The sequence below is a fragment of the Oryctolagus cuniculus genome, chromosome 6 (genome assembly GCF_051225735.1).
Source record: "Oryctolagus cuniculus isolate XC-2025 breed Fujian yellow rabbit chromosome 6, ASM5122573v1, whole genome shotgun sequence".
Lineage (NCBI taxonomy): Eukaryota > Metazoa > Chordata > Mammalia > Lagomorpha > Leporidae > Oryctolagus > Oryctolagus cuniculus.
In genome coordinates this window covers 120397765-120630607 of record NC_142872.1, presented here as the reverse complement: position 1 = coordinate 120630607, position 232843 = coordinate 120397765, and the positions used below count along the sequence as shown (strand labels likewise).

General features: G+C 42.6%; 3 protein-coding genes, 1 non-coding gene and 1 pseudogene across 12 annotated transcripts; all 5 read left to right on the top strand.

Annotated features, from left to right (window-relative positions):
- The first annotated feature begins 32436 nt into the window (after positions 1-32436).
- Positions 32437-32542, top strand: LOC127490842 (U6 spliceosomal RNA). The gene has a single exon (XR_007919236.3). It is a non-coding gene; the product is annotated as a U6 spliceosomal RNA (small nuclear RNA).
- A 29199-nt stretch (positions 32543-61741) lies between these two features.
- Positions 61742-134621, top strand: VIRMA (vir like m6A methyltransferase associated). Of its 5 annotated transcripts, XM_070075314.2 has the most exons (25): positions 61899-62018; positions 74951-75037; positions 75276-75391; positions 86463-86549; positions 88604-88652; positions 90179-90347; positions 91680-91802; positions 92361-92630; positions 95575-96715; positions 101347-101838; positions 103120-103274; positions 104524-104606; positions 108172-108265; positions 108395-108939; positions 109470-109705; positions 110174-110426; positions 114242-114459; positions 120145-120277; positions 127014-127166; positions 127624-127784; positions 129288-129384; positions 130580-130746; positions 131176-131507; positions 132318-132461; positions 134281-134621. In XM_070075314.2, exons 7-25 carry the CDS (start codon positions 91790-91792, stop codon positions 134433-134435), a joined length of 4842 nt encoding a protein of 1613 aa, XP_069931415.1. In that variant the 5' UTR covers positions 61899-62018; positions 74951-75037; positions 75276-75391; positions 86463-86549; positions 88604-88652; positions 90179-90347; positions 91680-91789; the 3' UTR covers positions 134436-134621. The 5 variants fall into 5 exon arrangements, with proteins under 5 accessions (XP_002710739.1, XP_008253974.1, XP_069931416.1 ...); XM_002710693.6 differs by lacking the exon at positions 74951-75037 and having other exon boundaries at positions 61742-62018; XM_008255752.5 differs by lacking the exons at positions 74951-75037; positions 127014-127166 and having other exon boundaries at positions 61742-62018.
- A 7999-nt stretch (positions 134622-142620) lies between these two features.
- Positions 142621-228599, top strand: RAD54B (RAD54 homolog B). Of its 4 annotated transcripts, XM_089335537.1 has the most exons (16): positions 142780-142899; positions 146603-146733; positions 147603-147753; positions 150847-151015; positions 194703-194897; positions 196839-197120; positions 201440-201602; positions 203677-203902; positions 204802-205009; positions 207588-207727; positions 209851-210141; positions 216984-217159; positions 221854-222115; positions 223590-223656; positions 223850-224050; positions 228174-228599. In XM_089335537.1, the coding sequence occupies exons 2-16, from the start codon at positions 146672-146674 to the stop codon at positions 228392-228394; spliced, it is 2814 nt and encodes a 937-aa protein (XP_089191663.1). In that variant the 5' UTR covers positions 142780-142899; positions 146603-146671; the 3' UTR covers positions 228395-228599. The 4 variants fall into 4 exon arrangements, with proteins under 4 accessions (XP_008253973.3, XP_089191665.1, XP_089191663.1 ...); XM_008255751.5 differs by lacking the exon at positions 146603-146733 and having other exon boundaries at positions 142621-142899; XM_089335538.1 differs by lacking the exon at positions 196839-197120.
- FSBP (fibrinogen silencer binding protein) lies at positions 174060-183674 on the top strand. 2 transcript variants are annotated; one of them, XM_089335540.1, is made up of 3 exons: positions 174060-174595; positions 179021-179378; positions 180649-181051. In XM_089335540.1, exons 1-3 carry the CDS (start codon positions 174222-174224, stop codon positions 180658-180660), a joined length of 744 nt encoding a protein of 247 aa, XP_089191666.1. In that variant the 5' UTR covers positions 174060-174221; the 3' UTR covers positions 180661-181051. The 2 variants fall into 2 exon arrangements, with proteins under 2 accessions (XP_089191666.1, XP_008253972.3); XM_008255750.5 differs by having other exon boundaries at positions 179021-183674.
- On the top strand, positions 192855-193741 carry LOC138850027 (ADP/ATP translocase 2 pseudogene; annotated as a pseudogene).
- Positions 228600-232843: the final 4244 nt, after the last annotated feature.

Below are 232843 nucleotides of genomic sequence, written 5' to 3'. Positions count from 1 at the left end.
CATTGCAGGGACTCGGCAGCCATGTAGGGTTTTGTTAGCTGGTGTGGGGAGGGGCCTGAGAAGCAGCTTTGGTAGAATGAGGAGGGTTGTCTGCCTTGAGAGGAGTTTTAAAGGCAGCCCTGGGGAGAGAGTGTGTTGAGATATTTCCCCTGACAAAGAGGGTGTCAGAATTGATTTGCAGGACTCCCAAGTGGTGTCTACTGTGGAATTAATTTGTTGATTGGTAGCTCATAAAGAGAAATCCCCACACATTTTGTGTGGACCAAAAGTCACAAAAGTCTTCTGTATCTGAATGTTGAATGAGAATAGAAAAATGCACTGCTTTCCCCAAATCCCCAGAACCTTGAAGGCATTTTTAGTTGTTCGACATAGTCTACCTAATAGCAATTTAATTCTTTGCAATTAAATTCACATTCCTTATCAATCTTCTTCAGTTTAAAATATAGTTGTCCCTTGATAGGGTAGATTGGTACAAGGATCTCCCTTAGATACCAAAATTTGAGTGTGCTCAAATCCCTTATATAAAATGGCATAGTATTTGCATATAACCTATGACATGGTCTCCCATGTACTTTAAATCATCTCTAGATTACTTATAATATCTAATACAATGTAAATGCTTTGCAAATAGTTGTTATGCTGCACTGTTTAGGGGAAAATGACAGAGAAAATGTACATAAACAAGATGCTTTTATTTAGGGGCCGGTGCTGTGGCATAGTGGGTAAAGCATCTCATATGGGCGCTGGTTGAAGACCTGGCTTTTCCATTTCTGATCCAGCTCTCTGCTGTGGCCTGGGAAAGCAGTGGAAGATGGCCTAAGTTCTTGGGCCCCTGCATCCATGTGGGAGACCCGGAAGAAGGCCCTGGCTCCTGGCTTCAGATCAGCTCAGCTCTGGCGTTGCAGCCATTTGGAGTGAACCAGTGGATAGAAAATCTTTCTCTCTCTCTCTCTCTCTGTGCCTCTGCTTCTCTGTAACTTCACCTTTCAAATAAATAAATAAATCTTAAAAAAAAAAAAAAGATGCAAGTCTGGGACCAGTGCTGTAATGTGGTGAGTAGAACCCCCACCTGCTGTTGCCAGCATCCCATTGGGCACTGGTTTGAGTCCTGGCTGCTCCACTTCTGATCCAGCTCTCTGCTGTGGCCTGGGAATGCAGTGTAAGATGGCCCAACTGCTTGGGCCCCTGCACCCACATGGAAGACCCAGAGGAAGCTCCTGGCTCCTGACTTCGGATTGACTCAGGTCCTGCTGTTGTGGCCATTTAGAGAGTGAACCAGCAGATGGAAGACCTCGCTCTCTCTCTGCCTCTGCCTCTTTGTAACTCTATCAAATGGATAAAGAAATCCTTTAAAAAAAAAAAAATGAGTCCTACAAGATGCACTCATCGAGTGCTGGAGAGGGTGGTGGGAGGCTGCAGCCCCACGAACCTCCACATCACTCCATTCATGTGGATTCACTGTAGTTTTTGTGTGCAGCAAATTCAAGTTTTACTTTCCAGAAACTTCTGGAAATTTATTCCTGAATATTTTTGATGTGTGGTTAGTTGAATCTGCAGATATAGGATCCACAGAGGGTCAACTGTACTCTGAGGAAGTACAATAGAGTAAACCCTGAATGAAGAAGAGCCATTGAGGGGGCGAATGTAACAGCACAGCTGGTTAAGCCACTGTTGTGAAGCTGGCATCACATACAAAATCGCAGGTTTGAGTTCCAGCCACTCTGCTTCTAATCCAGCTTCCTGCTAATGCACCTGGGAAGGCAGAGGTTGATTGCCTAAGTACTTGGGTTCCTGCCCCATGTGGGAGACCTAAATGGAGTTCCTGGCTTCTGACTTCAGCCTGGCTCAGACCTGGCTGTAATGAATATTTAGGGATGAACCACTTGATGGAAGATCTCTCTCTCTGTTTCCCTTCCTTTCAAATAAATGAACAAAAAAATAATAAAAAAAAAAAGCCATTGTAGAGGACTCCCAGAATGGAAACTCCAAGGAATTGCTTTGACTGGGGCAAGGGTATTTGCCTAGCAGTATGTGAAGAATTTGAAAGATTGCTTTCTTTCCTGATTGGACTACTGTTCTAAACAAAATAGATCTTAAGGCAAAGATGGCCCTTCTGCCACGAACCAGGCATTGGCTGCCTATCCAATGCCACTTATCCTAAACACTTCATCCATGTCTCTAATTCTTCCATCATCTCTGACCACAGGAATCACTAATTGCTTAGAAGCAAATAGTTTCTGAGTGATTCCTGAGTGTGGGTTTTATTTTATTTATTTATTTTTAAATATTTATTTATTGGGGACAGCACAATGGCACAGTGGGTTAAGCTGCCATCTGAGTGCTGGCATCCCATGTGGGTGCTGGTTGGAGTCCAGGTTGCTCCACTTGTGATCCAACTCCCTGCTAATGTGCCTGGGAAAGCAGTGGAAGATGGCTCAAGTCTTTGGGCCCCTGAACCCATGTGGGAGTCCCAGATGAAGCTCCTGGCTCCTGGCTTTGGCCTGTCTCAGTCTTGGCTGTTGGAGCCATTTGGGGAGTGAGCCAGAAGAGGAAGACCTCTCTTCTCTCTCCCTCCTTTTTTTTTTTTTTTTTTTTTTTTTTTGGACAGGCAGAGTGGACAGAGAGAGAGACAGAGAGAAAGGTTTTCCTTTTGCTGTTGGTTCACCCTCCAATGGCCGCCGCGGCCGGCACACCACGCTGATCCGATGGCAGGAGCCAGGTACTTCTCCTGGTCTCCCATGGGGTGCAGGGCCCAAGCACCTGGGCCATCCTCCACTGCACTCCAGGGCCACAGCAGAGAGCTGGCCTGGAAGAGGAGCAACCAGGACAGAATCCGGCGCCCCGACCGGGACTAGAACCCGGTGTGCCGGCGCCGCTAGGCGGAGGATTAGCCTAGTGAGCCGCGGCGCTGGCTCTCCCCCTCTCCTCTCTGTGTAACTCTGCCTTTCAAATAAATAAATACATTTAGAAACAAACAAACAAAAAAAGATATATTAGCAGGGAGCTGGATCAGAAGTGGAATACCTGGGACCAGAACCAGCGCCCATATAGTGACGCAAAATGCTATGGTTTTAACCCACTCTGCCACAGCACCAGCCCTGAGTGTGGGGATTTCTTTTTCTTTTATTTTTTTAAAGATTTATTTATTTATTTGAAATTCAAAGTTACACAGAGAGAGGAGAGGCAGAGAGAGAGAGAGGTCTTCCAACCACTGGTTCACTCCCCAATTTGGCCACAACAGCCGGAGCTGCACTGATCAGAAGCCAGGAGCCAGGAGCTTCTTCCAGGTCTTCGCATGTGGGTGCAGGGGCCCAAGGCCTTGGGCCATCCTCAACTGCTTTCCCAGGCCATAGCAGAGAGCTGGATCGGAAGTGGAGCAGCTGAGTCTCAAACTGGCGCCCATAGGGGATGCCGGTGCTTCAGGCCAGGGTGTTAACCCTCTGCACCACAGCGGCCCCTTCTTTTTCTTTTTAAAAAAGACTTTATATATTTGAGAGGTAGAGTTACAGACAGAGAGTTGGGAAAGACAGAGGGAGAGGTCTCCCACACAGGTGCAAGGGTCCAAGCACTTGGGCCACCTTCCACTGCTTTCCAGGCCTTTAGCAGAGAACTGGATTGGAAGAGGAACAGCCGGGACATGAACTGGTGCCAAAATGGGATGGAGGTGCTGCAGGCAAAGGCTTAGCCCACTATGCCACAGAACCAGCCCGAGTGTGGGGACTTTAAAACAAGTGCTCTTTCATCTTTCAATCCCCTCACTTCCTCTAGGCTAGTGGTTCTCAAAGTGTGCTCCTCAGATCCACAGCATCAGCATCACCATGGGGATTTGTTAGAAATGCAAATTCTCAGGCCCTATGCTTGGCTTGGCTGTAGGACAGAGCGGCAAGGAGGGAAAGGTGATGGCTGAGAGAACTGAAGGGCTCAGCAAGATCGAGGAACAGGGCCGGCGCCGCGGCTCACTAGGCTAATCCTCCGCCTAGCGGCGCCAGCACACTGGGTTCTAGTCCCGGTCGGGGCGCCGGATTCTGTCCCGGTTGCCCCTCTTCCAGGCCAGCCCTCTGCTGTGGCCAGGGAGTGCAGTGGAGGATGGCCCAGGTGCTTGGGCCCTGCACCCCATGGGAGACCAGGAAAAGCACCTGGCTCCTGGCTCCTGCCATCGGATCAGCGCGGTGCGCCGGCCGCAACGCGCTGGCCGCGGCGGCCATTGGAGGGTGAACCAACGGCAAAGGAAGACCTTTCTCTCTGTCTCTCTCTCTCTCACTGTCCACTCTGCCTGTCAAAAAAAAAAAAAAAAAAAAAAAAAAAAGATCGAGGAACAATTGCAATTAGGAGGGAATGAGGGCTGGCGCCGCGGCTCACTAGGCTAATCCTCCGCCTGCGGCGCGGGCACACCGGGCTCTAGTCCCGGTTAGGGCATCGGATTCTGTCCGGGTTGCCCCTCTTCCAGGCCAGCTCTCTGCTGTGGCCCTGGAGTGCAGTGGAGGATGGCCCAAGTCCTTGGGCCCTGCAACCCATGGGAGGCCAGGATAAGAACCTGGCTCCTGCCATTGGATCAGCGCGGTGCGCTGGCCGCGGCGGCCATTGGAGGGTGAACCAACAGCAAAAGGAAGACCTTTCTCTCTGTCTCTCTCTCTCTCACTGTCCACTCTGCCTGTCAAAAAAAAAAAAAAAAAAAAAGGAGGGAATGAGACTGTGCCGGGTGATGATATGGCTGCTCTGGGGAGCCCCAGTGGCTGTGTCCACCAACCAGCTTGGGGGCTGCAACGTGGCACAGGGCCTCCCTGCACTTCAGATTTCTCATCTACACAGTGGAAATGATGCTAGGATCGTTGTGAGAAGTAAACGGCACACAGTATCTGTGAAACAGTATCATAACGTCCAGCACATAAGAGGTATTGAACAAAGATATTAGGTTCATGAAGGAAGCTAGAAAGCTTGGAGATTGAAAGATTTCAGATTTCACATGTACAGTCTGGATTTGGGGCCTAGTGAAATTTTCCGGAGGCCTCCAGTTGGTTCTGAAGCAGGTACAGAAGTCTTTTTAATGATTTATTTATTATTTATTTGAAAGTTGAAGTTGCAGAGTAGGACAGACAGACAGAAACACACACACACACACACACACACAGAGAGAGAGAGAGAGAGAGAGATCTGCCATCCACTGGTTCACATTCCAGATGGCTGCAACAGCCAGGGCTGGGCCAGGAACGGGAGCCAGGAGCTTCATCCAGGTCTCCCATGTGGGTACAGGGGCCCACACACATGGGCCATCTTCTGCTGCTTTTCCCAGGCCGTAAACAGGGAGCTGGGTTGGAAGTGGAGCATTCAGGACTCGAACTGGTGTCCATATGGGATGCCAGCTTCTCAGGCAGCATCTTTACCTGCTAGCCACAATACCAGCCCTGAAAGTCTTGAGTCACATTAGAATTACATGGAGAGTTTAAAACAAAAACAAAAACAAAAACCTTTTCCCTGGGCTGCACTGCAGACCCATCAGACCAGAACCGCTGGGGTGGAGTCCAGGCCTACACGATTTTAAAGCTCCCCAGAATTGCTAGTGTGCAGCCAAGCCCGAGAATCAACCACTGCTCAGCCTCACGCTAATATAATTTAATAGCTATCACTTATTAAGCACTTATAATGAGCCAAACTCCCAGCATCCTTGTGAGCTTTAGAATTCCCACAACTGCAGGGTGTTGGTCCCACTTTACAGAAGCTAATATTGAGGCTTACCAAGGTTTTGCTTCTTGCCCACAGACTCCAAGTTTGTAGAAAAAGGATGCAAATTCAGGATTTTATGACTCAAAATCTGGGCCACAGCTCACTGCCCACTGCTTAATTAATAGAGCTTTCTTACGGCCATCATTAGGGGATGAGCTAGAACTGGGGTAATGTGAGGCCCCGGGGTGGATGCCAGCTCAAGCAGTTGCTAAAAAGCATTCAGCACTCCTGGTGGAGGAGCTCAGGCGTGCAGTTCGACACAGCTGGCTTTCCTGCCACCTCTGCCCAAGGCCCAGCTTGACTCAGGCTCCCAGTTCACTCGGGTATAACATGCAGGCAGCAATACCTACTTAACAGAATTGCTGTGCAGATCAAAATGAGACAATACCCACGAAAGCTGGTGACACACACTCAGAACATGGTATATATCTGTATACCTCCCTCACAACAAATTCCTTGCCCACGTAAGCCCCAACGGGTTAGGGCCTAGGAGGTGGTGTTGCTGTTGCTGTGAGAATCAGCTTTAGGGGCAGGCGTTTCTCAGGTCTCCAGTGTTTTCCACTAGTTGATTTCATGAACCAGTCCCTAAGGTGAGCCAGTTCTTCCTTCTGCCTGCCACTGTTTGGATCACCTCCACCCAGATCTCTGCCTGGATGCATGATTCACCTCCCTTCTCCAGTCTGACAGTCTTCCTGCCAAGCCCCTCCTCCTCTCCCCACCAGCTCAGATCCCTCCTCCTCTCCTGATCAGCTGCCTCCTCTCTGGTGCATCCCTTGCAGGTCTCGCCCACCACTGGCCCAAGTGTAAGAACGCGTAGGCCCGCGTGGCCTTGTGCAGATGACACATATTTTGATGCGAACCTCCTGGACTATTTTCACACTGCATGTCCTCCTTACTGAGGACACCCAGCCTCCAGGAAAGGCTCCAAAGGCAGCGACTCAAACTTCTCATCGTCCACCTAGATTTGCCACACTCTTTTCAGCATCCCACCTCTGCTGGTTAGACAGGCGTATTTTCCTAGACCTACACAAAATGGAAAGGGGCTTTAGATAGGGAATGGAACCCATCTCTTTTCTTTTTCTTAAAGATTTATTTATTATTTTTTGAAAGGCAGAGTCACAAAGAGGGGGGAGGGAGGGAGAGAGAGAGAGGTAGAGGTCTCTTCCAACCACTGGTTCACTCCCCAGATGGCCGCAACGGCTGGAGGAACATTAGGCATTCTCTTGGTCCACCCAGGCATACTTTCTCCCCAGACTGGTCTGAAGATCAGATGAGATCATCAACATAATGTGTTGTGAGTTGGAATGAGAGGCACGCATGTAGAATGTTATTATCGACGGCCTCTTCAGGGAAGCTCCTATTTACAATTCTGTTTTTCCTGCTCCTCGCAGACACATCCAGATGCTCCCGTCTGGGGACTCTGTTGCAGCCAGCTGAACTCGAGGGGGACGGGAATCTGACTCTCAGGCTTCCCCTGAGGAAACTGCTTACCTGATGAGAGAGCACCTGCACATCCATGCAGTTTGCAGAGCGCCATCCAAACTGCTCAAAACAAGCCCACTATGAAGCTCAAAGGCCAATCTCATACAGCTCATTCCACAGGAAGTAAACCATCACTGTCACTAGCACTGGTAGCCACGTCCAATAGAGCAAGGGCCCCTGTCTGTGTCCTGTGAGGGCTCCCTGGAAGACAAGCTGGAGTGAGCTCTAAGGACTGGAGCGAAACATTAAGAGAGATACACTTAAAAACCTGAGAATTCTTTCTATTACCCCCCTTTTTTTCTCTCTCAAACCAGGAGAAGGTATTGATTCTGTTTCAGTGGAAATATTCCTGCCTACCTCCCTTTCCACTCTCAGCTAAGTCACAATGACCTAAAGCTTCCTGTGGCGATCCCAGTTCCTTTAGCTATGAATTCAATAGGTCTGGGATGGGACCAGGAAGCTTGACCACACACACACACACACACACACACACACACATATGTATATATATTTTTTAAGTTTTTGGATGATTCTGACAATCAGCCAAGTTGGGACCCTCTCCTATTTGGGGTTTGTGGGTGTTCCTCTCTGCTGTAACATCTGTTCTCAAAGAAGTTTTCCCTTCTCTCAAAACCTGATTTTCCAACTGCAGAGGGTTTTCAATGTGCTTACACTCCTGGAAGCAGCCTTGTCCCAGTCATCAACTTCTTTCGTCATCTTACCCAGCAGCTCCGCTGTATTTGAGGTGGTGCACCGCACCCTGTTGGCTTGCAATACTTTCAACTTTTTTTTCTTCCCATGTTAGACGCTTCTACCTCCAAATTTTTTCTCAGCTTCTTTACTGACTCCACCCCTGCCTCCCTCCTCCAGGTCCTGTGTCCAGGAGCTCTGGCTGGGCTCTCTTTTCTGTCTTCTGTGTTGTGTCTCTAGGTGATCCCATTTAGGTTCTAGGCTTTAAACACTACCCAGATACTAATAGCCTTTTACAGCCTGCTCTATTTTTTTTTTAAGATTTATTTATTTATTTGAAAGGCAGAGAGAGAGAGAGACAGAGAGAGAATGAGAATGAGATCTTTCATCCCCTGGTTCACTTCCCAAATATGTGCAACAGCCAGAGCTAGGTCAGGCCAAAGCCAAGAGCCTGGAGCTCCACCTCCCATGTGGGTGACAGGTACTCAAATACTTGAGTCAACTTCTGCTGCCTTCCCAGGTGCATTAGCAGGGAGCTGGATTAGAAGCAGAGCATCTGGGACTTAGTCCAGCACTCCCAAATGGGATACTGGTATTGCAATTGGCAGCTTAACCCCTTGCACCACAATGCTGGCCCCTCTACCTCTACCTTCTTGTGCCTACTTGTGCCTACAAGCTGCCTACTTGTGTCTCCCTTGGATAACTCCTGGGCATCTCAAACTCAACATGTCCACAATAGGGCTCTTCCATGCAAATACCACTAGCCTGGCCCTGCGTTCCTCCCCACTCTACTAATAGCACCACCACCATGCCATTATCCAAGGGAAACATCCAGTAGTTGTCTGTGCCTGCTCTTACCTCCCTTGTCCACTGCCTAACAAAGCCAAAATCCTCACACTCCTCACTCCCTCGCTGCTACTTCTCTTGTCCATGCCACCATTTTTCACTGACAATTGGTCCTTAATTGGTCTCTGCCTCCGTTCTTGCCTCCTACAAGTCAATGCTCCATTGAGCACTATTAAAAATGTGGCTTTGGATCCCTGTCCTGTTGAAAACCCTCTCATGACTTCCATTGCGTATAGAAAGTCCAACCCCTGAGGCCAATGTTGTGGCATATCAGGTAAAGCTGCCAACTGCAATGCTGACATCACATACGGGCACCAGTTCGAGTCCTGGCTGTTCCACTTCCAATCCTAATCCCTGCTTGGGAAAACCAGTGGAGAATGGCCCAAGCTCTTGGCTCCTGGCTTCAGCCTGGTCTAGCCCTGGGTATTGCTGCCATCTGGGGAGTGAACCAGCAGGTGGAAAATATCTCTCTCTCTCCCTCTTCATCTGTCTCCCTCTCTTCCTATAACTCTAAGTTTCAAATAAATAAATAAATCTTTAAAAAATTAGGAAAACCCAACTCCTTATTTTGGAGCAAATGAAGTCTAAAGAATACAGCCCTGGCCCCTCTCAATGCTGTCCCCGCTGCCGGTGAGGTTGTGCCCACAGACCTTTGCATTACAGCTGTCCCAGCATTTAGGTCTCAGCTCAAACATCATCCCTAAGAGAGACTTTTCCTAACTCCCCCAACCTGCCCAGGCTTCCTCATTGCCTGGTTTATTTTCTCCATTGCCCTTTCACGAATATCTAAAATTTTCATCCATCTCTTTGCTTACTGGCCTAGTTCTGGTCCAGCCTCACTAGAAGGCAGGCTCTGTCTTCACGAAGCACTTGCTCAGTAAACATTTATTGAAGCAATCGCTCATTCGTACCAGTGTACCGATGACTGACAGGTACTCCAAGCATTTCCCTTTTTTTGGGCATCACCCTTCAAGTGGGAAGCAAAGCTTTAAGATCTGAGAAAAGCGGGCTGGTAAGATTTCAGTCATCAGTTTACTGACTGAGGAGCAATTCTTCACCACTCCCTCCTGGGAGTCATCCCTGTCTGCAGAGGCCACCCCGCTTTTCTGCCTGTACTTGCTTCTGGAGCCCCTCCAACTTTCCTGGGAGGTTCCCTCACAAACGTGTCCTTCCCAACTGCACGCACTCGCTTCTCGCTGACAGCCAGGGAAACGTCTAGGCTGGGAGAGTCTTGTTTGCAGTAGCCACACCTTGTGACCCTCCTCAGAGGCAATGCCAGGGGTCTGCTGAGCCCTTGCCCTCCCCCCCCCCCCCCGCGGCGTCCAGCATTTCTCAGCAGCAGGCTGCCTCTTCAGCCTGGTCTGTCCACACTCTTATTTCGCCTACCTGCGCTGCCCAGCCCTGGTTGCCTGTGCCTTCTCCAACCTGTGAATTGTCTTGCTTCCTTAACTGGCTAGAAGCCTAAGCCAGCCTCCAGCGGCTCCGTTTCTGGAAACATCTCACCATTTATGCTGCCGCAACTCTGCCCTCTAGTGGCTGAAGCTGGAAACACCGCTGATGGCAGACAGCCCTGCTTTGTTCGCGGAAGGACTTGGGGTGGCGGAGAATCCCTCAACTTAAGGGAGTTCAAGGAAAACTGCTAGTTCTGTGGCATGGTGACGGCCACAGAATTTCTGTATTCAGGTCACACTCTCCCCTTTATTTTCTCCAAGGCCCGTGTTGGTGACAGGGATGTCAGTTACTCCCATGAGTGGATTGAGAGTTTGGACTCTCTCCTGATTGACACATATTCTGTCAATGTTTGGTCCCCATTTATTTGATGAGAGTGGAGAGAAACTAGCTTTCTATTAATAAAATTTTATTAAACCAAGGAATTGTTTTTAAAGATTTATTTATTTAAAAGGCAGAGTTACAGAGAGGCAGGGGCAGAAAGAGAAAGAGAAGAGAAAGAGAAAGAGAAAGAGACAGAGAGACAGAGAGACAAAGAGACAGAGAGAGAGAGGTCTTCCAGCCACTGGTTCACTCCCCAGATGTCCGCAATGGCCAGAGCTGCACTGATCGGTGCCAGGAGCCAGGAGTTTCTTCTGGGTCTCCCACGTGGGTGCAGGAACCCAAGGACTTGGGCCATCTTCTACTGCTTTCCCAGGTCATAGTAAAGAGCTGGATCGGAAGTGGAGCAGCCGGGTCTCAAACTGATGCCTACATGGAATGTTGGCACTGCAGGAGGTGGCTTTAGCCATTATGCTGGCCCCAAACTAAGGATCATAGGATTTTCCAAACTAGGAAACTTCCTGGGAAGCTTAGTTGTTTTTTTTTTTTTTTTTTTTTTTTAAAGTTAATCAGTATCTGACAGCCATTAGCATAGATTAGATTTGCCTGTTGTTGAACTTCATAGATATGGAATTGGGCAGTATGTACTTTTGCATGGGTATGTCTGCCTTACTTGATCAGTGTATTTTTGAGATTTATTCATGTGATTCATGTAACAGTTCTTTTCATTGCTGAATATTCCATTGTGTGGAGATACCACAGTGTATTTGTCCACTTTCTTTTTGATGAACATTTAGCTATTTCAGGTTTTTTTTCAGGCTATTATGAATAAAGGTGTTATGACGTCTTCTGTACAACTCTTCATGAAGGTATATTTCAGTTTGTTTTGGGAAATTATTTAGGATCAGAATTGCTGGGTCATGGGGCATATAATCAAGTTTATTAGAAACTACCAGGTTTCCAAAGAGGTGATGCCATTTCACATTTGGGAGACCTATGATACTGTCCATAGCACAAGTAACAAAATCACTCACACTCAGTGACCAGCCGGATGCTATCCCCGATTCACCATGGGAACTTCATTGCTTGTGATCACCAGATGCCAGAAAACTGCCAGCTGTGGGCCAGTGCCATGGCTCACTTGGTTAATCCTCTGCCTGCAGTGCCGGCATCCCATATGGGTGCTGGGTTCTAGTCCCGGTTGCTTCTCTTCCAGTCCAGCTCTCTGCTGTGGCCCGGGAAGGCAGTGGAGGATGGCCTAAGTGCTTGGGCCCCTGCACCTGCATGGGAGACCAGGAGGAAGTACCTGGCTCCTGGCTTCGGATCGGCGCAGCGCGCCAACCGTGGCAGCCAGGAGCTTCTTCCCAATCTCCCACGTTGGTGCAGGGGCCCAAGGACTTGAGCCATCTTCTACTGCTTTCCCAGGCCATAGCAGAGAACTAGATAGGAAGTGGAGCAGCTGAGACTCAAACTGGCACCCATATGGGACGCATTGCAGGAGGAGGTTTTACCCACTACGAGACAATGCTGGCCCTCACTGGCTCCCAGACCTGGTCTTACCAGCCATCTTAATTGCTGGCCTCTAATACTAGCCCCCACATTTTTTAAACTGTATATTCTCACTGCTTAACATGGAGACTGGCAATATCAGTTAGAGCCTGTTGCTAGTAATAGAAGCCTGATTCTGAGTAATCTAAACAAAATATAATTACAGGAGGGGCTGAGTTCATAGCATCAATGGGAAGGGTAGAGAGAGAGGTTTGGGAGTAAGAAAGGACCAGGGCTGCTCTTCTTCTTTGTTAAGATATTTTATTTTATTTATTTATTTATTTATTTATTTATTTATTTTTATTTGAAAAAGAGAGAAAGAGAGAGAGAGAGAGAGAGAGATCTTCCATTTGCTGGTTCACCCTTGTAATGGCCAGTGCTGGGTCAGGTTGAAGCCAGGAGCCAGGAGCTTCATCTGGGTCTTCTATCTTGGGTGGCAGGGGCCCAAGTACCTGGGCTGTTTTCCACTGCTCTCCCAGGTGCATTAAGTGGAGCAGCTGGGACTCACACTGGCACCCATACGGGGTGCTGGCATTGGAGGTGGTGGCTTCACCTGCTGTACCACAACACTGGCCCTAGGGATGTCCTTGAAAGACAGGAAGTAGAAGTGAGAAAGCTGTTTTGCAACTGGAGCAAACTGGTCGAACTTCTACCATTTTTCATTTCCTTGGCTGGCAATGTTCAGGAGAGGAATACATAACTGCTGTCCATCCCCACCCTTAGCCATGAGAACATAACTTGCCAAGGAGGTGATAGGTTTCTTGAAGGGAAAAGTAAGCATTGTTGGGAAGGGAAAGTCAAAACCTACTAGCAAGGAAGACAATAAACACCCACTCTATCAGCATACAACAAACACTCAACTATGCAGCATGTGAATGGAATGAGTACTTGACAATTTTATTTCCTGCCCTACTAACCTTTAGCATTCACGAGCTGCCTCCAATAGCCTTTTTCTGTGGTCTAAATGCTTGTGTCCCTCTGGATTTGTAGGCTGAAACCCAACCACCGATGTCGTGGCGTTAACAGGTGGATGAGCAGATGTCGAGGGTGCCACCCTTCTGAATGGGATTGGTGCCCTTATACAAGAGGCCTCAGGGAGTTTGTTGACCCCTTCTGCCATGCATGGATGTGACAAGGAGGCACCATCTAACAAGAACAGGCCCTCACCAGACGCCACCTCCGCTGGTGACTTGCTCTTGAACTTGACCTCCAGAGCTGTGCGCTCTAACTTCTGTTGTTGATCCCTCAGGCAGTCTAAGGAACTCTCTGACAACAGGCCAGAGGGGCTGAGCTACCTCTCACTTCCCATGGGCAGCCACTGCCATTGGGTGGTCCTCTGTCTTTCCTGCCAGGAAATGTGCTTGTCCTCTGAGATTCACCCAAAATGATCAACCTCTTTGAAAGTGTCCACATCCGTGTTCCACCTTGTGCTCTTGTAGTACACTCTGTGCAGTTTAATATTGGTTTGTAGCAAAAGTAGCCTTACTGGGTGGCCATTGCGACTCAGTGGGTGCAGCTGCCACGTGGGATGCCTGCGTCTCATATTGGAGTGCCTGGGCCTTAGTCCCAGTTCCTCTGAATTTCCAGTTCGGCTTCCTGTGAAGGCATCTGAGAACCAGCACATGACAGCCCAGGTACTTGGGTTCTTACCACCCACGGGGGAGACCAGGATGTAATTCCATCTGCCCAGCCCCAGAAGTGAACCAACAAATGGAAGATTCCCTACCTGCCTTCTCTCTGTCACTCTGCCATTCAAATAAGGTAATTATTATCTTTTAAAGTTACTCTTACTGATACCACGAGATAACCTGCCTCCTGCTCTCCTTGACCTCACATTCTAGAAGGGAGACAGAGATTCAACTTCCACGGCAGCATCTGCACCTGAGAAAGAGGCCTTGCTGATTTCCATGCAGCAGTGTGGAGAGGATGACGTTGTTCAATAGAAACCTGCCCTGGGAGGCCAAGAGCCGGAGATCTGCTCACTCTTAGAGCAGTAGGGGAAGGTGCTGGAATGTGACATCATTAAGAACTATGACTTTGGGCTGGCGCCGTGGCTCAATAGGCTAATCCTCCGCCTAGCGGCGCCGGCACACCGGGTTCTAGTCCCGGTCGGGGTGCCGGATTCTGTCCCGGTTGCCCCTCTTCCAGGCCAGCTCTCTGCTGTGGCCAGGGAGTGCAGTGGAGGATGGCCCAAGTGCTTGGGCCCTGCACCCCATGGGAGACCAGGAAAAGCACCTGGCTCCTGCCATCGGATCAGCGCGGTGTGCCGGCCGCAGCGCGCCGGCCGTGGCGGCCATTGGAGGGTGAACCAGCGGCAAAAGGAAGACCTTTCTCTCTGTCTCTCTCTCTCACTGTCAAAAAAAAAAAAAAAAAAAAACAAAAAAAACAAAAACTATGACTTTGGGACCAGCGTTGTGGCACAGTGGGTTAAGCCACTACCTGTGACACCGGCATCCCATACGAGGGCCGGTTCAAGTCCTGGCTTCTCTGCTTCTGATCCAGCTTCCTGCTAATGTGCCATGGAAAATATCAGAAAACAGTCAATCTGCCTGGGCTCCTGCCACCCATGTGGGAGACCCGGATAGAGTTCCCTTCCCCTGGCTTCTACCTGGACCAGTTCTGGTTGATGTGGCCATTTGGAGGGTGAACTGATGGATGCAAGATCTCCCCCCACCCCGTCTTTCTGTCTCTCCCTCTCTGTCTGTAGCTCTGTCTTCAAATAAATAAATCTTTTTTTTTTTTTAAACAACTATAGCTTTGTGCACAGAGAAGGCAGAACTGCAGCCGAGGGTGCCTCATGCAGCCTGCACCGCGACAAGCTTCAGGAGGTGAGCATCAGCCGGGAAGCCAGCAGGAATAAGAGCAAAAGTCAGCGAGGAGGCGTACGGGAAACCACAGTCCCAAGTGCACCAACAAGGAGCTTGGGGCCAAGTCTGCAGAGTGCAACCCTCAGGGACATGATAAGGCAGTTTCCAGGTGAATACACTTTCTGCGTAGAGGGCTGATGTGCAGGAAGTAGTTGGATGTGTCAAGGGAGGGCCTTGATGGAGAGATACAGCCAGCTGTTGATTGACAGGCAGTGGGGAATTCCATGCGGGTGATGGACTTCTTACGATGGAGATGTGTGAGACATAAAGACTTTCCTTGAGGCAAATCAAGTTTCCTGGAGAAAAACCACTGGACTTCCATTTGGAGCCCTAAGGCGCTTTTTTCTCTGAAGGCTTTTCCAATTGTCACACCTTTTTCCCCTCCTGGCAGTAGAACACGTTGCGGAATGCGTCACTCTGAATTTAGTGCCTCTGTACAGCACCAGGTGTTTGCATTATTTCACAAGGGAAGGGCCGGCAAAGCGGTTTGAGCAACACTTTAGACACAGAAGCCCTGTTAGGAATCACCTACCCTACTCCAACTGATAACTTCTCTGTAAAGATAACTAGTTTTAAAAAAGAAAAGATCCAACTTCCAGTGTTGTGGGTTTGGCAGCTTAACCCCGTTTTTAAAAAATCAGTGTGGATTGGGGCGGGCGCTGTGGCACAGCGGGTTAAGCTGCCATCCACAGTGACAGCATCCCTTATAGGCACCAGTTCGAGTCCTGGCTGCTGCATTTCTGATCCAGCTCTCTGCTCATGTGCCTGGTCAAACAGCAGAAGATGGCCCAAGTGTTTGGGTCCCTGTACCCATGTGGAAGACCCAGAAGAAGCTCCTGGCTCCTAGCTTCAGCCCGGCCCAGGCCTGGCTGTTGTGGTCATATGGAAAGTGAACCAGCAGATGAGAGACTTCTCTCTCTCTTTCTCTCTCTCTCTCTAACTCTGACTTTAAAATAAATAAATAAATCTTAAAAAAAAAAAGAGTACATGTGTACTTCAAAATGTTCATGGAAAATGGGATTAAAGATAAGCTTATTTTGGTGCAAAAAAATTTGAAATCTGTATAGTTTTTTCATGATATGCATTTTCCATGAGCTTTTTAAAGACCTCTTGTTTACTATGAACTCTTAAAAAAAAAATTCAGGGCTGGTGTTGTGGGGCAACAGGTTCATCTATGCATTGCTACACCAGTATTCCATATCGGAGGACCAGCTGCTCTGCTTCTGATCCAGCTTCCTGTAAGACACTTGGGGAGGCAGCAGAAGATGGTCCAAGTGGGCCCCTGCCTCTCGTGTGGGAGACCTGATGGAGTTCCTGGCTCCTGGTTTTGGCCTGGCTGTTTGAGCCATTTGTGGAATGAACCAGTGCATGGCAGATCTCTCTCTCTCTCTCTCTCTCTCTCTCTCTCTCTCTCCCCCCTTCTGGCTTTCAAATAAATCAATCTTTTTAAAAAGTCACTTTTCTGGGGGCCAGCGCTATGGTGCAGCACGTTAATTCCCTGGCCTGAAGCACTGGCATCCCATATGGGCGCCAGTTCTAGTCGTGGCTGCTCTTCTCGATCCAGCTCTCTGCTATGGCCTGGGAAAGCAGAAGAAGATAGCCCAATACGATGGGCCCCTGCACCCATGTGGGAGACCCGGAGGAGGCTCCTGGCTCCTGGCTTCGGAATGGTGCAACTCCGGCCATTGCGGCCATGTGGGGAGTGAACCAGCGGATGGAAGACCTCTCTCTCTGTCTCTACCTCTCTCTGTAACTCTGACTTGCAAATAAATAAGATAAATCTTTAAAATAAATAAATAAATAGTCATTTTTCTAAAAGACCAAAGCAATTACACCTTGCCTCATTTCCATCCCTCCCGAGACTTGCCAACGTGGTGTTCACCAAAGAGGCTTGATCAATCGTGTTGGCTTGCCTCTCGGCTATACCCAATGTGGTTGGCAGGTATAAACACGGAGCATCAGCAGAGATTGAGAGAGAGAATACAGGTTGTAAATAAACGATGTCCTTGAAGTGTATGCAGGCGTCGCTGAGAACATGCCAGGCTGGCGCCTTACACCTTCAGCCTGAAATTCCTGCTCACGCTCTGTGTGTCAGCTTCAGTGCAAACAGCATGGCCACTGTGCTGACTCAGAAGGACATTTTGTCTTCTTAAATCCCCTGCATCATGTCTCGGAGCCCAGTTTTCCCTGAAGGTCTCCTAGACACCCAGTTAGTCATCCCTAGAAATGAAATTACCTGAAGAGGGTAGTGTTACTCAGGGCTCCATTTAGAATATGTTTTTTTCCAGGGCCAGTGCTGTGGCATAGCAGGTGCCAGTTCACATCCCTGCTGCTCCACGTCTGGTCCAGCTCCCTACTAATGACCTGGGAAAAGCAGCAGAAGATGGCCCAGATGCTTGGGCCCCTGCTACCCACGTGGGTCACCCAGAAGAAGGTCCTGGCTTTGGCCTTGCCCAGTGCTAGAACTGGGGAGTGAGCCAGCATATGGAAGATCTCTCTTTCTGTCTCTCTTTCCATCTCTTTCTGTAACTCTGATGTTCAAGATAAATAAATAAATCTTAAATAAAAAAGAAAAAAAAATTTTCCTATGAAAAAATACTTCAAGAACTATTTTTCAGAAAGAATATTTTTCACAAGTGTTGTTTTTGATTTTAAGCTTTTTTTGAAAAAAAATTTTTTAGACCATCCAGCTCAGGTGTGAAATGGAGGAAATATGCCATTAGAAATAGGAGTTAATCATAACAGCAAAACAATAGAACAGGTATAAAGTTTTAATTTGGTGCTGAGAATTCTTTCAAGTTAGAATAGAAGGTTTCTACTAAGTTCTGATAATTCTAGCAAAAAAAAAAATTAGAAATGGCCATTGTTGATTTTCTTTTAAAATGTAAAGAATGCTGTTGGTCATGAAGTGCCTCGTGAGGAGGAAACAGCCTGGGCGCTTGCAAGGCTGGTAATTACCTGCGTGCACACACCCAGACAGCTCTTTTCGAAAGCCAGAGAAAGGAGTTGCGTTGCAGATGCCTGAATGATTTTGTGATTATGTAATGCCCAGGCTAATTTCAGAAATCACTTAAAGCAGGGTGGGGATTAGCAAAGGAACCCGACAAGGTCCAAATGTAAAAGGGTCGTGTCCAGATATGTTTTTAATGCTCAAATCCGAAGCTTCGACTTCTCCTCCTTCCAAGCTGCCAAACTGGCTTTTCTGGAGGCAGGCTTTGTTCGCATGAGTGGCAGGTGGTGATATGTCCCTCTGGGTAAAATCTCCTTTGAATGTTTGGTCTTTTTTGCGCCCACCCCTTAACTCTTTCATCTTCTTTGCACTCCCCTTTTCTCTCTGGTCCTTTTTTTTGGCTCTGCTTGGATTCCTCTGGGCTCTGTGCTCCTCACTCCCAGACTCTCCCTTGCTTGTGGTCCATCCCAGGCTCAGCCTGTTTTCCTATGCAAAGTGTTTAGGAGATGTCCTGGGGTGGGACAGTAAACAGAGCAAACTTTGCATTTTAACTGTCCTGGGACAAATATTAATTTGTGTGACACATCTTAACCAACAAGTGTAATTGTATGTTAGTGGTGTTAGGATACATAAGATGTGGGTGATTCTCTCGCCCATTAGGATGACTATGATTTAAAACAACAGCAATCTATTCTCAGCCTTTTGGCTAAGTTCAAGTGTATTTAAAACAACAGCAAACCAGAAAGTAACTAGTGTTGGCAGGGATGTGGAGCCTGGGAATGCGTGGGAATGCACTTACATTGCTGGTGGCAATGTAAAATGGTGCAGCCACTATGAAAAACAGTTTGGTGGTTTCTCAAAAAGTGAAACCCCTATATAAAGTTACCCTAAATATAGAAATATATAGAGAGAGACCCCTATATAGAATTACCCCTATGACCCAGTTCCACTCCTAGCTATGTACTCCCAAGAATTAAAAGCCAGGACAAGAATGGATACTTCAACATGTTCACAAGATCGTTATTCACAATACCCAAATGGTGGAAGCAATTTGTGTCCACTTATGACTGAATGTATGAACAAAATGTGATGTATACATAACATGGGATTTTATTCAACCAGAAAAGGGGATGGGATCCTGACTCCTGTGAAACAGGGAGCAACCTTAAAAACATTATGCTAAATGAAGTAAGCCGAACACAAAAGCACAATGTATGATTCCACTTATGTGAGGAATCACATACCTGGGGATAGAAAGTAGAATGACAGGTGCCCAGGGGTGGGATCTATGGGGAATTCCTTAATGGGAATAGAATTTGTGTTTGGACTCATGGGAAATTCTGGAGTATCAGAGTAATGGTTGTACAACACTGGGAATGCTACTGAATCGTACACTTAAGAAGGATTGAAATAAGGCAGGCATTGAAGTGCAGCTGGTCTAGCTGCTATTTGGTACACTCGCTTCTCATATGGAGTCCCTGGTGCTCCATGTCCCACCTCTGCTGCTGATCCAGCTCCCTGCTGATGCGCCTGGGAGACAGCAGACGGTGACCTGGATGGAATTCCTGGCTCCTGACTTTGGCCTGGCCTAGCCCAGGATGTTGCAAGCATTTTGGGGAGTGAACCAGAGAATAGAAGACCTCTTTCTCTCTGTCACTATGCCTTTCAATAAATACATAGAACTTTAAAATAAAAAAAAAAATTCTGGTCCTGCTACTTCCTAGCTGTGTGACTTTAGGCACATTTATAAAAAGAATAAATAAAATAAATACAAAAGTGACATCAGTATATCCCCAATCTACAAATTTTATTAGAATTTTGTTGTTAGGTTTTTTTTTAACAACCCCCTCCCCACTTTTTTTGTTTTGTTTTGTTTTAGGATCCAATCTAGGATACTACATTATCCTTTAAGGTAAGTCATCTTAAAAAATTATTCATTTATTTATTTTCCTCTCCTGAGAGACAGAGCTAGAGAGAAAGACAGAAACAGAGAGAGATCTTCCATCTGCTAGTTCACTCCCCCAAAAGCTTGCGTTACGGGCCAGGCTGAAACCAGGGGCCTGGAACTCCATCTGAGTCTCCCACAAGGTTGGCAGGGGCCCAAGTGCTTGATCCATTATCTTCTGCCTTCTAGGGTGCACTAGCAGGGAGCTGGAGCAGAGCACCTGGCACTCTGACAAGCACTCGGATACAGGATGTGAGTGTCCCAAGGTGCGGCTTAATCTACTGCATCCACCCTAGGAGACAAGCATTGTTTTTGAGCACCTAATACTTCACAAGAGGATGCAAGAATAAGTAAGTGGAAGTATTACCCACAGAGTTCTCAGTCTACTAACAGAGATACAATTGGTCTATGAGCTCCAATAGCGCAGGCCCATAACTAAGAGAAGAGCCAAAGGCTGTAGATAGAGGAGGCTGGGCATGCTTAGAGGTGGGTTGGACTTGGTCACATGGAGCCTGGAAGGCTGAGGGCTTCCAGGGTTTTTAGGTGGGCAGTGTGCCTATTACACGGGTCTGCCTGTGAACCAAACTCAGCTCCATGGCATTTTTTTTTTTTTTTTTTGACAGGCAGAGTTAGACAGTGAGAGACAGAGATGGAGAGAAAGGTCTTCCTTCCATTGGTTCACCCCCCACATGGCTGCTACTGCCGGTGCACTGCGCTGATCCGAAGCCAGGAGCCAGGTGCTTCCTCCTGGTCTCCTATGTGGATGCAGGGCCCAAGGACCTGGGCCATCCTCCACTGCCCTCCTGGGCCACAGCAGAGAGCTGGACTGGAAGAGGAGCAACCGGGACAGAATCCGGCGCTCCAACCTGGGACTAGAACTCGGGGTGCTGGCACCGGAGGTGGAGGATTAAGCCAAGTGAGCCGAGGCGCCGGCCATCTCCATGGCTTTTACAAATCCCTTATGCCTGAGCCATAATCCCCTGCCTATTGAATCTGAGTTTCAGAAGGCAGGACTGAACCGCTGTTTTGTTCAGGAGTCTGCTGTGCAGCCGAAAGTGAGAACCACATGGATGCTGGGAGAAGCATTCATAGAAATATACATTGACAAATTTTATACTGGATTTTAAATTTTGAGAACGTTTCTGTTGATATTCTTGCGGGTTTACCCACAAAAAGAGCCTTGTTTACATTCATCTTTTTTTAAAGATAAAATATTTGTTTATTTTTTTTTTGAAGATTCATCTTATTATTTGAAAGAGTTACACAGAGAGAGGAGAGGCAGAGAGAGAGAGAGAGAGAGAGAGAGAGAGAGGTCTTCCATCCACTTGTTCACTCCCCAATTAGCTGCAAAGGCCAGGGCTGAGCCGATCCGAAGCCAGGAGCCAGGAGCTTCCTCCGGGCGTTCCACATGTGTGCAGGGGCCCAAGGACTTGGGCCATCTTCTGCTGCTTTCCCAGGCCATAGCAGAGAGCTGGATCAGAAGTGGAGCAGCCAGGACTTGAATCCATATGGGATACCAGCACTGCAAGCAGCAGCTTTACCCGCTATGCCACAGCGCCAGCCCCTTATTTATTTTAAAAACAGATTTACAGAGAGAGAGAGAGAGAGAGAGAGATCGAGATCTAGTTTGAGGCACTAGGAAGGATAAGACATTGGTTTTAAAAGACCCCCTATCGGGGCTGGTGCTATGGCGTAGTGGGTAAAGCCACTGCCTACAGTGCCTGTATCCCATATGGGCGCTGGTTTGAGTCCTGGCTACTCCACTTATGATCCAACTTTCTGCTGTGGTCTGGGAAAGCAGCGGAAGATGGCCCAAGTCCTTGGGCCCGACCGGAGGAAACTTCGTCGTTGAAGATGGCAAGTGGAATCAAGAATCTGAAGCGTTTCTTCTACGAATCATGAAACATGGCTTTACCAGCACAATCCTGAAATCAAAGTTCAGTCAAAACACTGGCTACCCAGAGTCAAAGTCAAAGTAGACAGTCAAAAGCAGAGGTCACGGCAACAGGCTTTTGGGATGCTCAAGGCCTTTTGCTTGCTGACCTTCTGGAAGACCAAAGAACAATCACATCTACTTAACATGAAAGTGTTTTGAGAAAAGTAGCCAAAGCTGTATCTGGAAAGCTCCACCAAATAGTCCTTTACCACGACAATGCTCCTGTCATTCCTCTCTGCACACAAGGGCAACAGAAAGAAAGAAAGAGAGAAAGAGAGAGAGAGAGAGAGAGAGAGAGGAAGGAAGGAAGGAAGGAAGGAAGGAAGGAAGGAAGGAGGGAGGGAGGGAGGGAGGGAGAAAAAAAGAGAGGGAGAGGGAGAGGGAGAGGGAGGAGGGGGAGAAGCTGGTTCTGTGGTGTAGTGGGTAAAGCCTGCAGTGCCGGCATCCCATATAAACACTGGTTCGAGTCCCGGCTGCTCCACTTCTGACCCAGCTCTCTGCTATGGCCTGTGAAAGCCGTAGAAGATGGCCCAAGTCCTTGGACCCCTGCACCTGCATGGGAGACCTGGAAGAAGCACCTGGCTCCTGACTTCAGATTGACCCAGCTGTGGCCATTGTGGCCATTTGGGGAGTGAACCAGTGGTTAGAGGTCCTTTCTCTCTCTCTCTGTCTCTACCTCTCTGTGACTCTGCCTTTCATCTTTTTTTTTTTTTTTTTTTTTTTTTTTTTTTTTTTGACAGGCAGAGTGGACAGTGAGACAGAGAGACAGAGAGAGAAAGGTCTTCCTTTGCCGCTGGTTCACCCTCCAATGGCCGCCGCTGCAGCCGGCGCACCGCGCTGATCCTGGCAGGAGCCAGGAGCCAGGTGCTTTTCCTGGTCTCCCATGGGGTGCAGGGCCCAAGCACCTGGGCCATCCTCCACTGCACTCCCTGGCCATAGCAGAGAGCTGGCCTGGAAGAGGGGCAACCGGGACAGAATCCGGCGCCCCAACCGGGACTAGAACCCGGTGTGCCGGCGCCGCAAGGTGGAGGATTAGCCTATTGAGCCACGGCGCCGGCGACTCTGCCTTTCAAATAAATAAATAAGTATTCATTTATTTATTTATTTGAAAGGTGCACACAGACACATACCTTCCATCTGTTGGTTCACACCTCAAATACCCACAATAGCTGGAGTTGGGCCAGCTTGAAGCCAGGATCCAGAAACTCCATCCAGATCTCCAACAGAGGTAGTGGTGACACAAGTACTTGGGCTATCAATTGCTACCTCCCAGGTACACAGGCAGGAAACTGGATAGGAAGTAGAGGATCCAGGACTTGAACCAGCACTCTAATGTGTGATGTAGGCGTTCCAAGCAGCAGCTTAGCCCTCTGTGCCATGAGGCCAGCCCCAGACAAAGGCAATGTTGCAAGAGTTTTGAGGGGAAATCATTGTGTACCCACATACAGTCCTGATTTGGTTCCTTCTGACTTCATCTTGCTTCCTGATCTTAAAAATATGTAAGGGATGCTGATTTCTTCAGTTCCTGTTGACATGGTTAAATTCTTCAGTTCTTCAAGGGATGAACCAAATTGGTGGCATCACTGGCTGCAAAATCGTCTTACATTTGATGGAGCTTTGAGAAGTGGAGTTTCTATTTCAAATTTTTACTTTATTAGATAAGTATTTTAAAATTGTTATGTATTTCGAAGGCAGACAGAGAATGACAGAGATCTTCCAGCTCCTGATTCACTTCCCAAATCCCTGTAGCAGCCAAGGCTGGGCCAGGCTGAAACCAGAAGGCAAGAACTCCATTGGTGTCTCCCACGTGGGTGGCAGAGACCCAAATATTTTTGCCATCACCTGTTACCTCCCAGGGTGCGTGTTAGCAGGAAGTTGGAGTCAGAAGCACAGCTGGGACTCGAGCCCAGGCACTCAGACATGGGGTACAGGTTTTCCAAGTGGCATCTTAGCCCACTCTGTCAAATCCCTGCCCCTTAGAGTTGCTTGTTTCTCAGCTGAGGCACTGCTATGTTTTGGATATCCTGGGTCCCTAAATTCTTGTTTCAGCCACCTTTGTGTAGGACCTATTTGAATGGCAACACAAGCACCCATCTGTGTAAAAATGCTGAGTGGACTTCGTGTCTGCACTGCACACCCAATTGGGACTCCTACCCACACAGTGCTCATAACTGGGCTCACTGGGATCCCACTGCTGCCTTTGCCACTTTGTCACACTGGCCTCTTAACCACTTTGGTGAATCAGCAAACAAATAGAAGAGGCCCCAGGCATTGCACTGCATGAGAAAACAGGGCTTGGCTGCTTTATGCAATTCGATCCCCTCATTTAGATATATATTTGAGTTGGGAGCCGGTCAAAGGTAAACAGGACACCTGAAGAGCCGAGGCAGCTCTGCAGAGAGTCCCACAGTTTAGACTCCCCCTGGCGGCCACGTGGAGTCAGTATGCAGATCACAACTGCTTTATATTAAAACTGCTGCCTTTTAAAGTCCCCAATAAACTAGTCATCCTCTTGAGAAGTTCCTCATACCATTAGAGAGTAGAGCTTTTTTTTCTCTCTCTTTTTTAAAGATTTTTTTTTATTTATTTGAAAGGCAGAGTTACACAGAGAGAGAAAGAGAGGCAGAGAGACACAGAGAGAGGTGTTCCACCTGCTGATTCACTCCCCAGCTGGCGGGAGCTGCACTGATCTGAAGCCAGGAGTCAGGAGCTTCTCCCAGGTCTCCCACACAGATGCAGGGGTCCAAGGACTTGGGGAGCCTTCTACTGCTTTCCCAGGCCATAGCAGAGCTGGATTGGATGTAGAGCAGCTGAGACTCGAACTGGTGCCCATATGGGATGCTGGCATTGCAGGCAGTGGCTTTACCCACTACACCACAGCGCCGGCCCGGAGAATAGAGCTTCAAGACTTTTGTTTTTGATTTAAGAAACCTGTCCTAAAAATGAGAGTAATTAATTTATTTGGAAGTCAGAGTTAAGGAGAGAGAGAAAGAGAGAGAAGAGAGATCTCCCATCTGCTGGTCCACTCCTCAGATGGCTGCAATGGCCAGAGCTGAGCCAATCCAAAGCCAGGAGCCAGGAGCTTCTTCCAGGTCTCCCACTTGGGTGGCAGGGGCCCAAGCACTTGGGTCATCTTCTACTGCTTTCCCAGGCGGTTAGCAGGGAGCTGTATCGGAAGTGGAGCAGTCGGGACATAAACTGGCGCTGATATGGGGTGCTGGCATCACAGGCTGTGACTTTACCTGCTACACCATGATGCTGACCCTTAGATACCAGTTTCTTTTTAAAAATGAAATGAATTCCTAATTATCTAGTGTGTTAGATCCCTCTGAACTAATAAAAGCGGATGCTGGGAGGCCCTAAGCTCCACCTACAGGGGAAAGAATCAGAGCCAGGGTAGTTTTCCTAACAGTACTTTCTGCTGGATAGATCTCATCAGAGGAGGTGGCTTGGGCAGTGGCCAGCTGGGACAAGGAGGAGGCGGCAAGTCCTGTGTGTGGAAACCAGTTCTATTTTCTTTAGAGATGTAGGACGCAGCCTCTGCCCCAAAGCCAGGGGTGTTTGCCCTGGTGTGCCTTCAGGGTAGCCCCCACACTTTCCCACGTGGGCCCCCTCTGCCCAGCCATCCTGACAGCGGCTTCTTAGCTCCATGTCTCAATCTAAGCATTTCCACCTTCCACTGGGCTTCCCTGACCAGCCAGTCTGTTCTTCTGCATCTGGGTTCATTTCCTTCCTTGCACCGGTCTTCATTGTTTACCGTATTATTGTTTGTGTCTTGGTCTATTTGGGCTGGAATGCAAAATAGTATAAACTGCATAGCTTTTCAGCAACAGGACTTTATTTCTCCCCATTCTGGGGACTGGCAGTCCAAGATTAAGGTGCTGGTTCTCTCAGTGTCTGCTGAGGGCCTGCTTTCTTTCCTTCCTTCCTTCCTTCCTTCCTTCCTTCCTTCCTTCCTTCCTTCCTTCCTTCCTTCCTTCCTTTCTTTCTTTCTTTCTTTCTTTCTTAGAAAACTTTTATTTAATAAATATAAATTTTGAAAGTACAACTTTTGGATTATAGTGGTTCTTCCCCCAATAACCACCCTCCCACCCGCAAACCATCCCGCCTCCTACTCCCTCTCCCATCCCATTTTTCATTACTATTCATTTTTAATTATCTTTATATACAGGAGATCAGCTCTATACTAAGTAAAGATTTCAACAGTTTGTACCCACACAGACACACAAAGTATAAAGTACTCTTTGAAGACTAGTTTTACCGTTAATTCGCATAGTACAACACATTAAGGACAGAGGTCCTACATGAGGAGTAAGTGCACAGTGACTCCCGTTGTTGATTTAACAATTGACACTCTTATTTATGGTGTCAGTGATCACACAAGATTCTTGTCATAACCCGCAAAGGCTATGGAAGCCTCTTGAGTCCACAAACTCCAACCTTATTTAGACAAGGCCATAATCAAAGTGGAAGTTCTCTCCTCCCTTCAGAGCAAGGTACCTCCTTCTTTGATGGGAGGGCCTGCTTTCTGGCTCCCACAATGGCGACTTCTTTCTGTGTCCTCACATGGCGGAAGGGGCTGCCTAGTCCTGCTAAGCCACACTGTCGAGGTTGAGCAGGTCGGCGGTGCCTTTTCCCTCCTCAAAGACACTGGGGACCGGCTTCTGTGAACAAGGTCTCTGGGGCCTCTTTTGCAAGGGCAATACATATGAATTTGGGGGGGGACAAAAGCATTCAGCCCATCGCATTGGTTAACCTGGTAGGGTCACTCCTCTTCCACCAGATTCTGAACTCTGTGGGGCACTGTGTCCATGTCTGTCAACATCTGTCCAGCACAACGCACAGCTAATCAGAAATGCCTTATAAATTTGTGTTGAATGAATACATTTAGCACTGGTTAGTTTAGAGGGAGGAATATAGGGGCCGGTGTCATGGCACAGCAGGTTAAGCTGCCATTTGGCACACCTGCATCTCAAATCTGAGTGCACGTTTAAGTCCCACCTACTCTGATATGGGTGTGGACGTCCCAAGTACTGTCTCAGGCGTTAAATTTATTTTTTTGATCCATCTTGAGTTGGTTTTTGTATGTAGTGAGATGTATGAATCTAATTTCATTCTTCTACATATATACATCCAGCACCATTTGTTGAAGAGACTATCTTTACTTCACTGTATGGTCTGAACACTTTTGTCAAAAATCAGTTGACCAAGGGGCCAGCACTGTGGCACAGTGGGTTAAAGCCCTGGCCTGTAGTGCCGGCATCCCATACGGGCGCCGGTTCTAGTCCTGGCTGCTCCACTTCCGATCCAGCTCTCTGCTATGGCCTGGGAAAGCAGAAGAAGATGGCCCAAGTCCTTGGGCCCTGCTCCCATGTGGGAGACCCAGAGGAAGTTCCTGGCTCCTGGCTTCGGATCGGCGCAGCTCCAGCCATTACTGCCATCTGGGGAATGAACTAGCGGATGAAAGACCTCTCTCTCTGTCTCTACCTCTCTCTGTAACTCTGTCTTTCAAATAAATAAAATGAATTTAAAAAAAAAAATCAGTTGACTGTATATACATGAATTAGTTTCTAAGCTCTCTATTCTGTTCCACTGATCTATATGTTAGTTTTTATGCCTGTACCATATTGTTTTAATTACTATAGCTTTGTAGTATGCTTTAAAGTCAAGTATTATGATGCCTCCTGTTTGATTTTTCTTCTTCAAGATCACTTTGTCTATTCTGGGTCTTTTGTGATTCCATATGAATGTTAGGATTAAAAAAAAATCTGTAAAGAATGCCATTTGTATTTTTTTTTTTTTGGCCAGGCAGAGTTAGACAGTGAGAAAGAGAGACAGAGAGAGAGTTATAGACAGTAAGAGAGAGACAGAAAGAGAGGTCTTCCTTCCGTTGGTTCACTCCCCTAATAGCCACTACCGCTGGTGCTACGCTGATCTGCAGCCAGGAGCTGGGGACCCAAGCACTTGGGCCATCCTCCACTGCCCTCCTGGGCCACAGCAGAGAGCTGGACTGGAAGAGGAGCAATGGGGGCTAGTACCCGGTGCCCCTACTGGGACTAGAACCCTGGGTGCGGCGCCGCAGGCAGAGGATTAGCCAAGTGAGCCATGGCGCCAGCCACCATTTGTATTTTGGTAGGGGTTGCATTGAATGTGTAGATTACTTTAGGTAGTATTGATATTTTAATGATATTTATTTTTCCAGTCCATGAGCGAGGAATATCTTTCCATTTTTTGTGTGTCTTTGCTGATTTCGTTCATTATTGTTTTGTAATTTTCATTGTAAAGATCTTTCACTTCTTTGGTTAAATTTTTGAATTTTTTGTGACTAATGTGAATGGGATTTCTTTATTGATATTTCTTTTTTTTTTAAGATTTATTTATTTTATCTGAAAGGCAGAGTTACAGAGAGAGAGAGAGAGAAGAGATCCTCCATCTGCTGGTTCACTCCCCAAGGGCTGTATCAGCCAGGGCTGGGCCAGGCTAAGCCAGGAGCCAGGAGCTTATCCAGGTCTCCCACATGGATGGCAGGGGCCCAAGGACTTGGGTCATCCTCTACTGCTTTTCCCAGGTGCATTACCAGGGAGCTGGATTGGAAGTGGAGCAGCTGGGACATGAGCTGGTGCTAAAATGGGTGCTGGCGCTGTAGGCAGAGATTTAATCCACTGCGCCACCATGCCACCGCATGGGCCCCTTTTCTTGATATTTCTTTCAGTGAGTTCATCATGAGTATATAAAAATGCTACTTTTTTTGGTATGTTTATTTTGTAACCTGCAACTTTACTGAATTGGTTTATCAGTTCTAACAGCTTCTTGGTGGAGTTTTTAGTTTTTTCCATGCACTAAATCATGTCTTCTACAAACACGGATATTTTGACTTCCTCTTTTCTGATTTTGATGCTCTTGATTTCTTTCTCCTTCCCAATTACTCTCGCTAAAACTTCCAGTACTATATTGAATCAGAGTGGGGAAAGTGGACACCTTGTCTTTTTCCAGATCCGAGGGGAGATGCTTTCAGCTTTTCCGTGTTCAGTGTGGTATTCCACACTGTGTTCTTGTGTTCTAGATCTTGTGTTCTAGGTGGCCCTCCTGTGATTATAGACATGTTGGCCTATTTTAGAGCTTCCTGAAAGTGCAGTGATTCAGTGTGGACTCGGCTTTTTTCACGCAGTGAGTGTTTTCGCATGTGGGAATTGTTCATTTCTTTTTTATTAAATAGTTATGTAATACGATGGCTTTCAGAAGGTAAAGGAATACTGGGCAACGAGGATCAGGCTAAAACCAAGGCAAGGGCAGCTTAGCTAATGCCCTTTCCTAGGAATGAGCTATGCCATAGCCCTGGGGCTCTTGCCACGAGGTTAGGGCTCGGTCCACCGCACTTGGACACTCCTTCCTAAGCCACTTCGCTCTTGACTGTGCAGTAGATTCCTTGGATACCTGACCTGACCCTCTGGCTTGGGGCTGTTCCTCAGGAGCGAGAGCATAAGGCACAGAATCCCATGCCCACACTTTAGTGTCAGTAGGCACCAGCGGGGCACCTGCATGGGCAGGCGGTCTTGCCTTTTGTTGATGTTGTGATTGTCTTCAAATGGGAAGGGTATTTAGCAGATGGGAAACCAAGATGCACAAATGTCCCCTCCAGATTTGTCCCTACCTCCTTTGAAGTAGTGGTTGTGTTGTATTTTGTGTTCAATTCCTTAGTAGTTTTTTTCCCTCTTGTGGATCACTAGCACCTAGCTCACTGGCTGGCACAAGACCCGTGCAAAAGAATCCTCTTTGTTGCGATTGAACAGACAGGCTGGCTATTAGATACAGTCAACACTCTCACTCCATCATCACATTATCTGCCCTTGGAGTTTTTCAGTGTAGTGTTTTTCCAAGCTACATTTTTCCCCCACATATGCACCTACTTTTCACTTTAAAGACAGAGAGACAGAAAGAGACAAACACAGAGATGTATCTTCTTCTGCTGATTCACTTCTCAAATGCACATGATGGCCAGGGCTGAGTCAGACCCGGTCTGGGTCTGCCACATGGGTGGCAGAGACCGAACTACTTGAGCCATCACCTGCTTTATCCCAGTGTGTGCATTAACAGGAAGCTGGAAGCAGTAGTAGAGCCAGGACTTGAATCCAGGCTCTCCAATATGGGATGCAGGTGCCCCAAGGTGCATCTATATCACTGTACCAGATGCTTTCCCCAGCATATACTTTTTTTTTTTTTAAGATTTAGTTATTTACTCTAGAGGCAGAGTTATAGACAGAGAGAGGGAGAGACAGAGAGAGAGAGGTCTTCCATCCACGGGTTCACTCCCCAAATGGCTACAACGGCCAGAGCTGGGCTGATTCTAAGCCAGGAGCCAGGAGCTTCTTCCAGGTCTCCCATGCAGGTGCAGGGGCCCAAGCACTTGGGCCATCTTCCACTGCTTTCCCAGGCCATAGTGGAGAGCTGGATCGGAAGTGGGGCAGCTTAGACTTGAACTGGTGCCCATATAGGATGGCAGCACAGTAGGCGGTGGCTTTACCCACTATGCCATAGTGCCAGCCCCAACCTTACTGATTCTTACCTCTCCTACTGTCAAGTGATGTGGAAGAAACAAGTTTAGACTATTTAATATGTATTTTGTCCACAATTGCTTCTTCTTCTAAGATTTATTTTATTTGAAAGGCAGAGTTAGAAAGAGAGAGAAAGATCTTCCATTCACTGGTTCACTCCACAAATGACCTCAATGGCCTTAGGAGGGTCAATCCAAAGCCAGGAGCCAGGAGCTTCTTCCTGGTTTCCCACACGAGTGCAGGGGCCAAAGCACTTGGGCCATCTTCCACTGCTTTCCCAGGCCATAGCAGAGAGCTGGATGGGAAGTGGAGCAGCTGGGTCTCGAACCAGTGCCCACATGGGATGCCGGCACTCCAGGCCAGGGCGTTAACCCACTGCACCACAATGCCAGCCCCCCCGAATCCAGTTCTTACTGGCAATGTGCTGAAGGAATTCAAGGACCAGAGAGGATAAAGATTAGCAGAGAAATGAGACTTACTGGCAGAACCAGTCTCTGCTGCAATCCACAAGGTTCCGTGGGGGTTAGGTCTTTCCTTTTATGTGAACTGGAAGCCTAAGGGGGGGGGGTGCTTTGGGTGGAATTTTCCAGGAAAGGTGGGGATTTGCATGTATTTGGTGACTGCCCATTTTTTGCCTTTTTAGGAAGTCTCAAAAGTGTCATGATGTCAGGTGCACATTGGGAGTAGAAGTGCCAGCCATGGTAATTCTATTATGATTATATCATGGTGGGACGTGATTGGCAACCATGTTAGATATTTGCTGCTGGAATTGGTTTTCCTACAAAAGTGACTGCAGGTTGCGGGGCATGGGAGGAGTTTAAGAGGCAACCCTGGTGAGGGAGGTGGATGGTGTGGTGACACAGTTCCTTCAGCTCTTCCTCCAATCCTGTCTCCTTACTTGCAACAGTTCTATGGTTATTTTCTTTATTCCTCTCCTATCATCCGCTTTTTTTTTTTAAAGAGGTTTATTTATTTATTTGAAAGAGTTACACAGAGAGAGAAGGAGAGGCAGAGAGAGAGGGAGAGAGAGGTCTTCCAACCACTGGTTCACTCCTCAATTGGCCGCAATGGCTGGAGCTGCACCTATTCAAAGCCAGGAGCCAGGAGCTTCTTCCAGGTCTCCCACGCAGGTGCAAGGGCCCAAGCACTTAGGCCATCTTCTACTGTTTTCCCAGGCCATAGCAGAGAGCTGGATCGGAAGTGGAGCAGCTGGGTCTCAAACTGGTGACCATGTGGGATGCTGACACTGCAGGCGATGGCTTTACCTGCTACGCCAGCCCCATATCATTCTTCTTGCACTCCCTTTAAAATATACTTAGAATGATTTAATTCCAAAGAGACTTGGAGGCACAAAATGAAAAAACCTGTGGCATGTACATGTCCCCACACATGGAGATCCATTCATAACTTGGTGGGAGAGGAAAGCCAGCACTGCAGGGCAGGACTCAAGTTTCAGCATTGCCTCTCCCTCAAGGAGTTCGTCTCGTCTAGGCCACAGGTCATCTCCAATCCCAGAAGCCCTTGCTTCACTTGCCAGGGCCTGGATAGTTCCCCTGGCTCCTAGCCACCTTTTCTATTGGGGCAAATGTGGAATTCACCTAAGGGGCAGAGCATGAGCTGGACAGATGTGTGCTGTGAGCCTCAGAGTCTACAGACCACATTCTTCAGCCATGGACACTCCATCTCCCAACTATTGCTCTTCAATCTTTGGTAAAGATGTAGTGTGGGGGCCGGCGCTGTGGTGTAGTGGGCTAAGCCTCCACCTGCAGCACCGGAATCCCATAGGAGCACCAGTTCTTGTCCCAGCTGCTCCTCTTCTGATCCAGCTCCCTGCTTATGGCCTGGGAGGGTGGCGAGGGATGGCCCAGGTGCTTGGGCCCCTGTGCCCACGTGGGAGGTCTACAGGGGGCTCCTGGCTCCTGGGTTCAGATTGGGCCAGCTCAGTGGATGGAGGATCTCTCTCTCTCTCTCTTTCTCTCTCTCCCTCCCTCTCTGTGACTCTGCCTCTCACATAGATAAATAAAATCTTAAAAAAGAGAGAGAGAGAGAAAACTGTAGTGAGCAGTAGGCTTAACAGTAGGCTACACAACAAATAAGTTAATATCTTATCATTAATATTTCTGTTTGCAGCTCTGGCTTTGGCAGCACAGATACTAAAATTGGAAACGATACAGAGAAGATGAGCATGGCCCCTGCAGGGGTGACATGCAAATTCGTGAAATATTTAAAAAAATTCCTGCTTGCAATGAAATTGAATAAGTCAATTTGGTTTGATTTATCATTATGTGCCAGAAATTCTAACCATTGTAAACAATAACCTTATTCTTGTCTTTAAAAAGAACATCTTTTGCTGGTCTAAATTGAAGAGAATTTCTAGTTGTGTTGTTATATATCCTTGCATCTGAACAGATGCAAATAATAACAGTATAGCGGTGGCATAGGCAGAGAGAAAGAATTCAAATTTCTTCATTTCTGCCATTCTATATGATCACCTGAACTCTCTCTATTTGTGTTTAAAATAGTGAAATACAACATAAACTGCAAGTTGTGATATTTTGGTTTGGTGAATACAAGTTTTAGTTCTTATATTTAATATTTGAGCAACTGAATAAATAATGTTACAATTGAAATATACCATTCTGCTAAAATTGTTTATTTTAAATCTAGGAAAAGAATAAATAAAATACAAAATCACAATGGCTCAATTTAGTAGTTACCTATATTAACTGCTGAAAGTGCTTTGATTTTATTAGGATTCAGTTATTAGTTACTAGGCAATTATTTGCACACAATATTATTGTATCAGCCTGTAACTAAATGGTCAAAGTTCAAACTAGGAAGTAGATACAAGGTCCTTGAATAAGCTGTTGTGTTTCCCCCTTTTTGTATTATAATATTTATTTTTTAAACTGGCATGCACATATGTAATATATATATGATATATAATATATATTTCAGTACAGGAAATTGCCCATCGTCTATTTCTTTTCTGCTCATATTATGATTCTTTTCATTTCTTGATAATAAAAAATAATTCTCGCATAGAGAAAAAAAATCTCACCTTCACCTGAGCTTGTGGAAGGTCTCTGCATGCAGTGCTACTGCTGGAGACTCGCGTGGAGAGGCTGCTCTCGCTGCTTAAAACTCCTGCTCCTTTTAGACTCTCATCAGAACAGGCTTTTGGTTCAAAACACCCTGTGTTTTTCTTCCTTGTCAATCCCACCGTCTGGCTGTGACACACGGTGGTTACAAGTTAATGCCTTTCCAAGCACTTACTGCACCTCATGTAACACTTTACTGAAATTACATGGCTTATTCAAAATGGCTTCACTCATGTCAAACTAATTATATATTCTAAATAGCTTAATACCTATTTTTAAAATAGTTTATATTTGTACTATAGGCTCAGCCTGTCCCTGTCACTCTGCCTTTCAAATAATTAAAATCCTCTTTTAAAAAAGATTATTGTTTTATTCATTTTTAAGGCAGAGTTACAGAGAGGGAGAGGCAGATCGAGAGAGAGAAACCAGGGTGGGGCCAGGCCAAAGCCAGGAGCCTCTTCAGGGTCTCCCACAAGGGTGCGGGGCCTAAAGACTTAGATCATCCTCCCCTGCTTTCCCAGGTGCATTAGCAAGAAGCTGGATCTGAAGTGGAGCAGCAAGGACTTGAACCAGAGCCCATATGGGATGCCGGTGTCCCAGGCAGCAACTTTACCTGCTATGCCAACGATGCTGGCTCCTCAAATAATTAAAATCTTTTTTAAAAAAATCTCATGTCTTATGTTGGAGTATCTTGGTTTAATGCCCTGATCCAGCTCCTAAAATAGAAAGAGAGAAAGAAAGAGAGACAGAAAGAGAGAGAGAATCCCCTCTGCTGATTCACTCCCTGAATTCCCCCAGCAGCTCAGAGGAACTAAATCCCTGTCTCCCACATAGTGGCAGGAACCCAAGTACATGAGTCATCCACCTACCATCTCCCAGGGTGTGCCTTAGCAGGAAACTGGAATCCTAGCGAACTCAAGCACTCCAATAGGTACATGGGTGTCCCAGGCTGAATATTAACTCCTGGGTCAAACACCAGGCTGCTCCCTGCCGTTTCTTAAGGGTTGCAACTTAGCTGCCACTGTGGACAGAAGCAAGCTGTCTATACAGGGTACAAGTGTCAGGTAGGAAGTCAGAAATGAGCTTATGTGTGTGTGACAAAGGCCTAAGGCAATGACATCCAGGTCCAGCATCTGCATCTCAAAGTCATCGGAGAACCTTCCAGGCACAGCCCAGTATCTGCACTTCAAACATCCTGCCCATCCTTCCTCTAACCTGGGGCAATGTCAGCCAGGCTTCCCCCTGTCTGATAACTTCAGGGGGGAAACTCAGAAAGGAATTTTTCATATTTACATCCAAAAAGTCCTTTCTTCCAGGAGGAGAAGGAGAAGAGGTGGGAAGTCAGGACTCATCCCCTTAAAAACTGTGCACTCTCTCTCAGGTCCTGTCTGGAGAGGTGTCCATCTGTTCTTACGGATGTCCCTACCCTAACAAACCTTGCTATTTTGCCTTCCACTACTCTCTGTCTCACACCTGAATTCTTTCTTGCATGAAGACAAGAACCCTTGCTTCTCCAGTAACACAGGGAGGTAGGGTGTGTGTCTGTGTGGGGGTCAGACTAATGAGCGAGCCCAGAGATGGCCGAGGGGCAAGTGACTTGGATGAGTGAGGGGAGGGGCCATGAAAGCCAGCTGCTCTTCCCCTGTTTGGAGGCTCCATCCTTGGTCAAAGCTAAGCTTGATCTCATCAGGACAGACAGGAGCTTCCTTAGGAGCCAGTTGCTCACTTGCACCTGAAGGGCTGGGATGTGCCTTTTACTTTCTGCAGCTCCTCTATCCCAGCATTTTTTAGCTTAAGCAAATGTCAGCTGCTGAGGCTTCCTGTGCATCAGTGTTGCTCAATGCTTAAGTACCCAGTGTTCCTTCACAGGGAGATCAGTGGCTCTGCAGATTGACAAAAGGCGCTGCTGTTCCAGGTGTGAAAAGAATAAATGTGGCCAAGTGGGTAAAGCCTCGGCCTGCAGCGCCGGCATTCCAGATGGGCTGCTGCACTTCTGATCCAGCTCCCGACTAATGTGCCAGGGAAGGCAGCAGAAGGCGGTCCAAGTGCCTGGCCCCTGAACCCACATGAGAGACCTGGAAGAAGCTCCTGGCTCCTGGGTTTGAATCAGCCCAGCTCTGGCCATTGTGGCCATTTAGGGAGTGAACCAGTGAATGGAAGATCTCTCTCTGCCTCTGTAACTCTGTCTTTCAAATAAATTAGTGAATCTTGAAAAATAAAGTTCTATGCTGGCGCCGCGGCTCACTAGGCTAATCCTCCGCCTTGCAGCGCCGGCACACCAGGTTCTAGTCCCGGTCGGGGCGCCGGATTCTTTCCCGGTTGCCCCTCTTCCAGGCCAGCTCTCTGCTGTGGCCCGGGAGGGCAGTGGAGGATGGCCCAGGTGCTTGGGCCCTGCACCCCATGGGAGACCAGGAGAAGCACCTGGCTCCTGCCTTCGGATCAGCACGGTGCAGATCCACAGCGCATCGGCCGTGGCGGCCATTGGAGGGTGAACCAACGGCAAAGGAAGACCTTTCTCTCTGTCTCTCTCTCTCACTGTCCACTCTGCCTGTTAAAAAAAAAAAAAAAAAAAAAAAAGTTATAATTTTCTTTGATTTATATAATTAATTATGTTGCACTCTATATTTTATTTTGAAGCATTAGTGTGTTAAATGTAAGGCTTTAAAATTTACCACAATTCATTTTTATGCTAATTTTTAGTACACATTTATTTTTCATTGATAAAGAGTTTTCTGCTTCTCAAAGAAAAAGTATACTTAAATTTTCCATTTGGATAATAAAAGAAAATATCTTATGATTTGTTCCCCATCATTTTTTTTGGTTTTTAAAAAGACTTATTTATGTATTTGAAAGTCAGAGTAACAGAGAGAGAGATCTTCCCTCTGCTGGTTCATTCCCCAGATGGCTGTTATGGCAATGGCCGGCCACTGACTCCATTTTCAATTCCAGCTTCCTGTTAATGCACACACCGGGAAGCAGCAGTGATTGCAAAACTGTGTGGTTCCCTGTCCCACATGTGAGAGACCTGGATTGAGTTCAGGCCTTGACGTTGACCTGGCCCAGCCCTGGCTGTTGTGGACAATTGGGGAGTGAGTGGAGTAGCAGATGGACGATTGCTCTCTGTCTCTGTCTCTTTGCCTTTCAAATAAATGTTAAAAAATAACTTTTTAAAAAAGAGGGACCATCAAAAGCGGGGGCGGGGTGGGGAGAGGAGCAAGATTGGGGAGGGAGTCTAGTTAAGTGGCTATGTTAGGTAGGAAGTCAGATATGAGCTTATATGTATGTGACAAAGGCCTAAAGAAAAGACATCTATGTCCAGCATATGCATCTGCATCTCAAAGTCATCCAGATAACGTTTCAGGGACAGCCCAGTATCTGCATCCTGCCCTGCCCCCTTCTACCCAGTAACCTGCCAGGTGGGGGTCCCCACCCCTTCTGCCTGACAGTCTTCCACAATCTCCCAGATGCAGCCCAGTATCTGCATTTCAAATACCCTTCTCCAGATCCGGATTCTCCAGGGGGTCCTGCTCACCCTTCCTCTAAACTCAGGACAGCGCCAGCTAGGCTTCCTCCTGTCTGATACCTTCGGGGAAAACTCAGATAGGAGCTTCTTAATATTTACATCCATAAAATCCTTTGTTTCAGGAGGAGATGTGTAAAGACAAAGACCCATCTCCTCAAAAACCCCCGGCCTCAACCAGACTGTGCGCTCAGCCCTCTGCTTCTATTCTGAGTCGCCTGCCTGCCTGCCCAGGTGTAATCTCTCCACTCAACCATGTAACCTCGCTCCTCCCCCAAGTCTGATCGACTGGGCACTCTCAGGTCCTGTCTGGACAGGTGTCCATCCGTTCTTACGGATGTCCCTTCCCTAATAAACTTTGTTACTTTACTTTCCACTACTCTGTCTCACGCCTGAATTCTTTCTTGAGCAAAGACAAAAACCCTGCCATTCTCTGGTAACAGCTAGTGCAACTAGCTGTTGAACTTGATGAAACCAAGGGATAATTCCTATTGATTGTTGCGTTCTAGTGCCTGATATAATCTCCAGTACAGGGAATGAACTCAAATCATGTTTGCCAACTGAGCTCAACTGTTTTCCTCATCCACACTCTAGTTAAATCTCCATCTTTTGGCTTTAGAACTACATTGTGGGGCTGGCGCTGTGGCGCAGTGGGTTAATGTCCTGGCCTGAAGCACCAGCATCCCATATGGGCACCGGTTTGAGACCCGGCTGCTCCACTTCCAATCCAGCTCTCTGCTGTAGCCTGGGAAAGCAGTAGAAGATGGCCCAAGTCCTTGGACCCCTGCACCCGCATGAGAGACCCAGAAGAAGCTCCTGGCTCCTGGCTTCAGATTGGCACAGCTCTGGCCCTTGTGGCCAACTGGGGAGTGAACCGTCGGATGGAAGACCTCTCTCTCTCTCTCTCTCTGTGTAACTCTGACTTTCAAATAAATAAATAAATCTTAAAAAAAAAAGAACTACATTGTTAGTGACCGTTGTAACACATACCAGAATTCTAGACAGCAATTCCAAGAATACCTCATACACAATGCAGTGAGAGTGTATGTGCCACTAAATAACCAAACCAGAAAAAAAGGGAAAAAGTACTCAAAAAGCATTAAAAAAAAAAACCCAAAAATCAAAAACCTGGGAAGTCTGCCAAACATGATCACAATTATTCCAAAACCTTTATTGATCCTGTCCACACAGTGGCTTCCCCTGGACCACAGAGCTATGGGTCAGAATAGGGATTTTAAGGCGTTGTTTCAAGCATCCTTGGGATAAAGATGCTAATGCCAGATGGCCTATCAGCTCCCCAATGCCCAGCACAGGAAGCGAGCACTGAAGCTGCCACTGCCCGCGAAACACTGCCTGCCTCACTCGGCACACGGTGGCCCACAACAAATATTTATCGGTTAACCCGTTGTCCTGTGTTCTGAAAAGTCTCTGAAGCCAGAGTAGACTGTGAAATTGCAGCATTTTTTTTTTAAGAATATAAGAGCTAAGACCAAAATGTCAAAATGGGGAGAATTTAGAGAAAACTGGGGGGGCCAGCACTGGGTTCTAGTCCCAGTTGCTCCTCTTCCAATCCAGCTCTCTGCTGTGGCTCGGGAAGGCAGTGGAGGATGGCCCAAGTGCTTGGGCCCCTGCACCTGCATGGGAGACCAGGAAGGGGTACCTGGCTCCTGGCTTCGGATCGGTGCAGCACTGGCCATAGCGGCCATTCGGGGAGTGAACTGATGGAGGGAAGACCTTTCTCTCTGTCTCTCTCTCTCACTGTCTATAACTCTACCTGTCAAATAAAAAAAAAAAATTAGAAAAAGAGAGAAAACTGGAGGTGAAAGCACGAAGATGATAAAGAAAAAAGATGAGGACCAATGACTGGGTGGATTATTAGCCATACCTTGCTGGGAGTCTGACAGCATTCAAGTCCTTCACCGCAGAATCAAAGGGAATTCCATCTGTGCTTACACTTCTCTGCTTTTGGATGGAGAATCACAGTGTTCACGCTTCCCTTTTGTGTTATTCACTTGGACTATTTTTTTTCCTCCAGTGCTCTCTAAATCAGTTAGCTATTTTCGGAGCAAGTTTACAAATGGCAATGGCCCATTAAGCAATGTAAGAAGGGTAATTTATATGGGGTGTTTGCAAAAACAGACATGAGACCTCCTCGTTTTTGTTTTTTTTTTTTTTTTAATAGTGAGGGAGGTGGAGCAAGGACAATGTTTAAGAGAGAACATTTTCTGGGAATGTCAGAAAGGGATTTCCTTCTCCTGTAAGATTCTTATGATTGTAGAGCCTAAAATGTACACTGTGACAGCACTCTTCATGGCTTGCCTTTCCCACACGTAACTATTTGGTGCTGATTCAGTTTTTTCCTAATCCCAATATCATTAAGGAGCTACAAGAAGATTTGGTGTGGCAATCTTTGGCAGACAAAACGCTAGTGAAATTATGAAATGATCATATTTCTAAAAAGTCATAAAATGTCATTCAATCTTATGATTGCTAAATCACTCCCAGCTCTGTGGTTGTTGACTTGGCAAGTAAGTACAAACTAGTTTCAAGCACCAAAGACAGAGTTTGAAGACCTAAAAAATTTGAGAGAGAGAGAGAGAGAGAGAAAGAGAGAGAGGGAGGGACGGAGGGAGGGAGGGAGAGATGCTTTCTATTCACTCCCCAAATGCCAGCAACAGTCAGGGCTGGGCCAGGCTGGAGCTAGGAGCTCAACTCAGTTTGGGTCTCCCACATGGGTGGCAGGGACCCCACTACTTGAGCCATCATCTGCTGTCTCCCTGGGTGCTCATTAGCAGGAAGCCGGAGTCAGAAACTAGGTCTGCTACTTGAATCCAGATACTCGGATATGGAACACAGACAATTTATCTAGTGTCTTAACTGCTAGGCTAAATACCTACCCCTCTCTTTATTTTTAAACCTGTAGTAAAATACGTGTAACAGGAAATTTGCCGTCTTAATCCTGTTTAACATGTGGTTTAGTAACATCAAGTGCATCCATATTTTGTGCAACTATCACCATTCATCCCTGGATGCTTCTCACCTTGCAAAACTGAAACTGTACCCGTTAAATAATAGCTCCCTGGACTCTGGTCCCTGACAAACACCATTCTACCTTGGCTCTGAGAATCTGACTATTCTAAGTACCTCAAATGTGGGGTAAGTGAAATCATAAAGCAGTTGTCATTTGTGACTGGCTTTTCCACTTGGCATAATGTCCTCAAGATTCAGTCATTCCTTAGCCTGTGTCAGAATTTCTCTTCTTTTAAAAAGATGTATAATAGTCCACTGCCAGGCCGGCGCCGTGGCTCACTAGGCTAATCCTCTGCCTGCAGTGCCAGCACTCTGGGTTCTAGTCCCGGTTGGGATGCTGGATTCTGTCCCGGTTGCCCCTCTTCCAGTCCAGCTTTCTGCTGTAGCCAGGGAGTGCAGTGGAGGATGGCCCAAGTGCTTGGGCCCTGCACCCCATGGGAAACCAGGAGGAAGCACCTGGCTCCTGGCTTCAGACTGGTGCAGTGTGCCAGCTGTAGCGACCATCTGGGGGGTGAACCAATGGAAGGAAGACCTTTCTCTCTGTCTCTCTCTCATTGTCTAAAAAAAAAAAAAAATAATCCACTGCCACATGTTCTTTACTCCATCTTCTGTCACTGGACACAGGTTGCTTCCACCTTCGGGCTACTGTAAATAATGTTGCTATGACCGTAGGGGTACAAGTATCTGCATTCAATTGTTTTGGGCTTATGCTCCAAAGTCAAATTGCTAGATGATACGGTTGTTCTGTTTCCAGTTTTTGAGGATCCATTGAACTGTTTTTCCACAGCAGCCAGGCCAGCTCAGGTTTCTACCAATAGTGCACAAGGGTTCCAGTTTCCACATCCTGACCAACATTTACTATCTCTTTTCTTTCCTTTGGTAGTACTCACCCTAATGGGCGTGAAGTGAGTCACTCATTGTGCTCAAACCTGTCATCCCCTAAGGTGTGAAGCTGCTGCGCTAACGTGTATACTGGCCTAATTAAAAATGGATTTCAAAGTCTGGTTCATGAGCAGTCATTGGTGAGTGCGACTTAAATGGCTTGATTTCCCAGGAATGATAATGCCTGAGAAAATCAGTTCTCTGCAGCTTCTGATTCTGTGAAATTGAAGCCCAGCTCCTAATTTTATACCCAGGATCTGTTCCATGACTGCGATGTTGCATGTAACCTCCCACCAGGAGCCCTGCCTGAAATAGCCAGCCAGCCACCCACACCCATCTACTCTCCTATGGACTTACCCTGACATGGTCCTGGGACTATCACATAGGCAAACGATGAAGCTATTCTATAAATCAGTAAAAAAAAAAAAAAAAAAAAAAAAAATAGAGCGACACACATAATCCCCCTCTGCCCTCAGAAGTGGTTAGATAGAAAGAATAAAAATATTGACATTATAACATTTGTTAGGCACCATACTGACTTTTAGTAATTCACCATAGAGAACAAGTGGACTAGAACATAAAATAAATAAAACAATATCCACCCTGATAAATGATAAAGCACCCTGACAATTGATGTATTTCTTTCTAGGATTCTTATATTCATGGGTTGTTAAAATTCTTTAGTTTTATATCTTTGCAATCATGCCATATATGTATTTTTCTGGACACAAAATGTACTTTCCAATGTAATTCTAAATTATTCACAAATATCATTTTGATGTTTTCAAAGTATTTCTTTTAAATACAGCATTGTTTAATAATTACCATTTTAGGCTGGCGCCGCGGCTCACTAGGCTAATCCTCCACCTTGTGGCTCTGGCACCCTGGGTTCTAGTCCCAGTTGGGGCGCCAGATTTTGTCCCGGTTGCCCCTCTTCCAAGCCAGCTCTCTGTTGTGGTCAGGGAGTGCAATGGAGGATGGCCCAAGTACTTGGGCCCTGCACCCCATGGGAGACCAGGATAAGTACCTGGCTCCTGCCATCGGATCAGCGCGGTGCGCCGGCCGCGGTGCGCCGGCCGCGGCAGCCATTGGAGGGTGAACCAACGGCAAAGGAAGACCTTTCTCTCTCTCTCTCTCACTGTCCATTCTGCCTTTCAAAAACTAAAAAAATAAATAAAAAATAATTACTATTTTATCAGTTTGCTATATTATTTATAATCTCCTGTTATTGCTAATGATGTGGCAAATGTTTCATAAATAAATGTGTTTGACTATTTTCTGATTTCTTCCTTAGGATAAATTTCCAAAGTGGAAAGTTTTAAGTCAAAAGGTAGGACATTTTAAGGTTAATATAAAGGTCCAGTATTAACAATATAAACACTATCAATACTCACTTAGAATCACCCAAATTTCAAACATATTATAACCTAGGAGCCAGGCCAAAATTCAAAAGAAATCGCTTTGTACGGCCGCGGCGGCCATTGGAGGGTGAACCAACGGCAAAGGAAGACCTTTCTCTCTCTCTCTATCTCTCACTGTCCACTCTGCTTGTCAAAAATAAAAATAAATAAATAAATAAATAAAATAAAAAAAGAAAAAAAGAAATCGCTTTGTAGAACAAACCAGATGCCCGATACAAACAAAAATATACTTGCTGCTCAACATTTTTTCTCTATTCTTTCCTATGATATGCATGCAAAAGCTGTTTCAGTCTTAGAAGTGAGAAAACTGTTAACACAAGGAAATCCTAAAACCACTCATTAAGTGGTAGAATGAAGGTGGGACAAGTCCATAGGGCCCCTTGGTCTATTGCAATTAGAGTGTAGAGAGTGAGTAAGAAAAACTCAGATCACTGTGCAATTCTTGACAGCCAGATGACTGTACAACATTGTAACTAAGTGTGTGTTTGGTAATTCAGACTATACTTGTACCCTTCTCCAGTCCTCCAATGGACTGCCCAGCAGGTGGCAGTAGATATTACAAATGGGCCTGGGAGTTGCCTGAGATTTTATTTCTCATCTCGTAGAACATTTGACTGAAATCAAAATTCTCAGCATGGTTTTTGACAACTTCATTTATTCAGAAGAAGAAGAAAAGAAGAAATTTTATTCAAAACAACTGATTTATTACCTCATTGTGTCCTCTTTATTTTTTGTCATTTGTATGGACTAGAATTTTAGTATCAAAAATCAGTAAACACTTTGCTAATTAGTTGTTTTATTTTTTTATTTCTCTTTTAAAAGATTTATTTATTTGAAGGCAGAGTTACAGAGAGGCAGAGGCAGAGAGAGAGAGACAAACAGACAGAGGTTTTTCATGTACTGATTCACTCCCCAGATGGCTGCAATGGCTGGAGCTGCACTGATCCAAAGCCAGGAGCCAGGAGCCTCTTCCAGGTCCCACATGTAGATGCAGGGGCCCAAGGACTTGGGCCATCCTCTACTGCTTTCCCAGGCCATAGCAGAGAGCTGGATTGAAAGTGGAGCAGCCAGGACTAGAACAAACGCCCATACAGCAGGAAAGTTTTCCCAGGCAGGAAAGTTGCTGCTGCTGTAGGCAGCAGCTTTGCCCAATATGCCACAGCACTGGCCACCTTTTTTATTTCTTTAATATTTATTTTATTTATTTGAAAGACAGAGTTAGAGAGAGAGAGAGAGAGAGAGAGAGAGAGACAGGTCTTCCATCTGCTGGTTCCCTCCCCAAATGGCCACAACGCCTGGAGCTGAACCAATCCGAAGTCAGGAGCCAGGAGCTTCTTCCAGGTCTCCCATGTGGGTACAGGGGCTCAAGGACATGAGCCATCCTCTGATGCTTTCTCAGGCCATTAGCAGGAAGCTGGATTGGAAGTAGAGCAGCAGGGACTTGAACTGGTGCCCATATGGGATGCCAGTGCTGCAGGCCAGGGCTTTAACCTGCTGCACCACAGCACCAGCTCTGTTTTATTTTTAAATGTTATTTATTTGTTTATCTTCATTTTATATGAAATGTAGAGAGAGAGGGAGAGAGAGAGCAGAAGAGAGAGATCTTCTATCCACTGGTTCACTCCCCTAAATGCCTGCAACAGTTGGGGCAGGGCAGGTCAAAACTGGGAGTCCAGAATTCTATCTGGGTCTCCCATGTGGATGGCAGGGTCCTATGTACCTGCTGCCTCACATGTTGTACATTAGCAGGAAGCTGGATAGGAAGTGGAGGCAGGACTCAATCCCAGGCACTCCAATATGGGCTGGAGGGATTCCAGGCAGCAACTTAACTGTTGTGCCAAACATTTGCCCCCTGAGTAGTTGTTTTAATTTGTAGTTGCTTGAATACAAGAAACAGAGTCTATTGAAATTATTTAAGTACAGGGAGATCACAGCAAGACATATTAATCTTAAAAATGCTCAGTGACATGGCTGACCTCAGTGAACATGCTTCTTTTTTTTAAAGATTTATTTTTTATTAATTTGAAAAGCAGAATTAGAGAGAGAGAGAGAGAGATAGATAGAGAGAGAGAGATCTTCCACCTGCTGGTTCACTCCCCAAGTGCTTGCAACAGCCAGGGCTGAGCCAGACCAAAGCCAGGAGCCAGACTTTTCCTCTGGGTCTCCCACATGGGTGCAGGGGCCAAAGGACCTGGGCCACCCTCCACTGCCTTCCCAGGCGGGGAAGTTGGATCCAAAGTGGAGAAGCCGGGACAGGAACTGGCACCCACATGGGATACTGGTGTCGCAGTGGAGGCTTAACTCACAGCGCCACAGCGCCAGCCCCTGAACGTGTTTCTTGACCCTGGTAGCTTTGAGGTATGCACAAGTAATCACAGACACTTATTCTAGTTAAATCTTTTGTCATTAGTTTGACTTTCTCTAGTCCATGCATCTTATCCCTCTGTCCTGCGACCAGCTGGTAATTTTACTTGGGTCTCTCATTTTTTTCAACAGCCCCCACAAGTCAGAAATTGCAGGCTGAGTGAACACTGGAGTACAGCTTCTGCTTGGGACCCCTGCATTCCATATCAGAGTGCTTGGGATCGAGTCCTGCCTCCGCTTCTGATTCCAGCTCCTGTTAACATGCCAGAGAGGCAGCAGATTATGGCTCAAGTACTTGGCACCCTGCCACCCACATGTGGCACTTGGATGGAGTTCCCGAATACTGGGGTTAGCCTGGTTCAGACCTGACTGTTGGGAATTCTAGATTAAGCTACAATTGAAAGTGATTAAGATCTAAAAAGATAGAGAAGTTTCTTCTTCTTCTTCTTCTTCTTCTTTTTTTTTTAATGTGTACTGCTCCAAGTTAACATGAATGGTGACTCTAAGAGGGAGTCTGGGTTTACAGGGTTTCCCTACTACTGATTGTTGATCACAGAAATTTTTTCTTGGGGCCTGTTGAAAGAGCATGCTTTGAGAGAGTCTAGGTCAGCTAAACACAGTAGGGCAATTACAAGGAAGGAAAAAGTCACATGTAAGGCTATGGTCTACCTAGTATAGGTCTGACATCTGAAGTGGAACTGAGTTCTGGCTGCTTGCCTGTCTTTTAAACACACAAGAGGACAGGCATTTGGTGCAGCTGTTAAGTTGCTGCTTGGGAAACCCACATCCTATATGGGAGTGTCTGGTTCCTTTTCTGGCTCCTCTGCTTTCTATCTAGCTTTCTGTTAATGCACACCCTTGGAAGCAGTGGTTGATGGGGGAGTGAACCAGTGGGACACCCCTCTCTCCTCTCTGTCTCCTTTCTTTTCTTTCTCTTTCTCTGTCTCTTCTCTTTCTTTGCCATATATATATGTATATGTATATATATATGTTTATATATATATATATACATATATATATATATATATAAACTCCAAGCCCTTAAAATATATCATCTCAGAGAGGTATTTTATGTCTTTCTGAGGCTGAAAAAGCAATTGGAAAATAGCTGGGGCCATTAACTTTCAGAACTGGCATTAACGGGTATGTTTATTTCAAGATAGTTTATATATGTAATACTGTACCATCTATCGTGTGCAGTCTTCGGCTAATTTCCATTCTACACGCTGAAGAATGATGTGGAAGTTTCACAGCAAACCCTTGGCGGTGGGGAATAATAAGCAAGTGTCACAGAGAAAGAGGACAGCTGTTCCTTTCAATCAGTGTGCCCTAGGAGGGAGGAAAATGAAGGTCCTTTGTGTTCCTCGTGGTAGATGGATGCCTTGCACTTGGCAGTTTGCCAGACTCCTAAATCAGTTGTTCTCCTCCAAGAGAGCTGCGGATGTACGCAGTCTCAGGAGAGGCTGAAATGCTTGGCAGTTCTCTCAGGCCCTCCTCCTGCTCTGTGTCCCTGTGTCAGTGCTGGGCACCTTGCATGGTCCTCATGTGTCCACAAGTAAACACAACACTGAGTTGTTGTGGCACAGTTAGTTCTCTCACTATCTTTGCCTTTTTTGTCAGGCTGCATTTAGTAAATATTCAGATTTGCCCAAGTTGTTTTTCACATTTGAGATAATTTTTTTTTTTTTTCCCATGGCTCTTTTCACAACGTGGTGGGAATCAAACAAGGAAAAGCAGTAGTAACTACTATGTGCTGGTTACAGAACATGGTTCTGGCAGATTTTATAATCTGATGAGCAAGACAGATAAAAATGAAAGAACAAAAAGGGTATAATTAAACATTTGACATTTGACATATAAAATATAGGGGCTGGTTCTGTGGTGTAGCAGGTAAAGCCCTGGGCTACAGTGCCGGCATCCCATATATGAGCTGCTTTGAGTCCCAGTTGCTCAACTTCTGATCCAGCTCTCTGCTATGGCCTGGGAAAGCAGTGATAGATGGCTCAAGCTCTTGTCTTGAGCCCCTGCATCCATGTGGGAGACCGGGAAAAAGCTCCTGGCTCCTGGAATTCTATTGATGCAGCTCTGGCCATTAACAGCCATCTAGGGAGTTAACCAGCAGATGGAAGACTTTCTCTCTCTGCATCTGCCTCTCTCTAACTTTGCCTTTCAAACAAATAAGTAAATATTAAAAAAGAAAAAAATATATAACATATAAATAATATTTAATTCTAATTGGAATTCAAAATAGCATAAAATCCATCATTTTGTTAATGAACATTTTTGAGGGTTTAGTATGTACCAGGTGTTGGGTATGTATTAGTAATTAAGATGTAATCACTATGGTGGGTGAAGCTCACAGTCTAGACAATGACATGTAAAGAACTAAGTGCAACAAACTAGTTGGACACTAAAATTTAATCTGTTAAATATGCAATGAAGTGTAAATGAAACTGTCAAATCTACTGAAGAACAGAAGGAGCCATTGGAGGGAAACAAGTACATATGTACCAAATTTGTTTTATCCATTTATTTGTTGATGGATATTTGTGTTCTTGCTTTTTAGTCATTGTGAACAGTGTTGCTATGAACATAAATGTACAAGTATTTGACTATGTATTTTCAACTCTTCTAATATCAGTAGAATTACTGGATCACAATATGATGATATGATAATTCTATGTTTAACTATTGAGGAATTACTAAACTGCTTTTTACAGTGGTTGCACCATTTTACATTCCCACCTGCAATATACCACAGCTCCAATTTCTCTATATCTTTTTTTTTTTTTTTTGCTATTTAAAAAAAAATAGAGGCTGGCACTGTGGTGTAGTGGGTAAAGCCGCTGCCTGCAGTGCCTGCATCCTATATGGGCACCGGTTCAAGTCTTGGCTGCTCCACTTCCAATTCAGCTCTCTGCTATGGCCTGGGAAAGCAGTGGAAAGTGGCCCAAGTCCTTGGGTCCCTGAACCCGTGTGGAAGACCCAGAAGAAGCTCCTGGCTCTTGGTTTCAGATTGGAGCAGCTCTGGCTGTTGCGGCCATCTGGAGAGTAAACCATCTCTCTGTTGCTCTCTCTCTGCCTCTCTGTAACTCCGCCATTCAAATGAAATAAATAAATCTCTAAGAAAAATAAAAAAATTATAGCCACACTAATGCGTGTGAAGTGGTATCTGCCTGCAGTTTGATTTGCCTTTCACTTGTATCTAGAGATATTGAATGTCTTTTCTCGCCCTTATGCATCATCTGTGCCTCTTTGCAGAACACCCATTCAAGTCCTCTGCTAGTTTTTAAGTTGGGCAGTTTATCTTTTTGTTTTGACTTGTAGACCCTAATTAGATATGTAATTCATGAACACATTCTCCCATTCCATAGGTTGTTGCCTTACATCTTTTGCGCTGCTGTAACAGAATATCTGAGATGGTAATTTATGATGAACAGCAATTTATTGAATCAGCATTCTGGAGGCTGAAAAGACCAAGATCAAGGTGTCATCACCTACTAAGAACCTTCTTGCTGTGTCATATCATAGCAGAAGGCAGAATGGCAAAAAGGCAAAAGGAGGCTGAACTTGTCCTTTTACAATGTCATTAATCCCACCCATGACCGCAAACTCTCTTGATCCTTTTACTATGAGTCTTATCCTCTAACACTGCCACAATAGCAACCAAATTTCATCATGAGTTTTGGAGGAGACAAATATCCAAATCATATCAGTTGTCTTTTTCTCTCTTGGCACTGCCACTCAATGCATAGAAGGTTTTATTTTTTTTTTAAGATTTATTTATTTTATTTGAAAAGTAGAGTTACAGAGAGAGAGCGAAGGAGGGAAGGAAGGAGGGAGAGAGGGAGAGAGAGAGAGAGTGAGCGATTCACTGATTCATTCACTCCCCAAATGGCTGCAACAGCCAGAGCTGAGCTGATCTGAAGCCAGGAGCCAGGAGCTTCTTCCTCTTCTTCCTCTTCTTCCTCTTCTTCCTCTTCTTCCTCTTCTTCCTCTTCTTCCTCTTCTTCCTCTTCTTCCTCTTCTTCCTCCTCTTCCTCCTCCTCTTCTTCTTCTTCTTCTTCTTCTTCTTCTTCTTCTTCTTCTTCTTCTTCTTCTTCTTCTCCTCCTCCTCCTCCTCCTCCTCCTCCTCCTCCTCCTCCTCCTCCTCCTCCTCCTCCTTCTTCTTCTTCTTCTTCTTCTTCTTCTTCTTCTTCTTCTTCTTCTTCTTGGACAGGCAGAGTTACAGAGGGGAGCTTCTTCTGGATGTCCCACATGGATGAAGGGTCCAGCCGTTTGGACCATCCTCTGTTGCTTTCCCAGGCACATTAGCAGGGAGCTGGATCAGAAGTAGAGCAGCAGCACTTGAATCAGTGCCCATAGGGGAAGCCAGTGCTGCAGGCCATAGTTTTAATCTGTTGCACCACAGCACCCGCCCCTGCATAGAAGTTTTTCATGTTGATGAATTCCAGTTTATTTTTTCTTTTGCTGCTAATGCTTTTAGTGTTATCTATAAGAATACACTGCCAAATTCCAGGACATGAAGATTTAACTCTACATTTTCTTCTCAGAGTTTTATAGTTTTACCTTTTTATTTATATCCTTGATACAAGTTAACTTTTGTCTGGCATGAGATCGAATGTTTGCTTGTGATTATCCAGTTCTCATTCTTTTGCATGCAGATATACAGTTATTCCAGCACCATTTATTCCATTTATTGAAGAGATTATTCTTTCCCTATTGAGTGGTCCTGGCATCTTTGTTGAAGATCAATTTGTCAGAGGTATGAAGGTTTAGTTCCAGACTCTTAATTCTTTCTATTGGTCTATAGTAGTCTGTCTTAATCCATGTTTTAACCTTCTGTGCTTTTCCCCAATGGTTAACCATTGTCTAAAAAATTAAATGGAAAATTCCATAAATAAACAATCTAGGGCCGGCGCCACGGCTCAATAGGCTAATCCTCCACCTAGCGGCACCAGCACACCGGGTTCTAGTCCCGGTCGGGGTGCCGGATTCTGTCCTGGTTGCCCCTCTTCCAGGCCAGCTCTCTGTTGTGGTCAGGGAGTGCAATGGAGGATGGCCCAAGTGCTTGGGCCCTGCACCCCAGGGGAGGCCAGGAGAAGCACCTGGCTCCTGCCATCGGATCAGCGTGGTGCGCCGGCCGCAGTGCGCCGGCTGCGGCGGCCATTGGAGGGTGAACCAACGGCAAAAGGAAGACCTTTCTCTCTGTCTCTCTCTCTCACTGTGCACTCTGCCTGTCAAAAAATAAAAAAATAAAAACAAATCCTATATGTACTATGGATTGTTTTCTAAATAAACACACACACATTTGTGCCTTTCCCATCTTGACTAAGCACTTAAGCATTGTGGCTAGAACGTCTGCAGTTTGAACTGTGACAGCAAAGCCAGCACAAATCTTTTTCCTTCTTCACAATTTTGTGGAAAGATTTGTTCTTACCACAGGTGGTAGTAACCTCAGCATACAATTTTTTGTTTCCTTACTAAGTCAATAATTCCCTTTTCACTTAAAAGAAGCATTGTATTTTTTTTTAAGTTTATTTGCTTTTACTAATTTGAAAGGCAGAGTGACAGATAGTTTGCCCATCCACTGATTAGTCTCCTAATGCCTGCAACAGCCAGGGCTGAGCCAGGCCAAAGCCAGGAGCCAGGAACGCTATCTGGGTGTCCCAGATGGGTAGCAGGGACTCAACCATTTGAGCCATCACCTGCTGCCTCCCAGAATGCATTAGCAGGAAGCAGAGAAGCCAGGAATGTACCCAAGCACTATAATATGGGATACAGGTGTCCCAAGTCACAGCTTCAGCAGCCATAGCACAACACCTGCTCCTGTACGTCTTCTCTTTGGCATATCTGAATTATCAACATCACTACTCTTACACTTTGGGACCACCATTAAGTGAAATAAGTGTTATTTGAACACAAGCACTGCAAGATCAATATCATGACAGATGATCTGATAACCAAGATGGATGTTAATGGGTAGGTAGTATATACAGTGTTGATACACTGGACAAAAGGGTACTTCAAGTCCATGGGCAGATGGAGCATGATAGAGCAAAATTTCATCATGCTATTCAGAATGGCTCAGAAGTTAAAACTTATGTATATATATATATATATATATATATTTTTTTTTTTTTTTTGGACAGGCAGAGTGGCTCTACATATAGGATTTGTCAGTGTCTGTGTTTCAGGTTTTCACTGGAGGTCTTCAGTTAAGGGTGAATAATGTATGTCTACCTTTATGCCATTAACACACTGTTTTGAATACTGTAGTTTTGTAATAATTTTGAAATCAAGAAGTATAACTTCTCCAAATTACTCTGTTTTCAAGATTTTTTTTAAATCAGGGACCTCTTGAAATTCCATATTAATTTGAGGATTAGCTTTTCCATCTCTTAAAAAATGGCCAATGCAATTTTGGCAGGAATTGCAAGGAATCACTTTGAGTAGTATTGGCATCTTAACAATATTGTGTCCTCATGAACATGTAATGTCTTTCCATTTATTTAGGTTTTCTTTTTCAGAAATATTTTATGGTTTAGTCTTTCACCTCTTTAGTTAAATATTGCTTAATTGAAAGGCAGAGAGAGAGAGAGGGGAGAGAGAGAGAGATTCTATTCACTGGTTCATTCCCCAAATACCCTCAACAGCTGGGACTGGGCTTGGTTGAAACCAGGAGCCTAGAACTCAATCTAGGTCTTCCATATGGGTGTTTGTGATCCAAGAACTTGAGCCATCACTTGATGCCTCCAAGGGAGTGCATTATTGGGTAGCTGACCTTGGAAGTAGAGATGGGAGTTGAATTAGGCATTCTCATATGGGATCCCATTCTCATATGGGATCCTAAGCAGCATCATAACTTCTGTGTCAAATTCCCACTCCTTGATTAAGCTTATTTTTTACATAGTTTGTTCTTTGGGATGCCATTGTAACTCTATGTAAATTTTTGAAAGCCATTTCGAGGGAGTCATAGTCAAGGCAGAAGATACCATTTAATTCAGAGCCCAGAGATGGTAAAGACCCATGTACTAGCTGGGAGATGGCTCAATCATCAAGGAAGGTAAAGAAAGGGGAGGGAGCAAGGAGAAGTGAATTTGGGGCTCTATACACTATGGGAGATAGTGGATAGCCTACCAGGGGTTCTGGGCTCTCCTAGGAGTCTAGTTAGTTTTCTATACCATTGAATGTAATAGCAAGCATTCAACTATATCATTGAATATCTGAGGCCTAGATACTCCAATCAGGGCACAGATTGCCAGGTTTGATTAAGAAAAAAAAAAGTAAGGCCATCACCAAAGATGAAGAAAATGGCAAATAAATACATGAAAATTGTTTAGCATCATGTCATTATGGAATTACAAATTTAGGCAATAATGAGATACCATTTCACACCTATTAGAATGGTCAACATCTGAGGCTGGCACTGTTGCGCAGTAGGCTAACCATCCATCTGTGGCAACAGCATCCTACGTGGGCGCCAGTTCAAGTCCCAGCTGCTTATCTTTTGATCCAATTCTCTGCCATGGTCTGGGAAAGCAGTGGAAGATGGCCCAAGTGCTTGGACCTCTGCACCCGCATTGGAGACCTGGAGGAAGCTCCTGGCTCCTGCCTTTGGATTGGTGCAGCTCTGGCCATTGTGGCCATTTGGGGAGTGAACCAGTGGATGAGGGACCTTTCTCTCTGTCTCTCTCTCTCTCTCTGTCTGTAACTCTACTTCTCAAATAAATAAATAAAATATTTTTATTTTAAAAAAAGAATGGTCAAAACCCAAAACATTGATAGATCAAATACTGATGAAGCTGGAGAGGAACAGAATGCTCACTCACTGTTGGTAGGAATGCTACTTTGGAAGGCAATTTCCTTACAAAAGTAAACACAATCTTATCATGTGATCCAGCAATTCTCTTCCTACATATTTATCTGTATGAGATGAAAACGTATGTCCAGAGGTGGGCACTTGGCCTAGCGGGTAAGATGTGAGTTACAATGCCTGCATCACATATCTGAGTGCTTCACTTTGATCTCTGCTTTAGCTCCCAATTCCAGCTTCCCACCAGAACAGAGCCTGGGAAGTAGCAGGTGATGGTTCAAGTAGTTGATTTCTAGCCATGTATGTAGGAGATCTGGAGTGAGATCCTGGCTACTGGCTTTGGCCCCAGCCTGGTCTGGCCATTGTAGACATTTGGGGGAATGAACCAGTTAATGGGAACTCACTGGTTATCTCTCTGCCTCTCAAATTGTTTGCTTTTTTTTTGTTTAAAGTATATCCATACAAAAATCTGAACACAAACATTTGCAGTTTTATCATATTTGTTGAAAACTGGAAGCAAATATGATGTCTTTCAAATGATGAATGAATAAATAATGTTATATCTAGACAATGAAATACTATTCAGCAGGATTGGTATTGTGGTACAGTGGTAAAGCCACTATGATGCTGGCATCCCAAATGGGCACTGATTCAAGTCCCAGCTGCTTCACTTTTTTTTTTTAAAGAGATTTATTTATTTATTTGAAAGGCAGAGTTACAAAGAGGCAGAGGCAAAGAGAGAGAGAGAGAAACATCTCCCTTCTGCTGGTTCACTCCCCAAATGGCTACAATGGCCAAATCTGGGCTGATCTGAAGACAGGAGCCAGGAGCCTCTTCCAGTTTCCCATGTGGGTGCAGGGGCCCAGGCACTTGGGTCTTCCACTGCTGCTCTCCCAGGTGCACCAGCAGGGAGCTAGATTGGAAGTGGAGTAGCCAGGACTCAAACAGGCTCCCTTAGTTTACCCACTAAGCCACAGTGCCATCCCCTAGCTGCTCCACTTCTGGTCCAGCTGCCTAATGCACCTGGAAAGCAGTGGAGAATGGCTTACGTGCTTGGGCCTCTGCACCCATGTGGGAGACCTGGAAGAAGCTCCTGGCCCCTGGCTTTGGAACAGAGCAGCTCAAACCATTGCTGCTATCTGCGGGGTGAACCAGTGGATGGAAGAGCTCTCTCTTTCTGTAAACTCTGCCTTTCAAATGCATAAATAAAACTTTAAAAAAATCAGCAATAAAGAGAAATAAGCTCACAAGCCATGAAAAGATTTGGGTGAATGTTAAATGTATATTGCTTTGTGGAAGAAGTTGGCTTGAAATGGGCATATACTTTGTGAGTCTAACTATGTTACCTTACAGAAAAGGCAAACTATGTAAAGAGTGTAAAAGATGAGACAGTTTGTCCAGAAGGGACAAATAAATGGAGCACAGGGCACTTTTTGGGGAAACTATTCTATATGCCACTGTGATGGCAGCCACATGACATTATACATTTGTCAAAACTGTACAATACTAAGAGTAAGCCCTAATGTAAACTATAAACTTTAGTTAATAATGATGTATCAATACTAGCTCATCAATTACAATAGGTGTACCAAGTTCATGCAAGATATTAATAATAGGGGAATCTTTGAGTGGGTGAAGTGGAGGTACTTGGGAACTCTGTATACTACCTGCTCAATTTTCTGTAAAACTGCTTTTAGAAAAAGTGCATTATTAATTTATGGGGCTGGCTTGTGCTGTAGCGGGTAAACCTGCTGCCTGCTATGCCAGGATCCCTTATGGGCACCAGTTTATGTCCCAGCTGCTCCACTTCTGATGCAGCTCCCTACTTATGGCTGGGAAAGCAGCAGTAGATGTTCCAAGTCCTTGGTTCCCTGCACCCACGTGGGAGACCAGGAAGAAGCTCCTGACTCCTGGCTTTGGATCGGCTCAGCTCTGACCTTTGCAGCCATTTGGGGAGTGAACCAGTAGATGGAAGACTGCTCTCTCTCTGCTTCTCTGTAATTCTGCCTTTCACATACATTATAAAGTACAAATAACAATATAAGAGATACTTGTGTAACCACTACCAATCTAAGAATAAAAGCATTACCAAATAAAAAGCATTTGAATTACAAAGTAATAGCATTTTAAGTCCCTTTGCTCTTCACTGGTTCACTCCCTGAAAGTCCTAAATAGCCAGGGCTGGGCCAAAACACAGTCCATGTCTCCCACTGTGTGTGACAGGAACCCGAGCATTTGAGCCATCATAGCTGCACTCCAGAGTCTGCATTAGCAGGAAGCTGGAGTCAGAACTGAGCCAGGTATAACAGCCAGCTACTCAGGCTGGTGCCGCAGCTCACTTGGCTAATCCTCCACCTGCGGCTCTGGCACCCTGGGTTCTAGTCCCAGTTGGGGCACCGGATTCTGTCCCAGTGGCTCATCTTCCAGTCCAGGTCTCTGCTGTGGCCCGGGAGTGCAGTGAAGGATGGCTCAGGTCCTTGGGCACCGTACCTGCATGGGAGACCAGGAGGAAGCACCTGGCTCCTGACCATTTGTGGGGTGAACCAATGGAAAAAGAAGACCTTGCTCTCTGTCCCTCTCCCTCTCTCTGTCTAACTCTGCCTGTCAAAAAAAAAAAAAAAAAAAGCCATCTACTCTGATAAAAGTTGTGGTGGTAGAGTGGTCTTTTTTTTTTTTCAATGTCCCAAGATGTCTTTATTTTCATTTTTTGAACTTTTATTTAATAAATATAAATTTCCAAAGCACAACTTATGGATTACAATGGCTTTCCACCCCCCATAACTTCCCTCCCACCCACAACCTTCCCATCTCCCGCTCCCTCTCCCATCCCATTCTCATCAGGATTCATTTTCAATTATCTTTATATACAGAAGATCAATTTAGAATATATTAAGTAAAGATATCAACAGTTTGCACCCACACCAAAAAACAAAGTGTAAAATACTGTTTGAGTATTAGTTATAGTGTTAATTTACATTGTACAACATATTAAGGAAAGAGATCCTACATGAGAAGTGCACAGTGACTCCTGTTGTTGACTTAACAATTTGACACTCTTGTTTATGGCATCAGTAATCACCCTAGGCTCTTGTCATGAGTTGCCAAGGCTATGGAAGCCTTTTAAGTCCGCCAACTCTGATCTTATCTAGACAAGGTCATAGTCAAAGTGGAAGTTCTCTCCTCTCTTCAGAGAAAGGTACCGCCTTCTTTGTTGGCCTGTTCTTTCCACTGGGATCTCACTTATAGGGATCTTTCATTTATTTTATTTTATTTATTTATTTATTTATTTTTTTGCCATAGTGTCTTGGCTTTTCATGCCTAAAATACTCTCATGGGCTCTTCAGCCAGATCTGAACGCCTTAAGGGCTGATTCTGAGGCCAGAGTGCTGTTTAGGACATCTGCCATTCTATGATTCTGCTGTGTATCCCACTTCCCATGGTGGATCATTCTCCTTCTTAATACTATCAGTTAGTATTAGCAGACACTAGTCTTGTTTATGTAATCTCTTTGACTCTTACACCTATCATTATGATCAATTGTGAACTGAAACTGATCACTCGGACTAGTGAGATGGCATTGGTGCATGCCACCTTGATGGGATTGGATTGGAATCCCCTGCCACATTTCTAACTTCACCATTTGGGGCAAGTCAGATTGAACATGTCCCAAATTGTACATCTCCTCCCTCTCTTATTCCCACTCTTCTATTTAACAGAGATCACTTTTCAGTTAAATTTAAACACCTAAGAATAATTGTGTGTTAATTACAGAGTTCAACCAATAGTATTAAGTAGGACAAAAAAATACTAAAAGGGATAAAGTAGTAAGTTGTTCATCAACAGTCAGGACAAGGGCTTATCTAGACAGTTTCTCATAGTGTCCCTTTCACTTCAACAGTTTCCTTTTTGGTGCTCGGTTAGTTGTCACCCATCAGGGAGAACATATGATATTTGTCCCTTTGGGAGTGGCTTATTTCACTCACCATGATGTTTTCCAGATTCCTCCATTTTGTTGCAAATGACCGGATTTCACTGTTTTTGACTGCTGTATAGTATTCTATAGAGTACACGTCTCATAATTTCTTTATCCAGTATACTGTTGATGGGCATTTAGGTTGATTCCAGGTCTTAGTTATTGTGAATTGAGCTGCAATAAACATTAAGGTGCAGACAGCTTTTTTGTTTGCCAATTTAATTTCCTTTGGGTAAATTCCAAGGAGTGGGATGGCTGGGTTGTATGGTAGGGTTATGTTCAGGTTTCTGAGGAATCTCCAGACTGACTTCCATAGTGGCTTTACTGGTTTGCATTCCCACCAACAGTGGGTTAGTGTCCCTTTTACTCCACATCCTCGCCAGCATCTGTTGTTGGTAGATTTCTGTATGTGAGCCATTCTAACGTGGGGGAGGTGAAACCTCATTGTGGTTCTGATTTGCATTTCCCTGATTGCTAGTGATCCTGAACATTTTTTCATGTGCCTGTTGGCCATTTGGATTTCCTCTTTTGAAAAATGTCTATTGAGGTCCTTGGCCCATCTCTTAAGTGGGTTGCTTGTTTTGTTGTTGGGGAGTTTCTTGATCTCTTTGTAGATTCTGATTATTAATCCTGTATCTGTTGCATAGTTTGCAAATATTTTTTCCCATTCTGTCGGTTGCCTCTTCACTTTCATGACTGCTTCTTTTGCTGTACAGAAACTTCTCAATTTGATGTAATCCCAATTGCTAATTTTGGCTTTGACTGCTTGTGCCTCCGGAGTCTTTTTCCATACATAGATTTAGATCTTTAATCCCTGTTGAGTGGATTTTTGTGTAAGGTGTAAGGTAGGGGTCTTGCTTCATGTTTCTGCACGTGGAAATCCAGTTTTCCCAGCACCATTTATTGAATAGACTGTCCTTACTCCAGGAATTGGTTTTAGATCCTTGATCAAATATAAGTTGGCTGTAGATGTTTGGACTGATTTCTGGTGTTTCTATTCTGTTCCATTGGTCTATCCATCTGTTTCTGTACCAGTACTACCGCTGTTTTGATTACAACTGCCCTGTAGTATTCCTGAAATCTGGTATTGTGATGCCTCCGGCTTTGTTTTTGTTGTACAAGATTGCTTTAGCTTTGCGAGGTCTCCTGTGTCTCCATATGAACTTCAGCATCATTTTTTTCCAGATCAGAGAAGAATGTCTTTGGTATCTTGATTGATATCACATTGAATCTATAAATTGCTTTTGGGAGAATGGACATTTTGATGATATTGATTCTTCCAATCCATGAGTATGGAAGATTTTTCCACTTTTTGGTATCCTCTTCTGTTTCTTTCTTTAAGATTTTGTAATTCTCATTGTAGAGATCTTTAACATCCTTGGTTAAGTTTATTCCAAGGTATTTGATTGTTTTTGTAGCTATTGTGAATGGGATTGATCTTAGCAGTTCTTTCTCAGCCATGGCACTGCCTGTGTATAGAAAGGCTGTTGATTGTTGTGCATTGATTTTATATCCTGCTACTTTGCCAAACTCTTCTATGAGTTCCAATAGTCTCTTAATAGAATTCTTTGGATCCCCTAAATAAAGAATCATATCATCTGCAAAGAGGGATCATTTGACTTCTTCCTTCCCAATTTGTATCCCTTCAATTTCTTTTTTTGCCTAATGGCTCTGGCTAAAACTTCCAGAACTATATCGAATAGCAATGGTGAGAGTGGGCATACCTGTCTGGTACCAGATCTCAGTGGAAATGCTTCCAACTTTTCCCCATTCAGTAGGATGCTGGCCGTGGGTTTTTCATAAATTGCTTTGATTGTATTGAGGAATGTTCCTTACAAACCCAGTTTACTTAGAGTTTTCATCATGAAAGGGTGTTGTAGTTTATCAAATGCTTTCTCGGTGTCTATTGAGATAATCATATGGTTTTTCTTCTGCAGTCTGTTAATGTGGTGTATCACATTGATTGATTTGTGAACACTGAATCATCCCTGCATACCAGGGATAAAACCCACTTGATCTGGGTGGATGATCTTTCTGATGTGTTGTTGCATTCTATTGGCCAGAATTTTATTGAGGATTTTTGCGTCTATGTTCATCAGGGATATTGGTCTGTAATTTTCTTTCAATGCTGCATCTTTTTCCAGCTTAGGGATTAAGGTGATGCTGGATTCATAGAAAGAATTTGGGAGGATTCCCTCTTTTTATTTTTCTGAATAGTTTGAGAAGAATTGGAGTTAGTTCTTCTTTAAATGTTTGGTAGAATTCAGCAGTGAATCCATCTGGTCCTGGGCTTTTCTTTGTTGGGAGGGCCTTTATTACTGTTTCAATTTCTCAGTTATGGATCTGCTTAGGTTTTCTATGTCTTCCTGGTTCAATTTTGGTAGGTTGCATGTATCCAGGAATCTATCCATTTCTGATAGATTTTTCTGTTTGTTGGCATACAAGTCCTTGTAATAAAATCTGATGATTCTTTTTATTTCTGTGGTGTCTGTTGTTACGTTTCCTTTTTCATCTCTGATTTTATTGATTTGGGTCTTTTCTCTTCTTTTTTTAGTTAGTTTGGCCAATGGTGTGTCTATTTTGTTTATTTTTTAAAAAAAAGCTCTTCATTTGGCTGATCTTTCGTAATTTTTTTTTTGGATTCAATCTTTTTGATTTCTTCTCTGATTTTAATTATGTCTCTTCTAATAGATTTGGGTCTGGTTTGTTGCAGTTTTTCTAGACCTTTGAGATGCATTGAAAGCTCATTTATTTGGTGCCTTTCCAATTTCTTGATGTAGACACCTATTGCTATAAACTTTCCCCTTAACACTGCTTTTGCTGTATCCCATAAGCTTTGATATGTTGTGCTGTTATCCTCATTTACTTCCAAAAAGTTTTTGATTTCTCTTTTCTTCTTCTATGACCCAGTGTTCATTCAGGAGCATGTTGTTCAGTCTCCATGTGTTTACATATGCTCTAGGGATTCCTGAGTTGCTAATTTCTAACTTCTTTCCACTGTGGTCTGAGAAGCTGCATTGTATGTGTGGGGAGCAACTCGGACTAGACTGTTACTGGAATTAAGACTTATTCTATGCATCTGCTCTCCCACAATATGGCGCTGGGAGAGGAGGAAACAGCTTCTACACAGCTGCCTCCAGTTCAACCAATAAACTGTAGGACCTGCTCCTGATTGGAGGAGAGCAGCATACTTGGCGTGTGGGTAGCAGAGTTGGGATTGGCGGAAGAGGACTATAAAGGAGGAGACAACATGCACCAGGAACATCTAAGGGGAACACCTGAGCAGCCCCTGAGAGAGCCGGCCGGCGGTGTGCCACTCCCCCGCGGAAGTGGGGAAAGTGGCAGGGGGAACCGCCCTTCCACGGAGGTGGAAGGGTCGGTAGCCAACCCGGGAAGAACCAGCAGCAAACCCAGGGAGGGCCGAGCAGACAAAAGAACAGCGCAGGGTCGTGTGTCGTTCCTCCACGAAGACGGGGAGCAACATAATGGTGCCGTGACTCGGATATGAAGCCTAGGCAGGGTTTAGTGTCGTTCCTCCGTGAAGAGGGGGAGCGACAGTATGATTCTAATTCTTTTGAATTTGCTGAGACTTGCTTTATGGCCTAGTATGTGTTCAATCCTAGAGTAGGTTCCATGCACTGCTGAGAAGAATGTAAATTCTTTAAATGTAGGATTGAAAGTTCTATGGATATCTGTTAGATCCATTTGGGCTACAGTGTCGAGTAAATCTGCTGTTTCCTTGTTGATCTTCTGTCCGGTTGATCTGTCTATTTCTGAGAGTGGAGTATTGAAGTCCCCCAGTACTATTGTATTGGAGTCTAAGTCTCCCTTTAAGTCCCTTAACATATCTTTTTTTTTTTTTTTGTCAGGCAGAGTGGACAGTGAGAGAGAGACAGAGAGAGAAAGGTCTTCCTTTTGCCGTTGGTTCACCCTCCAATGGCCGCCGCTGCAGCCGGTGCACCGCGCTGATCGCTGATCGATGGCAGGAGCCAGGATCCAGGTGCTTTTCCTGGTCTCCCATGGGATGCAGGGCCCAAGCACCTGGGCCATCCTCCACTGCACTCCCAGGCCACAGCAGAGGGCTGGCCTGGAAGAGGGGCAACCGGGACAGAATCCGGCGCCCCGACCGGGACTAGAACCCGGTGTGCCGGCGCCGCTAGGCGGAGGATTAGCCTAGTGAGCCGCAGCGCCGGCCACCTCCATACATTTTTAAAATAATTTTATAACATAGGAATGTCCCTAAAAATTTATGATTTTGCATTTTTGAGCTACATTTTATTTTATACTACAATGTTTTTAAGCCTGGGTTTAATCCCTTCTTATGGTTACCCATGGGGCTAGTGTTATGTGCAATGAGTAAAGTCGCTGCCTGAGTTGTCAGCATCCTACGTGGGTGCTGGTTGGAGTCCTGGCTGCTCCACCTCTGATCTAGCTCCTTGCTAATGTGCCTGGGAAAAGCAGCAGAGGATGGCCCATGTGCCTGGGCCCCTGTACCCATGTGGGAGACTTGGAGGAAGCTCCTGGCTCCAGCCCGGCCTAGCACTTGCCATTGCAGACATTTGGAGAGTGAAACAGCGGTTGGAAGATTCTCTCTGTGTCTCTGTAAATCTGCCTTTCAATTAAATAAATCTTAATAAAAAAGGTTATCTAAAGTAGTAAATTTTGTGCTAGTTCATTTTTTCTACCTGCTATGTTATTATTACATCAATACAGTACCGTTAACTTGCTACTTCCTATCGGGACCACTAAATTTCCAGTTCTTGCTGCAGCAATAAAGTGTGCAATGAACATTCTTGAATGTTTGCTTCTTTTGGCACGCGTGCAAGAACATTCCTGGAAGAGGGGTGGCACCCGTAATTCACTAGGCATTTCCTCATTGCTGCCCTGCGGGTTTGTGCCAACTTAGACCACCAAGGTGGCTTGCGTCATACACCTCCAGTTGTTTCAAGGACGAGGCTTACTGTTCATTGCGTTTCACTTTTATAATTCCTTGGCTTTTATTTCAATTATTTCTATTTAGCCTTCTTCGCATTCTACAGATGAGAAAATCTCTTCGTTCGCTGAGACAAGGTTCTTCTCTTAGTAAGGTGTTTTTTTCAACCCGCTCTCTGCATGTTCTGCTCCCAGCGCAGGAATGGTTTTTCATTTGTTCTTGAGGTCGTGCTGGGCTAGCTATCCAGAGTTGGCAGCATTCGCTCCGCCGTCTCCGTCGGCGTCAAAGCCGGCTCGGTATTCCGCCACCAGAAGGCCGTCGTGGCTCCGTAACGCGGAGGAACGACACGGTTTGGCCCTCTGGAGACGCCATAGTCCCCTCCTCGCCTCCTTCCGCCCCTCCCCGCGCTCGCAGGGCGCTCTCCGCCGCGCTGGAGTAGGCGGGGCGGGCGACTGCAGGCAGCAACACGCCAAGGGATAGGCCAAGGCTTGGGCCGCTGGCGCGTCGGTCGCCGGAAGCGCTGCCGTTTCTCCCTCTCCCGAGCCGCCGTCGCTGAGGTTGGAGCGCTGCCCCGGAAGTTCTCCCCCCGTCCCCCTCCCGCGTCAAACATGGCGGTGGACTCAGCTATGGAGCTGCTATTTTTAGATACTTTTAAACACCCGAGCGCTGAGGTAAGGCTTGGCTGCCGGATTCTGACGCTGCTCGTCGAGCTGGGCATCGTTACCCCCCAGAATAGTTAGGGGTCCTCGGCTTTCCCCCACGCCGAGTGCCGATTTCATCCCTCGCATACGTACCCCTCCTCCCCCCAACTGGGACAGGAGGGCGGCCTCTGAGGCAAGGCTTCATCCCCTTTTCCCTGGTTGCGCTTGGACTCCAGTCTTGGGCTGCCCTGGGTGCTTTTTATTTTTATTTTTTCTGTCTTTTGCTGTGAGAGCGATCGTGTTTCTCGGGTTTGCGTCGGGCGGCGTTTGGCGGGGGTGCGGTGAGGGGTCTTGGGCATCTTGTGTTTGAACGCAGTGAGGGGACTCTGAGCAGCTGCTCACGCCTGCTTCGTGGTTCCCGACGTGTCTAAAGCTTTCCCCAGAGGTCTCTTTCCTAACGGGAGTTGTGTGACAGTCGTATTCGGTGTAGGGCTGTGGCGTTGTCCAGTTTGTCCTGGAAGTTTAGTGCATTCCACTGGGAAAGATGCCGCACGTTAGGACAGGAGATGCTTCACGCGAAGCCCTGTGCATGGAGGATGCTTGCGAAGAGGGCAGAGTTGAGAGAACTGCAGTGAGGCTCTCGTCCGAAAGCGGGGCTGTTGTCGTTAGGGTGGTTACGGTCGGGGATCGTGGAGTAACCTTTCCGGACCAAATCACTTGAGTGCCCCTACCCATATGATCGGCTCTGCGCTATGTAAATTGAATAAAGCTAAGTAAAGATTCCCGAGGGCCGGTCAAAAATGAACTTCAAAGACGTCCTCAGAGAAGTTGGGGGTGCGGGCGGGACGGACAAAGCCTCACCTGTCCCCATCTTAATGTAAATTTCAACAACTTTGAGGACTCTTCTTTCTTCTGGTTCGTTAAGTTTTTATGAAGAGTGTGTTCTTGAATCAAGCTCCATGAGGATAGTCTGTCTCTTGTTCTCATCAATATCTTCAGTGCCTAGGACAGTATCTGTTTGTTTATTTGAAAGTCAGAGTTATACAGAGAGGACAGGTAGAGAGAGAGAGAGAGAGAGAGAAGTCTTCCATCCACTGGTACACTCTCCGATTGGCAGCAAAAACGGCGGAAGCTGTGCCAATCTAAAGCCAGGAGCCAGGAGCTTCTTCTGGGTCTCCCATGCGCAGGGGCGCAAGGACTTGGGCCATCCTCTACTGCTATCCCAGGCCATAGCAGAGAGCTGGGTCAGAAGTGGAGCAGCCGGGACTCCAGTCGGCGCCCATATGGGATGCTGGCATTGAGGGCGGTGGCTTTACCCACTACACCCAGCACCCGGCGCCAAGGCCAGTATCTAGCAAAATGTAGTTGCTCAGTAAACATTTGAAAAAAATGTTTAAAATATTCTTTAATTTATGAAATAGTGATGCTAGTGGACAGTGGTTGTATCTTAATACTTTATTTGGCAAAAGAAGACATTGGCAATCTTGATCTTTTAATTTAATGAGTGGCTTACAGGTCTGTAAAAGCCAAAAGCTGGGGTAACGGTGGCTTAGCATATTTTAGTGAAAATGAATTAGCTTATGATCTCACATTTTATGGGGCTGTTTGCTCGCTGAGTGCTATAATTATTACAGCTGGACTTTAGAAAACTCACTGGAGCCAGTGCCATGGCTCACTTGGCTAATCCTCCACCTGTGGCGCTGGCATCCTGGGTTCTAGTCCCGGTTAGGGCGCTGGATTCTGTCCCGGTTGCTCCTCTTCAGTCCAGCTCTCTGCTGTGGCCCGGGAAGGCAGTGGAGGATGGCCCAAGTGCTTGGGCCCTGCACCCGCATGGGAGACCAGGAGGAAGCACCTGGCTCCTGGCGTAGCGCCTGAGGCTGTAGTGGCCGTTTGGGGGTAGTAGTTGAAACTTTGAACACACCTGTTGTACAGAAATAGAGAACAGTTAAAAATGATAGAGGTGTATGATAAATTAATTTAGTACTATTCTAGTTTAGGAAAACTGACATAACTCATTGTCATTGTATGTTAATCTTCTCTTTCACTCATTCTTAGACAAACATTGATGACCGTGAGAGGATAGGGCAGGTAGTAAATACCTTCTTCTGGGGTTAATTGGGGAAGATTAGTAGAGATCACATTTGAATGGAGTCTTTAAGGAGGAGTAGGATTTTTATGGATGATATAAAATACTGATTTTTTTTTAAAGGTAGTTAGTTGTCCTGCCTCTCCTTGAGTTCTGTTTTTTTAAAAAATTTTTAAAAAATTTATTTGACAGAGTTACAGACAGTGAGAGAGAGAAACATAGAGAAAGGTCTTCTGTCCATTGGTTCACTCCCCAAATGGCCACTACTGCTGGTGCTGCACTGATCCAAAGCCAGGAGCCAGGTGCTTCTTCCTGTTCTCCCATGCGGGTGCAGAGGCCCAAGGACTTGGGTCATCCTCCAGTGCCTTCCCAGGCCACAGCAGAGAGCTGGACTGGAAGAGGAGCAACTGGGACTAGAACCCAGTGCCCATATGGGACTCCAGCGCTGCAGGCAGAGGATTAACCAAGTGAGCCACGGCACCGGCCCCTGAGTTCTATTTTTTAAAGATTTTTATTTTTTTGAAAGTCCGAGTTAGAGAGAGGGAGAGACATATAAAGAGAGATCTTCCATCCACTGGTTCACTCCCCAGATGGCCACAGCGATTAGCAGTGGACCAGGCGGAAGCCAGGAGCTTCATGTGGGTTTCCCACATGGATGCAGGAGCCCAAGCACTTGGGTCATCTTCCACTGCTTTCTCAGGCCATTGCCAGGGAGCTGGATCGGAAGTGTATCGTCTGGAACACGAACTAGTGTCCATATGGGCTACCAGCATGGCTGGTGGCAGTTTTATGTGGTATACCATAATGCAGGCCCCAACATTGGATCTTTTTAAAAGATTCATTTTATGTAGCTGAAAGGCAGAGTGCCAGGGGCAGAGAGAGAGTGGGATCTTCCCTCCCTGATTTAATTCCCCAAATGGCTGCAGTTGTAGTAGCCAGTGGCCTGGAATTCCATTGGGATCTCCCATGTGGGTGCTGGGACCCAGAAACTTGGGCCGTCTTCCACAGCTTTTCCAGAGGCATTGACCGGGAGCTAGATTGGAAGTGAAGCAGTTGGGATCTGAATGAGTGCTCTGATGTGGGATGCCTGTGTTGTAGACAGTGGATTAACCTGCTGTGCCAGGACACTGGCCCCAATATTGAAATGTTTGTTTCCATAGGGTTTGTAACTAAGTATTGGAGATTAGATCCCTTTGTAATGAGATGGGTGCTTAGAAAAGCACAGGGCTAATTGCTTGGGGTTTTATCATTTTGTTTTCAGAATGCCTGTCATTATCTGACATTAGGACTTCTGTTGATAGTGATTTTTAAAAAAATTATTTTTATTTATTTGAGAGATATGAGTTCCAGAGAGAGAGAGAGGGAGAAACAGAGAGAAAGGTCTTCCTTCTGTTGCTTCACTCCCCAGATGGCCACGACAGCTGCAGCTGCGCCGATCCGAAGCCAGGAGCCAGGAGCTTATTCCGGGTCTCCCACGTGGGTACAGGGGCCAAAAGGCTTGGGCATATTCTACTGCTTCCCTAGGCCATTAGCAGAGAGCTGGAATGGAAGAGGAGCAGCCGGGACTAGACCCGGGGCCCATACGGGATGCTGGCGCCGCAGGCGGAGGATTAACCTACTGTGCCACAGTGCCGGCCCCTGTTGTTAGTGATTTAGCTCTTTTTGCAGTCAGTCTTCATTTGTGAGTGTAAAGAAGGACTGCCAAGACATTTGGCGTATGTAAAAACTTGGTCTTTGGTAGGAGGGGAAGTGTTTCACATTTGTAGTTAGGAAATGAGGGCGTTGTACAGGAGGATAGCCTAAAGTAGTAATGTGAGGTGGTACAGATCATGGAACTCCTTGAATGTCCCACCAAAGGAGTATAGACTCCTTATTTTGTGGGAAGTGGTGGTTTTTCTGCAGGGAAATCATATAGTAAAATCTATTAGGTAGATTAATTGATCAGTAATACCTAACTTGGTTCAAAGAAAGTAGAGGTTGCAAAAGTTTGAGTTAGCAGATAGGCTGTAATAATTGTTATCATTTGTTGAGTGCTTATTTTGTGCCAGGTATAGTGCTTTGGTAACTTAAACAGATTATTTCTAATTCTTCCCAAATGTTTATATTTTACTGATTTTTATTTACTTTTATATATTTGAAGAGCAGAGTGACACAGAGACAGACAAAAAGGCAGAGATCACCCATTCACTGGTTCACTCCCCAAATGCCTGCAGTAGCTGGGACTGGGCCAGGCCAAAGCCAGAAGCCCTGAAGTCAGTCCAGCTCTCACATGAATGACAGGGACTCAAGTGCTTGAGCCATCATCACCTGCTGCCTCCTGGGTATGCATTAGCAGGAAGCTGCTAGAGTGGCATAGCTAGGTTAAGATACATCAGTACATATTTTCCTGTATCTTAAGTTGTGCCATGTTGTATCCCAGTGGGACTAAATAGGAGTGGATGCATGCAAGATAAATTTTGGATATGGAATTGACAGGACAGCAACTGATCATGTGAGGGAGAAAGAGTAGTTAAAAAGGATAGAAATTTAGAGACTTGAGAACTTGTGGGATCATTGATAGTAATAGGAAGGTCTGTTGGTAGATTTGATGGAAAAAATATTTTCATTTTTGATTTGGTTAATGGAAGCCAGATAGATTTGCCCAGTGGGAAGTTGGGGATCTGTTTGCAATTACTTATGAAAAACACTTAAAGATTTTATTTATTTGGAAGGCAGTTAACAGACAGACAGACAGACACACATACACACACAACATAGAGAGAGAGAGAGAAAGAGCGAGAGAGAGCACTGAGATCTTCCTTCTGCTTGTTCACTTCCAAATGGTTGCAACTGCTGGGGCTAGGCCAGGTTGAAGCCAGGAGCCAGGAGCTCCATCTGTGTCTCCCACATGGGTGGTAGGGGCCCAAGCAGTAGTTCATCTTTTGCTGCTTTCCTGAGTGTGTTAGTAGGGAGCTGGATTGGAAGAGGAACAGTTGGGACTTGAACTGGCCCTTATATGGGATGCTGGCATTGCAGGTGGCAGCCTAGCCTACTGTGCTACAATGCAGGGCCCCTCTCCCCATTTTTAAAGATTTATGCAAAGCATAGATAAGGTGTGTGATTCTAGGAGGAACAGTAACAAGCAAAAATAAACAAAAAAAAAATCAATTACTTTGCCTATCAAAGGAATTTGTAGTATGTTGTGGAAGACAGACTAAAATTTTTTTTTTTTTTTTTTTTTTTTTTTTTTTATAGGCAGAGTGGACAGTGAGAGAGAGAGACAGAGAGAGAAAGGTCTTCCTTTGCCGTTGGTTCACCCTCCAATGGCCGCCGCTGCAGCCGGCGCACCGCGCTGATCCGATGGCAGGAGCCAGGATCCAGGTGCTTTTTCCTGGTCTCCCATGGGGTGCAGGGCCCAAGCACCTGGGCCATCCTCCACTGCACTCCCTGGCCATAGCAGAGAGCTGGCCTGGAAGAGGGGCAACTGGGACAGAATCCCGCGCCCCGACCGGGACTAGAACCCGGTGTGCCGGCGCCGCAAGGTGGAGGATTAGCCTATTGAGCCACGGCACCGGCTGACAGACTAAAATTTTAGAATGGGAATCCACTCAGAAGTATGAGTGGTGGTAAATGAATTAAATGTTATGTTTGTGGTTTGTATGCTACTTTTTAAAAGGTTTCAAGATAAGTCTTATTTTAGTAAATTTATTTGATTATGGAAAAATTAGAGGGGCTGGCACTGTGGTGTAGTGGGTGAAGCCGCTGCCTGCAGTGTCGGCATCCCATATGGGCGCCAGTTCGAGTCCCGGCTGCTCTACTTCCAATCCAGCTCTCTGCTATGGCCTGGGAAAGCAGTGGAGGAGGATGGCCCAGGTCTTTGGGCCCCTGCATTCATGTAGGAAGATCCAGAGGAGGCTCCTGACTCCTGGCTTCGGATCGGTGCAGCTCCAGCTGTTGTGGCTAATTAGGGAGTAAACCAGTGGATGGAAGACCTCTCTCTCTCTGCCTCTCCTTATCTCTCTGTGTAACTCTGACTTTCAAATAAATAAATAAACCTTAAAAAAAAAAAAAAAAGAAAAATTAGAAAATACAGAAAAGAACAAGCTGCAGTGCCAGCATCCCATATAGTATAAGTGGAGAGACTATATTTTGATACTCCTGTTGATGTGAGTGAATTAATTTTCTTTCTCTCCTCCCAACCCCATTATAATCAATATTTACTTTGTATTTTGTAGCTACAATTAACAGTCTTCCTTAAATTAATAAATCTAGTACTATAATTTTAAGTGTATATACTCACCACCCACATTAATGATCCAATACTGTATTACTGTTTTGTGGTTTTTCACTTATTAATGCATTGTACATCTTTATTAAGTCAAGAAATACACCTATATAACATTTAAAGGTAAGCTTCATTTTTAAAAATGTTCTCTTTTTTTTTTTGAATAGGTAATATTTATATGAGGTACAAATTCTAAAGGTACAAAAGGGTATATGGTAAAAAGTTTTTTTTTGTTTGTTTTTGTTTTTGATTAGACAGGCAGAGTTAGTGAGAGAGAGAGAGAGACAGAGAGAAAGGTCTTCCTTCCGTTGTTGGTTCACCCCCCAAATAGCCGCCATGGCCAGCAAGCACACTGCGCCGATCTGAAGCCAGGAGCCAGATGCCTCCTCCTGGTCTCCCATGCGGGTGCAGGGCCCAGGCACTTGGGCCATCCTCCACTGCCTTTTTGGGCCACAGCAGAGAGCTGGACTGGAAGAGGAGCAACCAGGACAAGAACCCGGCGCCCATATGGGACGCCAGTGCCGCAGGAGGAGGATTTACCGAGTGAGCCACAGTGCCGGCCCGGTAAAAAGTCTTTTATCCTTGTCTCATAGCCATCCTGTTTCTCTTAGTTATTCTGTTTTTATTAGTTATTCATTTTTTATTGGCTGTGTAATATTTCTTAAATGGTGATGCTATTATAAACAAAACATTTAGATTTCTTTTTACAGTGATGTAATGTTCTCAAAGCTGAATTATTATACACATCTTCAGTTTTGGTGGTTTTTTAAAAATACTACTTTCCAGAGTACAATGCTGTATTAAAATAACAGTTGTAGAGGAATGGTTGATGCTAGAAACTCCTTCATTTTAGAGTTTCATTAGGAAACCATTTTGGAACTTATTTGCAGGCGTGATGATGCAAGTGCTAGGACTAGGTGAGATAGCTAATGAAGAGGATAGAGAATAGTTCTAGGGATAGGAGAGTAAGGAAGAGACAGCCCTTCTGTGTCTTTCAAACATACAACTGCAGATAAATGTGAAATTTGACCATTCTTCCCTCACATTCCTGTTACTTCTCTGATTATACGTCTTCAATGATTTCCTTCTGTCAACTTGTCGTCTTAGAATTTAGTTTTTTAAGTCTCTAAAAACACAGTCACTTTATTAAATGCCTATGAAAAGTCCTTCATTAAATGAATATGTTAGGCATCATGAGGCTCAGAAATCCTGAGGCTTGTGTGTGTGTGTGGTTTTTTTTTTTTTTTTTTAAGTCAGAGTTACACAGAAGAGAAACAGAGAGAGAGAGAGAGAGAGAGAGAAAGAAAGGTCTTCCCTCCGATGGTTCACTCCCCAGTTGGCTGCAACGGCTGGAGCTGTGCCGTACCAATCCAAAGCCAGGAGCCAGGAGCCTCCTCCTGGTCTCCCATGCGGGTGCAGGATCCCAAGGACTTGGGCCATCTTCTTCTGCTTTCCCAGGCCATAGCAGAGAGCTGGTTCAGAAGTGAAGCAGCTGGGTCTCAAACTGGAGCCCATATGGGATGCCAGTGCTTCAGGCCAGGGTGTTAACCCACTGCGCCATAGCACTGGCCCAGTTTTTTTTTTTTTTTTTTAATTTATTTATTTGAAAGAACAAGAGAGTGGGAGAGATCGTCTGTCTTCTGTTTCACTCCCCAGATAGCCACAATAGCCAGGCTGGGCCAAGCCAAAGCTAGGAGCCAGGAATTCCATCTTGGTCTCCCAAATAGGTGGTAGGAATCTGAGTATTTGTGTCATCATCTATTGCCTCCCAGGCACATTAGCAGGAAGCTGGATTAGAAGCAGAGAGGGGACTGCATCCCAGGCACTCTGATGGGATATGGATGTCCCAAATGATTAACCCACTGTACCACAATGCCCATCCTAGTTCTTGTCTTCTTGAAACATGTACTCTAATGGGAAACATTAAAAGAGGCGATTATAGTTCAATTTGATAAGGAATTTTGAGCACTCAAAGAAGAGGCACCCCTCTAGGCTTGATCTGGCTCAGCTTTGAAGAGAAGTTGACATCTAAAGGGAATTAATTGGTGCAGAAGGGTGTTAGAGGGTTCTAAGCAGAAGAAACAATATGAGTGAGGGCATGAAATTGAAAAAGAGCATTGGTGGTATGTATGTTAGAGATATAAGTTTGGAGGTATTTAATAAAGAGACCAGGATCATTTATAAGACCTAGGAATTTGGCTTGACAGGAGTAAGGAGCAGTGTAGTCAAGATTTATAAAGACCAGCTTGCAGTAGTAGAATGAGTTGGAGGCAGGCAAGAAAGAAGTACAAAATCAGTTAAGATTTTATTGCTGTATAATATTTTGGGCATTGTGTGAATGGTGGCGCCGTCACTGAGGTAGGAGGGTTCAGCTTTGATTTGTTGAGTCTGGTGCTTGAGGAGCATTTAAGTGGAGATTATTAGTGGGGTGTTGGATATGGCAGTCTAAGGCTCAGGGAGGAGGTTCTAGGTGGAAATGAAAATGTTACTTCTAATTTTGTTGATGGTTCGACTACTCTGCCCTACTTTCTTCACTCATTTTGTCCTTAGCCATGGTGAACTATGCTTGCAGTTTCTTCACTTTTTAAGTTCTTCTTTGCATTCTCTGTGTGCATGCTTTCTCCCTTTGTGGCTTCCCTCCTTCAGCTGGTTCTTGTTTTCCTGAAAGACAGTTTGCTCAAGTGCTAGCTCTTTTGCGAAGCCTTCCCTGACATTCTATTTCTCTCCTCACCTCCAAATGTTTGTTTGTTATCAGACTTAGGTAAGTACTGTCTGCATTTTCACAGCAACCTGTGAGTCTGCATCATGACAGCTTATCTATTTGTTTACCACAAAAGGTTGTCCTTGAATGGTAGATTATGTCTTGTCTTTGTTTACTTGGAACCTAGCATGTTTGGAACATAATAGGCATTTAACGAATGTTTAGAAATAAATATTTAGTAAACATAGTATCAAAAAATCTCTTCTGTTGAAAAACAAACTAGATTTTGAAAGGCTGTGTAAATCCTTTAAGTCTGTTTTTTAGATCCACAGCAAGTACACCCTAAGTACTACTAATACCATTCATTAGTAGAGAGCAAGGTGAGGGAGGATTTGTTCTAAGGTTTGTTCTAAGGTTCCTGTGTACATGTAAGTGAGAATACATAAGGATGTGAGTAAATGAACTGCTGTAGGGTAGGCTTTTTAAGTGCCAGTATTCATTACTGTAAGAAAATACAGCACCAAAGTTTCAGGTAAAATACATTTTTTTTAAAGATTTATTTATTTGAAAGAGCTACAGAGAGGCAGAGAGAGAGGTATTCCATCCTCTGGTTCACTCCCCAGATGGCCAGAGCTGAGCCAATCTGAAGCCAGGAGTCAGGAGCTTCTTCCAGGTCTCCCACGTGGGTGCAGGGGCCCAAGGACTTGGGCCATCTTTCCACTGCTTTCTCAGGCCATAGCAGAGAGCTGGATCGGAAGTAGAGCAGCTGGGACTCGAACCAGTGCCCATATGGGATGCCAGCACTTCAGGCCAGGGCTTTAACCCGCTTTGCCACGGCGCTGGCCCCACTAATTTCTTTTACATAAATCTGCTGTTGTATATTTTGAATACCACAAAACACACCAAACACTGGAGAGGGAAAAGGTTTACTGGAGGGGAAAACCTGACAGGCTGAAGGGAGAGAGAAGAGAGAGAGCCTGTGGTAAAGCAGGCCTTGTTACAGCCTTGCGGGGATGAGGGAGTGGGAGCAGGGAATCCCATTAGAGTGGGAGTACAGTTGATGCTTGTGGTTGGCCATTTGGTTACCTGACTCCTCGTAAGCCAGGCTGGACTCTGGAGAGGCCGAACTTATTGTACGAGATGGCGACTAGGCCAGAGCCTAGGATACCGCCTCAGATAAGATGGCACCGTTTCACTAACATAAATAAATGTATATTTCTAATAGTTAGAACACAGGTTCAGCTGGTGTAACAAAAGCCAAAATAACTATGGCTTTAGATAAAATAGTATTTTTCCTTTCACTAATCAGTTTAAAAATAATTTAGGGCTAGGAGAGGAGTTAGAAGGTTGCCACACAAAGACATAAATTTCTTTTTAAATGTTTGATTATTTATTTAACAGGTAGAGTTACAGTTAGAGAGAGGGAGAGACAGAGAGGTCTTCCATGTGTTCGTTCACTCCCCAAATGACCACCATGGCTGGAGCTGAGCCTATCCGAAGCCAGGAGCCTGGAGCTTCTTCCAGGTCTCTTACATGGGTGCAGGAGCTGTGCTTTTGGGCCATCTGGGCCATCTTCGCTGCTTTCCCAGGACATAGCAGGGATCTGGATTGGAAGTAGTGCAGCCAGGACTTGAACTGGCACCCACATGGGATGCTGGCACTGCAGCCAGTGGCTTTACCCGCTATACCATAGTGCCAGCCCTGAAATGAAAAATGTTTAAGGAGATAGAAATGCTAATCTGGGGGCCGGTGCAGTGGCGAAGTAGATTAATCCTTTGCCTGCGGCACTGGCATTCCAGTGGTTCTAGTCCCAGCTGTCCTTCTTCTAATCCAGCTCTCTGCTATGGCCTGGGAAAGCAGTAGAAGATGGCCCAAATGCTTGGGCCCCTGCACCCACATGGGAGACTGGGAAGAAGCACCTGGCTCCTGGCTTCGGATCGGCGCAGCTCTGGTGTTGTGGCCATTTGGGGAGTGAAAGATGGAAGGAAGACCTTTCTTTCTGTCTCTCCCTCTCACTGTCTATAATTCTACCTCTCAAATAAATACAATCTTAATAAAAAAAGAAATGCTAATCTGATTGGCTCATTGCATATTGTATGTATGTTTTGAATTATCAGATTGTTCCCTGTAATATGTACAATTGTTATTTGTCAATTAAAAATAAAGAACAATATTTAGGGCTATTATTGGAAGCTCTGCAATGTTAAGAATTGAGGCTCTTTACAGTGTTATTCCTCTGCCATCCTTAGGGTGTTGACCGCATTGTCCTTGATAGCTCACCATGATACCTAAGGTCTAGAAAGTCAGCAGAGTGTTGGAAAAAGCAGAAGAGGGGTCTGGAGATTGACCCTTTCCTTCAAGGCAGGCGTGGGGAATGTCTAGCCTGGGGTGAAGTATTTGGTCTGGCCCTTCCAAGGCAGCTACAGATGGGCCTCAAAATTCAAATCTATAGCTGGATGATTTTTAAGCTGATAATTTTGTATGGCTAATGAATGATGTTATAAATATGCAGTGGCCCTTGGCAGAAGAAAGGTTTCCTACTCTTGCTTTAAGGGTGTGACCTAGAGTTGCCTACATATTTACATTTCCATCCCATTGATAAGTATTTGGTAATCAAATTTCCCACTGGCTCTTGGGGAGTGACTAGTTCAGATTTGCCCAGCCAAAACTTCTGTAAAAGAGGAAAATGGCTATTAGAGGACAGCTAGCAGTCAGCCTTACTTGTACTTGTCCTGTTTATTTATTAATTTTATGATTTATTTATTTATTTGAAAGGCAGAATTACAGAGAGGCAGAGAGAGAGAAAGGGAGAGGTAGAGACAGGAAAAAAGAGAAAGACAAAGAGAGGTCTTCCATCATTAGTTCACACCCCAAGTAGCTGTAACGGCCAGAGCTGGGCTGATCTGAAGCCAGGAACCAGGAGCTTCTTTGGGGTCTCCCACATGGGTGCAGGGGCCCAAGCACTTGGGCCATCTTCCACTGCTTTCCCAGGCCATAGCAGAGAGCTGGATCAGAAGAGGAACAGCCAGGACTCAACCGGTTCCCCTACGGGATGCCAGCGCTACAGGGGCGGCTTTACCCACTATGCCACAGTGCTGGCCCCATGTCCTGTTTATTTTTTATCTTTGAGAAATTAAGTACATTTGAACAGAAAAGGTTTTAAGATTTTTATACCTTTATATTTAAGTATAATCTCCAGGCTTAAAATGTAAGATTTAGAAAGTCATCCCCAGTCACATTTTGAGAAGGACTAACTTGAACATACTGTTCTTTTGGTCTGTTGATAAACATGATATTCCTGACCGCTTAAGGAGAAAACTGGTCTTTCTAGATGTAATAGTGTGGACTGTTCTCATGATTAATTTTGACCACTAGGTAAAGTGAAGTTCAGTAGCTGAACTGTAAAATAAAATAGTCCAAAAATGATGTGGAAAATTTTTTTTATTGTTGACCCCAAGAACTACATTTGTCTAACTATGTCAGATGAATCTTATAGTTTGTTTTAAATGGAATTTATGCTGTCCATTTCTTTTATTATTATAAATTCTTGGTTTGTGGATTTATTGAATTTCAGGGCGATTTTCTTCACTATTCATATACCTAAATGATTTCCAAAATCTCTTGGTATTGGTAGATATAAGCTGAGCAAAGTAAACTAATCAGTACAGGTCTGCAATCTCTTCTCTACAATTCCAGAAATTTTAAGATGACAAAAAAAATCTGCCTGGAATTCATATGGCTGTGCATCTGAACTGAACTGACATAATGTTAGTTATAATTCTTATTTAGTGAATGTTGATACATGTAGCTATGGAAATAATAATGTTTTGAGACTAACATATTGTCCTAGAGGCTATTTGGGGTCTTAAGTAATATGGAGTATTCGTATCATTAACTTCCCAAAACTTTAGGAAACACCATTTTGAAAACGCAACTGGTTCCAGAGAGTTCAGATAAAGAAGTGTGGCTCCATATTGATCTAAGCAAAACATCAGCAGGTAGATAAATACACTGCAGAAAATGTTATACTAATTGAGAGGCTTAACTAAGTGCATTTTTTTATCATCTATTTAAAAAATTGGCTTATGCAGCATTGTAAATGATATAACACTATAATTATGAGACAGCATTTGTTTTAAGGTTATTTTGACATTCTGCAAAAAATTAAATATGAATACATTTTGAATTGAGAAAGTGTTTTGCTTACAGTATGTCCCCTCTCCTCTTTTTTTAAAGCAAAGTTCTCATATAGATGTGGTTCGTTTTCCATGTGTGGTTTATATCAATGAAGTCCGAGTCATACCCCCAGGAGTAAGAGCCCATAGCAGCCTGCCTGACAATAGAGCATATGGGTAAGTCAGCTCTCTTTTTGTTAAAAAAAAAAAAAGCTTATTTTTATTTGAAAGGGAGATACACATATACATATGCAGAGAGAGAGAGAGAATAAATGTCCATTTGCTGGTTCATTCCCAAATACCAGCAACAGCTAGGGTTGGGCCAGGCAGAACCTGGAATGCAGAAACAGTCTAGGTCTCCCATATGAGTGGCAGAGAACCAAGTACTTGGGCTGTCCTGTGCTGCTTTCCAGGGTGCACATAAGCAGGAACCTGGATTGGGAGCAGAGCCAGGACTTGAACACAGGTACTCTTAAATGGGATGAGGATATCCCTAGTGGTATCTTAACTGCTATACCAAATGTTTCCCCCTCAACTCTACTCTGTTTCTCTGTTTTTTTTTTTTTTTTTTTTTTTTTTTTTGGACAGGCAGAGTGGACAGTGAGAGAGAGAGACAGAGAGAAAGGTCTTCCTTTTGCCGTTGGTTAACCCTCCAATGGCCGCCGCGGCTGGCGCGCTGCAGCCGGTGCACTGCGCTGATCCGATGGCAGGAGCCAGGAGCCAGGTGCTTTTCCTGGTCTCCCATGGGGTGCAGGGCCCAAGCACCTGGGCCATCCTCCACTGCACTCCCGGGCCACAGCAGAGAGCTGGCCTGGAAGAGGGGCAACCGGGACAGAATCCGGCGCCCCAACCGGGACTAGAACCCGGTGTGCCGGCGCCGCAAGGCGGAGGATTAGCCTAGTGAGCCGCGGCGCCGGCAACTCTGTTTTTAAAAGTTTTTTTCTTGACCAAAGATTGTCTTAGAAACATATTTTTAATGGGGCTGGCACTATGGCTCACTTGGTTAATCCGCCTGTGGCGCTGGCATCCCATATGGGCGCTGGCATCCCATATGGGCGCCAGGTTCTAGTCCCAGCTGCTCCTCTTCCAGTCCAGCTCTCTACTGTGGCCCGGGAAGGCAGTGGAGGATGGCCCAAGTGCTTGGGCCTTGCACCTACATGGGAGACCAGGAGGAAGCACCTGGCTCCTGGCTTTGGATCGGCACAGTGCGCCGGCGGTGGCAGCCATTTGGGGGGTGAACCAACAATGGAAGGAAGACCTTTCTGTCTCTCTCTCTTTGTCTAATTCTGTCAAAAAAAAAAAAAAAAGAAATTCTTAAAAGTGAAAATTTAAGGTAATATTTTGTAAGTAGTAAAACCCTAAAACTTTATTCAGTTATGGTTGTGCTGCATTGTAATTAACTATAGGTTTTCCATAAAATTCATATATATTCATAAACTTCAAAAGAGTAAATTGTTTGACCTAAGTACTTAAGTAAAGTTTTCTTTTTAATTCTGTTTTAAAAAACATGTTGAAAATAAGTTTCCATTTTCCAAAATATTATGGGGTGGGTTACTAAAGTAGATTTAAGTAGTTTAAAGTAGTTTAAGCCTTATTTTGCCCCTTGAAAATATATATGAATGAATGTTGAGGAATATATTTCTTATTATTCAAACTTTTTTATTATGTTATTTTATCTGTTTTCATGACTTCTTGCCTGACACATGTCTTTGTATGAATGGCCTCAAGTTTGCCATTACTTGTGATTAGCAAGTAATTATTTGATGCTTTCTCTTTTTAAGGTTCTGTGGGAAATAGAATGTAACAAATAATCCCTGATACGAAAGTGTAGATAACTTTTTTCTTTTTTTCTTTTTTGGACAGGCAGAGTTAGACAGTGAGAGAGAGAGAGAGAGAGAGAGAGAAAGGTCTTCCTTTTCCACTGGTTCACCCCCCAAATGGCTGTTACGTCCTGCATGCTGCGCCGATCAGGAGCAAGGTGCTTCCTCCTGGTCTCCCATGTGGGTGCAGGGCCCAAGGACTTGGGCCATCCTCCACTGCCTTCCCGAGCCACAGCAGAGAGCTGGACTGAAGAGGAGCAACCGGGACAGAACCAGCGCCCCAACTGGGACTAGAACCTGGTGTGCTGGTGCCACAGGTGGAGGATTAGCCAAATGAGCCGCGGCGCTGGCCTTTTTTTTTTTTTTAGTGTAGATAACTGTTTTTTTTTTTTTTTTGACAGGCAGAGTGGACAGTGAGAGAGAGAGAGAGAGAATGGTCTTCCTTTGCCGTTGGTTCACCCTCCAATGGCTGCTGCGGCCGGTGCACTGCAGCCAGTGCACCGCGCTGATCCGAAGGCAGGAGCCAGGTGCTTCTCCTGGTCTCCCATGCGGGTGCAGGGCCCAAGCACTTGGGCCATCCTCCACTGCACTCCCGGGCCACAGCAGAGAGCTGGTCTGAAAGAGGAGCAACCGGGACAGAATCCGGCACCCCGATGGGGACTAGAACCCGGTGTGCCAGCGCCGGAGGCGGAGGATTAGCCTAGTGAGCCGCGGTGCCGGCCTTAGTGTAGATAACTTTAACACCTAACATAAAGCAGGAATTTGCTATTTGTTGTTAACATGAATAATTATTTGATGATTTTAATTACATGGGCTAGAAATACAAGCCCCACTTTGTGTAAACATGAATGTATGTAATATCTTTTATGTAAGTTTGAAACATATAGCCTAGGTATTAATCTTATGTATTAATACCATATTTCATTCTATACATGCTATGGATAACTGAATTTCTATTATGTAAAAGTTAAACCTGCTATTTTGTGGTAAGTGGGCCCCAAGTTACGAGCTCATTTCATAATTGTGAAAAGTAGTTGGGTATTTATAAATATACCATTCAAAATATACCCTTCAAAAACTAAAACATACAAAACAATAAGAATGTAAATATTTATAATAAGCATTCGCTGTTATTGACTTCATACTTTTTTTCCATGTTTAAGAATTAGAATGTATATTTTTGTCTACAGCCATACCACCTGGAATGTGCCCGATTTCTAACATGCGTATTTTCCCATAGATTTCTTCCTGTCTATTCTTTTAAAAGATTTATTGTTTATTTGAAAGTCAGTTAGAGAGGAAGAGAGACAGAAGTCTTCTGTCTGCTCTTTCACTCCTCAAATGGCATAACGGCCACAGCTGGGCCAGGCTGAACCCATGAGCCATGGGTCTCCCATGTGGGTACAGGGGCCTAAGCGTTTGGGCCATCTTCCTATGCTTTCCCAGGCCTCTTAGCAGGGAGTTTGATCATAATTGGAACAGCTGGGACTCCAACCAGAACCCATATGGGATGCTAGCATTGCAGATGGTGGCTTTATGTGCTATGCCACAATGCTGGCCCCAATCTTCCTTTTCTTTCTTGCTTTCCTTCCTTTCTTCCTTCCTTCTTGCTTTCTTGCCTGCCTTCCTTCCTTCCTTCCGTCCGTCCATCCGTCTGTCCGTCCGTCTTTCTCTTCTATCTGCTGGTTCACTCCCCAAATGGCTGCATCTGGGTCTCTCATGCAGATCCAGGGGCCAAGCACTTGGACTGTCCTCTGCTTTCTCAGGAGCATTAGCAGGGAGCTGGATTGGAAGTGGAGCAGCTGGGACTCGAACTGGCTCCCATATGGGATGCTGGGGCTGCAGGCAGAGGCTTAACCTACTACACCACAGCGCCGGCCCCCTATCTTTTCTATAAAGGGAAGTGTATATACAGTGGAAAAGATAGGGTGATGCTAGTATATCTAATAGTTTTTTAAGGTTTATTTATTTTTTTATTTGAGAGAGAGAGAGAGCGAGATTAATTGATCATTTTATCCACTGAATCACTCCCTAAATGGCTGTAGCAGTCAGGTCTGGGCCAGGCCAGGCTGAAACCAGGAGCCACGAACTCCATCTTGGTCTCCCATGAGGGTGGTAGGTGCCCAAGTACTTAAACCATCTTTTGCTTTCCCAGGCACTTTAGCAGGGAGCTGGATTGGAAGTGGAGTAGCTGGGTCTGGAACTGACTCCTGTAGGGGGTACCTACGGTGCAGGTGGTGGCTTAACCTGTTGTGCCACAGTGCTGTCTCCTAACAGTCTTCTCTATTTAGACTGCTATTGGTCAAGAAAGGACTATTAGTTGTTTGTTTTTTCCATGACCAATTACAGTAAATTTATCAGCTTAAAATAGTTAAGTATTTATTGTCTTACGTTGTTTTGGTGGGTCAGTAAACTGGTAGTGGCTTAGCCCACTCAGGTTCTCTCACGAGGTTGTTGTCAAGATATAGGCCAAGGCAGTGATTTCAGATTTGAGTGGGGCTGGAGAATTTGCCTGGAAGCTCACTCCTGTGGCTTCTGGTAGGATGCTTCAGTTCCTTGCCAGGAGATCCTCTCCATGTGATTACTTTTGTCTTAACACGTATTCCTCTAGAGTGAGTGATCCGTGGGTGAGAGAGCGTGTCTAGGATAGAAGCCTTGGTATTTTATAACTTAATAATGGAAGTCATAACTTGTTGCTTTTATCATGTTTTTTTAGTTGCATAGTCTGCTGGTGCAGTGTGGGTGGGGACTACACAGTGTAAGTATATGGAAGTATGGGTCATTGGAGGTTATCTTCCAGGCTATCACTGTAGGCAAAGTGGATCTCTGCCATTAGCTTTACCAAGTAGGCCTGTTTGTTACATTTTCCCTCCTCTTATCTCTTCCTTTTTCTTAGGTTGGGATAAGTGGATGTTCATTTTTCTTTAAAGATTTATTTAATTTATTTGAAAGGCACAGTTACAGAGAGATTAAGAGAGACAGACAGAGAGGGGGATCTTTAGGCTGCTAGTTCACTACTCAAATTGCGGCAATGACTTGGGTTGGGCCAGACTGAAGCCAGGAGCTGGGAGCTTCTTCCGGGTCTCCCACGTGGATGCAAGGGCCCAGGTACTTTGGCCATATTCCACTGCTTTCCCAGGTACATTAGGGAGCTAGATTGAAAGGGGAGCAGCAGGGGGGCTGGCACTGTGGCATAGTGGGTAAGGCTGCCGCTTTTAGTGCTGGCATCCCATGTGGACGCCTGTTCGAGTCCTGGCTGCTCCACTTCCGATCCAGCTCTCTGCTATGGCCTGAGAAAGCAGTGGAAAGATGGCCCAAGTCCTTGGGCCCCTGCACTCATGTGGGAGACCCGGAAGAAGCTCCTGGCTCCTGGCTTCGGATCGGTGTAGCTCTGGCCGTTGTGGCCAACTGGGGAGTGAATCAGCGGATGGGAGACCTCTCTCTCTCTCTGCCTCTCCTCTCTCTGTGTAACTTTGACTTTCAAATAAATAAATAAATCTTTAAAAAAAAAAAAAAGGTGGAACAGCTAGGACTCTGGTACCCAAATGGGATACTGGCATTGCAGACAGTGGCTTTACCTGCAGTGCCACAGCGCTGCTCCGGATGTTCATTTTATAATAACTCTAAATAAGAAAGCATTAGAAACAACACATTTTTAATGGGGCCAGCATAGCAGGTAAAGCTGCCGCCTGCGATCCTGGCATCTCATATGGGCGCTGGTTTGTGTCCTAGATGCTCCGCTTCTGATCCAGATCCCTGCTGATGGCTTTGGAAAAGCAGCAGAGGATGACCCAAGTGTTTGGGCCCCTGCCACTCATGTGTGAGACTTGGATGAAGCTCCTGGTGCCTGGCTTTGGCCTGGCCCAGTACTGGCAATTGTGGCTATCTGGGGTATGAACCAGTGGATGGAAGATCTCTCTCTATGTCTCTTCCTCTCTCCCTGTAACTCTGACTTTCAAAATAAATAAGTAAATCTTTAAAAAAGTCTTTTTGTATCTTAAAAACACGCACACACAATTAACATGGGACAATAAAATAAAATACAAGAGTCAGGAAGCCTGGACTCTCACAGTAGGAAGTTCTGTTACAGACAAATAACACTGTGTAGTGTATGAGGGGCCTTCAGGAATTTCATGGAAATTGTATATTTTGGGGACTGGTATTGTGGTCTGTGAGTTAAACTTCTGCCTCAATGTTGGCATCCCATATTGGAGCGCTGTGAACCCCAGCTGGTCCACTTCTGATCCAGCTCTCTGCTAATGTGCCTGAGAAAGCAGTGAAGATGACCCAAGTACTTGGGCCCTTGCCACCCATGTGAGAGACCTAGAAGAAGCTTTTGGCTCCTGGCCTCGGCCTGGTCTAGCCCTGGCCATTGCAACAGTTGGAGAGTGAACCAGCGAATGGAAGGTTCTCTTTCTCTGTGTCTCTTTCCATTTCTCTTTCTCCCTCTCCGTCACTAAATCTTTCAAATAAATGAAAACAAATCTGTAAAAACAAAAAAACAGGAGCTGTCATTTTGGTGTAGTAGGTTAGGCCTCTGCCTGCGGCACCGGCACCCCATATGGGCGCTGGTTTGTGTTGTGGATGCTTCGCTTCTTATCCAGTTCTCTGCTAATAGCCTGGGAAAGCATTGGAAGATGGCCCAAGTGCTTGGGCTGCTGCACCCACATGGGAGACCTAGAAAAAGCGCCTTGCTTCGCGTAGGCCCAGCTCTGGCTGTTGCAGCTATTAGGGCAGTGAAGCAGCAGATGGAAGACCTCTCTCTGTTTCTCCCCCTGTCTGTAACTCTGCCTCTCAAATAAATAAATGAATAAATAAATATTAAAAATGTGTATTATGGAAAGACTATGCATGTATTTCTAATTTCTTTGCACCAAAATAGAATTTATCTTTAAATTCCACCTTTCTATGAACTTTTTGAATTATTATTGTTCTTTCCAATAGCATTTTTTCTTCACTATAAAATTCAGAAATGCATAGATAAACTTTGGTGTTCTGTCCCTTCAGAGACTAAAACTGATTTGAAGGGGGAAAAAAAATTAAAATCCTTGTAATCCCTCCATCATGAGAGAATCCTAACAGCATTTGATACAGTTTTTTAAAAATATGTATGTTTAGGGGCTGACGCTGTGGCGTAGTGAGTGAGGCCGCTGCCTGCAGTGCCGGCATCCCATATGAGCGCCAATTCGAGTCCTGGGTGTTCTACTTCCGATCCAGCTCTCTGCTGTGGCCTGGGAGAGCAGTAGAGGATGGCCCTGGTCCTTGGGCCCCTGCACCGGTCTGGGAGACCCGGAGGAAGCTCCTAGCTCTTGTCTTTGGATCAGCTCAGCTCTGGCCGTTGTGGTTATTTGGGGGAGTGAACCAGTGGATGGAGACCTCACTCTTTTTCTCTCTCTCTCTCTCTCTCTCTCTCTCTCTCTCTCTGCCTCTCCTTCTCTCTCTGTGTAACTCTGGCTTTCAAATAAATAAATAAATCTTTTAAAAAAATTGTGTTTATATATATTTTCATGTTTTATGTATATCTTGTTACTATGTTTTATAAATGTGGTATATATATTTTTTTTAAAGATTAATTTCTTTATTTGAGAGGTAGAGTTACAGACAGAGACAGAGAGAGAGTTCTTCCATCTGCTGGTTCACTCCTCAAATGGCTGTGATGGCCAGAGCTGAACTGATCTGAAGCTAGGAGGCAGGAGCTTCTCCCTGGTCTCTCACGTGGGTACAGGGCCCAAGCACTTGGGCCATCTTCTACTGCTTTCCCAGGCTTTAGCAGAGAGCAGAATTTGAAGAGGAACAGCTGGGACATGAACTGGTATCCCTATGGGATGCTGGCACTGCAAGTGGAGACTTATCCTACTATGCCATAGTGCCGATCCCTAAATGTGGTGTCTTTTGTGAGCATAGATTTTTTTTTTTTTTGTAGAGTCACCAGGATGTAAGATAAGAGTCTGTAATGCAATTGAATTACATTTGATTCTTTTTTTTTATTCTTAATTTTTGTTTCTTTTCATAAAAAAATAAGACAGAGACTCAGAGAGAGAGAAATCTTCCATCTCCCCAAATTACTGCAGTAGCTAGGGCTAGACCAGATGGAAATGAGGAGCCTGTAACTCAATCCAGGTCTTACATGTTATAGTAGGGACCTAAGTACTTGAGCTGCTGCCTCCCAGGGTGCACTTAGCAGGAAGCTGGAATCAGAAGTGGAGTCAGGATTTGATTCTAAGCACTCTAATATGGTATATGGAATCCCAAGTGACATCTTAAACCTCTGTGCCAAATGTCTGTCTCTACCTTGTTTTTCAGTGACTAAGAACTGAGTTTTTGGGGGATGTTAAGTAAAAAAAAATTATACTTCAGCTCTTTCTCACTCCCAGTCCAACCTTTGTTTCCCTTGAGATATTTGAGGCCAGGGTCTAATTTGAAGAAGGGCAGGTGGCAGAGAGATACTTTTTAGGCACATATGGTTCAGGTAAGGTAAATGCATATTGCTAATCTGATCTTACTGTATATATATTTTTTATGTATATTCCTTTGTTTCATTTCACATTTTTTTATTAAAGATTTTTATTTTTATTTGAGAGGTAGAGTTATAGACAGTGAGAGGGAGAGAGAGAAAGGTCTTCCATCCGCTGGTTCACTCCCCAGTTGGCTGCGACAGCCAGAGCTGAGCTGATTCAAAGCCAGAAGCTGGGAGTCAGGAGCCAGGAGGTAGGAGCTTCCTCTGGGTCTCCCATGTGGTTGCAGGGGCCCAAGTGCTACTGCTTTCCCAGGCCACAGCAGAGAGCTGGATTGGAAGTGGAGCAGCCGGGTCTAGAATCGGCGACCATATGGGATGCCGGCGCTGCAGGCAGAGGATTAACTTACTGTGCCACAGTGCCAGCTCCTCAATTAACATTTTTAAAAGATGTATTTATTTGAAAGGTAAAGTGATACCGAGAGAGAGGAAGAGACAGATCTTCCATCTGCTAATTCAACTCCACAAATGCCTGTAATAGCCAGGCTGAAGCTAGGAGCCAGGAACTCCATCTGAGTCTCCCAAATGGGTGGCAGGGCCCAAACATTTGGGCCATTATTTGTTGCTTTCCCAGGTGCATTAGCAGGGAACTGGATGGTACGTGGATTAGCTGGGACTCGGCACCCGCACTCTGAAATGGGATGCCAGTATTGCAGGGCTTAACCCACTGCACCACAGGCAAAGCTTCTCATTTAATATTATATGAAGAGTGCTTTCACATGACTGAATATTATTTGCATATATGATTTTGAGTAGCTGCATAGTTTAATGAGTGTGCTGTAATTTATCTGATGAGTATCTTATTTAATTTTAATTTTTAATTTTCATAGTATGATGAATGTGCTTTTGAAAACAAATATCTGTTTTTGCATTATCAGTATTTTGATAGAAACACTTCCTAGAAAAACTGGATCAAATGTGTGAACATTTTCTCAGCTTTCTGAATTGTATTGCCATGTTACCTTTCAGAATTCTCTTTTTTGTTGTTTTTTTTTTGAGACAGGCAGAGTTAGAGACAGAGAGAAAGGTCTTACTTCCGTTGGTTCACCCCCCAAATGGCTGCTATAATGATCCAAAGCCAGGAGCCAGGTGCTTCTTCTTGGTGTCCCATGCAGGTGCAGGACCCAAACACTTGGGCCATCCTCTGCTGTCTTCCTGGGCCACAGCAGAGAGCTGGACTGGAAGAGGAGCGACTGGGACTAGAACCCCAGGGTGCCAGCGCCGCAGGTGGAGGATTAGCCAAGTGAGCCGCACCGCCGGCCTGGAATTCTTTTTTTTTTGACAGGCAGAGTGGACAGTGAGAGAGAGAGAGAGAAAGGTCTTCCTTTGCCGTTGGTTCACCCTCCAATGGCCGCCGCTGCAGCCGGCGCACCGCGCTGATCCTGGCAGGAGCCAGGAGCCAGGTGCTTTTCCTGGTCTCCCATGGGGTGCAGGGCCCAAGCACCTGGGCCATCCTCCACTGCACTCCCTGGCCATAGCAGAGAGCTGGCCTGGAAGAGGGGCAACCGGGACAGAATCCGGCGCCCCAACCGGGACTAGAACCCGGTGTGCCGGCGCCGCAAGGTGGAGGATTAGCCTATTGAGCCACGGCGCCGGCTCGAATTCTTTTTTTTTTGACAGGCAGAGTGGACAGTGAGAGAGAGAGACAGAGAGAAAGGTCTTCCTTTTCCGTTGGTTCACCCCCCAGTGGCCGCTGCGGCTGGCGCACCGTGCTGATCCGATGGCAGGAGCCAGGTACTTATCCTGGTCTCCCATGCGGGTGCAGGGCCCAAGCACTTGGGCCATCCTCCACTGCACTCCCGGGCCACAGCAGAGAGCTGGCCTGAAAGAGGAGCAACCGGGACAGAATCCGGCGCCCCAAACGGGACTAGAACCCTGTGTGCCGGCGCTGCAGGCGGAGGATTAGCCTATTGAGTCAAGGTGCTGGCCAAGAATTCTTGAACCTATTTATACTTCAACTAGGTGTGCGTGAGGGGATCTCTTTGATAGATCTCTGGACATTATATATATATTTTTTTACTATTTGGGTTTTTATGTAAATGAACAACAAAAAGCTTGTGATATTTAAAATCAAGATTTTAGTTGTGCATAAGGAATTTCAACCAAGGGTGTGATAATACAATACTTTTTTTTTTTAAGGTTGGTTTATTTATTTGAAAGTCACAGTTATAGGCTGAGAAGGAGAGACAGAATGATCTTTCATCCAGGTCTCTCTTGATGGTTGCAGGGGCCCAAAAACTTGAACTGTCTTTTGCTGGATCAGAAGTGGAGTAGCCAAGACAGAAACCCAAGATGGCAGTGTAGCAGGCAGCAGCTTTACCCCCTACACCACAACACTGGCCCCAGTGTAGTATCTTTACAGCAAGTGTAAGAAGATTTCAGTCTAATGCAAATTAAATTGCCTTGATTGTGACTATATGCTCTACAAAAATATTTATGTAAATTGTTTCTATGAAGATTTCAATTTAGGGGTCTTCCACTAAAATTATTTTTATGGTCTTATTAATGTGGGTTAAGTTGAAGTAAAATTATAATGATAATACAATTTGAAATTAGTTAACTCTTGATTCTTTTTTCTAATGAGACAGTGATGTATAAGAATTGCACAATTAGAATTAGATTTCAGAACAATTTCCCTTTAAAATACATTTAAAAATTTAAATATTTAAAGATACAGCAGGTGAATGTACTTGATTAAAATCTTATTTTCAGTAATACTTAAATCTGAACATTTGGCTACTTGAGAATTGGATGTAGTAAAATTACATAAAATGTATCTTTTGTTATTTAAATTATAGGAGTATTGTATCCTACTCCTAGAACTGCTCTTAATTTTGAACTGACTAGTTGTTTTGTTGTAATATAGGAACTAATTGTTATGAAGGCTGACATTTCCATGTTGTTTCATTCACAGGGAAACATCTCCACACACATTTCAGTTAGACTTATTCTTCAACAATGTAAGCAAGCCAAGTGCCCCTGTTTTCGATAGGTTGGGAAGGTATGTACTTTGCTATGTGATTTTCACCAGTAGCTCTTAAATTAATAAGCAAAGTGGTTTTTTTTTTTTAAATTTAGATGTCTGTTCTACCACTAGATAGACTCAAGAATGAAAGATTTAATTGGCAGTATTAAAGAAATGTCAAACTTATAAGGGGATGTTGAATTTATTCACAAAATAAAATTTCAAGTGTCTTAGATATTAGCCATATTTTATTTGCATTTTTTATGCATGTGATTCATATAATTTGATAATAACCTAATTTTCTTAGATTGCTTTTTGATTCTTAAAAAAAATCATACATATATATCGAGGTAATATTTTATATGTTCTTACTCCACACAATTGCACAATTTAAAACTCCATAGTCACATTGTAAAAATGAGACATTTGTTAATAGACTCATTTTGGATTACTTAATACATCCTAGTTATTGTTAGAACTGGTTGTTGTAATGTGTGCAAACAAATTGACTATTAAATGAATTTACTTAGAATGCATTTACAAAAAATTTAGGGGCTGGTGTTGTAGTGAGGTAAGCCACTGCCTGCCAAGTCCCAGCTGTTCCACTTCTGATCCAGCTCCCTGCCAATGCAGCTGGAAAAGCAGTGGAAGATGACTCAAGTGCTTGGGCCCCTGCCACCCACTGGGAGTCGCAGATGAAGTTCCTGCCTCCTGGCTTCACCCTGGCCCAGCACTGGCTGTTGGGCTATTTGAAGGGTGAACTAGTGGATAGAAGATTTCTCTTTCTTTATCTCTCCCTCTCTGTCTGCAGCTCTGACTTTTAAATAAACAAATAAATCTAGAAAACAAAAGTAAAAAAAAAATTCAATGGCAGCTTAAATGTGGAAAAATTTCTATTCTTATCAGGATATAACAGTTTCTTAGCCTTCACTCATTCTTTTTTATTTTTTTTATTTTTTATTTGTTCGTTTTTTTTGACAGGCAGAGTGGACAGTGTGAGAGAGAGACAGAGAAAAAGGTCTTCCTTTTGCCATTGGTTCATCCTCCAATGGCCGCCGCGGCCGGCGCGCTGTGGCCGGCGCACCGCACTGATCCGATGGCAGGAGCCAGGTGCTTCTCCTGGTCTCCCATGGGGTGCAGGGCCCAAGCACTTGGGCCATCCTCCACTGCACTCCTTGGCCACAACAGAGAGCTGGCCTGGAAGAGGGGCAACCAGGACAGAATCTGGTGCCCTGACCCGGACTAGAACCTGGTGTGCCAGCGCCGCAAGGCGGAGGATTAGCCTAGTGAGCCGCGGCGCCGGCCCTTCACTTATTCTTTCCTTGATCCTTCTCTTATTTATTATTATACAGATAATTCAACCCCTTTTTAAAAGTGAAACCTATATAAACTGAAGCAGCTGATTATTTAATATTTTAGGAGATTTTCCCTTATGTCAGTACCTAATTGATAAAAATAGGTGCTTTAAATTTTGGTCCTGGTATGCACTTTTAAATTTATTTTTATATTTAAAAGATTTATTTTGAAAGAGAGAAAGAGAGAGAGAGAGATCTTCATCTGCTGGTCTGGGCCAGGCTGAAGCCAGGAGCCAGAACTTCATCTGGGTCTCCCAAATAGGTTGCAGATGCCCAAACACTTGGACCATTTCTGCTGCTTTCCCAAGGCTGTCAGCAGGGAGCTGGATTGAAAGTAGAGCAGCTAAGACTCAAACTGGTGCCCATAAGGGATGCCAGCATTTGCAAGCGGCAGCTTTACCTGTTATGCCATAATGCTGGCCCTCCTAGTATAGATTTTCATAGGACTATAATTCACTGGTTCTCTACTCTGTATGTTAGAATTAATGGGTTGCTTTTTAAAAAAATATTGATATCCTTATCCCAAACCAATTAAATTAGACTTTCTAGAAATGTGATTTACAGTTTTTCATAATAACATATGGAGGATAGTAAATTAAAACCAAACTTTGTGGCTTATTAAGTCAAAACAAAAATCTAGTATTCCATTGTGTTGAAATATTTCAATCTAGACTTCTTCATGAACTGTGATATTCAGTGTTTGAGCCTATGTGTTTATTCCAATTTTTTTGGCAGCCTGGAATATGATGAGAATACTTCCATCATCTTTAGACCCAATTCAAAGGTAATTGTGGAAGTAATTTTTCAACTTGTTACTGCTGTTATTTCTCACCTCCTTCCAAAATTTTTGATCCAAATAAATCATTGGTACAAAATGTGAGCTTATTTAGTTGTAATGCAGCAGAATTTCATTTCTTGTCTGATTCCTCTTGTATCTAAAGAGTGTTTTCAAATGGAGTAAAGTCATTGTAATGGCATTTTCTAGTATAAAATTGTTTCTTTTTTTAATTTTATATTTGAGTCAGAAAAGGCCAGCATTTGTTCTTCCCTTTCTTTGATTATGTAGTTCAGTATTGACATGTGGTGTTATCTGACACTATTGTACTTTATTTAATGTTTCTTTATAAAATACATCATTTGTATTTCCTCCTTTCATAACAAAAGTATACCTTTTTGTTGGTTTGGCAAATGCCATCCTGAAAGATCTAATGGGAGATCTGAAATGCAAAAATGTTGTGATCTAGTATGCTACTACTCAGCTTGCTGTTTGATTTTTGGAGACATGGGTATTCAATCCTCAGAATCCTATTTAATTTAGACTAAAATGTATCTTCTTTACCTTTCTTCCTTCTAGTGGAATTTCTGTTTATAGAGTCTGTCAGTCATTGGACATAGTCTTAGAATTTTTTCTTGTCTCTCCTTGTGCAGTCTACCAAGGAGAATAACGATTTCTGTCTTATTGTGCCTGCATTTAATTAGTTCATCTCTACCTAATATGGTGTAGTGGAAAGAGAAATCAGAAATCAGGAGCTTTGGTTTCTAGTGCAGATTCTTTTTCAAGTTTTTGGAATTTTCTTATTTGTTAAAAGACAATGATAATGTTTGCTCTGACCACCTCTCATAGTTATTGTGAAGATTTAGCAATTAATGTAGATAAGCTCTGGAAAGCATTAGTTGCTATTTTTATTTTATAAGGAAATATTGATAATTAATGGCACTAGTAAAATCTTTGTTTGTTTTTTTGGAGGGTGGAGTTTCTTTGCTATACTTGATCTTAGCCAAAAGGCTGAGAAGCGATGAAAAAGTTTCTTTGCTAAAACAATTTGTTTTCTGCCTTTGGATCCCTTTCAAAGTACAATATGGGTGCATGAAATATACCTGCATGTATGATTTGGCATGTAAGAAGAATGCTGTACAATTTTATGAATTGGGTATTTCAGTCTTGAGACTAGGGAACATTTGTACTTTTGCTCATCTCCATGAATCCTATAGCTATTGGAGTTTAATTTATTAATTAGCAGTACCTCTCGCTTAATTTCATTCTCATTTCTCTTGGTTAGGAGTTTACGTATGCTTTTTGAACAGGGTTGACTTAAAAGTATAGGAATGAGGTGTAGTCTTAGGACAAATTTAGGTTGTGGTAACTCTGCAAGGCCATATGAAAGCTGTGTCCCTGGGTGAATTTCATCAGTACTGACCTTTGCATTTTCAACATACTTTTAGATTTTTGTTGAATCATAAATTAATTTGATAATGGTATATTCAGGCATATTAAAACATTAATTTGAATTATTGTTTTCTCAAAATCAGGTGAATACTGATGGTCTGGTGCTAAGAGGCTGGTACAACTGTCTGACACTGGCAATATATGGATCAGTGGATAGAGTTATAAGTCATGACAGAGACTCTCCACCGCCACCACCTCCACCTCCACCACCTCCCCAGCCGCAACCAAATTTGAAAAGGAATACAAAACATGGTAAGATTATTATATTGCTTTTTCCAGTGAAATTTAGGTCCATTACAGTAAAGAAAGGTAATTCAAGGACAGGTGTTGTAGTGCAGCTGCTCTATGGGATGCCCATGACTCACATCTGAGTGCTTGAGTCTTGGCTAATCCATGCTTCTGATCTGTCTACTAATGAGCCTGAGAGGCAGCAGATGGTGACTCAAGTACTTGGGTTCCTGCCCAGGTAGAGCTCCTGGCTTCAGCCTAGCCCAGCCCTACTTGAGGAGTGAACCAGCAGATGGATGATTTTTCTCCCTCTCTGTCACTCTTTTAAATAACTAAGTAAATCTTTTTTTTTTTTTTTTTAAAGATTGATTTATTTATTTGAAAAGCAGAGTTACAGAGAGGCAGCGGTAGAGAGAGAGAAAAGTCTTCCATCTGATGGTTCACTCCCCAGAGGGCCACAATGGTTACTATGTGCATTCTACCCATTATCATTAACCTTTGGCAACTACTAATCTGTTCACCGGGCTCTATCATTATATTGTTTCACAAATGATATATAAGTAGAATCGGGTAATAAGTATCTTTGAAGCTGAACTTTAAAAAAAAAAAACAAAAACAAAAACAAGAGCCAGGGAGAGAGAGTTGTCTTCCATCACTGGCTCACTCCCCAAATGGCTTCAACCGCCTGGGTCAAAGCCAGGAGCCTGGAGCCAGAAGCTTCTTTTGGATCTCCTACATGGATGCAGGGTCCCAGGGACTTGGGCCATCCTCTGCTGCTTTCCCAGGAGCATTAATGGGGAGCTGGATTGGAAGTGGAGCAACCAGGACTCGAACCAGCACCCAAATGGAATGCCAGCATTGTGTGTGGCAGCTTTATTCACTGTGCCACAATGCCTGCTTCTAAGATTGAATTTTTTATAGTCAGTATAATTATTTTGTGGTTCATCCACTTTGTTGCATATACCTGTAGTTTATTATTTTTTTTTTCCTTGTTGAGTAGTGTTAATGGTATGAGCGTGTCCCAGTTTAATTGTTCACCAGTGAGTAGTGTCTAGTTACTGGCTGTTACAGATAAAACTGAACATTTGTATATATTTTCTTTTATGAAAATAAGTTTTCATTTTTCTGGATTATACCTAAACATATACATTATATTTTGCTAGTTGGAGAGTCAGAAATTCTGTCTCCACTAATATAGTTAATTAGCAAAATTTCTGATAAGATGCTGGGGAGGAAAGTATATTACCAGTAAATTCTGAAGATGGAAAATGCAGCTGATGGAAAGCATTTTTTGATGCATTCATTTAATTATATTTGAATAATTCAAAGTGTTTTCTGTCTCTAATAAACCTATAGCTGATGGGGAGAAAGAAGATCAGTTTAATGGAAGTCCTCCAAGGCCACAGCCAAGGGGACCAAGAACTCCTCCAGGACCCCCTCCACCTGATGATGATGAAGATGAGCCTATGCCTTTGCCAGGTATAAATTAAAGGCAGTGCTAGGGCTTTTTTCTCTCCATCTTTAATGTTAAAGTAGTATTTTTGATTAAAGAAAAGAATTGGGTGCTGTTAATCAAATCTCGATGAATGCCTCATCCCTCTTTTTCTGTCTTGAGCAGTATTTCCTTGTGTTTTTATGTTAACAAGTTAAATTTATTTTTTATTTTTTAAAAAGAGATAATTCATTTGAAGCTATGCTAACATTGTTTTGAAACTAGTATTTCAGTGTATTGTAGTAGGTATAGTATCAAAAATAAGTAATATGTACTTGTATTAGGAAAGATTAAAATCTGTATGGTTAATTGCTAAAAGGAAAAGTTTTGGTGTTAGAGTTTGTGGTATTAGAACATAAAATAGTATACTTTATTAATTCTTCCTGTATGAAGACTTTTTAAAAAGTAATTGTTTCCTCCCCCGTTTTTAAGAGTATTTATGCACTAAATCATCTACAATGTTATTAAGTACTTACAGTTTCCTATTTTGCTGCATATTATGTAAACCATTCAAATGATCTGTGCCTCCAATCTCAATTTTTCAGTGTCTGGTGACAAGGAAGAGGATGCTCCGCATAGAGAAGACTACTTTGAGCCCATTTCTCCTGATCGGAGTTCTGTTCCTCAGGAAGGTCAGTATTCTGATGAAGGGGAAGTAGAAGAGGAGCAGCAGGAAGAAGGAGAAGAGGATGAAGACGATGTGGATGTAGAGGAGGAAGATGATGAAGATGAAGATGATCGCCAAACAGTAGACAGTATTCCTGAGGAGGAAGAGGAAGATGAGGAGGAAGGTGAAGAGGATGAAGAAGGTGAAGGTGGGTTGTATGAACTGGGACTTTTTGGTTTCAAGAACCAGAAACTAACTTGATGTAGCTTGGAGAGAACTTACAGCAAGATAAATGAGTTTCAAGACACCCAATGGTCAGAAGGTAGCTTAGCTTCAAGACATGACTAGAAGTGGGATTTCCATCTCTTTCCTTTGTGTGTCTGTTTTATTCTGTGTCAGCTGACTGTTGTTTATTCACCCCACAGCTTTAGTCTCCTCTGTTTTACCAAGCAGCCTAAACTGCCTGGTTATATTTAGGTCCCATGTTCAATTTCCTGAGAAAAAGATTCTGTTTGACTTTCTACAATATGAGTTGCCAATTCCATCAGGGAAATAGGATCATGTAGGAAACACATGGTGATTAGGGATTTGGCTGTTTTTGCAGGAAAGAGTAATGTTGTAAATTGGGTGGAATGCTTAAAGATAATCTGCCACCTAGATGTTTTAGAAAATGCTACGTTTTTAGAAATTCAGGGGAAACATCTCGGTTACACAAAAGACATGTGTTAGTATGACAGCCCCAGTATGTGTTAGTATGTGTTAGTCATTTAATTGAGTTCCTTTTGAAAACAAAGAATAAGAGATCTTTAAGTTAATTGATTATTAATTTGTCCATGAAATGACATGTAATGTTAAAGCATTTATGCAAAATGATAGATAATCTGCCTTGGCTATTTTCTGCAATAGTAAGGATCATTTCAGTATCACAAGCTGATTACAGAATACATATAATTAAATTATTGAGGAATGGTTTTAGCTTTCCCCATTCTTTTTTCTTTTTCCCAAAGATTGAATAATTTATTTGAAAGTCAGAGTTACACAGAGAGAGGAGGACAGGCAGAGAGAGAGGTCTTCCATCCACTGGTTCACTCCCCAATTGGCCACAACGGCCAGAGCTGTGCCGATCCGAAGCCAGGAGCCGGGAGCTTCTTCTGGGTCTACAACGCGGGTGCAGGGGCCCAAGGACTTGGGCCATCTTTTACTGCTTTCCTAGGCCATAGCAGAGAGCTAGATCAGGAGTGGAGCAGCCGGGACTAGAACCGGTGCCCATATGGGATGCTGGCACTGCAGGCGGTTGTTTTAAACCCACCATTCCTCCACAGCACTGGCCCCAGCTTTCCCCATTCATAGCTTACCAGATGATCTTTTTTATGTTTGTTGCACTTCACTGGTTAGTAGTAGTTAGATATCAGGCAAGCAGTTTTTTTTTTTTTTTTTTTTTGAAAGTTTCAGATTTTATTTATTTATTTGAGAGGTAGAGTTAGAGGCAGAAAGAAAGGTCTTCCATCCACTGATTCACTCCCCAAATGGCTGCAATGGCTGGAGTGGGGCCGATCCTAAGCCAGGAGTCAGGAGCCTCGAGCCTCGAGCCTCTTCTGGATGTCCCATGCAGGTGCAGGGGCCCAAACACCCGGGCCATCCTCCACTGTTTTGCCAGGCCATAGCAGAGACCTGGATCGGAAGAGGAGCAGCTGCGAAACAAACCAGTACTCAATTGGGATGTCAGCGTGCAGGCGGAAAGCTTAGCTTACTGCGTCACAGCGCCAGTGCCAGAAAGTTTGTTTCTTTTCATCATCTTAAAAGGCAGTGACAGGGCATAACAGGTTAACGCCCTGGCCTGAAGCGCCAGCATCCCATATGGGCGCCAGTTCTAGTCTCTGCTGCTCCACTTCCGAGCCAGCTCTCTGCTGTGGCCTGGGATAGCAGTGGAGGATGGCTGAAGTCCTTGAGTCTCTGCACTCGCGTGGAGACCCGGAGGAAGCTCCCCAGATCGGCACAGCTCCAGCTGTTGTGGCGAATTGGGGAGTGAACCAGCGGATGGAAGACCTCTCTCTCTCTCTCTCTCTCTCTCTCTGCCTCTCCTCTCTGTGTAACTCTGAGTTTCAAGTAAAAATAAATAATTGTTAAAAAAAGGCAGAGTGACAGAGAGAGAGAACAAAAAAAGAGAAAGGAAATATCTTTCATTTTCTGTTTTTTTTCCCCAAATCATGCAGTCTTCTTAATCACAAGACATCCTGTTATAGAAGATGAAAGAACCAGGCTGGTCAATTTGACTTTTATAAATGACATCTGGCTTGTCTTGAGTTAGGCCCCTATAGGCCTTTATCTTTCCCAATATGACTGTGTTGCTAAGGCTAAGCAGAGGAATGTCACATGGGGACTGGAGGAATTCTCTGGAGGCATTTTTTTCTTTTTTTCTTTATAATTATATCATTATGGTATTTCTAATTTAATATAATCTTTGCCCACAAAGATTTCTGGGCCGGCGCCGTGGCTCACTAGGCTAATCCTCCGCCTTGCGGCGCCAGCACACCGGGTTCTAGTCCCGGTCGGGGTGCCGGATTCTGTCCTGGTTGCCCCTCTTCCAGGCCAGCTCTCTGCTGTGGCCAGGGAGTGCAGTGGAGGATGGCCCAAGTGCTTGGGCCCTGCACCCGCATGGGAGACCAGGATAAGTACCTGGCTCCTGCCGTCGGATCAGCGTGGTGCGCCGGCCGCAGCGTGCCAGCCGTGGCGGCCATTGGAGGGTGAACCAACGGCAAAGGAAGACCTTTCTCTCTGTCTCTCTCTCACTGTCGACTCTGCCTGTCAAAAAAAAAAAAAAAAAATTTTCTGAAGAGGGTAAGCTTCATTTTTTCCTTCCTAAGGCAAGTATTTTTATTACTTTGAGACATTTCTAATATTACTTCTGTGGGGAAAAAATTCCTGTTAGCATTAGTTATAAAAGCTGAACAAATATAAAATTTTGTCCATTATTTTATGAGAGTATGAAATGTTGGTTATTGTTGACAAAATGTTGGGTCATATGTTTATTTTATTGAGGAAATCATTCTTATTGTTTGCCATACTATTTATTGAAGTTTCTTAATGAACCAGAATTTACATGTTGAAAAACAGTGGCATAATACTTAAATACTGTTGGAACTGATTTTCAGGGGATGACGGTTACGAACAGATTTCCAGTGATGAAGATGGAATTGCTGATCTGGAGCGTGAAACATTTAAGTACCCAAACTTTGATGTTGAATACACTGCTGAAGATTTAGCTTCAGTTCCTCCTATGACATATGACCCATATGACAGGGAGCTTGTACCACTGTTATATTTCAGCTGTCCATACAAGACTACTTTTGAAATTGAAATAAGTAGAATGAAGGATCAAGGTCCAGATAAAGAAAATTCAGGAGCAATAGAAGCCTCAGTGAAATTAACTGAACTGTTAGATTTGTATCGGGAAGACCGAGGTGCAAAATGGGTAACTGCTTTAGAAGAAATCCCAAGTTTAATAATAAAAGGATTAAGCTATTTGCAGTTAAAAAATACAAAACAAGACTCTCTTGGCCAGTTGGTGGACTGGACCATGCAAGCTTTAAATTTACAAGTAGCCTTTCGCCAACCCATTGCCTTAAATGTCCGACAGCTCAAAGCTGGAACCAAATTAGTATCCTCACTAGCAGAATGTGGAACGCCAGGAGTCACGGGACTGCTACAAGCAGGAGTGATCAGTGGATTATTTGAGCTTCTATTTGCTGATCATGTCTCATCTTCCCTTAAGTTAAATGCCTTTAAAGCTTTGGACAGTGTCATTAGTATGACAGAAGGAATGGAAGCTTTTTTAAGAGGTAGGCAGAATGAAAAAAGTGGCTATCAAAAACTCCTGGAGCTCATACTTTTAGATCAGACTGTGAGGGTTGTTACTGCTGGTTCAGCTATTCTTCAGAAATGCCATTTCTATGAAATCTTGTCAGAAATTAAAAGACTTGGTGACCATTTAGCAGAGAAGACTTCATCTGTTCCTAACCACAGTGAACCTGACCATGACACAGATGCTGGACTCGAAAGAACAAACCCAGAATATGAAAATGAGGCAGAAGCATCTATGGATATAGATCTTTTGGAATCTTCAAATATAAGTGAAGGGGAAATAGAAAAGCTTATTAATCTCCTAGAAGAAGTTTTTCATTTAATGGAAACTGCACCTCATACTATGATTCAGCCTCCTGTTAAGTCTTTCCCAACAATGGCACGAATTACTGGACCTCCAGAGAGAGATGATCCATACCCTGTTCTGTTTAGGTAAGACATGTTTATCTTGGGGAAATATATTTCACAGATAATTAGAGGCAATTTTATATGTTTGATTTTAACTTAATTTTGCAGTCATGTTTAAAGGTATCTTTGAAGAGTTTATCTTTGAGATTTCATTACCACTTGTTTGTGCCATCTGCTTCCCTAGTTAACTAGCATCCACAGCAGGTTTTTTACTTTATATATATATATATATGTGTGTGTGTGTGTGTGTGTGTGTGTGTGTGTGTGTGTGTATAAGATTTTATTTATTTATTTGAGAGGCCGAGTTACAGAGGTAGAGACAGAGAAAGGTCTTACATCCTGTTACACTCCCCAAATGGCCACAACAACCACAGCTGAGCTGATCTGAAGCCAAGAGCCTCTTCTGGGCCTCCCACATGGGTGCAGGGGTCCAAGCACTTGGTCTGTCTTCCACTAGTCTTACAGGCCATAAGCAGAGCACTGGATTGGAAGAAGAGCAACTAGGACATGAACTGGCACCCATTTGGGGTGCCGGTGCTGCAGCCTACTTTACCACAGTGCCGGCCCTCTTTTTTACTTTTAAAGTTTATTTTTATTTAGTCGAAAAGTAGAGTGGGGGGGGGCAGAGAGAGATATCTTCACTCTGCTACTTCCTGCCCCAGATGTTCAGAAAGAATGCAAGCTCTTACATTTGCTGGTTCACTTGAGAGAGAGAGAATCTTCTATCTATTTGTTCAACCTTCAAGTTCCTGCAGTAGCTGTTTCTGGGCCAGGTGCCCAGCATTCCATTTGGGTCTCCTGTGTGGGCGACAGGGAACCAAGTACTTGAGCCATTATCTGCTGCCTTTCAGGGTTTGTATTAGCAGAAAGCTGGCTTAAAAGAGGGTGTGGGATTCGAACTAGATACTCTGATATGGGATATAGGCATCCCTAGTAGTGGTTTTACCTTCTGTACAACCTGGTCTGCCCAATGGATTTTTAAAATTAGTTTGTTTTAATTTTTGAAGGCTTTGCCTTTAGTGTCTTACTTGTAATTTTCTGACTAAGGGAAAAGTGGAAAATGACATTTTAATTATTGAATTTCTTATTTCTGTGTTTTTTTTTTTTTTGCCTTGATTTGTGACATAATGCACCTATGGGAACTCAGGTACTTGTCCATTCTAACATCTGTACCTATTCATTACTATTATCAACTGAAGTTGCCAGATCTTATCTTAGTTTGCGTTTCCCAAAAACATAACTTGAGTCAAAATCTTGGGTGCCGGTTCTTTGTTTTGAGAGAGATCCTAGGAAGTGCATTATGCATGAAGAGAATAAGGGGAAGAGAAGAGCTAGTAGAGGAAATGTTACTGAACTTTTTATTTCTGTGGCTAACTGGGGCTCATCTCACTGGGGACCCTCTGAAGAACTGGTTGAAGTGCATCTTCAACTCCGGTTGTTCAAAGACTCAGGCAGGGCCATTTGTCTATCAGCCCCTGGCTGCTTTGGCCGAAGCTTGTCTGCCATGAGCCTTTACCACTGGAGCTTCTGTGCTTCCCTCTGCACGTGGTCTGGGTGCTCTTTAACGGCTTTGGAGAAAGAAGAAGCTTTAGAGGCCCAAAGTGAACCCTGAGTCTAGGTAGTAACAACCTGCATAGATCGTAGTGGAGAGATAAATGGATCAGTGATGGAAGCTTGAGGAGGAGTAAAATGTCAGTGGTGGGCAGAGTAGGCATTTGCAGATAAGGAAAGGAAATCATATAGTGAGTTTTGTCTAGATTACAATTGGGACTTTGACAAAAGCTGTTCATTGTGCCAGTGGGAGATGAAATGGGGATGAAGAGTCCCTGGGAAACGAGGATATGAAGACTGCCATTGTTCTAAGCAACTTGACTTAGAGGGAACCTAAGAAATGAGGCAGCAGCTAGGAGACACTGGGTCAAAAGGAAAGTTTTTGTTTTTTAGGAATGGGGCAGGCTTAAGCATCTTTATTGTTTGTAAATAATGACTCATTTAAAAAGTTAGTGGAGAGGGAGATGTTTACAGTATAGGAGTAAGAAATCATAATTGCTAGAGCAATGGTTGAGAGGAAGTGAGATCAAGAGTACACTATAGGAGATATGCGCTAGATAAGAGAAAGGAAACCTTGTTGAGAGTGCAAATATGGATAAGTTTGTAGTGTCGGAAACAGTAAAGTAATGGAGCTTCTTACTGATAACTCCATTTTTAATAAAATAGGTGAAGTCATGTGCTAAGAGTGACTGAAGATAGTGTAGGGAAAGAAGTAATGCCTTCACACAGTTGATGTAGAGAAACTGGTAATGACCTGCTTACTGATTGTTACATCCACCCACCCTCATGCCTGTCCTGTATTTGGAGGAAGTACTTCCTCTAGTGAGACTAGAGGAAACAAAGGTCCTGGAATGCTGGCAAAGGAATTTGGACTCGATTGTATTAAAGCTGTTTCTCGTTTAGATTTGATAATTGTGTTTTGTAAAATTAGGTGCTCTGTCATTAGGTGCCTTTATATTCACAGTCATATTGTTGAATTGGTCCCTTGATCATTTTATCATGACTGTCTATAATTTTTGTCTTTTTTTTTTTTTAAGATTTATTTGTTTATTTGAAAGGCAGAGTTACAGAGGCAGAGGCAGAGAGGTCCTCCATCCGTTGATTCACTCCCTAAATAGGCTCAATGGCCAGAGCTGGGCCTATCCGGAGCCAGGAGCTTCTTCTGGGTCTCCCATGTGGGTGCAGGGGCCCAAGGACTTGGGCCACCTTCTGCTGCTTTCCCAGGCCATAGCAGAGAGCTGGATGATAAGTGGCGCAGCCGGGACTCAAACTGGCGCGCAAATGGGATGCTGGCACTGCAGGTGGCAGCTTTACCTGCTATGCCACAATGCTGGCCTCAGTTTTTGTCTTTTTTTTTTAAAATGATTATATTTCCTTTATTGTAAAACATGATTTTTTAAAAAGATTTATTTATTTATTTAAAAGTCAGAGTTACACAGATAGAGGAGAGGGAGAGGGAGAGAGAAGGGGGGAAGTGGGGGAGAGAGAGACAGAGGTCTTCCATTTGATGGTTCACTCCCCAGTTGGCCACAACGGCCAGAGCTGCGCTGATTCGAAGCCACGAGCCAGGAGCTTCCTCTAGGTCTCCAATGCAGTCCAGGGGCCCAAGAACTTGAGTCATCTTCCACTGCTTTCCCAGGCATAGCAGAGAGCTTGGATCAGAAGTGGAGCAGCCAGGACTCGAACCGACGCCCATATGGGATGCCGGCACTGCAGGTGGTGGCTTTACCCGCTTTGCCACAGTGCCGGCCCCCCAGTTTTTGTCTTAGTCTACTTTGTCTAAGTGTAGGTTCCTCTTGTTTTGCTTTTTTTTTCTTTTTCCTTTTCCTTAAAAATTTGGTTAAGTTTCATTCTGAAAAATTTGGTCTTAGAAGAATTTATACCTGGGGGGCCTTCTAGTAAGAAAGGATATCCATAAAATAAGGAACTAATGCTCAAAGACATTGTATATTAGCATTTGTGTATATTTTGGAGTGTTAGATAAATTGAGACTTTTCTCTCTAAAATTACATATACTACAGAATAATTCTTAGATTTGATAAGAGTGCTGTATGTGGTAATATTAATTATTCAACTGCTAAAACCTGATCATTTGAAAGTTTTTTTTTCCCCTAGAGATTCTAATTCAAATCTAATAAATCAGAATATAGTGTGGTTTTTCTTTAGTGCATATGCTATATTTTTCCTGGATACACTGATTCACATACATAAGCAATGAATAGGGAAGGGACCATGATGAAAAAGGAACATTTGATAAAGTATCCTGAAAAGAAAGCCCAGAAATTGAAGGTCATGGTTAACTCTGGAAAGAGAAACTTTGTCAATTTATTTTTTGAACATTCATTGAGTACTAGCTAGGAGACAGCGTCACAGAACCTTTTCTTGAATATATATTTTTAAAAATTTTTTTAAAAGATTTGTTTTATTTATTTGAAAGACAGAGTTACAGAGAGAGGTAGAGACAGAGAGAGAGGTCTTCCATTCACTGGTTCACTCTCCAGACGGCCGCAATGGCTGGAGCTGAGCCGATCCAAAGCCAGGAGCCAGGAACTTCCTGTGGGTCTCCCACATGGGTGTAGGGCCCCAAGGACTTGGGCCATTCTCCACTGCTTTCCCAGGCCACAGTAGAGAGCTGGATCAGAGGTGGGGCAGCAGGGTCTCAAACCGGTGCCCATATGGGATGCCAGTGCTTCAGGCCAGGGTGTTAACCTGCTGCGCCACAGCTCCGGCCCCTCTTTTTTTTTTTTTTTTTTTTTTTTAAAGATTTATTTATTTATTTGAAAAGCAGAGTTACAGAGAGGAGGAAGAGAGGGAGGGAGGGAGGGAGGGACAGACAGAGAGGGAGAGCGAGAGCGAGAGCGAGTTGGCTGCAATGGCTGGAGCTAGGCTGATAATTAAGCCAGAGGCCAGGAGCTTCATCCAGATCTCCCACATGGGTGCAGGAACCCAAGCACTTGAACTATCTTCTGCTGCTTTCCCAGGCACTTTAGCAGGGAGCTGGATCAGAAGTGAAACAGCCAGTAGCTGTCTCCTTTCTAGTAAATGTTAAGTAAACGCAGAATGGGTTACAGTGATTTGACATATGTCAATTGATTTTCCTGCAGGTATCTTCACAGCCATCATTTTTTGGAGCTGGTTACCTTGCTTCTGTCAATTCCAGTAACAAGTGCCCACCCTGGTGTGCTGCAAGCCACAAAAGATGTTTTAAAGTTTCTTGCACAGTCACAGAAGGGTCTTCTTTTTTTTATGTCGGAATATGAAGCAACGAATTTGTTGATTCGAGCTCTCTGTCACCTTTATGATCAAGATGAAGAGGAAGGACTCCAGTCTGATGGTGTTATAGATGATGCATTTGCATTGTGGCTACAGGACTCAACACAAACATTACAGTGCATTACAGAACTGTTCAGCCATTTTCAGCGTTGTACAGCCAGTGAAGAAACTGACCATTCAGATCTCTTGGGAACCCTTCACAATCTTTATTTGATTACTTTTAATTCTGTGGGACGTTCAGCTGTTGGCCATGTTTTCAGTCTTGAGAAAAATCTCCAAAGTCTTATTACACTAATGGAGTACTATTCCAAAGAAGCCTTAGGGTAATTTTCTGTTTACTCCTTAAAATATTATGTTAGAAAACTAGGTCACTAATGGGCTAGTTTCTTGAAAGAAGGGGTTGCCTTGAAAATAAAAACTATACTTATTTTTGACATAACACATAACTTGGTAATTAAGGAGTAGAATGACAGAAAACTCTAATGTATCAAATATAGCTGTAAAGCGATGAAATGGACCTTCAAGCAGCTTTTACCCCCCTGGTGTTGACGAAGCTTGCCTCTAAATACCTCTTCTGGTTTGTGTAGAGGGAGCCCTAAGGCACAGTAATAACATACCTTAAGAGTAGTGCTGTCATGTGTCTTTGCCTTCTAAACCACTCGTGGTGCTCTGGTTTCAGAATTGCTTTGACTGGATGAGGGGAATTGAGAATGATAATAGTTTTGAAGAGCCTGCCCAGTAGGGCACAGGGTTTTAGTATATGAGAAGAGAGCCTTTTCCTGGCTCATGTCACACAAAGCAGTGGCATCCAGGTAACTGCCAATACAGTGGGGACTTGGTATGACTCCTTGAGTGACAAATCTTTTTTGGGAGGAGGCCTGTGAAAGGCAAACAGATGTGGCTTCTGTTAAGATAGATGTCTAGATCTGTCTTAAAGGTTTTGTAGAGGCAAATGATCACACTTGTTCTTGTTTATCCAGACTTTACAATTATTTTAAAGGAGACCAATGAAATATACTTTCTAGTCTTTGATTGCTAATGAGGTGTGTATTGTTATTTATGGTTCTGCTGATCTTACTTCCTAGTGGAGTTTTATTGTATTTTCCATTGTGAAATATATGTGTTTCTTTTTATATACTTTTTGTAGAGATTGACTTATTTATTTGAAAGGCAGAACAGTGAGAGAGAGATCTTCCCATCTACTGGTTCACTCTCCAAATGCCTACAAGAGCCGGAGCTGGACCAGACTGAAGTTGGGAACCTCAGACTCCATCTGGGTCTTCGATGGAGTGGTAGGGTAGTAGGGGGAACTAAGTACTTGAACCACCATCTGCCTCCCAGGGTGTTTCCATCCCAGGCACTCCAGTATTGGGTTTGGGTGTCCCAAACAGTGGCTTTACTTGCTGTACCACAATGCCTGCCCTTTTATATGCTATTAAGTAGTGTTTTTAGGTGAACTGGATGTGAGCTATAAAATGTTTTCAGTAAGTTATTCACCTTTCACTGTAAATTTCCTTGGTCTGTTTAAGTAGAAAAAAATGTTTAGAAATGTTAGTGAAAAATTCTTTTCATGCCCAAAACTTATTGACCTTGTTTTGTTTCAGTGATTCCAAGTCTAAGAAGTCAGTAGCTTATAATTATGCATGCATACTTATTTTGGTGGTGGTTCAGTCTTCCAGTGATGTCCAAATGCTAGAACAACATGCAGCATCTCTCTTGAAGCTGTGTAAAGCAGATGAAAATAATGCTAAGCTGCAAGGTATGGGACCTGAACTTACTGTAGTAGGCATTTATGATACACAAAGGAAAGAACTTAAGAATATTTGTAATTAGTGCATTATTAGGTTTTGATAATATACCTACTATCCTGTTTTTAACTTCCTGGAAATTATCTTTTATGATGATATTTTGTGAAACTTTTAAACATTTTAATATATAAACAAAAAGGTATAAAAGTGCTCTTTTTTGGAAAGTCACAAAAATTGGTGTTTAGTTGAAGTTTGTGAACAAAGTGGAAGAGTTATTTTATTTTAAATTCTTTTTAGTTAATTTATTTATTTGAAAGTTACAGAGAGGCAAAGGCAGAAGAGAGATCTTCCAATCTTCCATCCACTGAATCACTCCCCAGATGCCGCAATGGGCGGAGCTGGGCCAATCCAGAGCCAGGAGCCAAGAGCTTCCTCTGGGTCTCCCATGTGGGTGCAGGGACTCAAGCACTTGGGCCATCCTCTACTGCTTTCCCAGACCATAGCAGAGAGCTGGATTGGGGCAGCTAGGACTTGAACCAGCGCCCATATGGGATGCTGGCACTGCAAGCGGTGGCTTTACCCGCTACGCCACAATACCGGCCCCCTGGAAGTTATTTTAAAGACAGGCTCAAAAGTTTGATTTTGAGTATAGTTTTCCCTGTGTGTCTGTTTTACTATCTATGTTTTTCTAAAGACTACGTTATCTAAATATACTGTAGAGATCTATTTGTGGATTAATACATTTGTGCTGTCCTCAAAATTGGAAGATAAAGAATATTATTATGAATACTTTTTTTTAAGATTTACTTATTTATTTGAAAGGCAGAGTTACAGAGAGAGGGAGAGACAGAGAGGGAGAGAGGTCTTCCATCTGCTGGTTCACTCTTCAAATGTCTGCCAGCCGGGCCTGGGCCAGGCTAAAGCTGGGAGCCTCGAACTCAGTTCATGTCTTTCACATGGGTGGCAGGGACCAAGTACTTAAGCCATTATTCTGCTGTCCAGGTTGCTTTTTAACAGGAGCTAGAATGGGAAGTCGAGCTGGGTTTGAAACCCATGCATTCGAACATTTCCTATTTTTGAAGCAATGCTGTTTCATTTTAAAGCTTACTTATAGAAGTAGACACAATTCGTCTTTTTATGAAACTTAAGTTGTTGAAATCATTATAGATCTGGTAGTGTTTTTCTTTGGAGAACTTTTACTTCTCTTGCTACAAAGGCTTTTATTTTTAAATACTATAAATTATTTCTTTTGTTTTTAAGAACTTGGCAAGTGGCTTGAACCTCTGAAAAACCTTAGATTTGAAATTAACTGCATCCCAAACCTAATTGAGTATGTTAAGCAGGTAAGCAAAACTTCAAAGAGCTTTGAGTCTGTGAAAGTATCTGGTAGAGTATAGTGATACTGCCTTAAAGTAGGTTTGTAGATAATGCAGAAATTATGTATTCTTGATTGATTTATTAGACTTTTTAGCTTTGGATTGATATATAAATGTAAATGGTTTTATGTGCAGGTGAACACACATGCATATAACTGTGTATACTGTATTTCCCTACCAGAACTTTGAGTTTTCCTCTGAAATGGGAATAGTTTCACTTACCACTCTGATAGCATTTACAAAATGTTTTAGAGTTAAAATGTTAGGATAATGTAACATACAGTTTTCAGTTGAACTTTTATTAATGCAGTTGAATTTCACTCAAAATATTTAAGTGAAAATTCCTTGACCAATTCTGAATTATTGAGTGGTGGCTAGTTTTCTTTGTTAATTTGGGATGATTAAATCTTTAGTTGAAATAGTGCATACAAGTTGAAATTAATTAAATCTATATAAATCATATAGATTGTGGTAATATCACTTCATTGTTTCATATTTTTTACAAAGATTTAGATATTTCTTTGAAAGTCAGAGTTACAGAGACAGCAGGAGAGACAGAGATCCTCCATCTGCTGGTTCTCTCTCCAGATGGCCACAGTGGCCAGGGCTGGGTCAGGCCAAAGCCAAATGCCAGAAGCTCTCCCTGGTCTCCCATGTGGGTAGCAGGGGCCCAGGTACTTGGGCAGTCCTATACTGCTTTTCCCAGGCCATTATTAGGGAGCCCAGTCAGAAGTGGAGCATCTGGGACTTGCACTTGCGCCCCTATTGGATGCTGGTGCCACGGGTGGCAGCTTTACCTGGTATGCTACAACACCTGCTCCACTTTTTTTTGTTTGTTTGTTTTTTTTACACATGCTTCTTAATTAATCTATTGTGTAGAATAGAAGGGTAAAAGGTACTCCTGGATACATACAAAGTTTTAAGGGCAGAATGAACCTTGAATTATCTCTTCTTTCATGGAAAAAATAAGCCTGTATATGTGTGTTTGTGTCAGAGAGAAAGGGAATGGAAAAGAGAAAGACAATGACTAAATCATCTTGGCCTTAGAATTATAGTTTGTAATGTGTGTTTTTAAAGTAATTTATGTATGTTTAATTTGTAACTATTCTAACCTAACAGCAAAGTGGTATTTAGGTTTTTCTACTTCAGATTTGTGTGCTTTGATTTCTCTACCTTGTTGTCTTTTTTTTTTAAAGGGTTATTTATTTATTTATTTGAAAGTCAGAGTTACACAGGGAGAGAAGGAGAGGCAGAGAAAGAGAGGTCTTCCATCCACTGGTTAACTCCTCAGTTGGCCACGGTGGTTGGAGCTGCACCAATCCGAAGCCAGGAGCCAGGAGCTTCTTGGTCTCCCACGTGGGTGCAGGGGCCCAAGGACTTAGGACATCTTTCCACTGCTTTTCCAGACCATAGCAGAGAGCTAGATTGGAAGTGGAGCAGCCAGGCTCCAACCAGCACCCATATGGGATGCTGGCACTGGAGGCGGTGGCTTTACCCGCTATGCCACAGCACCGGCCCCCTTGTTATCTTTTTTTTTTTTTTTTGACAGGCAGAGTGGACAGTGAGAGACAGAGAGAAAGGTCTTCCTTTGCCGTTGGTTCACCCTCCAATGGCCACCGTGGCCGGCGCGCTGCGGCCGGCGCACTGCGCTGATCCTATGGCAGGAGCCAGGTTCTTCTCCTGGTCTCCCATGGGGTGCAAGGCCCAAGCACTTGGGCCATCCTCCACTGCACTCCCTGGCCACAGCAGAGAGTTGGCCTGGAAGAGGGGCAACCGGGACAGAATCCGGCGCCCTGACTGGGAATAGAACCCTGTGTGCCGGCGCCGCAAGGTGGAGGATTAGCCTAGTGAGCCGCGGCGCCGGCCCCCTTGTTATCTTTTTACTCTTCCTACAAATACTTTTACTTCCTGAGGTGTAGTCATAGTTTTGCTTTCTATCTCCAGTGACATCTAGTACTTTTCATTATGTTGTTTGTTTTTTAAAGATTTATTTATGTATTTATTAGAGAGGCAGAGAGAGAGAGAAAGAGAGAGAGATAGGTCTTCATCTACTGGTTTACTCCCCAGATGGCTGCAATGGTCAGTTTCGGCCAGACGAAAATCAGAAGCTTCACCTACATCTCCCATGTAGGTGTCAGGGGCCCAAGCACTTGGGCCATCTTCCACTGCCCTTCCAGGCAATAGTAGAGAGCTGGATCGGAAATGGAGTAGTTGACACCCATATGGGATGCCAGCACTGCAGGCAGCAGCTTTACCCACTATGCCACAGTGCCAGCCCATTATATCATTTTTTATTGAGCCAGAGGTACAGTTAATGTCCTGTAGTAAGGACTGACATTGTGATACAATGGATTAAGCTGCTCTTCTGGACACTGGCATCCCATGTGGGTGCTGATTTGTGTCCTGGGTACTCTACTTCTGATCCAGCTCCCTGTTTATGTGTCTGGGAAAGCTTTGGAGGATGGCCCAGATGCTTGGGCCCCTGCATCTTTGTGAGAGACATGGAAGAAGCTTGTGCCTCCTGGCCTCATCCTGACCCAGTCTCACCCTTGTGAGACTTTCTTATGGTAACTTTCTCTCTCTCTCTGTCTCTGTCTTTCTCCCTCTGTAACGCTGCCTTTCAAATAAATGAATCCTTATAAAATAAAAAAATAGACAGTTTCATGTGTTTCTGCAATAACTGTTCTTTGTTTAAATACTTTTTAAAATAAAAACATTTTTTTCATTTTGAAAGAGTTACAGAGAGAGAGGGAGAGCCAAAGAGAGAGATCTTCCATTTGTTATTTTACTCCCCAGATGGTTACAATGGCTATGGCTGGGCCAGGTTGAAGCCATGAGCCAGGAGCTTCGTCCTGATCTTACAGTGGGTGTAGAGGCCCAAGCACCTGTGCTGTCCTCTGTTGCTTCCCCAGGTCATTAGCAGGGAACTGGATCAAAAGTGGAAAAGTGGAGTCTCAAACTGGCACCCATATGGGATGCCAGAGTCACAGGTGGCGACTTCACTAGCTACACCAAAAAGCTGGCCCTTGTTTTAGTACTTTGTAATGTTACTTAAATGCTGCAGTAAACTTTAAATTAAAAAAAAAAAAGGTTTATTTTTATTTACTTGAAAGGCAGAGTGAGCAAAGGAGAAAGAGAGGTCTTTTTATCTGTTGGGTCATTCCCCAAATGGTCAAAACACCTGGATGGAGGGGGTCCAAGCAGTGGGGCCATTTTCTGCTGCTTTCCCAGGTGCATTAGCAGAGAGCCAGGTTAGAAGCTGAGCATCTGAAACTTGAACCCACATTCTGATATGGGATGATGGTGTTGCAGTAATGTGGTATCCCATATAGAACAGTGTATGCCAGCGATCAAATAATCTTGATAAACCTTTTTAGCTTTAGAAACTTCATTATATTTTAAATGTATTTAATAAATATAGAATTTTGTATGTAATTAACTTAAAGCTCATATTTTTAAGTAATGCATTGTTTGGAATTTTCTTTGATGGATATTGTCAAATTAAATTTTGTGCTCATTTTTATTTTTAAAGAATATTGATAACTTGATGACCCCAGAAGGAGTTGGCCTTACCACTGCCTTACGTGTTCTCTGTAATGTGGCTTGTCCACCACCTCCTGTAGAAGGTAATATGGCCATTCTACTTTAAGAACTACTGTTTAAACCTAGATAAGTATCATTTATTAAATAAGTTGAAATTCTGAATCATTAACATATAAGTAATTAATTTTTCCCCCCTCTTATCCCATATAAAGGGCAACAGAAAGACCTGAAATGGAATCTTGCAGTTATTCAGCTCTTTTCTGCAGAAGGAATGGACACCTTTATTCGGGTTCTGCAAAAATTGAATAGTATTCTGACTCAGCCTTGGAGGCTCCATGTCAACATGGGCACTACTCTTCACAGAGTTACTACTATTTCAATGGCTCGCTGCACACTCACTCTTCTTAAAACAATGTTAACGGAACTCCTGAGAGGTGGATCCTTTGAGTTTAAGGACATGCGTGTTCCCTCAGCACTTGTTACTTTACACATGCTCCTGTGCTCTATCCCCCTCTCAGGTCGTTTGGATAGTGATGAACAGAAAATTCAGAATGATATCATTGATATTTTACTGACTTTTACACAAGGAGTTAATGAAAAACTCACTATCTCTGAAGAGACACTGGCCAATAATACTTGGTCTTTAATGTTAAAAGAAGTTCTTTCTTCAATCTTGAAAGTTCCTGAAGGATTTTTTTCTGGACTCATACTTCTTTCAGAGCTGCTGCCTCTTCCATTGCCCATGCAAACAACTCAGGTATCACTTCCATATAACATGCATCTTATAAATGACTGCGGTAATACTTTTTTAAGAGCCAGTGGTTTTGTTAAAAAACAAAAACCCTCATCCTCCTCTTCCAGAAAAGACATAAAAATAACTGGATGAAGGTGAGATAAAACTGAAGCTAGTTGGTCATTGATGAAATATGGGGGTAACATTTTACATAAATTTTTATGTTAAAGTGAGTTTTGTGCTGTTATGTATAATTGTATTCACGTATTTCTGTTACTTTAAATCCTTTTTCCCCCCGTTTACCGTGTGTTAGATGTGCCAGTAACTAGGTTGCTCCACCAGTGGACTCTGCTCAACTGACTGCTGATCTAACAACATTAAGATTTTTTTAGACTCATTGAATTCAAGCAAATGTTTAATTATATGATAGAAAATCAGATGTTAAAAGCATGTAGAAATGATATTCTTTTTACAACAGTTCTCCCTGAACAGCTTTTGTGACTATAAATAAATATTAAAAATCTATGTATACACACATTATACTTTTTTAACAGGTTATTGAGCCACATGATATATCAGTGGCACTCAACACCCGAAAATTGTGGAGCATGCACCTTCATGTTCAAGCAAAGTTGCTCCAAGAAATAGTTCGCTCTTTCTCTGGCACAACTTGCCAGCCCATTCAACATATGTTACGGCGTATTTGTGTTCAATTGTGTGACCTTGCCTCACCAACTGCACTTCTGATTATGAGAACTGTGTTGGATTTGATTGTAGAAGACTTGCAAAGGTATTTTCATTTTGCATTAAAACATTTTCTTCAGGTTATTCTTGACACATAAACTTTTTTGGAATTTGGAATTTGGAAACTAGGATTTAAAATGCCCAGATAATATGTATTCATATAAATATACACATATACATACATGTATGTATGAATTTTTGTAGATTTATTTTAATTAGGAAGATTTACCTCATCCTTTTACATACAAGATACCTTGAAGTCTTTTGAGTGTTTGAAAGGTGAAGTATAAAGAAGCTTTGAATTTATTAAAAACCTGAATTTATAAAATTTTATAATAATTATAAAATTCCAGGGAAGTTGTCATTATATTCAAGGAATGAATATATCTGTATACTTCAGTGGTTTGTAAATCTTATTTGAAATGCATTAAGCTGGTATATATTGAATAATAAGTATTAAACAATGCCTTAAAATCCAGAACTTTGTTTACTAAATTTGTTGATTTTATTTCAGCACTTCAGAAGATAAAGAAAAACAGTATACTAGCCAAACTACCAGGTTGCTTGCTCTTCTTGATGCTCTGGCTTCACACAAAGCTTGTAAATTAGCTATTTTGCATCTAATTAATGGGACTATTAAAGGTGATGAAAGATATGCAGAGATTTTCCAAGATCTTTTAGCTTTGGTTCGGTCTCCTGGAGACAGTGTTATTCGCCAGCAGTGTGTTGAATACATCACATCGATTTTGCAATCTCTCTGTGACCAGGTATATATAGTTATTTTATGAAATCTGTGTGTGTTTGTGTTTTCAAGCGCCTCTGATATAAATCTTAGCAATTACTTCTGCTTTTGTTTAAGGAGATAAATTTGACTAGTGAAGGAATAGTAAATAGTTTGGTGCTTTATTTCATTTTTTCTTTTAAAAAAATTTATTTATTTATTTGAAAGTCAGCAACAGTGGTTGGGGCTGGGCTGGGCCGGAGCCAGGGGCCAGGTGCCAGGTACTTCTTCCAGGTCTCCCATGTGAGGTGCCCAAACACTTGAACCATCTTCCACTGCTTTCCCCAAGCCATTAGCAGGGAGATGGATCAGAAGTGGAGCAACTGGGACTTGGAACTGGCACCCATGTGGAATGCCAGTGTTGTGAGTGGCAGGTTTACCCACTTCACCATGACCCTGACCCCATATTGCTTTATTTCTTTGGGTTAGTGTTTCACAGGTTTTTCTGTAAAGTTTTTTTCCTCATTATGATATCGGGTATTTGCTTTATCTGCCACTGCTTCTGTATTTTTTTCAGGTTGGTTATATCTACTATTTTCATTTTCCTTCCAGTAATATCTTACACCAAGTCATTCTTGAATTTTATAACCTTGTGATTGATTGAATTAATATAACACTCTCCTGTTGACTTTATGTTCTCTACAGTTTTAGTGTATTTTAGGTTACTCTGCACATAGTTTGTTGGTTAACAGTATTGTTTCCTGCTGTCTGTATCATTGAATTCCAGATTCATGAGTTAATGAGAATTTTAAAGCCCATTGTGGTTGGAATCTTTGAAGATTACTATATCTTGTGGCACTTTAGTGTATCAGTGTGCTCCTGCTGACTGGTTATCAGATATAATTTTTCCAGGCAAAAAATATGTTATATTATATTTTATATTATATTATATTATATATTATATGTAATTTTTTAAAACTGTTACTTAGTAAATATAAATTTCCAAAGTACAACTTTTGGATTATAGCAGCTTTTTCTGCCCATAACCTCCCTCCCACCCACAACCATCCATTCTCCAACTCCCTCTCCCATCCTATTCACATCAGATTCATTTTCAATTATCTTTATATACAGAAGATCAATTTAGTAAATACTAAGTAAAGATTTCAACAGTTTGAACCCACACAGAAATAAAGTATAAAGTACTGTTTGAGTACTAGTTATACCGTTAATTCACATAATACAACATATTAAGGACAGAGATCCTGCATGGGGAGTAAGTGCACAGTGACTCCTGTTGTTGATTTAACAATTGACACTCTTATTTATGACGTCGGTATTCCCCCGAGGCTCTTGTCATGAGTTGCCAAGGCTATGGAAGCCTCTCGAGTTTGCCACCTCTGATCTTATTTAGAAAAGGCCATAGTCAATGTGAAAGTTCTCTCCTCCCTTCAGAGCAAGGTACCTCCTTCTTTGATGGCCCGTGCTTTCCACTGGGCTCTCACTCCCAGAGATCCTTCATTTAGGGTTTTGTGTGTGTGTGTGTGTGTGTGTTTTTTTTTTGCCACAGTGTCTTGGCTTTCCATGTCTAAAATACTCTCATGGGCTCTTCAGCCAGATTCGAATGCCTTAAGGGCTGATTCTGAGGCCAGAGTGCTGTTTAGGACATCTGCCATTCTATGAGTCTGCTGTGTATCCTGCTTCCCATGTTGGATTGTTCTCTCCTTTTAATTCTATCAGTTATTATTAGTAGACACTAGTGTTGTTTATGTGATCCCTTTTACACTTAATCCTATCATTATGATCAATTATGAACTGAAACTGATCACTTTGACTAGTGAAATGGCATTGGTACATGCCACCTTGATGGGATTGAATTGGGATCCTCTGGCATGTTTCTAACTCTACCATTAAGGGTAAGTCCGATTGAGCCGAACTGGACATCTCCTCCCTCTCTTACTCCCACTCTTATATTTAACAGGGATCACTTTTCAGTTAAATTTAAACACATAAGAATAATTGTGTGTTAATTAAAGAGTCTACTTTATTCCTTTTAGTATTTTTATTTGTTCTATTATATATAATTTTGCTCTTTTTTAAAAAAATATTCATTATTTGGAAGTCAGAGTTACAGAGAGAACCATTTGCTGGTTCATTCCTCAAATGGCCCCAGTGGCCAGACCTTGGCCAGGCTGAAGCTAGGAGCCAGGAATTTCATCCGGGTCTCCCACATGGGTGCAGGGGCCCATGCACTTGGGCATTGGCACATTAGCAGGGAGCTAGAATGAAAGTGGAGCATCCAAGATTAGAGCCATCACCCATATGGGATGCTAGCACTGCAGATGGCGCTTAACCTTTAAAGAGCAGAGCAACGTAGAGTAGAGAGAGAATATCTTCTATCCACTGTTTCCCTTCCCAGACATGTGCTACAGCAAAATCTTGGCCAGACAGAAGCCAGCTCTTAAGCTGGTCTCCCAATGGGTGGCAGGAGCCAGAGAATTTGGACCATTATTCATTGCTTTCCCAGGCACATTAGCAGGAAGCTAGATTGGAAATAAAGCATCCAAGACTTGAAGCAGCACATCCGATATGGGATGCTGGCATCTCAAGTGGCAGCTTAACCTGTGTCACACCAGCCCCCAGAATATTTTTTTAATAGAAGCTCATTTTGGATAAATATCTTTTTCTAGCAGCATGTATGTCCAGTCTGCTTACATTTAAGACTCAAGAAGGAACTTTTTTTTTTTGGTGACTTGTTTTCACAAAAGGGTGACCTGGTAGAAAATAATTTTTGGGCCTGATAGGAAGAATATTTTAAATCCTTGTATCTGTATACTTCAGTGGTTGGTAAATCTTACATAGCCTATATCAGGATGGATGAGTGTACTGAATAGCACTAATGTGTTCTAACTGCCATATCGACACAGACCTCATCTGGAACTCTGTTCAGACTGTTACGTTTCTGTTTTCTTATTCACATTTTTTTGTAGTTTTAGGAGAAATTGAATAATGGTTTGCAGTATTTTTAAGTAATTAAAGATGATGAAACATAACAAAACAATGCTCCTGTGAAATCTTACTTGTATAAGAGGAATAGTGGGAGTTTTTATAATTAGTGTTCGCTAAACTTGCTTAGGATTGTATAATACTTGAATTTTAAAAAGTAGAGGCATGTATTTAATTGGAAGACTGCTATAATATTCATTTGCTCCATCCCCCCCCCCTTTTTTTTAAATTCCAGTATTGATATGTTTATTGAAAGTTTCCTAGAGTGGGCCAAAGTTGAAAAGTAGAGTGACAGGAAGAGAAGGAGAAACAGAGATCTTCTATCTGTCTTCTCATTCCCTCCAAAGGCTGTAACAGCTGGGGCTGGGCTAGGCTGAAACCAAGAGTTAGGAACTCTGTCTGGGTCTCTCATGTGGATGGTAGGAACTCAAGTACTTGAGCCATCATCCACTTCTTCTCAAGGGCATTAGCAGAGAGATGAATCAGAAGCAGGGTAACTGGGACTTGAACCAGTACTCTGGTAAGAGATTTGGTCATCCTAAACTTTTTTAAGTTTAAGCATCTGAAAATATAATATATGGTATAATATAGAAAGAAAAAAAAACCTTGTAAGATATTACTTTTAAAGTAGTAAAATATGTAAGTATTCTTTTAGGTGTGTATTTTTGTTAACTTTTACAAAAGGGTAAAATGACTCCTTTGTTCTTAATGTGTCTGAATTTATGTTTGGATGGGCATATAATAGTGTTTGAATGAGATAATTATTAATCGCTGTGTTCTGATATAAAGGTGCTAAGTGATGGTGATTTTCATATAAGAATTCTGTTTTTCCCCACAACCTTCCTACCCTCACAGGACATTGCACTTATTTTGCCAAGCTCATCTGATGGTTCTATTTCTGAGTTGGAGCAGCTCTCCAATTCTCTACCAAACAAAGAGCTGATGGCCTCAATCTGTGACTGTCTGCTGGCTACACTGGCTCACTCTGAGAGCAGCTACAACTGTTTACTGACATGTGTCAGAACGATGATGTTTCTTGCAGAGCATGATTATGGATTATTTCATTTAAAAAGGTAACTTTTTATCTAATTTAATATATTCTGAGATTTGATTTTTTTCACTGTCATCACCCCAAATTAATTAATTCCTACCTATTGTAGAAAGTTGAAGGTGTAGTTTCATTCATGAGTTAATTTTGTATTTATAGAAAAAGATTCATTAGTGAAATGTTATGGTGGTGATAGAATCTTTTTTATTGGTGAGTCATATTCTAGCAGGCCACATTGTTTCTAACTTTGGGCAGTTAGTAATAAAAGTGTTAAGCATATTTGCACATAGTTTTTTTTTTTTTTTTTTTTTAAGATTTATTTACTTATTTCAAAGGCAGAGAGACAGAGTAAGAGAGAGAGAGAGAGATCTTCCATCTGCTGATTCACTCCCCAAGTGGCTGTAAGGACCAGAGCTGGGCTGATTGGAAGCCAGAATCCAGGAGCTTCTTCTGAGTCTCCCACTTAGGTTTAGGAGCCCAAGGACTTGGGCCATCTTCTGCTGCTTTATCAGGCCATAGCACAGAGCTAGATCTGAAGTGGAGCAGTTAGGACACAAACTGGTACCCATATGGGATGCCGGTGCCTCAGGCAGAGGCTTAGCCTATTGTGCCATAGTGCCAGCTCCAGAAACTTTGTTTTCTCCAGCTTAAAAGGCAGAGTGACAAAGTAAAGAGAAAAAGAGAAGGGAGAAATATCTTTCATCTGTTGATTCATTTCCCAAATCAGGCAGTCTTATTAATCAGAGGATATCCTGGTACAGAGGATTAGAGAATCAGGTTGGTTAATTTGTCTTTTATAGATGACATCTAGCTTGTCTTGGAGTTAGGGCTATGTAGGCGTTTATTTCTTCTAATATGAGTATGTTGCTAAGGCTAAGCAGAAGAATGTTAAAAGGAGACTTGAGGAATTCTCTGGAGGCATTTTCTTTCTTTCTTTAAGATTTTTTATTTATTTATTTGAGAAGTAGAGTTATAGGGAGGGAAAGACAGAGAGGTCTTCCACCTGCTGGTTCCCTCCCCAGATGGCCACAATGGCTGGAGCTGAGCTGTTTCAAAGCCAGGAGCTGCTTCCTGATCTCCCATGTGGGTGCAGGGGCCTAAGCACTTGGGCCATAGTGGAGAGCTGGATAGGAAGAGGAGCAGTCGGAACTTGAACCAGCACCCATATGGGATCCGGGAGCCGCAGACAGAGGCTTAGTCCACTATGCCATGGTAACAGCCCTGAAGTCATTTTCTTTTTCTTTTATGCCTTTGTTAACTCCTAATAGCCAGACAATGGTGGTTTCACAAAGTAAAATCAACTTTTCTTTTTCTTTGACATAAAGGAACATGAACATGTGTCATTCTAAGAAACTTTTATTTTGTAAAAGATGCAAGTGGCAGCTTTATCCACTATGCCACAGTGCCGGCTCCTGCACATAGATTTTGATGTGAACTTAAGTTTCCATTTTTCTGGGGTAGACACCTAGGAATGATTTTGGGCCCCTAGGATGAGTCATGTGGTAGGTATGTGTTTCTTACCAGAAATAGCCAGTCTGCTTTTACATCCCTATTAACAATGTGTTCGAGTCCCACTTGTTACTCATCTTTACCAGAACTTGGTATTGTCAGTTTTTCATTAGAACTTTTTTTTGTTTCTTCAATATATATCTGTTTTTTAGAAAATCAGAGTTAGAGAGGGAGAGACAGGGAGAGAGAGAGAAGAGAGCGAGCGAGCGAGCACACTTCCATCCTCTGGTTTATTCTTCAAGTGGCTGCAACAGCTGGGGCTAAGACAGGCTGAATTAACTCTACTTAGTATAGAGTTAATCATATGTATATAAAGTTAATTGAAAATAGATCCTAGTAAAAAATAAAAATGGGAATAGGAGAGGGAGGAGGAAGAGGGGTGGGAGGGCTGGTATGGTGGGAAGAATTACTGTATTCCTAAAGTTGTATTTATGAAATACATAAAGTTTGTATTCCTTAAATAAAAGGTTTTGTCGGGGGGTGGGGAGGTGGGGGACAGGCTGAAGCAGATAGCCAGGAGCTTCATCTGGGTCTCCCATGTGGATGGCAGGGGCCAAAGCCTTGGGACATCTTCTGGTGCTTTTCCCAGGCCTTTAGCAAAGAGCTGGATTGGAAGTGGAGCAGCTGGGACTTAAACCAGTGCCCATATAGGACGCTGGCATTGCAGGTGGTGGCTTAACCCGCTGCACTGCAATGCTGACTCCTCATTAGATCTTCTGATAGGTATGTATTGGGCTCCAGTTTTTGGTTAATTGTGTAAGTATGACTCTGTTGCTTAAAGTTGTTTGTAGAGACTAGTAATTGGTGTAGTCTAATTGAACCCATGCTTTTCCTCTTTTTAAGATTGCATTTTTTAAAAGATTTATTTATTTATTTGAAAGACAGAGTTAGAGTCAGGGAGATCTTCCATCTGCTGATTGATTCCCCAGTTGACTGCAAAGCTCAGGCTGAAACCAGGACCCAGGAGCTTTGATGTGACATTGTAGGTGGTGGTTTAACCTGCTGTGCCTCTTTTTTGTTTTGTTTTTTAAGGTGTATTTATTTATTTGATAGGCAGAGTTAGGTATTGGGAAATATCTTCCATTTGCTAGGGAGGGAGAGAAATCAAGAGATGGAGATATTAAGAGATACCTTCCATTTGATGGTTTACTTCCCAAATGGGGCACAATGACTGAGGGTGAAGCCAAGAGCCTGGAATTCCATCCACATTGGTATCAGGGGCACAAGTACTTGGGACATCTTTTGGTTTCCTTGGCACATTATCAGGGATCTGGATTGGAAGTAAAGGAGCTGGGACTTGAACTGGAGCTCCGACATGGGATGCTGGTGTTGCAAGCTGAGCTAAAGTGCTCCCCACTATCCTTTTTCTCATAACAATATTACCTTTGTATTCAGTCTCATTCCTCTTGTATGTTTACATTTTATTATGCTATAAAGTTTTCAAGAGCTAGAATCTTAATTTTTATCCTTTTTGTATTGCTTTACCAAAGTCTTACTGCAAAAACATCTCAGGAGCCAACTACATTTTCCAAAAACAAACACATGTATATAACATGTATAGTGTTAATATTATTTTATATTGTATTTATGTAATATATAATACAGTTATTTGTATTTTGGCTAATTATATCTTAAGAGACATAGCTGAATACTAGAGGAACCATATAATGCATAGAATAATTTAAATAAGACTATTATAAAGGTTTTATACATATTTATATATAAATATGTACTTAAATTTATTTATAACTATATATACTTAAATAAATAGCAATTGATGATTATTTCTTGTTCTGAAATCTGTGTATTAGAATTGGCAAGCTGGTCTACTGGGGATATTCAGTATGTTGCCAATTTTTGTAAAGAAAGTTCTGTTAAGATTAAGTCATTTGTTGGCTGGCGCTACGGCTCAATAGGCTAATCCTCCGCCTGCGGCGCTGGCACACCGGGTTCTAGTCCCGGTCGGGGTGCTGGATTCTGTCCCGGTTGCCCCTCTTCCAGGCCAGCTCTCTGCTGTGGCCCGGGAGTGCAGTGGAAGATGGCCCAAGTGCTTGGGTCCTGCACCTGCATGGGAGACCAGGAGAAGCGCCTGGCTCCTGGCTTCGGATTAGCGCAATGCGCCGGCCGTGGCGGCCATTGGAGGGTGAACCAACAGCAAAGGAAGACCTTTCTTTCTGTCTCTCTCTCACTGTCCACTCTGCCTGTCCACCCCCCTCCCCCAAAAAAAAGAAGATTAAGTCATTTGTGTGCTAAAACTACTTTTACTTTTTTTTACTTTTACTAAGACTGCTGTTGTGTATAAGAGATAAACAAACTGAGCTATGAATAGCCTGCAAAGCATCTGGTTCTTTACAGTTTACTGACCTGTGCTATAGACCCTTGATTTCTTTGTGTCAGATTATTATTATTTTTTTTTTTTGACAGGCAGAGTTAGACAGTGCAAGATAAAGGTCTTCCTTCCGTTGGTTCACCCCTCCAAATGGTTGTTACAGCCAGCGCACCACACTGATCCAAAGCCAGGAGCCAGGTGCTTCTCCTGGTCTCCCATGCGGGTGCAGGACCCAAACACTTGGGCCATCCTCCACTGCCTTCCCGGGCCACAGCAGAGAGCTGGACCAGAAGAGGAGCAACTGGGACTAGAACCCAGAGTACCAGCGCCACAGGTGGAGGATTAGCCTAGTGAGCCGTGGCGCCGGCCCAGATTAGAGTATTAACAAGGATAATTGCTCTTTGTAATTATGCAAGTTAGGTTTCCTGAGCAGGCTTGCGAGACAACGGTAACTTCCTTGAGTTAAAAAGTTCTTAGGTGAGGGGCATTTACAATGGTTAAGATCCAGCCTGAGGATGGGCATTGTTGTGGCACAGTGGGTTAAACAGCTATTTGCAGTGCTGACATCCCATATGGACGCTCCACTTTCAATCCAGCTCCCTGCTAATGTGCCTGGGAAAGCAGCAGAGGATAGCCCAAATCATTGAGCCCCTGTACCCACATGGGAGACCTGGAAGAAGCTCCTGACTCTTGGCTTCAGACTGGTCCAGCCAAAGACATTGTAACCGACTGGGGAGTGAACCAGCGGATGGAAGGTCTCCCTTTCTCTCTGTCTCTTCCTCTCTGTGTATGACTCGATCCTGCTTGGAACACCTGCATCCCATATTTTAATGCCTGGGTTTCAGTCCCAAGTCTGCTGCCAATTCCAGTTTCCTTCTAATGCACACTTGGGAGGCAGCAGGTGATGGCTCAAGTTATTGGGTCCCTGCCACCTATGTGGGAGACTTGGGTAGAGTTCCTGCCTCTTGACTCTGGCCTTGCACTGCCTCAGTTGCTGTGGATATTTGAGGAGTGAATCAGTGGATGGAAGATCTCTCTGTCTTCTTCTGTCTGCATTATTTTAATTTTCAGAGAGTTAGAGAGAAACAGTCAGTCAGTGAGAGAATCTTTTATCATCTGGTTCACTCCCCAGATGGCCACAGTGGCCAGCACTGGACCAGACCAAAGCCAGGAGCTTCATCTGGGTCTCCCACATGGGCCATCCTCCGCATTTTTCCTGGCACCTTGGCAAGGAGCCTGATCAGAAGTGGAGCAAGGACCAGTGCTGTGGCAAAGAAGGTTAAGCCTCCACCTGCAGTGCCAGCATCCCATATGGGCACCAGTTCAAGTCCTGGATGCTCCACTTCCGATCCAGCTCCCTGTTAACGTTCCTGGGAAAGCAGTGGAAGATGGTGCAGGTTCTTGGGCCTCTGTACCCATGTGGGAGACCTAGAAGAAGCTCATATTTATAAAAAAGTGGAGCAGCTTTGACATGACCAGCACCCAAATGGAATGCTAGTGTCTCAGGTGGTGGCCTTACTTACTCTGCTACAAAGCTGGCCCTGTCTTTCTCTTGAATACAAATAAATATTTTTTTCCAAAATTCTCAGGTTATGAAAATCTTAAAGAATAGAGAACTGGTGAGTTTTTCCTGATGAGTTTTATAAATTTGTTCTCTAGGTAAAACCTTTTAACTTTATTAAGAACTTGAAGCTTAGTTTTAAAAGGGACTGGTAGCTGTACATATTGCTTTGTTACATTGTATCTATGAACATACGAAAGCTATTTTTACATTTTTAAAAATTGTCAAAATTTTTTTGAATTGAGATGGTTCGTTTCTCCTACTTGTTTTATGTGCCCATACTTAGGCTGCTGTCTCCTGTTTATTTACAGCTCTTTACGAAAAAACAGTAGTGCTCTGCATAGCTTACTGAAACGAGTTATCAGCACATTTAGTAAGGACACAGGAGAACTTGCATCTTCATTTTTAGAATTTATGAGACAGATTCTTAACTCTGACACAATGGTAAGTGATTGTAAATATATTTCGTATTTGTTAAATTTACAAGTTTTCTTGTAAGTTTAAAAATTGATTTAGTGAAAAAAAAAAGTCTTGGAACATAGATTGGTGTTTTTATATTTTCACTTACCAGGCTCATCCCAAAATGGTGTGTTTTTCCTTTGCCCTTGTCCTGCCATAAATATAGAATTTTTATTTATAAAGATATTTTAGAGAATATATAAAATCTAATTTAGTTCTAGGCATCATTAATTTGTAAATACCTTATGACTTTGCTACTTAAATAGAAAAAAATACTACCGATGATATTTTATATTTTGATTTTTTTAAATATTTTATTTATTTGAGAGATAAAAGACAGTTAAAGACAGTGAAAGTGAGAGAGAGAAAAGTCTTCCATCCTCTGGTTCACTCCTCAAATGGCCGCCACTGCCGGAGCTGAGATGATCCAAAGCCCGGAGCTTCTTTTGGGTCTCCCACGCCAGTGCAGAGGCCTGAGCACTGGGCCATCTTCCACTGCTTTCCCAGGCCAAATGCGAGAGCTGGATTGGAAGAGGATCAGCTGGGACTAGAACCTGCACCCATATGAGATTCCAGCATCTCAGGTGGAGACTTAGCCCACAGTGCCACAGTGTCAGCCCCATTGTGTTTTCCTTTTTTTTTTTTTTTTTGACAGGCAGAGTGGATAGTGAGAGAGAGACAAAGAGAAAGGTCTTCCTTTGCTGTTGGTTCACCCTCCAATGGCCGCCGTGGCCGGCGCGCTGCGGCCGGCGCATTGCGCTGATCTGAAGCCAGGAGCCAGGAGCTTCTCCTGGTCTCCCATGGGGTGCAGGGCCCAAGGACTTGGGCCATCCTCCACTGCACTCCCTGATCACAGCAGAGAGTTGGCCTGGAAGAGGGGCAACCGGGACAGAATCCGGTGCCCCGACCGGGACTAGAACCTGGTGTGCCAGCGCCGCAAGGCGGAGGATTAGCCTAGTGAGCCGCGGCACCGGCCTGTGTTTTCCATTTTAAATCTTGACATTGAGATACCTATTGTCGCATTTACGGATTATGTTTTGGATGCTGTGAGTCTGGAGTGACTGCAACTCATTTTATACTAAAGTACTTTGGATCCATCATAAATATGAATTATTATTTCCTGTATCCTAACATCTTATTGTTAGGACCTACTTAAGATCCCTCTCATTAATATTTTCCAAAATCATAGTATATTATGAATCCAATTTCAGAAGCCTTTAAAAAAGTGGAGAGGAGATGGCGCTGTGGGGTGGTGGTAAAGTTGCTGACTGCAATGTCAGCATCCTGTATGGGCACTGGTTTGAGACATGGCTGCTCCACTACCAATCCAGCTCCCTACTAATGTACCTGGGAAAGCATTGGGCTCTGCACCCACATAGGAGACCTGGAAGAAGCTGCTAGTTCCTGGCTCCTGCCTGGTCCAGCCATGACTGTTTTGGCCATGTGAAGTGAACCAGCAGATTGAAGATCTCTCTCTCTCTCTCTCTCTCTCTCTCTGCCTCTGCCTCTGTCTCTGCCTCTATGTAACTCTTTTTCTCAAATAAAATTTTACAAAAGACAAAAAAAAAAAAAATGTTTAGGTGCCTGCTTTGTGGCATAGAGGATAAAGCACTGCCAGCAATTCTGACATCCCATGTAGGTGCCAGTTTGAATCCTAGCTGCCTCCACTTCCCATCCAGTTTCCTGCTAATGTGCCTGGGAAAGCAGTCAGAAGATGTCCGAAGGCTTGGGCCCTTGCATCTGTGTGGGAGACCTGGATGAAGCTCCTGGCTCCTGGCTTCACTCTTGTTCAGCCCTGGCTGTTGTGGCCTTTTGGGGAGTGAACCAGCAGATGGAAGATCTCCCTCCCTCCCTCTCTCTCTCTGTCTCTATAACTCTATCTTTCAAATAAATTAAATACATCCTTTAACAAAAAAAAAGTAGAATTCACAAACATTCAAAAAGTATCCCTGATGGAGCTTATCTGTACAAATTAATATATGAAAAGCTCTGTGAGGTCCTGGGGTATTTTACTACAGTATAATACAGCTTTGCCTAAATGTGTTACCCACAAAATGTGTGTATGAATGTGTGTTTGTATCTTGTAGGCCAATATATACTTTGTTAGTACTTGTTTAAGAAATTCAGCTCATGTTTAAACTTTCTGTTTGGGAAAGTTTGTTAACGACTTGTTTTATACAATGTTGTCAGAATAAATATAATGTAGGAATGAATTCAGGAGGAAAATAAATTTGTCATTTTTATGCATGTAATTTATATTGAGAATATTTAATCCAGTAAGCCCTTCTTATCTGTTATGTTTGTAGTTATAGTCTTGCCAGTTTTTTGTTTTTAGGATTTATTTGTTTGAATAAATAAACAGAGAGGGAGACAGATCTCCATCTGCTGATTCACTCCCTAGTTGAATGCAACAGCTAGGGCTGGGCCTGGGCAAAGCCAGGAGTCAAGAACTCCATATGGGTCTCCCACATGCATTGTCGACACCCAAATACTTTGGCTATCATTTGCTGTCTTCTCACACTTGTTAGAAGGAAACTGAATCCGAAACAGGAACTGTGACTCAAACTGGCCTTTCCCACTGTGGGATGCAGATGTCCCAAATGACAACTTAACCTGCTGAGCTATCTTTCTGATTTTATTGGCAAATCATTATTTGTTTTGCGATGTACATAGTTCATTAAAAATGATTACATTTACTGGATGCTTACATTTTGAAAGCTTTGTATGTTTAGCAATAGAACCATACTGCCTTTTGATAAGGAATTGTTTACCTGATAACATGGAAAAATAAACCTATCAAATTGTTCCATCAATTTATTTACTTTTATTTGAAAAGCAGAGATGACACACACAGATACTCCATCTACTGGCTCACTCCCCAAGCTGTAATGAAAATATTAAGTGGAAAATTCCGGAAATAATGAATAATGAATAATGAATTCATATGTTGTTGGGTCTTTTTAAGATTAATTTATTTGAAAGGCAGAGTTATAGAAAGGCAGAGGCAGAGAGAGAGAGGTCTTCCATCCGCTGGTTCACTCCCCAGGTGGCTGCAACAGCCAGTGCTGCACTGATTAGTAGCCAGGATCTTCCTCTGGGTCTTCCACAATGGTGCAGAGCCCCAAGGACTCAGGCCATCTTCCACTGCTTTCCCAGGCCATAACAGAGGGTTGGATCGGAAGTGGAGCAGTTGGGACTTGAACCAGCGCCCAGATGGAATGCTGGCTCTACAGGCAGTGGCTTCACCTGCTATACCACGGGACTGGCCCCCATAAGTTTTAATTTGTATATTACTCTGAGTAGCATGATGAGATCTCTTGGTATACTCCTCCATTCTTCCCAGGATATGAATTACCGATTTGTCCAGCATGTTCATGCTGTATGCACCCTCCATCTGTTAATTAGTAGCTATCTCAACTGTTTATCACAGTGCTTGTGTTCAAGTAATGCTTTTACTTAATAATGGCCCCAAAGTGCAAGAGTGGTGATGCTGATAGTTTTATTGTATTGTTATAACTTTCTACCTATCTCTTAGTGTGTCTAGTCTATAAATTAAATTTTATCATATGTGTTAGTATGTATAAGAAATACTATAACCTATGAATGTAATGGGGTTCCTTATTATCCATGATTGTAGGCATCCACTGGAGATTTTAGAACTTATCCCCTGCAGACAAGGGGGGTACTCCTGTAAACAACTTTGTTTTTTAAATTACTTTTTTGTTCTCTGTTGATCTTTGCTTTAATGCTTCCTGTTTTCTTCAGGTCGAGTTTTGCTTTTTATTTCTTAGGGTAGATGATTAGGTTATTGATTGGAGATTGTTCTTGCATTTTAATATAGCACTTGTAGTTGTATTTCTCTCTGGGTACAACTTTTGCTGCATCCCTCAGTTTTGGTGTGTTCATGTTTTAATTTTTGTTCATTTTAAAGTTTTAATTTTACTGTGATTTTTTTTTCCTTTGTCCCATTGGTTACTTATAATTGTGTTTACTTTTTTACATACTTATGAGTGTCTCAAATTTCCTCCTTTTAATTTATTTCTAATTTCATTCATGGTGAGAGCATACTTTTCTTGCAGTCCTTTTAAATTTATTGAGCCTTGTTTTGTGATCTAGCATCTGGTCTGTCCTACAGAATATCTCATATGCACAGAAGTGTTGTATCTTCTGCTGCTGTTTAGTCTGTGAAGAGTAGTTGATTTATGGTTGTTCTTCCGGGTCCCAAACCTTCTATTTCATTGTTGACGTTTTCTCTAGCTATTCTTTCCACTGTTCAAGGTGGAGTACTATGGACCATCATCTGCTGCCTCCCAGGTGCACTAGCAAGAAGCTGCCGCTGGCATTCTATGTGGCTACTTAAGCCTCTGAACTACAATGCCTGCCCCTCTGTTTCTTTAACTTGATTATTTTGGTATGCTTTCTCTAACTTTTCAAAGTCGTCATCAGGGCCAGGTGTTTGTGACTTAGCAGATTAAGCTTTTGCTTGGGATGCCTGCATCCCATATTGGAGTACCTGGGTTCAAATCTTGAGTTTGCTTCCACTCCAGCTTCCTGCTGATGTGCACCTTGGGAGGCAGTAGATGATAGCTCTGGTACTTGGATCCCTTCTGCTCACGTGGGAAAGTTGGATAGTGTTTCTTGCTTACAGCTTTCGTCTGGCCCACCCTTGGCTAGTATGAGCATTTGGAGAGTAAACCTATGAATGGAAGATCTCCTCTGTCTCTCTCTGTCTGCCTCCCTCTCTGTCTCTCTCTTGCTCATTTCAAATAAAATAAATAAAACTTAAAAATAAGAATCACTGTAATATTTCTGGTTCAGCTGTACTGAACTTACCATACTAGGAGTGAGAAAAAAAAACTAGATAAGTGCCTTGATGGTTTTTAATCAGGTTAAATATATTTATTTCTATAAAATAATATATTTTACCGATTTTATTGATCTTTAGTTCCTTTAAAGATGATTCTTCCTTTTAGTGCACCATGATTATTTTTAGCTCATTTACTTTATTATTATTTTAAAATAAAGCTTATATGCCATTTACCAATCTGTTCCTAACTTCCAGTAGAGCAAATAAAACCTTTGTAGGCTCAGTGGTTTTTGAACTTCTCGTTAAAACTGTGTGCCTTTTTGCTTAATAAAATGCAAGCCCCTTCTTCAGTGCAGTATTTTCTGAAAGGACCACTTGGCTCCCAAGTGGTGGGTGATTTTTTTTCTTTAAAGATTTTATTTTTGTATTTTAGAAAGAATTATAGACAGAGAGAGAGAGAGACAGAGACAGAGAGACAGAGACAGAGAGAAAGGTCTTCCATCTACTGGTTCACTCCCCAAATGGCCACAATAGCTTGAGCTGGGCCAATCTGAAGCCAGGAGGCAGGAACTTCTTCCAGTTCTCCCTCATGGGTGCAGGGACCCAAGCATTTGGGCCATCTTCTACTGCTTTCCCAGGACATGGCAGGGAGCTGGATTGGAAGTAGAGCAGCCAGGTCTGGAACTGGCACCCATATGGGAGCAAGTATGATTCTTGTACAGCACAGTTAGAGCAGGCTTTTGTTAAGAGTAATTTTCAGGGCCATGCTGTGGCTCAGTGGGTTAATGCCCTGGCCTGAAGTGCTGGCATCCCATATGGGCGCTGATTCGAGACCTGGCTGCTCCACTTCTGATCCAGCTCTCTGCTGTGGCCTGGGAAAGCAGTAGAAGATGGCCCAAGTCCTTGGGCCCCTGCACCCATGTGGGAGACCAGGAAGAAGCTCCTGGCTCCTGGCTTCAGATTGGCTCAGCACCAGCAGTTGCAGCCAGTTGGGGAGTGAACAGCAGATAGAAGACCTCTCTCTGTCTGCCTCTCCTTTTCTCTCTGTGTAACTCCGCCTTTCAAATAAATAAATAAATCTTAAAGAAAATGAAGAAGTTATTTTTTTAAAAAAGTAATTTTTATTCAGCCTTCATTGACATTTGATGAGTTATAGGACAAATGATGTGAGCTCCAAACAAAATTTGTGCCCATTTAAAAATATTAAATCCTGCATGTTGATTGGTGGTATACGTTTATGTTCTGAGTTTTGAAAAACCATACTGCTTATGAGCCATTTTAAAGCAGGGCTATATGCTGAGGATTTGAAACTACTGGCAGGTGGATAAATGGCTTTCTATTGTTAAGTGTTCTTTCATACGTGGCAATATGGGTGATTCGTTTTCATTAACTAAGATTTGTTTTGGGGGATAGATTTTGTAGTATTGAACTGTTTAGCACTCCAAAAATTCTTTTGTTATGTAGCTTACATTTTTAAAGCAGGAAATAGTCACTTTTTTGTGTGACGTTCTTGAATATAATAATTACTGTTTTCTTTACTTCATTCCTAGAAAGATAGTTTTGTATTATGTCAGTTGTTAGTAGTAGCAGGCATTTTATTGCCTTAAGTATCAAGCAATGTGTTACCAGTGCCAGTGTATTTGCCATTGGATATTTTTGTTGGAAATTTTCGTGCCAGTAAATTGCATATGTGTGTTTGCCTATCTAATTTGTGAGTCTTTAAAACTTATTTCAGCTTTGAGCTGACTAAATCCTTCTTGCAATAATTAAATTTAAAACTAGCCATTTGTGCTGGTGTAGAACCAAAACATTGAGGTGAAGTTTGCAGCAAGTGGCTTAAATAACTGAAAAAGTTAGGAAACATCTTTGCAAATTTCTCTGCTCTCAAATTTAACTTGTGTGTGACATTTACAGGGATGTTGTGGAGACGATAGTGGTCTCATGGAAGTAGATGGAGCTCATCCATCACGGACGATGAGTATTAATGCTGCAGAGTTAAAACAGCTTCTACAAAGCAAAGAAGAAAGTCCAGAAAATTTGTTCCTTGAACTAGAGAAGCTTGTTTTGGTAAAAAAGAAAAACAAAAATAAAAACAGAGCATTCCTGAGACGTATTTTTTTCCTCTCAGTTTGACTAGTACAACTTTTCATAGTGACCTTTTCAAATAGTGAACTGTTAGTTGAGTATCTATGCCGTTTGAACTAATTCTTTGAATTAATAATTTGGAGTGAAGCCCTCTGTATTGTTGTGAATCTTAAGGAGTAAATGAAGGCATTACTTTCTGAATTGTCTATCTTTGGATGCAGGGTGCCCCCTACTGCCATTGTTTAGAAATAAAATGATAAGTGCTTTTGGTTTTGTTTTATTTATTATATTTAATGTTAAGTCGATAATTTCTTAATGGTGCTCCAAATCTCTTTGAAGTGAAATAATACTGCCTTTTCTGATAAAGAGTGAGTAGATTAAGAGCTCAAGTGTTCATGGTTCACCTGCACTTTCTTATCCTGCTTTCTTTTGTGTCTAGGAACATTCAAAAGAGGATGACAATCTGGATTCTTTGTTGGACAATGTAGTGGGACTTAAGCAGATGCTGCAGTCATCAGGTGACCCTTTACCTCTCAGTGACCAGGATGTGGAACCAGTACTTTCAGCTCCAGAATCTCTACAGAATCTATTTAACAATAGGTAAGATAAGCAAGGTTTTGTGATTGAATAGATACTGTTTATATAATGGTTGAATTTTATAGAGGGTCAGCAAGCTTTCTGTCTTGCAAGTTGAAATCAGTGTGGTTCACTGCATTTCAGGCTGAAGAGACTGATACAGATCTAGATTTGGTATAAATTATTTTATTACAAAATATTTACCAAAAAGTTGTTAATATTTTTTGCTTGTGTGTTGTTAGCAGCATCATAGTAGTTTACATATTATATGTGACTGTTGAATTCCACTTGGGGACCGATAGTACTGCATTATTCTTATGTCAGCTGCCCACTTAATAGCATCCAGAACTATCAGTCTTTTTTTTTTTTTTTTATGTTTTTTTTTTTTTTTTTTTTTTTTTTTTTTTTGACAGGCAGAGTGGGCAGTGAGAGAGAGAGAGACAGAGAGAAAGGTCTTCCTTTGCCGTTGGTTCACCCTCCAATGGCCGCCGCGGCCGGCGCGCTGCGGCCAGCGCACTGCGCTGATCTGATGGCAGGAGCCAGGTACTTATCCTGGTCTCCCGTGGGGTGCAGGGCCCAAGGACTTGGGCCATCCTCCACTGCACTCCCTGGCCACAGCAGAGAGCTGGCCTGGAAGAGGGGCAACTGGGACAGAATCCGGTGCCCCGACCGGGACTAGAACCCGGTGTGCCAGCGCCGCAAGGCGGAGGATTAGCCTAGTGAGCCGCGGCACCGGCCCAGAACTATCAGTTTTTATACGAATTCTAGGCTTTATAGGCCATGCAGTCCTTTGCTGCATATTCTTCTGTAGATTCTTTCTTTTCTTTTCTTTTTTTTTTTTTTTAAGAAAAATCCTAAAAGCATACAAACTCTGCATAGTTTATAGGCAGACAGGATAGGCAATGGTTTATTAATCCCTGGCCTAAAGAATATACTTCTTAATCTGTGGAGCTCTATACTCATAAGGATCATTTGATGTAATAGAATTACTCTCTAAATTTAGAAAAATTAAGTATGAGCAGATTCTGCACAATTGGTATAATGCAATAAGCTTGCCTTTTTGGAATTAAAATTAGTGTTGCTGAAGGTCAAAGTTTGTTATAGTAAGACTAGTTTCTCAGTTATTGGTTTTGGAAGGTACTTAGTTCTTGAATAGTTCCATATATATATTTATTTATTTATATTTATATTTTATTTGAATGGCTTTTTTTTAACTTTTATTTAATAAATATAAATTTCCAAAGTACAGTTTATGAATTACAATGGCTTCCCCCCCCATAAGTTCTTTTTTTTTATTTAATAAATGTGAATTTACAAAGTGCAACTTTTGTATTGTTGTGGCTCCCCCCCCAGCCTCCCTCCCTCCCGCTTGAATGGCTTTTTGAAGAAGTCTTTTCAAGTGGTAATTTTGGTAAAACTTCTGTGGATAATATTTTTAATTGTACCATCCATAGATTTTCCTTAGAAGGTAAGCCAAAGTGTTTGATTTTGGTATTTTGCTTTTTACAAATGCTTTTTGTGTTCTAGGACTGCATATGTGCTAGCTGATGTCATGGATGATCAGTTGAAATCAATGTGGTTCACTCCATTTCAGGCTGAAGAGATTGATACAGATCTAGACTTGGTATAAATTATTTTATTACTAAATAGTTAAAAAAGTTGTTAATATTTTTGTTTGTATATTGTTAGCATTATAATTGTTTATGTACTATATGTAAGTATTTGAAGTCCACTTGGGGACCAGTAGTACTACATTATTTTTAGGCCAGTTTCCCACTTAATAGCATCCAAAACTAACACTTTTTTATACTTGTTATACTTCTATTTAGTTAGTGATTTTGTATGTGTTTATTTTATTTTATATTTAAAGATTTATTTATTTTTATTAAAGGTAGAGTTACAGAGAGAAAAAGATCTTCCATCTGCTGGTTGACCCCCCAGTTGTCTACAATTGCTGGGGCTGGTTCAGGCTGAAGCCAGGAGCCTGACGCTCCATCTGAGTCTTCCCACATTGATAGTAGGGGCCCTAACACTTGGGGTATTCTTCACTGCCCTTCCCAAGTACCTTAACAGGGAGCTGGGTTAGAAATGGAACAACCAAGGCAATTCGAGTCCTGGCTGTTCCACTTCTGATCAGGCTCTCTGCTATGGCCTAGGAAAGCAGTGGAACAAAGCCTAAGTGCTTGGGCTTCTGCACCCGTGTGGGAGACCCAGAGGGAGCTCCTGGCTCCTGGCTTCAGATCGGCGCAGCTCCGGTCGCTGTGGCCATTTGGAAAGTGAGCCAGTGAGTGGAAAACCTCTCTCTGTCTCTCTATGTCTGTAACTCTGCCTCTCAGATAAATAAATCTTAAAAAAAAATTAAAAAAATAATGTTAGTGTTCATCATGTACAATAAAACTGATAGAATGATTTGTTTCACATTTAAGGTGCATTTATTTTAATTTTTTTTTTAAGATTTATTTATTTATTGGAAAGGCAGAGTTACAGAGAAGGAAAGGCAGATGCAGATGGCTGCAATGGCCAGGGCTGGTCCAAACCAAAGCCAGGAGCCAGGGGTCCATCCAGGTCTCCCATATGGGTGCAAGGGCCCAAGTGCTGGGCCATCTTCCACTGCTTTCCCAGGTGCATTAGCAGGGAACTAGATTCGAAGTGGAGCAATCAGGACTCGAACTGGCACCCATGTGGGATGTCAGCATCACAGATCACAGATGGCAGCGTTACCCACTAAGCTTCAGTGCCAGCCCCAAGGAATTTCCATGATCAGATGTTACACTGGTAGTTAATTTAAGATGTCTTTTGTTTCATTTTTATGACTACAGGTAAAGGTTGACTTAATCGAGCTCTCTGAAAAATGCTGTAGTGACTTTGATTTGCACTCAGAATTAGAGCGCTCATTTTTGTCAGAACCGTCATCTCCAGGGAGAACCAAGACTACTAAAGGATTCAAACTTGGGAAGCACAAGCATGAGACCTTTATAACTTCAAGGTAAAAATTTATTCCACTGAAGGTCTTGATTATGATCACATAAAGCTTTATTTCATTGTATTTAAGATGGAATCATTTGCATAACATTTGAATCATTAATATTGTTTGTATTAGTTTTAAAGATAATAATTTGGCCAGGACTTAGCCAGTACCTTAGTAATATTGTTCTTTGTGAGCACTTAAAAGGTATGAATAAGAAGTAAACTGGATTATTGTAAAACTTTTAGTGATATCAATAAAATATGAGTACCATTCTTAGCTAGTGTGTTGTATTATGCTGGGAAATATGCTGGGAAGTAATATATATACTTGCAAAATTAATGGAATTAGAATAAGAAAAAATTGAAATCCAGATTCACTATTTATTGTATTTTCACTGGAAATATGAAGAAACGGAAATTTTCTAATGGAGTATTTTTGTTTTAATAGTGGAAAATCTGAATACATTGAACCTGCCAAACGAGCTCATGTTGTGCCACCACCAAGAGGAAGGGGCAGGGGAGGATTTGGACAGGGTATACGACCCCATGATATTTTTCGTCAGAGGAAACAGAACACAAGCAGACCACCATCTATGCACGTGGATGACTTTGTCGCAGCTGAAAGTAAAGAAGTGGTCCCTCAAGATGGAATACCCCCACCCAAACGGCCACTTAAAGTTTCCCAGAAGATTTCTTCTCGTGGTGGGTTTTCAGGCAATCGAGGAGGACGTGGTGCTTTTCACAGTCAGAATCGATTTTTCACACCACCTGCTTCAAAAGGTAACTGCATTTCTAATAGGCTAGCATATTAAAATATTGAGTGAAGTGACTGAGGAGATTGAGATAAAGTATTTGCACTATTTGCAGAGTACTCTGGTGGGTAGGAAAATAAAAACCACACATACTTTTTGGGTTAACTTCTGATAAGGTATACTTTTACTGGGAATTTAAAAGATGTCACAGGTAATTATTTTCCTTTTAACATTGAGAATTTTATTATTTTTTATGTAAATACCATTTTCACATTTGTACTTCTCAACAATTTCCTTAAGATTATTTGTGTAGTTCATAATTGATTCCTTTATCACCTTGCTTCTTACTGTTATATTCAGTCTGTTTTAAGTTGTTTGAAGATTTTGAGACTATTTGATATAGTTAAAGAAACTATGCTTTTACTAGTGGATTGATGAGCTCGAAAGGTGACAGTGAAAGAGAATATGAATTTGGCATTAATAACAAACGCTTACATAGGTGTGTCGGGAAGTGTTACAAGTAATGCAGATATGATACGCTCACATTAACCCCACGAGGTAGGTCGCATTAGTACTCCTTCTTTACTGAAGATAAACTGTGATTCAGCTGACCAGGACACAAAACTGGAAGTGACAGGACCGATATTTGAACCTGGCAGTCTGCTTTAGAGCCTCTGCTGTTAACCGCTGTGTGATTTTTGCCTCTTAGTAGTATATTCAGTTTACAAGATTTTCGTTTTTCTTCCGTTACTTTTTTAAGATTAAGAAAAACCTGCCAAATCTTCCTTAACACAAAATTCTGGCAATATTAGATTTTGATCTTGTTGTTTGTGTTTAGGAAACTACAGTCGTCGGGAGGGCACCAGAGGCTCCAGTTGGAGTGCTCAGAATACTCCTCGAGGGAATTACAATGAAAGTCGAGGAGGCCAGAGTAATTTTAACAGGGGCCCGCTTCCGCCATTGCGACCACTTAGTTCTACAGGTATGTGTCCTCTCTACTTGACACTGCTCAGAGAAGCGAAGGGAGTTCCTCCTTTTCTTTTCTTTTTTTTTTTTTTTTTTTAAGAGTTATTTATTCATTTGAAAGTCAGAGTTACACAGAGAGAGGAGAGGCAGGGGCAGGGAGAGAGAGAGAGAGGTCTTCCATCCGCTGGTTCACTTCCCAGATGGCTGCAACGGCCAGAGTTGCGCCGATCCAAAGCCAGGAGCCAGGAGCTTCCTCCGGGTGTCCCACGCGGGCGCAGGAGCCCAAAGACTCGGGCCATCTTCTACTGCTTTCCCAGGCCATAACAGAGAGCTAGATCGGAAGTGGAGCAGCCAAGTCAAACCAGCGCCTATATGGGATGCCGGCGCTTCAGGCCAGGCCGTTAACCCACTGCCCCACAGCGCTGGCCCCTCCTGCTTTTCAAAATGTTGAGTGCTATAGGCTCTTCTAGGAGAGAATACTTTGGAACAGGGTTGGGGAACCTGTTTTCTGCCAAGGGCCATTTGGATATTTATAACATCATTTGTAGGCCATGCAGAATTACCAACTTAGAAATTAGCCTGCTGTAGATTTATTGAATTTTGAGCCCACCTGTGACGGCCTTAGCAGGGCCAGACCTCATGATTTCACAGGCCTTATCCAGACATTCTGCTCCCTTTCTTTAGAATATAGACTTAAAATTATTATTATTATTATCTTTAATTTATTTGACAGATAGAGTTAGTGAAAGAGAGACAGAGAGAAAGGTCTTCCTTCCTTTGGTTCACCCCCCAAATGGTTGCTACGGCCAGAACTACGCTGATCCGAAGCCAGGAGCCTGGTGCTTCCTCCTGGTCTCCCATGTGGATGCAGGGGCCCAAGCACTTGGGCCATCCTCCACTGCCTTCCCAGGCCACAGCAGAGAGCTGGACTGGAAGAGGAGCAACTGGGACTAGAACCCAGTGCCTATATGGGCAGGCAGAGGATTAACCAAGTGAGCCACGGTGCCAGCCCCCTAGACTTAAAATTCTAAGGTTAATTTTATATCTTTGAATGAATGTCCCATGTACATATTTAAGGATTGTTTATTTGAAAGAGTTACAGAGAGAGAGGGAGAGATGGATATCTTCCATCCACTGGTTACTCCCCAAATGGCCACAATAGCTAGGGTTGAACCATGCAAAACCTGGAGCCAGGAGCTTTTTCTGGGTCTCCATGAGCAGTAAGGGCCCAGGCTCCTAAGCCATCTTACACTATTTTCCTAGGTTATTAGCAGGGAGCTGGATTGGAAGTGGAGCAGCCGAGACACAAACCAGTGTCCACATGGAAGGATGGTGTTGAGGGCAGCGGTGTTACCTGCTGTACCACAGCACCAGCTCCTGCACATGGGCCAGCACTGTGGCATAATAGGCTAAGCTTTCACCTGTGGTGCTGGCATCCCATATGGGTGCCGATTCATGTCCCGGCTGCTCCTCTTCTGATCCAGCTCTCTGCTTATGGCCTGGGAAAGCAATGGAGGATGACCAAGTGCTTGGACTCCTCCATCCACATGATAGACCTGGAAGAGGCTCCTGGCTCCTGGCTTTAGATCACCCCAGTTCTGGCCGTTGTGGCCATTTGAGGAGTGAACCAGTGGATGGAGGACCTTTCTGTGTCTCCTTCTCTCTCTTTCTATTTTTCTTTGTGACTCTGCCACTCAAATAATTAAACTCTTTAAAAATAAATAAATAAAAGAACAGTCATTCTTGGTTTGAACTCAGTGCCATACATTAGTAGGTATTTATAAAGTGAGAATGCAAAGGACATGGAACTAAAATCTGTATTGTTTCTTTTATAGGTTACCGCCCAAGTCCTCGGGACCGTGCTTCCAGAGGTCGTGGGGGACTCGGACCTTCCTGGGCTAGTGCAAATAGCGGCAGTGGAGGCTCCAGAGGAAAGTTTGTTAGTGGAGGCAGTGGTAGAGGTCGTCACGTACGGTCCTTTACACGATAAAAGTACTTTTGGGAGTTTCCGAAATACATATGAACATTTCACGAGGACGCTAAAAATAAGACATTGAAGGACCAACTTAGACTTAACAGTTATCTGGAAACATCTGAGAGAATATTTTTATCTGAAGAAAGCAGGTTTTGTTTGATACCTAACATGATTTCAATAAAAATCCAAACTTTGTATGTATGTTTGTATATATTTTTCCCCTTTTTATACAACTATTTATTTAGAAAATTTCTAGGTAGAAAGAGAATAACTAAATGACTTGTTTTGTATTTTTCTTGCCTATACAACAGATGTTCCCAAATTTACTCTGCTCTGGCACGCTTTAGTGACTCAGTAATTTTTTTCACAGCACACCTAGGCCAAAAGAAATACCTAATACTTCTGTTTGTCAAGTAGCTAGGTCCAAGCAACTTAAGAATTTACATCATCATCATAGTAAATGTGGACACTGCATAATGTCTCAGATCTTGGAATCAATATCATTCATTTCCTACTGCACTATGCTTCTTGCAAAGTACTTTTTATCAAACTGTGAAAAACTCAGTTTTACAAAGATAAACTTTGATGTAAAGCAATATAGTGCTATCTGATGTTGAAAATGTAAACTACCTCAAACTAGTAGTTTGTGTGGTGTCCAGTGGGTGTGGCTGTTTCCCTCAAAAATGTCAACTACTGTCTGGCAACCATGTTAATTTACTATGGTACCCTGGTACACAGTTTGGGAACCGTGGCTGTATGAAAGGAGATAAAACCCTCTTCCCCTTTATATTAGAAGGAAGTACAGACTTCGTTTTTTTAGCTTTGGACCTGCTGATGCTATTTTTTATTATACAGTTATTTCAAGCCCACAATAAGGCATAGCCTGTTATTTTGGGAACCAGAAACATCTAATGAAGCTGGACTTTATATAGAAATGAAACTTATAATTTGAGAAAGTAGCCATATTTTCCCAAGGGTCTGTCTAATACATCAAGCTTATATAATTGGCATAAATACAGACTTCTCTTAAAAAAGAAGTGTATGAGTCTCATTCTCTCCTTTATCACTTTCTGTTTTGGGGAACTATTTGTGAGTATGTAAGAAGTTTCTGTTTATTTGGAAAATATCTTTAAAAAGGTTAGCTCCAAGTATTCTGATTTAAGTTAAAGGTAATGGAAATTAAAAAAATTTTTTTTTATTTATTTGAAAGGAAGAGTGACAGTGCATCTGTCTGCTGGTTCCCTCCTTAAATGGCCACAATGGTCAGGACCATCTGTGTCTCATGTGGGTGGCAGGGACTGAAGTACTTGGGCCATCCTAGCTGCCTTTATGGGTGCATTAGCAGGGAGTGACTGAAAGTAAAGCAGCCAGCACTTGAAACAGTGCTGTTAGGGATGCTGGTGTTGCAGGTTGTGGCTTAACTCACTGCTACAGCACCAGCCCCAAGGTAATGAAAACTTTTTCAAAACTAATGGCCTCAAAAATCCAAGAATCCTGGGCCGGTGCTGTAACACAGTGGGTTAAAGCCCCAGCCTGCAATGCCACATCCCATATGGGTACCTCTTCGAGTCCCGACTGCTTAACTTCTGGTCAGCTCTCTGCTATGGCCTGGGAAAGCAGTAGAAGATGGCCCAAGTCCTTGAGCCCCTGCACCCATGTGGGAGCCCTGGAAGAAGCCCCTGGCTCCTGGCTTCGGATTGGCCCAGCTCCTACCGTTGCAGCCATTTGGGGAGTGAACCAGCAGATGGAAACCTCTTTATCTTGCTGTTTTTCCCTCTCCCTGTAACTCTGTGTTTCAAATAAAAAAAAAAAAAATTAAAACAAAAAATCCTAGTATCCTAATCTGCTTTGGCTTCTATAACAAAACACTGTAAGTATACTTGTTATTGCATACTTATTAAATTATTTCTGAAGTCAGATTTATCATGGGTGTGAAAGGAAAGTATACTTGGAGACGAGTCAAATTAGGAAAGAAAGGCTTTATTTTTGGTACTAAGCCACAGGGAGTAATTAAACTTAAAAGTGACATCCTCAAATTTGGTATACTTTGAGGAGCATCTTCTATAAACCAATCATTATGAAATATATTTTCACATAGCTCACAATGATCTGTGCTTCAAAAAAGACTATCAAAGCCATTGGAGCCCAGTGTGCTAAGCTGCCACTTGGGATGCCCGCATCCCCTATCAGTGCTGGGTTCAAGTTCAAGTTCTTCCACTTTTATCCAGCTTTCTGCTAATGTTACTGGGAGGCAGCAATGATGGCCCAAGTAGTTGGGTCCCTGCCACCCATATTGGGAGACCTGGATGGAATTCCTGGCTCCTGGCTTTAGCCTTGCCCAGGGCTGGCTGTTGCAGGTATAGAGCTCGTGTGCTTCCTTCTTTCTCTCTCATTCTGCCTTTCAAATCTTTAAGGGGCATCAGGCTATGTGATTGGAGAGGGGAGAGCCTGAAAACAGAAAGGCCAGTGAGGAGGTTTAACAGTTCTATATTTGAAATTCTCAGAGTATTCTCCGTGGGCTGGCTTAGCGTAGCATAACGGGTAAAGTTGCTGCCTGCGATGCTGGCATCCCCTGTGGGCGCCGTTTCATGTTTCATCTGCTCCACTTCCAATCCAACTCCCTACTAATGGCTTGGGAAAAGTAATGGATATGGCCCAAGTACTTGGGCCCCATACTGCCCATGTGGGAGACCTGCATGAAGCTTGGCTCCTGGCTTCACTGTAATTGCCTTTCAAGCAAAGAAAGAAATTTGTTTTTTTTTTTTTTCTAAATTAGTCTCTAAGCCAGCAGTGCAGCATTACCTGAGAATCTGTTAGAAATATGTATTTTTGGGGCTGGCACTGTGGCGTAGTGGGTTAGGCTGCTGCCTACAGTGCCGGCATCCCATATGGGTGCCGGCTTGAGTCCTGGCTGCTCCACTTCCAATCCACCTCTCTGCTGTGGCTTGGGAAAGCAGTAGAAGATGGCCCAAGTCCTTGTGTCCCTGCACCCGTGTGGGAGACCCGGAAGAGCCTCCTGGCGCCTGGTTTTGTATTGGCACAGCTCTGGCCATTGCGGCCAATTGGGGAGTTATCCAGTGGATGGAGGACTTCTCTCTGTCTGCCTCTCCTCTCTCTGTGTAACTCTGAGTTTCAAGTACATAAATATATCTTAAATATATATATATATTCCAAGCACTACCCCAGACCTAATAGTGCCAACAATGTGTGCTGTAACAAGTCCTACAACTGAGGTGCTAAAACATGATGTACCATACAGTTTCGGAACCACTGATTAAATGTTTTTCAAATTTAGGAATTGTGGAGGGTAAAATGCTAAAATAAAGTTCCCAGAGTTGTGCTTTAAAATTTAGCTTTGTGGTTGAGACCATTTCCCATATCGGTGTAACTAGGTTCAATGCCCAGCTCTGATGCTTGACTTCAGGTTCCTGCTAAGGCAGACATTGGGAGGTACCAGTGATGGCTCAAGTAATTTGGTTCCTTCCACCCATGTGGAAGACTCAGATGGAATTTTTAGCTCTTGGCATCAGGATGGCCAGAATCTGGTGGTTGTGGATATTTGGGAAGTGAACCAGCAGACTGAAGTTCTGTCTCGCTGCCCCTCATGTAAATAACTCTTTAAAAAGATTAAGAATTTGGGGCCGGTGCTGTGGTGTAGAAGGTTAAACTGCCGCTTGCAGTGCCAGCATCTCATATGAGCACCACCCCCCCCTGTTAATGAGCTTGGGAAAGCAGTGGAAGATGGTTTAAGTCTTTTGGCCCCTGCACCCACGTGGGAGACCACAAAGAAAATCCTGACCCCTGACTTTGGCCTGTCTCAGCCCTAGCTGTCACAGCTACTTGGGGAGTGAACCAGTGGATAGAAGTCTCACTCCTCTCTATCTCTTTCAAATAAATAAATCTCTTTAAAAATTCAAGTTTCAGGTGTCTACATAATTTTTTTAAAAATTTTATTTATTTGAAAAGCAGAGAGCCCTGCTATCTTCTGGTTCACCTCCCCAAATGCCTGCAATAGCCAGCCTGAAGGAGTCCAAAGTCAAGTCAGGCACCCAAGTACTTGAGCCATCATCTGCGGTCTTCACAGTGTGTGGATCAGCAGGAAGCTGATTCAGAAGTGGAGAGGGGGCTGGAATCTAGGCACTTCATTATGGGCTGCAGGGGTTGCAAGTGGTGTCTTAATTTCTGCACTAAATGCCTGGCCCTACAAATCTGTTGAAAAGCTTCTCAGGGCAAGCTTTTGGCCTGGCAGTTAAGACACCAGTTGGGACACCTACATCCCATATCAGAGTGCCTGGGTTTGAGTCCTGGCTCCACTGGCAGTTGCAGCTTTATGTTGATGTGCATCCTGGGAAGCAGCAGGGCATGATGGTTTAGGTGCCTGGGTCCCTGCTACCCATGGATTCAGTTCCCACCTCCTGACTTCAGCCCTGTCTGTTGGAGACATTCAGGGAGTGAACCAGCAGATGGGGGCTCACTTGCTCTGTCTCTGTCTCAAATAAAAGGAATAAAAGTCTAAATGAATAAGAAGTTTCTTAGAACCATCTGGAGTGGTCATTGGGGTCTCAAGTTTCACAAATTTTTTTAGGAACTCAGATCCAGTCTATTGTGTTTAATAGTAGAGGATGGGCCAGTGCTGTGGCATAGTGGGTAAAGCTGCCATCTGCGGTACTGGCATCCCATATGAGCGCCAGTTCATGTCCTGGCTGCTCCTCTTTAGATCCAGCTCTGCTGTGGCCTGGAAAAGCAGCAGAGGATGGCCCAAATCCTTGGGTCCCTGCACCTGCATGGGATACCGGAAAGAAGCTCCAGGCTCTTGGCTTTGGATCGGCCCAGCTCTATCTGTTGTGGCCATTTGAGGAATGAACCAGCAGATGGAAGATCTCTGCTTCTGCCTCTGCAATTCTGCCTTTCAAATAAATCAATAAATTTTTAAAAAAAGGTTAAAGAGGAAAGAGGTGTGAAGTAGCTTATGTTAATAGAGGCACTTCTAGTAATTAATGACTAAGTTATGAGCAGGACTTAGCTCCTTTGTCCATTCTGCCTACAGTGTCTTGACTGTGACTAAATACATGGTGGGGCCGGCGCCATGGCTCAATAGGCTAATCCTCTGCCTTGTGGCGCCGGCACACCGGGTTCTAGTCCCGGTCGGGGCACCGGATTCTGTCCCAGTTGCCTCTCTTCCAGGCCAGCTCTCTGCTATGGCCCGGGAGTGCAGTGGAGGATGGCCCAAGTGCTTGGGCCCTGCACCCGCATGGGAGACCAGGATAAGTACCTGGCTCCTGGCTTCGGATCAGCACGGTGGGCCGGCCGCGGTGGCCATTGGAGGGTGAACCAACGGCAAAGGAAGACCTTTCTGTCTGTCTCTCTCTCTCACTGTCCACTCTGCCTGTCAAAAAAAAATAAATAAATAAATAAATTAAAAAAAAATACATGGTAGGACATAATTCTTCCAAACACTTGTGCACTCATTGAATGCCTGATGGGTCAACTTTTCTTTTTAGCTTAATAGTTTAAAACTGACATAGTGAAGGTTTTCTTTAAATGTTTACTATTTTAATTTTTTTGAAAAGTAGACAGACAGTAAACAGGTTTCTCCAAATGCCTTCAATAGCCAGGGCTGGGTTGTGCTAAAGCCCTGAGTATTGAAGCGCAGGTCTCCCATGTGAGTGGCTGGAACCCAGTTACTTGAGCTGTTACTGCTGCCTCGTGGGTCTGCACTGGCAGGGAGCTGTAGTCAGGATCTGGGGTCTGGAAATGAACCCAGGTCCCCCTGTGTAGGATACTGTCATCTTAATCACTAGACCAAATGCCTACCCTTTACTTTTTTAAAAAAGATTTATTCATTTATTTGAAAGGCAGAGTTGGGGGAGGGGAGAGCGAGAAAGAGGTCATCCATCTGCTGGTTCATGCCCTAAGTGACTGCCAATGTCCAGGGCTGGGCCAGGAGACTAGAACTCTATCTGGGTCTCCCAAGTGGGTAGCAGGAACCCAAGAACTTGGGCCATCCTGTGCTGCTGTTCAAGGTGTATTTGCAGGGAGCTGGATCTGAAGTGGTACAGCTGGGACTTGGATTAGCTCTCATACAGGATTCTAGTGTCCCAGGTGGCAGCTTAACCTGCTGGGCCACCACGCCAGCCTTCCACCTTTATGCATCAGCTACATTTCTGTTCCTGGTACTGCAATGTGTTTGCAGCTTATAGAAGTCATCTCTTTTCCTCACAACATAGTAATTCCTGAATCCAGAGTCTGTCTCATTCCAGAAAACTTATACCAGCCACTGTATCAAGATATCGCACTCTAACTTATTGATGTTAAGAGGGTAATTATGTAAAAAAAAAAGTTAAGAAACAGACATACTCCATTGTCTCATTAAACACTCATTTAATTAAAAAAAAATTTATTTTATTTGAAAGAGTTACACAGAGGAGAGGCAGAGAGAGAGAGAGAGGTCTTCCATTCGATGGTTCACTCCCCAATTGGCTGCAATGGCCGGAGCTGTGCCAATCCAATGCCAGGACCTTCCTCTCGGTCTCCCACATGGGTGCAGGGGCCCAAGGACTTAGGCCATTGTCCACTGCTTCCCAGGCCACAGCAGAGAGCTGGATCAGAAGTGGAGCAGCCGGGACTTGAACCAGTGCCAATAAGGGATGCTGGCACTGCAGGCGGCGGCCCTATCTGCTATGCCATAGCACTGGCCTCAGTGAGCTTTTTGAATTTTACAAAACTCTGCATTCTATGAGGCCCGTCCTTTTCTAGACACATGGGCACAGCAGAGTACAAAGCCAAGACCCGTTCTCCTGGAGCTTACATTCTGAAGGAATAGAAAATCAATACACACATATGTAGATGTTAGGGAGTGGAAACTGTGATGACAAACTAAAAGCAGGATAAGGGAAATGGAGGATGAGATGCCGTGCAATGATCGGGATGAAGCGAGGGAGCAAACAGCTGCAAATCTGGTAGACAAATGTCCCCAGGCCACCTTTACCCAAGCTGCAAACACTGTGAGAGCTAGTTGGTTGGTTCCCTGGTCACTCTTACTCCTGTTCCAGCCCAAAGAAGGGGATGGTGTGGTTTAGGAGAGTTCCCACCTTGTCACACCCCAGATTCCAACTCTTGTGAGCCACTGTCCCAGGAGCAACCCAAAGCACAGTTCAGCCTATGTGCGACTCTCTAGGACTGAGAAAACAGTCCCAGCTAAACGTTCCTTCACACCTTTTGACATCTTTCCTTTTACAAGGCAGTGGGCCCCAGCCATTCATGTGGGTGACCAGGATGGAAACTCCTGGCTCCAGCTTGGCACAACTCTGGCTGATGTGGGAATCTGGGCAGTGAACCAGTGGATGGAAGGTCTCTCTGTGTCACTCAGCCTTTCAAATAAATCCTTAGAAAAAACTCCTCAAACTACTTTTTTTTTTTTTGACAGGCAGAGTGGACAGTGAGAGAGAGACAGACAGAAAGGTCTTCCTTTTTGCCGTTGGTTCACCCTCCAATGGCCGCCGCGGCCGGCGCGCTGCGCTGATCCGATGGCAGGAGCCAGGAGCCAGGTGCTTTTCCTGGTCTCCCATGGGGTGCAGGGCCCAAGCACTTGGGCCATCCTCCACTGCACTCCCGGGCCACAGCAGAGAGCTGGCCTGGAAGAGGGGCAACCGGGACAGAATCCGGCACCCCAACCGGGACTAGAACCCGGTGTGCCGGCGCCGCTAGGCGGAGGATTAGCCTAGTGAGCCACGGCGCCGGCTCTCGACTTCCTTTTATAATCCCACCTTTCTCAGAGCTAGAGGACAGTGCCATGGCGAAGCACTTTGCAAGGTGCTCAGTGAATTCCTATTGATCGATGTCACCTCTCTGCTTAAAATTTTCGACGCTTTTCTAAATCTGCAGGAAGTGCTCCGTGAGATCACAGTGATAATGTACTCGTTTTATATTCCCAGAAACCTAACATAATTTGTAAAATATCTTGCAGGAGGCACTAAGTCAACATTTTATGAATGAGTATCAGAACACCACCTCCGCCAATCACACATTTCTTCTACCGCATTTACACATCGAATCGCCACCTACTTATGACATGCCCAACCTGGCAGCGTCTGCAGGCTTCCAATCAGTATCAGAGTCACACTTGGAAGCATTTACCTGGAACTACAAAGGCACATGCGCGATGACGCGGAAGTCGGGGCGGGCGAGACGCCGTAGCGGTGACGTAGTGTGCCTGCGCCGAGGCCTCACCCGGGATTGGCTGAGCGGAGGCGGGAACCTTGAGCTCCTCCGGCTGTGAGGAGAGCGTTGTTTACCCGCGGCTCTTCTCTGTGTACGGGTTTAGCTCATCCTCTGCCGTGCGTCCTTGAAGGGGAAGCCGGGGAAGCAGGCGACAGCGTTACGCTGGTGCGGGATGAAACGGGTAGTGGCTCTGGAGTTGGCCAGGAGGACGTAGCGACGGCGGACGCCTCTTGGGAGTCCCGGAGCCGCGGTGTCTGAAGTGCGTGGCATTGGGTGGCCTGGAGGGGCGGGCGGGCTGGCGGCAGTGGTGGTGCTGCTGGTGCTCCGGGGGTGGTGCCTGGGATGTCCTGTGCCGGTGGTACGCGCAGGCTGCTTTGGCGTTGGGATCGCTCTCCCTGCACCGATCTGCCCTCGCTGGCCTCTGAAGCTGCTTCCCGGGGCCTGGAGGGGGTCGGTGCTAGCGATGGATCACGGGTCTTCAGAAAGTTTCGGCGTGTGTGCCTTAGGATGTCCATGGGTTCAACATTTCTTCTTTTTGCACCAAACTGTCATAATTCCGTCTTAAGAACTTTTTGAAACACCCTACTAGATGTCGATGGGTTTAGGGTGGTGATTCTTAGTGCTTAGTGTTCGGAGATCTAGTATCTAGCATCTAGTCCAATTTCGCAAATGGGGAAGTTGGTTTGTTTTTTTAAATAGCTTGCCTGAAGTTAAGCTTGTTTGAAGTGGAAGACAGCTACGCTGGCATTTCTTTCATATCTTTCTGTTTCTCACTACTGTACTTTTCTAACATAGCTTTAAAAGGTTGTCGGTCGAAATTTTCTCAGCATTACAGGAGCGCCTGACTGTTGTAGAGAGTAGAACCTATTATATCCCGGGGTGTGTGTATCCTAGTTTTATTCATACTATCTAGAAATTACTAGTTTAAGTAGCTTCATCAACTGTCTTGTTATTTCAGCTGATAGTCAACTAAAAGCCTTCCATTTATCTGAACCTTGCAGTTTTCTGTTTCATTTGGTCATTATATAGCCTTTTTTTTAAAAAATTTTATTTTTTTGACAGGCAGAGTGGACAGTGAGAGAGAGACAGAGAGAAAGGTCTTCCTTTTTTCCGTTGGTTCACCCTCCAATGGCCGCCGCGGCAGGTGCGCTGCAGCCGGCGCACCGCGCTGAACCGATGGCTGGAGCCAGGTGCTTCTCCTGGTCTCCCATGGGGTGCAGGGCCCAGGGACTTGGGCCATCCTCCACTGCACTCCCTGGCCACAGCAGAGAGCTGGCCTGGAAGAGGGGCAACCGGGACAGAATCCGGCACCCCGACCGGGACTAGAACCCGGTGTGCCGGCGCCGCTAGGCGGAGGATTAGCCTAGTGAGCCGCGGCGCTGGCTTTTATATAGCCTTTCTAAATGCAGCCTAATTTTCACTCATATTTCAGTTAAATCATCTCGTTGCAGTTAGTTTGTGTCAATTTCAAATTCATGTGATTTATGTAGCTAGAGACATGTAATATTCTTACTCGTGCAAAGGACATCAGTTTGTTGTTTTGGCATGATTTATGTGTTGACCCAGAAATATTGCTTCTGAAATGATCGCAAACCATCTCTTTCATTCATAATTTTCTCTAAGATTGTGCTAATAGCGATCTTTTGTCCTTTAATAAAAAAATAGCATTGAGTGACCTTTACTGTAACCCCCCAAGCTCTATGAAGACTTACATCAAATATTTTAACATTGTTGAAAATGGGAAATGTCTATCCATCAGTGATGACTTGATGTTTAGTTGGCTGCACTTTTTTCTGGAATACAAAAAATAATGCTATATTTTTAATTGTTGGCATTTTAGATTCGATGAATACAGTAGTTAAAAAATTATAAATGGCATTTTCCCTATTACAAAGATAAAATTTTCAATGTAGAAAATTTTAAATATATACAAATACTCAGAAGAAAATAAAAAAAATTACTGGTTATTCTAATACCTAGAGATAATGGCATGTGTTTTTCTAGTCTTTTTTTTTTAAGATCTATTTTATTTATTTGAAAGATGGAATTACAGAGAGAGGTAGAGACAGAGGTCTTCCATTCACTGGTTCACTCTCCAAATAGTCACAGCTGGAGCTGAGCTGATTTGAAGCCAGGAGCTTCCTTTAGGTCTCCCAAATGAACCAAGGATTTGGTTCATTCTCTGCTGCTTTCCCAGGCGCATTAGCAGGGAGCAGTTGGACTTGAACCAGCACCCATAGAAGATGTTGGCGCTGCAGGCCAGGGCTTTAACCTGCTGCACCACAGCGCTGGCCCCTTTCTAGTCTTTTTAAGGATTGCCTGTTATATGTAACAAAATTATATCTGTTTATAGCTGTATAATTTACAGTGTAGTTACATATGTATTTTGCAGTGATTTCTTTGCATTGATTGATTTGTTTGAAAGGCAGAGTAACAGTGAGTGAGTGAACATACACCCAGTGGCCACAACAGCCAGGGCTGTGCCAGTCCTAGAGCCAGGATCCTGGAACTGATCTCCCATATGGGTGGCAGGGGCCCAAGCAATTGGACCATCATATGCTGCTTCCCAGGTATGTTAGCAGGAACCAGATCAGAAGCAGAGAATCTGGGACTGAAACTAGCATCCCAAGTTGGGGCTTAACTGCCATGCCACAGTGTTGTCCACGAATGTGTGATACCCCTATAGCCACATTATAATCTGACAGGTGGAGAGAAAGAGAGAGAAATGAATGAGAATGCTCCCATCTGCTAATTGACTCCCCAGATGTTGAAAAGGGCCAGGCTGAAGATGGGAGCTTGGAATTCAATCCAGGTCTTCCACCTGGGTTGAGCCATCATGTGCTTCCTTCCCAGGGTGTGTGTTAACAGAGAGCTGAAATCTGGAGCAGAGTCAGGATTCAGACGCAGGAATTCTGATCTGGGATGTGGGCATCCTAACTGGAGCATTCTACTTTTTTTTTTTTTTAGAAAGAGTGAAAGAGAGATTTTCCATCTCTAGGTTCACTTCCCAAAAGGCTGTAATGGCTGTGCCTCATCCAGGAGAAGCCAGGCATCCAGAACTCCACTGGAGTCTCCAACGTGGGTGGAAGGGACCCTAGGTAGTTGGGCCATCCTCCACTGTCTCCTCAGGTGCATTAGCAGGGAGCAACATTGGAAGTGGAGCAGCTAGAACTCGAACCATTGCTTTGATATGGGATGTTGGCATTGCAGATGGCAATTTTTTAAAAAATTTAAAGAAAAAAGTATGTATGTGTGGCCAGCACTGTGGCACAGTGGATTAAGCCACAGCCTGTGGTGTCAGCATCTCATATGGGTGCTGGTTTTAGTCCTAGCTTCTCCACTTCTGATCCAGCTCCCTACTAATGTGCATGGGAAAGCAGCGGAAGATGGCCCAAGCCTCTGTACACACATGGGAGATCTGGAAGAAGCTCCTGGCTCCTGGCTTCTGCCTGGCACAGCCTTGGCCATTGTGGCCATTTAGGGGATGAATGAGTGGATGAAAGATCTCTTTCTGTCTCTCCTTTAACTCTACCTTTCAAATAAATCTTAAAAAAAAAAAATAGAGTATATATGCATATGTTATTGATTTTCTTTTTTTACTCTATTTTAAAAAGTTGGAATGAAACTGAACATGTGGCTGTTTTTCATTTGTTGCATCCAAAACACTTCTCATGCCATTAAAAAAAATTTTTTTTTTTTAATTTATTTGAAAGGCAGAGTTAGAGAGAGAGACATCTTCTATCCACTGGTTCACTCCCTGAACTATCCAGTCTCCCACTTAGCAGCGGGAGCACTTGGGCCATCTTCCACTGCTTTCCCAAGTGTATTAGCAAGGAGTTGGAGGGAAAACAGAGCTGTAGGGACTTGAACTAGCTATCACATTGGAATGCTGGAGTTGCAGGTCTTGGATTAACCTGTTGTGCCACAATCCCAGCCCCTAAACATTCTTTTTTTTTTGACAGGCAGAGTGGACAGTGAGAGAGACAGAGACAGAGAGAAAGGTCTTCCTTTTGCCGTTGGTTCACCCTCCAATGGCTGCCGCAGGTGGCGCGCTGCGGCCAGCGCACTGCGCTGATCTGATGGCAGGAGCCAGGTACTTATCTTGGTCTCCCATGGGGTGCAGGGCCCAAGCACTTGGGCCACCCTCCACTGCACTCCCTGGCCACAGCAAAGAGCTGGCCTGGAAGAGGGGCAACCGGGACAGAATCTGGCGCCCCGACCAGGACTAGAACCTGGTGTGCCGGCACCACAGGCGGAGGATTAGCCTAGTGAGCCAAGGCGCCAGCCTAAACATTCTTTTAAAAAGTGTGTATTTGTCATTAATGGCTGTAGATTCATTCATATGATGAACACTAAGTGCTAGCTATGTGTTTGCTATAATAATAAATGAAATATTAGTATCCTTTATCTGAAATAACTAGCAATATTTTGTATATATAATGAAATATCTTAGGGATGGGACCCAAGTCAGAACACAGAATTCATTTGTTTTGTATATACCTTATACACATAGCCTAAGGGTAATTGTATGCAATATTTTAAGTGTAATTGCCTTTTTAAAGAAAATTAAGATTTAAAAATTTATTTTTGCTTTTCATTTTATTTGAAAGGCAGAGAAAGACAAAGATATTTCTGTTTTCTGATTCATTTCCCAAGTGCTTAAAACAGCTGGGCCTGGTCCAGGCCACAGCCAGGAGCCCAGTACTTAAGCCATGAAGTGCTGCCTCTCCAACCCAGGCTCTCTGATATGGCATACAGGTGTCTCAAGTAGCGTCTAATCTCTGTGCCAGATTACCAGCCCCAACACTTGCCTTTCGACTATGAGCTTTATATGAGGTCAGGTGTGGATTGTTTACACAGCTCAGAGGGAACATTAGAGCAGTCTGATTGCAGTGTGAAAATGTTTGGATAGTGCGTGCATAATCAGACTCATGAATTATTTCTGTTTTGGCTGTTTTTCAGGTCAGTACTATTGACTATGAGACGATCTGCAGCACCAAGTCAGTTGCAGGGGAATTCCTTCAAAAGACTAAAATTTTTACCCCCAGGAAGAAGTAATCCAAGTCCAAAAGAAGAAATTATAAAACTGAATCCAGATATAAAGTTATTTAAGGTAAAAAAAAATAATACAGAGAAACATGTATTTAAAAAATTTTTATTTATTTGAGAAGCAGAGAGACAGATTTTCCATCCACTGGTTCACTCCCAAAATGCCTGCAACAGCTGCAGCTGGGCCAGGCTGAATTCAGTAGCCAAGAACTCAATCCAGGTCTCTCACAGGGGAAGCAGGGACCCAACTACCTGAGCCATCACCTGTTGCTTCCCTGGATGCGCAATAGCTGGAAGCTAGAATTGAGGTTGGAGTTGGGACCAGAACCCCCGCACTCTGAAGCAGGATGTGGGTGTGCCAAGCGGCATCTTAACTACTGTGCTGCTAAACTCCTGTCTCTCTGCATTTTTTAAAATTTTTTTTTTATTTTTTATTTTTTGACAGGCAGAGTGGACAGTGAGAGAGAGAGACAGAGAGAAAGGTCTTCCTTTGCCGTTGGTTCACCCTCCAATGGCTGCCGCGGCTGGCGCGCTGCGGCTGGCGCATTGCGCTGATCCGAAGGCAGGAGCCAGGTGCTTTTCCTGGTCTCCCATGGGGTGCAGGGCCCAAGTACTTGGGCCATCCTCCACTGCCTTCCCGGGCCACAGCAGAGAGCTAGCCTGGAAGAGGGGCAACCGGGACAGAATCCGGCGCCCTAACCGGGACTGGAACCCGGTGTGCTGGCGCCGCTAGGTGGAGGATTAGCCTATTGAGCCGTGGTGCCGGCCCTGTCTCTCTGCCTGTAAAAAAAAATAAAACTGTTGCAAAAATGAAATTTGTGACTTCCATTAGTTGACTTACTTTGAAATCTTATCAGAGGTTTTTGAAAATGTAGCCGCTAACAGTAAATTTATTGTGATGATTATAATCCTGTCACCCACATGGGGGACCTGGATGGAGTTTCTAGCTCCTGGCTTTGGCCTGGCCTAGTCCTGGCTGTTGCAGGCGTTTAGGAAACAAACCAGCAGATGGAAGATCTCTCTGTCACTCTGTCTTTGAAGTGGGTGAAAGTAAATAAACATGTTTTGAAAAGGTTCATATTTTAATTCCAGGAATATGAATATGTTACCTTACATAGCAGAAGGGATTTTAGTGAATTGATTAATTTTAAAGACCTCAGTTGAGATGAGGAGGTTGTCCTGGATTATCTGACTGGGCCCCAAATAAGCTCAAGTGTCCTTAAAAGTGGGAGGAGTCAAGAGAGTCAGAGATTATGTGATTATGGAAGTGATTATGGAAGTAGGGGCAGAGAAATGCAATACAGCTGGCTTTCAAGATGGTGGTGGTGGTGGGGCGCAAGCTAGGGCATGTGGGTGGTTTGTGGAAGTTTGGAAAAACATGTAGCTTCTGGAAAGGAATGTGGTTTTGCTGATTACTTGATTTTAGCTCATTAAGACCCAAGTAGTAACTTGGAGTTGTAATTCGTGGGACTACAATATGATAAATATTTTTTGCTTTGTTAATACATTTGTGGTAATTTGGTACAGCAGCAGTAGAAAATGTGTAGATATGCAAAATGAACCCCTGTGTCTCTGCTCAACCCCTTACCTAGCTTCAACAATTGATAATTCGTGATCACTCTTGTTTCTCTTTTCCTGCCCAGTTCCCTATCCAGACCCTCCCCACTTATTTTGATGCAGATCCCAAGAATATCTTTTCATTTGTAAATTTTTTTGTATGTGTCTCAAATATTCTATAGTATACAAGGGCTCTATAAGAAAGACCAATAGTGAAATTACCAGTATTTCACCTAAAAATTGACAATATTTAAGTGTTGATTTTTTTAAAAGATTTATTTTATTTATTTGAAAGAGTTATAGAGAGAGGTAGAGACAGAGAAAGAAGTCTTCCATCTGCTGGTTCACTCCCCAGATGGCCGCAACAGCTGGAGCTGCGCCAATCTGGAGCCAGGAGCCAGGAGCTTCTTCCAGGTCTCCCATTTGGGTGCAGGGGCTCAAGGACTTGGGCCGTCTTCCAGTGCTTTTCCAGGCCATAGCTGGATTGGAAGAGGAGCAGCTAGGACTAGAACTGGCGCCCATATGGGATGCTGTTTCGTCAGGCCAGGGCTTTTAACCCACTGCGTCACAGCACTGGCCTCTAAGTGTTGATTTTAGTGTTGAAAAATTTAACAAGAAAAAGCTTTTTTTTTTTTTTTTTTTTAGATTTATTTATTTATTTGAAAGAGTTACATAGAGGCAGAGGCAGAGAGAGGAGAGAGGTCTTCCAGTCACTGGTTCACTCCTCAATTGGCTGCAACGGTTGGAGCTGCACCAATCCAAAGCCAGGAGCCAGGAGCTTCTTCCAGGTCTCCCACATGGGTTCAGGGGCCCAAAGGCTTGGGCCATCTTCCACTGCTTTCCCAGGCCATAGCAGGGAGCTGGATTAGAAGTGGAGCAGCCAGGACTAGAACTGACGCTCATATGGGATGCTGGCACTGCAGGCTCTGGCTTTAACCTACTATGCCACAGCGCCAGCCCCAAGAAAAAGCTTTTTAAATTATAAGAATGGCATGTTATGATTTGTTTAAAACTCTTCTCACTGTAATTATAAGAGCAGTTTTCATTGCCATATCTTCCTGCTTTAAAAGCAATAACAGTTGGATTCAGTTTATCATAAAATATCTGTTCTTGATTCAGAAATATAGAAACCAGTAGCTTATTTTTTAAAGATTTGTTTATTTGAGTTTATTTGTTTATTTGAGGCAGAGTTTCAGAAAGGGAGAGAAAGAGAGAAAGAGATACTGTATCTGCTGTGTTGCTCTCCAGATGGTTGCAACAGCCCAGTCTGGGCCAGGTCAAAACCAGGAGCTTAGAACTCCATCTGGGTCTCTCATATGGGCAGCAGGGGCCCAGGTACTTGGACCATCTTCTGCTGCCTGCCCAGGGGCATTAGCAGGGAGCTAGATTGGAAGTAGAGCAGCAGGGACTCAAACCCACACTCACATGGGAAGCTGGTGTTGCAGGTGGTGGCTTAATTCACTGTGCTACAATGCTTGCCCCATTAGCTCATATTTTAAATTAGAAATCTATTATGTAAAAATCTGGAAAATTAGAAGAACTCAAGAAAATGTAAAATTAGAATTAATTTTTGATTAAAATATGTATTTGCTTCTTTTAGGGTGCTGCAGATAACTCCTTTCAGCAGTCAGAAAATGATGCTAGAATATGCAGTACAAACCCTCTGCCTACAGAAGAAAATACTAAAGAAATTAATCATGTGAATAATTCTAGGATAAACTGTTTCGTTGAAGCATCTGCCACAACCTCATTAGATCCACCTCCTTTCGGTAAGATGATGCTTTCTGTTGGTCAGGTTTGTACTTGGTACAGTATTCTTTAACTGATTATTCAAGAATGAATATATTATATTTGAAAATTGTTGTGCAAGTAAGTCATTGCCAAGTGACATTTTTTGTTGCCATAATTTATCTTCAGTGATTGTATTAATAACCATATAACTGAAATCTTGCACTTCAGTAACTATTTTAGATTGTTTGTTGTAAACTTATAGCATCAGTTGTGTGTGTTTGTTTTTTTATTTTTATTTATTTGCAAAGCAGAGTTACAGAGAGGCAGAGAGAGAGAGAGAGAGGTCTTCCATCCACTGGTTTACTAAGCAAATGACCACAACAGCTGGAGCTGGGTTGATCCAAAGCCAGGAGCCAGGAGCTTCTTCTGGGTCTCCCATTTGGGTGCAGGGGCCCAAGCACTTGGGCTGTCTTCTACTGCTTTCCCAGGCCATGGCAGAAGACTAGATCGGAAGTAGAGCAACTGGGGCCTGAACCGGCATGCATATGGGATGCTGGCACTGCAGGTGGTAGCTTTACATGCTACCACAGCTAGCCACAGCTCGGGTTCTGTTGTGCGTGTGTGTGTGTGTGTGTGTGTGTGTGTATGTGTGTTTTAAGATTTATTTATTTATTTGACAGGCAGAGTTAGATAGGGAGAGACAGAGAGATCTTCTGTCTGCTGGTTTATTCCCCAAATGGCTGTGATGGTCAGAGTTGGGCCAGGAGCCAAGAGCTTCTTCTTCAGATCTTCTACATGGGTGCAGGGTCCAAGTTCTTGGGCCATCTTCTGCTGCTTTCCCTAGGCACATTAGCAGGGAGCTGCATCGGAAGTAGAGCTGCCGGGATTTGAACTGGCGCCCATACTGAATGCTGGCATCGCAGATAGTAGCTTTACCTGCTGTGCCATAGTGCCCCCATCAATTGTATTTGAGTATTTAAATTTTTTTTTTCTAAAAAACTTGTAAACATTAGAGAGGTGAACCTGAAGTGAGCAAATTGTTAATTTGAAATCAGTTAGACTTGAATTATCAAGGTACATAATTGCACGGAAGCCAAGCATTCAAGAAATGCTGGGGGCCGGCACTATAGCACAGTGGGTTAACGCCCTGGCCAGAACTACCAGCATCCCATATGGGCGCGGGTTCAAGTCCCGGCTGCTCCACTTCCAGTCGAGCTCTCTGCTGTGGCCTGGGAAAGCAGTAAAAGATGGCCCAAGTCCTTGGGCCCCTGCACCCACATGGGAGACCTGGAAGAAGCTCCTGGTTCCTGGCTTTGGATTGGCGCAGCTCTGGCAGTTGTGGCCAATTGGGGAGTGAACCATCAGATGGAAGACTCTGACTCTCTCTCTCTCTCTCTCTCTCTCTCTCTCTCTCTTCTTGTGTAACTCTGAATTAATAAATCTTAAAAAAAAAAAAAAAGAAATGCTATGTCTCTTCATTGTTGATTAAAAAAATGATCATGATTCTTTGACTCTGTTTGACATCACTGTTTTTCAGGTAACTAAAAAAAATACTAAAAAAGAAAAAGTAGTTTACAGATGTTTAGTTGGCCTTTTAAAGGCATCAATAAGACTATGTTTTTCCAAATTTCTTATTTTTGTGGTTGAATGAACAGATTGAGGGAACTGGCCCCATCAGGTGGACTGCTGGATAGCAACTGCTATTTTTTTTTTTTTTAAGATTTATTTTATTTATTTGAAAGACAGAGTTACAGAGAGAGGTAGAGACAGAGAGAGAAGTCTTCCATCCACTGGTTCACTCCCCAGATGGCCACAACGGCTGGAGCTGCGCCGAAGCGAAGCCAGGAGCCAGGAACTTCTTGGTCTCCCACGTGGGTGCAGGGGCCCAGGGACTCGGGCCATCTTCTAATGCTATCTCAGGCCGTAGCAGAGAGCTGGATTGGAAGAGGAGCAGCCGGGACTAGAACTGGCACCCATATGGTGTGGGGAGCAATCCGGACTAGACTAAGTTACTCGAATTAAGACTTATTCTATGCATCTGCTCTCCCACAATATGGTGCTGGGAGAGAAGTAAACAGCTTCCGCACAGCTGCCTCCAGTTCAACTAATAAACTGTAGGACTTGCTCCTGATTGGAGGAGAGCAGCGTACTCGGCGTGTGGGCAGCCGAGTTAGGATTGGCGGAGGAGGACTATAAAGGAGGAGAGAGACGGCATGCACCAGGAACATCTATGGGGAACATCTAAGGGAACCCGTGCAGCCCCCGAGAGAGCCGGCCGGCGGTGTGCCGCTCCCCTGCGGAAGTGGGGAATGTGGCCAGGGGGAACTGCCCTTCCACGGAGGTGGAAGGGATAGTAGCCAACCCGGGAAGAACCAGCAGCAAACCCGGGGAGGGCCGAGCAGACGAAAGAACAGCGCAGGGTCCTGTGTCGTTCCTCCACGAAGAGGGGGAGCGACATATGGGATGTTGGCGCTTCAGGCCAGGGCTTTAACTCGCTGCGCCACAGCGCCGGCCCCACAACTGCTATTCTTACGATATCAGTGCAAATCAACAAAGTAACTTAAGAGAATAACATTTTGAAGGAAGTTCTTGAACTTTGCGATGATTAAAAATTTTATCTATGAATGAGTTCATTTCTTGTTGGAATAGAAAAGGAATTTTGTATTTTTTTTCAGCTGAACATCATCTTGATGCCATTTAAGTACTCCTTGTAATTTTTTAAAAGCAGTGACTAGTGTCACTGGGAAGGTGAGAAAGACTTTCTGTGCCAGTGTCAATTTAGAGAGGTCCCTAGGGCTGGCTGTGTCATGGCGGTTTAGCTGCAGCGTTGCCTCACTGATTTGCTCTCCCTTCTTTCTTCCATGTGTTCTCCCTGTCTTTTCTTCTTCCATCCTTTTTAGTTAGGTGTTCTGTTTTCCCACGCTTTCTGTTGTCAAGCTGGAGGCAGATAATGATACACGTATGCCTTATTTCTTTTCTGTCCTGCTAGCTAATCTTCACCAGAGAATGATACTTTGACTGTGGAGTATTATACATTCTGTTTTACTGGTTTTGGGCTTTGTGTTCGATTATAGTTTCTCATTCTGTTCCCTGTTAAATATGACAAGGGAGGGAAGAGTTAAGATAAATTGAAGACAGAATTAATTTCCTCAACCCTTAATCCGTTAATCCTTCCTCTGATTTAGTGCATTCACTGGACTGGGGAACCTGTGCCAGCCTCCCAGCACTCTCCTGCCTCTCATTCGGGGAGAGGTTAAATTGGGAGAAAAAGCCATTTGAGAACTGTTTTGTTCCCCATGGTGGATGCCTGGAGAGGGAGGTAGGAAAGCTTGGAGGCAAGAGGCATGTGTGGCCTACACTTATCTGTGACATCCTTTTAGTTTTAGATCCAATCCCCCTGAAGTGAGGGGCAAGCCTGTATGTCTTTTCCAGTTAAATTATGTTCTTGTTTTCCACTATCACCTTTCTAATTTTAAAAATTCCCTACAAATAGAGAAGTTGAAACCACGTTCCAGTTAACGTCCTAAATTTGAGTTACATTTCTCCTCATTTGTCAATGCTTTCTCTTTGTGTGTATATGAACTTTCCCCCTGCACCTCCATCATTTATTTATTATAGTATGAGTGTGTGAGTGAGCGAGCATGCAAGTGAGCTACCTATAGAGAAGGAGAGAATCTTCCATTGGCTGGTTGATTCCCAAAATGCATGCAATAGCTGGGGCAGGGGCAGAGCCAGGAGCCAGAAACTGAGTGCATGGGTGGCAAGGACCCAACTACTTGAGTGGCTACTCACCTGCTGCTCCTAGCTGTAGATGGGAGCCAGAGCTGGCTGCAGTATGAGATGTGGGCCTCCTAACTAGTCTCTTTAAGACTAGGCCAGCTCCTTGTCTTTTCCTGGATCTTTTGAACATAAGTTGCATATATCATGCTGTTTTACCTCTGCCTACTTCGGCAAATGTTTCCTCAAATAACTATTTTCTCCTGTGTAGCTATACATTATTCCAAAAAAGATTGTGATTCATAGTATTTTTTTTTAAAGATTTATTTATTTATTTGAAAGGCAGAGTTACAGAGAGGCAGAGGCAAAGAGAGAGAGAGAGAGAGGTCTTCCATCCGTTGGGTTGCTTCCCAAATGGCCACAACGGCTGGAGCTGAGCTGATCTGAAGCCAGGAGCTTCTTTCACATCTTCCATGTGGATGCAGGGACCCAAGGACTTGTGCCATCTTTCTCTGCTTTCCCAGGCCACAGTAGAGAGCTGGATCGGAAGTGGAGCAGCCAGGACTTGAATCCATATGGATGCTGGCACTGCAGGCAGCGATTTTTACCTGCTACACCACAGTGCTGGCCTCAATTCATAGTATTTATTATTTTCTTCATCAATAATACCATTTTTGCTGGAGCTAATTTAAGTTTGTTTTCTTTCTCAACTGAAAGAACCTGTTTTCACTTCATTTTGCTTTACTGGGTACTTCATATCTCTGCGTAATACCACAGAGGCACAGATGCTCCTATGCAAGTCAGGGTGTAGGTTTACCACTAAAGACTTCCCTCAAAGCTAAGAGAAGGTGCCTTTTTTAGATGCTGTTGTAGAAGAATCCATTTTATTATGTCCAGGCTCCACAGCCCTTTCTCTTGATGAACAATTCAGCTCAATACTTTTGAGCCTGGGCCTGTGAAAACCAAATCCTGGAACAAGGGAAATGTAATGGGTTAGATTGTGTCCTCTAAAAAGGTATATTTACTTGGGGGCTGGTGTTGTGGCATAGCAGGTGAAGCCATTGCCTGTGATGCTAGCATCCCATGCTCTATACCCATGGTGTCCCAGCTGCTGCGCTTCTGATCCAGCTCCCTGCTAATGGCCTGGGAATAGCAATGGAAGATGGCTCAAGTGCTTGGGCCCCTGACACCTAAGTGGGAGACGAAGGTGAAGCTTCTGATTTTGGCCTGGCCATTGTGGCCATCTGGAGAGTGAACCAGCAGATAGAAGATCTTACTTTCTCTCTCTTTGTCTCTCCCTCTCTCTCTGTAACTCTTACTTTCAAATAAATAAATCTTTAAAAAAAAAAAAAGTATATATACTTCTGAATGTGGTCTTATTTGGAGATAAAATCTTTCCAGGGGCTGGCGCTGTGGCATAGCAGGTAAAGCTGCTGCCTACAGTGCTGGCCTTCCATATGGGTGCCAGCTCGAGTCCTGGCTGCTCCACTTCTGATCCTGCTCTCTGCTGTGGCCTGGGAAAGCAGTAGAAGATGGCCCAAATCTTTGGGCCCCTGCACCCACATGGGAGTACCAGAAGAAGGTCCTGGCTTGGATTGGCGCAGCTCTGGCCATTGTGGCCATCTGGGGAGTGAACCAGCGGTGGAAGACCTCTTTCTCTGTGCCTCTCCTTTTCTCTGTAACTCTGACTTTCAAATAATAAATAAATCTTAAAAAAAAATCTTTCCAGACAGAATCAAAGTTTGATGAAATCATGCTGAATTAGGTGGGCTCTAAATCCAGTGACTGGAGTCTTTTTAAGGAGAGAGAAGTACAGGCTGGTGCTGCGGCTCACTAGGCTAATCCTCTGCCTGTGGCGCTGATACCCCCGGTTCTAGTCCCGGTTGGGGCGCCAGTTCTGTCCCGGTTGCTGCTTTTCCAGTCCAGCTCTCTGCTGTGGCCTGGGAAGGCAGTGGAGGATGGCCCAAGTGCTTTGGCCCTGTACCCGCATGGGAGACCAGAAGAAGCACCTGGCTCCTGCCTTTGGATCAGCACGGTGCAATGGCCGCAGCGCACCAGCCACAGCGGCCACTGGGGGGTGAACCAATGGAAAAGGAAGACCTTTCTTTCTGTCTCTCTCTCTCTCCCTCTCTCACTGTCCACTCTGCCTGTCAAAAAATAAATAAAATAAAGAAAGAAAAAAAGGAGAGAGAAGTACAGAAATGGAAAAAGGCTATGTGGTGGTAGAGTAAGCCAAGGAACCCTAATGTTGCTGGCAACCACTGGAAGCTAGAAAAAGGCAAGGAAGGATTTCTTCCTTAGAGCCTGCAGAGAAAACATGGCCCTGCTGATACCTTGATTTCTGACTTCTGGTGTCCAGGCTGTGAGCGTATAAAACTTGGTAGTGTTAAGTCAACTAATTTATGGTAATTTGTTAGAGCAGTCTCAGAAATTAATACAGGAAGCATTTGAGCTCTTGGATACTCAGAGCTATACTTTATTTAGATCAATAAATTCTTTAATTCTTTTTTATTCCTTTGCATTCTGATGAACTATAAAATGAGACCATTTTATCTTGTGTTATGTTTTATCTATTTACTTGACTCTTCTTCACCAAGATGTGTCATACAAAGCCAGGGACTGTCTTTCTGAGGTTTAAATCAAATAGTATGGGAGCAGGCATTTGTTTTAGTGGTTAAGACACTGCTTGGGGGACCAGTGCTGAAGTATAAAGGGTCGATTAAGCATCTGTGTGCAGTGCTGGCATCCCATGTAGGTGCCTGCCTGGTTCAAGTCCTGGCTGCTTCATTTCCTGTCCAGCTTCCTGCTAATGCACCTGGGAAAGCAGTAGAGATTGGCCCAGGTTCTTGGGCCCCTACACCCAGGTGGAAGACCCAGAAAGGGCTCTTGGCTCCTGGCTTTGGCCTGGCCCAGCCTTGGCATTGCATCCATTTGGGGAGTGGGCCAGCAGATGGAAGATAGATCCCCCCGCCGATCTCTGCCTTTCAAATAAATAAATAAACCTTAAAAAAAAAAAAAAAAGGACACTGCTTGGTTGCATACATCCCATATTAGAATGCCTGGATTTCAGTCTTGGCATTGCTTCTGATTCTAGTGTCCTGCTAATGCATACTTTGGGAGACAGCAGTGATAGCTCAAGTAGTTGGGTCACTGCCATCCGTATGGGAGACCTGGATTGGGTTGCAGACTCATGGCTTTGGCCTGGCCCAATCCCTGCTTGGGGGTATGGAATCTACCAGTAGATGGAAGATCTCTGTCTCCATCCCTATCTCTACCTTTCAAATAAAATAAATAAATAAAGATCTTAAAAAACGAACAAGTAGTATATGTTCAAAAATATTTTATGACTGAGTGAAGGGATCTTGAGAAACTGATAGTTTAGTAGAGTTGAATCCCTTGACCATTGTTTTCTGTAGTTGAATCTTTTGACTTTGAAGTGCTTCAGAGAAACAAGTAGGCAAGAAGAAGCTACTGGAACATTATAGTTTGAAGGTTTTGATAATACTTGAGAGAATAGTTTCAGAACCATTTGGAACAAAAATCAGTTCTAATGAGTGGAAATTGGAAAATGGAGGCAATGAATTCAAACAAAATATGTAGATAAAGTATGTAAGTAAGTAATTTGGTTGTGAAGGGAAGGAGCAATATCTTGACAGATAATAGAGGCCCAGATATTTTAAAAATTGTTTTAAACATTTTGAAAGATGGAGAGGTAGTGAGAGGGGGAGATTAGAGAAAGAGAGCTATCTCCTATCTGCTGGTTCCCTTTCCAGATTCCCACAAAAGCCAGGGCTGGGCCAGGCTGAAGCCAGGAGCCAGGAACTCAATCCAGGTCTCCCACGTAGGTGGCAGGAACCCACTACTTGAGCCATCACCTGCTGACTTCCAACGTGCATATTCACAGGAAGCTGGAATCAGAACTGGAGCCAGGACTCGAGCCTTGGCACTCTTGATATGGGATGTAGGTGTCCCAAGCCACATCTTTTTTTTTTTTTTATTTTTATTTTTTTTTTGACAGGCAGAGTGGACAGTGAGAGAGAGAGACAGAGAGAAAGGTCTTCCTTTTGCCGTTGGTTCACCCTCCAATGGCCGCCGCGGCCGGCGCGCTGCGGCCGGCGCACCGCGCTGATCCGATGGCAGGAGCCAGGAGCCAGGTGCTTTTCCTGGTCTCCCATGGGGTGCAGGGCCCAAGCACCTGGGCCATCCTCCACTGCACTCCCTGGCCACAGCAGAGAGCTAGCCTGGAAGAGGGGCAACCGGGACAGAATCCGGCGCCCCGACCGGGACTAGAACCCGGTGTGCCGGCGCCGCTAGGCGGTGGATTAGCCTAGTGAGCTGCAGCGCCGGCCCCCCAAGCCACATCTTAACTGCTATGCCAAATACCTGTCCCAGGTTTTTTGCTTTTAAAGGTAGTATATTATAAGCTGACAGGAAAGAGATGGTCGAGTGGAAGATGGAAGGTATAGTGAAGGAATGTGGGGAAGATAAGTGTTCTTTCTTTCTAAGATTTCTTTATTTATTTGAAAGAGAGAGAGGGAGGGAGAGAGAAAAAGAGAGAAAGAGAAATTGAGTCCATCTGTCACTTCACTCCCTAAATGGCAGCAACAGCCAGGGCTGTGCAAGGCTGAAGCCAGGGACTAGAAGCTCCATCTGGGTCTTCCACATGGGGACTCAAATTCTTGAGCCATTATTTGCTGCTTCCCAGGTGCATTAACAGGAAGCTGGATCTAAAGTAGAGGAGCTAGAATGTAGACTGGTACTCCGATATGGAATGTGAGCTTGCAAGTGACTGCTTAACCAGAGGGGAACAGTGCCATCCCCTCCATAACTGGGTCTTAGGTCCCTGGAGATGATAGAATGTATTCTGGAGGTTTATAACCCTCAGAGTAGTTCAACAATTTTTTTATGTTATAAACTAAAGTATATATATGAATGCTGGGTCTTTAGCATAGCTACCTTGTAATTGAGTAGTATTGCAAGGTTTCATGCCTGCAGATGAGAACAGGGATGGGCAGGATGTGTAAGTGGTATACTGTTATCAAACAGTTTCCCTTATGCAAATAGCAGTAGTGAAAGAATTGAGCCATCATATTCCCTATTGGAGTAAAGGCTTGTTGAACACGAAGGGACCCTGTGCCAGATCTGTTGTTATCATATTTATTTATTTTTATTTAAGTATCATCTGTATGTTAGGTTTAGCAGTTTAATTTCAGCAATATAGTTGCTATATTAATGTGATTTTAATATTTTATTTGTATTTTATTTATAGCTAGGATGTTATTGTGATAAAATATAGGTAACAAAGTTTGCCATTTTAATCATTTTAAAAGCATATGATTCAGTTGCATTTAGTACATTTACAGTGTTGTGCAAATAACTCCCCTCTGTTGCTCCAGAACATTCTCATCTTACAAAGAAATCCCAGAACAATTAAGCAGCCACTTTCCATTCTCTCCTCACTCTCTAGCTCCTGGCAACAGCTAATCTACTTTTTGTCTCTGTAGATCTGCCTGATCTGGGTATGCCATTTAAAGAGAATCACAATATTTAGTCCTGTGTGAACTTTCAGTAAAAATAGGTAATGCATGCATGTGGTAAAAAATCAGAAGGCATGAAGAATGTAGTAAAGAATCTTCCTTCTCTGATTCCTAGCCATCTAGTTCCACTTGCAAGTTTTTTGTGAATCTTCTTTGAGCTATTCTATAAAATTTAGAAACATTTATAAGTATATATTTTTCCCACCCAGATAATTGTTCACTAGTTGCATTTTTTTGTATATTGTATATTTACTGTAACAGTATATCTTTGAAATTGTTCTGTCAGTATATTTGGAATAACCTCATTTTTTTTCATAAAGGATTTATTTATTTACTTGAGGATAGAGTTATAGACAGAGAGAGGGAGAGACAGAAAGGTCTTCCATCTGTAGGTTTACTTCCCAAATGGCTGCAATGTCCAGAGCTGGGCCTATCTGAAGCCAGGAGTTTAGAGCTTCTTCCAGATCTCCCACATAGGTGCAGGGGCCCAAGCACTTGGGACATCTTCTACTGCTTTCCCAGGCCATAGCAGAGAGCTGGATCAGAAGAGAAGCAGCCAGAATGTGAATTGGCACTCATATGAGGTGTCGGCGCCATAGGCAGAATCTTAGCCTACTATGCCACAGTGCTGGTTCCTTAATAGTTGATTCTTTTGTATTGTATTTTGATGTGCCAAAGGTGCTAAGCCAATGCTCTGTTACTGGGTATTTGGGTTGCTTGAGACAATATCCTTAGGATAAAACCTTGGAGGAGGTTGCTGGTCACAAGGTATGTGCATACATCATTTTAATGAGTAATGATAAATTTCCCTTTGTAGAGGTTAGTAGAGGTTTATACTCCCACCAGCAATGCATGAGCAATTCATGCTAAAGCTATATAAAAGTGTGTGTGTGTGTGTGTGTGTGTATATATATATATATATAAATATATATTTTTTTTGACAGGCAGAGTTAGACAGTGTAAGAGAGACAGAGAGCAAGGTCTTCCTTCGTTGGTTCACCCCCCAAAATGGCCGCTAAGGCTGGTCTACTGCAGCTATCCGAAGCCAGGAGCCAGGCACTTCCTCCTGGTCTCCCATGTGGGTGCAGGGCCCAGGCGCTTGGGCCATCCTCCACTGCCTTCCTGGGCCACAACAGAGAGCTGGACTGGAAGAGGAGCAACCGGGACAGAATCTGGCGCCCCCAAAATATATACTTTTTGATATTGGATAATCTAATAGTTAAACATTATTTTTGGTTTTTTAAAAATAGTTTATTTATTTCAAAGATTTATTTATTTAAAAAACTTATTTATTTATTTCAAAGGCAGAGTTAGAGAAAGAGGGAGAGACAGAGAAAGGTCTTCCATCTGCTGGTTCACTCCCCAGATGGCTGCAATAGCCAGTGCTGGGCCAGGCGGAAGCCAGGAGCATCATCCATGTCTCCCACATGATTGGCAAAGGCTCAAATACTTTGGTCATCTTCTGCTACTTTTCTCAGGCCATTAGCTGGATCAGAAGTGGAGCAGCCGGGACACAAACCTGGCCCCATTTGGGATGGGAGCATTTCAGGCAGCGGCTTTAGCTGCTAAGCCACAATACAGGTCCTGACTTTAACATTCTTAAAAGAGTACAAGGAACTCATTTGTAGAGTGTTCCTCAATTTAGATTTGTTTGATGTTTCCTCATGATTATATATAATTTATAATTGTTGGTAGGAGTATCACAGAAATAATTCTTTTAAAAATGCATATTTATTTGAGCAGGGGAGAGGTGGGGAGAGAGAGAGAGAGTCCCCTCCCATCCACAGGTTCATTCTTGAAGTGCCTATAACAGCCAGTGTTGGACCAGACTGGAGCTGGGAGCTGGGAGCTCAATCCCAATCTCCCATGTTGGTGGTAGGGACCCAGTCACTTGAGCCATCACCTTCGTCTTCCAGGGTGCCCATAATCTGGAAGCTGGAATCAGAAGCAGGAGCCAATTCTTGAACCCAAGTACTCTGATAAGGGATGTGGACATTTTAACTGATTTAAACATTAGGCTAAATGCTTGCCCCAGCAGTAATTCTTGGTGTATAATCAAGGGGCACATGATATCACCTTACTGGTGATATTAAGCTTATTTGAATAAATTAGTGTCTGCAGAGTGTCTTTTTTTTTTTTTTTTTTTTTTTTTTTTTTGACAGGCAGAGTGGACAGTGAGAGAGAGAGACAGAGAGAAAGGTCTTCCTTTGCCGTTGGTTCACCCTCCAATGGCCGCCGCGGCCGGCGCGCTGCGACCGGCGCACCGCGCTGATCCGATGGCAGGAGCCAGGAGCCAGGTGCTTTTCCTGGTCTCCCATGGGGTGCAGGGCCCAAGCACCTGGGCCATCCTCCACTGCACTCCCTGGCCACAGCAGAGGGCTGGCCTGGAAGAGGGGCAACCGGGACAGAATCCGGCGCCCCGACCGGGACTAGAACCCGGTGTGCCGGCGCCGCTAGGTGGAGGATTAGCCTAGTGAGCCGCGGCGCCGGCTATCTGCAGAGTGTCTTCACCATAAAATTATTTTTATCTTTATAAGTAATAAATAGGCCGGCGCCGCGGCTCACTAGGCTAATCCTCCGCCTAGCGGCGCCGGCACACCAGGTTCTAGTCCCGGTCAGGGTGCCGGATTCTGTCCCGGTTGCCCCTCTTCCAGGCCAGCTCTCTGCTGTGTCCCGGGAGTGCAGTGGAGGTTGGCCCAGGTGCTTGGGCCCTGCACCCATGGGAGACCAGGAGAGTACCTGGCTCCTGCCTTTGGATCAGCACGGTGCGCCGGCTGTGGTGCGCCGGCTGCAGCGCGCCGGCCGCGGCGGCCATTGGAGGGTGAACCAATGGCAAAAGGAAGACCTTTCTCTCTGTCTCTCTCTCTCTCACTGTCCACTCTGCCTGTCAAAAAAAAAAAAAAAAAGATTAAAAAAAATAAATATTTATAGTTACTTTGAAGTTTTTGATTTCTTGCCTGAAATTTATTACTATAAGTGATGCCAAAGTGTTGATTCCAACTCTGTTTGTTAATTGACATTTGTGTTGTAGGTGGAAGCTTCCCTTTCTCTTCTATTTATTTGTTAATTCTTATGGATTTATAAGCTTCCACTTTATTCAGTGGGTTCTAAAGTGTTATTAGCATTTGTTGTGATGCTCAGATTGCCTCAGATTAGGCCAGTAGGAGACCTTTTAAAAACACTCCTGTTTTCTTTCTACAATTCCCATCAAATTTGGAGCACTGTATACTTTCTGCCATATTATCTAGCTCTTGAAATCAGCTGAGAGCCCTGATTCCTTTTTAGTGGAGAATAGTATTTAAAACCAAGATCTGAGCTCTGGGTACTCGTATTCATACTCTGGTTACCTTTAGACTTTCCAGCAATCAGAGCTAGGAAATATTTATATGCTTGCATCTGTTTTTTTACTCTACATGTATTAAAAATCGTGAATTCATACTACAATTCCAATTTAGTACCATAGCTTTCATTCTAGTCTTTATCTTTTATGTATTTGCAGCACTTTCTTTCATAGTAAAAAAAAAAAAAAAAAAAAAACCAAAAAACTTGGTTATTGGGCTGGATGTCAGTGTGTGGAGTGTTAAGCCTTTGTTTGAGATGCCTGCCTCCCCTTTCAGAGTGCCAGTTGAGTCCCAGCTTCTAATGCACCTGGGTAGGCAGGGGATAATGGCCTTCAATCTTTGGTTCCTACTATCCAAATGGGAGATTCAGATGGAGTTTCTGTGTCTGGCTTCAGCCTAGCCCAGTCCCACTGTCGTGGCCATCTGGGGAGTGAACCAGTGGGTAGAAGATCTCTTTCTCTCTGTAGCTGTGCCTTTCAAATAAAGAAATCTTAAAAAAAAGGGAGGGGGGGACCAGAATTAACAGTAAAAATTGTTAGGAGAAAAGGAGTTTGATTAAGATTTTATATCCCTATTAAAAGTGGTTATTTGAGGGGCTGGTGGGTAAAGCCACTGCTTGCGGTGCCAGACTCCCATATGGGTGTTGGTTGGAGTCCTGGCTGCTCCACTTCTTATCCAGCTCTCTGCTATGGCCTGGGAAAGCAGTAGAAGTTGGCCCAAGTCCTTGGGCCCCTGCACCCACCTGGGATAGCTGGATAAAGCTCCAGGCTTCTGGCTATGGATTCGCTCAGCTCTTGGTCCTTGCAGCCATTTGGAGAATGAACCAACAGTGTTTGAACCTTGTTCTCTCTCTCTCTGCCTCTGTAACCTGACTTTTCAAATAAATAAATAAATAAATAAATCTTAAAAAAAAGTGGTTATTTGAACAAAATTTAGATTATGGTTTTATTGCAGAAAAATTACACTGGCATAATAAAGGTACTTTGGTTAGTACCATCATGACACAAAATATTTGTGAATTTCTTAAGTTTTCCCAAGAGCAGCCTCTTTTGAGACACCTATCCTGTTAGCCTTCTGCAAAATTAGCAATTTAATTTTGCAGTTTGTTGTCGTTATAGTTCTTTTCAATTTTTTTAAAAGATATATTTATCTACTTGAGAGGCAGAGTTAGAGAGATAGAGATAGAGATATTCCATTTCTTGATCACTCCCCAAATGGTCGCAGTGGCTGAGGCTGGACCAGGCTGAAGCCAGGTGCCAGGAGCTTCTTCTGGGTCTCCCTCATGGGTGCAGAGACCCAAGTATTTGGACCATCTTCTGCTGCTTTCTCAGGTGCATTAGCAGGGAGCTGTATCAGAAATGGAGCAGCCAGGACTTGGTACTGGAACCTGTGCCCATATGTGGTGCCAGCGTTTTGTCTTTACCTGCTAAGCCACAATGCTGGACCTGATTGTCATATTTCAGTCAGTCTTCAGAGACTTTGATATTATGGGTAAAAAGACTTAAGGGAGTTTGAATGGTAAGTAAGTTGTAAAAATTTGTGATCAATTGGTTGGTGAGTATTTTTTCTTTTATAATGACTTATTTCCTTTTGTAACAACCTTAGAAGTAATAATAAGGAGTCAGATATTTTATCTTTAGATTCATTATACCTTTGTTCCTTATACAAAATTCCTCACAGAAAACTAAGAATTGAGAGGGTCATTCTTTGTTTTCCCTACACCCACCATTTTATTACTTACATATGTGAAGTTTTTTTTTCTTTCCACGTCTGAGTATAAATGAGATCGTGCATTTTTTTGTGTATGTCTGGCTTATTTCATTTAGCATGATATCTTCTGGGTTCAGTCTATCTCTTTAGTGGCAAAAGGCAGGATTTTTAAAAAAAATTTACAGAGTATTAATCTTTCTTTATTCAAAAGGCAGAGTGACACAGAGAGAGACAGAGATAGACAGAGATCTTTGATCTGCTGGTTCATTCTCACATCTCTACAATAGCTGGGCCTGGAGTCAGTCCAGGTCTCCCACATGGGTTGCAGGGACTGAAGTTTTTGAAACGCCATCGTCACAAGTGGACTCCGTAGTTGTGCATTAGCCGTAAACTGGTATGTGAAGCAGAGCTGGTGCTTGAACCCAGGCACTCTGAAATGGGATGCAGTCTTCCTGAGTGGCATCTTAACCTGGACCCACCACAAGGGCTCATTTGTGGTACATATATATTTCAGGTTTTCTTTATCCATTCATCTGTTGATGGGCACTTAAGTACACATCGTGGCTATTTAGAATCATGCTACAGTAAATGTAAGAATACATATAGTGGGGCTGGTATTGTGGCGTAGTGGGTAAAGCCGCTGCATGAGTGCTGGTTTGAGTCCTGGCTGCTCCACTTCCAATCCAGCTCCCTGCTATGGCCTGAGAAAAGCAGCGGAAGATGGCCCAAGTATTTGGGCCCCTGCTACACACATGGGAGACCTGGTTGAAGCTCCTGGCTCCTGGCTTCGGCCTGGCCCAGCCCTGGGCTAGTTGGGCCATTATCTGCTACTTTTCCTAGGCCATTAGCAGGGAGCTGGTTTGGAAGTAGAGCAGCTGGGATTCAAATTGGTGCCCATATGGGATGCCTGCATCGCAGGTGGCAGCTTTACCTGCTGGGTAACAACACTTGCCCCAGGAACTCTCTCAGGGTCTCCCACAAGGGTGCCGTGGACTTAAGTACTTGAGCCGTAATCTGCTGCTTCCCAAGAACATTAACGGGGAGCTGGATTGGAAGCGGAATAGCCAGGACTTGAATCAGCACTCTAATGTGAGATGTGGGTGCCTCAGGTGGTGGCTTCACCCGCTGTGCCACAATGTTTACTCCTGATAGCCTTTTAATATTGTTTGGTTTATCATCTTAAAAATTTTTTTTGCAGTAGACATCTGTTTTTGTTGTTTTGCTGTAGCAAATTGTATGTGATGTGCTTCTGTGTAATGCCAAAGGAAAATTGCACCAGACAGGATAAACAGGCAAGGAAGAGTTTGTTCAAGACTTGCATTAGGGGATAGAGATTAAACTCAGTTGGGATTTATAGCCAACTTTCTGGGTAAGGAGGTTGGTGAGTGAAAGATTACCCATGGAACTTGGTGTGTATCAAGTGTGGATGGTAAAATGAGCTGACTTAGATATCAAATGTGGGAGGGGATGAGGAACTTGATTGGATGGCAAGGTTGGGTGTATAGACAAGAACTTGATGAGATTGTAAGAATGGAGGGATTATTGCTAAACTGGCCTCAGTAGACCGGATGGGGCCTACCTGAGAAGGAAGCTGTGAGGGGCTTGACTAATGTTTGTTCAAGAAGGAGCCCTTGCCAGTATTGTAGTAATATATGTGATGAAAAGTTTAAAGCAAATTGAAATCCTGAGGAGACAGTAAAGTTACTCTTAAGGAAAAAAATATACTGCTTCAGTTTAAAAATTTTGTTTAAATTCATCAGAATTCAGTAAGATTAAAATTAAGCTCCTCCATCCTATTTAAGCCTTATTCAGAATGCACAATAGCCACCTGTGACTTGTGGCTGTTTTATCAGATAGCAGGCTTCTAAACCTTTTTTGGAGTACATTTTCATACATATGTATATACCCACATTCTGTGGATGTGCATTCTGTACGTACAGAAATATTTAGCTGTGGGTATTTTTTAAATAAGTATTAGAACAAGAGATCTTGTCTTTTCCCCTAGATGTTTAATATTTGAGTCTGAGAGATAAACTGACCATAGAATGTGTACTAGTCTATTTTTCATTACTGTAATGAAGTACCTGAAGCAGGATGACTTTATAAAGAAGAGATCTGTTTAGCTTACAGTTCTAGGGGTTTAAGATCTGGTGCATGCATCAGCTCAGCTCTGATGAGGGTTCTCTTGGCAGTATGACTTCATGACAAGAGCAATGTGTGAGGAGAGATGACATTGCAAATCAGCAAGGCCGAGAGCAACTGGGTGGGGTCAGGGTCAGAGGCAGGCTTTTGTAACAGCCTTCTGAGGAGAGCTAACCTAGGTCTCTTGAGAAAAGTCTCTTAATCTTTTATAAGTACAGCACCTCTGAAGACCTAAGGGTCTCCCCTAGGGCTCACTTTTTTTTTTTTTTTTTAAGATTTTATTTATTTATTTGAGAGAGTTGCAGACAGAGAGAGGGAGAGACAGAGAGAAGGGTCTTCCATCTGTTGGGTCACTCCTCCAAAATTGCCACAACATCAGAGCTGAGCTGACTCAAAGCCAGGAGCTTCTTCCGGGTCTCCCATGTGGGTGCAGGGGCCCAAGCACTTGGGCCATCTTCCACTGCTTTCCCCAGGCCATACAGAGAGCTGGATTGGAAGAAGAGCAGCCAGGACTTGAACCAGCGCCCATCATGGGATGCCAGCACTGCAGGTGAAGGCTTAGCTCATTGTGACACACTGCTGCCCCCCATTTTTAAGGCAGAATTAGATAGGGAGAGACAGAGATCTCCCATCCGCTGGTTCATTCCCCAGGTGGCCGCAACAGCTGGAGCTAGGCTGGTCTAAAGCTAGGAGCCAGGAGTTTTTTTTTCCCATGTGGGTCTCCCATGTGGGTGCAGAGGTCCAAGGACTTGGGTCATCCTCTCCTGCTTTCCCAGGCACATTGGCAGGAAGCTGGATCGGGAGTGGAGCAGCTGGGACTTGAACTGGCATCCATAGAGGATGCTGGTGTTGCAGGCAGTGGCTTTACCTGCTACACCACAACACCGAACTTGGGATCACTTCTTTTTTTAAAAGATTTATTTATTTGAAAGGCAGAATTGCAGAGAGGAAGAGAGAGAGAGAGAGAGAGAGAGAGAGAGAGAGAGAGAGTGTATCTTTCATCTGCTGGTTCACTCCCCAGTTGGCTACAATGGCCGGAGCTGTGCTGATCCAAAGTCAGGAACCAGGATCTTCCTCTGGGTCTCCCATGTAGGTGCAGGGCCCTAAGGACTTGAGCCATCTTCTACTGCTTTCCCAGGCCATGGCAGAGAGCTGGATCAGAAGTGGAGCAGCCAAGACTAGAACCGGTGCCCATATGGGATGCTAGCACTGCAGACGGTGGCTTTACCCACTAAGCCACAGCACTGGCTCCCTGCAATCGCTTCTTAAAGGCCCACATCTGGGGGGCCAGCCTATGGCTTAGCAGATTAAGTCACTGCCTTCAATGACACCTGCATCCCATATCAGATTGCCTGTTTGAGTCCCAGATGTTCCACTTATAATCCAGCTTCCTACTAATATGCCTGGGAAAGCAGTACTACCACCCACATGGGAGACCAGGATGGAATTCTTGGGTCCTGGCCTCCGTCTGGCCTAGCCCCTGAAATTTGGTCGGTTGGTATGTCTGTCTGTCTCCCTTTGCCCGCCATCCCCATTATTTTGCCTTTGAAAGCAATAAAATTTTCATTTTGAAAATTTATTAAATTAAGAGGCAGAGTTATACAGAGAAATGAGAGATAGAGAAATAGAGAGGTCTTTTATCCACTGGTTCACTTCCTAAATGGTCACATGGCCAGGGCTGGGCCAGGATGAGCCTGGAGCCAGGAGCTTCTTCGAGGTCTCCCACTTGGGTGCAGGGGCCCAAGCACTTGAGGCATCCTTTGATGCTTTACCAGACACATTAGTAGGAAACTGGATCGGAAATGGAGCAACTAGGACTCTAACCGGTACTGATATGGGATGTGAGTGCTACAGGCAGCAGCTTTAATCACTATGCCACAGCGCTGGCCCTTATAAAATGCTTTAAAAAAAATCTCCCAGCACTATCATCTTGGGACCACATCTAATTCATGAACTTTAGGGGACAGCCACATCCAAACCATAGCAGAGTGATTAATTGGAAAAAAGGCACACACATTTATTATTTGCACAGGAGTATCACAAGAAAGTGAGTAAGTATTCTATACCCCAAAGAGGGTTAGAAGTTTATGTACTGGGGCCAGCACTGTGGCGCAGCGGGTTAACGCCCTGGCCCTGAAGCACTGGCATCCCATATGGGTGCCGATTCTAGTCCCGGCAGCTCCACTTCTGATCCAGCTCTCTGCTATGGCCTGGGAAAGCAATAGAAGATGGTCCAAGTCCTTGGGGCCCTGTACCCATGTGGGAGACCTGGAAGAAGCTCCTAGCTCTTGGCTTCTGATTGGTGCAGCTCCAGCCATAGGGGCTAGTTGGGGAGTGAACCAACGGATGGAAGATCTCTCACTCTCTGCCTTTCCTCTCTGTGTGTAACTCTGACTTTCAAGTAAATAAATAAATCTTAAAAAAAAAGTTTATGTACTTCTATTCTTATTTTTTTAAAGATTTATTTTATTTTATTTGAAAGAGTTAGTTGCAGAGAGAGGTAGAGACAGAGAGAGAGGTCCTCCATCTGCTGGTTCACTCCCCAGATGGCTGCAACGGTCGGAGCTGCGCTGATCTGAAGCTAGGAGCCAAGGGTCTCCTCTGGGTCTCCCACGAGGGTGCGGGGTCCCAAGGACGTGGGCCATCCTCCACTGCTTTCCCAGGCCATAGCAGAGAGCTGGATCGGAAGAGGAGCAGCTGGGACTCGAACTGTCTCCCATATGGGATGCTGGAACTTCAGGTCAGGGCTTTAACCCGCTGAGCCACAGTGCTGGCCCCTATGTACCTCTGTTCTTAGGAGAGAGGAAATGGTGAGCCGCCAATTATAGAGAAGATGTAGATGATTTTTAGGGGAGCTGCATGGGCTTGATGATGGTCTGAGTAAAGTTCCTCTGAGATCTAGATGTGGTGTTTGTTGATCTCTTGTTCTGTGGTTTGAGTTTAATCTTTCTTCCTTGATGAAATAACAGGAAAGGGAAAGCAGGCACTTGTGTTCCCTTTTGGTGGATCCAGTCCTTAGGTAATAGGGGAACTTTAGGGAAAGCCCCTCTCTGTGCTTTGGGGGAGGAAAAGGAATCAGAGATGGAGGCAGGAGAAAGGAGATCTTGGTTCTGAGACTGCTTTTTAGTTGAGAATACTCAGTATATCAAGTGTCATACCTTGGGGTTATTTTCTGAATCTGAACCTAAGTGTAACAGACTTATATTGTATGTAGTTTCATTGTAGTTGCTCTTTTCTTTTACCTTATGTTTAGTAGCTTGTTTTATGTAAATATGTAGAATTCTGTCTTTTTTCCTTTTATGATTTGTTTATTTTCATTTTATTTGAAAGGCAGAAACAGACATACAGAGTTCTCCTATCTGCTGATTCATTCCCCAAATGTCCTTGACAGCTGGACTGGGCCAGGCTGAAACCAGGAACCAGGAACTCTATCTGGGTCTGCCATGTGGTGATAGAGGCCCAAACACTTGAGCCAACACCACTACCTCCCAGGATACATTAGGAGTGAGCTGGAATAGAGAGTGGAGCCAGGACTTGAACCCAGGCACTCCAGTGTGGGATGCAGATGCCTCAAGCATTGGCTTAACCTCCGTGCCAAAATGTCTACCCATGTGTTTTTCATTTAACGCTGCTTGGCGTAGATCATAGTATGGACCTACTTTTAAATTTTTTAAATTTACTTAAGGGAGACACACATTCCCCAAAAGTCTGCAACAGCTGGGGCTGGACCATGTCTGAAACTGGAAGCTGGAAATGCAATCCATGTCTCCATGGGGGTGGCTTAGTTAATTGTAGCCTCCCAGAGTCCATATTAACGGGGAGCTGGAGGCAGATACTCTACTAGGTCTAACACCTGTCCTGGACGTACTTCTATATGGCTTTCAATACCATACAACTACATAGAATGCCTCGTTGCTCTTTGTGTGTAATTTGAGTATTTTTCTAAGGTAGATTTTGAGAAGTAAAATAAACACAATTTTAGAACATTGTTTACTCATGTAAAGTATTACTGGTTTTAGATTTCCACTTTATAATCCCATCAGTGGTTTAGAGGAATACTCGTCGCTTTGCCCTTTCATCCGGTCTGGACATTTTTAATCTTGAAATGTTTTGCCAGTCTGTGGGTGTAAATCATTTTTGTATACAGTTCCCTAATTATTAGTGGTATTGAACTTTTTTTTCTTTTTCTTTTTTTTTTTTTTTTTGACAGAGTGGACAGTGAGAGAGAGAGAGAGAGAGAGAGAAAGGTCTTCCTTTGCCGTTCGTTCACCCTGCAATGGCTGCCACGGCCGGCGCACCGCGCTGATCCGATGGCAGGAGCCAGGTGCTTATCCTGGTCTCCCAAGGGGTGCAGGGCCCAAGCACTTGGGCCATCCTCCACTGCACTCCTGGGCCATAGCAGAGAGCTGGCCTGGAAGAGGGGCAACCGGGACAGAATTCGGCACCCCAACCGGGACTAGAACCTGGTATTCCGGCACCGCTAGGCGGAGGATTAGCCTGTTGAGCCGCGGCGCCTGCCGGTATTGAACTTTTTAATATTTCTGTTAATATATCATTTATTTTTAAAAACATTTATTTGAAAGGCAGAGTTACACATAGAGAGAGGGAGAGGGAGAGGGAGGGAGGGAGGAAGGGAGGGAGCGGGGGGGCGGAGAGAGAGAGAGACAGACAGACAGACAGACTGAGATCTTCCATGCACTGGTTCACTTCCGAAATGGCCACAATGGCCAGGTCTGGGCCCAGCCAAAGTCAGGGTCCAGGAGCTTACTCTTGGTCTACAAAGTGGGTGCAGGGGCCCAAGCTCTTGGGCCATCTTCTGCTGCTTTCCCAGGCATTAGCAGGGAACTGGATTGGAAGTGGAGCAACAGGGACTCAAGCTGGTTGCCTATATAAGATGTTGGCACTGCAGATGGTGGCTTAACCTGCTACGCCACATAATTGGCCCCCAGTATTTTATTTCTTAACATAGTATCTTTATTTCTCTGGAAAATAATTAATGTTGTATAATTCTAGGAAAAGTCCTGTTTTTTTTTTTAATTTTTTATTTCCTTAGTTCTTTTTTACTGTGTTAAAAGCTCAGAAAAGCCAGAATGAGTTTGAATAGCTGAGGTTCAGTTGTTTCTGGGGTGAGTCAGTTTTAAATTTATATCTCTGTGGCTAAGAATCATTTGCATCACTACACAGTTGAGTATCCCTATCCTAGAATTCCAAAGTTGTAAATGCTGCAAAATCTGAAATTTGTTGACAACTACATGACATTACAAATGGAAAATTCTATACCTGACTTTATGTGACAGGGTCGTAGTAAAAATGCAGGTTCTTGAAAAATGTATGAAATTACCTTCAGACTTTGTGTTTAAGGTGTATATGAGACAGATGAATTTTGAATGAAGACTTGGGTCTCATCCCCAAGATGTCTCATGTATGTGTAAAAATTGCAGCAGCTAAAAAAAATCCAAAATCCAAAACACTTCTCATTCCAACCAGTTTGGATGACATTTTCAAAGACAATGAAGGCCTAGAATACAGAATGAGATTACCCCTCAGGATATACCAGACAACACCTCTACTGCACAGCACACCCAGCCATCTTTAACTCTTTTTGTGACAGAAAATAACATTTAAAGCTTAGAACTCAGTACTTGGGAGCATTTTTATAGGAGTTCAATAACTGATTGAATGGAAATGCGTTTAAGTATGTTCATTTAGTTCTCCTATCTGGAGAAACAAGCATATTCTGAGAAAATAGGCTTATTTTGATTACGTGGTTATTGTATGCTGTTAGATTAGGATTAGAAAGTAGGTCCTAAGCGTGGGATTCGGTGTCCTTGCAAATGGCTGCACTAGGTGTTTTCTTTCATAGTGTGAATTGTGTGAAAATGCCTAAATTAAAAAATTGTGCTCTGCTATGGTAGTAAATGTAATTTTGTTGCTTTCAGTTTTAAGGAGTGATGATGCTGTTTCTTCCCGGGAATAGGGATCTTTGCACACTGATAAAGCAGGCTAGCATATTCAGCGTATATTTCAGCTAGCATAATCCATTGCCTTAAAAAACATTTTTATCTGCTTTTTAGCTTCAGGGTTCATCAAAAATTTCTTCTTAAGAGCTGAAAAAATATGCAGGGGCTGATGTAGAATGCAAAATGAAGAAGCTTAGCTTTGCTGTGGAGTCTGAGCTGGGTGTAACCTAACTAGCTAGAGGATATGTAATTCCTGATTGACAGCAGGACCAGCATTATGCAGATTTTGTAAGGGAGAACACTCAGCTCAGAAATAGTGATTAGGGGCTCTGTTAGGAATCACTGCATTCACCACTCCTGTCTTTCAGTTTTCTGTCTACTGAATTTGTAAACAACCAGCACAAAACAGTTCCTCTTTTGTTTTTATTAAAGTGATATTGCAGTGCAGTTTCAGTCTATCAACCAGGAATACATGTGTGGAAATGCAATATTTTCACTTAATTACCTTATTTTTAGCTGAGTTCCATGCTTATCTGTAGACCTTTGTGCATTAAATCCTATCTCGAGCCGTTCTCTTTATACACAAGTGTGTTTTGCTTGTGCCTTCCTGTCTTCTTCAGTGGGAAGCTTTATGTAGGTCAGGCTTGGCTTAAGCAGATTTCCTGAACCTGCGTCAGCTTAAGCTGGAGGAATTTTAATAAACCCTCCCCTGTAGGCGTGGGCCTAAATGAAGCTAGCCTAGTTAAGCCTGATCTTTTTCTGTTTGTGAAAAGAGCTGAACAGAGCTGAAGGCTGCATGGTGGCTTCAGGAGCTGCCTACTTAATTTGAAGAGAACAATGGTAGGAAAGGCTAGATCTTCCAATTTTACCTTATCTGAAAAGCTTGATTTGCTAAAGCTTGTGAAGCCATATGTGAAAATTCTTGAAGAACACACTAATAAACATTCAGTAATAGTGGAAAAGAATAGATGTTGGGATATCATAGCTGTTAACTATAATGCAATTGGAGTAGACCGCCCTCCTCGAACAGCGCAGGGCCTACGCACCCTTTACAAAAGGCTCAAAGAATATGCCAAACAGGAGCTATTGCAGCAAAAAGAGGCCCAATCAGATTTTAAAAGCAATATTTCTGAGCCAACCAAGAAAGTTATGGAGATGATTCCCCAGATTTCCAGTTTTTGCCTGGTAAGAGACAGGAACCACATACAAAGGTAAGCTTTATTTTATTTTGTTGTGGAAAATTATGGCGCCTCCTATCTATTGGGCTGTGGCTTAGTTGTGATAGAGATATGCATAGTAAGATCCCCACCACGGGAGCAAAGAATGGTGTCTTTGTTTTGTATTCTTAAAAAAGAAAAGTGAGGCTATAAAGAATTTTTCTGTTGCATTTGATTTAAGCCACTTTTTACTGTCTCTCCCTCCCCCCTTCCTCCTGTAGTTTCTAAAAGTAAACGTTATGGAGGAATAAATGGGATGAAATTTGTGACATCTCTTCATAAACTTGAAGCTTAAAATGAAATTATTTAATTTGCTTCCGAGAAATCTTTTTCTTAATTCATTTAATATTATATTTAATTGGATTTTTAAATTTTATATAGCATTTATATAGTTTCAGGAGGAATGAAACCTTTTAAAAAGAATTATCTCTGTATACTTACATGCAATGAACTAAAATCAGTAATTAAACTTATAAATGACATTATATAGATGAAAAGTCTTAAGTTATTTTTCTGACATCAAATAAATTAGATGAACACAGCTAATGGATGTTAATACCTAGTTCTCCAATTATCTAATAAAATGAAAAGTTTTTTGTTGTTTTTATTAATTAATGGTTTAGTTTCACTTTGATCCTGGGTCATACAGGAAAAGGTGAGCTTTCTTAGTACTTTGCAAGGATATCAAACTCTGAATGTTAATACATCCCTAAGAGCTACTGGGATTCTTTTGGAGTCAAACAATTTTTGGGTTAACTTTATATTCTGACTGTTTGCCTGAGAGTCTTTCAAACTATTACCTTGCCACTAATTCAAATTCTGACTCCTGGCAAAAAATTAAAAATGGCAGCTACATCCTTCTGAACCATTTAAAAAGTGTAAACTCCTAGTTAAGGGGCTTTTCAAACAAAATTTAGCACATGTGTTTTCTTACTGGTGGAGGAAGTATTTATGTAAGCAAAATTATTACCTATGAAATCCCTTTCAAGTTAGGAGAGAAATGTTGTGTGTGGGGGAAGAAAATTTTCTGCCAAAAAGTATCTGTTGTTTAATGACCTATTAGAAAAATAAACCAGCTTCTTACCTGTATTGCTTATTTCGACTTGATAATCCAGTAAAAAAATATTACCAGTGAGAACCCAGGATAGGCGCACACATTGGATAACTTTTTAGGGCCACTGGTTAAGATGTTCATTTATGTCAGTAGTACTGATTCAGAATATTTGCCCCCAACCCCTTCTCACCTGACTACTGAACTGTAGACAAAATAGCTTTTGGCATTGCAGCTATAAAACTCTATCTTTTGGGTATTAAGTATGGGTTTTTATAATTTGAAAACCTCGCATGGAAATTGTAGTCTTAGTTGAATGTGTATTTAAAAATATAGAATTAATTTATAAATATACAAATGTCTATTTACATTTCATCTGTGTATGCATTCATCACATTCACATAATTTTTTTGGACATCAACATTTCTTTGATGAAAGTAAGCTCAATGATTTATGCTTTTCTATATATACTGTTAAAATGATACCAGTTTTTCAGAAAGAAAATATAAGAAATATGTGACTTAAATTCTTATGTTAGTATATCTACACTGATACTTTTTCTGTGTTAACTTATTCATTTAATATACTTACATATTTAATATGCTTATATGAATTGACATCTTGATGCTTAATAATTACCTCAGAAGTTTGTAATTACTCCATAATCTTAAATGCTTCTACATAAATATTCTTGTTAATTTCACCAACTCTCCCTCTTTAATAAGAAAGGTATTATTGCCTGTATTATATATTTTAAAATAAATACCCATTTTGTAAGGCTGTTTCTACAGTTCACACTGATTTGTCTTTATTTTCACCTCTCCCTAATATCAGATTATTCTTTGTGTTTTCATAGACTATTTGATTCTCAAAGTTCAGATTCATAAATTTTAGAAGCCCTTCTCTGTTTTATCATTTTTGTCACTTTCTCCAAAGCTTTTTTTTTAAATCTCTGTTATGCCTTACTTATAATATTTCAACTAAAATGGGGAATCCAGATATAAGGAGTAATTTTAATTAGCATGAGAATACTATGTTTATGTTTATACTCTATTATACATACTAATTTAGAGTAATACAGATTTTTAAAAAATATTTTTAAAAAATTAATTTTCATCTGTCACTAACTTTTCTCATTTCATATTTTAACAGATGTTAAAAGAAGCAAATCTTGCTAATTTGAATTGCATTTATAGGCCATTGTTTTGTTTTTGGAAATCATAAAATGACCAAAAAAGATAAGAACAAAAGTGAAGTAATTTGTATTACCAAGAAATAGATTTTTCATTAATATACTATATAACTTGTTTTATTTGTATCTCTTAAACAAATATCTGATATTTCTGGCAATTTTATGCCTTTAGTAAATGCCATTGGGAATTTTAATTTTTTTCTTATGTTGTACTTGAAGTTGTTACAACTTTTAATCATTCATATAATTCATTTATCATTTGTAAAATGATCTATAAATTATTTTTTAAAAGATTTATTTATTTATTTGAAAGTCAGAGGTAAACAAAGAGAGGAAAGGCAGAGGGAAAGAGAGAGGTCTTCCATTTGCTGGTTCACTCCCCAAGCTGGGCTGATCCAAAATTAGGATCCACGAATTTTTTCTGGGTCTCCTATGTGGGTTCAAGGGCCCAAGGACTTGGGCCATCTTGTACTACTTTACCATGCCATAGCAGAGAGCTGGATCAGAAGTGGAGCAACCAGGACTCAAACCGGCGCCCATATGGGATGCTGGCACTGCAAATGGTGGCTTTACCTGCTATGCCACAGCGCTGGCCCCTATAAATAATGTTAAAAACATTTTCATTAATATTCCAGTTATGTGTTCCCCTTTGTAACTTTACTTTTAAGTTAGTCTGAAGCATAATTAAAGAAAAAACCCTCAAGAAGCAATATTATAGTAATCTTGCATGTGAAATTATATTTAATTAACAACTTTAAGGTGCATTGCCTTTATAAAATCGTAACAAATATATAAAAGCTTAATTTATGTGAAAATTAGTTGTGTCTAACAGGAATACATATTTTATGGAAATCATGTGTAAATTGAATAATATTAAATATATAGGCCATTTAAAAACATTTCATTTAAAAAATAATTTCACCAAAACTATCAGTGCCCACTACCCCCATCACCAGCACCAACGTCAATGTCACCATTACCAATGCCACTGCTGCCAACACCAGCATCACCACCTCTGCTGCTACCACCACCATCAATACAAAAAAATTAAAATAATCATTTCATGTTTTTAAATTTTTTTAGATCTATTTATTTACCTGAGAGGCAGAGTTAGAGAGAGAGAGAGAGAGGGAGGGAGGGAGAGACAGAGAGAAGGGTCCTCCATCTGCTGATTCACTCCACAAATGACCACAATGGCTGGAACTGGGCCGATCTGAAGCCAGGAGCTTCTTCCAGGTCTCCCATGTGGGTTCAGGAGCCCAAGCACTTGGGCCATCTTCTGCTGCCTTCCCAGGGTATCAGCAGGGAGCTGGATCAGAAGTGGAGCAGTGGAGTAGTGGAGACTCGAACCGGCACCCAAATGGGATGCTGGCACCACAGGTGGATGCTTAACCTACTATGCCACAGCGCTGGCCCTCATTTGTTCTTCTGTTTTGTCATTCAATATCCAAGGAGTATCTACTAGGTTCTAAGTACAGTACTGTATAATGCTAGGTGGTGGGTATTCAGTGATGGATAAAAACCCTTAATGTTAGGAATTTTACCTAATCATTGAAATCCTTAAAGAGCAATTGAGTCATGTGGTTCAGAATATATAAAGGGGAAATATCATTGCATCCGAAATAGGGTAGAATAACCTTCTGATACAGGTATACCCTAAAGACATAAAAAACTAATGCTTTCTCTGTCTCTGTCTCTGTCTCTCTCTTTTTTTTTTTTTTTTTAACAAATGTAGGTATCAGTACCTCCCATTGATGGTCTTGCACTGTCTTTTAAGTTTCAGATCCTGGTAGTTTTTGGATCAGTCCAGGAGGGCCTAAGGAGGAGATCTAGGGCTAAGGCACGGGGGTGGCAGAGCTTAGAAGGTCCTTTACCATATTTAAGAACCCAAGGGTTGAAGGGACAATTTGATTTCTCTTTGAGATTGGTACAGATAGCTTTTATTTTTTATTTACCATGTTGGCCTCATGTAATATTTGTAATTTCCTGCCTTTTGAAAGTGTAGTCTTTGCCACTTTAGTTTGTTATTCCACTGGGTAAACTTTTTTTGCTTTATGATTTTCTTTACAGTTTTAAAACCTTGTAATTTAATGGATATTAAATATGAAATTATGCTCTAAGTATACTCTTATCTTCATTTGATTTACATTTTATAATGCTTTTTTGTGTGCTATAGTGCAAACTTGGATGAGGAGGCACAGGCTGGTACCAGTTCTCTACAGGTAATGTTGGACCACCATCCTGTTGCCATTACAGTAGAGGTGAAGCAAGAAGAAGACATTAAGCCACCTCCTCCACTGGTTTTAAATCCTCCACAGAGTGATGCTTTAGAGCAAAGAGAAGAGAATGAATTAGTGCATGCCATGGAAAGATCTGTGTCGCCATCCCTCTCCTCTGTTGACATGAGAATGACGTCGTCTCCATCTCCTGTCCCAAGGAGAGATGATTTTTTTCGGCATGAGAGTGGAGAACACTTTAGGTCACTTTTAGGGTGCGATCCTCAGATCCTGCAGATTTTGAAAGAGGAGCATCAGGTAATTTTAGAAAATCAAAAAAATTTTGGGTTGTATGTTCAGGAGAAGAGGGATGGATTGAAAAGAAGGCAGCAGCTAGAGGAAGAGCTACTAAAAGCAAAAATTGAAGTGGAGAAGCTGAAAGCAGTTCGCTTACGGCATGGTCTACCTGAATATAATAGTTTCTAAAATTTTTTTTTTTCAGGCTCGCAATTTGATAGTTTAAATTTTAGCTAGATTGCTTTAATTCAGGAATACCCTGATGCAGAACACATATCCTTGGAAAATGTAATTAATCTCTACTATGGAAAAACTGTTTGACTTTTTTCTAGTTATTTAATTTTCTTGTAATGTATTAAAACTTGCTGATTGATTGGCACAGTTAAATTTTTCATTGTCTTCTCCCATTTTTTTCCTAAGAAATTAATTGTTGACCTTACAAAGGGTGCTTTGTGTCAGTCATTAAAATACACATAATACATACACAAACACATTCATATTCTTTGAAAATTCTGAGTCTTCAATATATTTAATTGGAACTTTGAAAGCTATAGCTAAGATTTTCAGTCTAATTTAGAAGCTATCCTCCTCTAATAACAAGAAGCTTATCTAACGTTGGTTTTCATGATTTCATCCTTTGAAACAGAAGTCCAAGTTTTCCTTACCTCTTTGGAGGCAAGGAAATGGAGATACAGGGAGAGAACTCAGTGACTTATCTGAGGGAGCAAAGCTGTTTATGGCAGAGCCAGCAGCAGTATTCAGGTTTTCTTTGTGTAATTTTTCCCTTTGCTCTTCTACAGAACTAAAAATCCACAAAAGTTTGTCTAGATTTAAAAATTAGAAGAATTTATTTCATTACAATTGCCTCTAAAATTTGTTAGGTTATAAAATTAAGGGAATTGTATCACTACCCCATCTCCCTTCTCTTTTCTGTCCAGAAAAATAAGATAATAGTCCATTGAAGGTATTATGTATTTGAGCTGTAAGGTTTAAGGTTGTGTCTTAACTCATTTTAAATGTTTTATTCAGAAAGCAGTTTGTTTCACAGTAAAAATTAAAAACTTAAAATTTTACTGAGCATGAAATAACAAAAATCATGTTTATAATATATGATATAATCCATAGTCATTTTTTTTGTAAATCTTGCTATTTTAATACTTACAAAAGCTTGATTCTTAAAGCACACTTAATTAAATTTATGTTAAGTCTTTAATGTGCATTACTTAAGAATTTCTATTTTTGCTGTGATTTTGTTGGGGAAGGATTTTTTTTTTTTTAATTTATTTGACAGGTAGAGATGTAAATAGTGAGAGAGAGATACAGAAAAGTCTTTCTTCCGTTGGTTCACCCCCCCCAAATGGCCACCATGGCCGGCGCTGCGTCGATCTGAAGCCAGGAGCCAGGTGCTTCTTCCTGGTCTCCCATGCGGGTGCAGGGCCCAAGCACTTGGGCCATCCTCCACTGCACTCCTGGGCCACAGCAGAGCTGGACTGAAAGAGGAACAACCAGGACAGAACCCAGTGCCCATATGGGATGCCGGCGCCACAGGTCGAGGATTAACCAAGTGAGCCACGATGCTGGCCCCCGGGGAAGGATTTTAGACAAAGCTTTAGAATGAGATAAGTTGAATTTTAGCAGTATATGGAGAAAATACTTCGAGTGAGCAGCTTCAGAAAAAGAAAGAATGGGAAAAAGTAGATCAGGGAATGCAAGCATAAATGCAGTGCTAAGCCAGGGGATTGTTAGGGAGCATAGACAGATTTAGTTTGGGCTGTGGTAATCTGGTCTAGGGCTTCTCCCTGGACTAAATGGGGTGGCTGCTGTTTAGCTCCAGGAGAATTTTTACATGCAGGAATAGGAACCTGCATTTTTTATGTGAAATTTTCTTATTTTAAAATGTTTGCAAATACTTAAAAATGCTTTTAAAGAACTCTATAGACAGCTTATCAGTGGGCCTCATTTGGCCAATGAGGTTCCAGTTTGTGGCCTTTGGAGTAGAGCAGTGGTTTTCTGTGTGTGAGTCCTGACCAGCAGCATCAGCATTACTTGAGAGCTTGTCAGAAATGTAAATCCATTCTAACTGAATTATGAACATGGGATGCTATCTAGCAGTCTGTTTAACTAGGCCCCCTAGAGAGTCATGGTAGCTAAAGTTTAACAACCAATGAAATAGAGTTTTTTGGAACTGACCTTGATGCTTAAGTCATCATAGATTCTTAAAAATTTTTGTTGAAAGAGTGGGAGAAGGTGAACTGAGGGCAATTGATTTGGGTGTTGGTTGATAACAGATTATGGATTACATTGGGTATTACTCATAAGGAATTAGATTAAACTGAGTGTATGATGGGAAGCCATTGAAGGCTTTTTTTAGGGGAATGATATTATTATAGTTGTGGTTCAGTAATAGTGTTATAATAGTATTTAAAAGCAGGCAGTTTAGTGAGAGGAAATTATATCAGAAATTTAGGTTATGGCTATAGAAATAGAAAAAATAAACATGAAATGAATTCTTAGGATAGTGTTTTAGGCTGCTGATTACTCAGTTTTATTGATTGAATTAAAAAGGTGTTTTATAGCTTCTTAGGGTTCATTTTTTGTTATAAAAATGTGTTGAATATTTGCGGAGTCTTAAAAAAGTTCATGGAATATCTGTATTATGAAAAAAACTATGCATGGATTTGAAAAAATTTTTGCACCAAAATAAATGTCTTTTAATTCCATTTTTCGCAAACTTTTGAAGTACCCTTGCATATGATATGTCCTTCAATGATTTTATCTTCTCTCTTTAATTTGTGCTGTGACTTTCCTTTGTGTGTACTGAATCTTTTGAGGTTATGTTTTTTATAATATAATCCTAGTAAATACGTCTTTATAATAATTTTAACTTTTTGAAATTATCAAAAGCATATTACTATACAAAATGTAATTCATATTATAATTTCAGCATGCTACTGTTAAAAGTTTATAATGAATATTTAACTTGAGTGTTGACATGTATAGTAAAATCAGTTTTTCAAAGAATGTTCTATGGAATATTTCTGTGAGATGTTTCTAGAAAGTAGTTCTGTATTCAAAAAAAGTACAACATATTTTTTGGTGGTTAGGTTCTAAAATTAGTGTGGAAGTTAAAAATTATGTATACACAGAATTGCCCTTGAAAATTCCTTTGCTCATAAAATAGTATAAACATATTTATAGTAGTATAATTTATTTTTTCCAGCATTGTTAAAGGTAGCTTTTTCTTTTGTTATATCCAGTGGTACAGTTCGTTAGCATTAGGAGACCTGTGTAAAATGAGAACCCTTACTTTTACATGTTTGTAAACACCAGAATTACACTCAATGCTGTGAGTTTACTGCAGCAATTTTTTTCCAAGTGAATATTGTTTAATTTTAATTTGCAAAAGTTTAAATGCATATAATTCTGGTCCATTTTCTGCCTACTTTCCCTGTGAAACTAAATAGCCTGATATAATCTTTGAAAATTTCTGCAAAAAGAAAATTCCTTACTTGGTCGCAGAACCCTTTCTAGAAGGCTATTAATATTTCTACAGAGTGTCTTAGGGATTCTGACCTAAACCTTTATTTTCCTTCTTTTTGATACTGAGAAATTTTTTGAGTTTGGAGACTGCTTACCAACTTACATTAGCAGTTTTTGCTGAGGACAGGTTTCTGTAAGGGGAATGTATAGGGAAGAATTCTGCTGGAACCAATGGAATATGCACAGAAGCCACCAGGCATCCTGCATACTATAAGGAACTGTGTGATGCCAGTTTTACCTACAAAATGTAATGATAGGAAAACAAAGAGTGATTTTGTTTTTGTTTTAGACTTAATTCTATTGGAATATATTCAATTTGATAGGCTAAGTCAAAAGATTATTTCATACAATATGTTAGTAATTTAGATAGCAGATAGATAAATTTTGCCACTTTTCTGTTAACCATATGAGTGTCAATGGATATGTTGTTATTCTAAACTAGGTAGGATTTGTAATGGCTTCTTGAGAAAAATTAATTTAACTCTTTGATCTCTAACCCTTGCCGGATTTCTTAAAATATTTAAATTCTTTTCTCTCTTGTGTAATGAGACATTTACTTGGTATTACTTCATTTTTGAAAGAGTTTCATCTTTACTTATGTGAAAAATGTTTAAAATATGAATTATTTTTCATGTGCCTTCTTTTAGAGTCATGTCAGATTTTAAATAGACATGTTTAGTAACTTAGAATATAATAAATTGTATTGAAAATATAGATGATGATGGTTACATTCTTTGTTAATCCATGTTCATTTAAATACAAGAAAAATTCATTGTACTGATCTGTGTACTCTTTTTGTGTCTCATAACATTGTGAGGTAGCCCCTGGCTAGGCTTGGTCCAAATTCTTTTCTCCAAGTAAGAAGGAATTCAAGGAGGAAATGTAGATAAAGGTCAACAGAGAAGCAAGATTTATTAATAAAGGCAAAGTGGAACCACATACTCAGTGAGGAGTGGGTGCAAACTCAGGAGTGAGAGCTACAGTGAATAGTTCAGGGCTGAACTTTTATACCATCTAGAGGCATAGGGGTTGGTGTCTGGAGCTGGGCTCGATTGAGTAGTATTCCAAGGAGGCAGAGTTTGGGGTGAGGGGAGGAGGGAGACTTGTGTACCACCCAGTTCTTTGCCCTTTTTTGAAAATCTCTCAAGTGTCTTGGCATCAGGTACATGATGGGAGTGGGAGTGTTGGCTATGGTAACTTTATTATAATGACATTTAAATGACCTAAAGGCAGCCTGCAACTATATTGAGTATTTGGTACTCTTTCAAAATGATGAAATCACAAATCTATTGTTTCCCACTGCACATAATGGGGAGGGGCTTGGTGAGGCTCAGAAAGGGGGTTTGTGTGGTAAACAGAAAGGGAATGGTTTCGGGTGGTTCAGGGAAGTGGAGTGGTTTGAACTGCATGGGTTGGGGCTGCTGTGGGTCTTTTATCCATACTTGTCTGCCTCTCTGCCCAATCAGTAAGACAATTTTTTCCTCCCCTCTGCTCTCATCCTTTTCTCTCTCTTTCTTTCGAGATTTATTTATTTATTTGAAATAATTAGGGAGATAGAGATCTTCCATCTGCTGGATCACTCCCAAGATGGGACACAGTGGCCAGGGCTGGACCAAGCTGAAGCCAGCTGCTAGGAGCTTCATCTGGGTCTCCCATGTGGATGGCAGACACTTGGGCCTCTTCTGCTGCTTTCCCAGGTCGTTAGCAGGAAGCTGGATCAGAAGTAGAGCAGCTGGGACTCAAATTCTCAAAATCAAATATTTGATGGTGAATTTGGTTGTAAATACTTAAAAACAATTAGATGAAGTATTGATGCATACTTAACAAATACAAAAGAGCAATTTTTTAAAGAAAAATTTATTTCATTTATTTGAAAGAGTTATATCAAGATCTTCTGTCCACTGGTTCACTTCCCACATGGCTGAAATAGCCAGGGCTGGGCTGGGCTGAAGTCAGGTATCTGGGACTCCATCCTGGGTTCCCACGTGGGTGGCAGGGGCCCAAGCATTTGGACCATCTTCTGCTGCTTTGGGAGGCACATTGGAAGGGAGCTGAGGGACCAGTGGTGTGGCATAATGGATTAAGCCACCATCTGCAGTGCCAGCATCCTATATCAGTTCCTTTTTGAGTCCTGGCTGCTCCACTTCCAATTCAGCTCCCTGCTAATGTGCCTGGGAAAGCAGAGGAGGATGGTCCAAGTGCTTGGGCCCTAAAATACATGTGGAAGACCTGGGTGAAGCTTTTGGTTCCTGGCTTCCGCCTGGCCTAGTCCTATTCATTACAGCCATCTTGGGAGTGAAGTAGCAGATGGAAGATCTCTCTCCTCTTTCTGTAACTCTTTCAAATAAATAAATACATCTTAAAAAAAAAGAAGGGAGCTGGATTGGAAGTGGGAGCAGCCAGGACTTAAACCAGCCCTTGTATGGGATACCATACTCACAGGCAGCAGTTTACCATGTTGCATCACAACACTGGCTCCCAAAAGTGTAATTTCTTAAAATATGCAACCTAGTTGAACATAAATAGAATCATGGTAAATCTTTGTATGTGATTTTGAGAAGATTTTTGATACATTTTCTGTGTCCTTTAAATTGTTAGATTAAAACTAGTAGCTGAGATTTGAATTTATATTTTCAATTGCTTAATAGATAGTGGAAAGCAAAATAAATAATTGAAAGCACCTCCCAAGTTGGCCCAAATAATTTAAACTAAAATGGGTATATCATAAGTTTTGCATTAGTAGGTCTGAATTAATGTCTTACAAATATTTTTACTCCCAGTATTTTGTTAAGAAACCCATTAAACAGATGAAAGCATTTTATAGTAAATTTTTAATATGCCTACCTCCTAGATTGTACAGTTAATGTTTTGCTGTATTTGCTTTATCTATTCATTAGTTCATTTTAAGGAAATTCATTTGAAAATGTTGTTTTAAAACCATTTATAAAATTAATTTCTCCCTAAACAATTTAGCTTGAGTATTATTAACTAGGATTTCATATTCACTTGTGTGTGTGTGTGTGTTTCTTAGGTAAAATTCACATACAGTGAGATGCTCAAATTATATTTATTTATTTGAAAATTGGATTCACAGAGAGAGAGGGAGAGAGAAAGATCTTCAACCTGCTCATTCACTCCCCAGATGGCTGCAATGGCCAGCACTGGGTCAGGCTGAAGCTGGCAGCCAGGAGCTTCATCTGTATCTCCCCCTTGGGTGTCAGGGGCCCAAACACTTGGACCATCTTTGGCTGCTTTTCCCAGGATGTTAGCGGTGAGCTGGATCAGAAGGAGAGCAGCTGGGACATGAACTGGTGCCCATATCGGATGCTGGCATCCTAAGCAGTGGCTTTACCTGCTGTGCTACAATGCTGGCCCTGAAATGCACAGATCTTAAATATATGATTTGATGAGTTTTGGTAAATAACTACATCTGTGTAGCTTAAACCCCAAGATTTAAAATGTTATTATCACCTCAAAAAGTTCCCTTCTTACCCCATGCTAATCAGTCCTCCAGCACTTCAGACAACCACTGTTCCACTTTCTAAAAATTAGTGTTTTGCCTTTTTTTGAATGTCAGATAATTGGAATCATACAGTGTGCACACTGTTTTTTCACCATAGTTAATATTTTTAATGTTCACCTGTTTTCATTGCCTCTTCTCTTTTATTAAAGATTTTATATATTTATTTGAAAAGCAGAGTGGGGATGCCGCCTGCAGTGCCAGCATCCCATATGGGTGCCGGTTTGTATCTCCACTTCTCCACTTCCATCCAGTTCTCTGCTATGGCCTGGGAAAGCAATAGAAGATGGCCCAAGTCCTTGGGCCCCTGCACCCACATGGGAGACTGGGAAGACGCTCCTGGCTTCTGGCTTTTGATCAGTGCAGCTCTGGCCATTGTGGCCAGTTGGGAAGTGAACCATCAGATGAAAGACCTCTCTCTCTCTCTCTCTCTCTGTAACTCTGACTTTCAAATAAATAATCTTCAAAAAAAAAAAAAAAGACTTCTGAGCAATTTGCAGATTTTTGCTGTTTTGTATAAAGAATCAGTGAATACTGTGGTGTGTATTTTTTGTGGACATAATGCTAGATTAGGGAACATATGCATTTAATCTTTATGAGACTTCCAGAATTTTTTCTAAAGTGATTATAACAGTATATGAGTTTTTTTTAAAGTAAAGCTTTGCATGTTTAGTGGTTGGAATGTCAAAATTGAAGTTAGTGAATAAATTTTCCAGCATTTAAATGAATTAAAAATACCAGGCAGATAATTTAGACATCTGGGAATGTTGTAGTTTATTGATTTTTTTCATTTTAGCACTTATTGCACATATGCATACATGAAGTGTTGAAAAACTATGAGGGTATACTTAGAAGTTTCATTTTGAAAATGATCTTTAATGTGAGAAACATCATCTGGGTTAATTTTACATGTGACATTTGCACTTTGTTGACATTGTTTCCTTTATTAGATAAACTATCTGATTATCAGTTTCAGGGGATTTGTGTAGGTAGTGTCTGTCTATTTTGTACTATCCTAAAAACCATGTTCAGTCTTTATATTGCAGTTATATATTAATTTGTATTAAAAGTTCTGGTAGGTTTTGGCAATTTTAAAAACCAAAATAGAATCTTCAAGAGTATTTACATTCTTTATTGAATATGATTGTGAGGCATTTTAAATTTCATTTATGCCATAGAAAACAATCTGTGTATTTAGAAATTGTTAAAAGAGGAAAGAATCTTAAAGGCTTGGGTTTATGGGATGCATAATTAAGTCATCCAGCCTAAAGTGGGTTCGCTGAGGATCCATCCATTAAGGTGATAGTGCCCATGAGTAATATTAAACGATGCTTTCTCCCATCTTCTGAGTCTTGCAGGTGGGCCTGCAAATCAATGCCGACTTTTTTTTTTTGTTATTGATTTGGAAAGTACATTACAGGATCAAGGGGAAAATAGATCAGAACCAAGTTTAGCAATAAAAATTATAGTTAGACAGAAATTGTTAGGAGTGGTTCATCTGGCATGTAGCAAATTAGTCAATATTTTATGTAACATAAGTAGTCTAAATATAGAATGTGATTATATTCCATGATCCTATGTACCCAATGAACTTCATTCTGCTTTTTGGAATTATTTATCCTCTTCCTTTCCTGCCATATGGCCTATGCAATTTTCATTTATTTTTCATATGGGAGTGAGAGAGAACCTGTAAACGCTCAAGAGACAGGAAGCAGCCATCTGCTGGTTAACTCCTAAATGACCACAGTGGGTAGGAACAGACCAGATGAAGCCTAGAGATGGGAACTCGGAGAACCCGATTCCTTGAGTCAAAGCTGCTCTTTTCAAGGTCTGCAGAAGTAGGAAGCTGGAGTCAGGAGCCAGAGTATTGAACCCAGGTACTCCCATATGGGACTTAGGTGTCTTAATGGTGTGGCTAAATACCTGCCTCCTAAATAATTTTTAAAATGGGATTAAAAGGGAAAGGAATATGGACAACATGAAGATGGTAGTATTTAGGGAATACTTAGCACATGGCAAGTGCCATTCTAGGCATTTAACACATTCACCATTCTAATGCTCACACTAACTCTAGTGATGTAGGTAGTGGTATTATATTCATAATCACATAGAAAGGGGTTAACCTACTTGTCCTGGGTCACATAACCAGTAAGTGCCAGGCTCAGAGTTGAAACTCTGACTCCACAGTTGATGCTCTCCTGCTTTTCTGCAGAAAAAGGGTGTGTCGAAGTCTGAGACTCTTAGGCTAGTTCTAAGTCAGCTGTAAGTAATTTATGAGTTCTCAGAATCGCATTGTTGTTCTAATGAGTTTTTTTCTGGTGTGGGGATTGACAGAAGGTGTTGATGACAGTCATTGGGACTACAACAGGGTGTTGGACTATAGGGTGGTTTTCCCAGCTTTTATGGTGAAAACATTGTTTTTACTCCTGCCTTAGGGAAATCTTAAACCACTTAAAGGGGAATTATATTTTTCTCTTGGATAACCTAGTAAAAGAGGTACAAATTTATGGAAAGATATTGTCAGTCTCTTATTCAATGTGTAGTGACTGCTACTGGTAGAAATAATACAAAAAGACAATAAAAGTGCCTAAAGTTGCACACTGCAAATTTATTAGAGTTCAGAAACCGTGTCCTGTCTTTTTTGCTAATGCTAAGAACCTCAAAGCTTTCTCTGGGCAAATCAAGCTTGCTAAAACAAACATAATCAGTACATGACAAATACTAATTTAAAAACTGGTAAATTTTCTTGACTAGTAACAATGGATTAATACAATTTTAATCATATTTAGTTATGCAAAGTTTGACTCAAAACTACATTGATAGAAATTATTTTTTTTTAAAGATTTGCTTTTTTCAAAAGATTTATTTATTCGAGGGGTAGAGTTACAGTGGGGGGAAGATATCTTCCATCCACTAGTTCACTCCCCAAATGGCTGCAATGACCAAAGCTGGCCTGATCCGAAGCCAGGAGCCAGGAGCTTCTTCCAGGTCTCCTATGTGGGTGCAGGGATCCAAGGACCTGGGCCATCTTCCACTGCTTTCCCAGGCCATAGCAGAGAGCTGGATCAGAAGTGGAGCAGCTGGGACTCGAACCGGTGCTCATATGGGATGCCAGCACTGCAAATGAACTCTTAGCCTACTATGCCACAGCTCTGGCCAGAGATTTGCTTATTTTATTTGAAAGGCAAAGATACAGAGAGGGAGAGATATAGAGAGAACCTTCTATCTGCTGGTGTACTCCCCAGATGGCTGCAACAGCCAGCGCTAGGCCAACCTGAAGCCAGGAGGCAGGATCTTCATTTGTGTCTCTCATGTGGGAGCATGGGCCCAAGTACTTGGCCATCTGCTGCTTTCCCAGGCCATAAGCAGAGAGCAGGAGCAGAAGTGGAGGAGCTGGAACTTGAACTGGTGCCCATAAGGGATGCTGGCGATTTTACCCGCTATGCCACAGTGCTGAGCCTAATGTTACTTTTTTTTTTTTTTTTTTTTTTTTTTTAAGATTTATTTACTTATTTGAAAGGCAGTTACAGAGAGGCAGAGAGAGAGGTCTTCCATCCTCTGGTTCACCCTGAAATGGCCGCAATGGCTGGAGCTGAGCTGATCCAAAGCCAGGAGCCTGGAGCTTCTTCCAGGTATTCCACGTGGTGTAGAGACCCAAGGATTTGAGCCATCTTCTACTGTTTTCCTAGGCCACAGTAGAGAGCTGGATCAGAAGTGGAGTAGCCAGGACTTATGGGATGCCGGCACTGCAGGCGTTGGCTATACCCCCTACACTACAGCACTGGCCCCAAAATTACTGATTTAAAAAGAACTCACTGATACATAAAAAGGAGGCTGATGAACTAAATCCTTGTTATATAACAAAGATTACTTGAAAAATAATCCTAAAGACAAGAAATCTTTAAAATGAAAAAAAAAGGACAGTAATGGGAATGAGTCATTGTTTTCTAAAAATAATTTCATATTTAAATATTTTCATAAACAAAAGTGTTCATAGAGTCAAAATAGCAGTTTTGGAAAGTACCCGTAGTTCTGGGAATATAGTGATGAAAAAAAATTACCAAAACAGACCTCTCCCTTCGAGACTTAATAGTTTAGTGAGAATGACAGATAATTTGTTTTGCAGTTTAGATGTTGCCCAGGTAGTATGGCAGCTTGGTTTAAAGGGACAATCAGGGAAATTTTAACCTATGTAGAGAATGAGTAGAAGTTAATTTAGGCCGGCGCCGCGGCTCACTAGGCTAATCCTCCGCCTTGTGGTGCCGGCACACCAGGTTCTAGTCCCGGTTGGGGCGCCGGATTCTGTCCCGGTTGCCCCTCTTCCAGGCCAGCTCTCTGCTATGGCCTGGGAGGGCAGTGGAGGATGGCCCAAGTGCTTGGGCCCTGCACCCCATGGGAGACCAGGAGAAGAGCCTGGCTCCTGCCATCGGATCAGTGTGGTGCGCCGGCCGCGGTGGCCATTGGAGGGTGAACCAACAGCGAAAGGAAGACCTTTCTCTCTGTCTCTCCCTTTCACTGTCCACTCTGCCTGTCAAAAAAAAAAAAAAAAAAAAAAGATAGATGTGTTGGAGCAAGACAAGTAAGAAGACCCCTTGCACTGGTGTTGTGTGCAGCAGGTTAAGCTGCCATTTGCAAGGTTGACATCTCATATCAGAATGCCAGTTCAAACCTTGGCTATTCCATGTCCAGTCCAGCTTCCTGCTGGTGTGCTTGGAAAAGCAGCAGAAGATGGCCTTAATGCTTAGGCTCCTGCTACCTGATTTTGGTGGTAGTTATGTGGATCTTTACATGTGTTACACTTTGTAAAACTACACCAAGAGAAAATGTAAGGTTACTATATGAAATTTAAAAATATTTGTAGTTAGAAAAAATTGATAAAAGTGCTATAATGTGTTGATGTAGATTTGTAAATTGAAGTGGATGTTCTCTCAATTGGTGGAAGTACCATTGCCACAATCTGTTCTGAGGAAAGTGTCAGTCTGTCCACATACTTCAAAAAGTTTGTGGAAAATGGAATTGAGATAAGCTTATTTTGATGCACATCTTTTTTGAAATCCATACATATTAGGGGTCTTCAAAAAGTTCATGAAAAAATTGTATTAAAAAACTGTGTAGATTTCAAAATTGTTTTGCATCAAAGCAAACTTGCCTTTTAATTTCACTTTCCACAAACTTTTTGAAATACCCTTATATTGGTTGAAGATAGTCAGCACTCACTCTCTTTCTTTTTTTATTTATTTATTTTCAAAGAATTGTTTTATTTATTTGAAAGAGTTACAGAGAAGGGTAGAGCCAGAGAGAGAGAGAGAGAGAGGTCTTCCATTCCGTTGGTTCACTCCCCAAATGACTGTAACGGTGACAGCTGAGCTGATCCGAAGCCAGGAGCCAGGAGGTTATTTCATGTCTCCCACGCGGGTGCAGGGGCCCAAGGACTTGGGCCATCCTCCACTGCTTTCCCAGGCCATAGCAGAGAGCTGGATCGGAAGAGGAGCAGCTGGGACTCAAACCAGCGTCCATATGGGATGCCAGTGCTACCTGCTGGGGTTTTAACCCACTGTGTCACAGTGCCGCCGGCCCCAACACTCACTTTCTAAATCCATGAGTGCCTCTGAAGGACATGTATATTAACTGAATTCTCACAATGACAATAGATTTTCAGGCTTTTGGGAGGTTAATTTACCTGGCTTAAATTGTGTGTGTGTGAGAGAGTAGGTATGTGTGTATGTTCATCAAGGCACCACTCATAATATCCAAGACTAAACTCAAGTGTCCATCAATGAAATAGGAGAAGAAAATATGTTATATATGAGGAGTCATCAAGAAGTTCAAGAAAAATGTGTATTATGAAAAAAATTATGCCTGGATTTCAGATGTTTTTGCACCAAAATAAACTTATATTTTAATTCCTTTTCCATGAACTTTTGTAACTACTTTCTTATATGCTCATCCTTTAGGAAAAGGAAATCCTGTCATTTGTGACAACATGGATGAACTTGGAGGATGGTATACTAAGTGAAATAAGCCAAGCATAGTAAAATCATTACTGTATGAGCTCTCTTTTATCTGGAGTCTTAAAAATAAACTCATACACAGAGTAGAATGGTGGTTGCCAAGAGTTGGGGTTGGTGAGGCAGAGATGTTAGTCAAAGGACACGAACTTTCAGTTAGGAGGAAGAGGTTCAAGAACTCTATTGTATGGCATATTGACTCTAGTTAACCATGTTTTGTATTCTTGAAAAATGCTAAGAAATGGGATTTTAGATGTTCTCACCACAAAAAAATAAAAAAATCTGTATGGTAATGAATATTAATTAGTTTGATTTAGCCATTCCATTATATATATATATATATATATATACATCAAAACAGTATGTTGTACACCATAAATACACTCATGTACCACATAGTGACTTTTCAGTCAACAAGGGATTGCATCTATGGTGGTGGTCCTGTAAGATTATATTACATCATAGTTTCTTACTGTAAGTATATGATGTTTGTACAATGACACAATTGCCCAATGCCACATCTCAGAACACATCTGCATTGTTATATGTGTATATAAATATGTATGCGGTGTTGTATACCATGTTGTCAGATGAAGACATCATGTGTATAGTGTTGTCAGATGCTTCCTTACCCGGGCTCTACATTTTGCCTTCAAAGATAAATGCAAGCAGAACTTGGGTGCTGTGGACACAAGGACCCAGTTTTGGTGCTACTCTGCAGCTCTGGTGGTGCCACCGGGACCACGTCCTTAGGGTTTGTGCCCTGCCTGTCTAGCAGTTGATGTGGGTAAAGGTGGAGAAGAGCAGATATTCAAAGGCTTGGGTGACTGCCTGGTCAAATCTGATGGGATTCAGGGTATGTTCTGAACCTTTAACGTGTCTGTGTAGGGTGTTGTCATCTGCTGAGCTGCCTTTGTCAGTATATGTGACACTGCAAAGGGAATGCTTCCAGATCCTAGAATACTCTTGTCTTCGTCAGCTGAATCTCTGCCATTGCCGGGTTGGTTTCCTACCCATTTGACACTGATAGCTGCTGCATGGTGGTGCAGCCAGGGTACAGAGGAGCTGATATCATGTACACAGCCATGCCTGACTGTTGGAGAAAGGTTGCTCTGAAGGAAGTACAGCTTTTTACAAACATGCATGGTTTAGTGTTCTCAGTGGCATGGGTGTTGCTTTGTGCTTGTCTTGTTTGATGAAGTCAAGAGTTTGTATAAGTTCTTTCCTTGATGGTATTACTTCTGTGCACAGGCATGCTGTGTTATTTCATCTTGAGCATTCTTGGCTTTCAACAGCAAGTATTTACTGGTCGAAAATGGGAAGCAATATACTATTAATTTGACCAATTTTTTTTCTTTTTTCCTTTTTAAAAGATTATTTATTTGAAAGAGTAACAGAGAGAGGAGGCATAGGCAGAAAGAGAGAGAGAGATAGAGAGAGAGATATCTTGCATCTGCTGGTTCACTCCCCAAATGGCTGCAGTGGCCAGGACTGGGCCAGGCCGAAGCCAGGAGCCAAGAGCTTCTTCCAGTTTCCCATGTGGGTGCAGGGGTCCAAGTACTTGGGCCATCCTCCACTGCTTTCCCAGCCACATTAGCAGAGAACTGGATTGGAAGTGGAGCATCCAAGGATTCGAACCTTCACCCATGTGGTATGCCAGTGCTGCAGGCACTGGCTTTACCCGTTATACCACAGCGCTGGCCCCATGATCAGTGTTTTCTAAAAGCCATTTCCATCATCATCATCATTAGGTGGCCCAATATTTCAGTCACTCCTGATAAGTAATACATTTGAAAAATAAAAATATCTAAAATCAAAAGCAAAACCATCTCAAGACTTAAAAACAAAAATCTAAAGTAGAAAAAAATTGCAAGTTTTTCTGTCAGAGAATTCTGTAATCTCCCTTTTCCTTGACTTGTCATGGTACTTAATTGTCAGTCATTTGTTAAAACATGTGATTTTAGATATTTTTCTATGCTATAGGTAATGAAATAGTATCTTTAATTCCTAGAGTTTTAAGCTGTGTGTAGTAATTGTTATGTTGTTCATTTTAATTGAGTTTATATTACATTGTGACTAATGAGACTGTTGCATTTAATGGTAGTGATAGAAACATTTGAATTTCTCCATTTCCAAATGCTAACATAAATATGATAAATATTCTTTCATACTATTTATAAATACAGTCTGATTTTCTTGTGCCTCTTTTTGTTTGAATGACCTTACTGTTTAACATTAAAGTTATCTTTAATATTTTGATTTCATTTTTTATTCTAGTTCATCCAGACCCTAAAGAAATAACAGCATTTAGGAGGAAAGAAGATGAATCTGAAAGTCAGGCTAAGTATTTCAGTGTTGTTTGGTGTAAGGCTTCAAAGAAAAAACACAAGAAGTGGGAAGGTGATGCTGTTCTTATTGTAAAAGGAAGGTCATTTATATTAAAAGATTTAGAAGGCAAAGACATTGGGAAAGGTATGTGATATTACCTGCTCTTTATGATTTCACTTAATATTAGTATATATCTTTTTTGTTACAGAAACTCTTTGCTCTTTTCACACTTAACTGTGTGTGTTGTGTTTTTTAATTTATTTTATTTATTTGAAAGGGTTACAGAGAAAAGTATAGACAGAGATTTTCATCCACTGGTTCACTTCTCAAATGGATGCAATGACTGGGGCTTGGTCAGGCTGAAGCCAGGATCCAGCAGCTTCTTCCTGGTCTCCCATGTGGTTGTAGGGGCCCAAGGACTTGGGCCATCATCTTTTTTTTTAAACTTTTATTTAATAAATATAAATTTCCAAAGTACAGTTTATGGATTACAATGGCTTTTTCTCCCCCATAACTTCCCTCTCACCTGCAACCCTCCCATCTCCCGCTCCCTCTCCCATTCCATTCGCATCAAGATTCGTTTTCAATTCTCTTTATGTACAGAAGATCAATTTAGTATATATTAAGTAAAGATTTCAACAGTTTGCACCCACACCAAAACACAAAGTGTAAAATATTGTTTGAGTACTAGTTATAGCATTTATTCACATTGTACAACACATTAAGGACAGAGATCCTACATGAGGAGTAAGTGCACAGTGACTCCTGTTGTTGACTTAACAAAGGGCCATCTACTACTGCTTTCCCAGACACATTAGGAGGAAGCTGGATTGGAAGTAGAGCAGCCAGGACTTGAACCAGTACCTGTATGGGATGTCGGTGCTGCAGGCCAGCGCTTTAACCCAGTGCACCACAATGCCATCCCCAGTGTATATCTTTGATTATACAGTTAGAATATAATTGGATTTTATAAAGGGACAGACTAAGATGTTTTTAAATTGACTGTGATGCCTCAACTGTGTATGATACAAAAAATTATCTCATAATGGGGTGAACATTGTGGCACAGTGATTTAAGCCAATGTTATGCTCAGTGATTAGAGGAATTTAAAACTGTCAGTATATATTGTATGTTTTTTGCTTCAAGAAGATTTGGGCTAGAGTTTTGGAGAATGTGTTCATGCAGTGGTGTCGCTTTTTGAATGAAATTGTATTTTTTTTTTTTTTTTTTTTTTTAAGATTTATTTATTTATTTGAAAGTCAGAGTTACACAGAGAGAGGAGAGGCAGAGAGAGAGAGAGGTCTTCCATCCGACAGTTCACTCCCCAGATGGCCGCAATGGCCGGAGCTGCGCCGATCTGAAGCCAGGAGCCAGGAAGCTCTTCTGGGTCTCCCATGTGGGTGCAGGGGCCCAAGGACTTGGGCTATCTTCTACTGCTTGCCCAGGCCATAGCAGAGAGTTGGATTGGAAGTGGAGCAGCTGGGACTTGAACTGGTGCCCATATGGGCTGCCGGCGCTTCAGGCCAAGGTGTTAACCCGCTGCACCACAGCATCCGTATAGGATGCTGGCATTGCAGGCGGTGGCTTTACCCGCTTTGCCACAGCACTGGCCCCAGCACTGGTGTTAATAGAAGTTGCTTTTATTGCCAGTTTTCCTTCGTATTTCCAGGGGGCTCTGAATCGAATTAGACCTTGGTGTTTTTCTAGTTTGTTCACAAGATAGGAGGTCTCATGTGGATTATTGGACTCTTTACTTGGCTTGATTTTTCCAGACAAGAGATGGTAAAATTATAAAGAGTATAATAGGCTATACATTGAAAAAGGAAAAAAAAAAAGTCTTGCTTTCTTTAAAGTGTATCTAGTTTTTGTAGCTGCATTATTATTTCTTCTAATTTTTTGTGATGTTCTTTTTTTAAGCCAAAATGATAAATTATTTTTTGTTACGGTTAGTGGGTTATACAAGGCTATTTACATTTAAATTAGTTGTCATTCTGTACAGTCATGGGTAGATAACAATGATATTACTAAGTCATTTTACAGCTTCATTAACAGTTTTTCTCCCCCCCACCCCCCTTCAACCGAAAGGCATTGGTTATAATTTAAAAGAATTTGAAAAGATTGAAGAGGGCCAAACACTGATGGTTGGTGGAAAAGAAATAGAGGTCATGGGTGTGATCTCTTCGGATGACTTCAGCAGTGGCAGGTGTTTTCAGCTTGGAGGAGGAAGTCCTGCTGTCTCAAGTTCTTCTCTAACTGCCAGGAGCTGTTTTTCTAAACCCTTTAAAAGTGTCTGTAAACCAAGTTCAAAGGAAAATAGACAGAATGACTTCCAAAATTGTAAACCACGCTATGACCCTTATATGCCAAGTAAGATTTTAAAAATAATTTCAATATTTCTTCTGTTCTTACTGTTAAAATTTGTCTATTATGTTAATTTGGAGTTTAAATTTTGTTTTAACGTTTTCAGGTGAAAATATATATATTATTCAGATATATAATCTGACTTAAGGGGCAGTGTTGAAGTCAAGTAACAATATAATTTGGAATTATTTCATATGAAAATGCGTAATCCAAGAAATAGAGTAAGCAAAACACTATAGGTGTATTAGAGGAAAAAATCTAAATCAGAGATACATGGATACACATATGTATACATGGATAATTTTGAATAAACTTTGACATCTTTAGTAAGTAGAAAAATCAGTAAATTTATGAATCAGGAGTTTGATGTGTACTTCTGTTTTGAAGACTATATGCCTTGATTGTATACTTCAGTGTGTTCATATTTTGAATGGTGAGATGTCATGTAAAGAATTCAGATTTTACTGGTGAAAATACAATTCATGCATGTAGTAGTCACATTGATGATTTTAATTTAAAAGAAGACGCAAAAAACATGAAACCTGTTTCTAATTTTTATTTTATTTGTTCACTCTGCAAGTTTTATTTTGATTGCCTTTTATGAGTTGGCCTAGAGATGAAATTGTCATCACAGAGCTTCTCGTTTGGTGAGAAGGACAAGGAAATTTGAAAGTGCAGTGCAATGGATGTGGAGGTTGGAAGTGAACAAGAAGGAAGTCCACAGTGTTGCTTCTGATAGGAGTATTTTGTCTGTCGTCTCAGCTCTTTACCCTTTCTCTTCCTCTTTACCCTTTCTCTTGGCCTTCCTGTTGCCAAATAGAGTGCTGTGAAGAACTGAAAAGAATTCTGTGCTTATGCAAAGATCTGAATTAGTGCCTTGGTTTTGACACTGAGCTAACTTTGACCTCTCAGTCACTTGCCTCTCTAATGTTTTTCCTTCTGCTGTGTAAAACTGGGTCCTAATAACCATCATAGTGATTTACGTATTTAAGGTATACTCCGTCCAATAAATACTGAGCCAAGTAAATGAAAAATTTTGTACTATTTGTGTGTGTATGTGAATGTTTTTATACATGTGTGTATATACATGTAAAGTATATTTGTGTGTGTACATATATTTTTAAATATGAGTACTTTGTGTAAATGGCAGATGATTTTATTATTCAGTTACCATCCATCCATGCCAAGAGCAGAATTAGGTGGTTCTTTTTTTTTTTTTAAGATTTATCTGTTTATTTGAAAGGCAGAGTTACAGCAGAAAGAGGGGAGAGACAGAGAGATCTTCCATCCACTGATTCACTCCCCCAAATGGCCACAATGGCTGGGCTGGGCCAGGCTGAAGCCAAGAGCTAGGAACTTCTTCCAGGTCTCCCACGTAGGTGCAAGGGCCCAAGGACTTGGGCCATTCTCTACTACTTTCCCAGGTGCATTAGTGGGGAGATGGATTGGGAGTGGAGCAACCAGGACCCAAACTGGCACCCATATGGGATGCTGGCATTGCAGGCCATGGCTTTAATCTACTTTACCACAGCACCGGTGCCCAGAATTAGGTAGAATCTAAGACATTGTTTTAGTGTTAAATGATGTCTCATCAGTGTGGTAATGATAAAGGATCTTAATATTTGAACTTGTGTTCCATTATTGTGACTCTTTAAGTTTTGTCTGTCTTAAAGATGGGCCTTTTGGTGCCGGCACTGTGGTTTAGCAGGTTGGCCACCATCTGCAGTGCCTACGTCCCTCATGGGTGCTGGTTCATGTCCCCATTGCTCCACTTCTGATCCACCTCCCTGCTAATACAACTGGGAAAGCAGTGGGAATTAGTATAAGCCCTTGGGCCCCTGCACCCAAATGGGAGAGCTGGAAGAAGCTCCTGGTTCCTGGCTTTGGCCTGGCCCAGCCCCAGCTGTTGCCAGCATTTGGGGAATGAGCCAGAGGATGGAACATTTCTCTCTCTCTCTCTGCCTTTCAAATAAATAAATCTTTAAGAAAAAAAGAGATGGTCTCAGACTTAAAAAAAAAAAAAAAAAAGACGGGTCTTTTGATAGGTGACTTAATGATCCTTTGGTCCTTTTTGCTTGAGCAGTATGTGATACTGCACTTCTATGTTCTCTTTTTCCCCGTTGTCCTTTTTAAAAGTAAACAAGAACGGGGCCGTTTCTTGGTTGGAAACCGATGGAGTTCATTCTTAGTTTGCATCAGGCTTATAGGGCATGACCAAGAACTAAGTTTTCCATTTATACTTCCTAATCCCTTACCTTTACCTAACAAGAATTGACCTCAAGGATGAAAGTACCTTTAGTTATTCATGAACCTTGAACAATCCACAGAACACTTATCCTCTGAGTAATTGCTAATGGCAAACATGACTAAACTCTCATTCTTGTGGCTATGTATTTCTGTTGGTGATATTTGCTTATTTAATTTATTGATGTTTTTATCTTCTCTTTTCTTTCTTTCTTTTTCTTTTTTCTTTTTTTGACAGGCAGAGTTAGACAGTGAGAGAAAGAGACAGAGACAGAGACAGAGGCAGAGACAGAAAAATCTTCCTTCCGTTGGTTCACCCCCCAAATGGCCACTACGGCCGGCACACTGCGGATCTGAAGCCAGGAGCCAGGTGCTTCCTCCTGGACTCCCATGCGGGTGCAGGGCCCAAGCACCTGGGCCATCCTTCACTACCTTCTTGGGTCACAGCAGAGAGCTGGACTGGAAGAGGAACAACCAGGACAGAATCTGGCACCCCAATCGGGACTAGAACCCAGGGTGCCGGCACCGCAGGCAGAGGATTAGCCTAGTGAGCCACAGCGCCGGCCTCTTTTCCTTTTCTTGTCCTCTTTTGTCCTTTGTTTTGTTTTTTAATCTAATTCAGTTTTTAACCATGGTGTACACTTGCAAAAATAGAGCCCAAAAATAATTTTCAGGTTTTTTTTTCAATGCCTGACTTCAGATTTTTTTAAAGAGTTATTTATTAACTTTTTTTTTTTTTTTTGACAGGCAGAGTGGACAGTGAGAGAGAGAGACAGAGAGAAAGGTCTTCCTTTGCCGTTGGTTCACCCTCCAATGGCCGCCGCGGCCAGCGCGCTGCGGCCGGCGCACCGCGCTGATCCAATGGCAGGAGCCAGGAGCCAGGTGCTTTTCCTGGTCTCCCATGGGGTGCAGGGCCCAAGCACTTGGGCCATCCTCCACTGCACTCCCTGGCCACAGCAGAGAGCTGGCCTGGAAGAGGGGCAACCGGGACAGAATCCGGCGCCCCGACCGGGACTAGAACCCGGTGTGCCGGCACTGCTAGGTGGAGGATTAGCCTAGTGAGCCGCGGCACCGGCTTTATTTATTAATTTAACAGGCAGAATAGAGAGGCAGAGGGAGAGAGGGAGAGAGATCTGCCATCTGCTGGTTCACTCTCTAGATGGCCGCAACAGCTGGAGCTGGGCTGATCCATCAGAAGGCAGGAGCCAGGAGCTTCCTCTGGGCCTCCCACATGGGTACAGGGGCCTAAGGATTTGGACCATCTTGCACTGCTTTCCCATGCCATAGCAGAGAGCTAGATTAGAAGTGGAGCAGCTGGGACTCGAACTGGTGTCCATATCGGATGCTGGCATTGCTGGTGGCGGCATTTCCTACTGTGCCACAGTGCTGACCCTGACTTCAGGTTTATCATTGAGATTTCTCTTTCAGTTATATTTGATGTTACTTTTTTGGGTGACATTTTAGTAAATGTTTTACATTGTCTTAGGGTATTTCCAAAAAATTACATTATTTTCCAATGGCTCCTTCATGTTGCTTTGCAAAGGTTCATGAATTTGATGTTCATGAATGTAATAATAATAATGGCTAAGTCATTGGAAAATTTATCCTTTCTCAGTTCTGATTGATAGAAGTGAGGATCATTGTTAATCTGCACAGGACTGAAAGTGAAAAGAGCCTTTATGTTAAGTTTGGGGAACCTTTTCCGAATGAGAAGCTATGAGCATTGGCAAATGCACGTTGGCAAAATTCCAGCCTGCGCTTTCAGTTGGAAATAGTTCTCTTTGCTCTGAATACTGAACTACTGAATGCTGGGGCTTGCTGTATTCCTTATTAACAATAGTGAATTTCAGTGGTTTCAAAGCACTTTTGGAGACATAACGTTGAACAACTCTTTGTAATTGTTTGCATGACATCCTACATCAGTCAGGCTTGTAACTTTTTAAATTTTGTATCTTTGTTTAGCAGTAGTATTAATACATTTCAAACAATTCTATCTTAAAAGCAGTAAAAACTAAGGTAATGTAGTTGCTGACAAAATGAAATTATATTTACAGTTACACTGTTAACTTTTCTTTAAAAAGATTCCCTTGTCATGCCACAACCAGACAAGAACCACCAGTGGATGTTCAATAAGAAATGTTTCCCTCTTGTGGATGTAGTGATAGATCCTCACCTTGTATATCATCTTCGACCACATCAGAAAGAAGGAATCATATTCCTTTATGAGTGTGTGATGGGAATGAGGTAGGAAAATAACTAATTTTTAGTGTTATCTGAGTTTTGATTTAATCTGTAACATCATGGTTTTCTGAGAGCCTGATATAATGAGTCTTGAGAGGAATCTTAGATGGTGGGAAAGGTAATACTTACTATGTGTATCTGTTCCAAAAATGGATGATGGATGTCAGGTGCCCTGCATGCAGACTTCTTGCTAGGAGGTGTTGATGCAGAAGTCAGGGCCACAGGACTGTGTTCCTTATTCTTCAGTAGCTTGTAAAGCACTTGAATGAACAGATAAATAGGATCCACCTGATTGTTGTCCAGTAATCACTCACTACTAGGATAATAAAGAGTTAACGGGTGAAAATGGAAGATGCAGCTCTGCTAATGAGAATATTAGAAAAAGATCGTCTTCTGTCTCACCGCTACTTCTACAAAGAGCAATAAAGAGGTCTCTCTTCCCATGTAAATTGAGTTTTCTTATTGAAGAGTAGTGTCTTCTCTTAAAGACATTTTAGAAGACGTAAAAAAATAGAAGGAAACACGAAAAAAAAAATAGAAGACGCTGCTAAAATTTTGGTATATTTCCTTCCAGTTCTACTTCTTGGATTTTGTTTTGCTGTGTTTTTAAATGCATAGGCTTTGATTTTTAAATTAATTATTTAAAGGTGGTTGGAAATTTAGATTCTCCCCAACTCTAATAACTCCTTGAATGGTGACAATTTATGGGAATACCATCTCCTGGAAACTTTTAAATAGGCTCATGTTCTCTCCCAAATCTGCTCTTCCTTGTGGAGATCTTATCTCAGTTGGCCTGGGAATCATGTTTGATTGCTTTTTCTCTCACTGTCTAAATCCAGTGAAATCTGAATGTCTAATTATTTTTAACCTGCTAACTATCATTTGATTCCTAATCTTTTCTAGCTTCCTGCTGCTAGTAAGTGATATAAAAATAACATTTGATCTGGACTATTTCCGTGGCTCTTAACCTGTGTTTCTGCCCACATCTGTTCTGCTTAAACTTACCAGCTGTTTTCTGAAAAACAATTCTGAACATGACATTCCTTTACTTAAAATTATTTGGAGACTCCTAACTTAGAGCAGTGTTTTCCAATCTGATCTGCTCTCTACTGGTGTTAAGTGGGACAATTTTGAGCTGGTAAATCAAATTGACAGGTTTTGTGGTTTTTTTTTTTTTTTTCAATTAAAAAATTTTATTCCATACATACACACACACAAACACAGATAGAGAGAGAGGGAGAGAGGGAGAGAGAGAGAAAGAGAGAAACTCTCATCTGCTGGTTCACTTCCCAAATACCCACAATAGCTGAGACTAGGCCAGGCCCAAGCTGGGAGCCAGCAGTTCTGGGTCTCCCACTTAGTGGCAGGGACTCAACTCCTTGAGCCATCATCTGCTGCCTTCCAGAGTGCATAGCAGCTAAAAGCTAGAATTGAGAGCAGAGTCAGGACTCCAGCCTGGGCACTCTCAAGGTTCCAAGTGGCATCTTAACCACTGAGCCAAACATCTATTCCATAATATTTAATTTTAAATTGTATTAAGCTAGTAGGTCTGTAGGATAACAGACTTTTTACCAAATTGTATGTATTAGATCAAGTATTTGATTTTTACTTTTATAATGGTGCAGGAAGCCATTTCAGTTGAGACCTTCATTTACTGCCAGAGAATCAAATACAACTTGATAGATCTTACTGATTACAGTTACAATATATTTTGAACTTTTTAAAAAGTCTAATACTAATACTTTTTAAAAAGTCTAATACTGATAGTGATGAGCAACATAGCTAAATTATTCTAATGTAGACATAAAATTGAAACATTTCTATTCTCTAAATTTGTGTATATAAAAGTAATGGATGATTCATATTCAGCCCTCTAATTTCAGATTTATGTTGACAATACATGATTGATATAATTATCCAAGATTCCAGAGAGATGGTTGTAAATCAGCTGAATGAAATACTTATAGAGTCTTTAGTGTCATAATTATAAAATACTAGTTTCTGGTGTTTGATTATTGTAGGGGCATATAAAATATTTTCTAGTTGTGATTAAGGGAAGTACAATTATTTCTAACAGAATGGATGGCAGATGTGGAGCTATTCTTGCTGATGAAATGGGTTTGGGGAAAACACTGCAATGCATTTCGCTCATCTGGACCCTACAGTGTCAGGGGCCCTATGGAGGCAAGCCAGTCATAAAGAAGACACTTATTGTCACACCTGGAAGCTTGGTGAATAATTGGAGGAAAGAATTTCAAAAATGGCTAGGAAGTGAGAGGATCAAGATATTTACCGTTGATCAGGTAAGAGACTTTTAAAAGTTTTCTTTGTTTTAAGATTTATTTTATTTATTTGAAAGGCAGAGTTAGAGTGAGAGAGAGAGAAAGAAGCAAAGAGAGAGAGGATCCTCTGTCTGCTGGTTCATTCCACAAATGGCCGCTGTGGCCAGGGCTATGCCACACCTAAGCCAGGAGTTAGGAGCTTCTTCCAGGTCTCTCAGCTGGGTGCAGGGCCCAAAGACTTGGGCTATTTTCTGCTGCTTTCCCAGATGCATTAACAGGGAATTGGGTTGGAAGTGGTACAGCTGGGACTTGGAGTGGCACAGTTGAGACTCAAACTGGCTCCCATATGGGATGCTGGTGTTGCAGGCAGCAGCTTTACCTGTTACACCACAGCGCCTGCTCCAGTTTTACTTTTTGTTTGTAGTTTTCTAAGTGTAGGTAACTACCAACCCCTTTGAAAAAAATTGGGTCTTTGCTTACATTTTAATTTTGAGTTGTTATAAGCTAAGTATTTATGTTTTTCCAGAATTCATGTTGAAGCTCTAATTCTCAATATAGTGGGGTTGGAAGGTGAGGACTTGGGGAGGTAGTTAGGTTTACATTATTGGGTCATGAACATGGAGCTCCATGGTGGGATTCATGTTCCTGTAAGAAAAAAAGAGACACCAGAGCTGCGTCTTTCTTCCATGTGAGAATGGAGCAAGCCAACATCCCCGTGCAGATCAGGAAGAGGCTCTCACTAGAACCCTGCCCTGCTGGCATCCTGATCTCAGGCCTCAGTGATATTTACCTACAGCTGACTAACACAGGAAGAGTTACAGTGTTCTAATTTTATAAGTAATTGTCAGGAATATGCTGCTTATTTTTGATTTCCTATAGTTCCTGCCTTTGTTTTGTTAAATATCTTTTTCTCCTCTTAGGACCACAAAGTTGAAGAATTTGTCCAATGTATGTTTTACTCTGTTCTTATAATCAGTTATGAAATGTTACTTCGTTCCCTGGATCAAATTAAGAATATAAAATTTGATCTTCTAATCTGTGACGAGGGGCATCGTTTAAAGAATAGTGCTATTAAGACCACTGCCGCCCTCATTAGCCTGTCCTGTGAGAAAAGGATAATTCTAACTGGTCAGTATTCACTTTGGGAAAGATAGAATGGAATTTTTACCTGGCAAACAGATAAGACTTACAATATGATGCTTAGCCTCCAAAGAATTGGGTTGCATGGAGTGCTAAGTGATTGAGTCTTCCTGGAGGGGTTTTGAATCTTCAGATTTCTGTGTGGTTTTCTGCAGCCAGCATCTTGGGGATTTTGAAAGAGAAACACAATGGTATCATGGTAAGGAATATAGGAGGTAGGACTAGACTGCCTGTGCTTGGTTGCCCAGTGTGACATTTACAGTTATGCAACTTTGGGCAAGTTGGTTAGCTTTTTCATGCCTCAGTTTCTTTATCTGTAAAACAGGGATAATACCTGTTTCACAGAGGCATGAAGCTCAGAGGGGTGAATCTGTGTAAAGTTCTTTGAACATTATCTGGTAAGTGTTGAATATCCCTGTCAGTTATTTTAATACGTGTATGCTATACAAGACAAACCATATGTAAATGTAAGAATAGTTTTCTGCCTGTTTCATTTTGCTTATATTCTAGATTAGAGTTAAGTCTGAGTAGCTCAAAGTAGCTTTTCTCCCATACCTCACCTTTGTCTTGTATGACCCTTAAAATTTTCCATTCTGGCAGCAGCAGAAGAAAGAAAATGATGACTAGTGTTTATGCCCTGTCCATTTTTCTATGCAAAGCTCCATTTCCATACCATCTTTAACTGTTCCAGAAGGAATGGGCAGGCATGATTTTCCTTGCTGTATCATTTTGTCTTCCATGTATCCTTTTTTTTTTTTAAAGATTTATCTATTTATTTGAGAGACAGAGTTAGAGAGACATCTTCCATCCGCTGGTTCACTCTCCAAATGGCTGCAATGGCTGGAGCTGGGCCAGTCCGAAGTCAGAAGCCAGGAGCTTCTTCTAGGCCTCCCTTGTGGATGCAGGGGCCCAAGTACTTGGGCCATCTTCCGGCCATTAGCAGGGAGCTAAATTGGAAGTGGAGCAACTGCGACTTGAACCAGTGCCCAAATGGGATGCCAGCACCACAGGTGGAGGCTTAACGTACTATGCCACAGTGCCGGCCCCTTCCATGTATCCTTTATACATGTCAGAGCTCTGTCTGAGTTAAAATTTGTTTCCCCTTTCTACATTGATAGGGTAGATGAAAGTGCTCCAGGGTGACAGAGAAGAAAATCCTCCCCTCCCCTTGTTCTTATTGAGTTGGAGTGGGAAAGGTACCCATCTTTAAATATACTCATAGTCTTGCATGGACATTTAGCCTAGCTGTTAAGATGCCTGCATTCCATATTTTACTACGTAGGTTTGATACCTTGCTCTGGCTCCTGATTCTAACTTCATGCTAGTGTAGACCCTGGGAAGCAGTGGTGATGGCTCAAGTAATTGGGCCTGCCACCAAAGTGAGAGACTTAGATTATATTCCTTGTCCTTGGCTTTGTCCCAGCCTTGTCAGTGTGACATTTGGGGAGCAAACCAGCAGATGAGATTTCTCTGTCCTGCTCTCTTACTCTATGTCTCTCAAATAAATATATAAAATGAAAAAAAAATTCATAGTCATTTGACTTTCAATTTGTGTGGGATTATAATAACAATTATCTGAAGTGATTTTTAAAGAAGATTTATTTATTTGAAAGTCAGAGTTCTGGTTACCTGCTGGCGATTAGTGAGATAGTTTTGTTGGAGGGGTCAGCACTGTTCCCTGTAGCCTTACTTTGTTGGTCTTAGCTTGTTTCTGCTTTCCTCTTTGTCACTGTCACCCCATGAGCTACGAATTTAGGTGAAAACTAGCCCTAACTAACTTTTTACGTGTAGAAATACTTGTGGTTGGTTTTCATCTCCTCAGCATTGCTTGAATGAATTCTTTACTATTTTAGTGGCAGAATATTTCATTCCTGAGATGATTTACTCCTTACTCATTATCAGAGTATACATCTGTATATGAAAAGTGCTGTATTCATGATGGATGCTCAGTAACTAAGAATCAAATGAAAGAAATTTTGATTTTGTTTCCTAGTATTATCTAGCCCAGTGCTGTGGAAAACATTCAGTTACTATTTACTGGAAAATGGTAGAATTCAATTTGATTAATAGAGATGTATTAGTCTACTGGGGCTATCATAATAAAATACCACAGACTGGGTAGTTTTTCATCAGAAATTTATTTTGTCAGAATTCTGAAGGGTGGAAGTCCAAGATCTAGTCACTGTTCTAGTATCATATGTGGATTGATTACTTTGATCATCCCAACTCAGGAGCTGCTGTGGCTACCCCATGTGTACAGACCTCAAGCAAGAGTAGCTCGCTTAGGTCTCTCGGAAGTAAGTGATGCAATAGGGGAACCCAGGTAGTCAGGCTTTAGAGCACAGTCTGCCCCTGTGCTGTTCGATATGTTAATTTAATACGAGTCAAAATCTGCCTTAAAAATTTCTGTGTTTGTTAACTTTTTAAAAAACTTAATTTGGCTGTTTTTTTCTCAGTTTAGGGAATTTACTTGTGTTTATTCCTCTAAGAGAAGAGAGTGCAAATTTCAATAAAGAACTGTGATTGTAAAATACAGACTTTACCTTCTCATCACTTTTATCTCTAGGTACTCCAGTTCAGAATGATCTCCAAGAATTTTTTGCACTGATTGATTTTGTAAATCCAGGAATATTAGGCTCTTTGTCATCTTATAGGAAAATATATGAAGAACCCATCATTGTATCAAGGGAACCTTCTGCTTCTGAGGTATAATCTACTTTAATAAACAAAATTTTTAAAATATTTATTTATTTATTTGAATGGCAGAATTACAGAGAGGCAGAAGCAGAGAGAGAGAGAGAGAAAGAAAGAAAGAGAAAGAGAGAGAGAGAAAGAGAGAAAGAGAGAAAGAAAGAGAAGAAAGAAAGGAAAAGAAAGGAAAAGGAAAGGAAAGGGAAAGGGAAAGGGAAAGGGAAAGGGAAAGGAAGGTCTTCCATACACCGGTTCACTTCCCAGATGGCCGGAGCTGAGCCAGGAGCCAGAAGCCTCCTCTGGGTCTCCCACGCCAGTGCAGGGGCCCAGGGAGTTGGGCCGTCTTCTACTGCTTTCCCAGGCCACAATGGAGAGTAGATTGGAAGTGGAACATCCAGGACCTGAACCGGTGCCCCTATTGGATGCCAGCACAGCAGGCAGTGGCCCTTCCTGCCGTGCCACCATGCCGACTCCAATAAACAAAATTTTTTTAACTTTTATTTAATGAATATAAATTTCCAAAGTACAGCTTATGGATTACAATGGCTTCCCCCCATAATGTCCCTCCCACCCGCAACCCTCCCCTTTCCCACTCCCTCTCCCCTTCCATTCACATCAAGATTCATTTTCGATTCTCTTTATATACAGAAGATCAGTTTAGCATACATTAAGTAAAGATTTCAACAGTTTGCTCCCACACAGAAACATAAAGTGAAAAATACTGTTTTAGTACTAGTTATAGCATTAAATCTCAATGTACAGCACACTAAGGACAGAGATCCTACATGAGAAGTGCACAGTGACTCCTCTTGTTGACTTAACAAATTGACAATAAACAAAAGAGCAGTATGTCTAGAAAAATTATCTGTAACTTGAATATTATTTTAACTTAGAAAAAAACTAATACAGTGAAACTCTTTATTTTTCTCAGTCTTTCATCTTTTCCTGCATTCTTTTAGAAAATGATTTCATCACTTGTCTAAAAATCTTAAAGAAGCATGTCACAAAGATTATAAGTGACAGTAAACATATAAAAATGTTCTTCCTTACCTACATTGAAAACGGGAAACCAAAATAACCATGAAGTAACTTTTGTACTTCCTTCTGGTTATTTTAGTTGGTTGGATTGGCATAGTAATAGCAGGAGTAAGTGAGAATATTCTCTTGCTAGTTGGAATTTGATTTGGTACAACCTGTGGAAAGTCTGAGAATGCATATTAAGAACCTTAACATTTTGTGTATCTTGTGGCCTGGTAATACTACTTTTAGGAATTTATTATAAAAAAAAAAACCAATAGGTTTGTTTTAAGAATCAGTTGTAACTGGAAAAAAAATGGGAACAAGCAAAAAGAAACAAATATTTTAAATGGTATGAAATGATTTAAATATGGTCTGCGTGTTGTATGTGCACTATATTTCATTGGATCAAGGATATCATTATTTCATATACTACTAAGGAAGACGTATCAATTAAAATTATAAGGCATTTTGGTTGTGAAAATCATCCTATTTCATAGAAGTGAAAGTGTGAGGGAAGAAAGTATATCTGAGAATGAACAAAATATTGTAATTTGTCAACAAATAATTATAGAACAAGTCCTAGGAACCAGAAGCTATACAAAATAATGTTTTGTGTGAATATTTAATAGTATGGAACATGGTCTTGGTATCTGCTACAGTTTGGATATGAATTTAGGTGTCCCCTACAGGTCCATGTGTTAAAGGCTTAGATACTGTGGTGGCCATGTTGGGAGGTGGTAGAACCTTAAGGAGATGGGGCCCAGTACAAGGTCTTTAGGTCATTAGAGACATGCCCTTCTTGTAAGCCTATGTACTAAATATTCACATAAAAGCTTATATTTAGAATCAAGTAGCATGCGTATTGCTGATTTCTAATAGTTGTCCCTGATGCCAATAGCTAAACAAGGAAGAATTACAACACTGTAGCTTCATTTAATTAAATTATTACACTGAACATTTAGAGATCATGATTGCTTTTTCTGTCCCCATGCCTGTATTTCATTTATCCTACTGTAGATAAATCCAATGGTTTATTTATAAAGTCTTTATAATGTTCATTTTAACTGTAATTATTTTTGTCTGTAGCACTTTTATTTAAGTCTGTTATTTTTCTGTAGGAAGAAAAGAAGTTAGGAGAGAGAAGAGCAGCTGAACTTACTTGCCTCACTGGACTCTTTGTTCTTAGAAGAACCCAGGAAATTATAAATAAGTATCTTCCACTGAAAATAGAGAATGTGGTCTTTTGCCGACCAGGTGCACTGCAGATTGAGCTTTATCGAAAGTTATTGAATTCTCAGGCTGTCAGGTTCTGTCTTCAAGGGCTGTCAGAAAGTAGTCCTCATCTGTTGTGTATCGGGGCACTTAAAAAACTCTGCAATCACCCCTGCCTTTTGTTCAGCACTGCGAAGGTGAGTATTATGTGAAACTGTCCGAGATACGTGATGAGAGAGTTCTGTGGTGTATGAATCTAAGATGGCAGAGTGGGCTGTCCCTGGGATTGCAGTTGTGGGTTTCAGTAAGCTCTGCAGCCTTTCGCTCTATGGTTCTGCTCTCAACCTGCTGCAGCCTCCCACCGCTCTGGCTGAGTTTGTAGAACAGAACTGGGCATGAGGTAGGTTTGAGGCCTGCCTTCTAGAGTTTGTGCTCCAGGCTCTTTGATGTCTTGATGTGGTTTCCCTTTCTATTGCATGTTAATAGAGTCACTCAGTTTTGTTTATTTGGTGCTAACAAATGCAAAATTTACCATTAAAAAAAATAATAATCCTTTTTTTTCTTATCATCAAAGTGATATGTCATCTCAAAGATGACAATACAAATTATCTTAAGCTCTCTGACCAGAGGAAAATCATATTTTGGAATAATATAATATTAACCAACATAATTATTAATAAATAAATAATTTAACCAACAATAATAATATTAACCAACAGTCATATACCAAACACTTAGTGTTTTTCTAGTGTTATTTTATTTATTCTTTATAAAACTCTACGGAGTAGGTAATGTTATTACCATCTTTATCATTTGGCCAGGAGATAAGGCTCAGTGTAATCTTAACGAAGAAACCTGATTTTAGTGATGCCAATGCTCACAGCCTTTTTTAACTAAATACATTGTCAAGATTTTCCAAAATTAGATGACTTTAACAAGTATAATTTTTAAATAGCTGCGTATTTGAGGTATTTGCATATTTACTGAACTTAAGGCAGTTTGGAGTATAGTAAGAGTTATCTTATTATATTTGAATTTGATCTGAGTTATCAGTCCCCACTCTGCTACTTGCTAGTTCTTTAGCTACAGGCAAATTTAACCATGATCAAGGTATAGATGAGCCCTAGCTTTTTTTTTTTTTTTTTTTATAATCTGTAAAGCCTTGTGTGTGTGTGTGTGTGTGTGTTTTTTTTTTTTACAGGCAGAGTGGATAGTGAGAGAGAGAGACAGAGAGAAAGGTCTTCCTTTTGCCGTTGGTTCACCCTCCAATGGCCGCTGTGGCCGGTGCGCTGCAGCCAGCGCACTGTGCTGATCCGAAGGCAGGAGCCAGGTGCTTCTCCTGGTCTCCCATGCGGGTGTAGGGCCCAAGCACTTGGGCCATCCTCCACTGCCTTCTCGGGCCACAGCAGAGAGCTGGCCTGGAAGAGGGGCAACCGGGAAAGAATCCGGCGCCCCAACCGGGACTAGAACCCGGTGTGCCAGTGCCACTAGGTGGAGGATTATCCTATTGAGCCGCGGCGCCGGCCGCCTTGGTTTTCTTATCTGTAAATGTTGATAATGTTGTTGTGACAATTTGATGAGAATTCTGGAAAAAGTAGTAGAACATGTAGTACTAGAAATTGCAGAATAACTATTATTACCTCATTATTTCCAATTTACCCAGTTATTCCAAACTTACCCTGAGCAATTTTTATTCTGTTTTTTTTTTAAGCTGTACAGTCATAATTTGCTCCTAAATAACCTCAAAAGAAAAACTGAGGATGTACATTATGGTTGAGGCCATTAATTCTCTATTTGGAAAGTGGAGTCTACCGATATTGGATTATATTTACTCACTTTGTCATAGGAAAAGTCAGCTTTGTGTAATTCTGCAGTACACAGTTACTATAACAACCTGTTAATTCTGCATTACAGTTACTGTAACAACCTGTTAAGTATTATAACAATTTATTAAGCAAACTTTTAAGAAGCATTCTGTATACAGTGACAAAAATTAAACCCATTAGGCATGAAGCCCAGGAAAAATAAAAGCCAAATTTTTTTTCCTTACAAGGAAGACCTTATGATGGCTCAGAACATGCCAGTTCATTTAGAATATCCTTGCACATTCCTGAAGAAAGAGACAAAGGGCTCTGAGTATGTCTCTGTTGTTGTCAAATAGCCACTAGTAAGAGGCACAGGATACTACAAGCTTCGAATAGGGTCTGTAATTTGTAATCTCAGAAAAGCTTTTCTCTTTTGTAGCTTATAAAGATCAATATAAAAGGGCTGAAATGAACCTTCTACATGTGTAAATAACCTTTAGGCAGTGTTTTATAAATGTGTTCCTGTTGAAACTAGGTTGTTTCCCCAGGTCAAGCAAGGCGATAGGTCTCTCTTCAGGAAATGTGATCGTAATGTAATCAATATCAGTATCATAAATCATAACCAAGGGTATTGGGTTACATGCAGTCAGAGGAGAGTGTGTCCAGAGTACTTGATGTAAGAGTCTGACTGGCAAATCTCTGATAGTGGTGATGCTTCAGGCTGTCACAACATAAAGATATTATCTCCTAATTGATTATTAATTAGTGGTGTATATTATAATGCCTTGGGAAATGTAAAAATATTTACTTATTTTAAAGAGAGAGTGGGAGTGAAAGAGAGAAATCTCCCATCCACTGGTCACAAATATCCACAGCAGCTGAGGTTGCGACTGGTGAAAGCCAGGAACTGGGAACTCAGTCCAGGTCTCCCACGGGTGACAGGGACACAGCTACCTGAGACATCAGCTGCTGCTTCCTGGAATGCACATCAGCCAAAAGCTTAGAATCCAGAGTGGAACTGGGACTTGAACCCAGGTACTCTGCTATGGGGTGTGGCTGTCCCAAATGGCATCGTAATTGCTATCCCAAACTCTTGCCTTCAAGGACACTTGAAACTACATTTGTCCAGGCATCAAGAGATAGAATTTGATTCAGAATGTCTGACAAAAGGACACAGGAATGAGGATTTTCAAAAAGCTTTCCCTAGGGGTGAGTCTTGTGGCACAGTTGGTTAAAGGGCTGCTTGGGGTACCCACAGGCTATAGTGGAGTGCTTAGTATCAAGTCACACAGTAACTTTTTTTTTTTTTTTAAAGATTTATTTATTTGAAAGGCAGAGTTACACAGAGAGAGAAGGAGAGGCAGAGAGAGAGAGAGAGAGAGAGGTCTTCCATCTGCTGGTTCACTCCCCAACTGCCCACGATGGCTGGAGTTGTGCTGATCCAAAGCCAGGGGCCAGGAGCTTCTTCCCAGTCTCCCACGAGGATGCAGGGGCCCAAGGACTTGGGCCATCTTCCGCTGCTTTCCCAGGCCATGGCAGAGAGCTGGATCGGAAATGGAGCAGCTGGGACTCTAACCGGAGCCCATATGGGAAGCCGGCACTGCAGGCAGCGGCTTGACCCGCTATGCCACAGCGCCAGCCCCACACAGTAACTTCTGATTCAGCTTCCTGCTGCTCAGTAATTGGGTTCCTGTGATCTACATGGAAGGTCCAGTTGAGGTTTCTAGCTCCTGGCTGCTGAGGTTCCAAGCTCTGCTTGACCCATCCTCAGCTCAGCTCTAGTTGGGGGAATGAACCAGTGGATGGAAGATCTCATGCTGCATCTCTCTGTCTCTCTATGTCACTCTGCCTTTCAAACAAATGAATAAATCTTAAAAAAAAAAAAAAACACCTTAACCTAGTAATTGTGATTACATGTTTCTAGTTAATAACTTGGGGTGGGTGTTTGGTGAGTAGTTAAGATGCTGCTCGGGATATCAGCATCCCATATCAGAATGCTTGAGTTAGAGCCCTAGCTGGACTCCTGAGTCAGCTTCCTGTTAATGTGTACCATAGGAGGCAGCGGTAGTGGCTCAAGTAATTGAGTCCCTGCCACCCACATGGGAGAGGTGAATTTAGTTTCTGGCTCCTGGCTTCAGCCTGGCCCAGCCCCAACTGTTGTGGGCATTTTGAGAGTGAACCAGTGGATAGGAGCTGTCTATCTCTCCTTTCTGCCTATCTTTCAAATTAATAAAATAAATAATAATAATTAACAAAACAACTTGGGTATTAAGCTCATTTATCTCCATTGTATTCCGATGTAATGTTCACCAGACAGCTTTGTGCTGGTGATTTGGCTTCCCCTGGTACCCTCTTTCAAAGCACAGAATGCCTAGACCAATTGGTTAAATAGGCAGGTCTCATTTCATTCATTCAGTTCAGTAAATCTTCATTCTGCTTTATTTGATCTATTAATTTGGTGAGGATGAATCATTTCCCTAGCTGTATCTGAACACGAATATCTGTAGTCTAGACACTGGGGGTATGGTCTTTGATGACCTCTCCAAGTTGTAGGCATTTTGGCAGAAATAACCATAGGCAGTCAGCAATTGTCTTGCCCCCTCATGTCCCCGTGATATAAATATCTTAGGGTTCCAAGTATTTTTTTAAAGATTTATTTATTTGAAAGACAGAGTTACAGGAGATGTAGAGGCAGAGAGAGAGGTCTTCTATCCGCTGTTTTACCCCCTAGATGACTGCCAATGGCTGGAGCTGCGCTAATCTGAAGTCACGAGCCAGGAGCTTCCTCCAGGTCTGCCACATGGGTGCAGGGGCCCAAAGACTTGAGCCATCCTCCATTGCTATCCCAGGCAGTAGCAGAGAGCTGGATCAGAGGAGGAGCACCCGGAACTCGAACCGGCGCCCATATGAGATGCCAGCACTTCAGGCCAGGGCTTTAACCCATTGCACCACAGCACTGGCACCAGAGTTCTAAGTATTTTTTAAAAAATATTTATTTATTTGAAAGGCAGAGTTAGAAAGGAAGAGAGATACTTTCCATTCACTGAATCACTCTCCAAATGGCTGCAGTGGCTGGGGCTGGGCCAGTCTGAAGCCAAGAGTCAGGTGCTCCATCCAAGTCTCCAATATGGGTGGCAGGGACCACGCACAGGTGCCTTAGCAGAGAGCTGGATTGGAAGTAGAGCAGCCGAGACTCGAACCTGTGCTCATATGGGATTTTGGTGTTGCAGGCAGTGGCTTAATGTGCTGTGCCACAATGCCAGCCTGGATTCCAATTATTTTTTTTTATTTATTTTTATTTATTTATTTATTTTTTTTATCTTTTATTTAATGAATATAAATTTCCAAAGTACGACTCATGGGTTACAATGGCTTCCCCCCCCATACCGTCCCTCCCACCCACAACCCTCCCCTTTCCCACTCCCTCTCCCCTTCCATTCACATCAAGATTCATTTTCGATTATCTTAATATACAGAAGATCAGCTTAGTATACCTTAAGTAAGGATTTCAACAGTTTGCTCCCACACAGAAACATAAAGTGAAAAAATAATAGATGATTTTTTTTAAATGGTGATGAAATCAGATCAGACCTATTGTCATGTTTAATCCCAGTGAGAGTCAAGTTGGGAATTGATAATTTCTTTTTTTTTTTTTTTTTTTTTTTTTTTTTACAGAAGATCAGTTTAGTGTACATTAAGTAAAGATTTCAAACATTTGCACCCCCATAGAAACACAAAGTGAAATATACTGTTTGAGTACTCGTTATAGCATTAAGCCTCAGTGTACAGCACATTAAGGACAGAGATCCTACATGAGGAGTAAGTGCACAGTGACTCCTGTTGTTGACTTTACAAATTGACACTCCTGTTTATGGCATCAGTAATCTCCCTATGCACCAGTCATGAGTTTCCAAGGCTATGGAAGCCCCTTGAGTTCTCCGACTCTTATCTTGTTTAGACACGGTCATAGTCAAAGTGGAGGTTCTCTCCTCCCTTCAGAGAAAGGCACCTCCCTCTTTGAAGACCTGTTCTTTCCACTGGGATCTCACTCACAGAGATCTTTTTGCCAGAGTGCCTTGGCTTTCCATGCCTGAAATACTCTCATGGGCTTTTCAGCCAGATCCGAGTGCCTTTAGGGCTGATTCTGAGGCCAGAGTGCTATTTAGGATGGATTCCAATTATTTTTAATCAAGTAACTTTACCTAAATGTTGCTATATTTGAGAGTAGGCCAAATTATAGTTCTTTGTGTTTAGCATTTTACACTACAAGATTCACTGTCCTTAAGTATTTAAAGTACTATTCCAAGAGGGAATACAACATACCCGAAAACATTAGGAAAGTATGATAAAGTACATAGTTAACTGCTTAAAGCTGAAAAGGTCAAAAGCTGAAATACACCGTGTTACTATAAAGGTTAAGACTCAATGCAGAAAAAAAAAAAAACCATGAATAATCAAATGGAATTTGCATTTGGTCCTCATGTATCTATAGGATTGGGATAATTTGGCAGAAAATGAGAAGGCATTTCAGGTAGGGAATATGGGAAAGAGAAACCGACCAATCCTAAGAATTTAGCCTAAAAAGCCAGATAGTTGTTTACAACTCTAATCTCCATTTATGTGTCTGAAACATCAGCAAGGCAACTTTGGAGGGAATATTTCAGAAGTCTGATGATCACTTTGGAGTGAAATCATCCTCAAAAATGACTAGTAACAAACAGAAATAAGTGAGAATAAATTTCTCCATTAATTTTCTGGTGGAGCTGCATTCTTACAGAAGAAGCTAATAAGTAGACTGTTGCTCTTGTTTTTGAATATCCCCTGGGAGATGCTGTGGGAAGCCCCAAAATCAGGAGAGGAAGGTAGGGAGTTAAGGAGAGAAAGTGAAAGTGAAAAAGAGGTGTCGATGATGGTGGAGTTAGGGTTTTGGAGAGGGCTGATTTTGTATTGCTTTTGCCCTTGCTTTCTCTTGTCTTTCTCAGCCCACAGTCCCCCCTGGTTAACACTGGCATTGGGAGGCTGCATTGGAACTGCTCCGTAGTTAACACAATAGGATGCGTGTCACTTTTCTTTTTTTCAAAAATGATCAAATCATAACTTGTTAAGATTAGCCTAATAGCTTAGACTTTTCTGGTACATGTTAATCTTTTTTCCCCACCCCCCAATGATTTCAGTATTTTTCCCTCTGGATTTAAACAAAAAGTGCAAATATTAACAATCATTATTTTGAATAGGAAAAAGAATCTAGCTCATCCTGTAATGAAGATGAAGAAAGAAGTCTGTACAAAGGCTTGCTAAACGTGTTCCCTGCTGATTATAACCCTCTCCTGTTTACTGAGGAGGAGTCAGGAAAGCTGCAGGTGCTGTCGAAGCTTTTAGCGGTTATCCACGAGCTCCGTCCCACTGAGAAGTAAGAGATCAATTTTATAAACCACTTCTAAGCGCTCATAGAGCCTTAGCCTGCGCTATGTCCTTGCTTCCCTCCTCTCTTTTTTAAGTTAGGAAACCTGAGTTGTTTTCTTCTTCGCGGCATGGTCAGCTCCCATTTTATAAACTTACAATTCATTGTATGTCTATAAATTTTATTTATGGAAAACTAAATTTTATATATATATATTAAGAAATCCTTAATGATGACTTTTTGGGGCTTGGGCTTCCATGTGGTCAAACATCCCCAAATCTGGCAGCACAGGGGAATGTGTAGGGCAAAGGCAAGTAGAGACCCCGTGAAGGGGATGGATGTGGCACGGTGGGTTAGACTGCAGTTTGGGACACCTTCATTCCATATTGGAGTGCCTGGGATCGAGTTCCACCTCTGCCTTCTTTTTTTTTTAAAGATTTATTTATTTATTTGAAGGTCACAGTTACACAGAGAGAGAACAGGCAGAGGCAGAGGCAGAGAGAGAGAGAGAAAAGTAGGTCTTCTATCCGCTGGTTCACTCCCCAGTTGTCCGCAACAGCCGGAGCTAAGCTGATCTGAAGCCAGGATCCAGGAGCTTCTTCTGGGTCTCCCATGTGGATGCAGGATCCTGATGACTTGGGCCATCTTTCACTACTTTCCCAGACCATAAGCAGAGAGCTGGATTGGAAGTGGAGTAGCCACGACTCAAAGTGGTCTCCATATGGGATTCTGGCACTGCAGGTGGCAGTTTTACCCACTATACCACTGAGCCGGCCCGCCCACCTCTGCCTTCTGATCTGGCTTCCTGTTAATGTTCCTGAGAGATAGTAAATGATAGCTCATATACTTGAATCCCTGCCAGCCATGTAGGAGAGAAACCTGGATGGGGTTCCTGACTCCAGGCTTCAGCCCAGCCTGGGTTGTTGTGGTTATTTGGGGACTGAATCAGTGGATGGGAGGATGGAAATCTCTCTCTCCCCCTCTCCTTCTCTCTTCTTCCCCTCCTTTTCTCTCCCTTACTTCCAAATAAGTAAAAAAAAAAAAAAAAAAAAAATTTAAAAAAGCATAGAATGTCTTATCACCTTAAATATGGCCTTTTCCTAATGGGGCACTGAGCTGGTTTCTGTAGATCTGTGACTGGTTCCAGAGAGCCTATAACATTTTTATTTTTGCCAGCTCCTCTGTTTTGAATATTATGTGATAACTGCTTATGATTAGTGTGAATTTAGCATTCTTACTTCCTCCCTTCCCTTTCTATCCTTCCAAGATAGTTATATCACAACTTTTGATTAAACTAACTTTTAATACTTACATTGTTATGACTCATTTGTTCATTGTTGAGCCAGTTTATCATGATTGTTTTTTCGTTCTTGAACACTGCCTTCCACCAACCATAGCTATATGCATTTTTTTTAAAAGCACAATATACCAGATTGGATTTTTAATCTGAAGGAGTGATAATACTTTAAAAAAAAAAAATTTTATTTATTTATTTGAAAGGCAGAATTACAGAGAGGCAGAGGAGCGAGCGAGAGGTCTTCCATATGCTGGTTCATTTCCCACAGGGCCGCAATGGCCAGAGTTGCACCAATCTGAAGCTAGGAGCCAGGATCCTCTTCTGGGTCTCCCACGTGGGTATAGGGACCCAAGGACTTGGGCCATCTTCCATTACCTTCCAAGTCCATAGCGAAGAGCTAGATCAGAAGTGGAGCAGCTGGGACTTGAATTGGCACCCATATGGCATGCTGGCACTGCAGGTGCTGGATTTACCTGCTACAGCACAGCTGCGGCCCCAGCTAATTGCATTTTTGCCCTTTTTTACATTGGTGTTGCTCTTTATTCTTTTTTTTTCCCTAAAGATTTATTTATTTATTTATTTTTGAAAGACAGATGTACATAAAGAAAGGGAGAGAGAGGGGGACAGAGAGAGATCTTCCATCCGCTGGTTTACTCCCCAGGGCCAGGCCAAAGCCAGGAGCCAGCAGCTTTATCCAGGTCTCCCACATGGGTGCAGGGGCCCAAGCACTTGGACCATCCTCCACTGCTTTCCCAGGCCATCAGTAGGGAGCTGGATCGGAAGTGGAGCAGCTGGGACTCTAAAGGGTGCCCATAAGGGATAGCTGCACATCAGGTGGCGACCTAACCCGCTGTGCCACTGTGCTGGCCCTGGTGTTCTTTTTACAGCTGTTATGAAGTCTTCCTGTGCCCTTCAGTAAGTTTTCAGTATAAATTTCCTATTAGTCTCTCAAGTTCCTTTACATTTTCTTTGTCTTTTCCCTTAGGAGTCCTCCTCTACAATTTGAACTGATTGTTCTCTAATCTTGCTGCATGTTGTCATCCTGAATCCCATCAACCATCACCTGTCATTCCTCTTTCTTTTCATTTATGTTAGATGTCTTGTTTTTTGGGTTTCACACTCCCCTAGAGTATGTCAGGCAGTAATTTCCTAAGAAGAGAAAAGATAGGAGATGAATCGTTTTGATTTCCCGCACGTCTGAACCTGTCTTTATTCTGTTCCAGCAGTTGACTAACAACTTGCTTGTCTAGAAAATTCTAGACTGAAATAGTATTCCCTTAAAATTCTGAGGGCAGTGCTTTACATGTGTTAAAAGGAAAATGAGGATCAGTTAAATTTAACAGTTTATTTTGATTACAAAAAAAAGTCCTAGAACTAGGCAGCATTCCAGACCCAAGATGGTTGAAAATCCACTCACACCTCCCTGCCCATGTACAGATCACATTTATAGCCAGAGAAAAGGAAGCAATGCACAGAAACATCCTGATTGGCTGCAGTTAGTATTTGCCTTTTATGGTTCTGTTTTTTGGCAGCTTTTTAGCCTCAGATTGGTGGTTATGATTGGCTGAGACACAGTGGCTTGGTTACATGGGCATATTCTTTTTTTTTTAATATAGAAACATTTATATCTTTAAAAATCTTTTTTTAAAGATTTCTTTATTTATTTGAAAGTCAGAGTTACACAGAGAGATAAGGAGAGAAAGAGAGAGAGAGAGAGAGATCTCCCATCTACTGGTTCACTCCAGTAGTTCACTGCAACGACTGGAGCTGTGCCAATTTGAAGCCAGGAGCTTCTGGGTCTCCCATGCGGGTGCAGGGGCCTAAGGACTTGGGCCATCTTCCACTACTTTCCCAGGTCATAGCAGAGAGCTAGATTGGAAGTGGAGCAGCCAGGACTCAAACTGGTCCCACTATGGGATGCTGGCACTACAAGTGGCAGCTTTACCCACTACATCACTGTGCTGGCCCCTAAACATTTTTTTAATGAATTTATTTGAAAGGCAGAATTATAGAGAAGCAGAGGTGGGGTAGAGGGTCTTCCATCCACTCGTTCACTCCCCAGATTGCCGAAACGGCTGGAGCTGGGCCAATCCGAAGCCAGGAGCCAGGAGCTTTTTCCGGGTCTCCCATGTGGATGCAGATTGCAAGTGGAGCAGCTAAGACTCCAACTGGTGCCCATTTGGGATGCTGGCACCACAGGCGGTGGCTTTACCTGCTATGCCACAGTGCTGGACCCAACATGGGTATATTCTTAGATTAGAGTATTCTTAGTGTCAGGTTAGGTTTTGGTTCACTATGTGTGGGGGCTACTTTGCACCAAACTAAAATGGAGAGTTTTTTAGGCCAAATTTATTTTGGTTGAACACATGCCTTCTAGCTTTTAAAATAAAGTACAGTGCTTTTCAGATTTCTATTCCTTTGCATGTAACCTGTTTTTTTCCCCCCTAATGAATGCATTAGCAGTGTTTCTTCATTCCTTATACTCTGAATTATAATCTTTATGTGCTTTCATGAGTCAGTGCTTCATTCATTGTAGGTCCTTTTAATCTGAATATCTCATGTCTGGGAAATATTCCCTCTCTATTTTAAAATGATTTTTCTAAAGATGATCCATTTTTGTAATTAATTATTTATTTCAAAGAATTAGAGAGAGAGAGAGAGAGAGAGAGATCTTCTATCCACTGGTTCACTTCCCAAATGGCTGCAATGACCAGGGATGGACCAGACCAAAGCCAGGAGCCAGGAGCTTCTTCTAGGTCTTCCACATGGATGCAGGGCCCAAGGACTTGTGCCATCTTCCACTGCTTTCTCAGGCTATTAGCAGCTAGCTGGATCAGAAGTAGAACAGCTGGGACTTGAACCGGCACCCATATAGGATGCTGGCGCTGCAGATGGCGACTTTACCTGCTATGGCACAGCGCCAGCCCCATCCCAGCGGTCTTGGAATTGCTCTAAGTTTCCTCCATCTAAGGTGTCTTGGCAGGATATTACAGTGGGAATGAATTTGCACTGTTTCTTACTAGAATCCCCCTCTTTTAGCATTTATGTTTCACCTCTGTACTCCTAAGCAGCACGCTTCATTAGTCTCATTTTGTTTTCCATGTGTAAGTGCTTCTTTGTTTTATCAATGATAGAGTGGTATTTTTGTATTTTGCTTATTCTTCTGTTGATTTTAGGATGACTTCAGAGAGATGAATGAAGCAGAAAGGGCTTTACCCCACTGTCTTAAAACTCAAAGTTTAGATCCTGACTTTAAAATGAGTGTAAATGAGTGTCTGTGTTTTAGTTGTACAAGGTTACGGTTGCAAGTTCTATAAATATCAATGATAGTATTGATATTTTTTCAGATAAAAAAAATCTATGGCCTTTAAATTGTATGGTAAGAATCTTTCTTTTCAATTGACAGGGTGGTATTGGTATCCAGCTATACTCAAACCTTGAATATTTTACAAGAAGTATGCAAGCGTCATGGATATGCTCATACAAGACTTGATGGACAAACACCCATCTCTCAAAGGCAGCAAATTGTTGATGGCTTCAATAGTAAATACTCTTCTGATTTTATTTTTTTGTTAAGTTCAAAAGCTGGTGGTGTGGGACTTAACCTTATTGGAGGATCTCACTTAATTCTCTATGACATTGATTGGAATCCAGCCACTGATATCCAGGTAGGACTATCTGGGCGTGAAATAGACATTATTGAATGATTGGAAGTAAAATGCCTGCTGGGTGTGTTCAGATGATGTATAATACCCGAGTGTGTGGAGCCCGTATTTCCTGTCAGGCATGATGCTAAGTCCTTCCCATCTGTTAAATTTTCACAACTACCCTCCAAGTCTGGGTGTCAGCAGGCCCATTTTACAGATGAAGATATGGAAGCTTGTTCTAGCTTTCACAGTTTATAAGAGGCAGAGGTAGGATTCACACCCAAACCTGTAGGTCTCTAGGTTCTAATTCGTTGCACAGTTGGGCCTTCAGAATGCTCATGACCTTCGGGAAGAAGAGTGCAGTGGTTTCCATGATCAGTGTCTGTGCTATAATAAAGTTATGGCGTACACTTACTTAGGGAAGTATTTGAGAAGAGGCCTCTGGTTTTCTTCAGAGTACAATGCGTCTTCATTATGAACACCTCAGTTGGTGTTTCTGTTAGGGCATCCTAAGACGCTGGATGATTTTACTATCATTTTACTATAGCTACTTCTCTGAGAAAAGTAGCTATACTCACAGTTATTGTCGTAAATGATAGTAAAATCATCAAAGCAAAAGTGTGCACAGGGCAGAGTCCAGTAAAGTCCAGCCACAAGATTTCCGTTGTTCTCTCTCAGAAACATATGGACACCATGTAATTCTCCCAGCATCAGTAAGTGACCACACATGTGGAGTATTGTCAGCTGGGGAAGTTTCCCCAAGTCTTGATGTTCAATTTTTGTTGGTGTTCAGACCTGTAGGCTTGTGGAGTACCTGCATGGCTGACTTTAATTACTCAGTCTCCAGTCCTTCCAAAGATCAAACTGATACCATGCCCAAGACCCTTGCCTATATCACATTGTTAGCATAAGCCATTTCATATGGCTCAAGGCTCCAAGTAAGCAACGACACTCTATCAAACAGGATATTCTAAGAGCTTAGAGGTGATCTCTTAAGGGTAGGTTGGAAGCCAGACTTTATTATTGGAATGTGCAGGTTTTGGGCATCAACACTTTACAGTATCCTGATAATCCTTGAACCTCAGGGACGTACTTAGAGGCTGAGCTGATTGCATATGTTCTAACAACTTCTCAGGGATGAATCATTAGCCACGTGGACAGGGAATGGACCCTCCCTGCCTGTGCTACACTTGGTTCTTTGCATCCTTGCTGTCCAAATTTGCTGCCCTGTTCGTTAATGAAGATGCCCCCCTCCCCCCACCCCTGCATTGCATACCAACCCTTAGTGAGGGGTTTTTTAACAGCACCTTAAGTGTTCAACCATCCCTTTATTTATTCTAAGAAAAAGATAGTAAGACATTCTTGGGGGGATGCCTAGGCTTTGTGTTTTGAAGCTATATATGGATTAGAATTCCTGATATTAAGGTGCATTTCGGGTGTGGAAATGGCCATAAATTTCTACCGTCCTTTCAGAATTCTCTTGTATTTTCCACAGGCAATGTCTAGAGTATGGCGAGATGGTCAGAAACATCCTGTACACATTTACAGACTGCTAACCACAGGTAAAATCCCTTCTGTGTGGCAAAAAAGGGATAGCCTTGGGGTAATCAAAATGATTTTTTTTTGGTTAGTCTTTGCCTCAGTGTTAAGAGTATGTTGTTATTTTGTGAAATTTATGCCAATACATATGTTTTGCCCTATAGCAATAATATACTTAAAAATATGAAGGAAATCTAATGATTGTTTTCTCTTCAGGTACAATAGAAGAGAAGATCTACCAAAGGCAGATCAGTAAGCAGGGTCTCTCTGGGGCAGTTGTAGACCTATCTAAGACGTCTGAACACATTCAGTTTTCAGTAGAGGAGCTTAAAAATCTGTTCACATTGCATGAAAATTCAGACTGTGTTACTCATGACCTGCTTGACTGTGACTGTACAGGAGAAAAAGATCGTACAGGTTAGTTGTGTTTTATTCTGTAACTAAAGGAAGATTAATTTGCCTCTATTTGGCCGCTGAAAATATTTAAATAAAGAATAAATATTTACCATTTGGTATATATTAGTTCTCCTTTTTCCCTTGGGTCACAACACAACTACCAGATATTTGCAAAAATATTTAGTAGAACCATATTTTCCGGCTGGCACCGTGGCTCAATAGGCTAATCCTCCGCCTTGCGGTGCCGGCACACCGGGTTCTAGTCCCGGTCGGGGCGCCGGATTCTATCCTGGTTGCCCCTCTTCCAGGCCAGCTCTCTGCTGTGGCCCAGGAGTGCAGTGGAGGATGGGCCAAGTGCTTGGGCCCTGCACCCCATGGGAGACCAAGAGAAGCACCTGGCTCCTGGCTTCGGATCGGTGCGGTGCCGGCCGCGGCGGCCATTGGAGGGTGAACCAACGGCAAAGGAAGACCTTTCTCTCTGTCTCTCTCTCTCACTGTCCACTCTGCCTGTCCAAAAAAAAAAAAAGACAAAAACAAAAATCATATTCTCTCATATTCTCTCAGCTTCTTATTTCGAATCATTGTGAAAAATTTGACTCTTTAAAGAATTCATTCTAGTTATTTGAAAGCCGGAATCTCTGAGAGAGAGAGAGATATCTTCCATCTGTTGGTTCACTCCTCAAATGGCTGCAATGGCCAAGGCTGGGCCAGGCCAAAGCCAGGAGCCTAGAGCACCTTCTGGGTCTCCCACTTGGGTGGCAGATACTCAAGTACTTGGGCCATCTTCTTCTGTTTCCCAGATGCATGAGCAGGGAGCTGGACTGGAAGCAGAGCAGCTGAGACTCAAACCAGTGCTCTGATAAGGAATGCCAGGGTTGCAAGCAGTGGTTTAACCTGCTCCACAACAAAGTCAGCTCCCAAATACAACTTATTCGTGAAAATATTTCAAATCTTGGTATAATGACTTCAGAATTATAAAAATGTTTTTAATTCTTATTTCCATTTTATGCAAAACATCTTAATTTTTTTAATATTGTAAGGAACTTCTTATGAAATAATATTTTCTGAGGCACTTAGCATGGATAGCCATATCTCTTAATATGTGACGAATGGATAGTGCTGCTTATGTAAAGCTCAAAACACCCACTGTCCAGAATTAGAACTTTTCAGATCAGGAGTGCAACCTAGTACGCAATGTCCAGTAATTGAAAGTCACTTGATAAATTGTATCAAGATAGGTTTAAGAAGTTAGACTATACAAGACTGACATGGAAGAATTTGTATTTTCTATAAACAGATAAAATACATTACTCAGTAGTCTTATTTATAGTATAATTTACACATGATGATAATCCTATAGAATCATAATATAGGAATAATATGAAATATATATTAGTAAAGTCTGTACATATGATATTTTAGTAGGTAGATTTTAAACTTATGAAATGTTTTCAGGTTTTCTTTCATGAATATTTTGGTAACTTTAAAAAATTAACATTTGATTCTATTCTGTGTTTTTTCTGTTTTAATAATTTTTCTTCTTCCTGTTTCCTTTTAGTTACTCTAATGTTCTTTTTCTACTATTTTTTAGTTCAGTACTTAACAGTGCTCTTCAGCCTTATTGTCTTTTTTAAAGGTTTGTTTATTTATTTTGAAAGTCAGAGTTACAGAGGGAGATATTTTCCATCTACTGGTTTACTCCCCAGATGGCTGCAATGGCCAAGAGCTTCATCCTGCTTTTCCCAGGCCATTAACAGGGAGGTGGATTGGAAGTGGAGCAGCCAAGACTCAAACCAGCGCCCATATGGGATGCTGGCATCACAGGCGCCAGCCCCCAGCTTTCTTTTCTAAAGGGGATATTTAAGACTAGTTTTTCATAGAAGCTGAATTCCATAATTTTGATGTGCAGTTCTAAATGTTCTCTATTTTTATTATGACTTCTTTGATTCATCAGTTACTCAAAAGTATGTTTTAAAATATATTTTAATTTTTTTACTGAATTCTGATCCTTGTACTATAGTTAGAAATATGATCTACACGGGTAAATATAGAGACTTTGGTGTGTGGTTTGGTATGTGTTTTTTTTTGGGGGGGTACTATTTTGTGCATGAAAAATAGTGTCATCTCTTAATTGCTTAGTTTAGATGCTATCATAGTAGTCAAATTTTCTATTACCTAGTCAGTTTTTTTATTTTACAGATAAAATTGTGCTAATTTAACTTTTCAATTGATAATATATTTACATAACTCAACTATTTAAAAATGTAAAATATATGTGGTCAAAATTCTTCCTCCTATCCCATCCTTATCTGTCTGTCTAATTTCTAGCTCTTTTACTCCATAGGAAACCATGGTTATTAGTTTTTTGTGATTTCTTCCAGATATATGTGTTCATTTATATGCAGCACTACATAGATATTCTTGGTTGCTCCATTTCCACTCAGTAAAGGAGAGCATAGTATATGTATAGTTCTTTACCTTTTGTACTCAGTAGTATAACTTGAGATCTTTCTGTATCATTCCAGAAAGAGTTTTCCTCTTATTTCCCTGCAGCTATGTAATCCTGTGTTACTATTATTTTAAATTTATTTTATTTATTTGAAAGACAGAGTTACAGAGAGAGGTGGAGACAGAGCTAGGTCTCCTACCTGCTGGTTCACTCCCCAGTTGGCCACAACGGCCAGAGCTGCGCCGATCCGAAGCCAAGAGCCAGGAGCTTCTTCCGAGTCTCCCATGTGGGTGCAGGGGTCCAGCACCTGGGCCATCTTCTACTGACTTCCCGGGCCACAGCAGAGAGCTGGATCGGAAGAGGAGCAGCCGGGACTAGAACCGGCGCCCATATGGGATACTGGTGCTTCAGGCCAGGGCTTTAACCCACTGCACCACAGCGCCAGCCCTGAACTCAATCTTTAAGTTTTCAAAGTGTGTTTGTTTTTTTCTCTATCTCAAATCCTGCCTGCTGTTTGTGCAGTTCTAGTTGTTAGAGTTTTTGGAGGCCAGTATTTAAAAGGTTTTATTCTACTGTCTTCCATGACCATTTTCTACTTTGAGCACTTTTATCTCTTTGGGTTCTTGGAGTCCTCTACAACCAGCAGTGAAGGAACAGAAAGATTGTAGCCGCGTTGGGTAAACCAGCCTCAGAGGCTGCGTGCAGCTGCAGAGGAGGCTGGGAAATGTGGCTGAGTGCCCTGGAGGAAAGAGAAATGGATTTGGTGACCAACTCCTGGCCCCTGCGACACACGTTTTACATGGTTCAGCCCTTGCACTTCTCAGCGTCTCTTGCGTCGTTCTTGGCTTTTGCTCTCCTTGCATTAGGCTTCTGTCAGTCCCTCATCTGTGCCAGTGTCCCTTCCCTTCCGTAGTCTTCAAGTGTACTTTTCTTGGAATGCTTTACCTTTTAACCCGTCTAGTTCTTGCCTCCTCATTGCTCAGATCGTAATGGAGCATTGCCCCAGGCAGTCCCTCCCTTACCTTCTACACCAGGTCAGTCTGTCTTGTCATATGTGCTCAGAGTCCCCTGTGTCTTCCCTCATGCCCTTGCTTCTGTTTCTAATGCAGCTCTGAACTCCAACACTTGAGTTTAATATAGTCTAATCAGCTCTGAACTCTAGAAAGCTCAAAAGACCAAAAAGATTTTTTTCCTTCATAAATTTGCAACAAAATTCTTTGATGCCAAAACTTTACTTAACTTGATATGTTTATCAGTAGTTTTTATTTAACCTGTTTTTAAAGATTATTCATATAATTTGCTGTAGAATGTTAATGAGTTTGATTATGGAATGCCGACCAGATTGCTCCAATTATATCCTGAATTTGGAAGCATCTGGCATAATAGGCTTTATATGAAGGATGTGAACTTATAATAGATTCCTTAGATGATTATTTGTTTAATGTGTGTCTCTCCCACTAGATTGAAAGGTCCTTAAAGTCAAAGACCTTGTCTATGTCTGTTTACCATTTTTGCCTCTAACGCTTAAATCTGCCCATAATAAACAATGTATAAACATTCATAGAAAGAATGAGTGAACTGAATTTGTTTTAATTAAACTACAGTGATCCAATGTAGTAAATCACATAAACTCAATTGTAATAAAACAAAGATGTATATAAGGAGGACCCTGTCTCACTGTTCTACTTGTTTCAGGTGATTCACTGGAAAATTTTGCAGTCTGTAGACCTTGCCAGCTTGGTCCACATCACCAGAAATCCAGCTCCCGGAAACCTCTATCTATGTCACAGCTGAAGCAATGGAAACATTTTTCTGCAGGTCATTTAAATCATACAGATCCTTTTCTTGAAAGGATAAGAGAAAATGTGTCATTCTTCTTTCAGAATGTAACCAATCAAACTGCAGCTATAAAATGAGCGATTACTTTGTGACATTTGCTTGCCCATCTTTAAAAAACTAATATAATAATTTAATGTCATTTTTGAGGTTAATTATTTAAATTATGTATTTTGTTACAAAATGTATCCGTTTTATTACAGTCATTAAAATTGCTTGAATTGTTTTTATGTAATTTTCATTGTTGGAAAGGAAACATTAAAAATATGCTTCTGTCATCTGTGATTAATAGTTCTATGATTAGTGCATTTTTATTAAGTATCTACTGAAAAATTTTCCCAAGAAATATAAGGAAGTCCAAACCTCTGTCTTTGGGAAATCCAAACTGATGATGAGCATTATTAGACATAGGTATGTGTGTGAGACGACTGAAGAGACTTGATGTATTTATAACTCAAGGGAGAAAGAACCAGAGGCTAGGACTGCAAATGCTCAAGATGTTGAGTGTAATAGTTGCACACAGGATAGTTTGAATGAGAACAGTTAGTACTTTGGGTCAGATGAAGAACTTTGGGATAGTTCACTTTTATATATATATATAAAGACTTACTTAATTTATTTGAAAGGCAGAGCAACAGAGAGAGGGAGGAAGAGACAGATCTTCCATCTGCTAGTTCACTCCCCACATGGCTACAACAGCCAGGGCAGGGGCAGGCTGAAGCTAGGAGACAGGAACTACATCCTCATCCACCACATGGGTGGCAGGGGCCCAGGCACTTGGGTCATCTGGTGCTGCCCAGCTGGTGCTCCCACGTGGTATGCTGATGTTAGAAGTTGTAGCTTAACCCACTGCACCACAGTGCCTTGTCCGCTTTGAAACACTAGTTCCTAGCCTAGGATCTCAGATTCATGGGAGACTGCCATGCTGTCATAAAGCCGTGTTCAGGGGCTAGCATTGTGGTGTAGTGAATTAAGCCACTGCCTGTGACTCAGGCGTCCTACATGGGAGGCAGTTTGTGTCCTGGCTACTCTATTTCTGATCCTGCTCCCTGCTAATGTGCCTGGGAAAGCAGCAGAAAATGGCCCAAGTACTTGGACCCCTGCACTCACATGAGTGTTGGATGTGTTTGCAGAACAGTGAAAGGCCACTGTGGAGAGGGTGAGCAGAGTGGGAAGAGAGGAGGTGAGAGGTGATAGTGATTGGGGGTCAGATGTTCCAAGGTGTGGGAGATCATTATGAGGGCTTTAGCACTTACTCTGAGGAGATGGTAAGCCATGGAGCTTTGGGCTAAGGCATGGCGTGATATGAACTACTTTGTGAGAACATTTGGTTTGAACACAGGATAGAAAGAAGGAGATGAGGTAGACTGTTGTAAGAATCAGCGGAGAGGTGATGGTGACTCATACTGGTGGTTTCAGTGGAAGTGTTAAGAAGTAGTTGGGTTCTGGATAATTTTAAAGCCAGAGCCAGTAAGATTCCTGAATGGACTGAATGTGGGATGTAAGAAAAAAGTCAAGAACAACTCCAAGGTTTTTGCCCTGAGAAAATGGAGTGTACTCCCTTAATCAGTAACCACGACTGTAGCTATTGCCAGGCACCCTTGATTTTTAATGTGATTGGCATAAACTTGACTCAGTGCACATACCCACCCTATAAGAAAAATTATAAAACCTGACACCAAACTCAAGCTTGCAGGATAGCCAACTTGGACAACCTACTGGTGGTTTCCGTGGTTAAGTCCTCTGATTTGATAAATTAATTTTGATTTTCCAACTGGACTCTGATTATTTCAGATGACAGTTGTACAGTGTAGGTAGAAAAGAGATAAAATGATTTAAGTATAGTGATAAAAATAACAGTTGCTAACATTTGTTAAGTGCTTACTATGTTCTAAATGCTAAATGCTTTTTGTATTAATAACCCTAGAGAAAGGTTTGGTATTATCTTGACTGAGTGTTAGTCCTGGTTGTGTAGAGAGACCCTCTAGGATATGTCTGTAGGTTTATGTCAGGGGATTTAGTAGGGCAACTGGCTTCCATGATTATGGCAGCTGAGAAGTCCCACAACAGGTCTTTGGTAGGCTGGAGACACTGGGGTATTGGTAATATGGCTCAGTAGAGGACAACAGCCTCAGAACCGGGGCTGCTAAGGGTGCAACTGTAGTTCAAGGCCAAAAGCCTTAGTGCTGGCAAGGAAGGCCAAGTCCTGGAGTCAAAGGCCAGTGACTGAAGTCCAAGGCGAGAGCTCAGTGTCACCACTCTCAGAATGAGACCAGCCCACCTTCTGTATTTACCCTCTGCAAACCCCAGCCCATCGGTGGGTCCTGCCCCCATGGAAGCCAAGTCTTCCCACACAGGTCACCCAGTCTCATATACTAATCTCATTTGGAAACCCTCCACAGACATGCTTTTCCAGGTTTCTGGGTGTTCCTTAACTCAGTCAAGTTGACACTGTAAAATTGACCACACTGTTTACCATCCATTCAATGCTATATGTTCAGTGGTGCTTGTGAAGTTTAAAGGAAATGAGCAGGGAGGTTAAGTAGACGGTATGGGTCGTAGCATGGAAAATGATTCTGTTAATTGCTTGCATCATAACTCCTCTTATCCTTTACTGGGAAAAACTTGGTTGAACTTGGACGAGCCTCTTAAGACCTTGGGTGTTTGTTGCTAAGTGCAGTAAAAGGTGGCAAATTTGGAATTTTGAAGCAATTTGAGAGGGAGGGGAAAGTGAGTGTAGGGTATCTGGTACCCGGTTACATAGAAAACTCCCAGTAATGGAAATGTTGGGTATTTGAATAACAGACATGCCCATTGTCCTCCATGAAGTTTGCTAAGTAGTGGGGGAAGTAATCTTCCCTCCATCTCTCTGATCCATTTTCAGATCTTCCTGAAAGAATACAATGTCACATATACTGGATGTGAGTGATGTTAGTGGTGGAAGTTTCAGAAGAGGCTGTTTTTTGTTTGTTTTTGTTTTTTGGAAAGCAGACTGAATGCTCCCATCTGCTGATTCGCTCTCCCATCTGCTGGTTCACTCCCTCAGATGCCCGCAGCAGCTAGGGTTGAGTCAGGAGTCCAGAAGTCAATCTGGGTTTCCTTTGTACGTGGCAGGGGACTCAAGTACATGAGCCATTACCTTCTGCCTCCCTGTGTGCATTAGCAGGAAGCTGGTATTGGAAATAGAGCGGGGACTTGAACCAGGCACTGTGGTGTGGGATTGTTCTGCAAATCCCATGCCCAAGGTTGAGTTTTATGAGGACCTAAGTGACTTGTGTGACTCAGTAGCCCAGAAACTAAGCACAGAGAGGAAAGCTTTGGACTCATAGGCTGTGAGTTGTGTGGGTTCAGGCTTTTGTCATCTACATGTGAAGGCAGCTCTTCCCTCCCCTGTTAACATCTGGGTTGTCCATACGAGTATGTGGCAGATGCTCAGAGTCTAAGAATTGCCTCGTTTTCCCTTTTCTGCACTCCTAGTTTGTAGCTCTGCTATGTTGTGCTGAGCACATTGATTGTAACTGCTTATTCACCTGCCTCCCTCTCTCATGAGGGGACAGAGAATTAATTTTGCTCATCCTGGTATTCTGTAGACCTTAGATGGTTCCTGGCACTAAACAGTTACTTAGGAATCGAATGAATGGGGGTACTTCACCTCTTTTTCTTCCTTAACTGCACTGATTCAGTCCCTTGCTCCTAGATCTGTTTCCAAGTACTTGGTAGGCCAGTTGCTGAGTGTGCAGCTATGCTTGCCACTGAGAGTGCAGAGCCTGCAGGTTGGTCTTGCCTCTGGCAGCAGGCCAACTCTTCCCTTTTTGCTTCCATGGTTTCCATCTATCTGCTGCGTGAGCTGATAAAAGCCACAATTCGTTTCTAATTACACACACACCTTTCACATGGCCTTATGTGATAATGTTCTTGCTCTAAATGACGATGCACTATGTTTCAATCACACTGTCATTAGGATACAATCACTAATGATGAATTAAACCGTGAGCAGCTCCTGACCCAGAGAAATCAACTTGTGGACGGCCTTGTCCATCCGTTTAACAGGGTCTGTGACAGAGGAGCAAGTCAACACCTGGTTGGCATTTTGTTTGACAGGTGCAATCATGACCCACACCCACTAAGCACCTTAGTGTCTTGATGATATGTGGGCAAGATTGAGATTCGATGACTTGCAGCAAACAATATGTATAATCAGCAGATGGCACTGTTTCTCCAAGTTGTTGCCAAATTCATATGGTGTGTCCTGGAGGGGTCTGTAGACATGTAATTTTTGATGTTCATGAAAGGACTCAACAAACGGATATTATTTTCTCTTACTTTGAATGATATAGATTGTTTTGGTTTAGACTAGTTTCCTGCTGCCCTCTCCTGTAGCCAGCTGTGTTCTTTGCTCCAAGCCATTACAAACCTCCATCCCTAAGACTCTTTGTTGTCCACAAAATCAATACCAGTTCAGAAAACAGCTTTTGTGATTAAAAAAAAAAAAATGTGCAAAGGGAGAAGCCTTATTGACCACACAGAAT

Coding starts and splice junctions, on each gene's coding strand:
- VIRMA (XM_002710693.6), top strand. CDS start 61,956: ATGGCGGTGGACTCAGCTATGGAGCTGCTATTTTTAGATACTTTTAAA. Junction 75,392..86,462: donor CCTGACAATAGAGCATATGG/GTAAGTCAGCTC, acceptor TTTCATTCACAG/GGAAACATCTCCACACACAT. Junction 104,607..108,171: donor TAATTGAGTATGTTAAGCAG/GTAAGCAAAACT, acceptor TTATTTTTAAAG/AATATTGATAACTTGATGAC.
- RAD54B (XM_089335537.1), top strand. CDS start 146,672: ATGGCTGCCGCAGGTGGCGCGCTGCGGCCAGCGCACTGCGCTGATCTG. Junction 210,142..216,983: donor TTTTGTTCAGCACTGCGAAG/GTGAGTATTATG, acceptor TATTTTGAATAG/GAAAAAGAATCTAGCTCATC. Junction 222,116..223,589: donor ATCCAGCCACTGATATCCAG/GTAGGACTATCT, acceptor TATTTTCCACAG/GCAATGTCTAGAGTATGGCG.
- FSBP (XM_008255750.5), top strand. CDS start 174,222: ATGGTAGGAAAGGCTAGATCTTCCAATTTTACCTTATCTGAAAAGCTT. Junction 174,596..179,020: donor GACAGGAACCACATACAAAG/GTAAGCTTTATT, acceptor TGTGTGCTATAG/TGCAAACTTGGATGAGGAGG.